The sequence below is a fragment of the Giraffa tippelskirchi genome, chromosome 5, assembly GCF_054371585.1.
Source record: "Giraffa tippelskirchi isolate mGirTip1 chromosome 5, T2T-mGirTip1v1.2.pri, whole genome shotgun sequence".
Taxonomy (NCBI): domain Eukaryota; kingdom Metazoa; phylum Chordata; class Mammalia; order Artiodactyla; family Giraffidae; genus Giraffa; species Giraffa tippelskirchi.
Window position 1 is genome coordinate 169228909 of NC_137279.1, and position 288358 is coordinate 169517266.

Below are 288358 nucleotides of genomic sequence, written 5' to 3' on the forward strand. Positions count from 1 at the left end.
CTTCAGTTGTGTCCGACTCTGTGCTACCCCATAGACATCAGCCCACCAGGCTCCCCCGTCCCCGGGATTCTCCAGGCAAGAACACTGGAGTGGGTTGCCATTTCCTTCTCCAATGCACGAAAGTGAAAAGTGAAAGTGAAGCTGCTCAGTCGTGTCCAACTCTTAGCAACCCCATGGACTGCAGCCTACTGGGCCTTGAGCCCTCTTTAATCAGGCTTTATCCTTTTCCTTAACTGGAACTCTTCTTACCAAGGGCACCAAGACCTCTGTGTTGACAAATCTGGATGTTAATTCTCAGTTCTCATCTAACTAGCTCTAGAATAAAGTTTGACACATGTTCTCACTCCTTCCTTCCTCATTTCTTCCTAAAACCCTTTTCTTGATTTGGCTCCAGAGTAGACACCATACTCACCTGGTTTGGCTCTAAGCACACTGCTGCTCCTTTTCAGTCTCCTTTGCTAATTTTTCCTCACTTCCCTGATCTGTAACACTGGAGTGGCCCAGGGTTCAGTAGGTGCACTTGAATTTGTAGACATTTATTGTACAGATGGTCCCACTCAATCTCATACCTTTAAATGCCACCGTATGCTAAGGAATATTCACTGGAAGAACTGATGCTGAAGCTGAAGCTCCAGTATTTTGGTCGTCTCATGTGAACAGACGACTCATTGGAAAAGTCCCTGATGCTTGGAGAGATCGAGGGCAGTAGAAGAAGAGGATGTCAGAGGATGAGATGGCTGGACAGCATCACTGATGCAATGAACATGAAATTGGGCAGACTCCGGGAGATGGTAAAGGACAGGAAGGCCTGGCGTGCTGCAGTCCATGGGGTCGCAAAGAGTCAGACATGCCGGGGTGACTGAAAAACAACAACAACATGCTAATGATATCCAAATTTATATCTCTAACTCAGACCTCTCCCCTAACTCCAGACTCTTACTCCAATTTCATCTTTGACATTTCAACCTGTATGTCTAGAAGGTATCTTAAACCAACTCCAAGACCAAATTCCTTATGTTTTTCCCGAACTGGTTTCTTCCACAGTCTTCCCTATCTCAGTAAAAGGCAATTCCATTGCTCCAGTTGCTCAGGCAAAAACCTGACATCATCTTTGACTCTTTTCTTCTTCTCATACCTCACAGTTAATTCTTTAGCAAATCCAGTGGGCCCTACCTTCATGGGCTTCCCGTGTAGTTCAGCTGGTAAAGAATTCCCCTGCAATGCAGGAGATCCTAGTTTGATTCCTGGGTCGGGAAGATCCGCTGGAGAAGGAATAGGTTACCCACTCCAGTATTCTTGGGCTTCCCTTGTGGTTCACCTGGTAAAGAATCTGCCTGCAATGTGGGAGACCTGGGAGTCCTGGGTTAGGAAGATCCCCTGGAGAAGGGAAAGGCTACCCACTCCAGTATTCTGGCCTGGAGAATTCCACTGACTGTATAGTCCATGGGGTCGCAAGGAGTCAGAAGCAACTTTCACTTTTACTTTCTACCTTCAAAATATATACATATCTGACTACTTCTTACCATCTCTTTCCCCAGTGCTACTACCCTGCCCCAATCATCACCTGGATTATTGCAACAATCTCACTTTTTTTTTTAAACCAATTTCTCTCTTGTTTATCTATGAACTGTTTCCCACAGTAGTCCAAATAATCTTTTTTAAATCTAAGCTATATCATGTTCTTCCTCTGCTCAAAATTCTCCATCTCATTCAGAGTAAAAGGCAAAGTCTTTAAAATGACCATATTCCACTTGATACTGGACAGCATAACCTCTCAGACTTCCTTTGTTGATCATATACCCTTTGCCTTGCTCTGCTCCAGCTACATTGCCTTCCTTGATGTTTCTCAAACCATCGGGCATACCTCTGCCTTGTATCTGCTGGTTTTTTTCACCTTGATTCCTACCCATCCTAGATATACTCTTGGTCACTCTCTTAACTTTAAGTCTTTTCTCAAATGTTTACTTATCTGTGAGGACTTTTCTGACCACCCTTAGACTCTCAACCTTTCCCCCTGCTCATATAGACTCCCATCTGTCATTATTCCTTCCCTAATTTATTTTTCTCCGTATCTGCTTATGATTATACAGGTATAAATTTATATAATCATATGTATTCATATATATGATACAATGTATACATATATGTGATTGTATATATGTATATAAGTGTATAATCATAAGTATATAAGAATAAAAATATATGATTTATGAATTATAAATATATTTCTCCTTATGTACTTAGTATATATATAATTAGATTACTGTTACTTATAATTATATGTATTATTATAAATATGAGTATTTATTATATTTATTATGTGTTGTTGTTGTTCAGTACCTCAGTAGTGTCCAACTCTTTGCAACCCCATGGACTGTAGCAAACCAGGCTTCCCTGTCCTTCACCATCTCCCAGAGCCTGCTCAAACTCATGTCCATTGAGTTGGTGATGCCATCCTACCATCTTGTCCTCTGTCATCCCGATCTCCTCCTGCCTTCAATCTTTCCCAGCATCAGGGTCTTTTCTAATGAATTGGCTCTTTGCATCGGGTGGCTAAAGTACTGGAGCTTCAGCTTCAGCATCAGGCCTTCCAATGAATATTCAGGTTGATTTCCTTCAGGATTGACTGGTTTGATCTCCTTGCAGTCCAAGGGACTCTCAAGAGCCTTCTCCAACATCACAGTTCAAAAGCATCAATTCTTCAGTGCTCAGCTTTCTTTATGGTCCAACCCTCACATCCATACAAGACTACTGGAAAAACCATAGCTTTGACTAGACAGACCTTGTCAGCAAGGTAATGTCTCTGCTTTTTAATATGCTGTCTAGATTGGTCATAGCTTTTCTTCCAAGGAGCAAGTGTCTTTTAATTTCATGGCTGCAGTCACTATCTTCAGTGATTTTGGAGCCCAAGAAAATAAAGTCTGTCACTATTTCCGTTGTTCCCCCATCTATTTGCCATGAAGTGATGGGACTGGATGCCATGATCTTAGTTTTTTGAATGTTGAGTTTTAAGGCAGCTTTTTCACTCTTCTCTTTCACCTTCATCAGGAGGCTCTTTAATTCCTCTTCACTTTCTGCCATAAGGGTGGTGTCATCTGCATACCTGAGGTTATTGATATTTCCCCTGGCAATCTTGATTCCAGCTTGTGCTTCATCCAGTCCGGCATTTCACATGATGTACTTGGCATATGAGTTAAATAAGCAGGGTGACAATATACAGTCTTGACATACTCCTTTCCCAATTTTGAACCAGTCTGCTGTTCCATGTCCGGTTCTAACTGTTGTTTCTTGACCTGCATATAGGATTCTCAGGAGGCAGGTAAGGTGGTCTGGTATTCCCATCTCTTTAAGTATTTTCCATAGTTTGTTGTAAACCACATAGTCAAAGACTTTAGCATAGTCAATGAAGCAGAAGTATATGTTTTTCTGGAATTCTCTTGCTATTTCTATGATCCAGAGGAGGTTGGCAGTTTGATCTCTAGTTCCCTGACTTTGTTAAATCCAGCTTGAACATCTGAGAGTTCTCAGTTCAGGTACTGTTGAATCCTACTCCTGCAGCCAGAGCCCCTATCCCTGAGGCAGGTCACTGCTGTCCCGTGCCTCTGTAGGAGACACTCAAACACTCAAAGGTAGGTCTGGTTCTGTCTCTTGTGGAAGTCACTGCTTCTTTCCCTAGGTCCTGGGGCACACAAGATTTTGTTTGTGCCCTCCGAGTGCCTCTGATGGGTCTGAGATTTGACTTTAAATGTAACAGTGCCCCTCATACCATCTTGTTGGGGCTACTCCTTTGCCCTTAGACAGGGAGTATCTTTTTTTGGTGTGATTGAACATTCTCCTGTTGATGGTTGTTCAGCAACTAGTTGCAATTTTGGTGTTCATGTAGGAGAAGATGAGCACATGTCCTTCTACTCTGCTATTTTAGATCCTTATATTTATTACAGTCATAATTTATAATTATAAAATATTTATAAATATGTATTTTTATGTTTATAATTTTATTTATAGTTTATATAATCTTCACTCTTCCCCCACTGAAATGTAAGCTACATGAAGGCAGACTTTGGTCTGTTTTGTTTACTGTTTTGTCCTCAGTACCTACAACAGTGCCTAGCACATAGTAGAATCAGTAATTCTTTTTAAAATAAATGAACAAACCCTCGTGATAATCTTACAAGGTACATCTATTTTTATTCCCTCCATTTTATGAATGAGGGAACTGGGGCTCAGATAGACTAACTTAAATGATACAACTCAGAAGTGGCAGAGATGAGGTTGAAATTAAGGTACGCTTTCCTTTAAAGACTACAACTTGGGAATTCCCTGCTGTACCAATGGTTAGGATTCTGCACTTTCACTGCCAACTGCACAAGTTCAGTCTCTGGTCAGGGCACTAAGATCTTGCAAATCATGTAGTAAGGCCAGTCAAATAAGTAAATAAATAAAGCCCACAGCTTTAACCACTGTGGTAAACGGCCTTCTCTATGTGCTTATAATCAATCTTCTTAAGTCCATCACCACTGCCTCTGCCTCTCTCCAATAACTCTTACCAGGATCTCTAAAGCTTTCGTGACACCAACCCTAACTGATCCATCCTTTATACAGAGCCAGAGTGACTTTTCTTTGTGTGTGTGTGTGTGTGTATGTGTACAGTTAAATGGCTTTTTACTATACTCATAGAGTTGCACAACCATCAGTTCAGTCACTCAGTCATGTCCAACTCTTTTTGTGACCTCATGGACTGCAGCACATCCTGCTTCCCTGTCCATCGCCAACTCCTGAAGCCTACTCAAACTCATGTCCATTGCATCGGTGATGACATCCAACCATCTCATCCTCTGTTGTCCCCTTCTCCTCCCTCCTTCGATCTTTCCCAGAATCAGGGTCTTTTCCAATGAGTCAGTTCTTCACATCAGGTGGCCAAAGTATTACCATTATCTAATTACAGAACATTTTCATCACCCTAGAAAGAAATCCTGTATCCATTAGCAGTCATTCTCCTTTTTCCCTTTTCCCCAGATCCTGGAAACTGCTAATATGCTTTCTGTCTCCATGGCTTTGCCTTTTCTGGATATTTCAAATAAATGGAGTCTTAAAATATGTGGTCTTTTGTATCTGGCTTCTTTCACTAAGCGTAATGTCTTCAAGGTTCATCCATGTTGCAGCATGTAGCAGTACTTCATTCTTTTGCATGTGGCTATCCAGTTGTCCCAGTACCATTTGTTGAAAAGATTATTCTTCCCCCATTTGAATTGTCTTGACACCCTTGTGGAAAATCCAACGGACCATAAATATATGAGCTTATTTTTGAAGTCCCAATTCTAGTCCAATATATGTCTCTCCCTATGCCAGTACCACATTAACTTGATTATTGTACTTTTGTGGTAAGTTTGAAATCAGAAAGTATGTGCCTTCCAACTCTGCTCTTCATTTTCAAGATTGAAATAGAAATTTTCCTTGAAATTCCATAGAAATTTTATGTTGCCCTCTGAGATTCCAAGACTCACCACAGACCCATCAGTGAGAGTGTTTCCTGGTGTTTGGAAACTTCTCTCTTTTTTAAGACTCCCTTCCCGGGACGGATCTCCGTCCCTAACTCTTTTGTCTTTTTATCTTTTATATTTTGAACTACCTCCTTTCAAAGACAATGGGCTGCCTTTCTGGGTACCTGATATCCTCTGCCAGCACTCAGAAGTTGTTTTGTGGAATTTGCTCAGCGTTCAGATGTTCTTTTGATGAATTAGTGGGGGAGAAAGTGGTCTCCCTGTCCTATTCCTCCGCCATCTTAGGACAGCCCCCCATAGAAATTTTAGAATTGTTAGTTTCTTCAAAAATGTTAGGTGGGATTCTGGTAGGAATTACCTTGAATCTATAGATCAGTTTGTGGAGTACTGCCATCTTAAGTTTCCTAATCTGTGAATGTGAGTAGTGTTTCCATTTATTTAGGTCTTCTTTAATTTCTTTCAATGAGGTTTTGTAGTTTTCAGTTATAAGTCTTATACTTCTTTGGTTGAATATCAGCTGAAATCTTTGGCTTGCAATATAGAGACAATATTGAAAATAACAAAACACCCACGGAGCACTGAGAGTGTATAATTACATTTATATACAGTCGCACAGAGTCGGACACGACTGAAGCGACTTAGCAGCAGCAGCAGCAAATGCAAACATGATGCTACCCTTCTATTTACATACTTTGATTTTCTGGACAGGGGTGCAAAGTGGATAGTGTCTCCAGTGCAAGTATGTGCCTTTTTCGGTATCTCTTAGTACCAACTATTGCTGTGGTTTGAGACAGTTTCCTCAGATTTTTAAAATTTGACAGACTTGCTTCAGATCTCTGTCAGGGATGAACATGGGACTCTTATAAGGATAACCAAATCCTTAATCATCATTATCATAACCATAATGTGATCATTCCCATTTGTTAGGCACTTATTCCCATTCCCATGTACTAGACACTGTGAAAAATGCTTTATAAGCGTCAACTATTTAACTTTCTTAATATAGTTTGCATAAAACTGAGACTTGAAGACTTTAAACAACTTGTCCATGGTGTTATAATTTTAGCAGAGGACCTTGATTCAGTCTCAAATTTGTCTAATTCCAAAGTCCATCCTCTTAACCACTGTCCTGATGTCAGGGTTCCTGGCCTATAAACCTGACTTCTTTCTGGAAGGATATAATAAGTTTCTGATTGTGCTTTTAAAAAATCTAGGCCACCAGATTTGAAAATAATGATCAACACAAAACAGTAGTTGTCAGGACTTCTCTGGCAGTACAGCAATTAAGACTTTGCCCTCCCAATGCAGGAGGTACAGGTTTGACCTCTAGTCAGGGAGCTAAGATCCCACATGCCTGGAAGCCAAAAAACCAAATCATAATAAAAAGAAGCAATATTGTAACAAATTCAATAAAGGCTTAAAAAAAAAAACCCAACAATGACTGTCCCATTTGCTTCCACTGGTGATTTTGCATCTCTGGGAATCTACAGACAGACACATTACTCTAATTCTGGTCTAGCCATGAGTCCCTCCAAGTATTTCCTAACATCCTTTTCTCGGTTTTCATGTGCTAATTCCTCCCTCTTCCATTCCCACCATGCTCTAGCCCATCAAACATCTCCACATGCCCAGAACATACTTGTTCTTCTGTGTTTGTTGCCACATACTTCACCTGGAACAGCCTGGCCTTGTTCTAAGCCAATGGTCAGGAGTTTGATGAGAAGTCCCTGGAGATTTTTAAACAGGGAAATGATAAGATCTAATGTACATTTAAAAAAGATCACTCTGTCTGTAAGGGTAACAGATGTAAGTGCAAACATGAAATTGGAGAGATTAAGAAGATTTAGCACTGGTCTAGGAAAAGGTGAGGTGAAGACACACCCAGTGAAGACAGGGAGAAATGGTCAGATATGGTCAGATATGGAATTTTGAAAATAGAATCAGAATTTCAGATATATACTGAGGGTTGAGCCAGCAAAACTTGCTGATACTTTCAACTTGGGTTATGAAAGAAAGCACAGAATCAAGGAAGAAAAGCGATGAAGGCCTGAACAAGGCATCTTCTATTTGTGTTATGAGATGTTCAATACACAGTCATCGTTTTACACTGAGACACAACTGTGATTGTGGCTCAGAACATCTTTGACTGAAAGAGTTGTCTGTTTGTCCTCATGTGTGCATTTGGGGTATCTTGGCTTTCTTCATGTATTAATACATGAACCTTCTAAGCGCAGGACTCTGTGCTAGGTCTGTCACAAAAGTTGCATCATTTAACTTTCTACAAATCCTTGGAAGTAGGAGTTAATATCCCTCTTTTACAGAGAAGGACACTAAGACAATTTATGATTTCACTGAGGGTACATATTTAGGAAGGAGCTGAGCTGAGATTTGAAGTCAAATTTTACTAAAAGCCCATGCTTATGTCACTGCAATAATTCAAAGGTACAGAATCAGAATTCCCCAAACTTTTCTCCTCATTAATTGAAGCCTCTGTTGACTCTCATGTGCCCTACTTTAGAGCCCAAGGCTGGCAAACAGGACAGCTTTGTTCTGTCTGTAGCCCATCTGCAGACTTGCCTTGTGATTTAGGGCAAGCTTCTTAATTTGATGGTGTCTCAGCATTCCCACATGTTAAGCAGGACTTGTAATTAGGGATGGAGACAATGCTTTGAAATCTGCAGATGAAAGGACCTGCAGCCTTGAGTGCAAATATTTTCTTTCCCATGGTGTTCCTTTCGTTTCTTATAGCTTCCAGGACCCTTGATAAGGAAAGGAACAAAAAAAAAAGAAAGAAAAAGGAAATAGGGCAAATGTAAAACTGTACTTGCTTGCTTGCTAGAAGTCAGTGGAACTTTGGGGTCATAAATGTAGTAATCTTTTTTACTCTTTAGAACTCAATAAAAAAACTTTAACTTACACTTTTTTTTTCAATGTTCCATTTCCTTTAATGATCCCCATTGAAGATCTCCAAAAATGATTTTTATTTTGTTTCTGACTTCGTAAACTCTATTCTCCAGGAGGAAGCAAAAGTAGCTAATATTCATCTAGTGCCTGTTGTATGCCAGGTATCACGCTAACTGCTTTCACATGAAACCTTGTTTAATCATCATAATAGCACTATCAGATAGGTGCTATTATTACCTTCAGTTTAAAGGAGAGGAAACTGTGGCTTGGTATGGTTCTTTCACTTGTCCAAGGTCACAAAATTAAGAAGTTGGACCAAGTTGGGTCTTCCCAGTTCTAAATTCAGCCTCTTCCCAGGACACCCCGTTGCCCTGAAAAATTAGCAATGACAATTCTGAACTGTCGCATCACACCCTGGGTGTGTGTGGCATTTAAAAATCTCTTACTGCTTGTTCTTTTCAGTCCCTGGCACAGGGACAGTTATTTGTACAACACAATTGTTATTATTGTGCAGCCTCACATATTTTTTCTGCTCTGGGCAAACATGAACAATAATGGGCTATATTTATGAAACCAGCAGCTTGGAAGCATGAGCTCCAGATTACCATTACAATAGTAGTTTAATTTTTTTCTTTTTTGGTAGCTTAGCACCATTTATATAGAAGGGCTTTCTCAAAGTCTCATGCCAATAATCTGGTTCTTTGTATATTCAGAGAGCCCCTCACAGTTTTTTTTTTTCTCCCATAGTTTCGATCAATCATCCTGCATTGCTAAAAGCTGGCATCACAGATGTGCAGTGTTCATGAAGAGCTGATATGACAGTCACCTCCCAAAGTTGGAAAACAATGAAATAAAAGTAGCTGTAATTTCTTTTCTGGGTGGATTGGGGAGGAGGAGTGGGAATTTGGATAGAAAGATGGAAAGGTAAGCTAATGACAAAGATGTTTATGATCTAAATTCTCCTCTTCAAGATCATCTGAGTTTAGGGTAACTATAAATCCAGAGCCTCATTTTCAGCTTTTCATGTCAAAAGCTCCATTTTATGAAGTCTTCTTGGGAGTGATCAATGACTGCAGGACATCAGCAATATGTCCTAGTAAAAAGCATATTTGAGTTAGAACACCTGTGCATAATTCCTAGCCTTGACACTATGTAAAATAAAACTAATAATAACCCCAGTAGTAAGGATGAAATGAAATAATGTACATGAAAGCAGCAATCGTTGGCTGTCAGTATCCAGATGTAAGTAATCACACATAACTTTACCTAGGGAAACAAAGACAAGGATATGTGTGTCAGCTGTTCAAGGCACTCGTACTAGTTAATGTAGCTTCCCTAGTGGCTCAGACAATAAAGAGTCTGTCTGCAACGTGGGAGACCAGGATTCTATCCCTGGCTTGGGAAGATCCCCTGGAGAAGGGAATGGCAACCCACTCCAGTATTCTTGCCTGGAAAATCCCAAGGACGGAGGAGCCTGGTGGGCCCCAATCCATGGGGTTGCAAAGAGTCAGACACAGCTGAGCAACCAACATACAATAGTTAATGTATCTGCAAAACTGACTTAGTAATTGGAGGGTTGTTTGACAGAGAGTTAAAAGGTGATCTTGAAGAATGTTATCCTTAGAGCTACCACTTCAGGCCAGGTTCTTTAATAAGGCATTTATGCATAATTTCTAGTCCTTACAACATCTCTACATGGTAGGTATTATTGTCTCCAATGTACATGTAAGGAATACGAAGGTTACAGGCCCAGAGACATTAAGTTGCCTTAAAAAAAACAGGTAAGTACTTTTTGTCTGCTCCATGAAGTTCATTCTCTTTACAACAAATTAGATCATAACATATCTTCCATTAGCTACATTTCACTCTCCTAAAATAGATTTGTGATATGACCCAGTGCTTTGATGAGATCTGGGACATGAATTTGCAAACTGTCACTGATGTGTCATCTAAAAAAAACATCTAGTCCTGGAAGTTCTAGGCCTTTTTGGGAGTTTGGACCATCAGTCCCACCCCCTACTTTGTCAAGTTTTTAATTTAAACCAGAACCAATGAGCAAAAAAGGAAGCCAATGCAAATTATTGGTGGTCTGGAAGGGAGCATGGGGGCAATTCTCATACAAGCAATCTTCCCTTGCTTAGGGGTCTGATCATCGCTATTACTATTTTAACCAAATAGTAAGCAGTCCTTACTTAAACAAGTTATTTATAAAATATTTGTTCCTTGGTTTTCTTATTTGTGAAATGGAGATAGAATGAGGATTCAAATATTAACTACACATGAGACTATGCATTCATTCAGTTCAACAAACTTTTACCACATACCAATTCAACTCCAGTTGTTAGATGCTATATAGAAAAACATTCATAAATTGTGAAAAGCAATATTGTGCAAATGCAATGTGCTATTTTTGACTTAATATAAATCACACAGTAATTATAACAATAAATAATTCCTTATATTTCCTCAACATTTTCCGAATCGATTTGCTCATTTTTTTTTTTAATATGTGGGAAACGGAGTCTCAAACAGGTTGAATGATTAGTCTGAGGTCACATATTGACTCAAATACTCTCCTTACTGCTGCTACTGCTGCTAAGTCGCTTCAGTCGTGTCTGACTCTGTGCGACCCCATAGACGGCAGCCCACCAGGCTCCGCCGTCCCTGGGATTCTCCAGGCAAGAATACTGAAGTGGGTTGCCATTTCCTTCTCCAACTCTCCTTACTACCCCACATTGAATTCTAGGAAACTATACACCAGGGACTCCCAAGAGTCCCTGTCCCCCAAGAGTAATATCTTGTATCTCATATGGTTTGGTGGAGTCTCCTTGAATAACAAGTGCATTTGTACTCTATGAAATTAAAACACACTTACTTCTTGGAAGAAAAGTTGTGACAAACCTAGACAGTGTATTAAAAGGCAGAGACATCATTTTGCTGACAAAAGTCCACATAGTCAAAGCCATGGTTTTTCTGATAGTCATGTACGGATCTGAGAGCTGGACCATAAAGAAGGCTGAGCACTGAAGAATTGGTGCCTTTGAATTGTGGTGCTGGAGAAGACTCTTGAGAGTCCCTTGGACAGCAAGGAGATCAAACCAATCAATCCTACAGGAAATCAACCCTGAATATTCATTGGAAGGACTGATGCTGAAGCTGAAGCTCCAATACTTTGGTCACATGTACTGGAGTTTCAGCTTCAATGAGCCGGCTCATTAGAAAAGACCCTGATGCGGGGAAAGATTGAAGGCAAAAGGAGAAGGGGGCAGCAGAGGATGAGATGGTTAGAAAGCATCACCAACTCAATGGACATGAATTTGAGGAAACTCCAGGAGATAGTGGAGGATAGAGGAGCCTGGTGTGCTGCAGTCCATAGGGTCTCAAAGAGTTGGACATGACTTAGCTACTGAACAACAATTGTATTCCCAATAGCAATTTATTCTATGACTTAAAGATTTCTTAACTAAATCTATGTATTTACAACTTTAGTATTTCTATGTGTTATCTCATTCATCCTCACAATAACTCTAAGGTTGTACAAGTAGTAAATAGTTGAGACAGGATTGGAACGTGGATGTTGCTGGTGTCCAAGCCCTGTTTATTCCACTACGGTATACTGCTTTGGTTACTGGCTGTATAACCTTGGGAAAAATCACTTAATATCTGTGACCTTCAGTTACCTCATCTGTAGAGTGGATATGATGATTACTACCTTTCAGAATTGTTGAGTTCAAAAGTGATAATGTAAATTAGAAAATCAAAGTAGAAACATCAGTGGTGGTTACAGCTGATAAATGTACCAGGTGGGAAAGGAGTAATTTAAAACATTATCTCCCCTTCTCCTTCAAGTTGAAAAGAATAACAGCAGAAAGAGGTCAAAGGAGAGTCTCTTGAATAACTGGTTGCTCACCAGACTTGCATGGCTGGCTCTTCATTGCCTGGACATTGTAAAAAGGGGTGTGAGAAGAGTCAGGAATTTCTGAGGGCATTTCTGGGATGGTTCACCTGCGGTGGCAAAGGTCTAAAACCTTATGTGAGGTTAACTCCATTCTTGGCTTGTTCATTTGATTCTCCTTTTGTGTCAAATGGGGACTACTACGATAATGCTAAGAGTGTGTGGGTCTGATAGAGTTATGGTTCGTTGTTGTGGGAAGCCATGATGACTAAGAAAGGAAGACCAGTTCTAGGCAAAAACATTTATTGAGGTCTAGTCTGTGCTAGGCTAAATTGTGAGAGAGATGTAGTCATGAGACAGCCCTCTATTCTCATGGATTTTGCAATCTGGTTGGGGGTATAGAAAATGCCCTCAACTAACTCCAAGGCAGAGTGTAGGGATAATATCAGAGCAACTAAAGGGTGGGGTGGGATTTCCTAGAAGGCTTCCTGAAGTAGGTGGCATATAAGCCAAGCCTTTAAAGATGAGGATTTCAAGTTACTGGTTATTTCAACTGAAGAAGGCAGCATGAGAAAGCATAGCAGGAACTAAGACCTTATAATAGTACAAAACACATTCCAGGATCTGAGGATATAGAAATACATCAGAAAGAGTCCTTGCCATTGAGGAGCTCTCAGTCTAGAGGGTCTGTTCAGTTCAGTCGCTCAGTCGTGTCCAACTCTTTGTGACCCCATGGACTGCAGCACACCAGGTTTCCCTGTCCATCACCAACTCCTGGAGCTGGCTCAAACTCGTATGTCTATCAAGTCGGTGAGGCCATCCAACCATCTCATCTAGAGGGCAGACAGATGTAAAGAGTCATTAGGGTGATGATGACTTCATAAGGTAGAAAGAAATGTTAAGAGTGTGTAAATCTGACTTGGGGAAGTCAGAGATACTTTGTAAAGGAGGTGGCACTTCGGTGGTGTCTTGAGAGAGAGCAGGAGGAGTTTTCCAGGGAGACTAAGGAGGGAGTTAGGAGTGCTGCAGCCCCTGAGGAGGCCCCAGTGCTCTTTTACTGAACAGAGGTCTAAGTGTGGCAGGCAGCCAGTGAGCCTGGAGAGTATTTATTTCCTTTCCTACCTAGATTTTGACTTAAGATAGTCTTCTCTTTTGATATCACCCCCAAATGTTGTTGTTCAGTAGCTCAGTCACGTCTGACTCTTTGTGACCTCATGGACAGCAGCATGCCAGGCTTCCCTGTCCATCACCATCTCTTGGAGTTTGCTCAAACTCATGTCCATTGAGTTGGTGATGCCATCCAACCATCTCATCCTCTGTCCTCCCCTTCTCCTACTGCCCTCAATCTTTCCCAGCATCAGGGTCTTTTCAAATGAGTCAGCTCTTTGCATCAGGTGGCCAAAGTATTGGAGTTTCACCCTAGTAGCAGATGGTTAAATGAAAAGTTTTGGAGTCAGACTTGCATTCTAACCTACCAGATATCTGATCAGTTGTAGGCCTTTACACATGACATTTATTTGTGTTTCAGTTTCATTTGTACAACTTATTTATGTCTTTCAGTTTCATTTGTACAACTTATTTATGTCTCAGTTCCTTCATTTACACAATTTAAAAATAAAAGTGTCCAACTCAGATTCTGGCATACAAAAAGTACCGTTATTATTTCCTATCATTATCTCATTTAATCCTCTCAAGCAACTTGGATTCTGCGTATAGTTCTTCCCATTTTTCAGAAGCAGAGGCTTAGCGTGGGTAGGTGATCCGCTCAAGTTCTCAGGACAAGCTGGAGGTGCCTCTGCCTCCACAGCCCATCTGCCTTAATTGTCCGCGCCGGGTTTTCTCAGGCGGCCCCGGGGCAGACTCCGGTCCGGCAGCAAAAACTCCAGCGCCAGGATTTGGGCATCTCCGAGGCCTGTGCCGGGAGGGCGGGGCCAGGCGAGGCGGGGTGGATGAGAGGAGGGAAGTTGTCGAAGTTAGGGGAGACGCCCGCCAGCCCGCCCGGGCCTCGCCTCCGGCCGCTCCCTCCGCCTCCTGCCCGCCCCAAGCCCCCGTCCGCCCGTCCTTCCTTCCCCTCCCGTGCATGATGGAAACACCATGGCTGCGGCGGCCCAGCTCTCCCTGACACAGGTAACGCCGCCCGCCGGTCCGCTAGGCTCGGCCGGCCGGTGTCCCCGGCCCCCTCCCCCACCGCCCTACGGTTCACCGACCCGGGCAGTTTCTCTCCGCCCCGGGCGGGGCGGCCGATACTGAGAGCGCGCGCGCGCGCGCCTGTGAATGTGTCTGTGAGTGTGACTGCGGGAGGACGCCATCCTGAGCCGGTACCTCCGCCACTCGCGCCCCGGCCCCGCCCCACGCAGCGCCCGCTCCTCCCGACCCCTCCGTACCCCAGTCCCGCCGGATGGGAGCCCGACCCTCTCCTGTCCGCCTTCACCCACTCAGGAAGTTTCCTCCTTCCAGGCCAGACGCACCCCAGGTGAGCTCCTGTTGAGCTCGCGCGGTTCAGTCTCACCGCCGGGTCAGCCCTCGCCCCGCACGAGGCTCACCCTCGGGACAGGCAGCGTCACCTTCCCGAGCCAGGCGCTTAGGGCCCCCTCCCAGCCAGGCTTTTTCCTCGCTAAACCGGCCTTTTCCCACTGGAGTCCGACGAAAGCCCTCCCTGTCCCAGCAGTTTCCTCCAGTCAGCCTGTCTTCCAGATAAGTCTCATCCTACCCGAGCGCGTTCTTACCCCGCTATCCCCTTCCTGGCTTCAGCCTCTTCTCCTGCGGATCAGGTTTACTGCTGGGTGAGATCCCCCGGTTCAGTCTTTCCCTCCTCAGTTCTGCTACCACTCCTTCCCGGTGGGCTCTCTATCGCTGTCCATGGGGATAGCAGGGAAACATCCTTTCACAGGTGTGATGGTTCCGCCCGTCTTGGTGCTGGGAAGGACCTAAGAGATGACTCGTCCTGGGGGAACCTTCACCAAAACCTGTGTGCTCTGTTCTGTCTTGCCTTTCTGCTTCCTTCAGAGTCAGTCCTCGTGCTTCCCAGAAAACCGCTCAGCATCAGTCACCCTGGGAAGCTCGTTCCTCCCTCTCTGTTGGGAAAAACCAATTACAATCTTCCGGTGGTGCCCTGGATGGAGAGAGGTTGTACACCTGTCAGTCCCTTGGCGCTTCTCTGACCAAATCTCACCCTAACCTCACCTTCTCAGCTTGTTCTCTCCAGAACCGGTGGCCACGGACTTTCCCGTTGGGGCCCACGCCAGCCTTCCTGCCTGCCCTGTAGTGTCTCCCCGCCACCTTGTATTCTCCTTGGCCTGGATTTCTCAGGGTTTCTGAGGCAAAACATTGGGGGAGGTTATACATTTGGGCTAGAAAGTTTTCTGTTTGAGGAGGAAGAGACTTCGGGGGTGTTTCGCCTAGCATTCTAGGATGAACTGAGTGAAAAATGTTCCCCTCAGTAACCAGGAATCACATATAAACATGTGCTTTAGGTAAAATAAGTAACTTCAGTTTGTAGAAATTTTCAGCTTCTTAAGTGCGAAGTTTGTTATTTCCCAGTTTATTTAGTCTTGCTTATCCTATTTTGACAAGCAGATAAATGGGGAAGACCACTTGGAATGTGCTGATTTAGTCTTGGTAGTGAATCTCTTTGGAAGGGTCCTCCTGAAACTCAAACTTGAGGAATGGCAACATTGACTTATGGGTGTTTACTCTTTAATAGTCTAGTTAGTGATACGCATTAAACAAGATCCTGTTGGCAAGCTGTTGCTCTTCGGCTCTGCTGGCCAATTCCAGCGAGAGTTCTCCCCTCTTAAAGATTTTGTTCTCCTGAGAACTTCTACAGATTTGCTTCTTAGTTGTGTGTGTTCTTTATTTTCTTCCTGGGTAAGGCTGTGTTTTTAGTTTCTATTTATTGTCATTCATCTCTGAATATTTTCTTCCGGCTCTGTCAGTTTTATAGACAGTTAAATAATTTAAATGTGTTCTTGTGGTTATATACTTAAATATTAACATGTACACAGAGTAAATACTGAATCAGGAGTATTATCGTTCAGTGTTTCACATATGAGAGAACAGACATTGATGGTTCATTTATATTGAATATCCAGATAAGTCAAGTTAGAACGTTTTGACTTTTAAGACGTTTTTGTTTAGTCGCTAAGTTGTGTCCAACTCTATTGCAACCCCGTGGACTGTTAGCCGGCCAGACCACTCGGTCGATGGGATTTCCCAGGCAAGAATACTGGAGTGGGTTGCCATTTCCTTCTCCAGAGGATCTTCCCCGCCCAGGGATCAAACCTGCATCTCCTGCAGTGACAGGCAGGTTCTTAATCGCTGAGCTACCAGGCAAGCCCTTTAAGACATTAGGAGGCAATAAGATATATTGTAAAGGCACAGGAAAGAAAACATTCCCACGTGTTTAAATACCTAATGTGCCTCCTTGTTATTTTAAAACTTGGCTGATTTGTGTTTTTTAATTGAGTTTTTAACTGCTTGAGGCAAATAAACTGAGATAACAATGCAACCTGGTTTCATATTCATTATTGATCTGTTTGTGTCACCATCACCCCCTCAAGACACACTCAGACATAGGCATACTCAAGTGAGATCCTGCATGGCAGGGACATCTTTCATCTCTCTCCCTCAGTGCATATCTGGAAGAAAGTTATTAATAATATTTGTCTTATGAATGACTGAAAATTCTGAAGGACTCTGTGACAGTTACAAAGATTAAACAGATGCTAAAGTTAGTTTCTGCCCCTGGTTATTAAGTAATGGTTTTGCAGTAGGTCAATTCATTCAGCCAGTATTTGTTAAGTACCTATTATGTGCCCTGCTCTATGCTGGAATTGTCTTGAGTAGAATTTTTGGCCTCTATCAATTAAGCAAAACTGACAGTTGGGGAAAACACCTGAAAACTAGGTTAATTTACTCCTTCCTCTTTCTCCTGCCTGCCAGCAAACCCTCCAATTCCCCAACCACCAAGATAAGTTATCTAAATTATCATAGTCTAGCTTCTAGACAGGATAGAATGCTAGAATAGTAAAACGTTAGTTTCAGTCCCCGCTCTGCCGGGAGTTAACTGTGTGTCATTGAGTTAAATCTCTAGGCCTCAGTTTTCTTAGCTTTAATATTCATCCAACACATATGTACTGACCATTTATTATGTACTAGGATTTATTCTAGGTGCTGAGGATACACTTATGAGCAAGATAGATGACAATTGTTGGTGCTGAGAGACAGAAGAAAGCATGGAGCTTAATTCTGGAGAGTTGGAGAGTTTGAATTAGCTGATCTAAAGACCATTCCAAAGAACATTTTTTTTTATAGATCATATTCTGTGATTTGGAGATCTAGTGGTGACTTTCCTAGGGTACTTTATAGCCTTAGTGTTTTCTGATTTCAGTTTTCTTTACCAGGAGTTCTATTTTCTTTTTGGCAATAAGAAGTAAAACTTGAATGAGAAAGATCTTGTGATTTTTGCTTATGGTAGTAGATGACAAAAAGATATTAATACTTCCTCTTTTTAAACTTTGCTGATTGGTCATTTCTTCTTTAAGTCTGCATCTCTACTAATAATAATACTGTTAACTTCCCTTTAAGTGTTACTATATGCTAAGAATTTTATTTCACTTAACCTAACACTCCATTCTACAAATGAGGGAAATAATTTATATAAATTAGTAAGTAAGATCTAAGATTTGAACCAAAGTCTGTAGGATTTCAAAAGCTGTCTACTATACTTGTCTGTATACTAGATGCTTGGCATATCCATTGCTCCCTTGGTTTTTTTTTATTTTCTTTTTCAGTGTTTGCCTTGTTTTCCTAGTTAGGTACCGAACTTCAAAAGTATGGAAGCAATGTCCTTTGCCTCTGAATCTGTAGTTACCTTTCATGGTATTTTGATAATACAACTGTGGATGCACAAGTAGTGCTTTTGATGATGAGGAAGGTTTTATTTTGTTGAAAGATAGCATAATGGGAGTATTTTAAATAATACTCTGTCAGTTCAGCTTTATGCTGACGTTTTCTTGTTTTAATTTAGCAAGGATTTTTTTTAATACTAAAAAAAGCCTTTAGAATGGGACTTAAAAGAATCTTAATATATGGTCAAAAACAATAAATGCTGTAAGGATAGTTTTTCTTTTAATGCTTTTATAAGATTGCAAGAGTGATACAACTGCATTATAGAAAATTTGAAAATTGGAGGAAAAAAAATCGCCCATAATTTCAGTTTTTGGTATTTATTTTCAATTTCATTTAAAGAGTAGGCAATATGTATTAATATGTGTATCCCCTTTGTAGTCTGGTATAACCATCATGATGGTAAATTACGGAGTAGAGTGTGAAAATTACAACATGTTCTCAGAAACAGAAAAGAGGTATTTATTCAGTATGACGTATCATTTGAGTTCCTACTATGGGAAAGGCTCAATAATGATACTTTTGTCCAGTATAGTCAGGAAATCTTTGCTTCCCTGAGCAATATCGAACAGTTTTCAAAAATGGCTTGGAATGTTCAGCATTTGGGAGGAGCTGTCACAGTTAAAATTAATTAGGAACAGTTGATTTGTCCAGTAGTCTCCAAGGAATAACCTGAGTGTATTTTTTTGTTTTCACTGTTTGCAGACAGAACAATAATAACAGACTAAATGTTGTAGAAAAAGATTGAGCATCTTTATTCAGTAAAAAATCATAGTTCTGATTTCCCTTTCACTAATAGTCTAATTTAAGGTCTCAATTTAGGGTGTTTTACTTGCTCTTTAAAGGACATGGCAACCCACTCCAGTATTCTTGCCTGGAGAATCCCCACTGGCAGAGGAGCCTGGAGGGGTAGAATCCATGGGGTCGCAAAGAGTGGGACACGACTGAGTGACTAAGCACAGCACTTGCTCTATAAACATACTTATATGCTTCTTTGTTTTGTGAATTTTAGACTTAATAAAATTGGATCTATGGAAGCCAAAATTAGGAAGATGCCTTGAGAGAGAGGAAGAGGGAGAGAGGGAGGGGGAGGGAAAACATCCATTGATCGAGATCTGGATAATTTAGAGAATTGGTGGAAATGGATGAAAAAGTAATCCAGACACAGTTCATTAGGTAAACCCATATACAGGAATTTCATTTTAAAGTAGTTGAACTCTCATCACCAAGATAAAATATGATTATCTTCATTAAAAATTACGCTTATTAGGAGCTTTTAATCTGAGGGATGTTATAATGTGAATGCTGTTTACAGTAAAGTAGAAACATTTTATTTAGATAAATCTAATCTACTTAAGCATACATAGAAAAAAGACTAGAAGAAAAAAAAACCCCAAATTTATGATAGCATGGTTGTAATTTTTACTTCTTTTCAATAGTAAGCATGAATTTCTTCTGTAATCAGCTGACTTAACATTTCTACATGACAATGTTTTTGAAAATTTACCCTTTTACATTGATACCAGTAGTTATATATAATATTAATTACAACTATAGTTTAATTAAAAAATAAATAGCTATATGTGAAGTAAAAATGTGTGTTCTAAGATAGCATCTGCATTTACGTTCCATCTTAAACATTCTCATCTTCGGGTTTAGAGAAATTGGCTAGAAGAATGATAATTATTATTATAGTTGGTTTGGAGAATTCAGTTAGAAGACTAATTTATAATTTTGTATGCTGCTTTATAATTTATGAAGCAGTTTATGCTCTCATTTGATCTTTGCAATAACTAATAAGCAAGGCTGTTATTATCATTATTTCAAACTGGAGAATACCGAGGCTCATAATTTGTGACTTATGTATTATAGTCAGTAAATGAAAGAACCAGAATAAAGTTCTGTTAAAAAAACAAACAACTCAGGGACTTCCTTGGTGGTCCAGTAGTTAAGAATCCACCTTGCAGTGCTGGGAATGTGGGTTCGATCCCTGGTTCGGGAACTGAGATCACACATGCTGTGAAGCAGCTAAGCTCATGGGCTGCAGCTGTTGAGCCTGTGTGCTCTGAAGTCCATGTGCCACAACTAGAGAGTCTTTGCACCACAACAAAAGATCTTGCATGATGCAGCTAAGACCCAATGCAGCAAATAAATAAATAAAAATATTAAAAAAAAAAAACCCTCACACATACCAGTGAAAATCTCCATCATGCTCTTGGCCCTCTCCTAGAGGCAGTCATTCTTGCTGTTTCTTGTGTGTGTTTCCAGCAATAGTATGTGCTAAGTTGCTTCAGTCGTGTCCAAATCTTTGTGACCCTATGGACTTTAGCTTGCCAGGCTTTTTCGTCCATGGGATTCTCCATGCAAGAATACTGGAGTGATTGCCGTGCCCTCTTCCTGGGGATCTTCCCAACCCAGGAATCGAACCCGAATCTCTTACATCTCCTGCATTGACAGGCGGGTTCTTTACTACTAGCACCACCTGGGAAGCCCCAATACTGTGTGATGTGTATGCAAATGTGTGTGTTTGTGTATGTTATATACTTGTATATAAGATATGTGCTATATAGTGTGTATGTATATTTCTTTTGAATAAGCTGCATATTTTGTGGCTTATTATTATTTTTAGCTTAATTTATCTAGGAGATTGTTCTATACAAGCACATACTGAGTCCCTCATTATTTCCAAAATTTGAGAATACTCCTTGATATGAGTATACCCTGGTGACTCAGGCGGTTAAGCGTCTGCCTACAATGCGGGAGACTCAGGTTCAATCCCTGGGTTGGGAAGATCTCCTGGAGAAGGAAATGGCAACCCACTCCAGTATTCTTGCCTGGAAAACCCCATGGATGGAGGAGCCTGGTAGGCTACAGTCCATGGGGTCACAAAGAGTCAGACACGACTGAGCGACTTCACTTTCACTTTCCTTAACTAGCCACTTAATGATGGACTTCTGTATTGTTTCTAATCTTTTGTTATTATAATACAGACAGTGCTGCAGGGAATATTCTTTTACATGTCTTCATACATGTGTTCAGTTCAGTCGCTCAGTCGTGTCTGACTTTTTATAACCCCATGAACTGCAGCACGCCAGGCCTCCCTGTCTATCACAAACTCCTGGAGTCCACCCAAACCTGTGTCCGTTGAGTCGGTGATACCATCCAACCATCTCATCCTCTGTTGTCCCCTTCTCCTCCTGCCCTCGATATTTCCCAGCATCAGGGTCTTTGCAAGTGAGTCAGCTCTTCACATCACGTGGCCAAAGTATTGGAGTTTCAGCTTCAACATCAGTCCTACCAATGAACACCCAGGACTGATCTCCTTTAGGATGGACTGGTTAGATCTCCTTGCAGTCCAAGGGACTCTCAAGAGTCTTCTCCAACACCACAGTTCAAAAGCATCAATTCTGCGCTCAGCTTTTTTTATAGTCCAACTCTCACATCCATACATGACCACTGGAAAAACCATAGCCTTGACTAGACGGACCTTTGTTGACAAAGTAATGTCTCTACTTTTTAATATGTTGTCTAGGTTGGTCATAACTTCCCTTCCAAGGAGTGAGCATCTTTTAATTTCCTGGCTGCAGTCACCATCTGCAGTGATTTTGGAGCCCAGAAAAATAAAGTCAGCCACTGTTTCCACTGTTTCCCCATCTATTTGCCATGAAGTGATGGAACCGGATGCCATGATCTTAGTTTCCTGAATGTTGAGCTTTAAGCCAACTTTTTCATTCTCCTCTTTCATTTTCATCAAGAGACTCTAGTTCTTCTTCACTTTCTGCCGTAAGGATGGTGTCATCTGCATATCTGAGGTTATTGATATTTCTCCCGGCAGTCTTGATTCCAGCTTGTGCTTCCTCCAGCCCTGCATTTCTCATGATGTACTCTGCATATAAGTTAAAGAAGCAGGGTGACAATATACAGCCTTGACATACTCCTTTTCCTATTTGGAACCAGACTGTTGTTCCATGTCCAGTTCTAACTGTTGCTTCCTGACCTGCATATAGGTTTCTCAAGAGGCAGGTCAGGTGGTCTGGTATGCCCATCTCTTTCAGAATTTTCCACAGTTTATTGTGATCCACACAGTCAAAGGCTTGGGCATAGTCAATAAAGCAGAAATAGATGCTAATCATCAGGGAAAGGCAAATCAAAACCATAATGAGATCACTCACCTGTCAGAATGACTGTCTTCAAGAAGAACACAAACATGGTGAGGATGTGGAGAAAAGGGAACCCTTGTACACTGTTGGTGAGGATGTAAATCGATGTCGCCATTGTGGAAAACAGTATGGAGGTCTCACAAAAAACTAAAAATAACACTACCATGTGACCCAGCAATTCCACTCCTGTACATATAGCCAAGAAATCAAAGCAAAACAAAACACTAATTTTAAAAGATACATGCACCCCAGTGTTAATAGTATCATTTTTTACAGTTGTCAAGATACAGAAGCAACCTAAGTGTCCATCAACAGGTGAATGGATTAAGAAGATGTGGTGTATATGTGTATATATTAATACAATGGAAATGCTACTCAGCCCTAAAAAAAAAAAAAAGACATTTGCTATTTGTAGGAAGATGGATGGACTTGAACAGTATTATGCTAAGAGAAATAAGTCAGAGAAAAACAAATACTATGTGATAGCACCTACACGTGGAATCTAAAAAAATGTACCAAACTAGTAAATATATAGTAAACTAGTAAATATATAAAAAATACAACAAACTAGTAAATCCCCATGGACAGAGGAGCCTGGGGGGCTACAGTTTATGGGGTCGCAGAGAGTTGGGCACAACCGAGTGACTAAGCACAGCACAGTAAATATAAAAGAAGCCGAGTCACAGATATAAAAATGAAACTAGTGGTTACCAGTGAGGAGAGGAAAGGGGGAGAGGCAATATAGTGGTAGGGGATTAAGAGGAACAAACTATTATGTATTAATATAAAATATGCCATAAGAATATATAACATGGGGAATATAGCCAATATTTTATAACTGTAAATGGAGTGTAACCTTTAAAAATTGTGAATCACTATATTGTTCACATTAACTGATATAATATTGTACATCAGCTACAGTTCAATTAAAAAAAAAGAAAAGTTGGAGCTCTGTTAAAAACTTAAAAGCACAACTATGCAAAGCAAGTTAAGCCTCACTTCCTCTTTAGACTGGGAATTTTGTAATGGGTATTTAGCAGTACTAGGAGTTTCCCATCTGAGATAATCAAGCTGCTTATTTCTTGTTATGTCTGCAATGAAAATTTGGCCAAGAACATACTTTTGGGGAGAAAGCTTCTATATTATAATACTTTGGTTTTTTAAAGATCGTGGTTTCTCAGCCTTGGCACTGTTGACATTTTGGGCCTGTTAATTCTATGGTGTGGAGGGGGGCCTGTCTTCTGTATTGTGGGATGTTTGCATCCTTATCCACAAGATGCTGGTAGCACTGTTCCCAGCTGGGGCAATCAAAAATATTGCCAGACATTGCCAGATATTTCTTTGGGGACGAAATTGCTTCAATTTTGAGAATCGCTGATTTAAATATACTTTTTAAAGTTAGTGATCCACTAAGTCATTTGGGCGTTAGAGAAATATGTGCGTTCTTGGGATAGGGAGAGAGGGAATGGTTTATCTTCATACTTAAATTCCTAAATCTGCCACGAGCCCTGAGTGCCTAATTGTGCATGGATATTGAACTTAAAAAACTTAAATGATAAGACAATTGAAAATTGTGAGCTTAATTTTACATGTGATTTCACTGCCTTTCTTATTGTGGTCTTACTTTAATTGTAGAACAGTTCTGTCTAGTGGGCTAAATATTAATGCAAAGATCTTGGAAGGAAAACATTCTTATGCTGCCATTGAGAGGATGAAGGCTGATATTACTTAAACTCCTAATAAGCAGTAGGTACTTTTAGGTGGTTTACATACATTATTTCATTTAATATTCACAACCTCTCTACAAGTGGAAATTAATCTTCTGTATTATTTACTCAGGTTTTGTTGTAAGTGGTAGACTTGAGATTCAAATCTGGGGACATGTGATCTTTAGATTTGCTACATGCTGCTTCCTGTAAACAGCCATTGACAATATTTCAGACAAATTTTAGGGATAAAAATGAACATTCACGTGATATTATATTCCTCTGTTGTTATGTAAAAGGAACAAATTATTCAGAGTGGAATTTGTGTGTGCATGTGTGTGTGAGAGAGAGAGAGAGCGAGCAAGAGAAAGAGGTCAATTTGGGGATAATAATCAGTTCAGTTCAGTTCATTCACTCTGTCATGTCCGAATCTGCGACTCTAGTAATAATTAATACTTATCGAACACTTATGATTTTTCAGTAATCCTTACAACCTGATAAACAGATCATCCTTATTATTCCTGTTTTATAAAGAGAAAACTTAGGCACAGAGGTGAAGTAACTTGTTCAAGATCAAGCTACTGCTAAGTGGTAGAGCCAATGTTATAACTTAGGCAGTGTAAACAACTCATAAATTGAACGAATCTGTATTTCTGAGTACAAAATAGCTCTGACAGAACTCATTATAGTGCCATTCCTTGGTTATAACTGAACATATGTTCTAGGTTGCAACATCTTATGTAAAAATCAACTTTTTGTTAAATAGACCACATCTCTAGAAAGTAATTGTACCAAGTTATAGTGGAGGGTTTTGGTAGACATGATAGAATGTAGTTTTACATTTTGCAACCTCTAGGAATTTATTGCTTATGAAACCTAAGCTTATCTAGGTTAGTGTACGTCATGCCAGTATTTACTTTTAAGCTAATATTGTCTTAAATGTGGTAATTTGGACTTGGAATTCCCTCAGTATCTTATTACTGAAGATCATACTGTATATCAGAGAAAATTTTCCCTAAAAAACAGACTATTTTACTAAGAAAAACTTAAAGAACTGCTATGTGTAGGGATTTCTGATGCTCCAGATTTGAACACTGTCAAGAACTAGGGTGAAATACTGGGAGATCTTGGACTTTGCAGTCAGAATGTCTTAGGTTTAAATCTTTTGTTTGACTCTGTAACAAGTTTCCTAGTCTCTTTCTTTTTTAGCTTATAAAATGGTGAATAAACTTAACCTGCAGGATTTGTTGTGATGAATGTGTGAAATAATGGTTATAAATGTCTGGGATCAGTTTAAATGGTGGTAGCTATTAATAACAACAATAACTATTACTACTGCCATCTCTAGCCAAATACTTATAACAGCTAGATTTTATTGTAGGGCTGTTAATTTTTATGAAATGTTACACTTTATTAGAATTTTCATAAATCACGGATACCAGGGATTACTGGTAACTTCATTCCATCTTGTATTCACTAGGTACAACACAGTTACATCATTATGCATATATTAAAAATATGAAGATTACATGCACTAAAGGTGCTTCCCTTATTGCCATTCCATCCTCTTTTATTTCAGAAAACATTTGTTGAATGCCTCCTGTGTCCCCGCTATGTTAGGCCTTGGACATACAAAGAGACTAAGACCTAGATTCATGCACTGAAGTACGTTTTAGTCTTCTAGGGAGATAAACATTGACTCTGGGGTGATGAGTACTGTGATGAAGGATAATAAAAGAAAGGCACTTGGGTGCTGTGGAGTATCCTGTGATTATAATGGAATTTTTTTGTGGTAATTTAGTTCTTAAATTTTTCATTGTTTTACAGTGCCCAAGATTGATAATGTGGGTGACATTTTAAACTGTAATTAACAGGACAACATAAAATCGTAGGAGTATTTGATCCAAGTTAAATAGTATTTTAGTGCATCCACATTGTGGGATATCATATGTGTTTTCTTACGATTCACTCTCTGCTTTTTTTTCTGTTTGTAATAAAGCAAGAATTTTTAACGTAGAGCACAAGACATTAGGCAGGGGTTTCAAGGATAGGCTCAAAGGATCTTTGATCCATTCTAAAATAGTATGTAAAATAATGAGTATCACAATTTAAATAGTGGGAAGGACACTAAGTACAAGACCAAACTGGATTTGAATTTTCCCTCTGTCACTTGTGCTCTCTCTGGGTGACCATGACAAGTTATTTAGACTCTCTAACTTCCTTTTCCTTATATATGATGTATACATACTGTTGCAATGTAAGTATCAATGAATAAAGAGCATTGCTGTCTTTAGAATCTGCTTGCCAGTTTCTACAAAGAACTAATTTGGAATTCTCATAGAGATTGAGTTGACTTTGTGGTTAGTGGGAGTGTTGCTGTTTTAACAGTGTTAACCCTTCTGAATCCATGAACATGGGATTTTGCAACTTTCTTGAACTCAGTTGTTAGTTCTAATAGTTCTTTAGTAGATAGCTTGGGATTGTTTTTATATTAAAGCATGTCATCTGTGAATAGCAATAGTTTTACCTCCTCTTTTTCCAGTCGGGATGCCTTTTATTTATTTATTTATTGTTCTTGTGTAATTTCCCTGGCTAGAATCTCTAATATAGTATTGGATAGAAGTGTTGAGAATGGACCCTTTTTCTTATTCCTTATATTTTGGGAAAAGCATGCATATATATATATATATCCCTGGAGGAGGCCACAGCAACCCACTCCAGTATTCTTGCCTAGAGAATTCCATGGACAGAGGAGCCTGGGCGGGCTACAGTCATGGGGTTGCAAAGAGACACGACTGAGTGATGACAGTAAGTATATGAAGCATGTAATATTCTAAAGACTGCTTATAATAGGTTTTTCTTTCTTGCCTCCCTCCCTCCTTCCTTCCATGAAAACAACCCAGAGAGGTTGTCAGTTTCCTGTGTTTGGAGGCCAGTGGTCAAAAGAGTGAGCTCTGGCCTTGTACTGCGTTGCTTGGAATTCTAGTTCTGCCATCTGCTAGCTTTGAATTTGGGCAAGTCATTTACTCTGTTTGTGTTTTTCTTCATATGTAAGGTATGAGTAAGAGTATGTACTTTAAAGAGTTGTGAAAGTTAGATGAGATTGTACAAGTAAAGTGCTGAGAATAAATAGTGTCTGGCCCATGGTAAGTCCTTAATAAATATAAGTATTTGCTACTACAGTTATTATTGGTCAGGAGCACCCAGCCATCGCCGATTTCTCAAAATTTTGTGCTACATGTTTCTTGCTGTACCTGAAATTCATTGCTTTCCTTTGCTTCATTCGATAAATACTCAGTGCCTACTATCTGCAAAGTACTGTATAATTAAGACACCATATAGTGAGCAAGGCAAGTCACTGTCCCCGTGGGTTAATATTTCTAGTCATGGAGACCAGTAGAAACAAATAGATAATGAAAATTGGCTTTCCTTGTGCTCAGATGGTAAAGAATCCGCTTGCAATGCGGGAGACTTGGGTTCGATTTCTGGGTTGGGAAGATCCCTTGGAGGAGGGCATGGCAACCCACTCCAGTATTCTTGCCTGGAGAATCCCCATGGACAGAGGAGCCTGGCGGGCTACAGTCCATGGGGTTGCAAAGAGTTGGACATGACTGAGCAATGAAGCCCTGAGTACACTGAGATGTAAGATAGTGATAAGAGCTAGGAAGAACAATAGAACAGGATTAGATAAGAGTGCCATAAGGTGACACTTTAGATAGCGTGTCAGAAAGGCCTCTCTGAGGATGTTACGTTTGATCAGAGATCTGAATGAAATAACAAGTGAGCCATATGATTATCCGTGGAGATGTTCCAGGTGGAGGCAACAAGTACAGGAGTCCTGAGATGGGAGTGCTCTGTGTGGTTGCTTGACTGGCTCCTTTGATTTAGTTTAGGTGTCCCTTTTGTCTTCCTCAGCTTTTCCTTAGTTTCTTACAAAATAATTCAGACATGACTTTTATTGACTTTTCTGATTATGCCTCTCTTAGATATCACTGATCCCATAGCAACAGTGTTTGTTCCCTCTTGATGTACTTATTACAGTGGAGATATATTATTACAATGGATTGTTGTTGCGGTCTTTTTTCCCCTACTGGACTGACTTCTCGATGTCAGGGACCATAGTTTCTTACTTAATTTATTATTCCCAGTATCTAGGCATATAGATGTACAAGAGATGTCTAAATCAATCAGTGTCCAAATGAATAGAATGTCTAAATGAATACAAGAGATGTCTAAATGAGTAATGAATGAACAGCCAAGTTTTTTTACTTTTTATTTCCTCAGTATATTTCTCTTTGTACTTGTTTCTGCCTGATAATAGTGATTGTAAGTACAGTTTATTTGAATAATTTTTCGTCTGACAGTCAGCTTAGTGCGTCAAATACGTTTTTGTATTTAACCATTGTATTATAATTTCTTTCTTTTTTTTTCTCTATCTGAAGACTAAGGTCCAGGAGGGCAAAAAAGTTGTTTTCTTTGTTTATCTCTGTATCAGAAGTGCCTAGTATAATAACATATCAGCAGTTCTTTGAATGAATGATATGTTAGTATGTTAACCTTGAGTCTTCTACTGAATCACATAGATGATACAGTATAAACAATATTAGTATAATACTCCGATAGACCATGAACTAGGAGCTTTAAGCAAAGCAGGTCATATTAGATGTTCTTAACCCCCCTAACTGCTTTCCCTCAGCAGTACCACATCAAGTCTAATGTTCATATAAGTGCTCCGACTAGGGTTACATTTTCTCAACTAGAGGCTGAGACATATGGCCTAATAATTACACTGAATACTTGAAATTCAGACTGGATAAGTATTATCTCTATACACATGTGCCAAAATTGTTCCTTCCTCCAACTCCATAGTAGAAATTCTTGTTCTACTATCTTCCAGCTAGAGGTTAAGCAATTGCAAATCCTGGTCTAGATAATTCTCTACATAGTCTTCGTGAATGATCAGTAGACAACCCCTAGAGCACTATTTGCATTTTTTTTAAATTGAAGGATAATTACTTTATGGTCTTCCCTTGTGGCTCAGTGGTAAAGAATGCGCTTGCCAATACAGGATACACGGGGTCAGTTCCTGGGTCGGGAAGATCCTCTGGAGATCTTCCAGATTAGGAATATGGCAACCCACTCCAGTATTCTTTCCTGGGACATCCCATGGACAGAGGAGCCTGGTAGGCTACAGTCCACAGGGGTGCAAAAGAGTCAGACATGACTTAGTAACTAAACAACAACAACAATTACTTTACAATGTTGTATTGGTTTCTGCCAGTATTTACATTTTAAAAGAGAAGTTTGTTACTCTTGCTTCCCCATGGACTGCAGCCCTTAAGGCTCCAGTTTGCTAAGTAGGCCAAATAACAGATGGGTGGAATGTGTATGGTTGAAGGTAACATACTGCTACTATTTTACTAAACTATGGATTGAAGAGCAACAGATCTTTTCATGATATGGTATAGGTAAGCTGACCATATTTTTCCAGTCAGAGATTCAGTTTGGCTGAAAAAGGATGCTTTGTATTTCCTGGCTTTTCAGTTTATTTCCAGGAAAAGGCAATGAAATAGTTGCCAGGATGGTTCGTCATATGAAAGTCAGTCAATATAGCACTTTAATAGAATGAAGGGAAAAAATCTTGATAATCTTGATGCAGAAAATGCACTGACAAAATTCAGCACTCTTTCATGATGAAAATACTTAGCAAACTAGAAATAGAAGGGAACTTCCTCCACATGATAAAGGTCACATGTGAAAAACCTACAGCTAGCATCATACTAAATAGTGAAAGACTAAAAGCTTTTACCCTGTGATCAGGACGCGATGAGGATGTCTGCTTTTCCAGCTTCTTTTCAGCGTGGCACTGGAAGTTCTAACCGGAGCAGTTAGTCAAGAAAAAGAAACAAAAAACATTCAGATTAGGAAGGGAAAGTAAAATAATGTGTTTGTAGATAACATGATTTAAAAAAAATACATTGTGGTAAATAACATGAGATCTGCCCCCTTAAAAAGATTTTAAGTGTGTGTTATAGTGTTGTTAACTATAAGCACAGTGTTGTATAGAAGATCTCCGGTATATGGGTTCTTTGATAACTCAGTATCAATTCTTTTGGATAAACACCGAGAAGTGGGATTGATGGATCATACAGCAGTTCTATTTTTAATTTTTTGAGGACCCTCCATACTATTATGAATTTTTTATGTGTAGAAACCCCTAAAGATTCCATGAAAACATTCTTAGAGCTGATAGACAAATTTAGCAAAGTTGCAGAATACAAAATCAACACATAGCTGCATTTTCATACATTAGCAGTAAACAATTCAGAAAGGAAATTAAGAAAACAATTCCAAGGATTTCTTTGGCAGTCCAGTGGTTAGAACTCCCTGCTTCCAATGCTGGGGGCATGGGTTCAATCTCTGGTTGGGGAAGTAAGATCCCATATGCTGTATGGTACAATCAAAAAATAAACAAATGAAATTAAAAAAAAAGAAAACAAGTACATTTATACTACCATCAAAAAGAATAAAATGCTTAGGAGGTGAATGACTTGTACAGTGAAAACTGCAAAACACTGCTTTGACTTAATGTTTGATTGTGATACTAGAGGAGAAATAGTGGATAAATGTATGCAATTTTAGGTTCATAATAAAAAATGTTCTTTTAAGTTATCTTTATTTTGATATTAAGTTGTCTTAAAGCTTCCTGGTGGCTCAGCTGGTGAAGCATCTGCCTGCAATGTGGGAGACCTGGGTTCGATCCCTGGGTTGGGAAGATCCCCTGGAGAAGGGAAAGGTTACCCACTCCAGTATTCTGGCCTGGAGAATTCCATGGACTGTATAGTCCATGGAGTAACAAAAAGTCACACAGGACTGCGTGACTTTCACTTTCACTTTGTCTTAAATGGAAAGTGGGCCTTAAAACTAAAGGTGTTTTAGAATTGGAAAATACTTCTCTGTTGTGGAGATTGCAATGATAGAATGCATATGAAAGTTGCTGTTAAATGATGGTAAAGATAATAACTTGATAATAGAGGCAACAGCCTAACAATTAAGAGTTAAAGTTCTGCAATCAGACTTCTTAGATTTGAATACTGTAAAGTTAGTGGCCCTAAGTGTATCTGGAGAGGTGAGCAGAAGCTGAATCATGCAGGGACTCAAAGCCCTGTCAAGGAGTTTAGATTTAATTTTTTTGTCAAATGAGTAGCCATTGAGGGGTTTAAACAGAGGAATGTTATGTTCTTATTTATATTTACATACACTCTGCAATCTGTGTGAAGAGAAATAGATAATAAAAGCAGAGAGGATGGATTAAATGTTCTAATAGTCAAGATGAGATATGAACTGCAGTACGGAGAGAGGTGGATGAGTTCAACGTATGTTTTGGAATTAGAGTTGATAGTATTTGCATATGATAGATTGTAAAATTGAGAGTGAGGACATGCTGACAGATCATTTGGCTTGTGCAACAGTGGTTGGTGGTAGGAGAGGAATAGATTCTTGGAGAAAAAAAAATATACAAGTTCTGTTAGATGTTTGGGAGACGTCCAAGTGGAGATATAAAGTAGATGGTATATAAGTTTAGAGTTCAGAGACGAGGTCAAAACTAAAGATGTGATATTCACCAACTTAAGTGTAGTATTTGAACCAGGGGGATTGATGTGATCATCTGGTTGCCCAGATGTGTAGAAAACGGACATGAGAAATGAGGCTGTGGGTGTCCTTTGTAGAAGGTAAAGTGCTGAACAAGTGCAGGAAGTGATTATTTTGTTTCACGTGTTCCTTATTTGAATTTTTGTAAATCCACATATCATTCATGCTTAAAGATAATGCCTCTCCCAGTGATTTCTGTTTATTTGGGGCTGGCTAGAATAGCATATGTAGGACTCACTGTCTTCTGATGAGAGACCCAAAACTGGTCTTTGTATTCATTCTTTGTCACTCTGCCACCCAGATTTTTTGGTCAGGTTGAATTGGATTTGACAAAAGCTACTCCATTACTGGTTTGAGTTGCTGGTATGGTTTCTTTACATCCATTGTCTTTCAGTAGTATATAGCTGTACTCTCTTTTGAAATTCTTTTGTCTAAAGTCCCTGTAATCTTTTATTTCTGATAATCTCCAAAGCAGATGTATTCTTAGATTCAGATTTTGAAAACTTTTTGTAGAATGCTGTTCTTAGAGTGTTCCTAGGTCTTTGCTTGCTGACTCTTATCAATTTATAATGATTTGTTACGGAACAAACATGAGATGTTTGCAGAAGAGAGCATTGCAAATTTTATTAGACTATAAGCAGTTTTGAGGGCAGAGGCCCTATATAATTTTTGTAACCCCAGGTTCCTAAACCTATTGTTCTGTCTCTAAACTGTCTCCAGTCCATGTTTATTAAATTAGTAAATGAATTACGAATAGCAGAGTTGAGGGTTTATACTGTATATTCTCTAAGGGAACTGCTCAGATGGCCGCTTGTGTTTTCTTGGGCCCCTCCCCACCAGCTCCAAAGTGAGGACTACTCAGATGACTTGCCTCTCTCCACCCTCTATGCCCAGCTCCTTTTAAGTTTCTTTTTTACTGACTTGCTTTTGGCTCTTCAGACAGCTTCTGATTGCTATTTCCTTTGTCAGTTTGGATTGCTGTTGATCACTATCGCTGTTTATTTTTTAATTCTTGTATGCTTCCTTTTACTGTTTGTTTCCAGCCTGTTTTCCTTTATATTGTGAAATGCATAAGTCTTTTTTAAAAAGACATCATGAGCCTTCAGAAGGTTTTAGTCTCCTTCTCTGCGAGCCGGTCACATATGAACATAGGTGTTTAAAAGCACACACTCTTCTGGTTGTATTCGTTTGGCACTTTGGTTGTAGGAGTTGCTGTTCCATTATTTGAGGGGTAGTGGTTGTGGTTGTGGTGGAGTAGTTGAAAGGATGTAGGGGTTAGTTCTCCTTCTGGTTCCTCAGATCTCTTGAAAATGGAGTATTAATTAGATGGCTGAATTAAAAATAACTGAAATTTTTTGTGTTAATATGTCAAATATACTTGCATGGCAAGTTACCCAGAAAATCATGTGCTTTATCACACTTTTAGAAAATGTTCACGAGTACTAAATTGTTAATCATTACTTAAATTTTTATAGAGAATAAAAATAAAAAGATTTTGAGTGGTACTTTGCCTGCAACGGTCCGTATAGTCAAAGGTATGGTTTTTCCAGCAGTCATGTATGGATGTGAGAGTTGAACCATAAAGAAGGCTGAGCACCGAAGAATCGATGCTTTTTAACTGTGGTGTTGGAGAAGACTCTTGAGAGTTCCTTGGACTGCAAGGAGATCCAACCAGTCCATCCTAAAGGAAATCAATCCTGAATATTCATTAGAAGAACTGATGCTTAAGCTGATGCAAAGCTCCAATCCTTTGGCCACCTGATGCGAAGAACTGACTCATTTGAAAAGACCCTGATGCTGGGAAAGATTGAAGGCAAGGAGGAGAAGGAGACGACAGAAGATAAGATGATTGGATGGCATCACCAGTTCAATGGACATGAGTTTGAGCAAGCTCTGGAAGATGGTGAAGGACAGGGAGGCCTGGCGTGCTGCAGTCCATGGGGTTGCAAAGAGTCGGATATGACCGAGCGACTGAACAACAACAACAAATTGGAAGGTTACAGGTTCCCTAGTAGTCAGCTCTGGTACTATTCCATGATTCTTTTTCATTTCAGGATCCAGGCCGAAGGAGTACCCCTTCTTTATGACTTACTAGTCTCTTGGCAGAGAGAAAAGAGCAAGAGCTAGTGGAAACACACAATAGCCCTTAAAACTTCCACCTGGAACTGGAACTTCCTCATACTCCATTGGCCAGAGTAAGTCACATGTCCAAGCCAATAGTAGGGTACTCAAAGAGAGGCACTGTAAATCACATGGCAACAGGCAAGGCTGTTAATATTCTTGTAAAAGGAGAATAAATGAGAATTATAATACAACCTACCAGACCTTAGGATGATATAACAGTTTTGTAACAACTTTTTTCTTAGTAAAATTTATTTTATTTGATTTTTCCTTAATAGAAATAGCAGCCACCTCCTCTTTTTTTGGTTTTCATTGCATTAGTTAGGATATTGGTTCAAGCCAGAATCTCAGTGGCTTAAACAGGAGAGAATTTACCTCTCTCAAGTAACTGTCCAAATAAGATAAGTAATAGAGGGGCTGATATGGCAGCTTCAGGATCGTGTCAGAGATATAGACCCCTTTTCTCTATTGCTCTTTTATTTTCAAACATATTTTCCATCTCACAGTCTGCGTAGGTTCTTCATGTTTCACAGCCATATCTACCTTCTGGACAGCTGGAGGAAACAACTGGGAGGTAGAAGACATTCTCCTTCCCTGTAGGTGCACAACCTGGGAGCTGGGCACGTTGTTTCCTTTCACATTTCACTGAGAGAAACCGAGATTGCGAAAGATGAGAAATGTACGTTTCGGTAGGTGTCCGCATGTTCGAGTAAGGTTTAGGGGTATTATTATTAAAGAAAAAAAGAGTGAAGGATATTAGGGAACAGTTAGCCATCTCTTTTTAATTCAATTAGTTTAATTGGAAACCTATGAAGAATAGATATTATTAGCACTTTACAGATAAGTGGGCAGGCTTTTCAAAGAGGAAATTAATTGTTCATGATCTACCTAAGAAGTATGGAATGGGCTTTGTATTTAGGCCTATCTGATACCAAAATGTGAGGTTTTTTTTTTTTAATACCATTTTGTTGGCTTCCTAACATCTTATTTTCAAGCACTTAACTTTTCAGAGTAGTAATAAATGTTGATTCTTTAGAAGGGATTCTTTATATATGTATGAATATTTTACTTTGTGAAAAATGATGTGTTTATGACCTAGCCAATGAATAAATAATTGCTTCAAATTATAATAATATTAGAAATTTTAAGTCAGGTTTTGACTTTTGATAACTTTAGTTTAAAAGTTTTCTTTTAGAAATTAATTTAGTTACTGCTGCTAAGTCACTTCAGTCATGTCTGACTCTGTGCGACCCCATAGACGGCAGCCCACCAGGCTCTGCCATCCCTGGGATTCTCCAGGCAAGAACACTGGAGTGGGTTGCCATTTCCTTCTCCAAATTTAGTTACTAAGTATTCATATATAATTTTGCATACTGATGGCACATTTTGGGATTTTACATTTTTTCCTAAGCTAAAACTATTTTAATTGTTCTATAAAATTAGGGAAGTGCTTATTATAGAAAATGTTTTCAGAGAACACAGAGTAGTATAAAGAGGAATGTAAAAATCATTTGTAATTCCATTATCCAGAGATCATCACTGTTACCTATGATCATCACAGTTTAGCTATGCCTTTCAAAATTTTTCTCTATGCATTCATTATGTGTGTTATATCTATATGTGATTTTTTAAAAAATCTAAAATGATCATATTTCAGTAAAAAAAAAAACAAAAACAAACGATTTACCAAGATGCACCAAACACACTCTTTGATCATCTTACTTGATGAGTGAATTGGCAATTTGGATGACTTTTTTCCATTCTCACTTAGCTGTATCATATTAGTATAGTTGATGAGCATAGGATGTACTTAATCACTTGCTGAGCTAATGCCTTCTCAAATGTATTTATGTAGAAACCAATGAAGCTGTTTTCTTTAGCAGAGTATTTATACATTTATTTGGGAGTAGGGTGAATATGTAATTTTTTATTCATACTGGGACATGTCTGAGAATGAAAGGGCCATTACAAGTATTTAAAGTTTTTTGAAATTTTTTTTGCCCTCAAAATGGTTTTATTATACTGAAATGTAATATAGATCAGTAAAATAGTTCTGTTTTCAAAAATAAAAGTTTATAAAATACTTGTTTTATAGTACAACAAAATAAAGTCTTTACTCAGATACACAGATGACACCACCCTTACGGCAGAAAGCGAAGAAGAACTAAAGAGCCTCTTGATGAAAGTGAAAGAGGAGAGTGAAAAAGTTGGCTTAGAACTCAACATTCAAAAAACTAAGATCGTGGCATCCAGTCCCATCACTTCATGGGAAATAGATGGGGAAACAATGGAAACAGTGACAGACTTTATTTTTGGGGGCTCCAAAATCACTGCAGGTGGTGACTGCAGCCATGAAATTAAAGATGCTTGCTCCTTAGAAGGAAAGCTGTGACCAACCTGGACAGCATATTAAAAAGCAGAGGCGTTACTTTGCCACCAAAGGTCCATCTAGTCAAAGCTATGGTTTTTTCAGTAGTCACGTATGGATGTGAGAGTTGGACCACAAAGAGAGCTGAGTGCTGAAGAATTGATGCTCTTGAACTGTGGTGTTGGAGAAGACTCTTGAGCGTCCCTTGGACTGCAAGGAGATCCAACCAGTCCATCCTAAAGGAAATCAGTTCTGAATATTCATTGGAAGGACTGATGTTGAAGCTGAAACTCCAATACCTTGGCCACCTGATATGAAGAACTGACTCATTTGAAAAGACCCTGATGCTGGGAAAGACTGAAGGCAGGAGGAGAAGGAGAGGACAGAGAATGAGATGGTTGGATGGCATCACCGACTCTATGGCCATGAGTTTCAGCAAACTCCCGGAGTTGGTGATGGACAGGGAAGCCTGGTGTGATGCAGTCCATGGGGGTCACAAAAAGTTGGACACGACTGAGTGACTGAACTGAACTGACACTGATTATGAGAATATTTAGAAACAAAAGCAGGATAGTTATTCTGGGTAATATATTTTTTGCCAGCTTCTTAGACATATCTGTCTCTAATATGTTGTTAGAAACAGATATGTAATCATTATTCTACAGGTTTCTCTATAAATTTAGATGCTGTAAAATTGTACTCTTTCTTTAATTTCATTTCATTCCAGTACAGAATATAAATTTATATAGTTAAAAATAGGAAGACTTTTGATGGAACTTCTAGAATTCATTACTTTAATTAAATCTCATGTTCTGTTTGAACTCATTCAGTTTGTTTGGTACTTAACATTGATTTTGAGGGATGTTTCAGTGCCTTGGCAAATTTTCTAATAATTAGTATTTTCTAAAAGCTTCAGTAGCTGAAGTTTTTTTTATCTTTTTTCATTGAACTTTAGTCTTTGATTTAGTCTTTGATTAAAGATTTCCCACTGATTTTGAACAATATGCAACAAATCATTAGAGGACTTGCCTTCAAAAAGATTCAGTAGTGAGACCCTTAGGTTGGGTTTATAAAGTCAGTCTTTGAAAGATTCCAGCCTTTAAAATCTGATGACAGGTTGCAAGTAGGGAACACATATTTCCATGTTTAAGTATATTTTTGTTTTGTTTTCAATACCATTTTTATCCTTAAAATTTTAACTGTGGATTTATGTCAACATTTGTAAGTTTTGGCAGTTGCAGCTAACTCAGTAATACTGATGCCACTAGAGTGCCATGATAAATAGAAGTAGCCTCAAAAGTTTTATGCAAATCATCTATCCATTTTCTAGAGAAATTTTAGTACATAATTTTGTATTAAACGTATAAATTCTTCTCTTTAGCTCATTGTTCTTGAAAGGATTTATTGGGTGATAATAAAGATTGTCAAGCAACAAAATAAACAGTTCTAGAATTATACCATACAATAAATGACAAAACCACCTTGAGGTTTTAAACGATTGACTCCTCACACATACTTCATTTGCATCTCACCTGTAGTTTCTCACTTATTTCGCTGGCTAGTGGCCTGGTGCATGTTGCAGGTCATGGCACATCTCACCATATCGACTGTGTCAGCAGGAGCACCAGTGTCAAATATTTCTTCTACTGTCTCAAAAGGATATAAAGAGTTAGCTGTCCATGGTTGCTTGTGTCTGAGGATACTTTTCACTGTCTTCTGCATGGTGTCCTTGAAAAGGTGTTATGTTTTATCTGTAAAGAGCCAGGGGAAAGATGGAATTATCACTGGTCCTTTTTACGGTTTCATCACTTGTTCAAGCGGCTAGAACACTTAGACACTGTTAGCTTGGCCAGAAAATAGATGAATACAGTAGAGGTGTTCTAAATTCATCTTGGTTTATTTTAATGTAGTGATTAATGAAAAATACTTCATTCAAGGAAGTGAAAACTGTGAGACAAGTGGTAAACCCCATGGGATGCTGACACAAGAGATTGTACTGTCCTAAGCAAACCAGGGCATAAGAGAAACAGCATGGTAAGGTGAAAGAGTATGGAACTTAAGAGTAGGACAGACCTGCATTTAAGTCCAGGCTCTGCCATTTAAAAGCTTGGACAAATAACCTCTCTGAAACTTGGTGTATTAGGGTTCTCAGAGAAACAGAACCAGTAGGATAGACACTCACACTGACCAATTAATTTTAAAGAATTGACTCATGTCTTTGTGGAGGCTGGCAAGTCCTAAATCTGCAGGGCCTGTTGGAGACTGAGGGGAGAGTTGATGTTGCAGTTGAGTCTTAAGGTGATCTCGAGGCAGAATTACTTCTTCCTTTGGGGAGATCATTCTTTCTCTCTTAGGACTTTCAACTGCTTGGATGAGACCTCCCCACATTACGGAGGATAATCGGCTTCATGGCTTTAAATGTTAATCACATCTAAAAAAAATACCTTTACAGTAACATGTAGACTGGTGTTTGACCAAACAATGGGGTACTCTTGCCTCACCAAATTGACAAGTAAAACTAACTTTCACACGACATTTCTTTATTTACTTATTGGGAAGGTAATATATGACTCACAATGATTAAGTGTGGTAGTATTTATAAAGTGCTTAGTATAATGTGTTCTCAGGGTAGGCCCTGAGTGCATGTGGGCCCATTAAGACTATAGGCCCAACTTTGATGCTCGAAGATCTTTTTCCCTGTTTCTCTTTGTATTTTTTTTTTTTTAGTTCTACCAGTTTATGGCTACCAACCCATCTCCCTCCACCCTCAGGCACGCGTGCTGAGTCCTGTAACCCCATGGACTGCAGCCCACCAGGCTCCTCTGTCCATGGACTTTTCCAGGAAGAATACTGGAGTGGGTTGCCATTTCCTTCTCCATCTTTGTATTTCTTACTAAACTTCTCCTGTCTCTCCATCTACTTAATAAGTCCTGTCAAATCTGTCTTAAAAACTTTTTCTTCAAACTAAGCCCTTCTTTTTCACCATTGCTGGTGTTTGGGTCCTCTACAGGGCCATTAAAATTTTGTCCCATGTAACCCTCTGCATGCCATCCTACTTTCCCTCTTCACGTACAAATAATCACTTAGTTAATTAGTATTAACTAGTATTAGGCTCTTGAGTGTGTCCTCTTTTCCATACTTATTTTCTTTACTTTTACCATGGGAGTTGAATCCCTTCATCAGTTGTCTTTTGTAACAGTGGTCCCTAACCTTTTTGGCACCAGGGACCAGTTTCATGGAAGACAATTTTTCCATGGACTGGGGGTTGGGTGGGGGGGACTGTTTCAGAATGATTCAAGTACATTATATTTATTGTGAACTTTATTATTATTACATTGTGTTATAGAATAAAGTAATAATACAACTCACCATAATGCCGAATTAGAAGGACCCTTGAGCTTGTTTTCCTGCAACTAGAGTGATTATAAATACAGATGAAATTTCGCTCCCTTGCCTGCCCCTCACCACCTGCTGTGCCCCCTAGTTCGTAATAGGCCATGGACCAGAGTGTGGTTCGGTTCAGTTCAGTTCAATCGCTCAGTCATGTCCGACTCTTTGCGACCCCATGAATTGCAGCACGCCAGGCCTCCCTGTCCATCACAAACTCCTGGAGTCTACCCAAACCCATGTCCGTCGAGTCGGTGATGCCATCCAGCCATCTCATCCTCTGTCGTCCCCTTCTCCTCCTGCCCCCAATCCTTCCCAGCATCAGGGTCTTTTCCAATGAGTCAACTCTTCACATGAGGTGGCCAAAGTACTGGAGTTTCAGCTTCAACATCAGTCCTTCCAGTGAACACCCAGGACTGATCTTTAAGATGGACTGGTTGGATCTCCTTGCAGTCCAAGGGACTCTCAAGAGTCTTCTCCAACACCACAGTTCAAAAGCATCAATTCTTCGGCGCTCAGCTTTCTTTACTGTCCAACTCTCACATCCATACATGACCACTGGAAAAACCATAGCCTCGACTAGACGGACCTTTGTTGGCAAAGTAACGTCTTTGCTTTTAAATATGCTGTGTAGGTTGGTCATAACTTTCCTTCCAAGGAGTAAACGTCTTTTAATTTCATGGCTGCAATCACCATCAGCAGTGATTCTGGAGCCCAAAAAAATAAAGTCTGACACTGTTTCCCCATCTATTTGCCATGAAGTGATGGGACCAGATGCCATGATCTTAGTTTTCTGAATGTTGAGCTTCAAGCCAACTTTTTCACTCTCCTCTTTCACTTTCATCAAGAGGCTCTTTAGTTCTTCTTCCCTTTCTGCCATAAGGGTGGTGTCATCTGCATATCTGAGGTTATTGATATTTCTCCCCGCAATCTTGATTCCAGCTTGTGTTTCTTCCAGCCCAGCGTTTCTCATGATGTACCCTGAATATAAGTTAAATAAGCAGGGTGACAATATACATATTTGATGTACTCCTTTTCCTATTTGGAACCAGTCTGTTGTTCCATGTCCAGTTCTAACTGTTGCTTCCTGACCTGCATAGAGGTTTCTCAAGAGACGGGTCAGATGGCCTGGTGTTCCCATCTCTTTCCAGAATTTTTCAGAATGTGGTTAGGGACCCCTTATAATCTTGTCTCTAATCCTTACCACCTTTAGAACTCCTTACTAATCTCGTCAAACGTAACAGATTTCTGTTGATTGCATTTATACCTTTGTGTAGAATCACCATCTCCCCTACTCCCCTATACCGCAGATTTCTGCACTGGTGTCACCCTCATGAAACCTTCCTGTATTTCCTTCCCAATTCCAGAACACTCTTACACATCCATGTACAAGTGAACCTGAGCCTTCAAACATTGATACTCCTTAGCTGCCTTTCAGATGAGATAATATATCTGTTCATCAGCTGACCAAGGAACTGTTTAGACTGTATTATGGATTGAATGGACTTACCAGGTGGTGCAGTGGTAAAGAATTTGCCTGCCAGTACAAGAGATGCAGGTTCCATCCCTGGGTTGGGAAGATCCCCTGGAGGAGGAAATGGCAACCTGCTCCAGTATTCTTGCCTGGAAAATTCCACGGACAGAAGAGCCTGGCGGGTACAGTCCATGGAGTTGCAAAGAGTTGGACATGACTGAGTGAGCGCACACACACGTGAATTGAACACCACTCCCTGCCTACAAGCATTTCAGATCTGATATTAATATCATTTTTTTGTTCATTAGTTTGTATATTCACTTGATTATTTTATTGAAGTGGTTTTTTAATTGTGTTCATAGGTACTTTGGGGACTTGGGTAGAGGATGAACTCTTAAGATTTTGGGCTTCTCAGTTGCTCTTTAACTGAATCATTTCACCACAATTTGTTATATGTTGAGTTTCTGAGTGAAATTTTATGAGAGGAAAAGGTTCTGATATCAAAAACAACTTTAAAATTCCTGTTTTGTTTCTTGTCTACCTAATTCTTGGTAATCTACATGGCTGCCTTTATTTACTCTCCCTTCCCCCCAAAAGAAACAAAATTGAATTTTTTGAAGTCATGGATATATTAATTGTATTTATCTTTATTTCATATATCTGTTGAATGAATGTAATTATATTAATAAAAGTCATTGAATAGCATTTAATTTCTAATTATTTATTTATTTTAGTTATCAAGTGGAAATCCTCTTTATGAAAAATACTATAGACAGGTAAGATGATTGTTTCTTATAGAAAATACTTTCAACTCCTGATTGTATTCAGCCAGCTGAATAAATTTGACATTTCTTCTTTTCATTTTCTTGTGCTTTAATCTCCTGTTTTGATTAATGTGTTTAACAAGTTTTCAGAAAAATTAAGGAAAGATAATTAAGCCCAAACACTTGTCTTAAATATCTATCTGAAAAATCCATGTAGCATTAGATATATCATCCAGATACAAACATATGAATTAATTTATAAGTTATTTAGAAATGACTTTTATGTTATTTTAAAGACGTTTTAAAGTTTAATTTTCATCAAGTTGAAGCCATAACACTTATATAAATATAAAATGAACATGTATCAAAGATTTTTCTTCAACTCATTGAGAGAACCAGTGAGATGTAAAAATGGGAATATGAGTTATAGAGATTTATATTCTCCATCAGAGAAAATTAATTTCATTGGTATGGATAGGAATCATTTGCATTGCTATCAGTTTTATATAATTTAACCTCTGCCCCTACAGAGTATAAAATAAATAGCTTAGTTTGTAGAAGTCAGAGGTGCGAATTATAGATAATCTTCTGAAAGCATAGATGGTATTATTTCCCATTTCCAAATATCAAATCATTTTTCTTTATAATTTCTTCACTTTCTGATCATGATTACTGAAAAGGCTGGTCTCATTATATTTGATCCTATTGTCTACATAATTGCAGCAAGTTTTAGTGAACCACTATAGGTCTTCTTGTGTGACTTGCAAGCCTAAAGCCATATACTTACTATTTAACAACTTCTAAGGCCAGGTAATTAGTTTCTGCTTAAAGCCTTTGTTATTTATTTTGAGGCTAGGATCCAAACTTTAGAAATTTACTTACATTTCACATGCAGTACATGTAAATTGTAAATTTGAGTGAATTTACCTCATTTTGGGATTTCCCATTATCTGCTAAGGTTCCTGGCCTTCTGAGTAACCTTGCTTTAGTGCTTGAGGCACTTGGGATCTTACAAACCATGTAGCAGGCTGGTCTTCTTGTGGGGGCCTGGTAGACTTGGGCTCTATGTAAAGTCAGTCCCTGATCCTTACTAGTGTCTTGTTCTATCTGAATGAAAGAGAATCATTTAAAATATGGCCTTGTTTTTGTACAATTGGTTTATTCAACTATATCCTGATAAAAAGGAGAACAAATTGTTATTTAGCTTATAACCATATGGCCATAAAAGATACGGACATTCATTAAAGGTTTTTGATTTCTGAAGGGTCAGTGCAAATCAGATACCATTGAAAACTATTTCATTCAGTTTACCAATGCAGCGCCTGCTAAACTGAGGGATAATTTAGTAAGAAAGGGCTTTCCCACATACCCATTAGAAAATAGAATAGTAAAAATAATACCAGCAGTATTGCACGTAAAAAATCATAATTGAGTTTTCCATAACACTTCATTCAGCTTTGTGTAATTAATTTGTGTTCTCCTGCATCTTGGGTCAGGATTTCATAAGATACATATACTTTAATGAGATGTATCTACTTCCAGTATTCAGAGTCCTGGAATTTTGACTTGGTCTACCAGTATAGTCTGAAAGTTGTCTAAGTGATGTCAGCCTAGAAGTCTTTACCCAAAAGTCTATATTTTGAAGTGTTAATAGGTCAGAGTATGTGGTATTGTTCTTTCCATGAGGCTCTGAGACTCTTCCTTTGTTGGAGAGGTTCCCTATAGCTTATGGCAGAGCCTTTAGGCAGATATCAGAGTACAACAGAAACTGCCTGTAGATGACAAAGACTGAATGGCTATGTTTAATTATTATAGTAGCCAAAAGAATGGAAGATAGTAAAATTGTTTCCTGGAATACAGTGCATAAGTATTTCTTCAGAGTTTGATCAATGTTTCCCCTCAGTGCCTCTGTTTTGGGGCTATCTGGGAAGAGAGATGTTTCTTTTCTTCTCCAACCTTTGTCAGGGAGTAGACAAAGAAAAGGAGTTGTGGAGAATTCTAGAGGCTGATTTCCTAACCTTTTTTGTTCTTCCTTGTTACCCAAAATGTGGATTGGGCAATTCTTTCCTGTTTGTTGAGTGCCTGATTTATCCCATGTTCTAGCACTTGAAAGAAAGGATTTCTCTTTTGCTTCTCTGCCGGATTTGGTCTGTCTGGAATGCTTTGTATATGTTTTAGTAAAACTCAGTCTTTCAACTGAAGTGGAAAAACAGCTAGCTTGCAAATATCCTAGCATCATGTTACTCTTCCCATGACTTTTTAAAATTTGCTTTTCATTTTTTACAAATAGAACTTTACTTTAGGAAATCTCTACAGAAGTGAGAGTCGTTATTTTTTTTTTTTTGAACTGTTTTTCTGTTCTTGGTGACCTCATTCTGTCTTAAAGGAAAGTCCCCAGCAGTTAAAATGATGTGTTTCCCTTAACGTGCTTTAGGAACTTAGCAGTTTTTTAAATGTTACTTAAAGTTTATGGTAGAATCATTGCTAGTTTTAGAACTGATACTGCTTTGATTTTTTAAAAAAGTGTTGCAGTTTCTTAAGAGTAAGTATAAAAGCAGAAGTTAATTGTTTAAAGATATTAAAAAAAAACCACCACCAGATAACTGTGCAGCTGTTCACATTTATCAGAAGACCTCTCCAGAAATCATTGCTCTTTTTCTCTATTGCCATTCAAGTTTATTGGAATGTAAATGGCACCGATAGAAGACTTGGAATTAGAAGATATGTGTTAATGTTATGACTCCACTAATTTGTTCTACATCCTCTGAGCTTCAGGGGTTTTTTTGTTTTGTTGTTGGTTTTGGTTTGGCCACGCTGCATAGCTTGTGGGATCTTAGTTCCCTGACCAGGCATTGAACCCAGGCCCCAGAAATGAAAGCGCCGAGTCCTAGCCACTGGTTCGCCAGGGAATTCCTTGAGCTCCAGTTTTATCATTTGTGTAATGGATGTTGTAAAAAACACATTGTAGGTGGACAGTGCTCTCTAGATGGTACTATTCTCATATGGGTCTCCAATATTACATTACACCTGATGTGAGTATTACACCTGATGCGAAGAACTGACTCATTTGAAAAGACCCTGATGCTGGAAAGGATTGAAGGCTGGAGGAGAAGGGGACGACAGAGGATGAAATGGTTGGATGGCATCACCGACTCAATGGACATGAGTTTGATTAAACTGCGGGGGTTGGTAATGGACAGGGAGGCCTGGCATACTACAGTCCATGGGGTTGCAAAGAGTCGAACATGACTGAGTGACTGAACTGAACTGAATATTACATGGCCTTTGTTAGTGAGAGGATTCCTGCTCTCTTTTTGAAAAACTCAGTTCCCAAATCATAGGGAGGAATGCAGGTAAATAATCATAATTTTGTCTTTATGTTTTTTGTCAGCTTATGGTTTGTATTTTTTCAGGTTGATACGGGCAATACTGGAAGGGTATTGGCTTCTGATGCTGCTGTATTCCTAAAAAAATCAGGACTTCCAGACCTGATACTTGGAAAGGTAGTATTTGTTCATTGTATCCATAACTAGATATAATGAATATTTATTAGTGTAGATAAGTTGGATGCAAATTCAAAAGACATCTCAAAAAACTTAGAAGTTAGAACTGAATCATGAAAGCAGTTACAGTAATGCAATGGAGGGAATTTGTGGTGTAGTGATTTATCCTCTCGAAAAATATGGTGTTTTTCAGATTTTTAGAAAACAAATTACTTTTTAGTAGAATGAAATGAGGAAGTAATAGTACATTTGAGTGTTTTGGGGAGAAACAGTGCAGACTGGGAACCTTGCCACCCACTCAGAATTGGCTCTTTCCCTGCTTCCTCTATTAGAACTGTCTTTTAACTGTGTTTAATATGTGGTAAATAGAGTAGGAGATGAGAGGCTTAGGAAAGAGCACACAAAGAGGCGGAAAGTCCCTTTCTGGCTTGATGTCCTTATAAATCCTTATGTATGATATTGATATGTATTCAACCCTGAAAAATAATCATTAATTAATTATTAATACAAATAAACATTAACTATTTCAGCTTATCCATAAGAATGAATATACTTTTAATAAGGATCTAAAATCAAGGTAGCATGTTTTAGTAGAAAGAGCATTAGACTTAGGACCTGGGTTAATAAAAAAGTCATTGGACTGGAAGTTAGAACCTGGACTTCAGTTCTTTCTCTGATGCCTTGGATATTCGTAAGTCACTTAACCTCATTGGACCTTAATATCTTTGTGTAGGGTTACACTAAGTGATCGTCAAAGTTTCTTTCTGCTTTTAATTCTACAATTCTTAAATCTGACTACCAAAGAGCACGAAGTTGTCAATTGCAGGAATTCTATTTATCTGTAAGATGAGTTTTGTTTTAAATATAGATTGATACTTTTCTTTTCTTCTAAATTTCAGATCTGGGATTTAGCTGACACAGATGGGAAAGGTATCCTGAACAAACAAGTAAGATTCAGAGACTGACATGAACAATTTTTGAGTGATTCAGAATAAAAAATAGCCAGCAGTTTTTTGTATTTTTAAACTAAAAATTCGTTTTTGCAAAATTAGGGTTTTGCGAGGACAAGTGTTATAATAAGGAAAATACTTCCAATCACTAGACATTAAAGTACCTAATTCCCAAAGATTTGAGTTAGTTTGGTGACTTTAGTTCTCCTGGAGTGTCAGTTTGGGCTGCTATAACAAAATACCACAAACAGCAAAAATTTATTGCTCACAGTTCTGGAGGCTGGAAGTCTGAGATAAATTGCCAGCATGATTCTAGTGAGAGCTTTCTTCTAGATTGCAGACTTTTTCTTTATCCTTACATGGCAGAATGTGCTAGTGATTTCTCTCAACCCTCTTTTGTAAGGCACTAGGCCCATTTATCGGAGAAGGCAGTGGCACCCCACTCCAGTACTCTTGCCTGGAAAATCCCATGGACGGAGGAGCCTGGTAGGCTATAGTCCATGGGGTCGCTAAGAGTTGGACACAACTGAGCAACTTCACTTTCACTTTTCCCTTTCATGCACTGGAGAAGGAAATGGCAGCCCACTTCAGTATTCTTGCCTGGAGAATCCCAGGGACAGCGAAGCCTGATGGGCTGCCGTCTGTGGGGTCGCACAGAGTCGGACACGACTGAAGCGACTTAGCAGGCCCATTTATAAGGGCCCTATCCTAATGGTCTAAGTACTTCCCTGAGGCTCTGCCATTGTTTTGGGGAGTTTAGCTTTCAATATATGGATTTTGGGGAATACATTCAAATAATAACATGGGATTTATTTTTCTTAGTTATTCAGGGAGACTTTACTGTTTGTAGCTTACTAAGTTTCTTATGTGTTCAGAGTTACAAATAAAAGTAGATTTTATTATTTATGTGTTAAGATGGTATTGCCTTGTACATTTGAAGGGAAACTCTTGGCTAATCAAATCTAACTATGGTGTATTCTGGTCTAGGTTTTATTGCTAACATATAAACCAAAAAATGGTTTACAGGCCAGAAGTCCATCTTGGGCCAGAATTATGTGAAAGTGGTGGTGGGTATTAGACACCATTAGAGTACTTTAAAGTTTCACTTGTTGGAGATAGATTTCAGAGTTCTACAGGATTAAACTCAAAGCTTGCTACATGCTGATACATTGGCTGAGCACTACTACTCAAAGTTAATTCCCCCTATAGGGATAGCTGAAGCTGACTGAGAAAAAGGATGGAAAAATTAGATGAGGAGTCAGAATACCCAGTCTCTTATTTAAGATTCCAAGGCTAGATTGTGGGTCCTCATTGGACCCCCTGGCCAGAAGAGCCAATATGGCGCCTTGGAAACATTGGAAAACTAAATTCATGCAAGCATCCAGGGTGCTGTAGACTCAGTCAGCAGATTATTTGTTGAGTACTGTTTTGAGCCAGGCTTTGGAGATACAGAAGTAAATGTGATGGAATGTGATCCCTGTCTTCAGGAACTTAACAGTAAAATAAATTCTTCACTGCTACTCCTAGTCTTTGGATGTTTAGTTTGAATTGCCTTTGTCATATCCAGGTGGTGGGATTTGTGGATCTGCAGTTAAACTTTGATGTTTGCATTGGAGGAATAGATTTTTGAATTAACATATAAAATTAAGGACATAAACCAATACTTACTGAGTTTTTATGAGCCAAAAATGATAGTGCTGTCTTCCTATAGTGTGGTTTTTAATTTTGTTCCTTACAGTACATTGTAGGGAATTAGCTCCCCTTTTAAAGAGGTGTTTTGTTTTTTTTTTAAACTTGCCTAAGGCCTCATAACTAGTAGCAGAACTAGAGTTAAGTGAGGTATCATTTCACTTCAGAGCCCATCCATACTATCAGGGATGTGGACTTGATTATCTAAGAGAATTGAATCTCATGCAGAATGACAAGAGGAAAAGGGTTATGTAGAGTTCAGCATTTAAAGGATGTGAGGAGACAATACTCCAGCACAAGATACTTGGAAGGTCAGAGGAGAACTCGGACAGCTTTATGAAGCTGTGCTGGTAGAGGAGAACTTCAGGGAGGATCATACTGTCTAGGCTGCCAAAAGAACAAGTAGGTTGAGGGTTTTTTCTTTTTTTTTTAAGAGTCTGTTGTATTTTGTAGCTATGAATTTGTGACAGTTGTTTCTCTGGCTAATGGTGGGAGTTGAAGTCAAATTGCACAGAAGCTTGTGTGGTGAATGAAAAGAGAAGATCTTGAAATAGCATTTTTTCAAGATATTTATTAGTGAAGGCGAAGTACTGTATAAACAGACAACCTGCAAGTTTCTAGGAGTAGGTTACGAATTGAATAAGAAAGTTGTAGGTGAGAACAGGAGATTTGAGAAAAGCAGTAAAGGGTGGATTGCATCAGCAGCTGTTACCTAGAGTATTGACAAATTGTAAGTAATCACGACTGGAGTAAAAAGCTTTTGTTATGCCTATTCTGAGACTTGATTTTAACTGAGAACAGCTGAAAGCAAGTTGCTTCAGTGTCTTCCCACTTACTAATTAAATTTTGAACTCAGGCTTCAAATGCCAAAAATCCAAGGACTTTTGGGAGAGATTTATAAGTATTTTGAAGTCAAGCAGTTATATAATTGTTTCAGATGTTGCATAGTTATTCTTTGTAGCTTTTCTGGAGTAACAGTGACTGAGTCATTTGAATGATTGATCTAGTGTCAAAATTTATAATCTTAAATCAAGATATGACTTTTGATAACCTTTTATTTATTTTCGTCTAGGTGTTATTTCTTCTAGACTTTTTTCTAAGATTCTTTTTCTTAAGTGATAAAAATCATTTCTTAACATCATTAAATATTCTTTGAAACATTATTAATCTTGGTATATTTCCCATATCGTGTATATACGTTTATTTTCTCATTTATATTAATATTTTTTGCTGTTTATTATATCAGGAGTATCTTTGTACATAGAGCTCTTCTTGTATTTAGAGCAAGTGTTTTTGAAAGCAAGTGTGCTATTATATTCACTGAGACATAAAAATTTTGGAGTAGTTGTGAATTGTTTTATATTTTCAGATTAAAGATATATGTGTAGATGGATGGATGGATGAATGGGTAGATGGATAATGCTCTTAACATTCATACTTTTCTTTCTCAGGAATTCTTTGTTGCTTTGCGTCTTGTAGCATGTGCCCAGAATGGATTGGAGGTTTCACTAAGTAGTTTGAACCTGGCTGTTCCTCCACCAAGATTTGTAAGAAATACTTTTAAATTTAAATTGTATTTTAAATTGTAAAAACTGATACCACATGATTAGAAAGTAGTATTTCCTTGCTTCTGTTTATTTTATTGTTTAACTTCCTGTTGATAGGCTTTTAGCTTGTTTCCAGTCTTTTATTATTTAAAAATTGCTGCAATAAATAGAAACCTTGAATCTGTCACTTTGGATGTGCAGAAATACATGTATAAATTCTCAGATGTGGAATTGCTGTTTCAAAAGTTTGTGCATTGTAATTTTCACTTATAATAACTTGTCTTCCATAGTGGTTGTTTTTCATAGTCCCACCAGCAATTGGTTGAGTGTACTTTTTCTAGCTTACTGTTGTCAAACTTTTGTTTCTTGTCAATTTGGTAGGTGACCAGTGGAATGTAAGTGTAGTCTTAATTTATCCTTTTGGTTTTATGAAATGAAGTTGAGTAGTTTTCTCATGCTTATGAGCCATTTACATTGCCTTTATGAGAAATGTCTGTTAATAACTTTTGCCTATTTTTCTTTGGTTTTTGGTCTTTTCTTATTGAATTCAAGAGGCTCTTCATATATTAGGGAAACAGTTGTTTGTCTATATGAATTGCAAATATTTTTTCCCAGTTTGCTGTTTTTCTTTTGACTTTGTGGTGATTTGTTTTCCCATAAAGAAGATATTGTATTTAATGTAAATGAATTATTTGAATTTAAGTTTTTTATGGTTTCTTTGTTCACATTGACACTAGTCCTGATGTAAGATGTGTATGGATTCAAATTTATATTTCTTCAAGATGACTACCATGTTTATTGAATAATCAGTCTTTTCCATACTGATTTGAAATGCCACCTCAATCATGACATTCTCATAATGTATTTATTTTTTCTGGATTTTTGTTTATATCCATTGATCTGTTTATCCATATGTTGATCTCACATTGTTTCAATGATCATACTTGATAATTTATATCTGATAGGGTTAGTCCTCTCCACCTTACTGCTTTTTTCAGAAGTTTCATGGCTCTTCTTGTTTTTAAAATTCAGTATTTTAAAAGTATTTGGTCTAAGTATTATGAATTTAACTTCAGTTTTGAGAATTTTTATACTTCTGAGTTTAATTGTGGAGTCAAAGGGTTAATTTAGGGATTTGTTGCCTAACTATATACTATTAGTAAAAATTTTCAAATATATCCATCTCTACAAGCAAATAAACATAATAACTTGGACATGCTATTGGTAGGTTCCTGTACTTGGAAATCTTAAGTTGTGCTTGTCCCTCTCTGCTTTCCTTAAATATTGTGGGGAAAAGTCATCAGTTAACAGGACCATAAATATTTTTGTTACATTCAGATAACTGTACTTCATTTTATTTTGATTTCAGGTGTAATAGGATTTATTCTGTAAGACTTAACATGTTTTAGTTAGTGCTCCATAGTCATTTATGCAGCTAGCACAGCTAATTCAGTTTTTGTTTCATTTGTACTTCAGTAAAAGTCTGAGTTAATGTTAGATAGTGTCCTTTGTGTATTGAGATCCAGCATTTTGTCTGAGTGTTTAAATCCAAAGACGATTTCCTCTTCATTTTTTATTGATATGAGGATTTCAGCCCTTCGTGTGCTATATTTTCCTTTTTAGCATGATACCAGTAGTCCTTTGCTAATCAGTGGAACCTCTGCAGCTGAGCTCCCATGGGCTGTAAAAGTAAGTAAACTTTTTGACTATTCTTTTACCACACTTTGCTTCTTACCTACATAATCTTCTCCCCTGTCTTTCAAAATGTATTGCAGGGTGCTTTAGACTTTCATTTTTTACTGTGGAGGAAATGCTGGTACTAGAAATTGCTTGAGTCATGTTATTCTCTGTCAGTCATTTTTTGACCATGTTGGCTTAATCTCGTTTCTGTTGTAGTGTAAACTAAAAATGGTGATGTCATAATCTGGTATTAACTAAAATGTTTGATGAATACGTAGTTTACCCCACTGGTATTATTTATTTGAAAAGTTCTGCCTAACTAAATATTCTGTTTATGACTCTAAAACAATTCTTTATGAAATCTTTTTCTGAAATGGGTATTTTGCCTTATAGTTATTTAGAAGCACCAAAATGGTTATAGCTATCTTATCAGGTTTTAAAAATTGTAATTTTAAAATAGGATATAGCAGATCAAATAATCTGTAATAAATGTATAGTTTTGTCAGAAAACCATTTTGGTTTGTATGCCTTGTGTGCTATTGTGTAAGGATCTGGTCTTGACTTGGCAAAATCATGAATGATAGTTTTTTATGTTATACAGATAATTTACAAGGATTTTAGGAAATACCTTGTTATTGATAAGAAAAAGAAATCTTGCTTTGGAAAATTGAGGGAAATGATGTTTATTTCTTTGGCAAGGATTTCTTTTTTTTTTTAATTGAGTTTGAAATGTAATTAATGCCAAGTTTAGAAAGTCATAGAATGTCACTAACAGCTATATGTTCTTACAGAAGTTATTGGTTTGCTTTGGGTCTGTTTGAGAGGGTTGGACTAGATGCTCTTCTCAAAGTCCTTTGATACCTGAAATCTTTTGATTTTAAAATCCCTGATTTTAACTTAACAGTCGAAAAGGCAAAGAAGTTACAAAAGGAGTGGAGGGGATTCTAAATTTTTGAGTGGAATAACTTTTAAATTACTATTTACTACAATATATTTTGATGAAAGTGAAATATGTTTTTTAAATGATCATTTTTAAAATGTTGCCTAGTCTTTGAGGACTTAATGTTTATAACTGCAGTTACGTTCCTTTCCCCATTAGTTAACTTGCAATCCTTTTTTATATTATAGCCTGAAGACAAGGGCAAATATGATGCAATTTTTGATAGTTTATGCCCAGTGAATGGATTTCTGTCTGGTGATAAAGTGAAACCAGTGTTGCTCAACTCTAAGTTACCTGTGGATATTCTTGGAAGAGTAAGATATTAAAGTCTAAGTGTAACTTTTACGTATTTTAATTTTACTTTAAACAGGAACAGTTTAGCTCACTGTTAAAGAATACATAGATCCTATTTTGAAGTTGTGGTATTATAGAATTTTTTGTGCTCTCACTTAAAGCTATTGCCAATTTCTTTCTTTTTTTGGTTATTCCCTCTAAAATATGAGTGTTTGAAATTAGCTGTCATAATCATCTAGGTAAGGCCTTTTGTCTTTGGGTTGTATGCTCTGACCTCCCAGTTCCTTGATTTAATTTACAGAGACCATCAGTATTCTACATCTCCCTCTACTCCATGACTGTATCATGGGACCTGGTGGTTAAAGGAATAGTTTCATCTCTGAAATCATAAATTCTATTCTCTAAAGAGAACTTCTTGGCTTTCTAGATTTCTTTCCTAGATACTTGCAAGACTAATTCTTTGATGTCATCAAGACCTTTATATCAGACTCTTATTTTCTCTGTCCTTTGAATTTACTTTTTCCTTCATTCATCTTGGATTCTTTTGGTTCACAGTTTCATGTCAGTATCCTTAGCTTCCTTTGCCATGTTTTCTAATCTCTCTCCTGCCTGATGAAAATCTAACCTTACATGAAGCTAATTATTTGCCTTCTCTCTGGTTGCATTTGGACTATTGAGAAAGTCCCATAAGATTAGTGTCCTCATAGTTTTGTGATTACCAGCTTCAGCTGGGCTTTCTGTACTGTAGCCTCTCTTGTGCTGTTTGCATAGTGATTTCTTAATACCCCTCTTTATATTTCAGACCTCGTCTACTCTCTTTAAACCTCTAGTCTTTTCTTTAATTTCTTACTTAGGCTGTATAGGGTCGAATCATGGCTACACCATTTCTTAACTGTATGACCTTGGGCAAATCATTAGAAAACCATGTTTCAGTTTTCTAATCTTTAAAATTAGCTTGTTTTCTAGGGATTCCCTGGTAGCTCAGATGGTAAAGAATCCACCTGCAGTGCAGGGGACTCTGGTTTGATTCCTGGGTTGGGAAGATCCCATGGAGAAGGGATAGGGTGCCTACTCCGGTATTCTTGCGCTTCCCAGGTGGCTCAGACAGTAAAGAATCCGCCTGCAATGAGGGAGACCTGGGTTTGATCCCTGGGTTGGGAAGATCTCCTGGAGAAGGGAATGGCTACCCACTCCAGTATTCTTGCCTGGAGAATTCTGTGGACAGAGGAGTCTGGCAGCCTACAGTTCATGGGATCGCAAAGAGTCAGACATGACTGAGTGACTTTCATATCACATCATCCTGTTTACAGGGTATACAAATTAAATGGGATAATGTATATAAAGTACCTAGCACAGATCTTGGTACATACTCTTTGAATGTTAGCTGCCATGATGATGACGATGACAACAACTTGTCATCACAACACCAGTACTACTGGATCAGTGTTGTATAGTTTAGGTGCTAAACTAATTTTCTAATCTTGTTTTCTACTAATTATTTTTATACCATATGATCAGTATTAGATTTCTAAACTATAAATGTAATCTTGTTATTTTTTACTTGAAAGTTACCCTCTTAGGTAGCTTCCTATTGCATTTAGGATAAAGTCTTAACTTCAAGGCCCTCAGCACCCAGACACTTGCTTGTATTCACTCCTGTCTCTATCAGTATACCTTCTCTTTCTGCCCCAAATAAAATTTTGTTGACTAACTTAAATACCTTCATTTCAACAATTTTAAATAGTTTATAGCTGGTCTAAAGCTATGGAAGATAGTCTAGGTTTAGACCAAACATACCAGGCCTTTACGGTTTATTGGGCTTCCCTGGTGGCTCAGATGGTAAAGCGTCTGCCCACAATGCAGGAGACCCGGGTTTGATCCCTGGGTTGGGAAGATCCCCTGGAGAAGGAAACGACAACCCACTCCAGTATTCTTGCCTGGAGAATCCCATGGACAGAGGACCCTGGTAGGCTACAGTCCATGGGGTAGCAAAGAGTCGGACACAACTGAGTGACTTCACTTTCTTTCTTTCTTTAAGGTTGATTCTCTGTATGCTCTGGACATTAGTTGGCTAATGATTAATAATATAATGTTCATTGAATATGTATTTCAGTTAATTTGCGATTCTATGTTATAGGGAAAACAATAATGGACTTGGTTGAAAGTCTTCAGATTGAAGACTGATTCTGTTACTTAATAATAGTTACATGATCCTAGATAAGTCATGTAGTCTCGGGTCTAAAATAGGTTTTATAGTACCACATGAAGTTGTTGCATGAAGTAACTGAGATGATGTTTTTCAAAAAACGTAGTTGTTGAAAGTTGTTGTTCAGTGGCTCAGTTTTTTTCTGACTCTTTGTGACCCCCGTGGACTGTAGCACACCAGGCTTTCCTGTCCTTGACCATCTTCTGGAGCTTGCTCAAATTCATGTCCATTGAACTGGTGATGCCGTCCAACCATCTCATGTCTGTCGTCCCCTTCTCCTCCTGCCCTCAGTCTTTCCCAGCATCAGGGTCTTTTCCAGTGAGTCAGTTCTTCGCATCAAGTGGCCAAAGTGTTGGAGCTTCAACTTCAGCATCAGTCCTTCCGATGAATATTTAGGACTGATTTCCTTTAGGACTGACTGGTTTGATGTCCTTGCAGGCCAAGGGATTCTCAAGAGTCTTTTCTAACACCACAGTTCAAGCATCAAAAAGTTGTTTAAAGTACTGTGTTACATAATTGTTTTCTTAGTTGAGAGGAGCAAAGTATTTTCTTTAAAACTTTACAAAGTGATTTCTGTTAAAAACTACTGCTATTAAGAATTAGTATTATATTTTTTACAGAAATTCTATTAGTGATGTAATAAAATGCTCGGCATAATTGAAATGTCTCAGAAAAATAGATTTTATAATGTTTAGGAAAAACTGTTCCCTCCAAATATATATTTGATATAGACAATTAGCACATGAAATGAAATGATGTTAATCTTACCCAATTCTTTTCTTTTTAAGGTTTGGGAATTGAGTGATATTGACCATGATGGAATGCTTGACAGAGATGAGTTTGCCGTTGTAAGTAACCTAAAGCTTTTGAAATTTTTAACATCATAATGGCTTTCTCAAGTGAAAATTTCCCCTTTTTGTTTATCTTTAGGGGAAAACTACATTTCTCTTAAAATTAATGGTATGACTATTTTTACCTAGAATTTCTAGTCAGTAAATATTATTAAGCAAATGGATAATGGAGAGTGAATGTTTTGCCCTCTTCATTTTATTTGACTTTTAGGTGCGTAAGAATACATGCTTTGGATAATGCACTCTAAAGATGCTGAGTATATAATCTTTTGAATTCCAACTTGACCAGGCATCTTAGTGCCTACTTCTGCTGTGAAATGTCTTTATTTCAAATATATTCCCAAATTTTCACATTGGTTTCATTAAAGGAAAACATGAATAATACAACAGTTTCACCTCATTTATGGAAGCAGAGGAAGTTTAGACATCTTATCCCAAGATGCTTTATCCTTAGTAAATGGATAGTTAATTCTTCAGAGAGCTGTTTTCATGTCTTCCTTACGAGTTACATGAAATTCTGCTGTGAACTCATGAATGATAAATCTCTAATCCCCCTTTTAATCTCTTATTTGGAAATAAGTCTTTTCAAATTTTCTGTCTTTATTTTGCTAAGAAATTGTTGTTTCCTTGACTTTCAGATTTGCCACAGAATTGCGCTATTCTTGATTCTCTTCTGGGTTTGTGTTTGTGTGTCTTTCTCTTTCCAAATCTTACTTATTTTTGCTTCTTGTTTTTTGTTTAACTGAATTTTTGTGTAGCCAAAATTTTTGTGTAATCTTTTAAAAAGAGCCATCTTTTCTGGTAGTGTCTTTAGGATTTTCTATGTATAGTATCATGTCATCTGCAAACAATGACAGTTTTATTTCTTTTCCAATTAATTCCTGTTATTTCTTTTTCTTATTGCTATATTGAATAAAAGTGATGAGAGTGGACATCCTTGTCTTGTTCCTGATTTTAGAGGAAATGCTTTCAGCATTTTACTGTTATGTTACCTGTGAATTTGTCCTATATGGCCTTTATTATGTTGAGGTAGATTCCTGCTATGCCCACTTTTTGGATAGGTTTTATCATAAATAGATGTTGAATTTTGTCAAGAGCTATTTTGGCATCTATGAGCTGATCATATGGTTTTTATTTTTTGTGTGTAGTATCTTCATCTGGTTTGGGGCTTCCCTGGTGGCTCAGATGGTAAAGAATCCGCCTGCAATGCTGGAGACCTGGGTTTGATCCCTGGGTTGGGAAGGTCCCCTGGGGGAGGGCTTGGTAACCTACTCCAGTATTGCCTGGAGAATTGCCGTAGACTGAGGAGCCTGGCAGGTTACAGTCCATGCGGTCACAGAGTCAGACGCAACTGAGCAGCTAAGCACACAGCATCTGATTTTGGTATCAGGGTGATGGTGGTCTCATAGAATAAGTTTAGATGTGTTCCTTCCTTCGCAGTTTCTTTGAATAGTTTAAGAAGGATTGGTGTTACTCTTTTCTGAATTGTTGGTAGAATTTATAGGTAGAACCTGTAAAGTTATCTGATCCTGAATTTTTGTTTGTTGAGAGTTTTTAAATCACAGATTCAAGTTCAGTACTTAAAATTCATCTGTTCATATTTTCTGTTTCTCCCTGGTTCAGTCGTGAGAGATTGTATTTTTCTAGTAATATGTCCATCTCTTCGAGGTTGTACATTTTATTGCTGTTTAGTTGCTTGTAGTAGTCTTTTATGGTCCTTTAAGTCTCTTTCATTTATTTCTGCTTTGACCTTTATGATTTCTCTCCTCCTCCTAACTTTGGGTTTTGTTTGTTCTTATTTCTCTAGTTGCTTTAGCTGTAATATTAGGTTGTTTATTTGAGATTTTTCTTGTTTCTTGAGGTAAGCTTGTGTTGCTATAGACTTCCTTCATAGAACTGCATTTGCTGCATTTGATAGGTTTTAGATTGTCAAGTTTTCATTTTCATTTGTCTCTAGATATTTTATTTCCTCTTTGATTTCTTCAGTGACCCATTGGTTGTTTAGTAACACTGTTTAGCCTCCATGTGTTTGTGGTTTTTGCAGTTTTTTTTCTCTTAGTTGATTTCTAATCTCATAGCATTGTGGTTGGAAAATATATTTGGTACAATTGCAATTTTCTTAAATTTACTGAGGCTTACCTAATGGCTTAGCATGTGTTCTATCCTGGAGAATGTTCCATGTGCTGCACTTGAAAAGAATGTGTATTCTGCTGCTTTCAGATGGAATGCTCTATTAATATTAGTTCCATCTGGTCTAATGTGCCATTTAAGGCCTATGTTTCCTTATTGATTTTTTGTTTGGATGATCTGTCCATCAATGTAAGTAGGGTGTTAAAATTCCCTACCATTACTGTGTTACTGTCAGTTTCTCCTTTTATGTCTGTTAACATTTACTGTATATATTGACGTGCTCCTATGTTGGGTGCATTTATATTTACAGGTGTTATATCTTCTTGATCCCTTGATCATTACGTAGTGTCCTTTGTTGTCTCTTATAACAGTCTTTATTTTAAAGTCTATTGTATCTGATTTGAGTATTGGTACTACAGCTTTCTTCTGATACCCATTTGCATGGAATACCTTTTTTCATTCTCTCACTTTCAGTCTGTATGTGTCTCTAGATCTGAAGCGAATCTCTTGTAGACGGCATCTATATAGATGTTGTTTTTGTATCCATTCACTCAGTCTGTGTCTTTTGGATGGAGCATTTAATCTATTTTCATTTAAGGTAATTATTGATATGTATGTTCTTATTGCCGTTTTGTTAATTGTTTTGAATTTGTCTTTGTAGGTCTTTTTTCTTCCTTTCCTCTTTTGTTCACTTGTGATTTGATGACTTTCTTTAGTGTTGTGTTTGGATTCCTTTTTTTTTTGTTTGTGTATATATGTATTATAGATTTTTTGGTTTGCAGTTCCCATAAGGTTTTGATATAGCAGTCTATATATATTTCCATGATTGTTTTAAGTTGCTGATCTCTTTAGTTCAAATGCATTTCAGATACCTTGCTTTTGTACTCTCTTCACGATTTTTGGTTTAGATACCATATTTGTGTGTGGATGATTTCCCACCTTTACTCTAGGTTTGCCTTTACCAGTGAGCTTTCCCAGTTCGTAATTTTCTTGTTTCTCATTGTGGCCTTTTCTTTTCCGCCTAGAGAAGTTCCTTTAGCATTTGTCATAATGCTGGTTTGGTGGTACTGAATTCTTTTTGCTTTTGCTTGTCTGTAAAGCTTTTGATTTCTCCATCAAATCTGAACAAGAGCCTTGCTGAGCACAGTATTCTTGGTTGTAGGCTTTTCCCTTTTATCTTTAAATGTATCATGCCACTCTCTTCTGTCTGTAAAGTTTCTGCTGAAAATTCAGCTGATAACTTTATGGAGATACCCTTGTATGTTATTTGTTGCTTTTTACTTGTTAGTTTTAATATTTTTTCTTTCTCTTTAATTTTTGTCAGTTTGATTACTATGTCTCGGTATGTTCCTCCCTGGGTTGATGCTGTATGGTACTCTGTGCTTCCTGGACTTGGGTGACTGCTTCCTTTCCCATGTTAGGGGAGTTTTCAGCTATTATCTCTGTAAGTATTATCTTCTCAGGCCCTTTCTCTCTCTTCTCCTTCTGGGACCCCTATAATGCAGTTGCTGTGATTGACATTGTCCCAGAGGTTTCTTAAACTGTCCTCGTTTCTTTTCAGTCTTTTTGCTTTATTCTGTTCCATGGCAGTGATTTCCAGTACTCTTTCAGCTCCCTTATCCATTCTTCTGCCTCATTTATTCTTATGTTGATTCCTTCTAGTTTATTTTTTATTTCAGTTATTGTATTCTTCAACTATCTTTGGTTGTTCTTTATTTTTTCTAATTATTTGTTAAAAACTTATTGTAACTTCTTGCTTTATGCTTGAATTCTTTTCCCAGGTTCTTGGATCATCTTTACGATCATTACTGTGAACTCTCTCTTGGGTAGATTGCCTATCTCCATGTCACTTAGTTGTTTTTATGGTGTTTTATCTTGTTCCTTTGTCTGGAACATAATCCTCTGCCATCTCCTTTTGTCTAAAGTTCTATTTGTATTTTTATGTATGTGGAAAGTTAGTTATGTTTCTTGACATTGGAGCAGTGGCCTTCTGTAGAGGATGTCCTTTGTGTACCAGCTGTATACTCCCCTCTCATCACCCAGTGGCCAGGGACCAATTGGTCCCAGGGTAGGTTCTGACCTGTGTTTGCAGACTCAGTTGTGTAGGCTGTGGCACTGTATATTTCTTGCTTCTGGTGTTTGCCCCCTGGTGGGTGAGGCTGGTCTAGCTTCCTGGTGGTTAGGGGCAGGTTTCTGCCCACTGATGGGTGGAATTGGATCTTGGCTCTTTGGTGTACAGTGCCATGTCAAGGAGTGTGTCTAGAGGTGGTTGTGGTCCCAGGAAGTTTTTAGGCAGCCTATCTTTTGATGGATGGGGCTGTGTTCCTGCCCTGTTGGTTGTTTGGCCTGAGGCATCCCAACACTGGAGCCTACAGGCTATTGGCTTGGGTCAGGTCTTGGTGCTAATATCCCAAGCAAGATGTCTTCTGGATATATTTGTCACTAGCTTTTGTGTTCTAAGAGAGAGCCACAGCACCCCTACCTCTGTGGGAGACCCTCCAAGACCAACAGGTAGGTCTGGCCTAGGCTCCTATGAATTTACTGCTTTTCCTTGGTTCCTGGTGCACATGAGACCTTGGGTGCACCCTCCAAGAGTGTAGTCTGTTTCCCTCAGTCCTGTAGAGTAAGACTCGCTGACCTTCCAAGCCAAGTGCTCTGGGGACTCCTCCTACTGATGCCAGACCCCCAGACCAGGGAGCCTGATGTGGGGCTCAGCACTCTTTCTCCTCAGGAGATCTTCTGCTATATGATTATCTTCAGTTTGTGAGCCTCCCATCCAGAGGTGTGGGATTTGGTTATATAGCAGATGTGTTCCTTCTACTGTCTTGTTGTGATTTCCTTTTTGTCTTTGGATGTAGAATATTTTTTTGGTATGTTCCAGTCTTTTTTATTGATGATTGTTCAGTGATTAGTTGTCATGTTGATGTTCCTGTGGAGGAGTAAGCTCAAGGTCTTCTATTCCAACATCTTGTCTTCTCTCCTTCACTGGGTGCCCCAGCAGGAACAGAGCACAGAGGTCCTGAGAACCCTGTTACCAAGTCTTCCTAATGCAACCTAGGTTCAGCCATCTTTGGCAAACCCTGAGAAAGTAGAGAGTAAACCACGTGCGAGTGTTCTGAAAAGGAAGGCTCTGTGCTGCTATTTAAGAAAAAAACATTGTCGGGAGCCGCGATAGGCATTACTGACAAAATGGAGGCACGGCCCCAACCCCCTCTCCTCATCCCGCAGGCACGGTCCCAGGATGAAGGAGTTAGGTCTTGTGATTCTGACTTGTCCTTTCCTTCCTCCGGTTGAGTTGGCTGGAAAGAATGTTATAATCCATAACGTTAACTATTGACATTTGTTCAAGGATCTTTACAAAGAATGCTCCAGGATGAGCACATAGGCTGCAGCCTGAGATCATGGGAAACATTGTTATCTGAAACCTGCCTGTAAGGGGAATGTTTATGGCAAAAGAAGTTTGCTGAGTTTAGGGGTTAGGAATAATTAAGAATAGTTAGAAGCTAAAGGTTTAAGGTATGTTGTAGTGTTGGCATATTTTACTATAGCTTATGGAAACTAGGTATTTTAGAGATACTAATAGCCAAAAGCCTTTTTAGGAGATGATGAGCTTAAGTTACTAGGGGATAGCAGGATTTAAAGAGATAAGAAATAAACTGAGGAATGTAATATACAGACCAGAGACAAACTTGAGTTACAATGTTATCACAAGGACACTTAAGAAGAAACTCTGAAGGACAACAATGATTTATGGAGACAGTAAATATGGGTGAGGGGAAACTGAAGATATCATACCTCTGACCTAATGCTTTTGTAAAAGTATAAAAGAAAACATGATGCTTAAAATAAACATGCAGCCCAGTGCTTTGAGCGAGAGACTGCATCATTTTCGTTCGCCGACCCCGTTCATCCCTTCAGGGTGTTTCCCTGGCTGCCGGAGCTGGACTCCGGCAAAACATCCCAGATAAAAGTCTGCACAGCCCTACTCAGATGTCAGGGTGCAGACTGGAGTGCTTTTCTCCTGCACATGTGGCCACATGCAGGCAGTTGTCCCAAAGCCAAAGTGTGTGTTTATTTTTTGAATGGGAATAAATAAAAATGAAGTTCATAAGAAACTCTAATTTGGTTTGTTGAATTACAGTATGGATTTTTAAAAACAAAAACTTCTTATTTCATTAATGAACCAAAATTTGGTTGAACCTGAGTCTTTATGTTCAAGACTTAATCTTTAAAATTCTTAACGAAACCAAATTCTTTCTTTCATTTTATAGCATAGGTGGGATTTTGGGGTTGGTTTACTTTTTTAATTAGAATAAATAAAGTGAAAGATAGTGAGATATTCTAACTTTTATAACTTCTGTTGTATGTGAACCTTTAATCAACAGTACTTATTTCTTTTCAAATGTCAATGCTTTTCATATTCTCTGAAATCGAGTGCTTTAGTTAAAAATCCAGAATCTAGAGTATCTTGGTGGAGTTTTTCTTTTTTCTTTTAAACTAAATTTGTAAAGGTTAGGCCTTGGCATGCCTTGGGTGTTCTGGCCACAATTAAAATGACTTCGGAAACTACTTTCAGGGATCATTTCTGTAGTTCATAAAATGACTTTTGAGATGGGTGTGTACGTATTGTTGTTGTTCAGTTGCTAAATTGTGTCTGACCCTTTGCAACCCCATGAACTACAGCACGCCAGGCTTCCGTGTCCTTCACTATCTTCCAGAGTTTGTTCAGATTCATGTCCATTGAGTTGATGATGCTATATGGCCATCTCATCCTCTACCGCCGCCTTCTCCTTTTGCCTTCAATCTTTCCCAGCAGTAGGATCTTTTCTAAATGAGTCAACTCTTCACATCAGGTGGCCCAAGTATTGGAACTTCAGCTTCAGCACCCACCAGTCCCTCTAATGACTATTCAGGCTTGATTTCCTTTAGGATTGACTGGTTTGATCTCCTTGTAGTCCAAGGGACTCTTAAGAGTCTTCTCTGGTACCACAATTTGAAAGCATCAATTCTTCAGCCATTTTTATGGGCCAACTCTCACATCCATAGCTGACTACTAGAAAAACCACAGCTTTGACTATATGGACCTTTGTCTGCAAAGTGATGTCTTTGCCTTTCAATACACTGTCTAGGTTTATCATAGCTTTCCTTCCACGGAGCAAGTGTCTCTTAATTTCATGGCTGCAGTGCCAGGCTGCCAAATAACTGCTGACGGTGACTGCAGCCATGTGTGTATGTATACACACAAAAATAAGATGGCAAAAAATTATTTTTACATCCTTGAATGCAGATTTTTTAACTGTCTATGACTGTTATAAGTATTCTGTTTGCTCATGAATGAATTACATGACTAGCATATAAGGATATTGGAAGTACATCTTCCTGAGTTTTACTTCTGACTTACTTAGCTGAGGAGAATGTCTGATAGGGCATTAAGGGGACATTTTGTGAAAGAGTCAAATTTTCCTCTCTGGTATATGTTTGAAAACTCAAAATACCATAATATATAAAATTGTGGGGGCTTCCCTCATGGTACAGAGGATAAGAATCTGCCTGCCAATACAGGGGACAACACCGGTTTGATCCCTTGTGCAAGAAGATTCCACATGTCGCAGAGTAACTAAACCCAGGTACCACAACGTGAGTCTTGCTACTGAGCCCACACTCTAGAACCCATCAGCTGCAACCATTGAGCCTGTGCGCCACAAATCCTGACGTCCATGTGCCCTAGAGCCCACTTGCTGCACCTATTGAGCCCATGTGCTGCAAAACACCCGGCGCAACCAAAAATAAATAAAAAATCATATTGGGAAATGACCAATAATTATGTTAAAGTTTATTGTTCTCTTTGTTGGAATGAGTTCTATCAGTTTGCAGTCCTATTCTGTGAAATACTTCTTTATTTTATTGAGTCTGAAACCGTGGCTTTTAAACTTAAAGTGAAGACCCTTAAATTTAATAATTTAATATTTGGTAAATGAGTTTGTGCTTTATCATAGATTTTAGAGTTGAACAAGATCCTGTAAATTAGCTCCCCTAAGCAGATCGGTTAGTAACAGAGCCAGAGCCGAACTTGGGCCTTCTAGATCATGCTGATTTTGCCTGGAAAATCCCATGGATGGAGAAGCCTGATAGGCTACAGTCCATGGGGTCGCAAAGAGTTGGTCATGACTGAGGGACTTCACTTTCACTTTATTAAATTTTAGAATGGCTTTAAATTTATAGAAAAGTTGCAGATACAATACAGAGAATTCCTCAATACCCGTCACCCCACTTCTCTTATAATATTAACATATTACATTGTCCTGGTACTTACATCAAAACTAAAACCAACAGTGGTACATTACTGTTAATTGAACTCTAGACTTGATTCACATTTCACCAGTGTTTCCTTTCAGTCCTTGGATCCCGTCTAGGCTGCCACACTACATTTAATTGCCATGTCTCCTCAGTCTCTCTGGTCTTTGATAGTTTCTCAGTGTTTCCTTTTTACCTATAACTTTTAACATTATCTAGGAGTACTAGCTAGGTATCTTGTGGAATGTCTTCCAACCTAGAAATATGTGTTTTTCTCATAATTAGCCTGAGGGTATGAGTTTTTGAAAAGAATACCACAGATGTAGAATACATCTCTCATCACTTTTATTTGCAAGTGGGGCACGGGGTACATGATGTCCACATGCCATCACTGGTAATATTAACCTTCATCACTTGGTTAAGGCTGTGTTTGCCAAGTTTCTCCACTGTAATTTCCCCCTTATCCTTCTCTCCTCCTTGGAGAGAATATATTCTCTTATATTCTGTCTTCCTATCTATTTATTCATTTTTACATTCTTAAAGCCTTAAATTTTTCTGTTAGATAAGTTCTTAGACTGAAAGTGGTGAAATTTTTGTCAGTAATATTTGTTAGATCCTCATTATATGAAGTTTGGAGAAGGCAATGGCACCCCACTCCAGTACTCTTGCCTGGAAAATCCCATGGATGGAGGAGCCTGGTAGGCTGCAGTCCATGGGGTCGCTAGGAGTCGGAGATGACTGAGCGACTTCACTTTCACTTTTCACTTTCATGCATTGGAGAAGGAAATGGCAACCCACTCCAGTGTTCTTGCCTGGAGAATCCCAGGGACGGTGGAGCCTGTTGGGCTTCTGTCTATCTGTTCGCACAGAGTCGGACACGACTGAAGCGACTTAGCAGCAGCATTATATGAAGAGTTTTTGGGACTTAGAGAATTATTAAGAATCTCAACTTGTTCACATTGCATTGAAATTTACTTTTCACATGTTTGCTCCTTCTTCTATTGGATTATTAAAATGAGAGGTCCCTTCACTTTTGTATTTGTAATGTCTGGCAGTGTCTGGTGGCAAGAAATATTTCAGTAAATGATTTATTGAACTAAATTGATGAAGGGGAAGCATGTATTACTTGGAAGACATAAAAAAAACACCTGATATTTTCATCCTAGATTGCTGTTATTAGATGTTGGCAGTTCAGCTGATTGAGGAAACCAATGAGCAAACAGAACTCCTCAGGAAACTCCTAAAATACTGGTTCTCAAAGTATGGTCTCCCATAATAACATCAGTGTCACCAGTTAACTTACCAGAAATGCAAATTCTCAGGCCTTAACCTCAGACCAATTGAATAAGAATCACTGGGACTGGGTTGAAAAACCTGTGTTTTAACAAACCCTCCAGGTGTTTCTGATGACCACTAAAATTTGAGAAATACTCCCTAAAAGCATAGAGGATGAAAAAAATCAAAGAGAGTGAGCCACTAGTGGTAATTGACTGCAGCAGTGAAACAAAGTACCCTCTTTTCCTGTTGTCTCTATCTCTGAGTAAGCTTAGGTTTATTTTTGATGCTTTTACCTTGAAATCATCAAAAAGATGTTTGAAATGCTTCTTAGTTAAGTGTCTATCTCTAGCTGTGCAAATGCATTTGCTAGTACCTAGAACTTTTCAGTTTAGGTACTAAACTGGCCAGGTTTTGGAGGAAGGAGGTTTTGTTTTTTTGTTTGTGGGTTTTTTATTTTTGACAAGTGTACATCATTTGATTCAGTTGCCGTATTTGTTTCAATGATACACTTTGATTAAGATAAAGTACAATATAATAGGAAATCAAACATAATCATAACAGCATACTGTTCACTTTTTCTATTTTATTTGGTGGAAAAAATTTTGACTTCAGTTGTCAAGAAAGCTATTTTCAAGGCAACATGAACTTAGCAGTACTTTTTTTAACTTTAAAAAAATGTGTTGTCTATTGGCAGCAGATGGCTGACATAGCTTTTTTGCTTCAAGTGTCCACTTTTCCAGGAAATGACTCCCATCTGTACAAGAGGAATGCTGACCTTTAATGTGCATGTTATTCACTTCTTTTAACTCAGTGGCAAGCTAATATATTCACATATATTGTGAATTTGGTTGGAAGTATGTGCTAGCCAGATTGTTTTGTTTCTGGCGTTTCAAGCTTTTGGAAATAGAAAGTTTGTGGGGTTTTTTTTTTGTATTTTATAATTAAAAATAACTTTTAATAGGTAAAATATTCTCATGGTTCATAAATCAGTTCAATATAAAAGGATATTCAGTGGAAAAAAATATCAATCTCATCCTTGCCCTCAACTACTCCATTTACACCTACTCTATATATTCTTATTTATCCTGCCTTTGTTTATCCTCCTAGAATTTCTTAATGCAAACTGAAACAAATTTGAGTAACTGTCATCCTGTTACTGCAAAGATTATACACTATTATACATACACACTGTTCAACACTTTACTTTTTTTCATGTTAACATTGTATTTTGGATATCTTTTCACACAGAGTGCTCCATGATTCTTTTTTTCTGGTCAGCTTTATTGACGACTACTTTACATACAATGAATTGCTTTCAGTTTAAATATATAATTTGATGAGTTTTGACAATTGTATATTTCTGTGAAGGTACCACTGCAGTTAAGATATAGAATATTTCCCATGGGTTTGGTGTTTTGTTGGTTTTTTTTTAGGTTTGTTTGATAGTTGTATGGATATACCAGTCTTTTAAACCAGTCTTCTGTTGATGAGCACTTAAGTGCTGATACAAACAGTTCTTCAATTAATAACCTGTTTCATACAGCCTTTCCTATGTAGATAGGTAGAGAATATGTAAGGATAGATTCCCAGATATCAGATTGCTGAGCCAAAAGGGAAATCAATAATTTGGTAGATGTTGCCAAAATGCCTTACAGTAGGCTTGGTACTAGTGTGAGCTTTCACTAGCAATGTACGAGAGTGTCTGTTTGCCTATTGTAGCTAACAGAATTGTGTTATGAAACTTTGAACTTTTGCTGATAGATGGGAAAGGGTGTTTTCATATAGTTTTAACTTTCTGTTTTCTTGTGAGTGAAAGTGAGCATATTTTTGTAAGTTAAAGGATGGGCCATTTGTAGTATTTACTTTTCTCTAAAGTGTCTGTTAATTCTCTTAGCCTGTTTTCCTACTGGATTTTATGTTGTTGTTTTTTTTTCTGTTAATTTGTAGGAATTCTTTATATATTAGGGAAGTTAGTTCTTTCTTTGCAAATATTGTTTTCACCAGGTTGTTTTCATTTGACATTACAAGACTTTTAGTTGAAGGGTGTGTGTCTGAGTTTTTACTGCTAGGATATCTTCCTAAAAGTTGCTTAGTTTTAATTTATTTCCTTTTACCCCTCCTTCCTTTCATCTCTCCCTTTTTTCCTCTTTCTTTCCTTCCCAGCTTAATTTCTTAATAAAAGGATTTGAGGTAGCTTGAAGATTTTTTTTGTTGTATAAAAATTAATTCATGGGTAGATGTTGTTAAGTGATTTTAATATGTATGACTCTGGTTCATCTGTTTTGAAGGCCATGTTTTTGGTATACTGTGCACTGGAGAAAGAACCTGTGCCAATGTCCTTGCCTCCAGCCTTGGTGCCACCTTCTAAGAGGAAAACGGTCAGTATATCAGGCCCTATGCGGTTGATCCCCTCTTCAGCATCAGCCAAGGAACCTTACCACTCCTTCCCACCAGTAGGCATTTTACCTACCAAAGCACCGTTAAGACAGGTATAGAATTATCATTGTTAAAGGACTTTTTTGAAAAAACAAAGTGCATGGCATTTAACAACTGATCGCTTGATGAAGATAGAAGGAACAATCAAAGGGATCAAACTTCAGGGCTCTCTCCGGTTGAACTCGTCTAATGTGATGTCCTAGAGAAGACAGATAATCCTCTCCTGTATTTGGCCTTACTTAGTCATATGGATGTTTCGTTGGCTTTGCCTTGATCTACTTGGAATTCAAGTTGGAGATAGAAGATACACTATGTTAATCTGGCATGCTTGCCCTGGCATAGTTAGTAGATGTTTTGTTTGTTTAATCTCAAGTTAACTCTTGATTCTTTGGGGTCAAATTATCTAATTTTTTGTTGTCCAAGGCCTTTTTTTCCTGTAGCCAGCTTCTTGTTAGGTGGAGTGAAGGAAAATAATGACAGAATGTGCAAATCAGCCACCTGATTCTTAACTGTTCAGCTACAGTTAAGAATGCAGAATGAAACTGTAAAAAAAAAAAAATAGAGATTTAGAATTATCTGAGTCTTTTATTTATACAGACTCTCCCAGTTACATATATTAATGTGGTCATTCATAAGTCAAGAGTTAACTGTGCTTGAATTTGCTCATTATTTTAAAAAATAAAATGGGCATCTGTAAATGTAGGCTCTGTAGCTAACCTATATTTTTTTTCTGTAGTTTTCTCTTCATCACAGCATTTCATTTGGGGTGTGATGGAGGTGATACACTGTTGCTATGGTTAGTGGGATAGAGTTGCTCAGAATTGTGACAGATACTGTCATGACTTGAAAGGGGACACTTGAAAATTTGTTTCATTTTGGCAGAAATATATATATATATGTATTTTTTTTTCCGGTAGTGGATTGTATCCCCTGCAGAAAAAGCTAAATATGATGAAATCTTCTTGAAAACTGATAAAGATATGGATGGATTTGTGTCAGGATTGGAAGTCCGTGAAATCTTCCTGAAGACAGGCTTACCTTCTGCCTTACTAGCCCATATTTGGTAAGACTGTAAACTGATTTAAAAAACAAATAATGGTTTTATATCAGCTATACTTTTGTATAGTCTTATTAATATTTTTAGGCATTAGTAAGGACGACAGTTTTTGTTTTAGAACTTTGTAGTGAAACTTTTGTCTGATGATTTTTTTATTAATTTATTTTTTAATTGGAGAATTGCTTTACAGTGTTGTATTGATTTCTGCTGTAGGACAACGCAAATCAGCCATAATTTTACATATATCCCTTCCCTCTTGATGATTTCTTCTGAGTAGTGGACAAAAGCTTGAGGATAGGTTACCTATAATTTTATTAGGTTGACAATGTCAGTTATTAGAATGTTAAAATCCAGTATTGGTTTATATCAACTATTAAACTTCAGTTTTTAAGGAGAATCCAAAATTCTGAAATTTAAACAGTATTAAAAAACAGAATCTTGAAAGCATTATTGTATAATTCTGTAGGGTACATGTATAGTTATACCTTTACATGGGAACTACACACTTGGTCCTTAAAAGTGACAACCTTTAGTATCTTTAGTGAATTTCACATTAAATGAGGTAGTATATAATGAATATGCTTTATAGTGTGCCTGCTACCAATCTATCTCATTATTACCAAGGTTAGTTATCATGAGGTTTCAAGGGGCAGACATCAAAAATGGTACCACATAGTTGCAAAGAGGAACATAGAAAAGAACAAAGGACAGTAGATCTGCCTTAAAAAGAATAAGACCTCAAGACTGGAAAAGATTAAATATATATAACTAATGGTAGCTTCCACTTTCTAGTGCCTAGGCTAGGCACTATGCTGAATAAATGGCAGCTGTCTTGGGCTTCCCATTATGCCCAAACTGCTTATGTACTTTGTCTTTAATTCTCACAGTAACTTTGCAAGATGGATGTTATCTCCACTTTGTAGATGAAGAAACTTAGGCTTGGAGAGGTTAAAAAATATGGCCAATGTCACAAGAAGAAATAAGTAGAAAAGTGGAATTCAAGGTTTCTTTGACACCATAATCTGTAGTCTTTTTGTCAGGCTACATTGGTTTTTGGTGAATCATTCAGATCAGAACTTTAGAAAGCTGAGTTTAAAAAAATAGAAAGAAAAAGGGAAAAGCAAATAGAATAAAACATTGCTGTTTCTCTTCAAGTGATTTTGTAAAGGTTTCCAGATTGCTGCCTTCTTTCCACACGTGATCTCCATTTGCAGCTGTTGTTTTTCTTTGACTTGGGGATCCTTATATCCTCCTACTTCAAAAGTTGCAGGAAACAAGCTGACACAGGGTATTTTGCTTGTCTTATAATCATTCTAATGCCATGAACGAACCAAATTTGTCGAAACTTTAGGTTTCATTTAACATCTTTTAATGTTTAAAATGTTGGGAGCAGAGAATATTGGCCCACCACAACTTTTACTCTGTAGTGATTCTGGAAATCAGTAAGAAAGCACAGAGCAAACCCAAATTATAGACCCCCTGCTCAGCACCAAGGTGAATGGTCTCTTTTTCTTACCATTTTATTAATAGCTAATATCTCTCTTCTAACATGTTAGTGAGTTTTGGGCTAGCCATGAGTTGGTGTGACTTTCTTTTTTAATTTTTAATTCAAATGATGATTATTTTATAGCTACATAGTCATATTAATTTTCTCCTGGATTTTTAGAATGTTAGTTGTAGCATTTATATACTGTTCATCTTGTTTATTTGCACAGGGCATTATGTGACACAAAGAACTGTGGGAAGCTTTCAAAAGATCAATTTGCCTTGGCTTTTCACTTAATCAATCAGAAGTTAATAAAGGGCATTGATCCTCCTCACATTCTTACTCCTGAGATGATCCCACCATCAGATAGGGCCGCTTTACAAAAGGTAAGACAACTTAAAACTTTAATGCAGTTAACAGAAACAAATGCTGTGTCAGATGACAAACTCAGTTTGTATGGAAAAGTGGAGAAAATGTATCTGGCTAGAAACAGAGCAGTATACTGTTTGTAGTTTAATTTGTACCTATAAATATGTTCATTGCCTTGTATGATATCCTTGGGCTATAGCTCATTTCTCCCACCATTCATTACATGTATGGCAACCATGTTTTCCAGTCTTAAAATTGGAAAAATTTGATCTTGTTTTTCCCCTTGTGGATTTGTGAATTAATTTTTATTAATAGAGTGTTGATTTTAAGTGAAATCTATAAGAATTAAATTATTATGTTTCATTTGATAATTCACACTTGGAGAAAGCAATACCAATTTGAAAACAAAACCTAAGAGATTATGACTACTTGTTGTTGATTTTACATAAAACGAAAAGAAAAACTTTTTGAGGAAAAACCTATGTGGCTTTTGCCATATGGATGACCTCTATTCCTGAACATACAACCACATTTCATATCTGAACAGTTAGAAACAGGTTTTAGCTACTTTTGGTTCTGGCGAGCAGTGGGGATTTTCAAAACTACATGTTTTAGTAATATTGTATCTTGATTTTTCTTTTCTCATCTAGAAACATTTCCTAATATTGTGGTTTATAATACCTTGGCCTTGTAATAGAGCTTTAAAAGAGCTTGCCTACTCTAGTGGCTATTTGCCTTAAAACTGTGTACTTTGTATCTTTAAATTTCTTGTGACCTACAAAGTAACCATGACTGTGGTGATTCTTCGAAGTTATATATATAGGAGTTGTCACATATTTGATATGAGGAGAGTTCTCTTTAAAATGTCAGTAGACTATTTTGGTTTTGCATTAATTTTGTTGCATAGGTTAAAAAATCCCATTTTAACAAATCGAATAAGTCAAAATTGGACTATTTTCTCTAACTCAACTAAACAGAAATTTATAGCCACTAAGTATAGAAGTTATGTGTAAGAGTTTTTATTCTTATTTTCAAGTGAAGTAACTGTTTGATAATCTGCTTTGTCAGTGTTTGGGAAGGAGCATTTTGTGAATTTTTGAGATTTATTTTGATGTAGGACACGGATTCCCTAAGTTGTAGAGAAGGCTAAAAGTGATGCCCCCTGGAAAGATAAAGATTGCAAACTTGTATTTATGCCCCCCACTATAACTGTACCTCAGTTATGGAAGGCTGTGTTGTTTCATCTTCTTTCACCTATATAGACTGTTTTTTTCCCTTGCCCCCTTCATTTTATACCCACTGAATCTCCCACCAACACAATACACATACAGCAGAACTTTCTGAAGCAAATTATGTTTGTTCATCAAAGGCTTTAATTAGTAGACACTTTGAGTTGCATGTGCTGTACAGAATTTTCAGTTTAGTAGATTTAGTAAAGTCCATTCACTAGAGCATAGGTACTTCTATGTGAGATATCAGTATTCATTAAAATGGGATTTTATCACTGTTGTCTTACCTATAATCAATAATTTTAACCTTAAAAATTAAAATTTGCATTTGTTTTGTCATTCAAATAATCTATTTTCTCTTTATAATCTAATTTTTTTAGAACTGCATTTTTGCAGCTTTGACTAATCCTTTTTTGAACGTTGCTTTCCTTTCTGTGTTTTTTCTAGTTTGGACTATTTTTTCCATTCTGCAGCACTCTGCTTTTCGCCTTTCTTGTACTGTCAGTTTCTTAACTCTACTCTCTCAAGGTTAGAGCTTTACTTTATGCCTTTTTTAGCATTACAGTTTTTGGGTTACAAGATACATTTTGAAATTAGAGGTTTTTTTATGCAGCTAAGTTGATGCAGAGAAAATACCTAAACAGCATGCTTTTGTCACATGTCTGTCACTTGGTCCTTGTGTGCTTTTTAACTTGCCTTCCTTAGGCTCTCTGATCCACTTAGAATCACCAAAGTGGAACTTTTCTGTAATGCACAAAACAGGGTGAGAGAAAGTATTCTGTGACAAGGGAACATGAAAAAGTACATTTTTCTTATTATGCCTTATATACTGTTAGCTGTACCTTTCCATGCTTCCTGATTGAATGTCATTTTATTGCTCTGGAATGGGGGTTTAATTTTTGTGTCAGTAATTGAGGCACGCAAGTACACTAATCTGTACCAACTAAGTACAGTAATCTTCATTCTGGAGTCATCTGTGGTATCACCTTATAACTTGCTTCAAGTTAAACTTATTTATCTCACTCTTATTTGATGATATTTTTAATAGTGAAAGACTGTTAAATGTGAGTCACCTTTTTTGAGTTAGAGTGATAGAAGAGGTGAGGGAGTCATGAGTTTCTTGGTTTGCTTGCACCTCTGATAGCAAAGTTCTCAGTAGCTTTTAGGTGATGTAAGTTACTCTTGGTGATGAAAGTGAGACTAAGTGCCTATTTTTCATTTTGTTCACCTTTCAAATGGTCTGGCCAGGCTTACTTAGCTCATAAGTTAAAATCCTGGTAAATACTTGTCGCATTCAGAAACTCAAACTCAAATTCACTTTAAAATTTCTAATTTAATATGGAATGATAAGGGTCTGTGTATTAGTGAAACGTATTAAAACATTGTAAGAGGTATATTTGGTACAGATCTGTAATTAATATAAAATTGGGACTAGCATTAATTGAATCCTAATTGATCCTAATTTTGGTGTTGATAATCAGAACAAAGCACATGAAGACTGTTATGCAGTGTAGCGTAAAGAAGTATAGAAATGATTATTTGCCACATTTTATGGATGTATCTGTTTATCGAGTTGGCTTTTAGGGTAATAGTTTTATTTAAATGGTCTTAGTTTGCAGGTGCTGAGGGGCTTAATGTGAAATAGCACTTGAATTTAATTAGAAGTCTCCTGACAATTGCCTGTTAGCTGGGTTCAACTTTAAGCAAGTCCTTTAGTATGTTTCCTTAATTCTAAAATGAGATTTATAATAATACCTGCCTTACCTACAATGCTACAGTTTTCAGATTAGTACTGAAGTTATTTGTAAACCTTTATAATTATGAGCAGATAGGATATTGTGAACTTCCAGATTTCTTCTTCTGTTGTGCAAGTTGGTGACATACATTAAGTTCATAGCAGCATAAGTGTAACAGTAAGTTTTATGTTCTGCTAATAAGGTCCTCAATATATCTTAGTTTTGTATGTTTAAACCTCAGTTTTAACATTTCCTAATGATCATTCCATTATTTGTCAATCTGATTGTAGCATAGGGTGTAGGTCAAGTGTTTGAAGAAACAATTATCTTTTTGCCCTGACTTCAGCCGGTTGTATAAGGTGACAAAAATGGTTCACAAAGGAAATTGAGCCAGGGTGGAAGCAAGTCATTGCAAGGTTTTCTATCTTTAAAGAGCATTTTCTGTTGAGGAAGTTAATTATATAGCTTACATTTATAAAATATCATAAAGTTTTTAGAGTGACTTCATATGCAATATTTAATTTTTGAAGTGGGCAGGAGAGAGATTATTTCCCTGTTTTACAGTGAAATCATGCAGCTAGTAAAATAGCAGGACCCAGAATAAATCAGCTGGGTTTTCTAAATACAAATATCATTCAGAGACTAATTCTGATATTGTCATTATCAAAAGAAAATCTTATGTAAATGATATCATATGAAGATAGTTTCACGTATGATGATATTAATATTTACTGTGGAATATGCTGGTTGGTTGGCTTTAGTTTAAATAGAGGAGACACTGAAAGTATTTAATGAAAAGTAAATATTTGTTTAATAAAATAAAATCAACCATCACTTATTTGATACAAATACAAATAAATCACCATTCATCTCCCCAAGAAATTTATCTTTCAGTGGAGGAATTAGTTTATGAATCTGTTGTCTTCTTTATTGCACTGTTCTAGACAGGCTAGATCAACTGATGAAGACATTGAGATCTCAAGTGGAGATAGAACAACAGCTTTTAGAGAGTTTAAGGGAATATATCTTAGTATATAACTCTGTATGTGTGTGAAATTACACTAGATACAATAGTTTTCTTAAGTGAATGAAAAGTGTTAGTAATACCATAAAACATGTATCCGTATAGTACTTTTCAACATTTTTAATGCTTTTCCACATGGAATTTTATAGTAATTATGTTGTAATTGTGAACTCTTTATTTTTAGAACATCATAGGATCAAGTCCTGTTGCAGATTTCTCTGCTATTAAGGAGCTAGATACCCTTAACAATGAAATAGTTGACCTACAGAGGTATGTAAAGTAAAATTATACCTGACTATATAAATACACATACACTCTTTTCTGTTTCTAATGTAAATCTTGGTAAATACTACTTTATTTGGTTAAGTACTATGGTTCTTAAAATGGGAATCAGTGTACCTTGTTAAATCTAAGGCAACCTTTAATTCCAGGATGTACTGTTTCCTTATGTAGCACTAAATAAAGAAAAAGTCACTTCCAATTAAATAGTGGCCTTCCATCAACTATAAGGTACTATTTGATTATGGACAGTGAAATAAGTATACCTTAAAATTTTACTTAATTTTTTTTTTTTTTTTGGAAGTATGGTTGATTTACAACATTGTGTTAGTTTCAGGTGTATAGCAAAATGATTCCTTTTATATATATATATGTGTATATATATATTCCTTTTTTATGGAAAAGGAAATGACAACCCACTCCAGTACTCTTGCCTGGAAAATCCCATGGACGGAGGAGCCTGGAAGGCCACAGTCCATGGGGTTGCAAAGAGTCGGACACTACTGAGCAACTTCACTTTCACTGTCTTTCCTTTTATGTATATATATTCCTTTTATATACACACACACACATATACATATATAGATATATACACATACATATGCTTGTTCTTTTTCAAATTCTTTTCCCTTATAGGTTATTACAAAATACTGAGTATTGTTTCCTATGCTATATGGTAGGTCCTTGTTGGTTTTCTATTTTATGTATAGTAGTATGTATATGTTAATCCCAAACTCCTAATTTTGTCCCTCCCTTTCCCCTGAAATAATTTTTCCTCCAGCTTTAGGTATTTGAATAACACATTTGGAAAACATTATTATTATTTAATACATTTTATTGAAGGAATTTTATATGCAGACACCATGCCAAGAGCTTTTGTAACTGTTGCCTCATTTTGTCCTCACAAAAACTTTGTAACTTGAGATAGATATTACTGTTCTGTTTTACAGGTACAGAGTTAAGATGCTTAGGTTATTTTACTGAAAGTCATACAAACCTATAAGTGGTAGAATTAATACTTGATCTCAAGACTACTTGATTTGGAATTGAATTTTCTTTCTTATACATATGTACTGTGTAGAAATGGACTTGAATACAATTAGATTTGAATCTAGATATAGCAGGTACTCTTGGTATTTCCTAATCTCCTTGTCCCTAGAAACTTTTATAGTAATGCATATTGTAAAAATGACCTCCTAAAATTTCTTTTTAAAAAGTGAGGGCTTCCCTGGTGGCCCATTGGTAAAGAATCTGCCTGCTAATGCAGGAAACATGGGTTCAATCCCTGATCTGGAAAGATCCCTCATGCTGCAGAACAACAAAACCCATGTGCCACAACTTTAGAGCCTGTGCTTTACAGCCTGGAAGCTACAACTGCTGAGCCTATGGGCCTCAACTACTGAAGCCCTCTTACCCTAGAGCTTGTGCTCAACAGCAAGAGATGCCACCTCAATGAGAAGCCCATGCACTGCAACTAGAGACTGGCTTCTGCTTGCCTCAACTAAAGAAAAGCCCACGCAACAACAAAAGATCCATCATAGCCCAAAATAAAAAATAAATAAAATTATAATTTTTTAAAAAGTGAGACCACTTTTCCATCTATAGGGCATTGGATTTAAGTATTTTACTTACACAAACTTTTTTTTAACCTTCACAACACTTTAAAGCAGATAATGGCTGATACTTTTATTTCGTTGATGATACTGAGATATAAGGGAATTAAATGATGCAGCTGGGCTGGACTATATGGCAAGAACTTGGGAAAGATCTTTCCTCATCCATGAGACTACATTGAGATTATTGTAGAGAAAGTTATGATTTTTTTCAGTTGCAAGAAAGAATTCAACCCAGGCTGAATAAGTGAGAGTGGATTTATTCACTAAGGCCTCTTAGAGGTAGGGATAGCTTAAAGCATAGCTTTGCACTGGGGCTAAAATGATATAATCAGTTCTCTTGCTCTCTCCGTTTCCTGTTTCCACTTCCACTAGGTGGTTCCATTCTCAGGTAGACTTTCCTATTATGTTGTCAGGGGGGTTATTGCACATCTGAGTTTCATGTACCTATTATTTCAAATCTAGTGGAGTTACTCTCTTCTGGCAGTTCCTGCAGAAGCCCTAAGAGTCAATCTGATGGGACTGGTGTAGTGTTATACTGAAACAGTCAGTGGCCAGGGACGTACTGTTTGCTGATGTGTCATGAACTCTCTCCTGGAGGGGTGGGGGTATTTTGCCACTGAGACCAAATGGAGGAGGGCATATCCCCACATGAAAATTCTGCTAGGAGGAGGGATGAATTCTGGGAGTGAATGTCTATAGAAGGCAGTATAGCTTGAAATCCACAGTAATGTCAATGATTGCCCTTAGTATCATCTACCTCTTTGAGCAGTGTGTCTTGACATTTTATAAACTTAATCTGGATACCTTCTTAAAAAATGTTTTCTATTTGATAAATAATTTTTTAATCGATGAAAATAATTGTATTTTAAAAGCATTGGTTTTTCGAATGCATAGCAAATACTCAGCATAATACTAAATAAAAATGGTATTTTTCCATTGTTTTACCTTTTTAAAAAATTGTAAAAATTTTTAAATGGAGAATGATTGCTTTACAATGTTGTGTTGATTTCTGTCATACATCAACATGAATCAGCCATAGATATACATATGTTCCCTCCCTCTTGAACCTCCCTCCCACCTTCAACCCCATCCTACTCCTCTAGGTTGTCACAGAGCACTGGGAGGAGCTCCCTGTGTCATAGCAAATTCCCACTGGCTGTCTGTTTTACATTTGGTAATGTATATCTTTCAATGCTACTCTCTCAATTTGTCCCACCCTTTTCTTCCCCCACTGTGTCCACAAGTCTGTTCTCTGTGTTTGCGCTTCTGTTGTTGCTCTGCAAATAGGTTGGTCAGTACTCTTTCTAGATTCCATATATATGCAATAATATATGATATTTGTTTTCCTTTTTCTGACTTAACTTCACTTTGTATAACAGGCTCTAGGTTCATCCACCTCACTAGAACTGACTTTAATGCATTCCTTTTTATGCCTAATATCTATGTACCACAACTTCTTTATCCATTCATCTGTCAGTGGACATCTAGGTTGCTTCCATGTCCTAGCTATTGTAAATGTACTGCAGTGAACATTGGGGTATATGTGTCTTTTAGAATTGTGGTTTTCTCAGGGTATATGCCCAGTAGTGGGATTGCTGGGTCAAATGGTAGTTTTATTCCTAGTTTTTTGAGAAATCTCCATGCTGTTCTCCATAGTGTCTGTATCAGTTTATATTCCTACCACTGTGCAAGAGGGTTCCCTATTCTCCACATCCTCTCTAGCATTTATTGTTTGCAGATATTTTGATGATGGCAATTCTGACCAGTGTGACATGATACCTCATTGTAGTTTTGATTTGCATTTCTCTAATAATAAGCAGTGTTGAACATCTTTTCAAGTGTCTATTAGCCATCTGTATGTCTTCTTTGGAGAAATGTCTGTATAGGTCTTCCTCCCATTTTTTGATTGGGTTGTTTGATTTTCTGATATTGAACTTCATGAGCTGCTTATATATTTTGAAGATTAATCCTTTGTCACTTGCTTCATTTGCAGTTCTCCCATTCTAAGAGTTGTCTTTTCATCTTGTTTATGGTTTTCTTTGTTGCACAGAAGCTTTTAAGTTTAATTAGGTCCCACTTGTTTATACTTGTTTTTATTTACATTAGGAGGTGGGTCATAGGATCTTGCTATGATTTATGTCATAGAGTCTTTTGCCTATGTTTTCCTCTAAGAATTTTATAGTGTTTGGTCTTAAATTTAGGTCTTTAATGCATTTTGAGTTTATCTTTGTGTATGGTGTTAGAAAGTATTCTAATTTCATTCTTTTACATGTAGCTGCCAGTTTTCTTAGCACCACTTACTGAAGAGATTTATGTTCTCCATTGTATATTCTTGCCTCCTTTGTCAAAAATAAGGTGCCCATAGATGCATGGGTTTATTTCTGGGCTTTCTATCTTGTTCCATTGGTCTATATTTCTGGTTTTGTGCCAGTACCATACTATCTCAATGACTGTAGCTTTGTAGTATAGTCTGAAGTCAGAAAGGTCTATTCCACCAGTGCATCTTTCTTTCTCAAGATCGCTTTCACCTGTTTTGGGGACAGCTCAGACTCTAATCTGGCCCTGCTCCTGTGTGTTCTTGCCTCCAGTGTCCACAGCTGCTAGAGCTAGGCATTTTCTTTTGTGGGAACACTCACTGTCCTTTTGTATATACCATAGACACAGAGTCTATGCAGTTGATGGTGTGGACTTAGTCCTCAGCTTATACAGCTGGTGGAAAGGTTTTTGATCCTCTTTCTTAGCCATTCTGCCCCTGGAGCTCAGTTGTGGTTTTATCCCTACCTCTGCATGTGGGTCATCCATGGGAATTTGCTCCTGAGGCTGCCCTGGAGGACTTGGGTCTGCTCCAGTGAAGATTGGGCATGGAGGTGTCATGGCTGTTTGCATCACAGGAACCCTGGCAGCTCATGGACACCAGTAACCACGGGCTCAAGAGATACAGCCCCGTTAGGGTTTTTGCCTAGTGTCTGGCTGCTCTGCCCCAGTGAGGACTGAATGTGGAGGTGGCACGGCTGCTTGGATCGCAGGGACCCTACTGGTGCCAGATGTGCAGTGAAGCCAGTTGCCACAGGCGTGGAAAATACGGTGCTTTTAGAATTGTTTTCTAACCTCTGGCAGCTGGTGTTCAAAGGCCTCTCTGGCTGGTCCTTCTCTATTGCTCAGTGTGTCTGGCACCCTTAGGACCACCCTCTTTGGGGTCTTTCTCTATTGATCAGCTGCCGCTGTTTGCCTATGGAGAAAGAGAGGCTATAGTGGTGGACTCCATCCCCTCCCTGTGACTCAGCAGTAGCACCCTGCCTCCATGATTTCCTGGCTTTCCTCCAAAGACATTCCCTGCCACGCTTTCCTCCTCCTCATCTCCCTGGGCCATCTCCCTGTGATCAACAGCAGTGCTTGTCCTGGAATTGCTCTCCAATCTCTATTCTCCATCTCCCAGTCACCATGCATTCTGGTGGACTTGCATCCCCATCCAGGGTATGTAGAGCCATGGCACGGATTGTCTGTGTCATTCTCACTCCATTCAGACTATTACAGATCACCTTCCCTCTCCAGCAGCCTCAAATGCTTTCCTTCTGTCCCAACCGGTTGCCCTGATGTGGAGATCTCAACCCTGCTTCAGCTCCCCAACCCCCCAGGTGCAGATTGATTCTGTTCACTATCTTCCTCTGTTTCCCTTCCTTTCTTCATTCTACCAAGTTTTGCGTTGATCTATGTATTCCTTTCTGATGGTCAGGGACTCCTGCTAGCTCTCAGCTGATTGCTCTACAAGATCTTATGCATCTGAAGATGTATTCTTGATGCATCCATGGAGAGAGATGTACTCCACTTCCACCTATTCCTCTGCCATCTTGTCTCCCTTGGGCACTTTTTAAAATGTGAGTGTTTAGATTTGACATATCTGCCTTCTACTGAATTCTATAAGATTCTAATTTCCAGCTCAAAAAAAGTGAGCCTTTGCCTATTACATAAAGCTTCTACTGTTGGAATCCTAGAAAGTAAAACACAAATAAAAACAAACCCTTGGAGATTACCTATTTTCTTACTCTTCTGGGGGGAAAAAATCAAAGTCATACATCAGGTCAGCAACAGTGCTGGCTGGCACCCAAACCTGGTTGTGTAAGTTCTAGTTCTGTATTTTTTTCTCTTATATAATACAGCTTTTCATTAAGATTTAGAACATTTTTACTTTGGTTTGAAAAAAATAAACATTGGATTAGTCTCTCAGTGGTGTATAGACTGCATTTTCATATGGTCTGTAAATGGCCCATTAGCATTTTTGCTTGCGTTGTGAGAAATGTGCATTGAATAGTAGCTAGATTTGAAAATACTTGTCGTCTGTGCCTCTCAAGCCTGTGAAAATAGACACATACCCCAATATTCTAGGGCTTGCTCGATTTCAACAGTAGTTATTTTGCAAATGGAATGTCTTTGTAGGGAGTTTTAATAGGAAGTAGAGCATCGTACATTAAATGTTCTTGCTAGTACAAACATTTGTAATATCAATTACATTTTGATCAACTGAGCTTTCACTACTTCTGGTTACCATAATATTAAGTTGTACTGTCAGTCTTGTATGGTGTATTACAGCTAATCACAAAAAAGAACATATGTAACATTTTATGACTGTCTTATTAAGAAAATCATAGAGCCTCAAAACCATATTAAGTTTTAAATTATAGTCACATTTTATAAATCTGAAATACATTTATACTTGATTTGACAATTGCGAAAATATTTTCCCTAGGCTTTTACTTTAGGTGAGAACTACAATGTAGGCAAATTTCCATCATCTGTCAGCTTCAGTAATGTCATAATAAGAGTCATCTACCCATGCTAATTGCACTCATCTCACACGCTAGTAAAGTAATGCTCAAAATTCTCCAAGACAGGCTTCAGCAATACATGAACTGTGAACTTCCAGATGTTCAAGCTGGTTTTAGAAAAGGCAGAGGAACCAGAGATCAAATTGCCAACATCTGCTGGATCATCGAAAAAGCAAGAGAGTTCCAGAAAAACATCTATTTCTGCTTTACTGACTATGCCAAAGCCTTTGACTGTGTGGATCACAATAAACTGGAAAATTCTGAAAGAGATAGGAATACCAGACCATCTGACCTGTCTCTTGAGAAACCTGTATGCAGGTCAGGAAGCAACAGTTAGAACTGGACAGGGACCAACAGACTGGTTCAAAATAGGAAAAGGAGTACATCAAGGCTGTATATTGTCACTCTGCTTATTTAACTCCTATGCAGAGTACGTCATGAGAAATGCTGGGCTGGAAGAAACAGAAGCTGGAATCAAGATTGCGGGGAGAAATATCAATAACCTCAGATATGCAGATGACACCACCCTTATGGCAGAAAGTGAAGAAGAACTAAAGAGCCTCTTGATGAAAGTGAAAGAGGAGAGTGAAAAAGTTGGCTTGAAGCTCAACGTTCAGAAAACTAAGATCATGGCATCTGGTCCCATCACTTCATGGGAAATAGATGGGGAAACAGTGGAAACGGTGTCAGACTTTATTTTTTTGGGCTCCAGAATCACTGCTGATGGTGATTGCAGCCATGAAATTAAGAGATGCTTACTCCTTGGAGGGAAGGTTATGGCCAACCTAGATGGCATATTTAAAAGCAGAGACATTACTTTGCCAACAAAGGTCCGTCTAGTCAAGACTATGGTTTTTCCAGTGGTCATGTATGGATGTGAGAGTTGGACGGTGAAGAAAGCTGAGTGCTGCAGAATTGATGCTTTTGAACTGTGGTGTTGGAGAAGACTCTTGAGAGTCCCTTGGAATGCAAGAAGATACAACCAGTCCATCCTAAAGGAGATCAGTCCTGGGTGTTCATTGGACGGACTGATGTTGAAGCTGAAACTCCAGTACTTTGGCCACCTCATGTGAAGAGTTGACTCACTGGAAAAGACCCTAATGCTGGGAAGGATTGGGGGCAGGAGGAGAAGGGGACAACAGAGGATGAGATGGTTGGATGGCATCACCAACTCGATGGACATGGGTTTGGGTAAACTCCAGGAGTTGGTGATGGACAGGGAGGCCTGGCGTGCTGACAAAGAGTCGGCTACGACTGAGCGACTGAACTGAACTTTGGCATCCTGAGCATTCTTTTGTCTTCGCTACTTCCACAGTAAACCTCCTGGAACAGTTATTGTGTGTTTGCTCTTGGCCCCTCTCTCAGTGGTCAGCATAATGCTTTAATTTGCCATTTCAGTTTCATTCCTCTTCTCTAGCCAGATAGTGGGTGGGCTTATTACTTCTCAGCTTAATATGCCACCAGTTTTTATTCTTCTGTGCCTGTGATCCTACTGTTTCCCTTTGCCAGGTGGTCTTATTACCTCTCAGTTCAGTATGCCACCAGATTTTATTCTTCTGTGCATGTGACCCTACTGTTTCCCTTTGTCTGAGCACCCCTTTACCTTGTAAACTTTATTCCTGCTTTAAGGCCCAGCTTAAATATCATCTTCTTTGTCCATACCCTTCCTGCAACCTTGATTGCTAGTTCTTCTTTCCTTTCTACTTAGAGTGTCTTCATTCTTTTAGAATAGTACTCACCACATTTTAATGTGATCTTTTTTTTAATATGTCCTTTTTAAAAAAAATTTGAACTCCTTCAGGGTAGGGTCTGTCTCTTATTCATTTGGATATGTCTAGAAATTAATGCACACAGTGCCTGACACCACAAAATTTCAGTACAGGTTGAATAAATCAAAGAAAATTATAAATATTAAAGTAATTCCCAGACTTAATTCCTGAAAAGCTTATGGCAGACTGGAAACCATCCCTAAAAGATGAAATAAAGCAAAGAATCTTCTGAATAATAGTTTATTTTGAAGAAAGAAGATTTTATAGACAAAAGGGGTGTTAATTCTCACAGGAACATTAAGGTTAATAGACTGTTTTCTTCCTATTTGCCAATCTGTTGTGTCAGAGATTTCCTTTGAGAATCTGAAAAAGGCTATTAGACTTTACCTCCAGAAAAAAAAGAACATATTTATCCATGTACACTGTCTTGCATTTGTTTCAGGAGTTCCTAGACCCTTAAAAACTATCCATGAACCGATTTTTCAGAACCCTTGCTCTGAAAGTAAAGTGGCTCAAATATAGAAATTCTTGACAATGAAAGGTGAAACATACCAAGAAATTGCTTCAGTCACTTAGTGTGGTGGTGGTGGATTATGCTGAGGCAGGAGTTAATATTTATTTGTCTTCTCCTAGCTTCTACTTTCTTCCTGTCTCTGTCTTTTTAGCAAGAATATCAGGAAGTAAAAGCTACATCCTGTCAGGCCAGTTTGTTATCCAGATCTTGGGCCAGTAAACAGGATAGATGATTACAATAGTCGTTATTAGGCATTGGGGTATGCCTGCTTTATATAAGTTTTCCTATTTAATTCTTGCAACATCGCTGAAGGGTGAGCAGTCTTATCCTGATTTTTCAGATGAGGAATGTACAACTTTTCTAAGAAGTTTTTCTTGATACCCACTTCAGGTCAGAGAACACTTAAAATCCTTCTCTCAGAACACTTACGATACTGAATTATATGGCTTTCCCCAGTAGTCTCTGAGCTCTGTGTCATAGTACCAACTGTCTCTTATAATTTATAATTAATCAATATAGTATATATTTTAGAGCATGGGCGTTCTAACCAGATTGCCTGGTTTGATTCCTGACATGAGTTAGACAAGTTACTTACCTATCTGTGCCTCAGTTTCTTCATCTGTAAAATGAAAATATGAATAATACCATGTAAAATGCCTAGTAAAATTCCTGGAACATGGTAAATTCTCAGTGCTTGTTAGTAATCATCATCATCATACCCAAAACATAGCTCCGCGCTTAGAGCACAACATTCACTGAAAGGTGCTAAGCAGACATTGATTGGAGTGACAAAATGAGCAGTTGCTTCCCTAGTTGGAGACAAACTGTGTAGCTGGGCAGCCTAAATATACATAGCCTGTGTAGCTGTGTCCCTAAATATATAGATCTCTACCTCAATCATACATAGGAGCTTATATTTTTAAAAAATATTTTGGGCACTATTAGCATGTGGCTTGAATTTTTTTAAAAAAATATGTTTTTGGTTTAGTTCAGTTTAAATACTGTGAGAAAACATTAGCTCTGGAGAGAGCACTGCTTATACTATTGAATCTGGAATTCTTTTGCTTATAAAATCCAACCTGATGTGTTTCTGGCCTGTGGTACTGATACTAGAAGGTCTCAGTTGTGACTACCTCAACAGTCCATTAATGACTTTGTCATCGAAGCTCTAAGTTGTAGCATTTGTTTGTTTGGTAATAAGGAGAGGCACCTTAATTTGTGTTGATATAAAGTACATGGCTCATCATTTAAAACCTCTGCTTAGGGAAACTTCTCTTCTTTGAAACCCTTCTTGCTCAAGTCTGAGCCTGTGTTAATACAGCAGCCATGAGCTACATGTGGCTATGCTGCTGCTGCTGCTGCTGCTAAGTCACTTCAGTCGTGTCTGACTCTGTGCGACCCCATAGACGGTAGCCCACCAGGCTCCGCCGTCCCTGGGATTCTCCAGGCAAGAACGCTGGAGTGGGTTGCTATTTCCTTCTCCAGTGCATGAAAGTGAAAAGTGAAAGTGAAGTCGCTCAGTCATGTCCGACTCTTAGCGACCCCATGGACTGCAGCCTACCAGGCTCCTCTGTCCATGGGATTTTCCAGGCAAGAATACTGGAGTGGGGTGCCATTGCCTTCTCCAACATGTGGCTATTGAGCCCTTGAAATATGGCTAATCCAAATTAAGATGTGCTATTAGTATAAAATATCCTGGATTTCAAAGAAGAAGGTGAATTTTTTTATATCTTGGATTAAATAAAACATTAAAATAAATTTCACTTGTTTCTTTTTGCTTTTTAATATATAGCTATTAGATCATTTAAAACTACATGTGTGGCTTATATTTCTCTTGGACCTCTCTGCTCTGAATCTTATTGTTTCCTATAGAAATGACATTTTATTTACTTGCATTATTTTGTGAAACTGATAGCTTATTAAGGGGCCCTTACTTCTTTTAAGAGCAGTACATTTTATAAATGTGTTTCAGTTTGTTTTGGGGGAACAAAAATGTCTACCAAGAAATTACAGATCCTGAAGGATTTAGGAGTCAGTCTCTACCAACATATTTAAGTTCTAACTACCATCACTCTGGATGCTTGATTCAGTTCAGTTGCTCAGTCGTGTCCAACTCTGCGACCCCATGTACTGCAGCATGCCAGGCTTCCCTGTTCATCACCAACTCCTGGAGCTTGCTCAGACTCATGTCCATCAAGTTGGTGATGCCATCCAACCAACCAATCCTCTGTTGTCCCCTTCTCCTCCTGCCGTCAGTCTTTCCCAGCATCAGGGTCAGTTCTTCACATCAGGTGGCCAAAGTATTGGAGCTTCAGCTTCAGCATCAGTCCTTCCGATGAACATTCAAGACTGATCTCCTTTAGGATAGACTGGTTGGATCTCCTTGCAGTCCAAGGGACTCTCAAGAGTCTCTTCAACACCACAGTTCAAAAGCATCAATTCTTCAGTGCTCAGCCTTCTTTATGGTCAAAGTCTCACATCCATACATGACTACTGGAAAAACTATAGCTTGACTAGACAGACCTTTGTCGGCAAAGTAATGTCTCTGCTTTTTAATATGCTGTCTAGGTTGGTCATAGCTTTTCTTCCAAGGAACAGGTGTCTTAATTTCATGGCTTCAGTCGCCATCTGCAGTGATTTTGGAACCCAAGAAAATAAAGTCTGTCACTGTTTCCATATCTATTTGCAATGAAATGATTAGATGCTTGATTAGAACTTTCCAAAAAGCCAGTAAATGTTATACTTTTGTGCTAGTTAATTGGATGATGATGATGATATCTGGCATTTACTAAGCACTTATTTTCTGCTAGGCATTGTGCTGAAGTATTTCTAGGTGGAATATAAATTAATAATCTCATCAACTTTATTGTCCATTGTTCTCTTAATTAAGAAAATTAAGTCCTAGTCTTACATTTCTTTTGAGTTTTTTCATCTCATTTTATCATGCTAGGCAAGTATAATAAATTAATTATTTGGACTTTGCAAAATAAACTTTCATTTCTCCTTTAAAAAAAATGAATCATCTAGTTTTGGAATCTGTCACTTACAGGGCAGTGGTCATGTCAGCCGCACTCCAAAGTTTTTTTTCCTGACTCCAGTTGGCCTTTCCTTTCAACAGTCTATGTCGATGAATACATTTGGACTTACTTTTCAAAACTAAAACTCATTTTAAAAAGCCAGCCTCTTAAAACTAAGTTTTGTTTTTTTCCCATAGGATCAAATGCACTTAAGCTTTTATAGTGATTATCTTAACAGTTTTATCATTAACAGCTATATTTGTTTTCCCAGCAAACTATAGGTAGGGGGCCAAGTTTAATCTTGTTTGGTATACAGTAGATACTCAATGGGCTTCCCTGGTAGCTCAACTGGTCAAGAATCCACCTGCAATGCTGGAGACCCCGGTTCGATTCCTGGGTTGGGAAGATCCCCTGAAGAAGGGATAGGCTACCCACTCCAGTATTCATGGGCTTCTCTGGTGGCGTAGACAGTAAAGAATCTGCTTGCAATGCGGGAGACCTGGGTTCAATCCCTGGGTTGAGAAGATCTCCTGGAAGAGAGCATGGCAACCCACCCCAGTATTCTTGCCTGGAGAATCCCCATGTACAGAGGAGCCTGCAAGACTACAGTCCATGGGGTTGCAAAGAGTCAGACACGACTGAGCGACTAAGCACAATACAGCACAGATACTCAATAGCTGTTTGTTGAAAGAATAAGATAATACAGTCATATAGTGATTATATATTTAAGGCAAAGACAAATTAAAAAGATACAAATCAATGTCTTTATTCTCAAACTTTAACTTAAGTTTTTATCAACTAAATATGAATTCTTAGAGTCTAACTTTCAGAGTGGTTTGAATTACAAGCCAAGACTTTCTTATCAACTGTCTGCAGCTGTTACTCTAATCCAGCTCAAGACTTCTGACAGTTCCCAAGATAAGCAGAGTTAGAGTGTTCTGTTGCCTTTATAGCAACTGTCATCATCTTTCTCAATAAGAGCCTCTGCTTCCTCTCTTCCCCTATAGAGCAGAAACCAGCAGAGAAAGAAGAGCTATTTGTTAAATAATTCCATTCAGGAGTTCAGAAAAGCACAACTCAGATCTTTGGGTACTTGCATTGCCTGCCTATATTAAAAATCTGTGTGTCTTTACCTAGTTCTGAAGTTGTTTTATAATCATAACCTGATATACCATTCCAGCTTTATTTATCACACATTAACCCTCCACCTTGGATAAATTAGTCTGCTATCTAGAGTTTTCTCATTGCTGTGCTTTCCTTTTTATTAACTTTTTTTATTGTAGTAAAATATGCATAGCAAAAGTTAACAGTTTTAAAGCCGTTTTTAGGCATACAGACCAGTGGCATAGACGTATTTGCACTGTTATGTAGCTGTGAAATCTCTAGAAGAAAAGATTGGCTGCTTGCTGAAATTTTCAGGAGACTTAGATGATCAGACGTGTAGAGAAGATTTGCACACCCTTTTCTCAAATCATGGTGAAATAAAATGGATACACTTTGTCAGAGGAGCCAAAGAGGGAATAATTCTATTTAAAGAAAAAGCTAAGGAAGCACTGGATAAAGCAAAAGAGGCCAATAATGGTAACCTACAACTAAGGAACAAAGAAGTCACCTGGGAAGTACTAGAAGGAGATGTGGAAAAAGAAGCACTGAAAAAAATAATAGAAGATCAACAAGAATCTCTAAACAAATGGAAGTCAAAAGGTCACAGATTTAAGGGAAAAGGAAAGGGAAATAAAGCTGCCCACGCTGGGTCTGCTAAAGGAAAAGTACAGTTTCAGGGCAAGAAAACTAAATTTGATAGTGATGATGAACGTGATGAAAATGGTGCATCTGGAGCAGTAAAAAGAGCAAGAGAAGAAACAGACAAAGAAGAACCTCCATCAAAACAACGGAAAACAGAAAATGGTGCCGGAGACCAGTAGTTTAATAAACAAATTTTTTATTCATTTTAGTTAGATTTTAAGCTGCTTTTGTCTTTGGAGGCTGTTAAAAAGAAAACCGAATTAGATCCACTTCGATGTCTACCTGTAAGAAAGGAAGATTTTGTTGTTGTTGTTGAACTTGTCTTTTGTTATCCAAATGAGGTTTTTAATGTGCAGTTCTGTTTGTGTTCTTTCGGATTATTCAAATATCAAAAGAAACATTCTTCCATTAAATTGCCTTTGTAATATGAGAATGTATTAGTACAAAGTAATAAAATGTATACTGCATAAAAATAAACTTAATTTTTTTTTTATTTTTGTGCCCAAAGTTGGAGAAAGAATTCATGTTAAACCAGCATATTGGCTGTTGTGATTATAGGCCCATTCTGTTGTTAAATATTTATCTTCTAGGCTGGCTTTCTGTATTTATTCAAGCACTTGATAACATTAGAAATAATTACTTATGTGAAGTTTTTCAGTACTGAAGGTGGATAAACCAGAATCAAGAGACTTAATGATTTTTTTTCATGAAACTTGTATAATGCTGGCAGGTCGTATCACAGCTCTATAAAACAAAAGCCACCTAAGGATGAAAACTGTACTTCCAAACATTTACCACCCTTGACTTAAATATGGTAGTATCTTCCTATTTGTAATTTCCTAAATAATCAATCAGAGAAGGCAATGGCAACCCACTCCAGTCCCCTTGCCTGGAAAATCCCTTGGATGGAGGAGCCTGGTAGGCTGCAGTCCATGGGGTCGCTAGGAGTCGGACACGACTGAGCGATTTCACTTTCACTTTTCACTTTCATGCACTGGAGAAGGAAATGGCAACCCACTCCAGTACTCTTGCCTGGAGAATCCCAGGGACTGTGGAGCCTGGTGGGCGGCCGTCTCTGGGGTCGCACAGAGTCGGACACGACTGAAGCGACTTAGCAGCAGTAGCTGTCAGCACTGTGGTATATTTATCATATGGTATTTCAACAGGAATTATGCCATCCTGGGAATCTCTAATACTTTATCACCCAAACTGAATGGTTTAATTGGACTTGATACCAACTTAACAATTGTGTACAATATCCTGCTTCTATAAACTCTAATTCATGTTGCAGTTTTCCATTAATTCCAAATAAAGGTATCTTAGATAAAGTTTGTAACTACCCTGGCTTTGATCAGGGACCCTTATCTTAAGGTAATCCCTGTGATTATGAGGTGGGAAGATGTGACTGGTTGAGCTTTGGTCGGAAACTAATCACTGGCCAATTATTACTCAGAGAGGTCAAAAAGATGAAAAAGATGGTATCTTCTATTGGAACTATAAGGGTAGAAAGATAATAGGGAGAGAGGATCAGTCTCCTAAGATTGCTGAGTCCTAGGGAAGGGAGGGTCAACTAGAACTAGTAGCTGTTATTTCAGTGATTTAACAAAGATGACTGTGATGGAGCCAGTATTTGAATTTTGGACTATTTTACTCCAAGTCTTATGCTTTGAAAACCATATAATGAATTTCTAAACGTAAACAGTAGTTATTTTGACTATTTAGGCAACATCAGTCTTTTATAAACTTTCTGATATCCCATAATTCTGTTTAAAAAATTTTTAAATTACTCCATCTATATTATTTAAAATTCTAAGTAATATTAATATTACAGGTAAAACCAAACCATAGCATAGGCTCAGTGCCTACTTTTTTCTTAATTACATGCTATCTTGTGCATTTCACTGTACAAATCTTGGGATGATGGAGATATCAGCATCTGCAGAGTGAAAAATAATACTGAAGCTCTGAATAGTTATATGACCTAATCAGAGTCAGAAAAACCGTTTCATGGCAGAACCAGATTAGAATCCAAGCCTCTAGTCCTTGGAGGGATGTTTGACTACTTGATCATAAGTTTATGCAGTTATAAACTGCAGGTTCTGAAAGCTTAGCTTGTATTCTGATTTTCTTGCTGGTTCAGATTCCAGGTTCCATGGAATCAAAACAGTCAACCTTTGAAACACTAGGAAGCTCTTTTTCTGGCGTCTCTTTACTTGGGTGTTTGTGGATTCTTCAAGATATGCTATATGCTTTGGTATTTGTGGATTCTTCAAGATATGCTATAATCTTGGGAGTAAATAGGGCCAGAGAGATGGTCTAAAATGGAGGGTGTGTAGGATCGTTTCCCTTTTCCAGAAGTTGCTAAGGTGAAGGCAGTGGCTTTTTCCGGCATCTAAAAGATGAGCGACAAAATGCTCACACATCTGTCTTTGAGATATTTATGTCTTATCCACATGTATTGATGGACTCCTTAGGAAACTGCATCTAAACATCTTTTTATTGTGGCACAGAGTCTTGAAAAGAATTAAAATTTTAAATTCTAGTGTTAAACAGAATGCTTGGATATTCTTGTATTGTCTACGTATTCATCAGCTTTAGAAAAATATACCTGTTGTTTGAAAGTGAGGAGAATGTAAGGAATATGGCCTGCCATCGTTAGTGTACCTAAAGTGTGTTTACATATTTTTAGTTGCCTGAAATGAGAAAGATAGTTATAGAGGTTAAATGCCTGTGGAATACCACAGAATAACAATTTGGTATCTCTGAAATTATCATCTAAATTAATGAGAAAATTATTTGATTTTCAGTCTGGTTTTAGGACAAATTTTCATTCATTAATGTTTTTTTAAATTTATTTAGTTTTAATTGAAGGGTAATTACTTTACAGTATTGTGTTGGTTTCTACCAAACATCAGCATGAATCAGTCATAGGTTTGGTATAGAAAGTACTGTAACTGGTCATTTTATTATTTTTAAAGTCTTCTGTTCATTAATTATACTACTTGATTTTGATAATGAAAGGAGTTATTATGAGACCAGAATTTGACTAGATAAATGTGGACTGAAAGTTAAATTTAGTTGATCTCAGATTAAAGAGAAATGAATCCCTAAAGATTCCTATATTTTTATTTAGTTGGGAATGGTCTTCAGGGTGTTTGATATCACCACCACTCCCCACCCCTCCCACACCCAAAATCATGAATTTGTACTTTCTATTCTTCCTCCATTTTACCCAAACATCAAGTTTGTTTGTTGGTTAGAGCTGAGAGTACTTTGTAATCTGTTTTCCTTTCTCACTGAGTGAGCTTCCTTCTTTTGCTCTCCCATTCTGTTGTGTTAAAGCGGTTCACTGCCTTCTTGCAGCCCTGTTTTCCTTCATGCAGATCTGAGCAGACATGGTCAGTATCAGCAATTAACAGAGCAAGAAAGGATTGAATACAGCCAGACACATTAGTATGTGCACATTTGGTCTGTTATACCATGTTGCATTTTCTGTTTTTTTAATTATCTACTGTCAGAAACAAAGAACTGAGTTGATACTGACCTTGTGTGGAATGCCTCTGAGGATTTGGGATGAAGAGAGGAGGCTGGTGTTTCATGTGACTGATTTTTGACATGCTGCAGCAGGACTGGAAACACTCCTCTGCTCACATAAGATGGAAAGAAAAAATTTCTAAGATTGAACTTGCAGAATTTGTGGAGTATATTTAGATTTTTCTTCCTGTGTTTTTTTTTGTTTTTCAATTTTACCTAATTTTTTAAGGATTGGAAGTGAGGGATGACCTTTGCTTAATAAGTAGTTTGAGGTATGGGAGCAATGGGCTGCCACAGTGATTCGTATGATAAGAGAATGTTTAAAACCTCCACTACATCTTGACTCATATTTTGACCCATCTGACAAACAGTGAGCTCCTTGGTCATATTTAGTATTTAAAAGCAACATTACACAAATAGCTTTATTATTGTACTTTTTTCCCCTCATATAAATCTTAAGAGAGTTGTACCTATGTATCCAAAACAGTTGATTTTTGTCTACATTGGTGAGAAATTTAAAAGTGGCATGTAGTTGTCCCTTAAGTATCTTCCTGTGATAAAAGTTTCTCACTTTATTTTATGCCTCAGCTTAATGGGGCCTGAGCCTCTGTTTGGGTTATATCTTAAGATGAAACTGAAATAGTCATGAAGCTCTAAGAAGAAACTCTGAAGTACTAATCTGAAGGACTTCTTGAATGGCATCCTTCCTTCTTGTTGGCCCTCATTACCTTCCTCTCATCCCAAAAGTGTATTCTTGCAGAATTCTGTGGCTTTTTCGTCTCATTTTGTGGAAAAAGAAAGTGAAGGGAGCAGTGGGGAGGGGAAAGATTTCAGTACAACCAGGCATTTAAATTTTTTACTTCAAAAAAACCCTCTGTTTTGTAATTCTGAATCTAAGATTGCTTAAGAGTCCTTTATTAGGAATCGAGCTTTGATGGAACCATATAAGAATTTAGAAAATGATATTTCAATGTAAATGTGGATCCTAACATGTATGACCTGAAGAGTAGAAAGAGATAAATGCTAATGTGATTCTTTTTTTTTCACTCAGTGCACATTTTCTTATATATTTGATCAGTTGGTGTTGTAGGTGGTCCTAAAATAGCTTTTGAGCAGATGTAATATTTAATAGATCAGATGACCTGTGTATTGGCAGCCTTTTCTACTTTCTCTGTTGTTTCATTCTAAAATTGGTGCATACAAGGGATTTAAGAGGAAATTATCACTTCAGTGATGTCCTTTTCCTTAATATTGTTGACTGTTTCTCTTAGCCATTTTCGTTTTATTTAACAGTGGTATGTAAGGGTTAAGCTCACAGAGCTGATGCAACCCCTCCTTGTTTTTCAACAGTAATTTTCATTGGGCAGCATTTCCATAGCAACAGTGAGATCAGTGAAACCTGAGTGTTTCATTGATTATTTTTCTCCTCTTCCTTTTTTAATCTATTCTCTTTTCACCACATTTTAGTGAGAAAGCGATTTTTTTTTTAACTAATAGAGTTTATATTGATTTCTATTCCATAAATAATTAAAAGAGGGTAGGAAAAACTGCCCTTCATTTAAAAATTGAATGTTTCACCATGTATTTAAAAAATGATTCAGGATTAGGAGGATGGATAACCATACCGGCTGTAGCTGATGTTCTCAAATATTCTTGCATTGTTTGCTGGTCTTCTAGGGAAAAGAATAATGTGGAACAGGACCTTAAGGAGAAAGAAGATGCTGTTAAACAGAGAACAAGCGAGGTTCAGGTATGTGAACTGTCAAATTCAGTGTTCCATTTCTGATTTAGGAGGATTCATTTTAAATGTCGAGGGGCATTTACAATGTGATGGTTGTGGTATTGGTGAGTAGGTAAAGGGAATCACTGTTATTTATGTGATATAAATCTTTATCTTTTACAAAATTATTATTTTTCTCCTCACTCTGGCCTGCAAAGATTACACTACAATGATAAAGCAGTATTTTTCAGCATAAATTTCTCATTTTAAAAGTATTTTTAAGATGATATTTATCTGTATATCATAGCTTTAAAGGTAAGTTTGAATGACTTGTGATATAAATATTATTGCACCAATAAAACTGAATGAATGAGAGCATCATCATCATCATGAAAACGCAAATTGGTTTTTCATGGGTGTGAGATTTTGTTAGCTAGGAAACCTAGTATTTTAAAGGACTGTCTCAATACTAATAGGGTGGGAAATGATAGGGAACAATTCAAAATAGCATTTTATAAGTTGCTTAGTAGCCAGGATATCTTAAACTTTGGCATAAAGAGATTTAATTCATTTTCAGTAAGTGCTGTGTTAAGTAGCTTCATTTTACAAATAGAAAAGACAGAAAGACCTCCATTTCTGATTGGGAATGACACAACAGAGGTATTTCAAATGTTAAAATATAGAAAATTGGGCAGTGTTGCATTTGGAGCCATATGCAATAACCATGTTATTGGGACATAGTTTCTTAAATGCTGCACCAGCACACACAGGATGTTGGATGTAGAAGCACTGGTAGCAGTTGCCAGTAAGAGCTCATGCATGGACATTTCTTAACCTTAACAGTCATATATTGGATTTCCTTGTCTTGATAGTTTTAAATGGGCAAAAGCTCTAAAACTGTTAGATCCATTATTTTGTTTTGATGTAGCACATTCACCAGAGATGGTGTGACAGGTGAACCATGCTAGGGTGGGGAGAATGATTTATTGAGGGGTTGAAGAAGCAGCCAGATAGAGAGACTTCTTGTTAGAAGTTGATTCTGTTACTATACTTATTATACAAAGGTGATACAGAGTTAACAGATTGTAACTAATATATTTCTCTTTGTGATAGTGAAATATGGAATGATATCCTCAATTACTTTATTTTTGTGCAATTTTTGAGCTTAAGAAATACAAGAGTCATAGACTTTAAGCAGTTACTGCTGAAAATAGCTTAAGAATGGAAGATAAAATGATCTACAAAAGTTTTCTCAATCTAAAGAGGTAGATGTAGTTACTGATATAATATTGGACAACTTCTAAATTTAGCCAGATATGTTTCAAAGTACCAAGGTTTTTGCAGTAGACACTATTTTTTGTGTGTGTATGTGTACATCTATCTGTAGTTTTTCATTATTGACATTCATCTTTTGAGATTGTGAATTTTAAATAGCTGCTTTGGGAGAACACTAAAATTTACACTGTTCTTTTCAAGCTAAATAAGCTATCCTTAAATATTTGATTTCTTATATTTATAGAAGTTTTGTTGTCAGTCAACATTTCTTTGTTTATGCTAGTCCTTCTTTTACTTAGTGTTGATGGTAACGTACATGTTAAACCTTCATGTTTGCTGAATCCAAAATGTATGCTTGGCTGAGGAAGTCTAAATGGTTGAATTTTTTTTTTTGCATAAGGTGCTGTAAATAAAAGGTATTTAAGAGCATGGTGAGTATAGGCCAGGTTGTAATGGTTGAACATGTAGGTTCATTGAAAAAAACATAGGATTAAAGCTTTGCATTAGTAGATTCATTACTCATTCCAAGTCAGTACAGGTATTTTTGTATTGTTCATGGTAATGAGATACTAGACTAAGAATGAAATGGATAATTGACATCTACAAGTAGTTAAAGCTTTCATTTTAGTGATTATTTTTGATTTTCTGAAGCAAGACCACTTACTTGAAAGTGATAACAAGTATTATCACTAGTACTACCTATTGAGTTAACTCTGTATCAGCCATTGGTAGTGAGGCACAGACTAGGAATAACATGAATAATTAAGATCTGTAACTAACTTGAACTTTTAGTGCTTATTTTCTAATTTCTCTGCCAAAAGACATTTTACTACAGCTTCCCTGCTTCCTTCTGACCCCACTTTCTAATGTAGATGCTAATGAAAAATGCCAAAATGAAGGCATCAAGGGAGAAGTAAGAGAATTTTGACTCATCAATAAATGTATTTCTGCCTCAATCAAATATGGCTTTTCTGCTTATTCTTGCTTTTCTCTATATTTATAAAGTCACAGATTGTGATAATATGAGCTCATATCTCAAGTACAGAAACCAGACTTTCAAAACCTCTTTAGATTTGATCGAAGTGCCAAAAGACTAGTTCTTTTTTTTTGTTGTTAGCATTTATATAGTCTTTCTAATTCAGGTAAATTAAAAGGTCTGCTACATAATTAATTTTCTTTTTTTTTTCCATAATTAATTTTCTACATGTTTGTTTCCTGTCTGTGTTCTGATATATTACCATCTTGAAAACTCACAGTTCACGATTTTTTTCTTGAAGAACAAACCAACAGTTAACTTCATATTTTATGTCATGAGATGATCACTGTTAACTCATGTGAGGTACACTGCTAGTTTGTCAAGTTCTGTGGAGAAATTAGATCCAAAATGATAACAAGGGGCGCAAACTGTAAATGTAAAAGGCTATTCTATCTCAAATGTTTATGGTTTGAGTTTCTTGTTGTTACAGGAAGAAGGTAGACCCACATTCTTTCCTACCTTAAACTGTATATGCACAATTTTATTAAAAATTTTCTTCAAATATAACCTTATAGCTCCATTTGTAAAAAAAAAAAAAAAACAACTTTGTGAAAACCAGCCAACATCCTTGCAACAAATTTTTGCTGCCACATTCACTGCTGCTGCTGCTAAGTAGCTTCAGTCGTGTCCGACTCGGTGCGACCCCATAGACAGCAGCCCACCAGGCTCCGCCATCCCTGGGATTCTCCAGGCAAGAGTACTGGAGTGGGTTGCCATTGCCTTCTCCATGCCACATTCACTAGAATTACTAAAAAAACGTAGTTTCATCTTTGTACATCTGCGGGGATGTGCCCTGAGATCACACTCCCCCTCCTGCCATCCCCACCCCTTTAAAGAAATACGTATTTTTGTCTAGAATGACCTTTAATTAGTGTCTGCATGTTTTTCAGAAGTGCTAGAGACATTATATGTACACCATTACAGAAGTATTATGAGGCCTGTATATTCTGTTGTTTACTATTGCATTAACCTGCACAAAGTCTATGCATTTTTTATGCTTTTGTCACTTCTTTGTAAGTCAGGTTTTCTTGTGAGCTAACATTTCCTCAATGATTTCTTTTTTCTCCCTCCTTCCCGTTCTTCTTCTTTTCTTTTCTTTTTCCTTTGTTTTTCCCTTCTCTTTTTCTTTCTTTTTCAGAAATCACCTTATGTATTTTTAAACATTTCGAATTCCTAAGAAAAAAACTGTTGAGTGATCTGCCATTTGGCCCTAAAATGACTTGGCTCTCATGGCCTGTTTTCATCTGTACCATATGATTTTATTTCATCAGAACTTCATGTGTTTGGACAGTAATAACACAAAATTAAAAATTAAAATTAAAAAACTGTCCTTCAAGGTAGTCAACAGATATTTAGGAATTCACCCTCATGTATACTTTATTCAATTTTGCATAGGAGTTTATAGGAATAACTTGGTATCAGAGAACCTTGAATTCAATTCCTAATTCTGGCTCTTCTGAAGTTTGAGATCCTAAGGAAGAAATTTAGCCACTCTACACATTAGTTTTCACCTCTGGAACATGAGATAGCAGAGCTTGCTGTTAGAATAAAATGACATATTGTTGGTAAAGTGCCCCAGAGTAATTGGCACAGGGTTAGAGTTCAGTATATGTTCTAATTGTATTAGAACTAATACAATAGTATTCTGATAGTTAATAGTTCTAATAGTAATAGTTCTAATAATAGTATTATTCTATATCTTACTGCCATCTCTTTGTTACTCTCCTTTCATCATCATGCCCTTCTCTGACTTTCATCTTCATATCAGACTCTGCATATGTGTGTGTGTGCATGTACGCGCACGCACTAAGTTGCTTCAGTGTGTCTGACTCTTTGTGACCCTGTTAATTGTAGCCTCCCAGGCTCCTCTGTCCATGGGATTCTCCAGGCAAGAGTACTGAATGTTTGCCATTCCCTCCTCCAGGGGATCTTCCTGACCCAGTGGTCTAACTTAACGTCTCTTGTGTCTCCTACATTGGCAGGTGTCTCCTACATTTACCACCAGCACCAACTGGGAAGCCCTATCTGCATATAGGGCTAATCAAATTTTTTTTCCCTGTTGCTGTCACTTTAACTGCCAGCCTATTTTCTCTGTTTTAGTTGCTTTGTGTGACCCTTTCCCCCCTTCCTAGCTTTTCAGGAATCCTGCATAATTTCCTGTTCACCCATACCATTGTGCTTAATTTATCTCCCCAGGACCAAGAATAATCTTAAGGCCAAATCCATGGGTCCTTCCTGCATTGGTTACTCATTTCTTGGGTTGCATTCTGCTGAATATTTGTAGCCCTACTTCTTTGACCTTTTGCTTCTGTTGCCTTTGCCCAGGACTGATGGACACACTCTGACCCCCTCTTTCCTCCCTTTTCCCTACCCTCTGTCATCCACATACCATATACTGATGATTCCCAAATATCTGTCAAGCCCTCAACTCTCTTGAGTGCAAGTCTGACATCTCCAGTTAGGCATTTTGAGGTTTATCATTCCGAATCCAGTATGTCTAAAATGAGTCTCACATTGCTGAAAAAAATTGACTTCAAGTTTTGAACTTTCCTGTCTGTTTTTCTTTCTCACTACTGCCACCCCTGTTACCTAACATCTGAAATTTTTAAGTCAGGTATAAGTGCTTTCTCCATCCTCCTTGCTTTCTACCCAAACCAGTTTTAGTAATTATGACTCTAATATGTGAAAATCTTTACTGCTACCCACTGCCACTGTTAGTGGTGGGAGAATGTCATCCTCTTGGATATATTGGAAGTAGAAAAAAAGATTATAGGCCATCCTCTTGTACTACTTATTTTTTGATTCCCTGCTTCTGAACTGTGTGGCATACACTTGCTCTTTGTTATTTCCACTCTTATAACTTTTGTTGCTGCAATCTAGAATGTTCCCTATCTTCCTATTTATGTGAATTCCACCCACGTCTTAAAATCCAACTCAGACTCGCCACTTCTCTAAATTTTCCCTTCTCTCTCCCTTCAGTCTACTTATCTTTCTTGTGTTGGAACTTCCAAAGGAATGTGTATACACTTACATGGCATTTCCAGTATGTTATCTTATTGTACTGGTTTAATGTGTATGTATATAGATTCCAATATCTTACAGCCTATATTGTGAGCTCCCTAAGCTTAAAAATTGTACCTTGGATTATATCTTATACTGTAGATGGTAATATATTCTTAGATGGAGGTAAATTTAAGGAAGCTATTGACAGTAGAAATGAATAAACTTCCATTTTGTGCATGAAATTAAAAATAGGACAAGAGACATCCAAAAACCACAGGCAGAAAGGATTGGGAGCACAGTTGGTATCGCGAAGAGTCAGACTTTTCCATATTGTTCATACTACGTTCATGAGAGAGAAGCGCTCACAGTTATTTAAACTTTATCAATAAAGATTTAGTAGCTTATAGTAATTGCCCATTTTTTTCCCCCTAGATGAAGAAAGATGATTTATTTTGGGTGGAAATAAAATTAGATACATGAGCTCAACATTCTTTTCCTGGTGATAATGCTCTTAGAACATGCTGAGAAGCATATGACTGAGAAATAAAGGCAGGCTGTTAGTGAGGTTTTCTAACATCTACCCTAGTTTAATAGGTCCCTTTCTGGTCTTTAACTTAAAAAAACATCTTGCTTTATAGTTGATACTTTATGTTAAGAATATTCCTGTAACTTCTATTTTGAGAATTAGGCCAACGTAATGAATGTACCTGATTATTTTTAGTTCTGGATTAGTCTGTAAGAGTTTTTTAATCAATTAAATAGCATTTTCTGTAAGATTACCAAAATACTTAAAATTCCCTTTATTCTCTATAATAACTTTTCAAGTATGGATGTACTGTATGTATACTTTGGGTTTTTTTCCCCTAAGTAAGTGTTTTATTTATAAATTAGTATCCTTTTTGTTTATTTTTTACTCTGTATTTATATGAAATAGATCTAAATGTATTCATGTTTCATAGATTTACTTCTTTGGTTGTGCAGCTGATTTGGGTTGCTAAAATGAATGATTTTATTCTTAAATATAGGTGAGAGCTTTTATATATTTGTTTAAATTTTATTTCCACTGCCCTCTGTAGCACTTCAGAGGATATGGAGGGATGGGGACAAGTTTATCATTTTCTTTATCTTATGTGATTTCTAGAAAATAGGATATTTTCCTTGAAATTTAGTTTTAAATAAAACCAAGATTCCAGATCAAGGATCCTTTCACTCCTGGATAAGGAACCTTGGATGTGGCTTGCTTTGGTATTTTTCTAAAGCAAAGCTTGGCAGTGCATTACAGTAGTCTTTTTCACTTTATCCTTGCCATTTCCTAATTGCTGCTACCCTCTTTTCTTTTGCTGTTGATGGCACAGGTGAGCAAGTAGAGCATGATCATAGAAAATAGAGCGTAACTAGGAAGGCATCTGCAAATGTCTTTAGTCACTTCCTTGATGAGTTGGCATTTGGGAGAGGATTTCCGCAAAGGGCTACCTTAAGATTAAGAGAAAATTATCCTAGTTTAGTGGAAGATGGTGTTTGCTAAGAGAACCTGCCACTGTCCTAGTCGAAGGTGGGCAGGGAGAGAGATGTACATCATTGACTTCACTTAGTCTCAGGGTAAACCATTCTCTGTCAAAATAAAACAGCCAAGTAGATACGGATATTGAAATTGTGAAAATTGCATTACAGTGGGGGCAGCCTTACCAAGTAATTTTGTAGTGAAATTTGATTCTTTTTCTTCCTAGTGTTTATGTTTGCAGTCTGTTCATTTTGCTTTTGCGCAGTTTAATAATTTTAAGTTTGCTTACTGAAAAAGACCTTTGTGTGTATGGATTAGTGTTGGAATTTTTTTAGAGAAGATCTTTTTTCATATTTAAAATAGACATGGAGAGGCATTAATTTGAATATGGACCTCTATCCAGCTTAAAATATGTCACCAATGTGAGGTATTTTTTTCAATAACCTTTCCCTCAAGGCCCATACTTTTGTGTTACTATGTGGATTTTTACTGTAGCATAAAAGTGAGGTTGGGAAATTTGAGGGAATATGTTTTCTCTTTGGAAGAGAAAGGGCAGGAGTGAATAAATGTTATATTGGTTTGTTTATTCCCTTTCCTCTTACATAAACCTATCTTCTAGGGATACGTTTAAAGTGACTCACTAAAAAATACAAGTTTTGAAATCTGGTTCATTTTATTAAAGGAAACCAGCATTGATCCTACTGTTGGTAGTTGTTACATTAAAAATTCAGTTGCATCAGAATATTTTTATATTAGTATGAAACCATAAGATAAGTGATACTTAAAAACTGCAGACTTGACATTTTCTGATTATAAAAGTAACATGAGTCCATAGTAATCCTGTAAAATAAAGAAAAGTATAAAAAGAAAGAAACTCTACAATTTCACATTTCAGGGAGAGCTATTATTAACATTTTGCTATATTTTCTGAGTATATATGCATGACTTTATATTTATTTGCAATCATACTGTATATGCATTTGTATTCAACTTTTAAAAATTAGCATTATGTCCTAGTCATTTTCTTATATTACGTGACCCTTTTAGGTAAATTTCATATTTCTTAATTGGATTTAGAATGAAAGTAGAGACATCAAAATTACATTTATTTATAAAGACTAGATATTATTAGAGATGTGAAGTCTTAAGATTTTTGGGGGGGGATTGGGGAGAGGGTAGGAAATTAGACTAGAATTTTTGAAAATGGGAATAAGTAACATCTTTTTCCTATTCCTGTTAAGCATTTCTTTAAAAATGCCTTTTGGGTCAGTATATTGTTATGTATAAACCATATAATAATTTTATAACAGGGTATTGACAATGGATTATTTTCCCAAATATAAACATCACTTTAGATCTGCAGATGGTGTGCTTTCAAAATATTTTGTAATTACAAGAGTTTTTCAAGCCACTGTAGTTTTTCAAGGTACTGGGTTAAAGTGAAGCTGTTATTATGTCTTCCTAAAGAGTAATAGTATATAATATAATGTAAAAAAAAAAAAAACAAAACACAAAGATATATTCCACAGATATGTTGACATGCTAAAGCAGTAAAGATTATTTCCATATAATGGAAATTTAAAATGTCAAATCATTCTTGGTCTACAGTCTATACAAATGTTGAATCAGTATAGAAATTTAGATACTATTTTAATTTAACAAAATGCATTTACTATAGGTCAGTTAGAGGCTAGTTTTAGTATTTTGCTATAGTTTAAATGTAGAGTGAAGCTTTCTGTAGTAAAACATGAAGTTGTTTCTGTCAGCTTCAGGCACATTCCCCAATAGTTTCTCCCAGATAGTAGAATCCTTGTGATAGTTACAAATCATTGCCTGATTAATTGCCTGGAATATGCAAGATATTGTACTAGATTGTGGAACCTCTAAGAAAGATGAGGCACTGGCTGTCTATCAGGAGTTTATTATTTAAAGGTAACTGTAGTACATTGTTTTTTACACTGTGTTTCCCTGGTGGCTCAGATGTTCAATAATCTGTCTGCAATGCAGGAGACCCGAGTTCAGTCCCTGAGTCAGGAACATCCCCTGGAGAAGGGAATGGCTACCTACTCCAGTATTCTTGCCTGGAGAATTCTATGGACAGAGGAGCTTCGTGGGCTACAGTCCATGGGGTCGCAGAGAGTCGGGCACAAATGAGCCACTAACACACACATATAATACATTGTAGTAAATATGATAATAGAGGTTAGGTACTAACTGCTGTAAGAGTACAGGTAAAGGAAACTCAAGGTGGGTCATATTAAATTTGGCTGGTTCTTGAAGAATGAAAAGTGAGCTTCCAGATAGGGATGGTGTGGAAGGGCATTCAAGACAGAGCAGATGGCATGGGAAAAGCATAGGGAATTTGAAGTACATTGTCTATTGGAGAAAAAAAATCTATTGAGGTTGGGGCACAGGTGAACATGAGGACCAGAAATGAAGGTTCTAAGGTATCTTGTCACCTGTTTTACTTTATACTATAGATAAGAAGGAACCATCATATTTTTAAAATTAATTTTTATTGGAGTATAGTTGCTTTACAACATTGTGTTAGTTTCTACTGTACAACAGAGTGAATCAGCTAAATGTATACATACATTGGGCTTCCCTGGTGACTGAAACGATAAAGAATCCACCTGCAATGTGGGAGACCTGGGTTTGATCCCTGCGTTGGGAAGATCCCCTGGAGGAGGGCATGGCAACCCACTCCAGTATTCTTGCCTCGAGAATCCCCATGGACAGAGGAGCCTGGCGGGCTACTATCCATAGTGTTGCTAAGAGTCGGACACAACTGAGCGACTAAGCACACAGCCCCCATACATATATCTCCTCTTTTTTGAATTTTCTTCCCATTTAGGTCACCACAGAGCATTAAGTAGAGTTTCCTGTACTATACAGTAGGAAACCAACATAAATTTTTGAAATCTTCTTTGTAGTGAATTGTTTTTGTTTTTTAAAGGCAGTTGGACATTTTAAATAGGAAGAAGCAAAGGCAAACAAAAATTATGAATCAGGGGAGGGACAGTTAAACTACCATGTGTTTGTTAAGAGGCAGTGTATGTCCATTTTGAGTATGGATCTGTTAACAGTGTAAGCAAGGTTAAAAATTTAGGCATGAAAAAAAATTAGGCATGCTGGTAAATTTATGATAAAATACTAGTGGAGCTCACTGTTGTGAATCTGCAATCACCTAGACTCATGGAATGTTAGCCCAGGAAGAGTCTTTTGTGATCATCCATTGCGTTGGCTATTTTAAGGGGATTTTTTTAAGGAAAGCAGTATGGTAGTAGTTGCACTTTTAAAGTAATTGGTTGATTGAGAAAATATAAGATAAAAAGCAGTTGTTAAAAGCATTGTTCAGCGTCTTATTTAACCATAATTCAGAGACCTTTTTTTGATAAGTATTTCCTCTGTTCTTAGATTCTTATTCTGATGAATGATCATTGTGTTCTTTGAATAGTATGTTATTTAAAATTACTGTTACTTTTAGAAATTTGTGTTCACAATTTTACTTCACCCTTTTCGAGATCTCTGCCCACCGGCCCCCCCCCGCCCGACCACTGACACATACCTTAGCGTTATCAATCCATTCTTCATTCTCACCTGTGGTTCCTGGAGAGCATCAAGTCCTAATTCCTTGTGGTATTCTTTATATATAATGAATTAACCTCTCTCCTGTGCATCTGCAATGGAAGTACTAATTTACCATTCTTCCAAGAATTAGGAAAATAGTCACTCAAATGATTTTCTCTGGTTCAGATGAGGAACCACAATTGTCAGAGGATTTGTAAATTAGGTCATCCTGGGTGCTGTGTTTCCTGGTAAGTAATGAGAATGGCAAGGTTGCTTTCATCTGTCTCCCAAATCTCCCTTATATTTTTTTAAAAATAGACTTTATTTTTTACAGAGCTTTAGGTCCACAGGAAAGCAGAAGGTACAAAGATTTCCCATTGTATTTTTTAAAATCTCTGTATTCTTTATCATTGAAGTCTGGCACATTGATGAATAAATAAATATGTCGTTTTTAAAATGATTTATCTTTTTTTTATTTTAAGAAATTCTTTCCTACACTGAGATCTTTATTTTTCTTCTGCATATTTTAAAGTTTTGTCTTTCATCTTAGGTTTGCAATATACTTGAAATTTATTTTTCTGTTTGGTATGTTTAGAGATGTTATAATTTTTTTCTTTTTGCCATATGGGTATATCCAGCATCATTTACTGAATAGTTAGTTCTCTTTTCCTCCATTTTGCTTTAATGTCATGTCTTCTCATCATTTTTTCTGTGTATGTCTAAAATTCTAATTTAAATCTGTGTCTGAATTCTGTTTCTTTCTTCCTTTATCCTTGCATCAGACAAAACTGTTCTAACTGTTTTAGCTTTCCAGTAATTCATAATATTGTATAGGGTAAGTCCTTTTACACTTTATAATGGTGTTTTGGGTTTTTTTTCTTTGTTCTTCCAAATATGTTTCAGAATCAGCTTGTCAGGCTCCTTGGAAAGTCTTGTTAGGATTTTCTTTGGAGTATATAGATTAATTAGGTGAGACTTGACATCTTTATAATTTTACTTATCATTCAATAAATAGTTATGGAGTACCTCTTGTATACTAAAAACTGGGAATATAGTAGTGAATGAAATTTGCAAATATCCCTGGACTCATGGAGTTTATGTTCTAATAGAAGGGAATATATTCTATTACTCATAATAGGGATCAGTCTGGATGTCCATCAGGTATATCCATACAGTAGAATACTACTCAGCAATAAAAAGGAACAAACTACTTGTACATGCAGAACATGGATGAATCTCGAAATATTATACTAGGTATAAGAATATGGTAGGCTATATATTTCAATAGACTACATATTATATGATTCTATTTATGTAGAATGTCTAAGGTAAAAATACAGTAACACAAAGCAGATCATTGGTTGCCTGGTGCTTGAAAAGGGAATGAGAATTGATTCCAGAATGGTATGAAGAAACTTTTTAGGTGATGAAAGTGTTATAAAACTGGATTGTGGTGATTTTTGCACAATTGTATATATTTACCAAACCTTACTGAATTGTAAACTTACAGTGGACAATTCTTATGATATGTATAAATTATATCTTCTAAAGCTATTTAATTATATTATTTTGTGCCAACTCAGATGTAACTTGAAAACATTCTAAGTCACAAAAGAAGCCAGTCACAAAAAACCAGATGTTGTATGATTCCATTCATATAAAAATATCTAGACTTGACAAAGCTATAGAGAGAGATAGTAGATTGATAGTTACCTAGGGTCAGGGTGATTGGGAGGGAAATAGAGAGTAACTCACTAATGGATATGGGGTTTCTTTTTATAGTGACAAAACTGTTCTAAAACTGTTTTGGTCATGGTTGCAAAACTCTAAATATACTAGAAACCATTGATTTATACACTTTAAATGGGTGAATTGTATAGTGTGCTTTCTCTCTCTTTAGTTGCTAAGTTGTGTCCAACTCTTGTGACCTCATGAACTATAGCCTGCCAGGCTCCTCTGTCCATGGGATTCTCCAGGCAAGAATCCTGGAGGGGGTTGCCATTTCCTTCTCCAGGGGATCTTCCCAACCCAGGGATCAAACCCAGGTCTCCTGCATTGCAGGCAGATTCTTTACTGACTGAGCTACAAGGGAAGCCCGTATAGTGTGCAAATTATCCCAGTAAAGCTGTTAGAGAAAATAAATAAAATTATATGCTATATATGCAGGAGAATCAGTGGAGGGAGATGGTGGTGGGTGATGGTGAGGGAGACCTCACTGAGAAGTTAACAGTTGAGCAGAGACTTCAAGGAGATGAGGGATTAAGGCATGTGGATAATTTGGGGAAGAGCTTTCTAGGAAGAGGGGATAATCAGTGAAAGATCTGAGAAGGAAGCATATCTGACATGTTTGAGAAGCATCAGAAAGGCCAGTGTGGCTGAAATAGAGTGAGCAAAGGAGAGAGCAGTAGAAATGAAGCTGGGAGATGGGACCACATAGGGCCATTGTAAAGACTTGGGTTTTTATGGTAAGTGAGATGGGGAATCAGTGCAGAGTTTTGAGCAGAGGAGTGCCATCATCTGACATAGGTTTTTAACAGTGACTGCTGTGCTGTAAATAAACTGAAAGGTAGCATGGGTGGATGAAGGGAAGCCAGTTAGAAGGCAGCAATCCAGGAGAGAGAGAAAAACGACTTGGACTGAGGTTGAAGAAAAACATGGCCGGTTTTTAAAATATATTTTGAGGGAAGGAACAGCAAGATTTGCTGACAGATTGGAGATGAGATGTGAGAGAAAGAGAAGAGTTGGAGGAGATGCTGTATTTTTTGGCCAGGGAAACTGAGAGGGGGCAGATGGAGGATTAAGCAGATGTTGTGGAGTGGGGGGAGGAAATGCCAGGAGTTCTGTTCTTGTTATGTTAGAAAAGTCCATCAGACATCCAAGGATGGATCTGAGTAAGCAAGTTGAATGTCTAAATCTGGAATCTAGGAAAGATGTCCTCAAGTAAAGATTGTATTTAAAGCTATGAGTCCTCCAATCCACCAACACAGTATACGTAATAATATGAGACTTTACCTTCCCTTATGATAGACTTTTAAAAATTGTTAACCTTCTCCTGCCTCCAATAAATAATGTTAATATTCCTGTATTTCAGGATCTTCAAGATGAAGTGCAAAGGGAGAATACTAATCTGCAAAAACTACAGGCCCAGAAACAGCAAGTACAGGAACTCCTTGATGGGCTGGATGAGCAGAAAGCCCAGCTGGAGGAGCAACTGCAGGAAGTCAGAAAGAAGTGTGCTGAGGAGGCCCAGCTGGTAAGGCCTGGCGGCTTACCACTGCCTGTGTCTTTACCTTAGGTGCTTTTGCTGGCTTAAGATAGAAACCCTCTCTGCTCGTTGTTGCTGTTGTTGTTGTTGCTGTTGTTAGGTGGCAATCTAGTCAACATGAAGTTTGGGAACATGAAGGAGATGGGACATGTTTCATCTAGAAATTACAGGGGAAATAGGACACTGCTTTTTTTTTTTTTCTAAAATTTAGTTGGAAGTATGGTACCTCTGTCTTCCACTCCCCTCTGTCAGTCCCCGATTGCCCTTTTCTATAGAAAATATGCATCAAAAACACCAAAATAGTAAACTAAAATAAATATTGCATTATAGAATGTTTTAATGACATCTCTTTTTTTAATTCCCTTTTTGTCTCATTCACCTCATGTTGTAGATCTCATCCCTGAAAGCTGAACTAACTAGTCAAGAATCACAGATCTCCACTTACGAAGAAGAGCTGGCCAAAGCTAGGGAAGAGCTGAGTCGTCTACAGCAAGAAACAGCAGAGCTGGAAGAGAGTGTGGAGTCAGGGAAGGCTCAGCTGGGACCTCTTCAGCAGCACCTGCAAGATTCACAGCAGGAAGTCAGTTCAGTAAGTCTTTGTGGGAGTGAAAAATACACTCAAGTGGGCCCTCACGTATCCTTTTAGTACATTAGTATTTGCTCCACTTCTGCTGGTTCTTCTTCTGCCCAGTTTATTCATTTTCTGTCATTTTATACAAATAGGCTTCTTGTCTCCTGTCATAAGTTAAAACTGTTGTGAGTCTTATATATCTGATGATTATCACTGGAATCTTGTTGAGTGTGCAGGCTTTGTAGTTAGATGATTTGGGTTTTAGATGATTTGGGTTTAAAGGCTTGCTCTGCTGCTTACTGCCTGAATCATCTCGGTGTTAGATTCCTCATCTTGGAGAACTGGGAATTCCCTGGCGGCTCAGCAGTAAAGAATCCACCTGCCAATACAGGAGACATGAGTTCAATCCCTGAATCAGGGAGATTCCCCTGGAGAAGGAAATGACAACCCACTCCAGTATTCTTGCCTGGAAAATTGCATGGACAGAGGAGACTGGCGAGCTATGGTCTATGGGGTCGCAAAAGAGTTGGGCGTGACTAAACAACAATAACCACCAGAGGTTAGGATTTCGCCCTTTTCACTGCAGATTCAATTCCTGATTGGGGAACTAACATTTAAGATCCTGCAAGCTGCACAGCATGGCCAAATTTTAAAAAATAAATAAATAAAGTAAAATTAGAGAATTAACAATACGCCTACCTCCTTCAGCTGCTTTTAAAGTTTAAATGGGGCAAAACCAGTGAGACATTTGAGCATAGAGTTTGGTAAATAAGTGCTCAGTAAGTGTTGCTTATTTTTATAAATAATAACCTCGTGTCTTACCTTTTGGGGATTCTAATCTTAAAATCAGTTTTGCTCATTTAGAAACCTTTATTTTTTTTGAAATTAGGAAATTATTCTTTATATAGATAAATATGACTGTTTTGGTAGGTCCAAAATATAGATCCTTTGCTTTGCCGTTTCTTGACTTCCCTAAATGGGGAATAATATTTTATAGAATGATGGTAGGATGGTTGGATGTGTGTAGAGACTGCATAGCCCCTCCTTTCCATTTGAATTTGAACAAACTGAAGCCAGGGAAGGTTAAGGAACTTGCTTACGGTTATGTAGCCTTTAGAAGAGCCATAGCCTGGAATTCAGATCTTCTGAAACCTGGTCAGTTAATTATTATATATAATGAAGTCCTTCCCCTTGATATGCTTCCTTCCCCTCTCTTGTCTGGCAGATGAATACCTGCTCACCCATATAGCTTAACTTCTTTCTTTGTGGCATCTTCTGAATCCTTCCTTTATTAGACATTGTACTTCTGTTACAGTAATTGTAACATTTTCTCCTGCACATTTGTTTATGTGTCTACCTCTCTCAGTAGATGGAGCATTTTGGTCTAGAAACATACATATTTATCCAAGCATTTAGCACAGTCCTTGTCTCAGTGTAGGTACTCAGTTAACATGTAGTAAACCGAAAAGAATTTTATACTAGTGGGAACGATACCAGATAAATGGGCAGTCTTTAAAATAGTTTTATTTGAGTTTTAAAAATATTTTTAATGTTATTTATAGACTGTAAAATTAACCCATTTTTAAGGGTACAATCCATGATTTTCAGTAAATTTAGAGTTGCTCAAATGTCACAATCCAGTTTTAGAATATTTCCCTTACTCCCAAAAGAGCCTTGTGCCCATTTATCATCAATCCCCACCCTTACCCCTGGGTAACTGCTAATCTACTTTCTGTGTCTATAGATTTGCCTTTTCTGAGCATTGCATATAGAGGAACTAAACACTCTGTGGTCTTTCTCATCTGGTTTCTTTCACTTAGTGTAATGTTTTTGAGGCCCATCCATGTTGTAGCATGTAACAAAATTATAGTTCATTTTATAAGGTATGTTGTTTATCCATTCACCAATTAATGGGCATTTGGATTCTTTCTTCCTGTTGACTATTATGAATAATGATGCTATGAATTTTTTGTTGGCATATAATTCTTTGTGTAGACATGTGTTTTCATTTCTGTTGGATATAAAATAGTTGGCTATATTGTAAAGTTACGTTAAACTTTTTTTTTTAACTTTAAATTGCCAAGCTTTTCCAAAGTGGCTGTATCATTTTAATACTTTCCCTAGCAATATATAAAAGTTCCAGTTTCTCCACATTTTTACCAACACTTTTATTGTCTTTTTGATTATAGACATTCTTGTAGATGTAAAGTGGTACTTCATAGTTTTTAATTTGCACTTCTAATGACTAGAGATGTTGATCGTTTCGTATGCTTATCAGCCATTTGTATATCCTCTTGGATGAAATGTCTGTTTAAAGTCTTTTGCCTATTTTGGATTGTCTTATTAAATTACATAAGTTTTTAAAAATATATATATGTATATTTTGGAGATAAGTCCTTTATCAGATATTTGATTTACAAATAATTTTTCCCAGTCTCTGGCTTGTCTTTTAATTTTCTTTTCTTTGACTTTTTTGAAAAGGGATTTCTTTCAAAGGAAAGAGCATAAATTAGAAAAATAGAAGTGACTCCAGATATTATAAATTATCAGAAAATAAAGCCATGTTTTTGAACATGGAAGATAGTGTCAGCAAGCCATTTGTGGAAAGAATTAGATCTTTGTGTCTGATCTCCAAATCTTAAGAATAAATATACCAAATTCTTGCACTTGACTCAGGTACCATGTGTCTGTCCCACAGAGGGCAGCATATTACCATGGGCCTATAAAGAAATTTGATTGTAAATTAGCCTGATGCTTTTATTGCTCTCTAAAGCTTAGCTATAGCTTTTTTGGAAAAAGGAATAACTGAAGAGAAGTTTTGTGACTTGCTGAATTTTTATTTTTATTTCTTACCTTGTATTTTCTAGAAAACAAAGAACCTTTGACCTTTACTTTGTGTAACTTACTTGCACAATATATACTATTTATCTAAGTATTTCTGGCAGTTTAAACATTTGTTATACTTTTCTTGCACAGTTTGCAAAGAGTTTGTGTTAGTTGTGTGATTATTTTTCTCTATATCCTCTTAAGTTTACCTAGAGAGTAAGGAAGAACACAGGCTTAAATGGCAGGTGCATTGGAGAATCAGACACAGGAAAGCCAGGTTGTGTTCATGATTCTGTTGATTGTCTCACGAATAACTATAAGGAACAAACTATCCTAAATAGAACTCTTTGATAGGGAGGTATTTCACCCAACTGCTTCATCTGTGTGGTGAGTAATGTTTTAAATTTTTAGACTGCAAGGTAGTAGCATTAAAATTGATTTAATGGTCATGATAAATTTTTTAATGAAATAAGAGAATAGGAAATAACAGCATACATTACACGTAGTAAGCATGAGTATTACTTCATGAAACTTGTTTTACCCCGTGTATTTGTGTAAATGTATAGTTATATGTATGATGTATGCATCTATATGTATGTTTTATATATATATACACAGAGAAAGACATATGTACATATATATTTACTGGGTCAAAGTGTAAACTGTTTCTTTCTGTAGATTAAAGTAAAAGTAAGTTTATAAACCACTTCTCTAGAGCACTAGGAATATACAAAGCATATACTTTGTGTTATAAATGTGTAGTATTTTTGATTGTTAGTTTAAATCCTAAATGAAATGCAATTTGTGTGTATATAAACACAAAATGAAATGTGTGTATATACACACACACATATACTGATGCCCACTGTTTAAATATATAAGCATAATACTTGTGTTTTTCAGTGAACATTTATTAAGCACTTACAGTATACATCATTGTGCTAGATGTTAAAGATACAAAGTTAATAACAAAAATTTGGTCTCTGTCCTCAAAAGGCTCAAGTCTTTAACTGTTTAAAAATAGAGTAAATTAGTAGAAAAGGAACAGAAATTTTAATTGTCATAGTAGTGAGAAACGTAGTGTGCTAGGTACTTTTACATACATTGTCCTTCATTTACATAGGCCTTTACATTTTACAGAGTTCTTTTAAATATATCTTTTACTTCACATAATGGTCTTCTATGAAGATAGTTCTTACTACCTGTATGGATTAAAAAATGGAAGCTTGGAGAGGGTACTTTGACTAAGATAACCTAATAATTAGAAAGTGATAGAGCTAGATGTACATCTGTCTCCTTATCCAATATAGTGTTCTTTTTCCAGGTTATGATCCTGACTTTTCCTTTGGTAAATTACAGATTCTAAATTGAGCAACTTAAAAACTTTATGGGAAATATTAGGGGAATAAGATTAGGGAACAGAGCCTTGATTTACAGAATGTCAATAGGTAAGTTTTATATTTGCTAGAAACAAAAAAAATATATAACATGCTAATAAATAGAGGACACCAATGTAATTAAAATATATATATATATTTTATGAAAATGGTACTATTCAATAAAGTTCAGTTTGTTTTTTTCACTAGAAACATCTTTTGATTCTGTTGTCTCAATTTCTCTGAAATATATGTAAATGTGTTTTTATTGTAGATATGGGTTTAAATAAGCATTTTTCCTTCTAGTTTCCCACATTTTTCTCTTTGTATATATTACAACTTATTGTGTTGTCCCACGTATAGAAAGTCAATGGATATTGAAATTTAAAAAAACTTTGTCCTTCATTTAACCTGTTTGGTATGTTTTAGATTTAGAGGCTGACTACTCCTTAAGGTTCTAGCCCATAAATAAATAATGCCAGGTGATAGGACATTAGCTCATTGCACCTTTGTTTTCACTTCTTTTCTTCCCAATAGAAATATGAATGGCTCCAGAGTCTTATGTACTCTTCCTCTGTTTCCTCTCCGTCTCCTAAAGCGTCATCACAAAATCTTTTCTTGCACTACCGCTTTGCCATCTTTTTCCCAATACTGACACTTTTTCTAGTTAAATTCTAAAGGACTGCCAATTAGCAGATATTTGAATTAAAATTCTTGAATCTTTCAAAAGATGTACAAAAGCAAATCCATATATACTGTAATTTCAGGAGGAGAATTTACTGGGGTGGATTACTGAAATCCTTTTCTCTAAGTCATGCTGCATTCCTTAATGGAAGCAAATTTATCCTTGATCAAGTCTAAGCATATAGTTATTTTTATATCACATGTCTTTCTAGTAATTTTGTCTAGTTTTTGTCTAATTTTTGTCTAAAAATATCTTGCTAGTAAATTCTGTTTTGTATTTCTTCTTTGTGTTGACAGATGCAGATGAAACTTGTGGAAATGAAAGAGCTGGAAAACCATAGTAATCAATTAAATTGGTGCAGTAGTCCACACAGCATTCTTGTAAATGGTGCTACAGATTATTGCAGCCTCAGTACCAGCAGTAGTGAAACAGCCAATCTTAATGAGCACACTGAAGGCCAGAGCAACCTAGAGTCTGAGCCCATACACCAGGAGTCTCCAGTGAGTCTAATAGTTCCTTTAATTCCATAACCAACTTCAGAAGGAAAAAAAAACTGATTCAGATGAAAGTTTTGTTGACATCATACCTAATATAAATATGTGGCCTTGCCTCAGCTGAGACAACTGAGAAAGGAAGAGTGGGTTCTAACAGTTTTAACTAGTGCAAAATGTAATTTTAACTAATCTATTTGTTATAGAGGCATGTTTTCAAAGTTGTGGTTCTATAGATAGTAACTTTTGAAAGTAGTGTTTATTTTTAAGTAATCTCATCCAAAGCTGAAAGTAATTATTTCATAATGTTGAAGACCTTTACTTACTGTTTTTTTTGGAGAATATCAGCTAATGCAAGAGTACTGCTCTTCCAAATGAGAGCTACAGAGACAAAAGACCTTTAACCCTGTCTTCCAGCTGCATGCAGTCTAGTCGTGTAACACTGTGTTAAAAGGCTGTGATAAAGTAAATAGGGTATTCAGGTAGGACAACTTGGAGGAGACTCAGAGAGGATGTCAGGGAAGCTTTACAAGTGACCACTGAAGTGAGAAGAGGTTAAGCAAAGGAGAAGGTGGTACATTTCTGGCAGAGGAAACAGCATTAGCATAAGTATGTAATGGGAGAAAACATGCTACACAGGATCATGAGAAGTTTTCCGAGGATGTTTTGTGATGGTGAGGAATGTATTGGTAGGAGGTGAGGCTGTCTCCTACGGGTTACCTGCATTACCTCTGGTACTTTTTATCAAGATAGAGATATCTGTGCCCCATTGCAAACTTGTTGAACTAGAGTTTCTGGGTTGGGCCCAGGTACATATGTTTTAAAAACAAATTCCGTAGGTAATTATGATATGTGCCTAGAAAAAAAGGCCACTTTTAGGTCAGAAAGGACCAGAGAGTAAGAAATTTGGATTCATCTTGCAGCATTGGGGAGTTCGCCTTACTACAGTGAGTAGCCATTGAAGAATTTTTAAGCAAGAAGTGACAGGATTGAGTTTACCTTTTAGAAAATCTGGATAAGGCATTTCCTGGCAGTCCGATGGTTAGGACTTGGTCAGTACTTTCATTGCTGTAGCCTGGATTCAATTCCTGATCAGGGAACTAGGATCCCACAAGCTGTAGGGTGTCACCAAAAAAATTTTTTTAAGTGGATTATAGATTGGAGAATAGGACTGGACATGCCGAGATATGGTGAGAGACTATTGGGGTAGTCTGTGTGAGAACTGTTTTAACCTGGATCTAACCAGTAGCAGGAGGGATGATGAGAATACAAATTTGATAGATACTAAGGATTTAAAATTAACAGATTTAATGTTATTTGTACAGTGCAGTCTTGAACTGCACAATATTCTATTAAGCACAAAATGCAAATTACTAGGTTATCCTTCAAAGTCATAGGATGGTATGAAATAGAAATTGGCTTTGCCACTTCTTAAGCCTTATTATCTGCTGATCTAAATCCAGAAAGCAGTGACATCATTGAAGAACTTCTAACCAGAAGATCATGATTAGAGTCATATTTTAGATCTATTACTTTGGCTGCCCTGAGAAAGATAGATGTGGAGGACAAATATTGGAGGCAGGAAGGCAGTTGGAATGTTATTACTACAGTAATACATACCAGAAATAATGATGTGATAAATGAATGATAGTGACAGTCAGGATGGAGAAGAATGGAAGAATTTGAGAAATAGATGAGAATTAGATTCCATAAGACTTGGACTCTAGCTGGGGGATGACCAGAGGGAAGTAGTTAAGGAAGAACTGGAGTTTTCTGGCCTTGAGTGGTTTTGAGGCTTGATGATATCATTTTCCTAAGAAATATTATAGAAGTCATCCAATGAATATATTCTGCTTATCTTTTAAAATTTTCTAGTAATTTTTGACTCTTCTTTGTCAGTTTCCTCTGCCAAGTAGAAAATATATTGTGAAAAATTGATATTTTGAAGGATTAATATTTTGTAGGCAAGAAGTAGTCCTGAAATACTGCCTTCTGGTGTGACTGATGAAAATGAAGAGGTGACTGTAGCTGTTAATGAAAAAGTTTGTCCTGAATTTAATAGTGACAGACGTTCAAAAGAGGTAAAATAATTCTATATTAATATGTAAATGTTCTCGTGATTCTCTTCTCAATATGGGTTATATACTATTTAATGCTAAGGAAAGAGAAAAATGTGTTAAATGGACTTTATGACCACAAAAATATTTGTTATGTTACCATCAGTTGATTTTTCAAACATGATATTTTATTTTAAGATGTTACCTTTTAAAACTTTTGGTTTCTAAAACCTTTTTTTAATTTAAAATTATTTTTAGGAAGATCCATTTAATGTAGAAACAAGTTCACTGACAAATCCAGTTGCAGATTCAAACTTGGATTTTTTCCAGTCTGATCCTTTTATTGGCAGTAAGTACTCTTATATTTACATTACAAATTTAACCAAAAAGGACCGAAAAGAATTTGGACTTCAGTTTTGAGAGCCTAGTTATTATAGCAAAAGTAGAAAAGAGAATGATGTTTTTATATGGTCAGACTTTAGTATTTGTCCTCTCCAGGCAACTAAATCCTGGAACTAAGTATTTGATTATGTCTTAGGAACCCCTGATTAAGAGTATGTTTCTTCTTCAGAATAAGACCCAGAGAAAGAGAAGAGATTGGGCAGTCTTAAGTCAACCAGCAATTATTTACCAAAAGTGCCAACACCATGCTTTTACAACAACAGAAACTATAGTAGTTATTAGCTTCGATCCCTGCCTATAGTAGTTAGTAGCTGCCTAAAGTCTTATTGAAGATTTATAAGTTCAATAAATTAAAATACCTAATGTCATCATAAACTATGTTAAATACCACTTATGTTAAACTTCTTTTTATTTATTTCCAAACTCACCTTGGGAAACTGATAGGTCAGTTTTTTACCAGTTTTAAAGATGGGAAACTAAGATAACATAAATGGAATAATTTGCTCAGAGGCATGGCCAAAATGAGCCTAGAAATTAGAATTCTTCTAAGAAAACTTCTTTATTAATATATATGTGTGTGTGTGTGTGTATAGTGTTAAAAGATATATAAATTGAGCATTTAAAGTATACAATTAAATGGTTTGAGTACATTTACATAATTGTATAATCCTCACTAAAATCTAGTTTTGGAACAAATTTTATCACCCCACAGAGCAACTTCATACCCATTATAAGTCATTGCCTGTTCCCCTAACCCTCAATTCACCCAACCACCAATCTATTTTCTGTCTCTATAGATGTGCATACTTAACGGAATTATACAATATATGCTTTTTTATATCTGGCTTCATTCATTTAGCCTAATATTTTCTAGGATTACTCACATTTTAGTATGTTTCAATATTTCTTTCTGTTTTATTGATGAATATTATTATATGGATGTACCATATTTTACTTATTCATTGGTTGATGGACTATTGGGTTGTTTCCACTTTTTTGGCTGTTTTGAATAATGCTGTTGTGAACACTCATGTACCAGTTTTTGTGTGAATATATGTTTACTTTTCTCTGGGTGTATATCAGATCATAGTACTCTGTTGAATCATTTGAGGAGCTGCCAAACTGTTTTCCAAAGTGTCTGTACCATTTTATATATATATTCCCACCAGTAGTATATGTGGCTTGCAATTTCTCCATATCTTTGCGAACACTTGTGACTCTCTATCCTTCTGATTATAGCCATTGTAGTGAGTTTGAAGTGCTATCTTACTTGGGTTTGATTTGTATTTCCTTAACGACTAATATTGTTGAGCATCTTTCTCTGTGGTTATTGGCCATCTTATATCTTCTTTGGAGAAATGTTTATTCTAATCATTTGCCCTTTTTTAAATTGGTTGTCTTTTAATTACTGATTTGTAGGAGTTCTTTACATATTCTAAATATAAGTCCCTTATCAAACATGATTTGCAACTATATTCTTGTGTTCAGTGTTGTCTTAATTTTGATGGAGTCTAATTTATTATTATTTTTTTATGTTTTCTCTTGTGCTTTTGATTTCATGGTGTGAGATAGGGGTCCAACTTTATTGTCTTGCAGGTGGATACCCAGTTGTCCCAGCACCATTTGTTGAAAAGACTATTCTTTCCCCCATTGAATTGTCTTAGCACTCTTGTCAAAAACCAAATAAATGATGATAAATGTGTAAGGATTTATTTCTAGACCCTTCAATTCTTTAAGCAGTTTTTTTTTTTTTTACTTCAGTGAAGCCTGGTATCTTTGTTTCTGAAGTGTTGATGGTAATACCCATCCAGTAATCCTGTGAAAAGTAGACATTTTGTTAGTAAAATTCTTGCCCTCAAGCCTGTGTTTTCCCCTCCATGTAATCTGACCTTGTGGTCAGGAGGTAAATATAGTTGGCTCTGATTCAAATTTGCCTCTTTTATGAGGTGTATTGATGTTCTTCCCTTATTAGGATAGTGATACTTATTAGTATTTTAAATATTTCCTAAAGGTGGACAGCATTCATTGTCTTACCTACTTTGAGGTAGAGTTAATGAAACAAACTTTGCTTTTGTTTTGAAGTTACCCTTTAAGTAATGGTGCCACAACAGTAAATATTGTGATTTTGATTTCTGCATATTTCTTTTATCACAGGTGATCCTTTCAAGGATGATCCTTTTGGGAAAATTGGTTAGTGTTTTATTGAAGTCCTTCTTAGCTTTAATATAATTCTTCTTAATTATAAGCTTATGTTATATTTATGAATGAGAGATCACAGTTGAGTAGTTTTAGGAATGGACTTCCTTTTTATTCAGTTTTAAAATTGACCTAAGGCCTCATTAAGATGTTGTATGTACCTGGCATTTTCAGAGAAAAAGTGACAGATACTTGTGAATTTGCTTAGTAAGCTGTTAGCTATTCTTTATAAAAAATAACAGTAGTGCTTATACTTTGATGCTTTTAATACATCAAATGATTCTTTGATGATTTTAATACGCTGGTTTCTCCTTATTAGCCAAGGATTAGATAAATAAAATGATCTACATTACTACAGGGTTTAGGACTTTTTGCCCCCCTACAATTACAGCCTGTTACAGATCTTAAATAATTACTGTGTCAGGCTTTTTAAGATTATTTCTCTGGGATTTTCACAAATCTGGTGTGCCATTCAGTTATGCTTCCCAAACCTGTTCCAAACTATTGGCTGTTATCATTGAGCCCAGAGAGAGAAATACATTTAGAAATTTTTGTTGTTTCTTTGCTTCCCTGGTGGCTCAGATGGTAAAGAATCTGCCTGCCATGCGGGAGACCCAGGTTCGATCCCTGGGTCAGGAAGCTTTATGGAGAAGGGAATGGCAACCCACTCCAGTATTCTTGCCTGGAGAATCCCATGGACAGAGGAGCCCGGCGGCCTGAAGTCCATGGTGTCACAGAAAATCAGACATGACTGAACAACTAACACTTTCACTTAACATTCCTATGTGTTCTTTTTTTCTTTGGTCTTAGTTATAATAGCATAGAATAAGGGTCAAAATGAGATCACTTGATATTATGTGCTAATTTAAAAAATCAGTTTATTAGGTGAAAAACTCTTTTATCAAAACCACAAAGAAAACTGTGAGCCTTTCCTCACCCCCAAAATTAGAATCACCAGGTTAGAGGAAATTATTTAAACCTAGTGTATAGGCAACATTGTGTAATAAGTGTTGGAGTTATTGACTTGCTTTGAATGAATAATGAACAAGTAGGAAAGAATGTTAATTAAAACTGCTTAACTAGATGTAACTGTCTATAATTTTTATGACCCAGATAAGTAGTCATAAAGTACCTGACTTAGACTCTATAGGAGCTCAAAATGCCTTTTAATTAAGGCAATTGTCATGCCTTCAGTGACAGGAAATTTAGAGTAATAATTTTTTAATCTCTTATATTTGTGTTGTTTTTTTTAGATCCATTTGGTGGTGATCCTTTCAAAGGGTCAGATCCATTTGCATCTGACTGCTTCTTCAAGCAGTCTTCTACTGATCCTTTTGCCACTTCAAGTACTGACCCTTTCAGTGCAGCCAGCAATAGCAGTAATACATCGGTAAGTAGGAGGGTTAAAAAATGTTAAATGGACCACAAATGTTCTAAGTGAGTTTCTTTTTTTCTTTTTTAAGAGCAGACAGTTTATTGTCTGGTGAAATAACAAAATCATTAATCATTGCTAGATAGTAAATTTCTTGAGGGTAGGAACTATATCTTACAAAAAAATTTAGTACACATGCCCTGCCTGTACTTTGGTTCAGTGATCAGTAAATATATGTTAACTTCTGTTTAATGGTCAGAGAAGAGGTAGGGAAAGAGACAAATGTAGAAAAAAAAGCAATTTACCAATAGTAAAATCATACACTATTTGAGTCACTTTCAAATCCAAAAGATAGAAATGATTCAGTAAGTACTCACTCTAGAGAAGAAAATTGTTTGCCAATTAATTAAAAGGCACTGAAATACACAGTGATGAAAGAATTCTCTTGTAGATTACTTCTGATGGGCGATATAAAAATTTTAGTCTCTTTGAACCTATCTAGTTTTTGGTTCAGCCTGGCATTTCACACTGTGAACACCCACTGAAATTGACAGAATACTCATGTCATCAAAAATATCAAGTCCACCCTTCAAAGGACAAAATATTATTCCAGTGGGGATTTTAAGAATAAATGATTAAAAATCCATAAGCCAGTCTTCAGTAAAGCTTTTTGAAAATATTTGGTATGCATTATTGAAATAATGAAATCAATTTAAAAAGAACAGCATTGATCTTTTTTTAAAAAAAATCATTTCTGTTATTTTGTGGACACATCTAGAGTGTTATTCTTGTAAAGATGTATTAATTCCCACTAAATGTCAGACTCTCTTGATAACATACATAGTACAACAATTACTATTTAATAACCACCCACTATGATCCAAGTACTGTTGTGGGCTTTATATTCATAGTTTCTAATCTTCACGTCAGTCTTACAAAATAGGTGTTGGTGTCCCTATTTTAACAATAAGAACACTGGAACTCCGAAAAATTAACTAAGATCAGACAACCAAGTCTGGAGGCTTTGAAAACCAAATCTTTATATTAGGATATTTAAACACATGCAAAATAGAGTAACGTAATAAAGTATGTTAACCTCTGTGTCTCTAAAACCCAGTTTCAATAATCATCAATGGTTTTGGAGAGGTTTTTAATTTTTTTTCTTGTTTGGTTTTTTTAAGTTTTTATTTGAAGGCTTATTTTTTGAGACAGGATATTTCACACCTGTAAGTAAACCAGATCTAGAAAGGAGTAGTTGATTGACAGATATGTGAAGCAGAAATTTTGTCTTTTAATACTCTTAGATTAAGAGAACTTCTTTAAAAGCGTAATTGATTATTTTAAAGGTAATAAACTTTGGTATTCTTGAATTGCTTCCTTATTGTATTCAGTGAAGAACTACTTGGCCAGCAACTGGTTTTTTCCACTGTTATAAAACTAAGCAAATACCTCTGTAACTGAATATTTGTGGTTTCCACAGGCTACTGGATACTCTGTGTTCCTACAACACTCAGTTTGTAGTGTGGACCCATTTGCCAAATTCTTCTCGAATTGCCCACAACCTGAGTTCTTTCCCTCTCACCTTATTTTAGCCTCTCGTTATCTACTCTTATCGTTTAAAAAGCAAGAGTCCCAAAGCAGCTCTTCCTAAGTTAAAAATAAGCATGTTTCTTTTCCTCTCCCCTGGTGAAATTTTTCTACCATTCATTCTACTACTTTTTCCCCTTTCTGCCCGGGTTTTGGAAGCAGCAGTGCCCTTGTTGACAGGTCTTAATTTCTCCATTCAAAACTGTAAACTAAACACCAAATTGGCAATATAGTAATAGTTACATTTATCTGATCTCTTCTATGTGCCAGGCATGGTGCTAAGTTCTTTTCATGTGTTACCTCATTTAAGCATCACAATAATCCTACGAGGCTCATTTATCACCCTCATTTTAAAGATAAAGTAAATGAGAGGTTATTACGTGTAAATAAGTTAGTAAGTGACAAAACTAAATTCAGACTCTATCTGACCAAAATCTAAGGTCTTCAGCACTGTAGTCTAAGATTCAAACTCATTTTTTCCTAACTACAAACCCCTGCTTTTGGTCATCTTTCTTCTTTTTAAACAGGCCTCTGTTAATGCCTTAAGATATGAATCTCTCCCCACAAGTCTTTTCTGTTCCTTCAAGGATGGCCTCTTTTCTCAGAGGGACATAATTTTAAAAAACAACAAGTGCCATTTCCTACTATCCTAGCTAGCATATGGTAGCTACTATGTACATGCTAAGTCATACTGTGAAAGGAGGGAATGGATGGCTGATGTAGAGAAGAGAGAATTTCAGTGATAGATTAGGTTAGGGGACCTTATAGGAGGATTTGGAACATTAATTCCGTAAAATCATACCATCTGAATTTTAGTCATGAAAATTACTTTCGTATACTAAATTGCCTAATTACCAAACTGAACATAATATAAAGAGAGTTTTGTGGGTACTTACTCCTTCATGGGCTGCACAGTCCATCCTGTTCCTCTTGCTATCTCAGTGCTCTTTTAGGGTAAGTGCACAGTGTGAGGGCTTGCCATGTGGCACCTAGTGGTAAAGAACCTGCCTGCCAATGCAGGAGATATAAGAGACCCAGGTTTGATCCCTTGGTCAGGAAGATCCCCTGGAGGAGGGCATGGCAACCCACTCCAGTATCCCTGCCTGGAGAATCCCATAGACAAAGGAGCCTGGCAGGTTACAGTCCATGGGGTCACAAAGAGTCAGACATGACTGAAGCAACTTAGCATGCATGCACAGTGTATGATAAAGGAATAGAATTAAACCTGACACACATATAGGCCTACTTTTTCTATTTCTCTCTCTGTGATGGTAAATAAAATCTACAAGCTATTTAAAACCAGGCCTGTTAGTTTTTCCTTCTCTCACAGTTGAGAGAAGAAGTGTTAATAGTTGGTGACTTGTGTTACCATGTCAGTGACTCTGTCTCACATTGGTATTTTAACTATCATAGTAGGAACCATGGAGAGTTACTTTGCTATACAGACCAGCTTGATTTTTTTCTCCCTTGATTGCTGTTTATTCATTTAGCAGATAATCTGAGTATAAGCTAGTGTGTTCATTTTATAAAAATGTAAGTTAAGATAAGCATCAGTTAAAATTTTCAGTTCTAAAAACACCACTAGTTACTCTTTCTGCAAGTAGTTTTGTTTTAATGGATCCTGTTTTATAAAAAGAGAATATACTGTAAGTCTCAGTGAGCATTGTTTCTCTCTTATCAAATACATCTGTTCTCCTTGAGCTCTGTATTATCCTTTGACGTTCAGTTGTAATACCTAAGTTCTTGATGATTACAAGTAGCTCGTGTAATACAGATGACATTGATAGTCATGAGTCAGAGTAGGAGATAAATATTCCAAAACTCTTTCTGTGACCCTTTTATCTAATTGTATGCCAGGACTTTTGGTTGGCCTCTTAAAAAGAACCTGATGCCAGAAAGAGAAAGTTCAGTTACCTTCCTAGATATACATTTTGTTTGACTATGATTTAAAACCAAACTGAAGTAGGAAGATAGTTCAGTAGTCAGAATCTCTGGCTTCTGTAAAACATTACAAAGTCCTCACTCTTTGTAGCCATTCACGCTTACCATTTGATCCAGATTTTTTATGTGGCTTACTATTGAAAGTGGCTGAATTTTTTTTTTAATAGAAAGCATTCTCTTTCTCTCTCTCTCTCTCTCTCACACACACACACACACACACACACATTAACATTACCATTGATGTTAGAGGAGGTTGGGTGAAGGGCATATAAGAGGTCTCTGTGTTGTCTTTACAGCTGTTCTAGAAATCTACAGTTATTTCAAAATGAAAGTTAAAGAATAGTGTGCGTCTAAACAAGTAGCAAAATTATGAAGGACAGAAATGGATACCACCAATGCCAGGGTAATAATGATCTCTACAGAGGGGAGGGATGGGATTATGATTAGAGCAGGCACATGAAGACTTTTGAGATGTTGGCAGTTTCATAGATCTTCACTTGATACCTTTTATTAAATGGTTCATAATGTTCCATACATTTTTCTGAACGTATGTTATGTTTTAGAGTAAAAGATTAGAAAATGATATGAATCATTTCAATGTAATAAGATTGAAAATCAGTAGGGGTAAACATTTGTTCCTAATGCCTTGTGTTTCTTAATTAGTTTAGAGTTTGTGCAGAATATTTTCTTTGGTGTGGCAATGAAGTTTAAGCTATGAAAAGTTTCCTCTCTCAATCATGACTTTGTGTAATTTGTTTAGGTAGAAACATTAAAGCACAATGATCCTTTTGCTCCTGGTGGAACAGTGGTTGTTGCAGCAAGCGATTCAGGTAAGGAAGTAATTGTCTTTGAACAATAAACATCACCCTTTCTTTCAACTTCTTTTTTTTTGGTCTTCATCAAATATATTCTCCTATTTACTTGCTTATGGCTTTAAAATTATTGCATAGTTATTAGATTGGTACAAAAGTAATTGTGCTTTCAGACCCTGAATTTTAAATCATTTTAACTAGGGTCAAAGCTATGGTTTTTCCAGGAGTCATATTTGGATGTGAGACTTGGACCTTAAAGAAGGCTGAGTGCTGAAGAATTAATGCTTTTGAACTGTGGTGTTGGAGAAGACTCTTGCGAGTCCTTTGGAATACAAGGAGATCAAAACAGTCAATCCTAAAGGAAATCAACCCTGAATATTCATTGGAAGGACTGAAGCTGAAGCTGCAATACTTTGGCCACCTGATGTGAAAGAGCTGACTCATGGCAAAAGACCCTGATGCTGGGAAAGATTGAAGGCAGGAGGAGAAGGGGCAACAGAGGACAAGATGGCTGGGTGGCATCACTGACTCAATAGCCATGAGTTTGAGCAAGCTCTGGGAGATGGTGAAGGACAGGGAAGCCTGGTGTGCTGCAGTCCATTAGGTCTCAAAGAGTCAGACACAAATGGACGACTGAACAACAACAGTAACAGGGTCAAACACATCTGTATTAATCAAAATAGAAGCTATTAGAATCAACACATTTTTGCCAATGAGAAATAAATTTTATTCCTGTAGCATAAAAATCCATGCTTCAGGATTTGACAAACTCGTGGAAAGCGTTTTCTGCGTCCTGCTGGTTGTGGAAGCATTTTCCCTGCAAAAAGTTGTTGAGATACTTGAAGAAGAAGTGTTAGTCAGTTGGTGAGAGGTCAGGTGAATATGGCAGATGAGCTAAAACTTCATTGCCCAATGGGTTCAATTTTTGAAGTGTTGGTTGTGTGACGTGTGGTTGGGCGTTGTCTCAGAAAAGAACTGGGTCCTTTTGTTGACCAATGCCAGCTGTAAGTGTTGCAGTTTTCCATTCATCTCATCGATTACTGGGCATACTTCTCAGATGTCATGGTTCTGCTGTGATTCAGAAAGCTGTAGTGGATCAGACCACCAGCAGACCAAACAGTGACTATGACCCTTTTTTTGGTGCAAGTTTGGCTTTGAGAAGTGCTTTGGAGCTTCTTCTCTGTCCAGCCACTGACCTATTTGTTGCTGGTTGTCATATAAAAATCTACTTTTCATCACACCTCACAATCAAATTGAGAAATGATTCACTGTTGCATAGAATAAAAGAAGACAACACTTAAAAGTGACGATTTTTTTGATTTACAGCCAGCTCTTGAGGCACTCACTTCTTGAGCTTTTTCACCTTTCCAATTTGCTTCAAATCCCAAATGACTGTAGAATGGTCAACGTTGAGTTCTTGGGCAACTTCTTGTGTAGTTGTAAGATGATCAGCTTCAGTGATTGCTCTCAATTGGTTGTTGTCAACTTCGATGGCTGGCCACTTTTCTCGTCACCTTCAAGGCTCTTGTCTCCTTTGCAAAACTTCTTGAACTACCAGTGCACTGTACGTTCATTAGTGGTTTCTGGGCCAAATGCATTGTTGGTTTTGCGAGTTGTCTCTGCTGCTTTGACCCATTTTTGAACTTAAATATGAAGATCACTCTAATTTGCTTTTTGTCTAACATTGTTTCCATAGTCTGCAAAGCATATAAAATAAACAGCAAGTAAAATTTATTAGCAAAAAGCATAAAACAAGAAATGCACATCAAAATGATATATAACATAATCACATTTATTTAAGAATGTATTCCAATATCAAATAGCAAATTTCAACAATATTAAACCGCAATTACTTTTGCACCAACCTAAATATATCCTGTTATGTTCTACCAATAATAATAATGGTGTTTGTGTATAATTTCCACTTTTCTTACCATTTATTATCTCATTTACTGTTCATGTTAAAGAGCTTAATATGTACTCTAGCAAATGTCAGTAAAACCAATAAAAATGTTTTTTTGCTATATAAATGACAGTGTTCCTTGGCAGTTTCAAAGTCAGCATTGATTCATATGGATCGTGACCTAAATTTAAAAATTAGTGATTTCCCATATTAGCAAAACTCCCTTGGGATTTTCTATGTTTCTCCAACAAAAATATTATAGGGGAAAAAAAAGAGAAGGGGGAAGAAACTTAAAAACAAATTTAAGGAGCATATTACGTAAATAATATGTGTAGATCTTGCTTGTACTTGATTTGAATAAATCAGCTAAAAAAAGATTTATGAGATGAAAGAAATTTGGACAGGTTGACATTAAGAAATTTTTTTATTTTTTAAGATGATATGAAAATGCTGTTATAGTTTTGTCTTTTAAAAAGCAGTCTTCAGAGTTCCCTGCCAGGGTAGTGGTTAAGACTCTGCACTTCCACTACAAGGGGCACAGGTTCAATCCCTGGTCAGGGAGCTAAGATCGCACGTGCTGCATAGCATGGCCAAAACCAGAGAAACAAAACAAGTCTTTATCTTAGAGATACATTATGTCAGATTTAGAGATGAAGTGATTAAATTGGGGTTTGTGTCAAAATAATCTTGTGGAGTGAATAAACTGGAGTGTGTATAGGAAATAAAGTTGATAAGTACTAAAGCTAAGCAATAAATACATGAGGGTTCATTATACTAGCTTTTTATCTGTTTTGAATTTTTCATAATAAAAGTTTTTAAAAATAAAATCAGTAAAAAATAAAAATGAGTGGCTTCCCATAGGTAATGTATTAACTTTACAAATAGTACATAGATTCTGTTAATAATACAGAGAAAATCTAAATGTTATTCTAGCATACTGTCTTCATGCTTTACTTACAAAATCTAATTTTCCATTTATCCTAAAACTTTTAAGTATTACTCCCACTTTATTTTATTATTATTTTTAAAGAGTCTTAGCCTTTTCACACACCCCAAGTATGTCATACTTTTATTTATTTATTTAGGCTGCACCTTGCAGCATGTGGAACTTCCCAGATCAAAGATTGCCTGGTACCCACTGTAGTGGCAGTGCACAGTCTTAACCACTGAACCACCAAATAAATCTCATATTCCCATTTTAAAGGTCAGGAAACTGAAGATATGAACATTAAGTAACTTGGTCAAGATTTACAGTTTTATTAGATTTGAACGATAAAGCCAAGATTCAAACCTATGGCCGATAGAGTCTAAAGGCTTTTTCAACTAAGTAACTGTTTCTTTCTCTCTATTCATTTAGTTATTGTCTAGGAGAGCAGGGAATTAAAAGTAGACTCAAACATGTAAATACTTCAATATCATGCTAAAAATAGGATGCCTTATTTTTCCAGATGAAAACAGAGTGAGTTATTCAGTGTAGAAATTTGCTGATTGTGACAAATTGAGGATTATGAGTGTAGAGAAAGATTAGTATAGAAATGCCTTCACAATTTGAATTTCTTGTGCCAGTATCAAGATGAGATTTAACAGTGTGCATTATTTGTTTTCAGCTTGAAGATTAACATCCAACATAAGTAATAAAGAATGTAAAAAAGCAGATATGTAGAAAAAAAAGATTTAATGTAGTGCTGGGTTTGGATTTAACCCAAAGTTTAGAACTACAACAAATAAGATTTCTAAAAGGCTTATTGTAATAAAAGTGGTTAAATTGTATCTTTTTAAAATACATGTGCTCTTTTAGAGTCTCATTATTGAACTGATGAATTGATGTATTGATAGGGATATTATATGATAAGAAAGGATAACCTAAGAGAATAAAATGAAAGGTTAATACATTTTAATTAACTCTTGATTGCCCACAATGAGGAATGGTAAGTGCCATGAGAATTCATTAACGCTACAAGCATTTGAAGAAAAGGGAGATGGCCTCCTTTTAGGGCAACTCATGAATGATTTCAGAGCAGAAGGTGGCTTTTGTAGTATTCCTTGAAAGAATGGCCTACATAAGTAGATATGGGAAGAGTAGTTAAAGCAAAGAGAGTAACATGAGCAAGGAATGGAGGAAGGACGTATAGTGCATGTTCAAAGAAAAACAGACATTTTGATAAAGCTTACTTATAGATAGAGGAATAGTCAGGTTAAGCAAGGCTAAAGTGGTAGATGGTGATCTCAGTGTAGGTTTCTGTTGCCGTTGTTGGTCTTCTCTTTCAGTTCCAGTTCCTAGCTCATTTCCTGTAAAATGGTAGAGTAAATGACTATAGTTGACTGAAAGTGGGCTAAGATTTGTTGTTGTTATCATCATAGTAATAGATAACATTTACTGAGTACTTGCTTAGTTCCAGCACTGCATGTGCTATTTTCTCATATTTGGTCTTGTTTAATTCTCACAGCAACTACCTGAGAAAATTGCTGTTATGTTTATTGTACAGACAAGGAAAACCAAGAAATGGAGAGATGAAGCCATTTCACAAGGTTAAGGAAGTAGAAATAGATGGACTCACATTCAGATGATGTTTCTAGTTTTCCACCAACCTCTTTGGTCCTTCCTTCTCTGTCTCTTTGCTGATTCTTTCTCTTTTCCCCAACTTCTTTATGTTGTGTTACTCTAGCACTTAGACTCTGAACTTGTCTTCTCTGTCTGTATTCCTTGGGGTTCTCATCTGGTTTTATGGTTTTACATACTCTCTCCATGTTGATTTCTAACTCTAGCCACACTTTTTCCCATGAACTCCAGACACCTGTATCCAATTATCTGTTGACATCTCCACTCAAACATCTCATAGATATGTCTAACACAACATGTCTAACACCAAACACCTAATCTTCCTCTCCAAACCTGCCTTTCTTGAATCTTTCCCCATCTTTTTTTTCTTCTCGAATCAAAAGACTTTTTATTGCCTCTTTAAAATATCACAGTTGAGTCCATAGAACCATCTGGCATCTTGCTGTTTCTGCAGCCGGACCACTCAGATCTTATTCATCAGCCTGCTGAACTGTTCCTTTTTCAGAAACATAGATACCATCCAAAAATTTTCTGATATCTTTTTCTTTAACTGTGGTGGCTTGCTGAATCAAAGCAGCCAAATTTGACACAAGTTCATTATTGTTTGTTTCAAGAATCATCTCATCTTTCCTGGTTTGACATACTGAACAAGCAGCTCCTGGCCTCATCCAAACCCTATGGATGTATTTTTCACCCAGAAAATTTCAGATTTCAGCAAGAGAACCAGTCTCCTCAATAACAACGTTGATGGGGAAGTGGACATACACAGACCTCATCTTGTAACAGAAGCCCAATGTAACACCCTTGATCATGCTCTGACTACAGATCCTGTGAACAGTTGCCAGTTCCTTTCTGTTTCCCCACCATATGTCAGACCAGAGCCTCTTCTTTTTCTTTCCAAGGAGACCGAGTTCTACATTGATGTGATTGAAGGTTACCTCTTGGGCCCTTCACAATAACTGTCTGTCCTTTCAGAGTAATGTCAAAATTTTTTCTGGAATGTTGACAGTCTGCTGAGAATGGTCTTCATTCTCACAGTAAATGCAGCAAAGAGTTTTCCCCATCCTAACCCATGGTAATTTCATCTTTAACATTGCTAAGACCTAAAATCTTAGAATCATCCTTGGTTCTTTTTTTTTTCTCTTACTCTGTCTCTAATGTATCAAGAAATGTTACTGATTCTACCTTCAAATTATATACAGTAAAAGCCTTACAATGGCCTAAAGCTTTCTAATAATATCTCATTGTTACTACCTTTACTCACTCTGCTCCAGTCACACTGACCTTATTGTTGCTCAAGAAACAGGCTCATGTTCCTTGGGCCCTTTACTCTTACATCCCCATTCCTAGGATGATTTTTCTCCATATATCCACAGGATGATCTCTGTTACCTCTAACAAATCTTTGCCAAAATCTCACCTTATCATCTAGCTCAGCACTCCCACCATAATGTTGTCTACTCCTTCCTACTGTATTTTGGCTTATTACCTTCTAGTGTACTATGTAAATTTCTGTGTTTTTCTCTTATTTATCTCCTCTTCCTCCTACTAGATTTTGGCATCCACAGGAACTTGAATCTTTTTATTCACTGATATCTCCCAAGAACCTTAAACCATACCTGGGGGCATAATATTAATGAATGAGTGGGTGAATCAATTACTGTTCTCACAGAGCATGTAAAAGGAGCCCAGTGGATGAGAATTTTTATTTGGGGAAGGTGGCATATTGTTCATTTTTTTTCTGATAAGTGGGTTTTTTTAACACTGTGGTGAAAAATACATGATATAAAGTTTACCTTTTTAGCCATTTTTAAGTATACAGTTAGTGGTATTAAATACCTTCACATTATTGTGCAACCATCACATCCATCTATCTACAGAATTTTTTTCATCTCCTAAAACTGAAACTATACCAGTTAAACAATCCCCCATTTCCCCTTCTTACCAGGTCCTGGCAAACACCATTTACTTACTGTGTTTATGAATTTGACTACTCTAGGTCCCCAATAAAAGTGGAATCATATTGTATTTCTTTGTGTGTATTGGGCTTATTTCATTTGTCATAATTTCCTCAAGGTTCATCCATGTTGTAGCATGTATCAGCATGTATCCTTCCTTTTTAAGACTGAATGATATTCTGTTTTATGAATATACCACTTTTTGTTTATATATTCCTCCATCAATAGACACTTGGTTTGCATCCACATTTTGACTATTGTGAATGATGCTGCTATTCATATGAGTTTACACATACCTAATCAAGTCCTTGGTTTCAGTTCTTTTAGGTATTTACTAAGAATTGCTCAATCATAGAGTAACTCGGTTTTTAATTTTTTGAGAGGCCATCATACTGTTTTCCATGCCTTACTATTTTACATTCCCATCAGTAGTGCACAAGGATTCCAGTTTCTCTACATCCTTGCCAACACATATTACTTTTTAAAATAATAACCATATTAATGGTGTGAAGTGGCAGCTCATTGATTTGCATTTCTCTAGTGAATAATGATGCATATTGACCATTTGTATATCTTTGTAACATCTATTCAGGTGCTTTGCCCATTTGAAAAAATCAGTTGTTTGCTTTTTTGTTGTTGCAGTGTAGGAGTTCCTTATATTTTGTGGATATTAACCCCTTATGAGATGAACGATTTGCAAATATTTTCTCCCATATCATAGGTTGCCTTTTCATTCTGTTGATACTGTCTCTTGGTGCACAGAACTTTTTAATTTTGATGTTGTCCAGTTTATGTGCTTTTTCTTTTGTTGCCTATGCTTTTAGTGTCCTATCCAAGAAAATATTGCTAAATCCAATGTTGTGAAGTTTTCACTTAACATTTTCTTCTCTGAGTTTTTAGTTATAGGTCTTACATTTAGGTCTTGGATTCATTTTGAGTTAATTTTACTTCATTCTTTTTCATATGGATTCCATTTTCCCAAAACTACTTGTCTTTTCCCATTGAGTGGTTTTAACATCCTTGTAGAAAATCATTTGACTCCATGTGTAAGGGTTTATTTCTGGGCTCTCTATTCTGTTCCATTGATCTAAGTGTCTTAAGACCAGAACTGTTTTGATTACAATAGCTTTGTAATAAGTTTTGAGATCAAGAAGTTTGAGACCTGTAACTGTCATTTTTTCAAGATTGTTTTCGCTATTCAGGGTCCCTTGAGATTCCATATGAATTTTAGGATAAATTTTCTGTTTCTGCAAAACAGTGTCATTGGGATTTTGACAGTGATTACATTGAATCTGTAGAGTGCTTTGGATATTAACATCTTAACAATACCGAGTCTTCCAGTTCATGAATGTTGCCTGTTTTTCTCTTTATCTGTATCTACTTTCTTTCAGAATGTTTTATAGTTGTCAGTATACAAGTCTTCCTTGGCTAAGTTAATCCCTAAGTATTTTATTCTTTTTGATGCTATTGTAAATGTCATTGTTTTCTTAATTTCCTTTGTAGATTGTCCAGATTATCAATATATGGAAATGCTATTGATTTCTGTGCATTGATGTTGTATCCTGCTACTTTGCTGAATTCATTTATTCTGAAGTTTGTTTTTTTTTTAGGGTTTTATGCATGTAAGATTGTGTCATCTGAAAACAGATAATTTTACCTCTTCCTTTTCAGTTTGGATGCCTTTTTAATTCCTCCTTGCCTAATTGCTCTGGCTAGGATTTCTGTGTTGAATAGAAGTGGTGAAGGTGAGCATCCTTGTCTTGTTACAGATTTTTAGAGAAAAAGCTTCAGTCTCTCACCATTGGTATGATGTTCACTGTTGGCTTTTCGTATGTGGTCTTTATTATGTTGAAGTAGTTTCCTTCTTTTCCTAGTTTGTTCAGTGTGTTATCATGAAAGGATTTTGAATTTTGTCAAATGCTCTTTCTCTTATCAATTGAGATGATCATCGGGATTTTTTTTCCTTTATTCTGTTAATGTAGTGTATTACATTAATTGATTTTCCTGTGTTGAACCATCTTTACATATAAAATGAGAGTCTGTATCTTCCTCATCTGCAATCTAGCTGACATGTTGATTTGAATGAGAATCTTAGAATTAAAACTGTTTAGAGTTGAGTGGGCAATATGTTAGTTGTGTGTGGGGCTGAGTTACACAGACTTTCCACAGACTAAGAAATATCAGAGCTCTGAATGTCCTTTTTCTTTTTTCTTTCTTTCCACACCCATATAGGTCATTCAGACTTTGTTTTTGCATTTTTCTCATTTAATCTTTATAACGATTATATGGGAGGTGCTATTCTTTCTTTAATAATGAGGAAAATGAGGCTCAGGCCATACCGTTTGCCCCGGGTCACAGTAGCTGTCTCAGTGCTCAGTTTCTAATCCATGTCCTATTTCAGAGCTTACACTATTAATCATTTTCTTACCATGCCTCTGCCTGATATCTTCTCATCCAGTTCTGACAATACAAAAATTGGAGTAGGGTGATGCCACATATTTATTTTTTCTCTCAAACTTCCATTACTGTTTTTGTTAGAGCTGAGGGAACCATAGACATGCTCTAGACCAGAGTTTTCACATTATTTTTCATGAAACCAGCTTCCAGAGGGGCCTTTAGGGGGTTGGCCAAGTCTAATTTCATTATTTTTTACGTGTCTCTGAATTTTTAAAAACTGCAGTTTAATTAGGTATATGCATTCAGATTTATTACAAACCAGATTTTAACATATTGGAGTGCACTATAATATCAAGGTAAGTGGGTTTTGTGCACACCAATAAATAAACATTTATTTAAACCACTATAGATTGTTCAGAAATGAGCTACTTTCTTGAATGAATAATGTTTTTCAAATAGAGCAAGCAAAGCCAAGTACAGAAATAAGTTTGATCCCTGACTTGAAACATTTGTGTTAGTCAAAGTTGCTTCATTGTTCTCATTGTCATTGTGATAAGTAAATGTTATAAATTTGAACTTCAAAAGAATTTAGAGTTAATTCTTAAAATCCATCTTACTTGTTTCATATATTGGAATTCCATTTAAAATTTGAGAATTATTATCTGGTCTGATTCCTTAATATATGGAAGAGAAGCTGAGCCCCAGGACTACTTACTGGTTTACTTCTGAATCCCTGTCCATTGATCTTTCTGCTGTGTTATCCTGCCTCTTATTTACTAAATAATAAAAATGAAAAAATTAAGATGTCTTTTGAACCCAGAATTTGATGAGACTTCCTGAGAGCAAATGAAAAAATGTAGGTAAAAAAAAAATGAAAGAATATTGTAAGAATCTTATAAAAGGTCCATAAAAAGACTTTTTGGGGTTGAGGGAAAATAATTCAGACTTCACCCATACTGGGCTCTTATTTCAACAATGATAACAAAAACTAATTAGGAAAGAAGTGGGTTATTTGAAGCAAACACAGGCAGTGACTTTAGAGATTATCAAGCTTTTTGGTCTCAGGATCCTTTTTAAAAATGAATGAAGACCCTCAAAGAAGTTTTGTTTTGGGTATCTTATTTATCAGTATTTACTGTTAGAAATTAAAACTGAGAAATTAAAAATTTTAAATTCATTGAAAAACAAAAATAATAAACCCATTAAATATTAACATAAATACCATATTTTTAAACAAAAATAGTAACTCCAAACCAAAAAAATAAAAATATTATGAGAAGAGTAGCATTGTTTATATATTTTTACAAAGCTCTTTAAATGTGTAGCTTTTGCTGGATCTTCATATCTACTTCTGCATTCAGTGTGCTACCACTATGTGTTTCGCTTGAAATGTATGAAATGAAGATCTGCCTCACACAGCTGGAAAAGGGAGGATTATTTTAATAGACGTTTTAGATAATTGTGGATATTTTTCTTAGTTGTTACTTATTGTTCAGTCACTAAGTTGTGTCTGACTCTTTCCAAGCCCATGGACTGCAGCATGCCAGGCTTCCCTGTTCTTCACTATCTCCTGGAGTTTGCTACTATACCAAAAATCAATAAATTTTAGTTTCTTCAGAGTTAGTTACTCACACACACACACAAAGTTAGTTACAATAAGGAATATGAAACTGGATCAATGAACTTTTCATATTCTGTTACATTAAACTCCATTAGTCTTTCTTGCACAATGAATGAACCTTGTGCCCCATATATGGCTTTGTAACATGCATTGATCATTTGGAACATATTGGTTCACTCAGTTATGTGTGTCTTCCAAATGTTAGCACGTTTCATTATAAATAGTTTTTTAAATCACATTTATTGATATCACCATCCATCTCATGCTGCTGCTGCTGCTGCTAAGTAGCTTCAGTCGTGTCCGACTCTTTGCGACCCCATAGACATCAGCCCGCCAGGCTCCCCCGTCCCTGGGATTCTCCAGTCAAGAACACTGGAGTGGGTTGCCATTTCCTTCTCCAGTGCATGAAAGTGAAAAGCGAAAGGGAAGTTGCCCAGTCGTGTCCGACTCTTAGCGACCTCATGGACTGCAGCCTACCAGGCTCCTCCTTCCATGGGATTCTCCAGGCAAGAGTACTGGAGTGGCTTGCCACTGCCTTTTCTGATGCATCTCATGAGAGTCTTTTAATTAAATATTGGTATAATGTTAAGCTTGCGAGGCAGATAAACCTTTCCAAGATTCTAATTTTTACTTGATAGCTTGTAATTTTTATCATCTGCAAAAAATACTTTCAGTTTTCTTTAAAGTGACAGATTCACTTTATTTAGGAAGATACCTGAAATACCTCAAACCAAATAAACATCATTTACTTGTCTCTTCTTTTAAGTAAAAATGGTATTCCAAGAAAAAAGCAGCTAGTTCACCTTGTTTCTCAGACCATCATGTAAGTGCTTTTCCTTCAGATAACCATAATACTTTGGTACTCAGCAGAAATGTTTTGTGTGTATTTTCATTTTGTCTTTCATAATTTTTAGATGTGTACCTGAGGGTCACAACTTATTTAAAATTAATAGTTTTTATTGATTCATCAAAGACAGACATTCATAAGTACACCTGTCCTTTTTCCCTCCATGATTCCCCTCCGTGAGTTTGTGATGGTGAAGAATACAACCAGTACAGTTTGGTACCACTGCCTTGATTCCTACTAAGGCACCCACCACGTTTTTTTTTTTTTTACCCACCACTGGTTTTGCAGCACTGTTGCAATTAACCAACGCAATGAGAAAGATAATATCATCTTCATATTTTAAAGATAGTTTTGACCTTACAGACCTCCCTAAAGGGGTCTTGGACTTGTGGAATGCATGAACCACACTTTGAGAACTGCTGATCTAATATGTTCTAGAAAATTTTTCTGTTGCCCTGTATTGTGCTGGTCTCTGTTCCCTCAGGCCAGTTTGCTCCCAGGAGGTATGTGGGACAGATGTCTTTTATTCAGAACAAGAGCAAGAAAATAATGTCCTGGAGAAAAAGCTGAAGAGTGAGGCTATCTTTCTGTTCTGTATTTAGTCTGGTACTTCTGTTCTTCTCTCAGAACACACGTCCTGTGATGGTATTGTCCAGTTCTGTGTTTTCAGCTACAACCTGTTCCCTGATGACTCCTAGATTTTGTCCTCTATGCCTGATCCCTCTCCTGAGCCTCCAGTACCTTCAAGTTACCTGCTAGATATATCTCCTTAGGTGTCAACTCAACAGTGCTTAGAATTAATTGTCATCTTTTCCAGTTAGTCTCTCCTTTGAAGTATAATACAAGCAATTACAAAGAGTAAAGCTTTACCTCCTTCTACATTCTACTTTTTATACTAGTGACACTATTATTGGTCCTCAGCCAGTCATCCTAGACTTCTCTGTCCTTCCTCATCTCCAATAAATTGCCATGTCTTGTTGTTTTACCCACAATTGGACTCTGTCTATTCCTCCTTATACTCAGCTTTGGTTGGGTCCTCATCATGTTTTACCTGGACTATGATACTAAATTGCCTCCAGTCTCTTTACCTGCTCATCTGTCATCGGCATCACTGCCAGAATTGTCTTTGTTAATATTTGATCTTACTCAATTCAGTTCAGTCGCTCAGTTGTGTCCGACTCTTTTCAACCCCATGGACTGCAGCACACCAGGCCTCCCTGTCCACCAACTGCCGGAGTTTATTCAAACTCATGTCCATTGAGCTGGTGATGCCGTCCAACCATCTTATCCTCTGTTGTCCCCTTCTCTTCCCACCTTCAGTCTTTCCCAGCATCAGGGTCTTTTCAAATGAGTCAGTTCTTCGCATCAAGTGGCCAAAGTATTGGAGTTTCACCTTCAGCATCAGTCCTTCCAGTGAATATTCGGGACTGATTTCCTTTAGGATGGACTGGTTGGATCTCCTTGCAGTCCAAGGGACTCTCAAGAGTCTTCTCCGACACCACAGTTCAAAAGCATCAATTCTTCGGCGCTCAGCTTTCTTTACTAACCACAAATCTAAGTCACTAGCCCTGTGTTCCAAATAAATGTGTATGTGTATATAATAATAGGGCTTCCCTGGTGACTCAGATGGTAAAGAATCTGCCTGCAATGCGAGAGACCCAGGTTTGATCCCTGGGTCTGGAACATCCCTTCGAGAAGGGAATGGCTACCCACTCACAGATACATGTCTGAAAGAAATTGTCCACCCTATGAAATGTAAAGTAGTACTGAACATCTTCTGGATATCTCATCTCAGCTAGTAGCATTACCATCTTACTCAGTGGCCCAAGCACAGATCTGCGAGTCATCTTCTGTTACATCCCTACTCTCCCATCCTAGTGCTTCCGGGACTTAGCAGAATGGAAAAACTGACTACTGAAAAAATGAATAAATTATTTGTCTCAAATCTGCTACATTGTCATAAAATTTTGAATTCAATAGAAACCTAAACAGTCTAGAAAGAGATTGTCATCAATAGGACATAAATGCTTGAGTCCAGTTGCCTGAGCTTAACTCAGAATGTATCTGAGTTCCTTAGGTTTTTCTAATCCTTAGTTTCCTAAACTGTAGAGTGAGATAATAATTACACTCGGGCTTTGTTGGGTAGATTACATGAGATAATGTATGTAAAAGTATTTATTGTTGTTCCTATCATAGTAGATGGTAGTTGTTGTTGTTACAACTGCTGCTACTTTTTAATGGCTTGCAAATACAGACTAATGTTACTTGTAATATATACTCTTGGCTAGTTCCAAGTGAGATCCTGCAGTGAAGAGTGTGTGTGTGTGTATGTTAACTCTTTTCCTGAAAAGGATTCTTTTTTTATGTTTAAGTTGGTAAATCTGTGTTTTCCTCCAACTTACAAATATATGTAGGTTCTTAATATATTTATTTAGTTTACTTGTTCTTAAACTCTTACCATCTAGAAACCACCGAGACTCAGATATGTGGCATTATATAACCAAAGTCACAAACACAAGATATTTACCTTTCTTACTCACCGGGAAATTTAGTGTTTACTCAACAGAAAGATTAATCCCACAGAACAGGAGAATTGTAAGCTTTCAGAATAAATTAAGAACATAGGTAAATTTTTGTTGTTAAAAATTAAATGATAACTCACTCTACTCCGACCTCTAAAATTTAGTAGTTATGGCAGTGATAGAAGGACCTTAAATATTTTTAATATTTTTGTCTCACATTGGGTGGTGGTTGTTTTTTGTTTGTTTTAGCATTTGCTCCTAGTGATAGACACAGTATAGACTAAGAAAGAAAACTAAAGAAAGCAAATTCAGGTTACTCAGTTTCTACATATTTTTTTTTGACTTGTAAACATTCTTTTTACACTTTGTTATAAATGAGATTAGTTCAGGTGCCAGAAAACTTTTTGCATGGAATATTTTACTGACTTCTGAGAAAATGCGTAATCTTTCCAATTCTTAGTTAAAACTTTATAACATTCTGAGGTTATAGAAGAGCACTCATGATGTCCCCACAGCATCTTTGACACCAGCATTAGGAAAATGTCAAGTAGGTCTGTGTTTTTACAGGCAGTGACTCAGACTAAGCATGCACGTGTTCATATGTTTTATAATTCTTAGCCTCTGCTTTCTTTCATGTTTTTTTCTCTAACTTTCTCCATTTCCACAAACCACAGGCCATGAATGTCTCTTCATGGCCACTTAATTTTTTAATGAAAAGATATGTGTGTGTGAGCAGATGTATATTTGTGTGTAGTGAGTGTGTCTCTCTCTTCTCCCACCTCCTTTCTGTCTACAAGTAAAAGAGAGTGAGAGCTTTTTTGTAAAGTCTTTTTTTTCCCTTTCCACATAAATCTAGTTGTTGTTTCTCCTTTGCTCTCTTTGAACTTTAATACTTACTGTGTAGCAGTTGTGTACAAGTGTATCACTCAGTTAAGTCATGAGTTCCTTGAAGATAAATGTGTCTTCTATCCCTCTAAATCCCTGGTACCTAGGCTTGAGCATGATAGATGCTTAGTAAATGTGAGTGGATTACTGGGTGAGTGAGTGAGTGAACTCTTTGGAGACCAGCTTGAGAAAGTAGATCCTTTGCTGATGACTATAATTCACAAGTATCTCTTGAAGGTTTTCTATGAGCTTGAGCTTAATTATCTTATGGTTGTAAGTGGGTCATGGAGGTAAAAAAGGTTTCTACCTCCTCCCAGGATTCTCTGGTTAGACAGCTGTTCTGTGGGGATTATTTGTGAGCCTTAAGGTTTCCCTTATTCCTTGATGGGCAGCTGGTTGTACTGAGAAATATTATGGCATCTGTTTGGAAGATCCTTAGTAATTAGATGGTTTTTTTCTTTCAGTATTTTCAACAAAAATAAGTGTCTCCTCTTTGCCAGACCTTGCTTTAGGCCTTGAGGATACAATAGTGAACAAAACAAAGTTCTTGGCTTTATAGAGCTAATGTGGCAACCCAGTTCAGTATTCTTGCCTGGAGAATTCCGTGGACAGAGGAGGCTGGTGGGCTATAGTCTATGGAGTTGCAAAGAGTTCGACACAACTGAGCGACTAAGCACAGCACAATAAACAAATATATAACATGTTAAGTATGATGAATGCTATGAATTAAATTAGGTTAAAGGGTTAAAAGGGGCTTCCCGGGTAGCTCAGCTGGTAAAGAATCTGCCTGCAATGCAGGAGACCCAGGTTTGATTCCTGGGTTGGGAAGTTCCTCTGGAAAATGGATAGGTTATCCACTCCAGTACTCTTGGACTTCCCTGGTAGCTTAGACGGTAAAGAATCCACCTGCAATGTGGGAGACCTGGGTTCAATCCCTGGGTTGGGATGATCCCCTGGGGGAGGGTGTGGCTTGCCTAGAGAATTCCATGGACAGAGGAGCCTGGTGGGCTACAGTCCATGGGATCGTAAAGAGTTGAACACAACTGAGCTTAGACTAAGCGTAGCACAAAGGGGTTAAAAAGTAATATGCCTAAATGTAGCTTTATTATTTATACCTCAGAAAAAAGCATTCAGCATAGTATGATCTCAAATATATAAGGACAAAATACCAGGAAAAAAAAGCTGTTAAAGAAGTACGCTAAAATATTGGTAAGGATTCTTTCTTTTAAATTATTGTACAACAGACATACATTATGTTAGATCCAGGTGTACAACATAATGATTCAACATTTGTGTGCATTACAAAATGATCATCTCAATAAGTCTATTTACCACCTGTCGCCATACAAAGTTGCAATTTTTTTTTCTAGTGATAACTTTTAAGAGTTACTTTCTTAGCAACTTTCAAATTTACAATACAATGTTACTAACTTTAGTCCCCCATGCTGTACATTACATCCCCAAGACTTATTTGTTTTATGACTGGCAGTTTGTATCTCTTGATCGTCTTCACCCATGCTGCCCATTCCTCAACCCTTCTCCTCAGGATTATTTCTGCTAATGAGACTATAGATGGTTTTTTAAATGATGCTTCTATGTATTTCTCCAAAGTGATCCTTACCTTTATTCTTGGCGTGAAGAGGGCGCTAATTGGATCACATTTGCATTCAAAGCCTGATTCTGCTGATAGTGTCTTTCACAGTGTGCACTTCATAATATTTCAGTCAAACCTGACCTAACTCAGCACTGTTGCCACCTGTATAATGACTGTTTTTAAAAGCTATGGGACAGTGTAGAGCAAAAGCATGAGGCAGATTTTTCAATTCCCTCCACTGAAATGAGCCCAACTCCTTTTCCGTCATTAACCTTCTGCCAGTCAGGAGAGTGTTGCATCCTGCTCAGGCTGTGGCTCAGCTGCCACCACATCAGGATCACAGGAGGAGGAGGAGAAAGAAGGGAAAGCCTGAAACAGCAGCCAGGACCAGGCTGGGCCTCAGGCTGTGGGACTCAGTAGATACATAGTAATACAAAAGCATCTTTTATGACTAAAGCTGTAGGATTTCCTGTAACTCTGGACTTTCAAAATCCTCCTCAGGTTCAGAGTTGTTGGTGCATCCCTAAAAGACTGATTTTCTCTATGCTTCTGCCCACCCCATGACTGTCTTGGTGACAAGACAAAGATAATGTAGATCTTCCTTGCCCCTCTTTTGTTTATGTCCATGGTGTGCTTATTGTTAGAGATAAAGGCACACTTTATACATTTATATGAGTGGGTGAGAGCACTTTTGTCCTAAAACTGATATGATGTAAACATGAAGAATTGAGGAATAGCAGAAGCATTTTTTTCTGTGCCCATTTGCTCTGTCTTGCCCTCTCTTTTGAGATTCTCTTCTCCTTCATTTCTTTTTACTTTCCTGTATCAAGCCACAATTCCTATAAACATTCTTTGACTTTGTTAGTAGCCTTTATGCCTAAATAGGCAAAACCTATCACAAAGTAAGTCAGTTTGTGCCAGCTGAAAATGTTAGTCCATTTGTTAAGTGCACTAGGATGGAACAGATTAACTTCTCATGCCTGTGAAGCAGTGATTAAATATTGCTTTTGCAATTACTGTTCCTTCTGCCCATAATAGGTTTCTCTTCCCCACCTCCATTTATTCAGCAAGCTCCCTCCTTTATTTGAGAGACCTAGCTCAAATGTAATGGCTTCTTCAGTACTTTTCTTGATTCTTCCAGACAGTGGCTTCTACTCCAGGTTTTTCATACCTCTCTACTAGTTCATTTAAGATTATTTTATTATTGTTTGTATGTTTCTTACTATACTGTGAGTTCTTTGGATGTTAGAAACTCTATCTTCTTATTTTCTTAAATTTTTTATGTATGGCTAATGAATGTTTTTTGACCATTCATTCTTCATTGCTACTGCTAAGTCGCTTCAGTCGTGTCTGACTCTGTGCGACCCCATAGACGGCAGCCCACCAGGCTCCGCCGTCCCTGGGATTCTCCAGGCAAGAATACTGGAGTGGGTTGCCATTTCCTTCTCCATCATTCTTCATTAGATAAATGTTATTCCTTGTTTCTAAGGACCTTGCTAATCTAGTAAGAGAGATATATCAATTCCAGATAACCATAATACAAAGTAGAACACAATCAGTGCCACAAAGAAAGAAGAAATCACTTTTGCTGTGCAAACTAGAGACACCTAAGATATTCCAGGCTTTGTGGATATGGTAGCACGTGAAATAGACCTTGAAGGATGTGTGTGAAATGTGAAATTAATGGTGTGTAGTTGTTTTGTTTTTGTTTTTTACTTTTTGATGTCTTTATTAGAAGTAGTTTAAGCATACAGGAGCTGTATTATTTGATGTGTGTTCCAAAGCCTTAAACTCTTTACCCACAGTTCATCTATTTTTGATTTTTAAATTATTCATCAGTTGATTTATACAAAGGAATATCTCTTGTGGGGATATCAATGTGTTCATCTGTCTTTGTGGACTTAAATCATAAATTCAGGGACTCATATTTGGGAGTGGATATTTTCGTATGTCTGAATGTTACCAAAAGAGGACATGAAATTTGATGTTTTTCTGTTTTGTTGCATTGATTTTCTTTATTCATTTTAGCCACAGACCCCTTTGCTTCTGTTTTTGGAAGTGAATCATTTGAAGATGGATTTGCTGACTTCAGCACATTGTCAAAGGTAATTTGCCATAATTAGTGGGAGAGTAAAATATACTGTGTTTCCATCAGAGGAGCAATTTTTCCTTTTGATTTTATAACCTTTCACAAACATTGCAGCTTGATTTCAGTAAGTCACAGCAAATGTGGGTTTCAGACAGAAATGAAATACAAGATGTAATCCAAGTAGACATTTCTGTGCACAAAGACAATGGTGATGGTACAGATAATTTTCTCATGACAGGCTTGCCCAACAACTTTAAGAGCTTTCTGTCTCTTAGATTTATTTATGTTTTATTTTTATTTGAGTATAGCAGCAGCATAGTTGATTTTAGGGCTTCCCTGGTGCTCATTCAGTAAAAAAGCCACCTGCAATGCAGGAGACTGCTTGCAGTGCAGGAGACCCAAGTTTGGTCCCTGGGTTGGGAAGATCTGCTGGAGAAGGAAATGGCAATCCACTCCAGTGTTCTTGCCTAGAAAATTCCATGGACAGTGGAGCCTGGCGGGCTACAGTCCATGGAGTCACAAGAGTCGGACACAGCTTAGTGACTAAACCACCGCCATAGTTGATTTACAATGTTGTGTTAGATTTACAATGTTGTGTTAGTTTCTGCTGTACAGCAAATAAATAAATTATGTATATATACATATATCCACTCTTTTTAAGATTCTTTTCCCATATAGGCCATTGCAGAGTACTGAGTAGAGTTCCCTGTGCTATACAGTAGATCCTTATTATCTATTTTATATATAGTAGTGAGTAAATGTCAATTCCAATCTCCCATTTGTCCCTCCTCTCTCCTTTTCCCCACTGGTAGCCAAAAGTTTGTTTTCTACATCTGTGACTAACAGTCTTCTGTCTTATTAAGCATGTTTCTTCCAGTTAACTACATTTTCCCCCTGTTGACTGTCTGGTTCAATAGCTATAAAATCTTCTCTGCACTGGTTCCTTGACTTTATGTTCTGAGGCTGTTAAGGTTGGTATTAAGTATATGTCCACTACCTATTTTCCAGTGTAACCCTACGATCACTTCAGGCCAAAAAAGTAAAATTAGAGTGTATGTCAAGTTGTCTCCACCATTGATTCTCAACTGGGTGTTATTCCCCACACCCATCCTCCTCCCCCAGGAAACATTTAGCAAGGTATGCTAGGGAAAATTGAAGGCAAAAGGAGAAGGGGGTGGCAGAAAATGTGGTGATTAGATAGCATCACTGACTCAATGGGCATGAATTTAAGCAAATTCCAGGAGATAGTGGAGGACAGAGGAGCTTGGCATGCTACAGTTCAGTGGTGTCACAAGAGTTGGATACGACTTAGCAACTGAACAACGGAGACGTTTTTGGTTGTCACAGCTGAGAAGGAGGATATTCATATCTAGTGGATAAAAGGAGAGATGCTTTTAAACCTGCTGCAACCCACTGTCCAGCCCCTACAACACAGAGTTATGTCCAGCCCAAAATATCAGTAGTGCTACTTTAGAGAAACACTAGCCTAAATTGTAGTACCCCATTCATTATAGAAAAATTAATCTTTTAGGGACTTCCCCAATGGTCCAGTGGTGAAGAATCCGCCTTGCAATGCAAGGGATGCAGGCTCAATCCCTGGTCAGGGAACTAAGATGCCACAGAACAACTAAGCCTGCATGCCACAACTACTGAGCCCATGTACCACAACTAGAGAGTTTGTGCATCACAACAAAAGATCCCACATAATGCAGCAAAGATCCTGCATGCAGCAGCTAAGACCATATAAATAAATAAATGTGTATTTTAAAGTGAATCTTTTGTTACTCCATGTATTAGAAAAGCCAGGTCTTCAGACCCTCAATAAAACTTACCATTCCATGGGATCAGTTTGCTTTAAGTTGACTTTTCATTTTTTAAAGTTGTTGTTTAATGCTTGTCTTTAATGTTTTTAATGACATTATAGTTGTCTTTAATGTTTTTCAGGATGATATTTTCTTTGACATTAGTATTAAACCTTTCCTAGTTTAAGTGCATTGGAAATTGTGGAATCAGTGTTTTTTTTCTTTATCATTTGGATCAGATATTCACTTGGGGAAAGATACATTAGTCCCTTTAAAATGGGCCTCAGCGGTTTTGTATTATTTGAGTCTTGGCAAACCTTTAACCCAGAGTTGGTTTTTTTTGGTATGATCTGTTGTTCTTAATAAGTAGTGGTGGTATAATCACTACTCATATAGAATAATTAAAAATTTTTTTTCCATTTTGATTCTGAATGCAAAGGTTGAAATGTTAGTGCTCTCAGAATTGAAATAAATAAAGCTGCATAAAATAAAAGATCACTCTTCCAAATGCAACATAACCATAAACAGTTTGGTTCAATTCAGTTCAATTGCTCAGTCATGTCTGACTCTTTGCGACCCCATGAATCACAGCACGCCAGGCCTCCCTGTCCATCACCAACTCATGGAGTTTACCCAAACTCATGTCCATTGAGTCGGTGATGCCATCCAGCCATCGCATCCTCTCTCGTCCCCTTCTCCTCCTGCCCCTAATCTTTCCCAGCATCAGGGTCTTTTCCAGTGAGTCAGTTCTTTGCATCAGATGGCCAAAGTATTGGAGTTTCAGCTTCAACATCGGTCCTTCCAATGAACCCCCAGGACTGATCTCCTTTAGGATGGACTGGTTGGATCTCCTTGCAGTCCAAGGGACTCTCAAGAGTCTTCTCCAACACCACAGTTCAAAAGCATCAATTCTTTGGCACTCAGCTTTCTTCACCGTCCAACTCTTATATCCATACATGAATAGTGGAAAAACCATGGCTTTGACTAGACAGACCTTTGTTGGCAAAGTAATGTCTCTGCTTTTTAATATGCTGTCTAGGTTGGTCATAACTTTCCTTCCAAGGAGTAAGCGTCTTTTAATTTCATGGCTGCAATCACCATCAGGAGCGATTTTGGAGCCCAAAAAATAAAGTTTGACACTGTTTCCACTGTTTCCCCATCTATTTGCCATGAAGTGATGGGACCAGATGCCATGATCTTAGTTTTCTGAATGTTGAGCTTTAAAGCCAACTTTTTCACTCTCCTCTCTCACTTTCATCAAGAGGCTTTTTAGTTCCTCTTCACTTTCTACCGAAAGGGTGGTGTCATCTGCATATCTGAGGTTATTGATATTGGTGTAATATATATAACCATGAGTAAATATTTCTTTTCAAACAAAGGTCAACAATGAAGATATTTCTTTCCAAACAAAGGTCAACAATGAAGATCCTTTTAGTTCAGCCACATCAAGCTCCGTCAGCAGTGTGGCCATTACAAAAAATATGCTTGAGGAAACATCTGTCAAAAATGAAGATGTACCCCCAGCACTGCCACCAAAGATCGGAACTCCAACAAGACCCTGCCCACCACCACCTGGTATGAGAGTTAGTACCTTTCCTAAATCAACTACTTTCTTTTTCTTTCTGAGAAGTGTTGTGTGGGCCTTACTTGTATACATTATGTAAAGGGTCTTAAACAGAACAAGTCAGAAAGCATGCCAGAAGCCTGCTGTTATCATCTGTTCTGACCTCAATGCAGAATTACAGACTTGTGCCTAAGAAGCCAACATGTATAACTGTCAGGAACTACCTTTCTGGCAAGAGCTAATTTATTTTTAAATCATTTTAGAGAGGCAGTAAGTGAAATCTCTTACTTTTTGAAAGCTAATGAACTTAGTTTGAGCAGAGTTTACTGCACTGTGGTATTTTAATAAATTTCTGTAAGCGAAGGTTAATATTCCAAAGTCCCTTTCTTTTTCCTGCTAAGTGTGAAGTCTTCCTTAAGTCCTTCAATATGAGAATATATGGCCTTTTTAGTATTCAGAATTCAGCATTTTGGTTTCAGAATTTTGAAAGAAAGTATTTTTCTTGAAGGAAAATATTATTTACCTCACTTAATAAGAGATTCCTTTATTTTAAAAAGGTGGTGTTTTTGGTCAAGAAACAGATTCTTACATTTTTGTTTTTGTTTTGTTTAGTACTGTACCAAAGAAAGGCGTTTTGTATGATTTTAATTAATGAAAATAATAAAGTTTATGAGAAGTGGGAAAAAGACAATTCCCTGAGTAGTTGCAGTGCCGCTAGATTGTTTTGTGAAAAGACACATCTGTTACATTATTGTCTTAACCATATATCCTTCCTTGGTAAATTTTCAGTTGTGGTAGTTCTAGATTTTTTTCTTGCTTTTTTATAATATCCTGCCTGTGGTATTTCTTGGGCAGATTTTATTTTTCTTCTTTGAGTTAAAGAATTGTGAATAAAATTTGTCAATATACAACTACCTATTGAAAAATCAAGTGAACAAGTGATTTCTATCTTTTAGGGAAGAATAGCCTATATCATTTAATTGCTTGAGGGTAAGTTTGTCAGAATATATTAAAAAACAAGTGACAGTTAATTTGCTCATTAAAGTTTTATACCTTTAAGAGGTCAATAGTGAGGTGATTTTTAAAATCCTCAGTAAACTAATAAAGTAGTGCTGTAACTAAATCTAAGCCCTCAGCAAACTGAGTATATGTCACTGTAGAAAAATCAAAGAGAGAAGAATGAGCGCTTCCCTGGGGGTCCAGTGGTTGAGACTTTGCCTTCCAATGCAGCGGGTGCGAATTCAATCCCTGATCGGGAGACCAAGATCCCACATGTCTTGAATCCAAAAAACATAAAATAGAGGCAATATGTAACAAATTCAGTAAAGACTTTATAAAAATGGTCCACATTAAAAAAAATGTTTAGAAAGGGATGGTTTGTTGAACTGAAAGATTAAAGATCTGAGTTCTAATTCTGAATATCCTCTGAGATCTTGAGTGTATAGCTTCCTATGTCTGAGCCCCAGCTCTCTGAGCTGTTAGATGGTGGCATTAGTTCTCCTGCTGCCCACCTTCACAGGAGTTGGAAGGATCCTTTGAGATATGAGATGTGAAAACCTTTTGTAAGCTGTGACAGAAAGACTCTGTTGTTATGATTGCTGTTACCAGATTAACACATCTTTAGGAATGTATATATGTTTGAAGATATTTTAACACTTATTCTTATTATTCTTTCTTCAGCAAGTACCAAGTTTAAGTCTTGAAAACTAGAAAACTTGTTTGAAAATGGTGATGAATTAATGAGCAACAGTAAGCTGTTGTTTGGTCAAAGATTTCACAGAAATTTAGGCCCTGGGCTTCAAAGCATTCTTTTTATCTTTCAGTTTGAAATATTGTAGATGACAAGAAGTAGATGGGCTTTACCAAAGTAGTTTTTAATTTCATGCTCCCAGGTATTACATATAGATCCAGAGAAAAATCAGAAGAATATTAGCATTTTTCAGAGATCATTTGCCCTTACTGCCACTACTGGAGAATTATGTATTAGGCAGAGGTTATCACAGCAGAGGCCATTTTTGTCATTCTTTGTCATTTTCCTCCTGTTTTATCCATTCTTCTCTCTCTTCCTGGGAGCATGCTACTTTGGAGAAGTTAACTTTCTGAGCAGATAAGATTCCTGGCCCGTTGCCTCCCCCCTTGGCTGTTTTCCCATTTAGCCACATAGAACTGGAGTGTACTTAAGAGGTTGTGTGTGAAAATTTTGAGGACAGGCTGTTGGTTGTGGTCATTTAAGACCATAGTAAGAATGTGTTTTAGGTTCCCACCTCCACTTCTTTAATGCTCCCTGTGTTCATGTTGTTACGTGTTTGTGTTTGCCATACTTGCTGGTTGAGTTAATTGTAATGATTTTGATCCAGGGAAAAGACCCATCAACAAAATGGATTCTTCTGATCCCTTTATACTGAATGATCCATTTCAGCCTTTCCCAGGCAATGATAGCCCCAAAGAAAAAGATCCTGATATGTTTTGCGATCCATTCACTTCTTCTACTACCACTACCAATAAAGAGGCTGACCCAAGCAATTTTGCTAACTTCAGTGCTGTAAGTACTGTGAATGGGCTGTTTGGGGGAAAATCGTTCCATTTACAGTTTAAAGAGCTTTCAAAGATTATTTTGGAGTCTGCCAAATTTGCATTATTTCAACTAAATTTACCAACATGTTAAAAATGATCTTTATTCTTCCCCCAACCAAGAAAACCTCTGTTTGACTCTGTTTGCTGGTTCTGAAATTATTGCATTGCTCAAATGATTTTAGTAGTCTTAGTTCTTGGGATATATACCAGTTGCTTTGCAAAACCTTGACAGTTATTATTTTGCAAATTGTTATAGACGATGGGACATTAGAGAGTCATTTGCTCTCTGCCCTCTGGATAAATAATGCCAATAATGAGTTTGTGTTATTTGTAACTGTGTATGTGTGTTTGTGTATAAAACCTTGACAATTTCTGGAGACCAGTCATCAATTACTGTATTATGTAAGAAGATAGGGCCAGGAATTCTTTGAATCGAAAATAAAATTCTGGTTTCATACAAAAATGTTCTTAAAATATAAAAGTCAGTTTATTTATTAAATAAATATGATTGTTAAGAGCTAAAACAATCTTTAATTATTTGGAGGACTCTAATTCACTAGCTTTCCATATCTACTCTGCATTCACCCAAAGCTTCCCTGATAGCTCAGTTGGTAAAGAATCCGCCTGCAATGCAGGAGACCCTGGTTCGATTCCTGGGTCAGGAAGATCTTCTGGAGAAGGAATAGGCTACCCACTCCAGTATTCTTGGGCTTCCCTTGTCGCTCAGCTAGTAAATAATCTGCCTGCAATGGTTGAGACCTGGGTTCAATCCCTGGGTTAGGAAGATCCCCTGGAGAAGGAAAAGGCTACCCACTCCAGTATTGTGGCCTAGAGATTTCCATGGACTGTATAGTCCATGAGGTTGCAAAAGTTATACACGACTGAGTGACTTTGATTCACTCACTCACTCAGTTCACTAGCATTCCATATCTACTCTGCATTCTCCCAGAGCTGACTAAAATAGGCCAATAAAGACAATAGAAGGATGCGGTGGTAAGAGTATAGGCAGGTCCTATAAGATCATAGAAATGGGGCAACCAACTGCAAATGTCACCCTGGTGGGGCATTAAGCAATGACATGTATTTCATCATTATGTAGATAAACATAAGTTTTTGTTTTGTTTTGTTTTTAATTCTTAGAACACTAACAGTGTTTCATTTTCCCAGGTTGTTTTTCTTTTTTTTTTTTTTAAGATAAAAATGACATTCATTATCACTGTCTATTTTATAATAAAGCAGTTTTAAGCCTTTGAGATGATTTTAGAAATAAGAGATCTAGTGGCCAGCTGACTCTGACCACAGTCTGCTTAATGTCTCCCTCAGTGTAGCTTAGGGTCACTCTTCCATTTACTTCATTCCTGCAGCCATTTCTAGTTTGAAAGGAGGTAGGCAGAATTAAACTGGGCTGTTCAGCTTTTGAATCTGTATTCTTAAGTTTCAGTGGCTTCTTCCGAATGTGAAGAAGCAGAACAGGAATCAATATTTTAAATATTGGAAAACAGAGAGTGTCTTTTGTTAGATGGAATTTGTGTGTTTCAAGCAGAGAACCCAGAATTGCTCTTCTTACTATAATGCTCCTAATATAAAATGACTTTCTGGCAGTTTATGGCACTTAATATCTTAAATATGATTTCAGCAAGTCAAAACCTGGTTGGAATGAGTCTTGAACAAAAGCATTTTGCTTTTTTCATATTCCAGAATCTAGTATAGTATAATATTAAGCATCTGATAATAAAAATGTCTTTTTTAAATGAAAGATTTGTTAAATATTAAAAGTTTCAAAGATCTTCTAATTCCCTAGAAAGAAAGCTACCATTTTTAAAAAAGCCTGACAGTTTCTTTCTTTTCATTCTCTTTGTTATGGTATTCATCCTATTATGGTGTTCTTCTATATGATAGGACTTAAGACCAAGTAGAATTTTTTTAGTTAGTATCTGCCACGGTTGCTATTTGGTGTGGATAAATATATTTCTTTGACTTATTAACTACCAGCATTAAGGTCTTATTTGGAATGGGTCAAAAAGTTCTCGATACCTGCTAAAATCATTATAATGCATTAAAAAATCCACATCTTGCTTGGTATATACCCAGTACTCTTGTTTTATATATTACAAAATTTATGTATAGTATATTCTTTGCTTCATAATTTTCCTGTACCTGAAGGGCTAGAATAAGATAGGAAATTGCCAGTGGGATTAAATTAAAAATGATGTATCATGTGAGGATGCTCACTGAAGTTGAAGTAGTAAATGTTTTACATTAGATAAACATGCTAGCTCTCTCCTGTTTTTAAATCTCCTGATCCACCTTAAGAATACTCACTTTTTAAAAATGATATTTTAATGTTCAGTTTTATAGACTTTCTATCTATAGACTGCATTACTTTTTAAGATTAAATCATATTTTGATAACTGATTAAATTTGTTTTTGAAAAAAAAAATTAATAAGACTTTTTCCAGAGCCCTTCAGGTGAAACACATAGTTAAATATCCTTTTGTGAAAGTTGTTTTTCTTTCTTTTCTTTGTACTTGTTCTACTCATGAATTTATTCATTTGTTCATTTGTCTTTTAAATGGCAGTATCCTTCTGAGGAAGATATGATTGAGTGGGCCAAGAGAGAAAGTGAGAGAGAGGAAGAGCAAAGACTTGCCCGACTGAATCAGCAAGAGCAAGAAGACTTAGAACTGGCTATCGCACTCAGCAAATCTGAGATATCAGAAGCATGAAGAAATCTCCTGTTCTTCATCAACCACACAACACTCTCCTTCTTGAATACTGAAGCTATTTACAATGTGTATCAAACCTACCTGTGAGCATGGGAATACAAAAGGTTTGAGATTCCTGTAAATGTGACAAAAGTTTTGGCTTTTTAAACTCCATTTCAGATTTGTCTTTTTTTTTCCCCTGTAAAAGTGGTAACCCAGATGACTTCACCTAGGCTCCTGTTCTGTTGTGCATTTAGTGTGAGCTTTTGCCTGCCTGTGCTACTCTTAATTGTAAAGCTAGAGCACCCAAGTTTCTGCCTTCTGGAATATAGAGAAATAGTTTCACCCCCGTGCTACCCTTATTCTGTAGTTACTCTGATGATAGCCAGTGGGGTTCTTAAAGTTGGCAGTATTCTCCCTTAATTTAAATGGTTGAAAGAGGGGAAGGGAAAGAACATCCTATTTCTTTTATGATAGAGCAAATTGGCCAGTTTAAAGTACATGTTTGTATTTCTTTTTAATCAAAATACTGTTCAATTTGTTTTTTATAGACAAGAAAAAGTATTTTGCATAAATTGACTCCCACTGTTGAAAACGGGATGTTTTAGATGGAACCATTAAAGCTTCAGACTCATCTTTTCCTAAATAAAAACATTAAAGCCTCATGTCTGAAATATATTAAAAAAAATTTTTTCTGGATCTAAAGAATTTTATATAAACAGATACCTCTCCGTGATTTTAAGCACTTAGAGAGTGGAGAAAAATTATCACCTAAAATATACTCATCAATATAAGATAAGCAAAAATCTTAACCTGGCAGCCATTCTGCCATTGCTATGGCACTGTCCTCTTTAGTTCATGGTAGGTTTATTTTTTTACTTTTGCAGAAGAAACTTTAGTAAGCTAGAACTGGAAGGTACTTTAACTTTTTGTATATATATATTTTTGTTTTCTTTAATGAAGGCTCAATTACTTGAAATGTAAAAACATTCTCTGAATACAAATGAAAAAAGTGACATGTATTAAATCATATTATTGCTTTGTGTCCATCTTTGTGGATTAAAATAGTCTATTCTCTTTGTATTTTTCACCTACAAAATTGGCAGGCTAGCAAAAATTTTTTTGTTTTTTTAAATTGGGAGAGAGGAGACCTGCCCAGTTATCAAATCTCTTTATGTGTTAATAGCCTATCTTCTGCAAAACTGACCTAGCAGACAAGCTGAATTTTAAAAGGAACTGTGAAGTAGGCTGTAAATTGTAGAGTAATCTAAATTTTTTTTAACATCAGTCATTGACTTAAATAATGTGTTGAAAACCAAGATAAAGAAAAATGCACCTAAAAACTAATTAAATGTGTCTGTGGTCACCAAGTCAAGGTGGTATTGATCTGTGTTAATCAGAGTAACTTATTGCCTAGCTTACAAATAAATTCGAAAATATCTAATTATTTCATTTTGAAATGGTGCTTTTTTTTCTCTCCACACACAATTGGGTTACTGCAGTTCAAAATGAATTTAAACTATTTTCTTGCATTGCTAACTTTTTTCTACTTTTATAAATTAAAGCACTTCAGTATGACAGTCATACAGACAAAGCAAGGGCTGAATCATAATCACAAGGCTTTAATTTTGATAAACTAATCCATTTATAAGGATATACTGCAGAAGTTGATTGAGAAGGTAGTGTTGGGAGTTGTAAATGATAGTGGGTTTTGGGTTTTTTTTTCTTCCCCTTACACTTTAGGAAAAAGGTAAGTTGACTTGAACAACCTTCTTTTGCACTGGGAAAATGAGCAGATGTTTGAAATGGTTTAAAAAAATTTTTTTAATTAAAAGAACACTTTGGAAAGTACAAAATATCTGTAACTTATAAACACCAACTTTCAGTGTAATAAGTGTACCTTAATCTTATGTGTGTTTAACTGGATTACATAGATTCTTATCTTCTGTTAAAATATATATACTCAGTGGACCAATATGATATTAAAGTATGTATATATTATATAAATATATATATATATATATATCTCTAAACCTCCATGCTCACTTGTGTAGGATGAATGTCTTAAGAGTCATTTATGATTATATTTTATGTTGTTGACTCTGGCTCCAGAGCCTGTGATGGAAAAGGACAGATGAGTATTCCTGAGAGCTAAGTAGCACTTATTACAAGGTTTTAACCATCTTATACCTACTCGTTCAGATTTATTTGAATTCTCTTTATAGAATTTTCTCTTATGTTTCAAACTTCTAAACTGTAGCCTGTAATTATGAGAACAATAAACTTTAAGTAATAATAAACCATAGTATCCATACATCCTATCTGACATGGAGTTTTGCACGATTCTGTGTTATGTTCTTGCTGTATCCATGGAAGGGTAGACATGCAATCAGCACAGATGAATATGTGTAAAGTGCTTGAGACATAGTACCTGGTATAGAATACCCAATAAATGTTAACTTGTTTTTAGTTGACACCTGTTTTGTGAAAGAAAGATAGGAAATATATGCATGGAGACAGTGTCCAAAACATAGGTGGTTTGTGTATGTATTTGTTGAATGAGGATTTGTGACTCTTGGGGGGCACTGTGGTGTCAAAAGTTCATACAACCCTAGTCTGCCATTTTTAGGAAAGAAGACTTTGACGAAGATATTTAGCCTCCCTGAGCTTTAGCCACCTGATGCAAAGAACTGACTCATTTGAAAAGACCCTGATGCTAGGAAAGATTGAAGGCGGGAGGAGAAGGGGCCAACAGAGGATGAGGTGGTTGGATGGCATCTCCGACTCAGTGGACATGAGTTTGAGTAAACTCCGGGAGTTGGTGATGGACAGGGAGGCTTGGTGTGCTGCAGTTCATGGGGTTGCAAAGAGTTGGACTCGACTGAGCGACTGAACTGAACTGAGCCTCATTTTCTTCTTCCAGTGAGCATCATAATACCCAGCTCACAGGATTGTTCTGAATGATTTGAGTTTGACAGCTTTTTAATATTATTTTAATTAAATAAATTCAGCCATGTTATTATTAATAGTGAAAATAAGTATTGGTTATTGAATGCACTACAGTAAGCACTTTATGTGTGTGTGTGTGTTTAGTCGCTCAGTCGTGTCCTACTTGTTGCAACCCCATGGACTGTAGCATGCCAGGCTCCTTTGTCCATGTTGTTTAATCTTCACAACAGCACTAAGTAGGACTGTTATTAGCATCTGTGTTTTTTCAGTATTTATTTATTTACTTGGCTTCACTAGGTCTTAGTTGTGGCATGCTGGATCTTCAGATCTTTGTTGTGGCAGGCAGGATCTTTTAGTTGGGCATGTGGGATCTAATTCCCTGACCAGGGATCAGATCCGGGCCCTCTGCATTGGGAGCACAGAGTCCCAGCCACTGGACCACCAGGGAAGTCCTCAGCATCTATTTTAAAAATAGGAAAAATGAGGCTCAAAAAAGTTACAATAATGTGATTCAGATGATACAGCTAATAAGTAGATGAGCCAGGAATTGAACTTGGGTCTCCCTGTTTCTAAAACATGACACTCTTTCCAGTTTACTGTGCTTTGTTTCATTTTGTATGAAAAAAATTGCCTATAGGAAATTCTAGGAACAGAGCATGATAAATAATACCAGATAACATGTGTTGAGCTTCAGGCAGAATCCTTAGTGCTTTACATATATTATTTCATTTAATCCTTTAAAAAGTAACCTTGTAATGTATAGGTACTGTCTTTGTCTCCATTTTCCAGAGGAGGTACCCTAACTAGGCCACAGTTATGTAGTTAGTAAGTGATAGAGCTGGAATTTGAACCCAGTAGACTGGCTGTACTGTTTCAACTACTACTCTTCTATCCCTGTTAAAGGTGAGAATTCAGAGGAGAAATATCATAAATAGAATAATCCATGTAATCTCTGCTCTTGAGGATTATTGAAATAAACCTACTACATACCACATGGCATCTTATAAAACATTTCCCAATTCATTTTCATATTTAATCTTTACCAGGGTTTAGAATAGTTTGTAGTTATATAGTTAGTAAGTGATAGAGCTGGAATTTGAACCCAGTAGACTGGCTGTACTGTTTCAACCACTACTCTCTATCCCTGTTAAAGGTGAGAATTCAGAGGAGAAATATCATAAATAGAATAATCCATGTAATCTCTGCTCTTGAGGATTATTGAAATAAACCTACTACATACCACATGGCATCTTATAAAACATTTCCCAATTCATTTTCATATTTAATCTTTACCGGGGTTTAGAATAGTTTTTCTTTTTTTTTTTATTTAAGTTAGTTTATTTTCTGTTTTTTAACTTTACAATATTGTATTTGTTTGGCCATACATTGACATGAATCCACCATGGGTGTGCATGTTTTCCCCTTCCCAGAACCCCCCTTTAGAATAGTTTTTGACACATGAAAGCACTCAACAATTTTTTGTTAACAATATGACAAATGATAAATATGAACACAGGGAAGAGAGCAGCCTCTCTTTTATTAAAAAAGTACAAATTTCAAAGCCATGAAACTGGTAAAAACAAAAATTGATTTCTTGGTGCCAGCAAAGCTCTGGAAAGAATGCATCAAAAGGTAGGCAAAGGTAGTAGATTTTGGAGAGTTTGTCACATAGATGAAGGGACAGGCATCTAGGCAGAAGCCACAGTTGTATCGAGTGAAAGTATAGAACACGATACAGTGTGCTAGCAAACAGCACGTGTTGAAGTCTAGTTCAGTGTGGCTAGAGTAGGTTTGTGGCCAAAAGTGAAGTGTTTGTGTAAGAAAGAACTCATTGGTGGTGATCTGGAGGATTACTTTAGGAGGAAGCCAGGTAAGGCAGGGAGAGCAGGTGAAGGCTATTGGAGTCATTCACAGGAGATGGTAATTACCCAAAATATGACTGTGGCTGAGGCCTGATAGAAGGGGACTTACTTAAGAGAATGAAGAGGCCTTACAGGTGGCACTAGTGGTAAGAAGCCCGCCTCCCAACGCAGGAGACAAAAGCAACATGGGTTTGATCCCTGGGTCAGGAAGATCACCTGGAGGAGGGCATGGCAACCCACTGCAGCATTCTTGCCTGGAGAATCCCATGGACAGAGGAGCCTGGCAGGCTACAGTCCATAGGGTTGCAAAGAGTCAGACACAACTGAAGTGACTTAGCACGCACGCAGAGTTTGATTAGATGTGGCTGGTGAGGGAAAAGGAGTGGATGTAAACTTCAGCGAGCATCGGGCCTTGTTCAAGTGCAGATTATGGACCCCATCCACAAGCTTGTGATTTCAGTAGGTCTAGAGTAGGACCTAAGAATCTGAATTTCTGAGAAGTTCTCAGATAAAGCTAACGTTGCTGGCCCAGGGACCTCACTTTGAGAACCACTGGAATAGAAGCTGACTTCCAGGTCTCTTTGTCCAAATACATGTTTTATTATTAATAGATCTACTCATTGAGTTTGCAATGCTGTTGCACCTAGTCTCTCTGTTCTTGACCTGTGGCTTCTGCTTCATAGTGTGAATACCTCTAATCTTTCTTGTGCATAGAGAGTTTTTAAAAATAATAATTTCAAGCTCACACCACTTATTATATGCCAGTACTGTTTGAAGCACTTTAATATACAGACAGTCCCCAGCTTATGCTGGTTCAACTTACAATTTTTCTACTTTAAGATGGTGCAAAAGTAATACAAATTCAGTAGGAACCATACCTTGAATTCTGAATGTTTACCTTTACGCAGGCTAGTGATGTGCTATATGATCCTCTCTCATGATGCTGGGCAGCAGCCCACCTCCCAGTCCACCTCACAATCACAAGGGTGAACAACCAGTACACTTAAGACCACGGAGTATCCTGACATTCTGTTTTTCACTTACACTACAACATTCAATAAGTTATATGAGATATTCAACACTTCATTATAAATAGGTTTTGTATTAGACGAATTTGTCCAACTATAGGTAAATATAAGTGTTCTTACAGTACATTAACATTACATTAACATTACATTAAGTATTCTGAGCATGTTTAAAGTAGAGTAGGCCGAGCTCTGCTGTTCGGTATATTAAATGCATTTTTGACTTATGTGTTTCCAATTTATGATGGATTTATGGGGAAATAAATATATAACCCCATTATAAGTCGAGGAAGGTCTGTTCACTGACTCATGTTAATCTCCATAACACTTCTTTAAGTTAGGTGCTGTTATTTGCAGTTTACAGGTGAGAAAGCTAAGGTACAAAAGATTAACAACTTGCCCAAATCACAGAGCTAAAAAGTGTCAGAACTAGGATTCAAGCCCAGGCAGTCTAGCTCCAGAATCCATGCTCAATCCCTGGGCTCTGCAGAACAAAACTTACATTAAAACACTTTTGATGTATGGCTCAGTAGTGTACCTCTCACTGCCATAAAGCCCCTCCTTATCTGAGTTTTGGAAATGTACAGCAAGAAGATTATTATCATTTCATTCACCTTTGCTAAGGTGTACTGTGTTCTGGGTATTGTGCTGGGTCAGAGCCTTGCCCTCAGGGTGCAACATGTCTGTAGGGGAGACAGATGTTACTTAGAGTTAGTTTCACGGCACTGCACACTGAAGATTACGATAGAAGTGCTGGGACACCCAGAGGAAGGAGAGAATATTTCTGACAGGATTGGGAAAGACTTCCCAGATGGGGTATCCCTAGGACACAGTATTTAGTAAAAGCGTAGATGGCAGCTGTCAAAATTTAAAGAGCAAACAACTCAGCTTTAACAAGGCCACATCGTTTGATGGCAGAGCTCTGCTGATGGTACAAGACTGGCAGACAGTCTCCTGGAAAGCCTCATTTAAGGGATGTTCATTACTTGGTGAATTCAACCTTATCCAAGGTCGGACCTTCAAGTTTTGAAACCTGATTTTCATCAGTAAAAGAGACAGAGCTCATATTAAGCGAGTTCTCGGGGACTGCTGTAAAGACCAAAATGTCAGTTTCCAGCAAATGTTGCCCTAGGCTTGTGGCACCCACACTTTGTTGAGTAAGACTCCTCTCTGCCCATGCTTGAATGCCTCCTACCTGTGAGGCTCCTCACTCTGCAGCCTCCTTGGATGAACATGTTTTTAAGACTAATATATTTAATCAGGCTACAGTCTGGTTTGGCTGGTTGGGTAGCTATAAAGTCTCTTTGGGGTGACTTGGCATTTCCTACTTTCATCACATATATAGACTATATATTTAGCTCCTCCTAAGGCTGACTTTCCCCAGTTTCTGAGTTCTTAGTGAAACATCTCACTCCCTGGGCTCTGACCTCACCCTCTCTTTGATCATATCATCTATTGAGTGTATGTGTGCCAGGCTTTCTCCTTGGCTCTTCCTCCTCCAAACCATCCTCACAACTCTGCCTTCTAAGTATCTCTCAAATCTGTCCCCTCCGTCCCCTGCGCCACTCCCCCAGCTCAGGTCTCCATCATCTTTCTTCAGGCTTTTGCTTAAGCTTCCAAATCTCCTTGCCACCAATCTCTGTTTTTCTCTCTGCTTCCAGACCATCCTCCATGTGGCAGTCAGATTCTTACAGAATTGAAATCTGCCCTATTACCTCTGTAATAAAACATCCACTGATCCCCATCACATTAAGGTTTGTGGTCTAACCCCTTGAAGGCTTTTCCTTAATAACTTCTAAGTTCTGACTGGTATTGAATCAGTAATGGCTTGACCGTATAAGATGTGTTTTCTTTACTCCCTTTAAACAAATCTTGAGAAAATGCCACTTGAAGGAAACACAGCCACTCAATGTGATTGTAGTATATAGAACCCTTTTAGAGTGTGCATAATTTTAGTCTCTAACTTGATGTTTTTCAACAGGTAGGTTGTAATTTCTTAGTTGGGTTGTGAAGTCAGTTTAGTGCAGCCAGCAGCATGGAGAAAATGGAAACAGGAGTAAAGGCACTTGGTTCCAGACCCCCTGAAGTGAGTATCACAGTAAAGTGCATCACATGTGTATATAGAAGTTGTGTTTATACTGCATTGTAGTTTATTTAAAGTGTGCAATAGCATTACGTCTAAGAAAACAATGTACCTACCCTAATTTAAAAATCCTTTATTGCTAAGAAATGCCAAAACAATTACAATAGTTATGTCAGAGATCACAGATCACCATAACAAGTTTAATAATAATGAAAAAGTTTGAAATATTGCAAGAATTGCCAGACTGTGACACTGAGACACAAAGTGAACAAATGCTGTAGAGAAATTGAGCCCATAGACTTGCCCTATGCAGGGTTGCTACAGACCTTTAATTTGTAAAAAGAATAATATCTGCAAAGTACAATACAGCAGAGAACAGTAAAATGAGGTATGCCTGTAAATTAGAATGAACACTCATATACCAATAATCAGCTTCAATGAATACCAGTTCATGTCCAATCTTATTTTATGTATATTCCTACCCAGTTCCCTTTCAGATTATGTTGAAGCAAACCTTATATTACACTTGTAGATTTTTTAATATGTTAATAATCAGCATTTTAAAAATTGTGAAATAGAATTTGTTATTAATATATACCAGGTCACAAGATAAAATGAAAGTCATCTTTTTAAGTGTCTCTTTTCAAGTAACAAATGTGGCTCCTAATGTATATACAGGTTAATAATGTAAAGGATTATCTTATGGAGGGAAGGTATGTCCTTGCTGAAAGACCTGACTTATTTTTCTTCTCCTCTACAATAAGTGTGCAGAATGTGTTCAGCTGTCCAAGACCTGAGAGATTAATTTCAGCCTCTCCTTTCTATTTCCTCTGGAGTCAAAACTTCAGAGGACTGAGTTATTTTGTAAAAAGGAAAAGAGACAAGGAAAAGTAGCTGACACTAAGGACCATCTCTGAGCCTGTCTCTAAAGCGTTTAGTATGCATTACCCTACTTAATGCTCACAACACTATCACAGATAGAAAACATGATGTATGCTGCTGCTGCTAAGTCGCTTCAGTTGTGTCCGACTCTGTGCGACCCCATAGACGGCAGCCCACCTAGATGGAAATGACTTGGCCAAGACCCCAGCCCAAGTGCATTGACTTTGAGACCTGCTCTTCCACCGCACCAGGCTGCCTTTTGCATCCTTGGCCTTATAAGACCCTTTGAGCCTGAGCTGTCAACAGATACCAAACACAGCAACTCTGGGCCCTAAGCAAGAACTGATGTTCTCAAAGAAGACCCTGAGCAACTCTGCTTCCTGAGAAGGTTGCTCGCCTTACTATTTGCTAGCTGTGTGACTTTGGGTAAATCTCTTTAACTTCTCTGGTGTTCAGTGGGGATTACAGTTACTTCACAGGGTTGTTGTGAAGATTAAAGATGATGAATAAAAAGTTTTCATTCCTTCTACATGGCAGATATTCACCAAGTAAGAGCCGTCATGTCTGTGTTTTAAGAAGACAGAAAAAAATATTTTAGGAAAATGTCTATATATGATTAAGGGAATAAAATTGTTGAAATAAAGTTGTTATCTTCAAAGTTTATTGATACTAAGTGTTCCCCACTGGTTCTGGATAAAACTGTCACACATTGTCCAGCATTATTCTCTTTTGTTTGCATCAACTCATTTAGTCCTCACAACAACACTTGTGGTAGGTGGTGGTGGTATCCTCATTTAACTGATGAGAAAACTGAAGCACAGAGAGGTTAAGTAATTTGCCTGAAGTCAAAAGCAGCTATCAAGTGGTTAGGCCAAGATTCTAACCCAGGCAGTCTGGCTCCAGAGCATGGGAAAGAATATTAATAAAACCTGCTATACCTTGAGGGGTGGAGGGTGGGGACGTGAGATTCAAAATAAGATAAACTTTGGGAAAGTGGTTCATAAATACTCTGTGCATTCTAAGATCTTGGGTGGCAGGCAGACTGGGACTGGCGTTAAGATACAGACTCTATAGTCTGGCTGCTTGGGTTGAGTCCTAGCTCTGCCACTTAACTAGCCTTTGGTATCTTCAGCAGATTGCTTAATCCTCTGCTTCATTTTCTCAACTATAGAAATTGAGGTTGTAAAGGGACATACCTGATAGGATTATTTTGAGGATGAAATGAGTTGGTACATAAGAAGGTTTTAGAATAATGCCTAACAAAGTTCTAAGCAAATGATGGTGATGAAAATAATATGATGATGAAGCTGTCCAGATGTCAAAGAAGAACAGGAAACAAGCCGTGAAGTTTGAGAACCCTTGGATTGAATCCCAGTTCTTTTTTTTCCCCCTTTGGCCGCCCTACTCAGCTTGCGGGAATCTTTAGTTCCTTGACCAGGAATTGAACCCTCCCCCATCAGTGAAAGTTCCGAGTCCTAACCACTAAACCTCCAGAGAATTCCCCCCAGTTCCTAATTTGATCTCAGGAACATTTCTGAACTGACTCAAATATTCTCAAAGCAGAGTTGCCCAGAATAGAGGCAGTGTATGTAAATGCCTTCAGCATAGTGTCTGCCACTAAGGAGAAACTTGATAAATATTAGGTCCCTCATTCTCTCAGTAACGAGCATCTACTATGTGTAACAATGGTGTTAGGCTCCGTGGAAGACACAAATGAGAGACATTCTCTGTACCTTCAGATGGAAATCTGAAGAGTGAGACTAATATGGTCATCGATAATCAATATAAGGATTAAAAAAATATATAGTGCTAAATGCTCTGAGAAAATTAATCTCTGAAGAGGGAGCTAGTCCTCCACTGGGAGATACAGGAAGGCTTCCTTTAGGAAGTAGTGGTGGATGTGGGCTTGGAGGCTGGGTGAGACTTTAATCCCACTCAGGATTAGACTGGGCTTGGTGCCTATAGGAGACCAGGCCGTCTGAGCCCCTGTGGTATTCATGCCTGCGAGCCCAGGAGGAAGTTGGCTATCTGCAGTGCCCAGTGCTGACAGACGGGGCAGAGCTCTTTGAGTTGAGGCGTTTGGGTTCCTGAGTACACTGTAACTGGAATTTCCAGATTTGGAAGCTCTAGCTTTGTGGTCAGATAGGCAGCATTCTCGGGCCCTTGTTGATCTGCCAAGACCATAACATGAGTGCTCAGAGAAAGGGGAAAAGGTTGTATTTTCTCTGCTGCTTATTAAGGAAAAGTGAGAGAAACTGCCCAGGTGAGCCTTGCTTTGACCAGGACTCCCACTCCATGCCCTGCCCACCTGTAGGCCACAGGCAGGGCTGGGGGGAGCACCAGATGGAGCAGACAGATCTGGTTGTAAGGTTTGGTCTCAGGGAAGTCAGCGAACCATTCTGAACCTCAGTTTCGTCAACTGAAATGGGGGTGGGTATTTAATAAGATGAAATTAAATAAGAATTTGTATAAAACACCTGGCTTAGGGTTTGACACATTACAATTAGTCACCATTTGATGCATCAATTGTGTTGCTCAAGATGTAGGATACAGACCCAGCCTAAAAAGAGACAGAAATGGTCCCTTTGCCATCTTGCCCCCCTGACCTGTGTTCACCTCCCCTGACTCCCTCACAGAGAGAAGTCTCCAGGGACCCCTGAATCCATCCTACACACTCCACCTTGGAGTGATCCTTCTGGAATACCTCCTCAAGCCGCTCCCTTGCTCCTCACCTTTAGTCGAGCTCCCACCTTCCCCACCCTCATGCAACCTGCTGGGCTGCACTGCCAGGGGCTCACTTGCTCCAGAGCTGATTCTTCTATTTATTACTGTTTTTAAATAAAAAGTGAAAATGTACATTACCTAAGACAAAATGCGGGGTTCCAAAGAAAGTTTGTGCTGGAGACAGGTTCATTCTCCTCTGTCTCCCACCTCCCACAGGGGCTGGAAACCAGAAGTCTGTGAGTAGGGCCATGTCCCAGTGCCTTGCTCGGCCAGCAGCCTGCACTCCCACACTCCAACAGCTCCTTCCTCCTGTCCGCTCCTTGCCCGCCTCTCCTGCTCTGTGCCCTGCACTTTGAGGGCAGCCCCAGGCCCCTGACCCCATTCAGGTATAGCCCTGGCAAGGCGGGTTCTGCACTTAAGACATTGGTGACACCATCACTCATCGATACGGAGTACGGGCTCAATACTGGAAATGGAGAGGCCTGGCGCTGCAACTGGCTCTCTGTGTGACCTTGGACAAATCACTGGGGGGGAGGGAGGAGGCTCAGTTTCTCATCGTCTCGACGACCGTGGACGGGAGTGGTCTCGCCCTGGGACCGCAGGTCGGCTCTTGGACACCAACGCCCCTTCCAGGCAGGGAGGCGCCCGGACGGGCGGGGAGGAGCCACGGGGCCCGCCCCTCCCACCCCGTCCAGGTGCGGCCGCCCGAGCCGCCGCTACTGCAGCCGCCGCCGCGAGGGGCCGCCCGCAACCCCTCCGAGTCGGGCCCGCGTCCATGGCCTTTCTGACCGCCTGGAAGGGGGCGTCCTCCGGGAAAAGCGACTACAGGTACCAAGCGGGGGTGGGGACTCGGCGGGAGGCGCGGGTGGGACTGCTGGACGGCAGCCGACAGAGGGACAACTGACGGGACACAGCTAGAGACGGCAGCGTGCGGGTTGCTGGGCGCGGGGTAACGGCCGGAGGGCCCCGGGAGGGGCAGCCCTCTGCCTCTCACCACTACCCGCCCCACGTGTCGCTTGCTTGCGTGTTATGGCCCCCAGCAGGGCTGGGCTTGGGAGTGGAGAGATAACCACCCATCACCCCAAGCCCCGCTTCCGGTGCTGCACCTGTGAGGGCAACTCAGGTGAGCTGGACCTGGGCCGGACTGGGAGTCAGGTGTGGGCAGCTGCGCCTCTCCTCCAGCAGAGCTGCTCACACCCCTCACCCTCCACATCTGGGGCAGCAGCGTGGAGGGAAATCCTAGGTCCCAGTGGGCATCCGTGTGCACCACAGCGCCTCCCAGTCAGCCCTTCACGGCTGTGCCATCCCCTCTGTGTGTCACCCCCAACTCCTGGGTGAGTTGGTATCTCCAGATGTGTTCTCATGAGAAGGGGGAGAGGGGACAGCCCTGGCCTCTCTTGTGAACTTTGACCCCTAATTCCTTTCCTTTGTATACTTAAAGCTCAACCTGCTATGCCCTGGAGAAGGGCAATCTAACTGCCCTCCCAACACCTCCATCTGACTGTCCTGTTGGCACATCAAACTCGGAAAGCCCAAAATCTAACTTCACATCCCACCCTCAAACCTGTTCCTCCTGTGTTCCCATCTCAATGAACGGCATAGTCATCCACTCAGTTGCCCAAGCCTGGAAACTGGGAGTCATCTCTGTCACCTCCCTTCCTCACCTCCACCCTGGTCTCCGAGTTCTGCTGATTTTAGCTTCTTGATGTCTCTCAAAGCTGTTCATTCCCCTTGGACTATTGCAACAGCCCCTAACTTTTCCATTTCCTGACCATCCTTCAGATTGGTCTTTTCTAAATCACAAACCAGACCATGTCATTTTTCTGCTTTAAAACTCTTCTGTGGCTTTCTATCACTTAGTGGTGAAAGGTCAAGACTCTCCAGGGGAGGGGCTGTGACCTGCCCAGGCCCACTTCCTACCACTCCCTGACCCCCACTCTGGTCCAGCAACAACGGCTGACTTTGTAGGACTCGCACAACTGTGCTGAGCTGCTCAGGGCTACCTCTGCCTGGAATGCCATCTACCACTCCTGACAGTTACCCCATAAGATTCAACTTTAGATGACCTCTTTTCTTTAAATTTTTTTTTTAACTCTTAAACTTTTAATTCAAGGGTAGCATACATACAGAAAAATGCACACTCTTTAAGTGTACAGAGCTCAATGACTTTTCACAAGGTAACCAGTACCCATGTAACCAGCACCCAGATTAGGACACAGACCATTACCAACCCCCAGTGTCTCCCTTGTGCTCCTCCTAGGGGCAAGCCCACAAAGGTAACTACTGTCCTGACTTCTAATACCATAGGTTTGATTTTTCTGTGTATTTTTGTTGGTGTGTTTGTTTTAATTGAAGTATAGTTGATTTACAACTAAATACAATGTTGTATTTAGTTTCTGGTGTACAACAAAGTGATTCAGCCATGAGGAAACGGCAAACCACTCCAGTATTCTTGCTGAGATAATCCTGTGGACATAATCCTGGAGGGCTACAGTCCATGGGGTTACAGAGTCAGACATGACTGAGCACAAACTCATGCACACACACACACACACACACACACACACACACACACACACACACACACACACACACACACACACATATGTGGCTTAAAACAGAGCAATGTGATGGACAGTAAAATCCATTATGCCCAAAGCATTTCCAGCAGTGAGGATATTTCCTGTCAAAGCCTGAGATGTGTCTGAAGAGTAGAGAGGTGTATGTGTCATTGAGGATCCAGGAGGCAGGCTACCCAGAATAGGGCAGAGTTTGGATTTTATTGTGTGTTGGGAGCCACTAGAGGGCATTAGGGAGGGGATTTACTTATTTAAAGATGACCCTGCTACCGGTGGAGAAAGGATATTGCTGAGAAGACAGACCATTTTAACAGTGGATCATGGTCACCCCCTTCTGTCTCCCCTTTACATATGAAGAGGGGACAGGGTTCATCTATCCCCATGTCCTTGAAGCCCAGCACAGTATACTTCAGTTTTGATGAGAACATGGGGGAATGATTTCTGAGGAGGGTGAGATTGCTTGGCTGAGGGGATGAGGAGCAGCTGGGAAACGTGGATTTCTTGCCCGCCTGCCCTCCTGTAAGAACCTAGTTGTGCTGTGTCTTGTAGCCCCCTGTGTGAGGAGAGTAGGTGAGGAACTGAACATGCCTGGCTTTCTACCTCAGCTGGAACTTGCTGGATGCAAATACCCAGAGAATTCTGACTCCCAGATGCTCTTACATCTCTCTCTGAGTCTCTCACTTGAGGCAACAAACCAGGTCTCCATTCTCTCAGCCCGGGACCTGTGACTTCTTCACCCTCGGCCCTCACCCACCATTGCTGCCTTGTCTCTCACAGCCTGGCCAAAGGGAAGGTGCTCGACCCCTGCTTTACCGTGTACATACTGGCTCTATGACCCTGATTCAGCTGCCTGACCCATGTGAGCCTCAGTTTACTCATCTGTAAAACAATAGCTGCTCACTGAGTGGTGGGAAGACCTGGTGAAACCACACTGGTAAAGGACCTGACAGACAGCCACTAGGGCAGATTCAGTGATCAGTAAATGTGAGTTCACTGCTACAAGGGAATCCTCCGTCTATGGTATTTGCATTGAACAGAGGGGATTCAGAAAGGTTTGGGGCTTCTCTGGTGGTCTAGTCGTTAAGAATCTGCCTGCTAATGTAGGGGACAAAGGTTTGACCCCTGGTCCAGGAAGATCCCACATGCCACAGAGCAATTAAGCCCATGAGTCTCAACTACTGAGCCCACATGCCACAACTACTAAAGCCTGTGTGTCTAGAGCCCGTGCTCCACAACAAGAGAAGCCCCCGCAATGAGAAGCCACCACAACGAAGAGGAGCCCGCACTCATCACAGCTAGAGAAAGCCTGTGTGCAGCAACAAAGACCTGGCACAGTCTAAAATAAATAAATAAATGAATCTTAAAATAAGAAAAAAAAAAAAGGAGGGTTTGGGAGCCAGTGGTGTGATTGCAGGCACCAGAACTGGGAAGACAGGAACTGTTAGAAGAGAGAAATTATGCCCATGCATCTTAATACAGTGATGGCCACCTACTTGGCCTATAAACAAGGTCCCTTACCAGCCATACTAGTACATGCCCTCACCATGGCTGCTCCTGTAGGAGAGGAAGTACAAGCAGGCAGGATGCTTTTAAGAGAGTAATTCAGTGGCAGAGCCACTGTGGGAGGGAAGACTGCCCCAGGAATGGAGGGACATTGCTGAAGAGGCCAGGGGCCTGCTGGGGCTGCCATGGACAGGTTTCCTGCTCTCAGTTTGAGCCTGAGTTCAAGGAGCTCTAAGATGCCTCCAGATAGGGAGTGTCAAATTTGATGACTGGAATCCTTGGGCTGTTAAGGGGTCCCTTCCTTGGCTCTGGCTCTGGACTCAAGGCCAGTGCTGAATTTTCACCTATGGGATTCTCAGATCCTGTAAGTTGAGGCATCTGTGATCGTCAGACTCATGATTTAAAATGCCAAGTTTTACGATGTTAAAGCTACTGACCCCAGGATTCTGATTTACCCTCTGTGGCCAAGGGCAGCTGTACGGGGTGGGAGAGGGCTCTGATGTGGGAGGCACCATGTGGCCCCTCTGATTCTAAACCCCTAGTGAGGATACCATGGCCCAAGGTGGTAGCATGCCTGACATATTTGGAGAAGAACAAGGAGGCCAGTGTGGCTGAATCAGAGAGTAAAGGAAGATGACACCAGAGAGAGATAGAGACGGTGGGGCAGGAGGGCTGGTGAAGACTTTAACTTTTGCACTGAGCACCACGGGGAGCCAGTGCAGAGGTGTGAACAGAAGAGTGACATGGTCTGATCAAGTAGGGCTGGGGCTGTGTGGAGAGTAGACAATAAAGGGACATGGGTAAGAGCAGAGAAAACAGGGGACAATGAAGTCATCCAGGCAAATAAATTCTCTATAAATTTAGCATCTGCAGAATAGTTCAGTGTAATTCATTGAACTAATTCCTTATTTATGGGCATTTAAATGATTTCCAGCTATATCTTTATTATAAGAAACACTATGATGACCATCTATGTACCATAAATCTTTGTGTCTGTGATTATTTCTTAAGATATGATTGCTGCCCAGGTGTTACTGGTCATCTTTCTAAGGCTCTCAGCCCATAATTCCAGTTACCCTTCAGAAAGATAGTGCCACTTTCTACTCCCACCAGCAGTGAGTGAGGTGGCACGTTTGCCCTGAGGGAGGTAGTAGATGTCCAGTGGGTGTTGCCCTTGTGGTCCTGGCCAGGTCTGGGTGCATGTCATAGGGGAAGTCCCTCTTCTCTGGCTAGCCTTGCAGGGTTCCAAAACTCTTTCAGTTCCATTTGCTTATTTTATTGCTCATGTCAGTCTTGTTATCCCTGCTTTATGAGAGAGGAAACTAAAGCTCAAAGAATAATGACCAGGCCCATTCTAAGAGCTTTACGTCTATTATCTCATTTAATCCTTACAACAACCCAGTGAGGTTGGTGCCGTCAACATCCCCATTTCAAAGACAAATCACTGGTCCAGGGTGTCAGAGATGGGGTATAAGCCCCAGCTTGCAAACTTGCTCTCTAAAACACTCCCTCCCTTCCCTGACTGAAGCCAGTAGGGTGATTTGCTTGGGGGCTACATAGCTAGGACGTGATGTGGCTGGGAGTCCAGCTGGATCTTCCTGATTCTGCAGCTCTGACCTCTGACAGGATGCCACTCAATGCCAGAAACCCCTCATTAGCATTCTGCATCTTCGTTTCATTCAAAATTGTTCTTGGTTTTTGTGCTTGACAGGGCGTTCCTTTCTTAGACCCACCCTTGGCAGCTCTGGGGGACCAGACTTTTGAAAAAGAGGTCAGATCCCAGAAACCAAGAACATCAGAGCAGGGAGGGCCCTTGACCTCCTGGTCCAACTTTCTCTTCCTTTTGTATTTGGTGGGAAGAGAGAAACTAAGGGCCAGAGTGAGGCAGTAACTTGTCCAAGATTACACAGCTAGTAAGGACCAGAGTCCATGGGGAGGGAGGGGGGCGGCCCAAGGAGGAGGCCTAGTCCTCCCTAAGGGCCCCTCTCCAGGGAATATTGAAAAATTGTGACTGGTTTGGCCCTCTTCCAGGGCCCTTTGTGGATGAGCCTGTTTACTTGTGAATTATTAACGAGCTCAAGCCTGTAACCTGCTGGGTGGAGCTCACTCACTCACTTTAAGGAAAACCAGCTTTACAGTCACCAGCTCAGCTGGTTGGGAGGGCTCTAGGGTCTGAGGGGGTAGTTCTGGGTTTTAGAGACAGTGAGGGTGGGATGCTTCATGTAAGGGAGAGGCCTAGAGAAAGGCACTGAGAAGGCAGCTGACAAGAGGGAAGGGGACCAGGGGTCACCTGAGTAAGGCTCAGTAAGCTTACGAGCATCCCTGAGAGGTTGGCACTGTTACCGCAGGTTTACAGATGGGAAGACTGAGATTCAGAGAGGCGGAGGCAGCGCTGATTTCACAGCTTAAGCTCCTTCTACAGCGGCATGACTTTTCACATGCTCAGACCCCATTTGTGTGACATCTCCCCCACCCATTTCCACACATTTTCTCTGTAGGATAGGGTTGAGATTTGGTTGAAGACATGTCTAGACCTGAGTCCAAGTCACACTTGGTTCAATCCTCAGGTTTCTCATCTGTAGGATGGGAGATAAAGCTACTGTGGAACTTTCTAGAGCATTCTGAGGAGGTTAGTTATTGAAGGCTTTTTTTAATTTTTTTTGGTCACATCATGTGGCTTGCAGAATATTAGTTAGATAGCATCACCTACTTGATGGGCATGAATTTGAGCAAACTCCAGGAGATAATGGAGGACAGAGAAGACTAGAATGCTGCACTCCATGGGATCACAAAGAGTTGGACACAACTTAGCAACTGAAAAACAAGTTCCCTGATCGGGGACTGAACCCAAACCCCAGCAGTGAGAATGCTGAGTCCTAACCACTAGACCACCAGGGAATTCCCTGAAGGTCTTCTTAAGCTGAGAGATGGTATCGGTGAAATTAGTCTATATGAGGCTTCTCAGGGCCACTGAGAAGTGCAGTGAGCCCAGTTGTTTGCTCTTGCTGGTTGGGGAGAAAATGAGAGAGCAAAGCAGGCCCACCATTTCCTAGGCACAAAGCACCAGAAAAAAGGTCCCCTGGCAGGGGAGGAAGGAACCCAGGACTCAAGATGCTCTCCTGGTCCCCTGGAAATAAGTAGGTGACCTGAGCAAGGTCACCTGGGTTGGGAGGTGGAAGTAATGGTGACTCACGGGCTTCCCAGGTCTGGGGCTGAGCCAGAGCTCCTGGGGGCTGGGAACTGCCTAGGTGGAGCCCTCCTGAAGGGTAGGCCATTCTGATGCTCTGATTTACCAGGTGAGTGGCTCCAGCATCACTGCTACTATTGTGATGTGGACAGAGTTCCAGCTCTGAAGGCAGAGCTGAGCCTCAGTTTTCATCTGTACAAGGTGGAGAATAATAGCATCTACCTTGCCCCACCACCACCAGCATCATAGCACTTAAATAGCACTGTAGGCACAGGCCAGGCACATTTCTGGGCATTTTACACATAGGAATTCTTAATCTTCAAAATGACCCTTTGAAGCAGGCAGAATTTCCATTTTACTGAGGAAGAAACTGAGGCTCAGAGAGGTGGTTAAATGTGTACATTAAAATGAGATAATCCACTTTATGTACTTAACATATACTGCACATAATAAGCCTGTGATGAATGTCAGTCATTATTGTAATCATTACCTCAGAGGAAAATGGTAAAGCGCTAGGCCCAGTTTTCAAGTTTTTGGTGGTTAGTCGGGCACTGACACAGAGATGTCTGACCAGACCCAGGGGCACCCAGTCTGATGCCAGAGACAGTCACATACAAACCTCACCCCACCCCACCACACAGATGGTGTTCGCCCCAGGTCATAGGGGAGGTCAGAATGGGTTAGAGCAGCGTGTGCCCAGGAAGCTACTGCCCCCATTAGGGAGGAAGGGCTTCCTGGAAGAGAAGGCATCTGAACTGAAACCTTCAGGGTGAGTGTGAGCTTTCACACATGGCAGGTTTTTAATAAATGTTGGTCAAATACAACTAAAGATTTACCTTGAAGCTAAGGTAGCATAAAGCTTCAGAACTCCTCACTTACCTGGCCTCTTCGAAAGCTCTAGGAGGACCCTCTAAATTTTATATTGATAAATTTGTATTCTTTGTTTTTTAAAAGAAGCCTTTCAATTATATGCTTTTGGATTGTCCCTTGGTTAAACAAATGAATAATACATAACAAGGAAGAAGGTGTGTTCCAGGCAGAGGGAACTGCATGTGCCAATGCCTAGAGACCTGAAAGTGCATGGCATGTGACAAGACACTCCCCACCCCCCACCCCCATCTGAGTCTCCTCCACCAGCCTCCTCACCCAGGCTCCTCTTTAACACATTGCTGGGCTTCTCACCAGCTTCACAAACTCCAGCTGTCATCAATGTGCCTTTGCCTCTTTCATGCTCTTTGATCCGTGTACCCATCTAGTACATCCTTTCTACAACTTCCTTGTGTATAAACAATACAAACTTCAAAACTCAACTGTGCCCACCTTCTCCAATAAGCCTCCGGGCTCCTCCAGCTTCTCTAGCATTCTCCTTTACCCAGACTTCTAAAGATGATGGTGGATGTTATCATAGTCTGCTCCTTGTAGTTAAATAGCTTTTCCATGCCTATGTCAGAATTCCAGAGGTGTGATGGCCCTTGCTTATGAGCATCTGGCCTCTGCTCACATATGGACAGAATAAGAACTCACTACCTTCCCAGGCAATCTGCTAAGATTCAAACAGTTGTCCCCAAAGCCTCTCCCTTCTGCCACCGGGCCCAATCTGCCTGGCTCCTCCAGGACCTAGTCCAAGCCTTCTTTCTAACATGGCTGCTTCTACAGTCTCCTCCTATTTCCTCTTCTGACATCCTGGAGCTCAGGGCTGATCAGGGGTGCTGGAGCCCCTCCTCCCTCTGTCCCCTGCCTTTGTGAAGGGACAGCTCTAATGGCAGCCACATGCTCTGATGAGTCATGATCAAGAGCATCTGGAGCCTGGAGGTGGCTGCTGGTTAACTCTTCATGGGCCAGTCAGTGGCTCTTCTGCCAGGAGGCCTGGTCAGCTTTAACTTAACTCTGGTCCTAGACATATACCTGAGGGCTGGGCACACAGTAGGCATCTGAAGTGTTATGGGTGACCCTACATAGGCCCTGGGGATTCAGGGGAGAGGGGACCAAGAAGGCAAGAGTGTGTGGAGTCAGGACGGTTGAGTTCCAATCACAACTTACCATTTTTTAGGTGAGTGGCCTTGAGCAAGTCACATGAACTCTGTGCCTCAGTTTCCCCATCTGTAAAATGGCAGTTATGAGGATTCTTTGGGGAGGCAAGTGCGAACTCCTGGCTGACAGTGAGTGCTAAATGGCATGATTTTCTGCCTTCTGGTCTCCTGCAAGCACAGCCAAGCTGTGGGCAAGTGCGTGGTATTAAAATCCAGGTCTTTCTCTGCATGACTGCCTCCCACCAATGCAGCAGGATGATGAAGGGCTCAGGTCAGGGGCACTGAGAGGCGGGCGCTGTGGGGATAGGAGAGTGGCAGGGAGGTGGACCTCAGGTCTAGGAGAGCTTTCTGGGCCCAGATTGGTGGGGCTCCGTGAGGAAGGCGTGAGCCACCCCTCCCGGGGGCTGAGCGCAAAGGGTTCTCGGGCATGGGCAGGGCAGACCTTGGGCGCCCCGGCTCTCACTGTCAGAGCGGTGATGGGGGGTGTGGGGGGCGCCTTTCGCCGGCCCCAGGCAGCCCTCCCACCCGCGCCCGCTGCAGGGCCCGCGTCTGCGGTCGGCCGCGGGCGGGCGGCGGCCTGGCCCCACTGCGCGGGTGGGCAGACCGAGGCCCGGCCCGGCCCCGCCGCCTTCCCCGCCCCCGGCGCGCCCCTCCCCGGGCGCCGCGTCCGCGGCTCGGCCGCACAGCGCCCGCTCGGGGTTCCGGTGGCAGCACCTGGGCCGCGGCTGGTGTCCGCGGGGGCACGCTGCCCGCCCGCCTCGGCGATGACCACGGCCGGCGCCCCGGGCGCCCTACCTGCGGGGTAAGTGCGCTGCGGGGCGGCCCGAGGGGGCGCGGGCCAGGGCGGGTCGGGACGGGGCGGGGGGACGGGGGGCGGCGCCGGGCCCGGCCTCCCCAGCGGCCCGCACTGCGGCTTCCAGCCCCTGCCTCTGGGCGCCGCCGCCGCAGCCGGGGAGCGGGAAGTGGGCTGCGCGGGGAAGGTGGAGGCCCCGGGAATCCTGGGTCGGTCACTCCCCTCTGGGTCTCAACTTTGTCGGAAGCTGTGGCCACAGCCACGTCAGAGCCTCCTTCCCCCCTCCTGGCGTTTACACCTGAGCCCACCATCATCACCTCCAGTACAGGTGAGGGACCTTAGCCAGTAGCTCTTGGATGACTTGTCTTAGGTCTCCCAGGAGGTGAGAAGTGGGCCTGGGATTTGAAACCAGCAGTGTCTGATGCCAGGCACTACTTCATCTTTAGGGATATACGAAGGAGTTAAAAGGCTAAGCTAGGAAGCAGCCGGAGCCCCTGGGCACAACAGGAACAGGGGTAGTAAAGGTGGGCGTTGTCACTTTCAACGTGGCACTTGTGTTCATCGCCACCGCACCCCATTGAGGAACCTGTGGGACCCTACACTGCCGCGAAGCAATGAGCAGCTCTTTGCTATTCGTGGGCCTCACTGGTACGGGGCTGGGAGCCAGAGCTGCTGGGAAGTTGTTGGGTGGAGATCTGGCCCAGGTGAGCTGGGAGGGGTGCCATTTTGCCTGGAGCCTGGCCAACAGGACAGTATTTGTGTAGGGCCTTAGGCCTAACACATGAATAGGGACGTTACAAGGCTGGTGCCACCTGTCAGCTGGAAGCCTCCACAGGGCCCTTGTGTGTTCCAGACTGAGGGCTTGGAATTTGGGTGGCTGGGGGACTCCCTGTCCTGGGGGAGGGTTGCCTGGTAAGTCAGGCAACGTTTTGTATGACTTTGACCAAGTCCTTTATCCTCTGTAGATTTCTGGTCCCTCCTTTGGAAAATACAGGGAGGCTGGGCTGGCTGCTCCCATCCTTCTCTGGGCTGGTCTCTGTAAATCTGGAAGCTGGTTAAGTCTGTCTGCCTAGCCCTGAGCATCACCCCCACTGGGCCAAGAAAAATGATTTTCAGGAGAAAAGGCAGGTGTGGAGCGGGGCACCTATCAAAGAATCCTGAACCCCAGACTAGAACCCTCATTCATCCTCTTCCTTGCACCCTCACATCCCTGCCTGAGTCCCCTCTACAATTCTAGGCTCCTCTGGCCCCTCCTTGGGCCTTCAGGGAAATGAGCTTGCCCTCCTGCACTGGCAGGTCATTCTCCTACTAAACCATACCTGCCCACTTGTGTGCCCTCAAGGTCCATCTGGTCCCAGTCAGTGCATTCTGGTGGGGTCTGAGCAGAGCAGGGGCAAAGCAGTTCCTTTGCCATAGACACTCATTCAGTCACTCAACAAACTCCCAGGCCTACTCTGAGCCCAGCTCCATGTGTGAGGGTCAGTGGTGAACAAACCAACGTTTAAATCTCCATCACTTAAAAAATTATGAAATATTTTCAACCTTCAGAACAATATAGCCAATAATAAAATGAACTGTATGGCCTTGCCAGCAAGCTTTTTCAGATGTTAATATTGTGCCCCATTTATTTCATATTCTTTTTAAGAAAACCATGGCAAAGATGGTCAAAGCCCACGTGGACCACCCCTACCCTTCCCTCTACAGAGATAGTCACCATCCTGAATTTTGGTTTTATCATTTTTCTGTCTGTTTTTATTCTTTTACTGATGTTTAAGCCTAAAAAATATGTAGTTCTTTAAATTTTTTCTGTAAATGGAGTCATACAGCATAAATCATTCTGCAACTTGCTTTTTCTCATTCAGCTTCAGGTTTCTGAGATCAAAGTCTCTTGATCCTTGAAACCCTGGTCTGCACTTGCCTTCCAATGTATGGTATGCCACCTGATGTAGAGACTGTTATTTATTTATTTATCCAGCCTTCCTAAGGTGGAAGGAAGGTCCACCTGAACCTGAGATGGTTCCCAGGGTCTTGTTATTCAAACAATATTCTCAAATGATTGTCTTGCGCATATATGAGTGTTCTTCCAGGTTCCCAGGTAGGAGTAGAATTGCTGAGTAGTAGGACATGTGCATTCAATTTTTAAAGTTACTTAGTTTCATTATAAAAGTGGTGCTGCTCTGTAAAAGAAATGATGGAAAAAAATTGCTAACATTTCCTGAGTACTTTTGATTGTGCTTTACACTGTCTCAGTCATTCTTCCCAGCAACACTGGGAGGAAGATACTGTCATTCCCATTTCATTGACGTGGAAACTGAGGCTCATAGAGGTTAAAGAACTTTCCCAAGTTTTTCCAACAAGTCATTGCTAAGCTGCATCTATAGTCCAGGGTTGTCTGCTTTCAAAACTCCACACTACCTAGGCCATACCACATCACTCCCTGCCACGTGGTACTGGCTTTATGCACAGCTAAGGGTGACTCTGGAAGCAGAGTCCCAGTCATATTTGCAGTTTAGAAAGGTCATTGTGGAAGCTACAGATCCCCCACAGATGGGTTCCCCTGAGCCAGAGTTCCCCCTGAATGCTGGAACAGGAAGTAGAGGCCAGCTCTGACTCCAGTCTGCTCTGAGTGACCGCCTTGCCCTGCCTCCACTGCCCCACTCACCTCACCCTGACTGAGGGCTGGATAGGAGGGTTTTCTATTTTCAGCAGATATGAGGGTGCCCCAGCTCTGCCCATCACACACTAAGGTAGTGATTTCCAGGCAGACTGAAGTGGAGGGGTAGGAAGGAAGGGGAGAGTGGGATCGCTCCTGGCTTGACACCCCCCTCCCACCCTTCAGCTCTCTTCTCACTTTGACTTCAAGCCCCCTCCCCACTATGCTAAAGATCCTGCTGTTCGTTGTCACCAGCCATACTCCACACTCTATCCAGCTCGACATCCCCACTCCCCCCACCCCCTCTCACCTGCAGCACAGAAGAGGCCACCATCACCACTTGGGAGCCCAGGAATATTTTGGCCTGGGCCCCAGCAGGGAGCTTGGAGCAGAAAGCCTTAAAGACATGGGGACAGCCTACAGAGAAGTGGGGACCTCAGTCACAGCCAGGGGAAGGGAAAGGTTTGGCAGGTTGCTTTTGCAGAAAGTATTTCTGTCTTCTCCCAGGTTCCTGTGAGGAGGAGACCAGGTTCCTCTTTTCACTTCCTTATCAAATGCAGATAAGAACTTCTGGCTCTTGGGGCTGGTAGGAGGATTGAGTGAAATAATGCAGGCATCAATTTAGATAAATTGAAGTGATATTGTCCTGGCGGTGATGGGTATTTGCTATTGCTATTATTAAGTCCAGTGGGGCTGATGTCTCCAGCCCGCCTGAGCTCCCCAGCCGGCTGGGATGCCCCCACCTCACTCCTTCACTTATAAGCCTTGCCAAGCCTGTCTTCCATACTTGCCCCATGGTGGCTGGAGCCCCCTCCTCACTATGGTGCCATGCCTCCAGCCCTTTGCTCACACTCTGTTCCCCTTCTGGAACTGCTTTCTCCATGTAGTCCTCACCTTAGCGCCATCTTACCCAGAAAAGTTTTTTGATTGCCCCACCCTCACTTGCTGGTCTCGTCAGCCCCTAGCGATGCCCATGAGCGCAGCCCTGATGGCTCTGGTTGTCAATGCCTCTGCCTTGTGTAGCCCTCAGGGCAGGCCCAGGTCTGGGTCCAGTCTCTTTTCCCCAGGGTCCAGCCCCAGGTCTGGAGAGGTCACCACAGACCTGGCTCACTACAGTTAAGGGGAAGAGGTGCTGAGGCTGCCAGAGAAGGGAATATGTGCCTCTGTGTTGTCTATCTGTCTGTGCGTCTTTCGCTCCAGGTAGACTGAGGAAGCAAAACCTCTTTCTTGATGCGGGTAGAGGTGGTGGTGGGAGTGGGAGTGGGGTGTGCACAGAAAGGGAAGGCAGGCTCTTGTCTCTGAAATTGTTTAGAGATGGACAGAAGCCAGGATAATGGACTTGACTCCCTGTGGCTGAGCTGGTGGGCACTGGTGTAGGCAGAAACTTGGGTTAGAACCCATGCTCAGGCATGTGACCTTGGCCAAGTCACCTCTCTCTGTGCCTTAGTCTCCTCTTCTGAAGTGGGATAATAATCCCACTTCACAAAGCTTTGTGAGCGCTCAAGGAGAGGACACCAGTTAAGTGCCTGGGGCAGTAGGTACTCATCGCCTTTTCACTGATTCACCAGCAGAGATGAATGGACTGAACCCCACTCTTTAGGCTAAGCCTTGGGCACAAAGGAAGACACCGTCCCCACCTCATGAAGTGGGGCCTTTTTGGCTTTATCCTAAGAGTGAAGATCGTGAAGGCTTTCCGGTATGGAAATGACATGATCAGATTTGGGTTTTAAAATGATACCTTTGGCTATTACATTATCCCTTAATAAAACTACCTAGAGGCTGGATGAGTTACAACATACATCCTTTAACACATATCCCTGAGAGTCTACTGAAGTAACAGATCCCTCAAGCCAAGAATGCCTCAAGCTAAGGGAGCTGAAATCAGGCCAGTAAATCAGATGAAGCCACAGCAACCTAGTGATATTTACAAGCTACAGAAACCTAGAATCTAAAGTTTTAATGACATTTAAGGAATGGACTTCCCTGGTAGCTCAGTGGTAAAAGAATCCACTTGCCAGTGCAGGAGATGAGGAAATGACATTTCGATCCCCGGGTCAGGAAGATCCCCTGAAGAAGGAAATGGCAACCCACTCCAGTTTTCTTGCCTGAGAAATCCGATGGACAAAGAGCCTGGTGGGCTACAGTCCATACGATGGCAAAAGAGTCAGACATGATATAGTGACTAAACAACAACAAGAAATGGAAAATAAGGACTTGGGGCTACCCAACAGTGTGAGGAGTTGGAACTTAGCCTCCCTACCACCCCACCACTACATGAATGTGCCACCCTCAAGGATGTCTTCAGCAAGTAAGGATATTGACTAGGAAAAAAATACCCACACACCACAAAGGGAGACAACATTTCTGGTGGGGACAAACAGGCTGCCTGGAAAATTATACATACCAGTCTGCTCTAACACAAATTTCAGGTTTGAACATACATCTGTGGTCCTGAAAATGCTAAACTAAAAAAGTAACATAAGTGGTCTTAGGGTGGTAGCACTGCAGGGAACTTGGCTGAAGTGAATGAAAATTCTCTCTGAAGAAGTGGGTTCTCATTTCAAAATCATTTGGGATCAGTCAGATAGGAGCTTGTGGTAAAATTATGAAATATCCAACGAAACGAGCCGCTATGAGCAATAGATACCAGAAGCAAGAAATAGCAGAGTTAGAGTCTATGATCCTAGAGTGATGAGACACTGTGATTGTGTTTAAAATGTGGAAAGAAATCAAAGATAGACTTGCAGCGATAAGCAGAGAACAAAATACTGCCAAAAATGACTAAGCAGATTTGAAAAAGAACCAAGTAGAATTTATGAAGATGAAAAATAAAATCATTGAAATAAAAAAAAAACTCAGTGGACAGGATAAGCAGCAGATGAGACATACTTAAAGAGAATTAGTGAAATGAAAGATCTAAAGAAATTACTCCAAATCTAATAGAGTGAGTGAAAGAGATGGCCAAGAAGAGAATGAAGAGAAATGAAGCACAGAAGAAAATGAGGTAACAGAGAAGAGTTAGGAATGGACAGGAGTAGGAGGTGGAGTCTCCCATCAGACCTGGTAGAGGTGATAGTGGCCTGGACTGGAGGCCACTGGCTATAGAAGGAGGTAGACTAAGAGATTTTCAGGAGGTAGAACTGATAGGGCTTACTGATGGAGCAGATGATGGAGGCCAGCAAGAGGATGTGTCAAGGATGACTACTAATATTTCTGGCTTGGGAAACTTGATAGAGGGGTATTGTTTACTGAGATGAGAAATATGGAGAACAGATTTGGGAGAAGAAACAGTGTTGACCAAAAAACATACTTCATTTTGCCTGGGAGGTTCTGCTGATGCATCACATAGACCTTAGAGCTGGGCCTTAAGATAGGTGTAGGACTTTATCTGGTGGAGAAGGAACTTGAACTTTTAAGGATGTTTTTTCAGTAAGATCATCGAGACTCTTTTTGGAATCTTCTCTACGTAAAAGTACTCTTGCCTGGAAAATCCCATGGACGGAGGAGTCTGGTAGGCTGCAGTCCATGGGGTCGCTAAAAGTCGGACACGACTGAAGTGACTTAGCAGCAGCAGAAGCTCATCTTTCAGATGGGAAACAGGTTCAGAAAGATAAGGAATTTGCTCTCGGAACCCAGAGCTCTTCATTTATTCATTCATTCATTCACTGACGACCTATAGTTATCAAAAGCCCATTTTGTACCAGATACTAGATGCTGGTAATACAGCAGTGAACAAAATGAAGATTCCTGCCCTCAGAAAGCTTATATTTTAGTGGAGGGAGACAGATAATAAACCCAAAAATACATAAAAAAAAAAAAAAAGATCACAGAGTGATAAGAGCTATAAAGAGGTGTAAGGGGGACTTCCTGGTAGTCCAGTGGTTAAGACTCTGCGCTCCCAATGCAGGGGGCTGGGGTTCAACCCCTGGTCAGGGAACTAGATCCCACATGCCACAACTAAGAGTTTGCATGCCACAACCAAAGCTCTCGCACTCCACAACAAAGATGGAAGATCCTGCATGTTGCAAATAAGACCCGTGCAGCCAAATAAAAATAAATAAATATTTTTTAAAAAGAGGTGTAAGGACTGGAAGGAGACTGGGTATACTGGAGATGGTATTAGGAAGGTGGCTCTTGAACGTAAAGCCCCCTGGGCAGCTCTTACAGGGTGGCTGCCCATTCCAACCCATTGTGACAGTGCCTGTGGGGTTCTAGAGTGCAGTCCAGGAGAAGGCCTAGAGAAGAAGGAGGAAGAAAAGGACTGAAGTGGGACTTAGTGGGTAGGCTGTGCCCCCCAAGTGGGGGCAGAAAAGTCCAATGGGTCAAAAGGGGCACAAAGTCTCCTTTTACTCTCATGGAAGGTAAGATAAATTTATCCCTGAGGCTTCCTTGCACCAACCACCAACACCCTATCCTCATTCCCTTCCCAATCCCCCCACTGGATCTCAGATGACATTCCCCTTCCACTCCCCCTTCCCACCTTTAGGAATACTCAGAGGTAGGTTCAGATTGTCCTGTGTCCTAGTACAGAGGGGGCAGCCTGGAGGAGCTCATGCCAGGCATCTCAGGATCACCAGGGAGGTCAAATGTGCCCTGAGAGGCTCTGTTTCAGCCAGGACAGTTGAACCTCTTGACCGAGGCTCTGTTGAGAGCTTCCACATCATGCCCGTGTCTCTCCCACCAGGACTCCTGTGAGCAGCCTCCGTGAGGCCCTGGACCAGTGCATGACCGCCCTTGACCTCTTCCTCACCAACCAGTTCTCAGAAGCACTCAACTACCTCAAGCCCAGGTGAGGCTTAAGCCCAGATTGGGGGTGCAGGATGTGTGTGTGTGTGTGTGTGTGTGTGTGTGTGTGCGCGCGCGCAGGCACATATGTGAGTGTAGGGATAGGGGTGTCAGATGGAAAACCAGAAGTCTTACGTGAGCGGAATCCCGTGTAACTAAATGTCTTCGGCCTTCTGGGTCACTCTGACCTCTGAGAATTCCATAAAAATGGCTCAGGATCCCCATTCCACAGCCATGAACAGCCAAGCCCTCCTCAAGGTCACTGTGACTTCTTGCTCCTCAGGTTCTTGTGGCTGCTTCCACTTTGATTTCTTGTTCCCACAGAATCCGCCTCTAAAACAGCCCCTTTTCGTTGTTTTCCTCCAGAGTACTAAAGACTTGAATTGCTTTCACTGAAGCCTTTAGGGCAATGATGACAGTTAAGTAGTTTAGCCATTTCTTCTAGTGTCGACTGCCTTATTTTTAAATAATACACTTGGACTGCTCTTTCTTTACTTACCTCTTTTTTCAATTTTTTTAAAAACTGAAATTAAGTTGAGATATAATTCACATACCATAAAATTCACTCCTGCTACTTTTTACTTTTACATATCATCTAATGGTTGCAAGGGGCTTCCCAAGTGGCTCAGTGGTAAAGAACTCCTCTAGAAAGCAGGAGACATGGGTTCGTTTGCTGGGTCGGGAAGATCCCCTGGAGACGGAAATGGCAACCCACTCCAGTATTCTTGTCTGGGAAATCCCATGGACAGAGGAGCCTAGTGGGCTATAGTCCACAGGGCTGCAAAAGAATCAGATACGACTTGACAGCTAAACAACAAATGATTGACAAGAATTTAGCTTTCTTAAACCCCTGCCCCACCTCCCTTCCTTCCTCCTCCTCCTCCTATCATTATATCACAGTATCTGGCTAAATTAGTAATCAGTGTTTTTATTATTATAACTATCTAATTATGCTCATCGCAGAGATAAGCCTTACATTGTAAGATTACATTTTCTTTTTGGAGTTAATAATTGTCTTGTTTTTTTCATTTGCCTAATTTGCTATATGTTTATCCTGAGCTCTTTATAACTACTCCATGAAGTCATGAGGTTTTCTCTGAATACTCACATATATTAGGGAAACCCTCGGTCCCTCCTTTTTCTGGAAACCTGTCCCTGGAGGATAGGCCTGTTTACTGGCCACCTTCCAGCTGGCTCCTGGAATCCCCTTTACTTCTCTCCAGTTTGCTTGGCCTGGCTTTTTCTCCCTCACATCCATATCCTCCCTCCTTTGGTTAGAGCACATCATCTATCAGTTTCCTAAGAGAGAGTTGCATGAATGTAAGCTTTCCTGCTCAGAATTTTGAAGTCATTGTTTTCTGCCCTGTTTCCTAACATGTACTGTAGCCGGGAGAATCCTAATTCTTCTTTCATGGCATGGGATCTTTTTTCCTTCTCCAGGCATGTTTAGAATCTTCTCTCTTATTCCTGCAAATCTGAAATTTCACAATGATGTGCTGGAATGTAGGTCTGTTTAATTGGTATTTTTTTATTTGTAAACTCAGTTCTAGGAAATTCTCTCATATGATCCTTCCATATTCTGTTTCTCTTTCCTGGACTTTCTTTACATCAGCCACTAGGCTTCCTGGTCCAGTCTTCTTCTGAGCTATTTATCTGTACCCTCCCCCCTGCATTTCTTTATCTTTTCCCCCCCTGATTTTTGGGAGAGTTCTCAACCTTATTATTAAATCCATTGACTTTTCTTTTTGTGTGTAATCATATGATTAATTCCCTAGTACTCCTCAATGTTTTCTGAATGTTCTTTTTTCCCTAAAACATCTTATTCTTGGTTTATGGGTGCACTGTGTTCTTTATATCTATATTTCAAATATGAGTGTCCTGAGGATGAGGCCTGGCATGCAATAAGCATTCTAACAAGTATTTATTGCTGTTATTATTATCACAAAATAATTATCTCTTTTAAAAATATTTTATTTTTTTCCTACATAATCTTGGCTTTCTCTGTGTTTCTTTTTTCTTTAATAGGGAGAATCCTCTCCCCATGGTGGGGAGGGGCTTTCCTGAAACACCCATGGTCCCTGGCTGGCTGTCTGGTCATATCTAAGAGCAAGTTCACTCAAAATCCAATGGGAAGGTCTGGCCCAAGTAGCCTTATGATTGGCGGGATCAGCTTTTGGATGAGCTGGGAGAGAGCGGGCCCCAGATGTTAGCATTTCAGGAAAAGAACACTGCTGCCCGCCCCCTCCCCCGCCCCAACCTTCCTCCACGTGGGCAGAGAGCCCTGGCAGCCTGGGTCCTGGGGTTGAGATGGGGTCGGGGTGGGGGTCTAATCATGTCCGCTGCCTGCTGGCCTAATCCCCTCTTTTCAGCTCTAGGTTGTCCTCTGCCACAGCTGGCTCCCCCAGAATCACCACCCCCCACAACTCCCCCGGGAAAGCGAGTGCTGGGGCAGGGGTACTGCTTTCCTCAAGCCAGTCCTGTTCAGTTTCTCTAGACCTGACTGACCCATCGTTCTCCTGTCTGGGGTCAGCGGCCCAGCTTCTGAGGGGGCAGTTCCAGGGCTTGGTGGGCCTGAGTGGTACAGCGGTCCGTCTGGTAGCAGCCCCCACACCTCAACCCACCCTCTGAGAGGATCTGGCTTGAGGTGGGGCAGGACCAGGTCTGCCCAAGAGTGTGGCCACCGTCTGAGGCAGGCCAGGCTCCATCCTGCCCCATCACTGAGTACCTTCCAGTACTTCTGGAAGGCTCCCTGGCTCCCCTTCCCTCCTGGTCACTACCTGGCCTTGAGCAGCTCCTCTCTGCCACTTCACCTCCCAAAGCCCCCTCCTCCTTGAGGGGCTGCCTTGCCCTCCCTCACCTCATGAGGGTACTCTCCTAGGGAGTCCTGAACTCAGGCCCCTAGAGGCAGCACAGAGAGAACAGTCTTCCTGTGAGGCCACCTTTACCTCACTCATGAGACGCTGTAGCCTCTGTTTATCTCAGCACCTGCCCCATTCTAAAAAAGGGTCTTTCCTTTCTTTCTGAGTTTAAGAGCCTCCCCCTCCACCAAACAGTACTTGTTATTAGCATACACCCCACCCCTTCTTGTGACAACCAAATAATGTTTCTAGAAGGGAGGGGTGGGGAGGTATAGTAAATATCTTTCTCTATCACTATTAAGAACCATTGGTCTAGAGAAAATAATTCTTGCTAAAACATGACCTCCCCTGCCCAGTCGTAGCCACTGAAGCTGTGAAAGATGTTGGGGGTCAGTTTCGTTCACCGTTCCTATTGTACGCACAGTGTCTCATTTACTGTTATCTGTACTTTGCCCTCAGGGAGTAACTGGGCTCACCAGGCTTCCCACCCCTACCCCCCCAGTGTTTGCTTTCCCTTTGTCACGTCTTTGAGAAGCTTCTAGTTTATTTTACTTCACTCCATGTCTGCCCCTGAGCACTGTCTCTGGAACATGGTCACTACTCCACTCATTTGATGAAAACATTGGTCATGGTTGATAACTACCAGCACCACGATTCAAATCCAGCCCCCCTCAGCTCCACAAGCCACACTCTGCCTCCTGGGCCATCTTGGATCTCAAGCAGGTGGAGGAGTATATCTGGCACAGAGGCCTCACGCCTGCCTCCTCTTCCAGGTGGGAGGGAAGGAGGTAGAATAGGGGTGTACGTGTCGGGGAGAGGGTGGTGTGCACTGTCCTGGGATTCCTTTTCTTGAATGTTTACATCAGATCTTAGTTGCGGCACGTGGGATCTTTTGTCACAGCTTGAGAACTCTCTAGTTGTGGTGCAGGAGCTTCAGCAGTTGCAGCGCCCAGGCTTAGTTGCTCCATGGCATTGTGGTTGCTGGCCAGGGATTGAACTCACATCCCCTGCATTGCAAGGCAGATTCCTAACCCCTGGACCGCCAGGGGAGTCCCCTAGGATTCCTTTGAGAGAGGAAGCCAAGTCCCCTGCTGAGAGTAAGGGCCCAGGCTGGTGGTGGGGTGTAGGGGGTGACAGGGATTGAGAAAAAGTTGATGAGCAGTGTGATCCAGCTCAGGATGTGCCTGTCTGTGTGGTGGCGGCTTCCTCCCTTATTGCTCAGTGGCAGCGCTGTGGAGAGAGTAGGCAGTGTCTTGTTTTCTGGGCCCGGGCTCCTAACCAGTGCTGAAGGGGGCTGGGAGGCTCAGCAGTGAGGGTTTTGACAAGAGAGTGGGTGATATGAGGAAGTTTGAGGGGTCAAGAAGAGAGGACAGGCTGGAGGATCAGGCAGTGGGAGTGATGAGAGAGAGAGCTCAGAGGTGGGGAGTTTGTGGTTGGGAGGGTGGGTGTATCATGCAGGACCCACCTTGCTGCCCTCCTCTCCAGCCCACTCACCTCCAGGGGCAGTTGTATCCCCAGTCCACCTTCCATCACTCTGTCCTCACCCTTCTGGGACCTACTCCAGCTCTCTCCACCCCTGCCAGGCTGAGTGTCTCTGTTCTTCTGAGTGTCTCTGTCTCTGTTCCGTGGGTTGACGATGAGGTCAGGGTGTGACCTATGGGGTGCGGCAGTTGGGCACCCATGACCATTTCACTTGGCAGCACCTCATGAGTAGCCTCGTGTGCGTGGCAGCATGTGGGGTGCTGGGGCTGCAGGACTGAACAAGGTAGTGGCTGTTCTCAGGGCTCCTCAGGGAACCAGTGAAAAATAGTAAAGGGTGGTGCTGAGAGTTTTACGAAGACCCCAACTCATGTGGGAAGGGGCTGGTCAGGAAGGCTTTAGGCCCAGCCCCATAACTTAGGGTACATTGCAACATGAAAATGTAGAATCCTTTGTTCAAAAATTATTAAGGATTTCAAAACAATGACAGCAGAGCATTAACCAAGCATGGACCCCTGTGTGACTGCACAGATGGCACATCCATGAAGCCAGCCCTGGAAGTCTTCCCGGAGGAAGTGACATTTAAGCTGAGATAGGCTGGATGAGAAGGAGTCAGCCAGATGGAGAGGGCATTTCCAGGCAGAGAAACAGCCTGTGCAAAGGCCAGGCAGAGAACGAGGGCCTAGTGTATTTGAAGAACAGAGACACTCAGCCTGGCAGGGGTGGAGAGAGCTGGAGTAGGTCCCAGAAGGGTGAGGACAGAGTGATGGAAGGTGGACTGGGGATACAACTGCCCCTGGAGGTGAGTGGGCTGGAGAGGAGGGCAGCAAGGTGGGTCTGAGAGGCGTTGGGGGGCTTTTGTGAGGATGAAGGAAAGTGGCTTGGAGGGAGGGGGGGGTCTGTCTGCCTTCCAGCCTAGAGCAGCCTCACCCAGAGAGGTCCTCTGGAAGTCAGGGTTTAGACTGGGACTGCAGGGGGGTCCCCAGAAAGAGCAGTAGGGGTGGGATCAGAGTCAGTCAGCCTGATGGTGAGGACAAAGATGGCTGACAAGTAGCTGACAAGGGCCCGAGTCGTGGCTACTGGCAGGAGGAGGGAAGGGCTGGAGGCCACTGGGCTTAGTGGACCTCCAGGTGGCCGAGGAGTCCCCGATCTCAACATATGGCTCTTCCGATGGATCTTCAATGCTCCTCTTCTCTTGACAGCTGGTCTAGGCCTGGCAGAGACCCCGTGGGCATTGTGTCCTAGACCTGGGTCTAGCTCACAGGGAAGGGGATCATTGCTTCCAGCGGGCCGGTGAGCATACGCACAGAAAAGAACTTCGTGAAACGCAAACTAAACTGGGGTGCCTGAGATCTTGGGGGGCTGTGTTATACCTCTGTGCCCTGAATCCCAGTCCAGACTACAGACTTGAAATTCTACTTTGCCTGCCAGCTGCCCAGGCAGGGTCCCTCCTACTGGGCTGGGCAAGTGGAGCTGAGTCCTGGGCCTGGGATCTGAGGGTAAGGAGGGTGAGAGTTAGAGAGGCATGAGGAAGGGAGTTATCTGGGATGTGAATCTTTGTGCTGCCAGGGAAATCCTTCTGAAAGGAGAAAGTTTTTATGCAGGGCAATGACCCTTGACCCTGGCAGGACACAGAGGGACTTAGATTCATATTTATTGAGCATCAGCATTGTGGCCCCAGCCTGGATACCCAAAAGTCGTGGGAGAGAATTATTGTGTCCATTTCACAGAGGAGAAACCTGAGGCTCAGAGAGGCCTACAGAACTCACCAGGATCACACAGTTGGTAACTAGTGCCTGTGTCTGAGATATTCTGAAGCTTGAATTCTGTCCCCATGACAGGCTGTGACTTCCTTTTCACAAGCCATTGCCCTCCAACAAGCGGTTCTAGCAAAGACCTGGGAGGTGTCCTGACAGCTGCTAGGACCGGTTCTCTTCATAAACCTTTGACTTCTGAGGATAATATCACCTGAGAATCACCCAGAAGTAGAAAAGCAACTTAATTTACAGAGGTGTTTTATGAATGAGAAAGGCAGGAAAATGTGTGAAGTCGTATAATCTATAACAGTCTATAAACAGCCTATAAACCTTAGTCATCTCTGTCTCCTGTGAAGTTCCTAGCATAAGCCTGGCACTGAGAAGTTTGGAAAGTAATTAACAAGGGAGTGTAGGGAAGGGAGTGAAGACTGGTGCAGCAGCTACTGTGTGCCAGGCTAGGGTGATCCCTGGCCAGTCCCAGGGGGACTCTGGTGGAGCAGCGTTATTGTCCCCGTTTTGCAGAAGCATAAATCAAGGCCCAGATGTGTTGTGACTTCCCCAGGTACAGAGAGGGACTGGGTCCCATCCTTCCTTGCCTGTTGCTCTCTGCATGTGTTAGACTAAATGCTGTCCCTCTTCCTCCAACACCCTTTAGATGAGAGGTCTGATGCCGTGGAGGAGCAGGGAGAGAGGAGGGGGAGGCTTCCTGAGCCTAGCTTGCACTGTCACATTGGTGCTAAGACAGAGATAAACCCACACAGCTCTGTCCTTGAGGTGGCCACCGTCTGGGAGAGAGCTGAATGTCTGCTGACGTAAGCTCAGCGTGGCCGTACCTCAGGCATAGATGCCTGCTCCCTGGAGCGGGAGCCCCAGTGGCCCTTGAGGCATTCCAGCGCCTTGACAGATGAATCAGGGGGTGTGGGGTAGGGAACGGGCATTTCATGCTGTGGGAACAGCAAGGACAAAGGCCTGCAGGAGGGAAAGTGTGGAATTTTCTTGAGGTAAGCATGTATGGTTCAGTGTGGGTAGACTTGAATGTGAGCAGATGTTGAGGCGGGAGCAGAAGTGATAGGAGAACTGGGCTGGAGAGGTGGGCAGGACCTCAGCCCCCAGAGTTATCTCATGGGAGGTGGAAGCCCCAGGTGGGCTCAAGCAGAGACCGATGTGGTCAGGTGACGGGATGGGGAGAGGCAGGAGGTAATGAGGCCAGGCAGTCCAGGCACAAAGATGGGTAAGCCCGGGGTGGGGTTTGAGGGTAAAGGAAACCCTGCAGACAGGACTTGGGCTTGGCCTGTGGTGGATGGGGGAGAAGGCGAGAGATGGCTCTGGCGCAGGGAAGTACTGCATCAGGTCAGCATGCTGCTGCTGCCATCTGTATAGAATGAATGAGAAACTGAAGTTCAGATTTGGAGAGTCACTTAGGGCCACGCAGCAGAAAGAAGAGGAGCTGGGATCCAAGGCCACCTGAGCATCAGTGGAAGGGTCAGCTGTTGGGCGAGTCCATTCCGCTCTCTGGACCTGTTTCCCCCATGCATGATGGGGGAGGGGATGGTGAATGATGACATGGGATCAGCTATCTTGAAGTTCTAGGGGTTGATGCTTTCATGTCCCTTCTCTCTGGCAGAACCAAGGAAAGCATGTACCACTCGCTGACTTATGCCACCATCCTGGAGATGCAGGCTATGATGACCTTTGACCCCCAGGACATCCTACTTGCTGGCAACATGATGAAGGAGGCACAGTCACTCTGTCAGAGGTCAGGTCCATGGGGCAGGCAGGAATGAGGGGTTGTGAGGCATCCTTTTGCCACTTTGGCCTATCCCAGTGCCTAAAATGCCACTATTAGTCCTGCTCCTTTTGGCTCAAAAGTGTGTCCCCCAAGTGCTCAAAGCTGTCCCTGATGGCACTGCCTCAGGAGCCACGTTGTCTGAGCTGGTCACTGAGGGCTTCCGGGGTCAGACTGGATTGGGAGGAGATGAATCCTGGCTCTGGTCATGTAATAATTCTCTGACCTTGGGCAAGGCCCTCTCTGGACTCAACTTTCCTCATCTGTAAAATGGGTGTGATAATAGAGTTGCTGTGGGAACTGCATAGTTGTTGTTCAGTGCACATTAACTGCTTGAATGCATGAACAAACAGACCCTCAGTGTTTGTGCACAGGTAGAGTCATCTTTCACTGGGACACACTCCAGCCTGACCTAGGCCAGTCCCTGTGCTGGGCTCTGTTCACCCAGATAATCATCAGGCCCTGGCCCCTCTGATGCCTGAACTGCCTGCTCAGGGAGGTGCAGGCACAGACAGTGACAGCTCAGCATGATGCAGAGCAGCTCATGGGGTCATGGGAGTCCAGCCTGAGGAGCAGGAAAGGCTTCCTGGAGGAGGTGACATCAAAGCTGGGTCCTGTGGGGTGACCAGGAACAGGTCAGGTTAGAGGGGACAGGGGAGGGGGCTCCATGCGGAGGCAGCAGCAGGGGCAAGGGCATGAGAAAGCCTGGATTTGGGGGAGTTGCCAGGAGCTAAGTGTGTAGAGTCCTCTGGGAGGGGCAGGGTATGCTGCTGGAGGTGCCTGGGCCCCCTGCTCACCTCCCTGAATGATGTGAGGCCCTGTTTTTCTCTGCAGGCACCGGAAGAAGTCCTCTGTAACAGATTCCTTCAGCAGCCTGGTGCACCGCCCCACTATGGACCAATTCACAGAAGGTGTGGCATCTAGGGTGTCCTCTCAGCCCACTGACGCCAGGCTGCCTGGTTCCAGCCTGGCCTCCTCGTTGTCACCCAGGGGGCCGGGCTCTGGCCCAGGCACTGAGACACTGATGGGTTAGACCTGGGGCCTTTTGAGGACTGCTCTCATGTGTGGGGGTGGGTGGGGAGCAGGTAAGACTCAGTTACCTTATGGCATTACCTGCTGAGGACTGCAAATTGAGGAAAGAAAATGCTGTCAAAGGAGCTGTCACTTTGCTCCTCAGGCTATGGTGGACTTTGGGCTGTGTGTGCAGTTAGGTTTAGTGGTTTCAAGACTGTAGTGATCTCAGGTGCCCCAGAGGGGACTGTGGTTTTAGAGCCTGACACCCTGTGATGAAACAGCTGGGGGCAGTAGCAGAAAAGGTCTGGGCTGCCAGAGCCACATTGCATCTTTGTGCCATGACCACATGAGGCAGTTCTAGAGGCGGCAGCAGCCAACCATAAGCACTTGGGGACCCTTTAGTGGGAGTGAGGGGCAAATGGTCATCCCCACCTCGAGAGCCCTCGATGGTTCCAGCACAAAACATTGCCCTCGATGGTGTCTCTCTCCTTCAAACTTTCCATGGCTCCGTGCTGCCCACAGGACCAAATCTGTAAGTCTCCACCAGTATGTAAGGCCCTTTCAGCCAGACTTCTGCCCCTCATTTTTCTTGTCCCCTCAGTCTCTCCCCGCCTCACCTCATTTCAACCTTCTGTGGCTCAGCTGTCCCCAAGCATCTGAGTTGTTTGACTTTCCTGGGCCTTTGCCAAGAAAGCTCTTCCTGCCTCATGCTTCCATCCCATTTTCAACTGAGATAGCCTTCTCCTGGAAGTCTTTCCTGACTCCTCCGGCTGTGTCAGTTCTCCTTCCTCGCTCCCACAGCCCATGGCTTCCCTGGTTTCATCCGTTCATCCCAGTGCCCTCGGAGTGTTGGCACGCAGCACCTACAGTGATGCCTGGAGGGCAGGAGAACAAGGCCCAGGGCCCTGCGCTGACTTCTGAGGGGTGTGGGGAATGTAAGCTAACTGGGGACAGTGTTGAGTGCCATGTGTGAAGGAACCTGGCGATGGGACTCAGGAGGCAGTGGGCAGGTGCTGACTCCAGCTCCCTTTGCCTTTTGGGAAATGATATGAGGAGGTGACCCAAGTCTCCTGCCAAGAGTCCCAGGAGGCCGCAGGGCTTTGGTTTTCTCCCCGCAGAGGAAATCCACGCTGAGGTCTGCTACGCAGAGTGCCTGCTGCAGAGAGCGGCCCTGACCTTCCTGCAGGTAGGAACCCGCTTCCTGTAGAAGCAGCCTGGGGGTTTCAGAGGGTGGAGCATTACATCTTAGCCTGAAGGATCTAGAGAAGCCATGACCTGTGGTTGATGCGAGGACCAAGGCACAGTTACCCCAGCACTCCTGGCCCTGGGCAGGCTCAGCGGCAGAGGTGACGGGCTTTCCCCCTCCACAAGGGGCACACGTGTTCCCGCCCACTGGCAGGGTGCACGTCCACCTTGTGACTGCTGTTTCCTGCTGTTTTTGTATCACGGGGCTGACAGACATTGTCACAAAGCCTGCTTCACATGTGATTCATTCATCAGACAAGTCGGAATGAATCAAACTTGATTCATTGAAGAACTTGACTTGTAGCACCTGCAGCACACCATACTTTATATATACATTGCAGGGTTGTCGTTTTTACATACCTTATACACATTGCATATTTGTTTCTATCTACATTTGCATATTTTATTTAACCATCACCTCAGGCCTGTGAAGGGGAGAATCAGGGGGAAGGACCCACCTTCTCAGGGTCATATGGCTAACAGACGGCAGAGTTGGGGTTTAAACCAGGTCTGGCTGACTCAGCCTAGAGTAGGAAATGGCAGCCACGCTAGTATTCTTGCCTGGAGAATCCCAGGGACAGAGAAGCCTGGTGGGCTACAGTTTATGGGGTCACAAAGAGTTGGACACAACTGAGCACATGCCTTCTGGCTGACTCAGAGCCTGTGCTCTTCACTATAGTGGAAATTGTGAGACTCATGACCCCTTGGTTTTACCAAAAAGCCTGGATTATAATTATAAATATATGTGCATATGTATTCAGTCTCTTCAGTTTTGTCCAGCTCTTTGCGAGTCCATGGACAGCAGCCCGCCAGACTCCTCTGTCCATGGGATTCTCCAGGCAAGAATACTGGAGTGGATTGCTGTGCCCTCCTCCAGGGCATCTTCCCGACCTGGGGATTGTCTCCTGCATTGCAGGCAATCATCATGTAAATAGATGTATTGGGGTGGGAAAGGCACATATAAATTTTATTGTTGGGATGTTCTTTATTTTTGTTAGTGATGTTTCTATCTTTTTGGACCTCAGATGATTAGAATTGGATTAATCCTAGTTCTTCATCAGGATCACCATGAATGGCCTTTTATTTCCTTTGTGTACTCTATTATTATACATAATAAATAAACACCCATGAACCCCCTACCTCCACCCCCACCCAATCAGAGAACAGAACCCTGCTGGCAAGCCTCCTTGCCTCCTTCCTCCCTTCCCCCTGGGGAAACCACTACCTGGAGTTTTGTATGTATCATCCCCACCCTATTTTTTTAAAAAATGGTTTTTCAGCTTCCTATTCATGTCTGAACACCAAATTGCTATGTTTTGGTTGCCTTTGAGTTTCTTAAAGCCTCAAACTGTGTGGGACTTGCTTTTTTTACCCAGTCACACGAGGCTGTGTTTAATACTCCCTGCTGTGAACACACCAGTTTGTTTATCCATTCTCCGGCTAAAGGACATCTGGGTTGTTTCGGTTCTTGGCTACTGTGAACAGTGGTGCTATGAGCCTTCTTGAAATACATCCATTTTTGTTGGGTGTATACTTGGGAGTGGAACTGCCAGGGATTGGTGCTTCTTTTTTTTTTTTTTTCCTGCTGCGCGTGGCATGTGGGATCTTAGTTCCCCAGCCAGGGATCAAACCCCTGCCCCCTGCACTGAAAGTGTGGAGTCTTAATTGCTGGACCACCAGGAAAGTCCCCAGGTATTGGTGCTTTAAATTACAAATGTGATAAATACCTGCTTGTTGTAAAAAAACACAATCCAAAACCGAAAGTCTCCCTTCCTTCCCCACAGTTCCTCTACCTGGAGGAGACACGGTTAACTGGTGGGAGCATCTCCTCCAGGCCTTTCTCCAAGCACATAGTACATGTACCTGTGAGCCTGGTAAAGGAGGTTGTGGTCCAGCCCTGGGCATTTTGGAAGGCTTGTTTGGCAAGCAAGACCCTCGTCTTAAGTTCCCAGGCTAGAGTGGGATGGTCTAGTTTAGCTGACCTCGGACCCCTACCCATGCAGGGCCCCTCATAAAGCGAGGCCCAGGGAGAGCCAAGAAGGATCTGGAGCCTTGATGATCCTCTCAAGCCTGTGGCTAACCACCCAGGCCTGGTTCTTAGCAAGTCTCCCTCCTGCAGGACGAGAACATGGTGAGCTTCATCAAGGGCGGCATCAAAGTTCGAAACAGCTACCAGACCTACAAGTGAGTGGGACTGGCCTGGAAGTGGGGGGTGGACGTGGGGGTCAGGGGGCACAGTAGAGCGCAGCATCTACTATCCTGTGCCCCTCAGGCTGCATTGTGGGAGGTAGAGGGTGCTGGCTGGAGGCAGGAAACCTAGAATGCTGTGTGACCTCACATTTCTGCAACCTCAGGACCTCCGTTTTCTAGAATATTATTCCCCTGGTTTTCTGGGTGTATCTGCTCATTTGGTCCCCCCAAGTGCTGTCTTTGTGCCTAACTCTGAACTAGGGAAAAATAAGACATATTCTCTACAAGCAACTTGGTCTGACTGGGGTAGGAGAAAGATGCAGGACCAATCATTTTGAGAACAGCAATAGAATTCCTACACATCCGTTAAGGCCCCATCCAAATGCCGCTTTCCCCATGAAGCCTTCCTTTAACCCTCTAATACATAGAAATGGTGCTTATATACACACACACCCTCTCCAGACTGGGAGCTCCTCGAGGGCCAGATAGGTTATTTCCGTGCTGGGTCAGATAGGTTATTTCCGTGCTGGCTCAGCACTGGGCCACACATAGGGCAGTGTTTATGGAGCAAAGAATGAAGACTTAATCCAGAGCACTTCTGCCCAACATGGTCCTGCAGTCCTTGTCTGTAATTCCCAGACCAGGAAAGCTCTGAAAGTAATTAACCCTCCCTCCTGCCCCCAGTTTGGCACTGAAACTCCTTTTCCATTAAAAGTTGACTTGAATTGACTCGAGACTGTCGTCATTACTTTGCCCACTTAATGTGACAGTTTCCCTGTGGAGACACATGAGGTTGATTTCAAGGTATTACTGGGGTATAACTCACCATGCAGTATATGGATACCATGTTCCTTTGTGTGGTCTCTGCTGGAATTGCTCAAGGAAACTGGACATGTGTTCTGGCCCCTCTAGTCTCCCTACCTGCTGCCAGAGTGATGTTTTCAAAGCACAAACCTTGTCAGGTCACTCCCTGCCAACTCCTAAGACCCTTCTTGCTCTTAGAATAAAGTCCCAAGTCTTTGCCGAGTCACTCCTGGGAGCTCTGTTTATTCTTGTAACCACATCTCCTGCCCCACTCCACCTCAGACATTTGGGCCTTCCCTCAGTTTTTCAAACATGCCAGCTCATTCCTACCTCAGGGCCTTTGGACATGCTGTTCTCTCTGCCAGGAACACTCTGTGCAGGCTAGCTCCTCATTGCTTAGGTTTCAGCGCAGATGTCAGCCCCTTGAGGAAACCTTCCCAGCACCCCAAATGAGGTCAGGCTCCAGGGTTCCCCCCTTCCTCTGTGACTCAATGGGGGTCCGTCCCTGAGAGGGGACGGTTGTGAAGATAGCAGCTTGACGGCTTTGTGCCCTGCCATCCAGAGAAGCTCAGTCAGTGTTTGCTGAGTGAATGCTCTTAAGATGCTCATGGCCTGGGAAGGAGGCAGGTACCTCTTTAATTTCCCTGTCCTGCCCCAGGCGGACTGGCATATGTATGTGCTCGGAGTTATGGGTCACCAGAAGGAAGATTCTGACCAAGAAACTCCAGGAAGACATCCTTAAGGAGGTGCTGTTGGAGTTAGCCCAGTGTTCTTCATCTGGGGCCAGTTTTCCCCCCATGAGACATTTGGCAATGTCCAGAAACATTTTGCTTGTCACACTGGGGGAGGCCGCTCCTGACAGCTCGTGAGTGGAGGTCAGGAATGCTGCTGAACTTCCTAGGTAGGATGTGCAGAACAGCCTTCCTCTGCCCACATTTGAACAAAGAATTATCCAGTTATCCAGCCTAAACTGTCAGTAGTACCGAGGTTGAGAAGCTGTTCTAGACAGAATGCAGAGCACAAGCCAATGCCTAGAGGTCGGAAGAGGCGGGTGTGTGAGAGCTGATAGAGCTGAAATTCAAGAGCAAAGGATGTGCCATTACGGTGGGAGATGGGGCTAGAGATTCCTCGAATATAAGCTCTCTGAATTGCCAGACAGTTACACATCCACCACCAGGGAGTTCTAAGGTCAGTAAGAAGTGGGGGCCACTTGGGCCCAGCTGGAAGGGGATCCAGCCCCCCCAGATGTGGCTGAAACAGGCTTTGTCTCCCTCCGCAGAGAGCTGGACAGCCTCGTGCAGTCCTCACAGTACTGCAAGGGGGAGAGCCACAGGCACTTTGAAGGAGGCGTGAAGCTCGGCGTGGGAGCCTTCAACCTGGTGAGAGGGCGGGGGCGGGCCCTCCCCGTGTCCAGCATCTGGGTTCAAGATTAATCTCCCCTGCACATCACTGCCCTACACTGGGTCTCTGCCGGGCTACTGTCCTGGGCCCCAGGGATGAAGCAGACACACTGCCAGCCTAGGGGGAGCTCACAGCTGGGGTGGGAGTGGGGGCTAGCCATGGCTCCATGGTCCCTTCTGTACATTTCTTCCAAGGTAAGTTGAAGCTTGGAATCAACTATGGTGACAGTATTTATAACACCAGAAATTGACAAACACAAGACATCAGGGCCTTTTCCTCCCCAGAAAGCTGGGGTTAAACATTGACCAGTGGCCGGGAAGGAGACAGGCCAGGAAACAGCTGGTTACCCGTGGGGAACAGAGGCAGGACTTCTTTCTGGGGGAGCTGGGGAAGGTTCCGGGGAGCAGAGAGTATCTGAGCTGGATCTTGAAGGATCCACAGGCAAGGGAAGTTTTCCAGGTGGAAAGAGCATTCTAGGCAGAGGGAACAGTGTGAGCTGAGTCAGGGAGGCTCAGAAGGGGTCTGCCTGCTCCTGGGAGGAGGAGCTGCTCTTGGATGATTTCGACTTCTGGCCCTGCGTGGCCAGGGACTTACCCCAAAGTGTGTGTGGTGGGCGGTGGCTCCTCCCCTATAGGCAAAGCCTGTTCAGATGGGGATGCCTGCCCCTCTCTGGGTTTCAGATTCTTCATGTGTAAGATGGGAGCAGTGATTCTGGCCCAAGTGCTGAGACATACAAGCTGCAGAGTACAGCAGGTACTTTAGCAGGTTGTAGCTGGACAGTCTTGGGTTCAAGAAGTGGCTCCACTTTTGATCTGTGGAGCCTTGGGCATATTCTGTCACTTACCTTATGCCTCTGTTTCTCCCTCTGTCAAACATAGCAGTAAATCCCTTCTTTGCAAGACTGTTCCAAGATTCAATGCAATGACAGAGATCCTGGTACAAAGCAGGGATTAAGTGTAATAACAATAGCTAACTGCTAGGTGCAACCTCTGTTATGTGCTTCAAGTTTATTAATGGGATCCGTCCGGTAGGGGCTATTTTTATTTCCATTTTACAGATGAGGAAACTGAGGCAGAGAGAGGTGGCTGAGCTGGGAATGGTGAGACTAGGATCGAGATGCAGTCTGTTCCTTATTGTCATGCTGTAATGCCTCTCTCCATCGGGGTGGGGCTGGGGGCGGCCTCATGGGCATTCCAGAGATGGGCCTGCACCTCAGGGATCACCCCCAGGATTGTGGAGGTCTGCAGTTGGGAGGGGCAGCCCCCGCCCCTCATGGGTCTGCCTGCCTCTCTCTTCAGACGCTGTCCATGCTTCCTACCAGGATCCTGCGGCTGCTCGAGTTTGTAGGGTTTTCAGGAAACAAGGTAACCACCTCCCTCCTGAGGCTCCCAATCCTCCTAGCCCCAGGGCCGGAGCTCAACTGGTAGGGTGTGGCTGAGGGGCTTTGGGGCCTTAGTGCCAGCCTTGGCTCAGCACCCCCTTTGGTGTGAGACCCTGGACAAGGCCCAGGCCTCTCTAGGCCTCAGTCTGCTCTCCTGCAAATAGGACCGGTGATTGCTACCAGGCTCTTCTCAGGGTGGAGAAGGCTCTAGGGTGAAGGTGGGCATGAAGAGCAGCTCCTCGGGTCCTTTAGGGGCCTGGGGTCATCATTTCTATGTTTGGCAGTTGTTAGGAACCTGGTCCTTCTCCCCTCAGATAGCCTTGAGCAAGTCCCTCCCCTTGGGACCATTTTCTTGTCTGGGAGATGCCCATGGGGAGCCCTGCTGTGCATTGGGCCTTGAGGTGCAAACCAGAGGACTCAAGAACCCAGAGGCTTTACTGAGGGCAGGAACTTGATTGCCGGGTAGCAGATCAGGGAGGGCTCCCTGGTGGAGGAGACCCAGAATGGTACAAGGAGCATTAACCTGGAAGTCAGGAGCCCTGGGTCTGTCCAGCCTCGTCCCCTTCTTCCTGTGACTCTGAACAAGGACCACCGACTGCCCTCTCCACTGATCAAGTTAGTGTTTCTCCAGCTTGGACTTTCTCCAGCCTTTCCTGATTTTTGCCATGTGCACAGACTTCTATAGTGTTATTTATGTATTATTTTCCTCAAATGTGGTTCTTATTTTTGTTAAATTTATCGAAGGGAACATTTCCACACAGAGAACCCATATTATGTGGCATGGTAAGAGCACGAACATAACAGTAAATACTACAGGACCAAGCAGTCTTACTTGGTCCACTAGATTGTGTAGCCTGTTTCTCTTTGTGTGAAAGACTGCTTAGAGCAGGGAGATGCTGCACGCTCTAGCAACACACTGAGGCTTTCTCCTGTGCCCTGAGGACAGACAAGCACTGGGAAGGGCCGCTCCTCACCTGGGGCCCTGTGCTTCTTCTCACCTGTCCCAGGACATGTACAGGCTTGGCTGCCATCTGTGGTGCGTGGCCTGGGCCCAGGGAAACAGTCATTAGAGGCTCTGAAAGTCCCTCTCAGTTTTGTTTTCTTTATAAGAAGGCCCTTGGGTCCTGAATAGGATCTCAGGATGATGATGAAAGAACATGAGATAGTCTGAGAGGTGGGACAGGGTGGCCTCGCCAGGAAGAGAGGGTGGCAAGTCCGGAGCAAGAGAGACCTCCTGCACCCACCAGCTCTGGCTTTGTCTTTATCCCAAAGTCAAGGGGGCTGTGGAGGGTTTGCAGTAGGGGTGAGGCAAATTAGCTGTGTCTATTAGAAAGATCAGGAACGCACTCTAGGATAGGCAGTGGGGCAGAAACTGCCGGTGGTGATACAAGTGTAGTCTGGCTTCTTGCTCCTCCCCAGGCAGGTTCTGGAGCCTTCTCCTCCTGGGAGCCTTCCCAGCCTGCAGTTTCTATGGCCCTGTCTGTGCCCCGAGTCTGTGTTTAGGATTATCTGCCTCCTTGACATTTCTACTCCCCCACCAGACTTGGGGCTGCTCGGGACCTTGGCGCCCACCATGGGGACTGAGCAGGTGACTATAGGGAGGAATGGGGAAGGGGCTATTAGGGAGGTAGGGGACACCCTCGCCTTTGCCCTGGCTGTGGCACTGGTGTCCTCTGCCCCCAGCAAGATGGCTGAGGCATGGAGAGGGACAGCCTCTCGTTCCTGGTTACACAGCCTGGGAGCAGCTGGCCCCGCCTCCAGGGCTCCAGACTCGGGGCCCAGCGCTCTCTGGTCCTTTCTGCAGCAGTGTTGCCCTCACAGCTGTCCAGTGACCCCCCTTCCCCTCCCCTGCCCCAGGTCCTGGGGTAGAGCTGGGGGAGCTCAGGCCTGGCTGGCCTCAGCTGTCCCCGTCTTTCCGCCAGGACTACGGGCTGCTGCAGCTGGAGGAGGGGGCATCAGGGCACAGCTTCCGCGCCGTGCTCTGCGTCATGCTGCTGCTCTGCTACCACACCTTCCTCACCTTCGTGCTTGGTAGGAGCACCCTCCCGGCGAGCACTGGGGCCTCTGGGCTTTGACTGCCTCTAAGGGTGGGGGTGAGAGGGCAAGGGGCTGCGACCCTGCTGGGCCCCCAGGACCGGGAAGGGGCCCTGAAACCAGGAACAGCAGAACCGCAACTAACCAGGGGCCTGGCCTGTGGACCACTCACTTCTTTACAGTGTGACTGGGTTCCAGACTCGATTTTCTCATCTGTGAAATGGGGGTGGGCCCTGCCCACCTTGTAGAGGGCATGAGGATGCTATCAGTCCTAGCATCTTATTCAGTCCTCACATCACCCTGGAGACAGAAAAGTTATCATCCCCATTTCACAGAGCAGAAATGGAGACCCTGAGAAGCCCCTGGTAGGTTGCCAGGAGGCTCACCAGGGAGGATGGTGATGTGTCCTGTTGTCCCCCACCTCCTTCAGGCACCGGGAACGTCAACATCGAGGAAGCAGAGAAGCTCTTGAGACCCTACCTGAAGCGATACCCTAAGGTGAGCCTCACCTCCTGGCAGACACCTTCAGCCCACATGGGCCCTGTGGACCCCCCACAAACCCATATACGTGTCATTGTAGGGTGCCATCTTCCTGTTCTTTGCGGGGCGGATTGAAGTCATTAAAGGCAATGTTGATGTGGTAAGTAACGGGGGTCTGAGCCAGTGCTGGAGGCCCCTCAGGGCTCCCAGGTCAGTAGGACTGCAGACACACAGACAAATAACAGGCAGACAGGGAGGGGGGCCTGAGAGAAGACCCACAAAGGGAGCGGGCCCAGGAGAGGCACTGCCAATGACGGGACAGTCTGGGAGGGCGAGGGAGGAGGCAGCAGTGGTGGTGAGTGGGATTTGACAGGGAGAGGGAGGAATACAGCACCCTTGGGTAAGGCAGAGAGGTGGGAGGATCCGCTGTCCAGGGCAGGGTGACAGGCTGGAACCTGCTGCCAGGGGTGAAGCAGGCACCTGGACGGCCTGACTAAGGATCTGGGCTCCAAGGTGGGAGGGAGCCGTAGAAGAGGTGAGAAAGGGGAGGCTTACCATCCTGGCAGAATCCCCAGCACTAAGCCAAGGCCCAGGACAGACTCTGTGACTCGGAGTTCTGGCGCCTCCTGCTGGTCCTGGCTGTGGTTCCTCAGGCCAAAGGACAGATGCCCCCGGTCCAGGTCACTTTGTGGAAGCTTTGGAACCCTCTGCTCTGAGGCAGAGACATCATTATGTCACTTTAACACTTCCCACTGCCTGTTATAGCTCTGTCCCACACCCTTTTGCTTTGTGCTGAAAGACTGGAGTCCCTAGGAGGGTTGGTAACTGGGCCCAAGGTCATATAAGACTTTGAGGGTAGAACCGGGACTGGGGGCCACACCTGCTGTCTCCCCGATGCTGCTGCTCGCCCCCCTCCTGAGCCTGGCACGAGGCTGGGGCTGCTGTGGAGCTGGGCGGAGACGGAGGGCATGGCGGGGGGCTGGGGCTGGGGGATACTGGCAGAGACTCAGTGGCAGGTACCCACAGGCCATCCGGCGATTCGAGGAGTGCTGTGAGGCCCAGCAGCACTGGAAGCAGTTCCACCACATGTGCTACTGGGAGCTGATGTGGTGCTTCACCTACAAGGGCCAGTGGAAGATGGCCTACTTCTACGCAGACCTGCTCAGCAAGGAGAACTCCTGGTCCAAGGTGGGCTGACACCATGTGTTGGGTAAACAGGGAGACCTCAAGACCAGCCTAGATTGGCCATGAGCCCCCAGACCAGGACCAAACCCCTAACTGAACACAGACATCTCAGCTATAATTTAAGCAAAACCACAAATTCTGCCAGACCTCAGGGTTGGAAGGAACTAAAGACCACGGGAAACAGGTGACCTTTAGAACTACAAGGTGTCGAGATTTTTAGCCATAAGGACAGAAGTGTCACTCACATGGTCTATGTGAGTGTTGCCCAACAGAACTTTCTGTTACAGTGAAAATGTTCTATGCTGTCCAGTGTGGGAGCCCCCAGTCACATGTGCACGCCAAGCTCTTGAAATGTGCGTGCTGCAACTGGGAAACTGAATATTTTCAGTTTTATGAGGGTGAGAGACTTCCCTGGGCCACACAGCAGTTGGTGACACACACAGGATCTGAAGACGGTTTTGTGTGACTCCAAGGCCTCTGCTTTTCCCTTGCTCCTCAGTTCCCCTGAGTAGGCCCAGCTTGCCCCAAGACCACCTTGCTGTTGAAGGCACTTCCTCAGGCCCAGCCCGTGGGCCCAGCATTCATCCGCCATCCCTCCCCCTCCCAACAAAGCCTCCGGGAACCTTTTTAAATTAAAGTGATCTAGAAGCCTTCTTGTGAAGTGGGGCAGGCAGCTGGGCCTTCTACCCAAGGAAGAAGAGACCTCAGGTGGCCACACAGCTGCTGTGAGAAACAGAGGGAGGGCTAGGCCTCCCACGTGTCAGCAAGTCTGGCTGTGAGTTGGCTCAGTCTTCAGCTCTGTGGCTTTGCGGTGGTCAGCCCCCCTCTCTCTGCAATGCTTTTTTTAAAAGGGTTTCCTGTGAAAGTAGGTAGGGGTTGTGGCACCTCGAGTTCTGGGGCCTCATTCATCCCTGATTTCCAGCGCTTGGCTACTAAAGTCCGCTGGCTTCCAGCTCTCGGAGTTGGCCCCTCTGCTCGGTGTCTGCCTGTGCTAAGCTGGGTCATCCCTGTGGGCCTTTCCCCTAGTGCTTACAGCCAGAAACCAGGTGGTGACAACTGTGTGCTCAGTGCTATAATGGGAAAATCTGAGGGGAGCTCAGAGGCAGCCCTGAGCAGCCCAGCCAAGAGGATAGGAAGGCTTCTGAAAAAGATGTCTGAACTGAGAGTCTTGAAGGACGAGGAATTAGGGTGGCAGAAGGACACCCCAGGCCAGGATAACTGCAGGGGCACAGGCTGGGAAGCTAGGGGGCTGCCAGGAGGTCCTGTTTCACCAGGTGAAGAGCTTGTGGGTGGGAGTGCAGGGGCACTGTGGAGGGATCTTCCCCCTCTAAGCTACACACTGGAAGCTTCTTGGGGACAAGGACTGTCTGCCGGCACAGAAGCTAGTAGAATAATCCAGCAAAATAAATATGTGGAATCAGTAGGCAAACAGGTAACTCTGAGAGACAGGACTCCCCCTCAGGCAGGGTGGCTATGGCTCTCCATCAGCATGGCCCCATAACATCCCTTAGTAACTTGGATGCCCATGGCTCTCACCACACTAGGTCACTGCATCCGTCCTAATTCCTGTTGACTCAGTCCGGGCAGGGGGCATGGTTGGGGAAGAAGCTCTGAGATGAAGCCCACAGCTGAGCCTGGCAGAGAAGGGACAGTAGGATCCCAGGCAGAGGGACAGCACAGGCAGGGGCCTGAGGTGAGTTTAGGGAGTGATGGGGAAGAGTGCCCCGGAGGAGGAGCCAGAGAAGCAGGTCTCCAGGGCCCTGAGTGGCTGTTGGGGCTTTAGCCTGACAGTGGGGGAGCCCTTGTTGCTTGTGGCTTGTATTTGTGCTTTAAGAAATTCATCCTCTAGTTGCTGGGCACACTCACACGCCAGTCCTGTTCTAGGGCAGGTCATCTACAACTGAACAAAGCAAAGACCTCCCCGAGGCTCATGTTCTAGTAGGGAGAGAGACAAGAAGCACAGATAGATGATGTGCAGTGTAAGATAACGTCAGGTTCTGGTTAAGTGCAATAAAGAAAAATTGGGCAAAGTGTGGGTGCAGGATGTGGTGAACAGTGTGGTCAGGAGGGGCCTGCCTGAGAAGACACCAGAATGGAGTGAAGGAACAAGCCAGGCTGACATCTCCGTGAAGAATGTTCCAGGCCTGGTAGATGTTAGGACAGGTGTAGAATGAAGCTGAAGCCATGAGTTGATATATTCTGGAAACAGCCTAGAGGCCAGTGGGTGAGGGGGCACCAGTGGAGAAGAAGCTGGAGGGGAAATTGAGGGGCGGCTGCATTGGGCCTCGCAGGCCGTGACGGGGAATGTGGACGTTCTCCCTAAGTGTGATGGGATATCACGAGTCAAAGAGGGACTGCTGTGACCTCATTTTAAAAGGTCCTCATGGCAGTGGTGTGGAGAATGGCTGGCAGGGGCAGGAGTGGGAGCAGACATCAATGAGGAGACCACATGGACTAGGGCAGTAGGAAGACATCCCTGGAAGCCTGGAGCAGGGAGACGTGTGGAGTGATAGGGCCAGGCCAGCGGGATTCAAGAGCTCTGTGGGAGGTAAAGTCCTGAGGGCTTGGTGGCTCAGTACTGGGGCGAGGGAGAGGGAGAAGGCACAGGTGACACCAAGAGGTTAAAGACGGGATGGGGAACAGATTTCACTGAGGGGAGCATCTTCTTAGCACACCCTGCAAAGACCAGGTTTTCCTCATGTTGTGAAGGGCAGACTGAGGTGTTGAGGGCAGACTGGAACTGGGAGCAGCCCTGGATTTCAGCATGGGTGGGGCTCCCAGGTAGAGGTTGCTTTCCACCTTCTCCTAAGACTAGACTCCAGGATGTCCGGCTCCCTTCCCTCCTCTACCCTCTATGCTTTGCTGGGTAGCAGCCCCAGGTGGCAGGAGCTGTGGTTCAAGACTCGACCACTGGAGGGCAGCGCAGAGCCAGGCTCCTCTGGCATTGAACTTCAGGCAAAGTGGAGCGGCTTTCAGGGATAGATCTCTGAGATGGGGGTCGAGGTTGGGGCTCTGTAAACCACCCCTTTCTTGTCAGTGGATCCAGTGGGTAGGCCCTTGAAGCCACACAAACGTGGGGTCCCTCCCAGCTCTGCCCCTAGCAGCCCTGCGGTCCCAGGAAGCAGAGGTAGGGTACAGATTCCTTTCTGGCATTGTCTTTGGGATCAAGTGATATATGTAAAGTGCCTGGTACACAACAAGGCAGTCTCACCAAGGGACCCTGAGATGAACCCCAACCCAGATCCCTGCCCCCCCTGGCCTCACACTTCTTGTGTATTCCATGCTTTATGCTACCCACCCATTTGTATCCTACTTACACACATCTCTGCCCTCCCTTTGATCGGGATGTTCCTTTTGCCTGGAAGGGCCTTTTTCTGTTTCTGTGAATCTTCCCATTGGCCTTCAAGGGCCCAGTGTGAAGTGGCTGCTTCCCTTTGTATCTTCCCTGAAGCCCCTGCTGCCCCGTCTTTGTATCTCCATCCTGTCCTCAGCACCGCCTGGTGCATCCACTAGTTGCTTGAGCCTGCCCAGTTGCTTCAAAGTAGAGAGGTCGGGTGCTTAGACATGGCCCATCATGGATTTAACTCCTAGGTCATGTCCTCAAGTTGTTTCAGCTTCCTCACCCAGTTTCTCCCCTGGGGTTGGGGATAATATGATGTTAGCTATTAATACTATGCTGGTCCGTAGTGAGGTCACAGTGAGGTATTTGTGCCAGTTTAGGACTGTGATTTGGAGGGCAGGTTGCTCACACCTGACTGTTGCTCTGCCTCACACAGGCCACCTATATCTACATGAAGGCCGCCTACCTCAGCATGTTTGGGAAGGAGGACTACAAACCGTTCGGAGATGATGAAGTGGAGTTGTTTAGGTGGGTCCGGCCATTGCATTCCATTGTAGGTCTCAGCCAGGCTCTGCCCACAGCCACCCTGAGCAGAGGGAGATGGGGGGGGTTGTCATCCCCTGGGCCCTGAACCCCCGGCCCTCCCCAATCCTCCCCCCACCCCATGCCAGTCATTGTTGCCCACCTCCACCTCCTCTTGCTGCTGCTGTTAGAGCCCTTTGAATCTGTTCAGAATTTTTCTTTCACAGAAGTGGCTTTGTCAACATCATTTCCACTGTGCCTCTTTCATCCAGAGTGTAGCACAGATATGGACACAGGTCCAGAGAGTTTCCTTCTGCCGAGTTAACCTGATAGAAAAGCAGAGTTGGAATCCTATAAGCAGGATTAAATCTAGCCTCTGCCATTTGTTACCTGTGTCATCTGGGACAGTTTCAGCATCTATAAAATGGGAATAACAAACTCAGCTTTGCAGGGTTGTTTTGCAAATCAAATAGAGAATAGATTTAAAGAGTCTGGAGTAGGGCCTGGAGCCAATAAATGGTGGCTGTTTTTATTCTTACCTGCACTGCTGTTTGCCTTTTGCGAAGAGCCTAGAGCAGGACTCAGCCATGGCAGGCCTGAGGAGGGAGCCCAGGGCTTTCCCCCAGTCATGGTGAGGGTTGGCCCCAACTTGCAGATATGGAAGTGAGTGTAACCATTGCTTCCTGGGCTGTCACACTCCCAGGGTGCTATCATTTACTGAGTGACTTAGTTTCTTCATCTTATGTAACTCCTGTAGAAGATCTGTGAGGGTAAGAATCTGGGGGGAAATAAGAGTTATTTTTCCTCCATCCTTCTAGATTCTTGGCTGAGACCCTCATAATAAGATTAATGGAAAAGCAAACAGAAATTTAATAACGCCTGTATGGGAGAGCTGGAGAAGGAAATGGCAACCCACTCCAGTATTCTTGCCTGGAGAATCCCAGGGACGGTGGAGCCTGGTGGGCTGCCGTCTATGGGGTCGCACAGAGTTAGACACGACTGAAGCGACTTAGCAGCAGTATGGGAGAGACCCAGGAAAATTGAGTTGACTCTCTGAAATGGCCCAAGCCATTACCTTAAATGCCATCTCCAGCTAAAGCAAAAAAGAAGGTTTAGTTGGATGGGGAGCCAGTTATGGGAGGTTTTCAGGTAAAAGAGAGGGTATATGGTTGTTATGCAGATTTTAGTCTCCGCCTTCTTCATTGATAAGTTTCTGGAGATTTAGTCTTCCTCCTCTTCCTGGTCCAGAGAAAGACATCTTTACAAATGGACATTTCCCTTGTAAATGTCTCTTACAAAAAGGTTAAATTCTACTAGATTTTCAGAGCATTTTGTGTGCTTGCTGTTTTCTTAAAAATAATCAGCCTAAAATAACCCTTATGCCAAAGATGCATATTTGGGGGTAACAACTTCTCCTTTTCATATCATTGTCTCCATTTTAGGGATGAGAAAGCAGGCCCAGAGAGGTTCCACAATGAATAAGTGGCAGAGGTGTTTGGTGGGGACCTCACAACTAGGTCCAGCTGTTTCCTGGGCCTGCATGGCTCAGGTCACAGCCATACCCCCATGATTGTGGCAGAAATTCAGGGCAAGGCAGAGCTGGGTGGATAGGGCCCCAGATGTAGTCTTGCTCAGCTGCATACCACATTCTACCCTTGGAAACAGCTGAGGAGGCCGCAACTCACATGGCCAGAGTTAATGAAAGGTTTGTGCTGTGTGGTCTTGGGCAGGTCCTTCCCTTTATGAGTTTTAATCTCCTCTGTGAAACTAGGGTCAGACTTCTGCTGGGCCCTCAGGAAATGGGGGCTGGGAGTAGAGAGGGACAACTGGAAGGCAGAGTAGGCCTAAGAGGTGGTGGTGGTGGTCATGTACATTCTCACCTCTAGTTACTGGTGCAGAGGAGCCCGCCTAGCCATAGGAAGTGGTCAGATCTTGCCGCAGGGCTTATGAAATTAGGCCGTAGCTGCAGGCTATGAATCCAACACTCTCATCATATAGATGGGGAAACTGAGGCCCAGAGAAGGGTCAAGCAGAGGCTGGGCAAGTTGGGGACTCTCAGTTCTAGCATTTTCTTGCCCTCTCTCCACCCTCCTCATCTCTTCCACAGAGCTGTGCCAGGCCTGAAACTCAAGATTGCTGGGAAATCTCTACCCACAGAGAAGTTTGCCATCCGGAAGTCCAGACGCTACCTCTCCCCTAAACCTATCTCATTGCCCGTCCCTCCTCTGGTGGGTAGGAGGGTCTTGACTGGTCCTGAATTCGTTTGGGATTGTGGGGATTAGCTGAGGGCCAGGGATATAGCCAGTGACCCTGGAGGGCGTGGATGCAGGACAGAGACCTTCATGACCCCAGGGCCTGGAGAGGATTTTACAAATCACCTGGCCTTGGGTGAGGGACACATGAGTTTGAGCCTACCTCCACCTCTGAGAAAGCACTGGTCTACTAGGGATGGGGGTGGGCAGACAGGTGAGCAGGCTGCAGATGCCTGAAAGCAGAAAGCGCAGCTCTCCTAGATAGGCATCTCTCAGCTGTTTGTGTTGCTATCCTATTTCTGTCTTGTCACGATTTTAATTATTGTTTATACTGTTCCCCCACCATTGCCCCAAGCTTTTCTGAGGCTGGGACCCTTGTTACAGTCAATTCTGAAATAACAGTAATTGCTGGCATTGTTACTGGGCACATGCTGTGTTCAAGGCTCGTTACACCCATTGCCTATTGCCTCATCTGATCTTCACAAAAACCCTCTTAGGTGCTGGTGGCATCTCCATTTTACAGAAGGGGATAATAAGGCCTAATAGATAAGTAGGAAGATAAAATATAGATAAGATATAAGTAGAAAGATGAAATATCTTGTCCAAGTCCCATAGCTGATGAGTTAGAATCTGAACCCAGGCAGTCTGTTTCCAGAGCCCATATTCTGAATCACAGTTATGATGTTAATTCCATGCATGATCTGAGCAGGCATCAGAGCAGGTTCTAGTTTGTTGAGAGTCCTTGTTATTCAAATAATAAGGCAGCCAGAAAGGTAGGAAGGGTGCTGCTTCAGAGACCTGGCTCTGCTGTTCACTAATTTTGTGACCTTGCATATAGGGTCCCCTTTCCCTTAATGTAAATATCTACCTTGCCCATTTCATAGAGCAGGTATGAAAATCTGCTGATAAAAACTTGCTAAAACACTGCAGAAATTAAAAAGTTCAATATTTATGTAGAATTTATTTTAAGCTTATATCCTGAATATCTTTAAATAAATTTTGAACTATTTTATAGTTCAAAATAGTATACAGCTTTTATACAATAGAAGTATAAAATACAGCTTTTATACAATAAAGCTGTCATCAAATGGGGGCATATGTTGTAAGGAGGGGCAAGGAAAGCAACTAACCGGATATTTAGGGGAGAATTTCCAAAACTGTAACCTGCAAGATGCTATGTGTGCATAAAAGATTATTTCTGTGATTAAATACGTTTGGGAAAGACCGGCCTGAGCAAAGTTTACATGCTGTAGACCTTCTTGGAGCCTTTATATGCTCATCTGCACGGTAGGTCTCTGAGAAGAAGCTTGAAGATGCGGTTTTTCCCTGTTATTTAGCCACAGAACTCTTTTAGACCATGTAGTGATTTAATAAGTACTTGTCAAAACTTAAAGTCCCTCCCTAGAACATAACAAAAACTATAAAAAGACTTTCTAGAACTTTATGTATACAAATCACTGTCATGTCCATTGCTTGGTGTGATAGTTTAGGAAATGCTAATCTAAGCTAACAGAATTACTAGAATGAAAATTTAGTATTCTGAGCTTCCTGGCAGTTAAGGCAAAGAAAGAAATCATATGTTTCATAGATGGAAACTCAGGCCCAGTGCTTTAGTGAAATAGGAGAGAAGGTAACTTGGTCTTAAGCCCCTGAAGAGCTTACGTCAACTATGGTTCCTCCCGTACAGGAGGCCCTGTTAGCTGGAGCACACTCTCCCTGGAGAGTGTGGGGCACGACCTTGTTCTCAAAGGATGGGAAGTTTGGACAGAGAGATTGGGAGAGTGTAGACTAGTGCCCTAGGGATCCAGAAACAGAAACGTAATTGAAAACTATATGAGGAGAAGAGTGAGAATATGGATCCATCTTAAATTCTCACAGGGGTAAGGAGAGATCTCGATAATAAGTAAGAGATAAGAATCCCCATCACTCCCTCAAGCCTACAGCTTCAAAGGCTGGGCTGAGACTTGTCATGGAAGATTAGAGCTAGAAGGGCCTTTAGTGATCCTGATCTAAGCTACACATTTTATAGACGGAGAAACTTGAGGCCCCACTGGGGAGGAAACCTAGGACTGACTTGCTCCCCTGCCCCTAGGAAATGATGTACATTTGGAATGGCTACGCTGTGATTGGGAAGCAGCCGGAACTCACAGACGGGATCCTTGAGATTATCATCAAGGCTGAAGAGATGCTGGAAAAGGGCCCAGGTGACTACCCCCAGGCCATTGAACTGGCCAGGCTGGGTCTGACCACAGGTCTTTACAGTGGAAGGTTCCCTCTACCAAAAATGTCCTTCCTTACTTCTCTACCCTGGTCATTGTCCTCTGCCTTTCTAGGCTGATTTTCAGTGACAGCTCCTCCAAGAAGTTGTCCCTTGTCCCCCAGGGAGCATCAGGGCCTCTGCTGGGCTCCCACAAACCATGAGCTTCCTTCAGTCAGTCCTGATTTCACTGTATTATCATCATCTCAGTATCTGTCTTTCCTCCCCAGATGTGAGCTCCCTGAGGACAGGGACCATGTGTGAGCCATCTCTGTGTCCCCAGGGCCCAGCACAGAGTAGGGGCTCCATGAGTAACTGTTGAGAAAATGAACAAAGCTGTCTTCCCTCACTCCCCTATTCTCAGAGAATGAGTACTCAGTGGATGATGAGTGCTTGGTGAAGCTGCTGAAAGGCCTGTGTCTGAAATATCTGGGCCGTGTCCAGGAGGCTGAGGAGAATTTCAGAAGCATCTCTGCCAAGTAAGTGCCTCTGTGGCTGCTCTCACTCCAGATGGCCTACTGCTGGGCCCAGGGCTCCAGGGTAGCATTTTCTGGGTTTCTTTTCCCATATGCACACAAGCACAGTGCCTGACTCTGGCCTACTCCTGTTTGCTTCACATGTACTAGTTTCTATTTTGTGCCAGGACCCTTCTAGGCACAGATCATTCAGACCTTGTCCTCCAGGGCCACAAGACTGCCCTGCCTATCTGCAGCGTTTCCTGTGAATGGTGCCCCGTGGAGTTTGTAACTTAGGATCTCTGTCCTTGGGGAGTACAGATATTAGAGAAACAGCTATAGGTTAACTTAATCTGGTATGGTGAGGGCTGTGTTAGAAGAAAGCAGAGAGGCCAGCAGGTGCCAGGAGGAGGGACCTAAACCTAATGCTAGACACCAGGAAAGGCTTTCCAGCAATGCCACTTCAGTTGGAAAGTTTATCAGGCAGAGAAAGCAAGGAAAGAGGAGTTTTAAGTGGAGTAGGTAGAGCATGTACTAATGCCTGGACACAGGAAAGACACCTGAGGTCGGGTGACAGTGGTCAGTCCTTCCCTGCTTGGGTGAAGTCGTAGAGGGAAAGGGTTGCAGATGAAATGAAGGACGGTGGTGGGGGTGGGGGCAGGATTGGGGACTGAGGTGGAGGTGGGCCTAGGACATGACGTGAACCATAGGTCAGGGACTTGGGGCCCCAGGTGCAGAGGACTGGAAGGCTTTGCTGTGGTTCTCAGTCTTTCTAAATAGTGGGAACCTTCTAAGTTGGAATTCAGGTCAGAAAACCCCACGAGACCATGAGTTGGATCCTCCCATTTGGGAGACACTCAGGAGACTGACAGACGTGCCCAAAGGATGTCTCAAGAGCAGAACCTGTAAGCCATGTTTTCTTCTGTCCTACAGTGAAAAGAGGATTAAATATGACCACTACTTGATCCCAAATGCCCTGCTGGAGCTGGCCCTGCTGTTTATGGAGCAAGGCAGAAACGAAGAGGCTGTAAAACTCTTGGAAACTGCCAAGTAAGGCTTGATTTGCCTTGGTCTGGCCTTTGTTCCCCATGAGCTCAGGGGAGGCAGAGGTGCCAGGCAGCAGTGTGAGAGGGTGCTGGCAAAGGCAGTGTAGGCAGCCCAGAGGCTGGGCCCATGTCCCGGGGGAACCCAGCTCTCACCTGGTGTAGGGAGGCTTCTTCCGTAACTTACCAAAGAGGAAATGAAATCCCAGACTCAAGGGCTGAGTTATCCAGGGTCACACCGCAAGCTGCAGGGCTGGTGTGAAGATGCAGGTCTGCTGCTTTCTAGTCTATGGATCTTGAAATCATTCCTTCACACTGTGCCCCAAAGGACCAAGAGTGGTTCCAGAGGGCATGATAACAGGTAATCCCTATTAAATTTAAGCCCAACTCTTTCTTTAAACAGATAGGGATTAGCCTTTAAAAATATTCCTTGGCTGGTGGGCTCCCACAGCTCAGACTAAGGGAAAAATCACAATCTGGAGCAGCTTCATGTGTCTGATTCTCTGGTCTCTTCCAGGCAAAACTATAAGAATTATTCCATGGAGTCAAGGACACATTTTCGAATCCAGGCAGCCACACTCCAAGCCAAGTCTTCCCTAGAAAAGGGCAACAGATCTATGGTCTCATCAGTGTCCTTGTAGTTTTGTGCAGCAGTCTCAGGCTGGAAGACAGAATCAGCTGGACAGAGCTCCTGGAAACATTTCAAAAAGAACCCCTCCCCCTGCCCTGCCTTTGGGGTCCACCGGTGCTCCAGTGGGACAGCACGACATAGGTGTCTGTGCAGAAGTGAAGCCAGCGTGTTCACCAGTGTGGCCAAGGGCTTTTGCCAAGGCCAGAGCAGGTGGAGCTCCCTGCCTGCCCTGTCACACATACGGGTACTTGTTTTTCACTGTGATGTTAAGAGAATGTATGAACAGTTTACATTTTCCTTAGAAATACACTGATGGAATCAAAGTTGGCTTTGGGGAAAAAAAACCCACCAACCAACCACCTGTATGTAAATCATTGTTAAGACTTCAGTGAGGTCTCAGCTTCCAAGGCTGGAAGGACCCAAAAGAGGATCTGGACCTCAGGCTTTGAGATTTCTGAGGGCTAAACACAGAGGTTTCACACAATCCCACTACCTTACTTCTTACAGCCCCTTTGTAATTCTGCAATTGAAAAAAACAATCAAACATGTCTTTTTAGTGAGATAATCTTGAGTCCATTTGTAGGAAAAAAACATCGATTTCCACTACTAAGGAATGGTGATGATATCGAGGCCTGAAGGAAGGGGAGCCCTTTCTGTGCCAAAGCCAAGAAATTTGGCAGGTAAAGTTTCTCAGACACTGGTCTGCTATACGCCAAACTGAAACCACTGAGAATGATTTATGAAAGATAAAAAATCTTCTATACTTCAAGGTACATTTATTTACTGATAGCATTTTTCTTAGAATGGTTATTCTTAGCCTGTTTATGTATGTTTTAGATTTTTCAGTTAAGAGAAAAGATATATTTCAGTAATAAAACTTATACACTTCAGATATCATGCAACATCTATTTCAGTAAAATACTTTGTTGCTTGAATTCTTGGGCAGGGCAGAAAGTTTCAGTCAGAAGCCATATGGCCCAAGCATGTTTTATTTAGACAACCTAATGTTTTAAAATTTTCAGAATAAGTTAACATTTAAAAATGGGGAGACTTCACAAATAAATCTGGTTTCTGGCTTCTTACTTTAAAAATCTGGCAATACTGGGCCTCATTCTCACAAGGCAACAATCAGTTGGAACTGAGTAGAGGCTCTTTTCAACACTTATCCTTCTGGCCCCTAAAAGTGTCTTAACTCAAATACACAAACGCAATTTCTGTAAGGGAAGGACCACAGACAACGTTTCCAATCTTCCAGCCTGCTGTATTTAGCAAATACTTTTAAGCATATGCCAGGGACAGGGTGGTTGAATCTATTAATATACAACTAAGTTTCCTGTGACTGATATTGAATGAAGTTATGGATTTTAGGTAACACATATTCTCATTGGGAAAAGACAGTCAAAAGATTCTCTTTTGCACTTAGTGTACTGTCAGAACAGAAATGCTACCGAAGGAAAGATCCTGTATCTTGTTAGAACTAGACAAAAGAATGCTTTCCACAAAGGCAAGCTCTCTCTCTTCCACAGCCTGGATGCTGGGAGCCTAGCCCAGCAGGGCAGGTGAAAGGGGTGAACTAGATAGAGGTAGGCTGCTGAACAGGGTGGCCGTTTGGCCTCCCTCACATATCAGAATGCTACCCATTGCAGTATAAAAGCAGCACTGGTCACCGCATACCAAACATATAATTGCTGTTTACAAAAACCTTTCTTTCATCTCAGTGTTCATTTTAGGTGTTTTTAAACTTTTATGCCAGGGTGATTTCCTAGTTGTTGCTATTTCCTTCTGGGCTTCACAAATTAGCCCTTCAGCACCTTAACGTCTGTCTGCTGCCCTGACTGCAGTCTTGCTATCAGTTTTGTCTCCTTTATCCTACCTGCAGCTTGAGCTCCTCTCTCAAAAACATGCTTGTGAGGGAGGTCCCTGGTGGTCCAGTGGTTAGAACTTGGTGCTTTCACGGATGTGGCCGGGGTTTAATCCCTGGTCAGGGAGCTAAGATCCTGAAAGCTGAATGGCCAAAAACACACATGTATGTGAAGGAAGGTGAAAATCCGGGGTGTCTGCCACCACCGTACCCTTGTGCAGAGGCCTCTGAAGGTGAAAATGCTGTCTTGGGCTTCTTATTGTGTCTTGAGCCATTTCTGGTTGTTGCTTCTCTAACATTGCAGACCTTCCTAGCACATCTGCCCTAGAAAGGCAGCTGATCAGGTGAAGAGAGTTCTGGCCTGGAAGTAAGGAGACCTAATTCCAGCCCCTGCTTTGCTACTACTGCTTTTTCAGCATGACCATGGGAGTCGTGGACCCTCTAAAATTTAGTAATTTGAGCTCAAATTTAGTAAATTGAGTAATTAGATTAAGGCTCTTTCTTGCTGTCAACAGTTCTAATTCTGGTCAAGTCTGTTTCTGGGCTTTCATCTCCAAAAAGAGGCAACTGATCTAGACCTCCCTACCTTTTGTCAAAGGCTTGTGTCCCCAGGTGGCTTACCAGAAGTGATGATAGACTCCCTCAATCAGGGGCCTCTACAGCAGTCCAGGACACCCAGAGAGCAACTAATCCTCATTTGCCAAAAGTCTGAATCCTTGCCACACAGAGGAACACAGTTGTTAGGGAGCAGCAACTCTGTAACATGCTCTGCACAGGGTCTTGGCCACAAAGTCTACTCTGCCTCTCACTGGTCCCAGGCCTTGAACTGGCAGGGTAGCTTCCAGCAGTGTGCGGGTCCCTATCAGCTCTCCCATATGTTGGCAGGATTCCCTATTCCTTATCTTGCAAGTCAGAATAGGAGCGTTTCCAAGACGGCTATCGTCATTCACAGCAAAAAAAGCCATGACCTGACAGCAAAGCCAGGACTCTAAAAGGCCAGCGCCAACCAAACACTTGGCTCAGGTCCGTGTGGGAGACTCCCAGCAACTGAAGGGAGCATTGGGGGATTTTAGAAAGCCCCAGCCTGCTGAGTGCCTGAATCATTCAACAAGGGAATAAAATCCAAAGATATTTTTCTCTGGCGTGACTCCCAAGTTTATTTCTTCTAAGATGATAAGGAGTGGAATACAGTCTTCCTCTTTGCTTCAAATTTAGTCCAACAGTGTGCCTTCTCAACAGTTCTTTTATGTCCTTAGCACCATCACACTAATTCACTAATAAATGTGAGATGTCTGGATTCTGAAAACCAAGCAGTAAATGGGAACGTCTCACCCTCACCCTCAGATGCAGTTTTCCAAGGCTGGAAAGTGCCTTTCTGCTTGAGTTAGCACAGCTCTGTGGAAATCTGGTGCAAAGTTCACCACTGTCTGACAGGGTGAAGTAAATCCACAAACAAGGAGCCTCAGTTAGGGCCTTAAAAAATCCACTTTGAAGTGAGCAGTCTATGAGTTGCTTCCACTGTCTACTTAGCTCTTAAAATGAGCAAAATATAATAGAGTCTTTACTTTGGGAAATACAGAATTACAGAAGATTGCTGTGGACATCTAAATATTAAGTGCTACTTACCAGCTATGAGTCTAAGTAGGCTGCATGTATCTAATCCTCAAAAACTACTCTATGAAGTAGAGCTATTATTGCCCTTTTTCAGATGAGAAAACCGAGACACAGGTTAAACAATTTGCCTAAGACCACATAGCTATTATGCATCAGAAATATCTGAAGCCAAGCAGTTGAACTCTAAAGCTCATGCTTTGCTAAAGTACTGGTCAAGCTTTCCAATTATCAGCTTCACGTTGGATCTGATTTAATTGACTCTTGGGCCACTGTTAAGTAAGGAAAAGGTACTGGCTAACAATTCAAACACTAGAAATCCTTGGCTTGGAGTGCATGAAATTATGTCTGTGTGGCATGGTTCCCCACATGGCACTTGGCATCATGAGGTAGGGGCAGGGTCTAAGTTGAACAGAGGCAATCCTTAAGCAACCATATTTTCTCATAAAATTAGGATGTTGAAGGAAAATGTGTGAGCTAACCCCAGTTGAAGAGGTAGAGTTCCAGCCAGCTACTCCAGAGATGGAAAGTGAACTGATGCAGAGGCTCAGGCCTGGACTGTGGCTTGAGTCCAAACCATATGCTAGAAGATATCCGGTATAAGACACTAAGAGGTAGGAACACTGGCAAACTTAGAAGCATATGATGCTGAAGACATTCTTAGAATTTAAGTTTTTAAGTGCTTAAGAGTGCTGGCTGGCCAAATATTTCACATCTGTGGGTCAAAGTGGTTCATGGGCCAGAAATCTGTTGCCCTTGGGCTAGAGGTGACTTGCAGACATCTATCTATGTAAAAGAGGTAGTGAGCAAATTCTTAAGAGAAAAGCCTGATCTACTAACAGCAACTTAATTCTATTAACTACATGGGATAGTGGCTATAAGTACAACTTGAATTCAAATTCAAAGTATTTTACTGCTTTGAGAATCAGTTTACTCTTCTATAACACGGGGCTAATGTCAACTGCTTCACAGGCCTGCTGAAGATAAAAAGAAATCAACTAAACAAACAGCCTAACAAACAGCCCCCAGTATATTAAGGTACATGTGTTGGCCCACATGAACTGTGGGAAGGCAGTGGTGAGTTTGGCCTAGGGGATGACTGAATCAATGGCTCTAGTGCATCCATTAGGCCTTTTCCAACCCTTCACTTTGTTCTTGTGTTAGATTCTCTCGAACTGACTCTTCTGCATGGTGGTTCAGACCTTACTTCCTTACAGCTTTGTAACCAGAAGAAAAGGGCTCCTTGTCCTACCCCTAGTATGAAAAATCCCCAAATAAGGACTCTTGATTAGTCTGACTGGGCTCAAATGTCCCTCCCTTAGGCTGGTGGCTTCCCAGATCAGCATTAGGTATCTGAGAATTTGTTAGAAATGCAAATTATCAAGTCCCCTCCTTTCAATGTAGGGGTGAGGTTGAACAATCGCAGTCCTCCAGGTGGATCCGATGCACACTGAAGTGTGAGAACTACCTTGGAAAGGGCATGAGGTACTACAATTGGTCCATCTTGGGTTACACACTTGGTTGGGAGTTATTACTAAACAACATGGGGTACTGGGCAGACAAAAACATGTATCCACTATACATCCTTTCTTTCAAAAGTTGATTCCCAGGTGAAGGGGCAGTCCCGATTAGAGACAAGGCTTATCAGCAAGCTGCCCACTCAGGAAGAGCTTTGCCTTTGTCCTTCTTGCCACCCTCAAAAATCTTAATAAGATCCCTACTTTCCAATGGGAACCTCCTTGATGGTGGCTTTCGCTCCATCAGAAATGCTCAGACTCCCTGCTTTCTCCTTCCCTTCACTTAATAAATATCTGCTGAGCACCTAAATGTCCCACTCTCATAGAAACAAATGAAAGTAAACAAATTAGAGCCATGGAATAAACAGGGACTGTTGGTACAGAGGATAAGAAACCAGCCATCAAACAATCTGGGGAAGTGAACCACAGGACAGAAACCACAAGAGACCTGAGACAGCAAAGAGCCTGGCATTTTAAAAAGCACAAAAAGTCTAAAAAATAAGAGTACTATGAAAGCAGAGAGGCAGAAAATCTACTATCTCCATTAAGGAGCTTGGATTTTATTCTCCACACAATAGGAAGCAATTAAAAGCTCTAAGCAGATGAATGACATCATCCAATTTACTCAACTATTTTAACTGCTGTGTGAAGAATGTACCATATAATGTTAAACATGGAAGGTGGGAACCCAGTGCCATGCCAAATGCCACCACCACCAATTGCTCCTGCTTCGTGTGAACTGCCATTAAAATACCTCATCTTCTCTTCACCAGCTATGACACTTAGGGGGAGAAAAACACTTTCAATATACTAAGTGATAATCAGGCTCTAAGTGTCCATGTGGGTTGGCATTTCATGTTCTCTATTCATCATGAGAAATCAGCAATGCAGTTTATTGAAAGCCAAACCCATAAATGTGATTTCTTAAAGATACCTTCAATCTGAAAATGCCTGGCTAACATCCATCTCACTACTTAGAAGAATGGTTATTATTTCTCATATCAAAATAACATTATAGTGATTATCAAGGGCCATGAGGAAAAATGGTTTGTGAAAAACAAGTTCCCTTCAGCGCTTACTCTAAAATTGTAGCAATTAACTTATCTGTGCTTGAGTTCAGCTACCCTCATGGAAAGAGGATCACTATTCTGTGCTATTTCAAAGGTGAGACTGGCTTTGATTCTGGAATTGACAGAATGTAGCTTATTCCCATACCTCTGGTATGGATAGTGCTGGGAAGCCAATCTTAATGTCTTTCTGCTAAGATAGCCCAGGCTTCCCAATTCACATAATGCCTACAACTTGCTCTTGGATCCAAAACGACTAGATTAACTACTATATGGCTCCCAGAGAAAAGGGCCCAGCACTTTGCTTGCTGCTGCTGCTGCTAAGTTGCTTCAGTCGTGTCTGACTCTCAGTGACCTCATGGACTACAGCCTACCAGGCTCCTCCGTCCATGGGATTTTCCAGGCAAGAGTACTGGAGTGGGTTGCCATTGCCTTCTCCCCAGCACTTGCTTAGCCAACCAAATTTTCTTGTAATCATTCAGAGTTCAGCACTATGACCAGACTCCTGAAATAAACCCTCAGTTGTGTTTTTCAACTTCTTTTTCTCAGCACCAAGAAACACAGTCGATAAGCACTGCTTAGAATGTGTTCAAGGCAAACAGGCACTGCTCATCATTTGATCACAATCAGTTTTAGATGCCTAAAATCTGTACCTTATTAATAATGCTGCTTCATTCACTATGCAGACAAAAACAAACTTCCTGTGGAAAGCATCCAAGATGACCAAGTCTTCCAGTGGACAGTAACTTTTCTCAAAAAGCAAAAATGGAGAAGTTAGTACCTCTTAAAGTTTCCTTAAATTCTTTTCGGTCTATCAGTAACATTAATTAGATGTATCCAGTTACTGTCCTGAGCTAATGCACATTGTTCAGGGTGATAACGTAACCAAGAACAATGTGGACAATTAAAAGGTGCAGGTAAGTCCAAATCCCTTTGGTAAAATTTTACTGAAGCCTCTTAACAAAAGGTTTATGGATCAAGAAATGGTTTGTAAAGGAATTTATCTGCATTTTCTGTTTCCATGCAAGAAAATGAAGGATAAATGGAAAAGCAAAGTCTGGATACCTGTTATTGGGACAATCAATATCTGAATAAACAATCACCCAGTACTGCTGTTTTCAGACCCAGAGGCTCTCAGAAAAGGCATTACAAAGTATAGTTAAGTTAATATTCCCAAATACATGTGCCTCATTCATACTAACTTCTATATGGCATTTTAATACAAATGTTACTGTGTTATAATGTAACTCTTAGAATAGTCCACTTAACTTTCCCTAAATACATGAAGTGGACTTGCTACATCTTTCAAACCACTCAGAAAAAGTACCATTTTAAGGTTTTATATAATGTAATCAATCAGTTAACAGTCATTCCCATTAAATCTTTATGTTTCACTTCAAATTTCTACAAACTAAAGTGCTGTCTAAATCTGAATTATGAGCATTAATTAAACTACTGCCTGGCCATAAACAAATGTCTATTCTGACAATGCAGAACTGAGGAAAAATTCGGAGGCCATTTCTTGATAGCTCTCAGGTCAATCACCTAACAGTGAGTCAATCAGTAATGACATTTAATGCAAAGATGAAATTTTTGTAGCTGGACATTTTTACTCCACACTTTTTAATTTAATGATGGCAAAATACTTATGACATGGAACCAGGAGGAAGAAATTAGAAGGAATTAAACTATGTCCTCAAACGGAGTTAACATAAGGCAGTCAGAATAAGACTGAACAGGACAATGAGGGCTCTCTTGGCCATCCTCACATGATGGGGACAGCCCGAACCAAGCCTGAGTCTTAGGGAAGTCTAGCTGAGTGAAAGACTAGAAAAGGCGAGCTACACAGGGGACAGCAGGAGAGGTTACAAACTAACTTTTCCCCTACCCAGTAAAAGAATAGATGATCTTTAAATTCAGGTGAGTAAATTTAGTATTACTTCAGGAGATACTAACCAAAAATCCACTTTTTCTCATGTCCACAGATTTCAAATTTAAAGGCGTAAAAAATCAGCTGATTAGCTATAATGCACTTAACATGCAGGTGTCAAGTGTCCTCAGTTGACTGTGAGAAACTGATCTGCTAGCCAATGCCTCTGTAAGCAAACATGGCTACCAACTGTCTACATTTAGGAATTATGCCAAAAAACTTACCTTTTCTGTTTGCCATTTTTAGTCTAAGGACCACAGGCAGCTTTACCTTGTACTCCTTTATTGTCAATCCTTTTTAAAAATGTATGCTTCCCTAAAAAGGAGCTTTGCACATAGAGAATTTGTTACCTCGATGCTCACTATATTCTGTTTTATGTCATAGAGACACCTAAAGTAGTTTGGAGAGCCAATACTTGTTGTAAGAGACGTCTTATAAAGAACACTCATAGCATTTAAAAAGTTTGTGTGAACCAAACTCCAAGTATCTGCAAGTATTTTAACTTCTTTGGTTTACACTTAAAAGAATAAGATTCTTTTATTTTTTTCCTGGTCAGGCTTTTCAGACATTTCAAATCCTACAGCCAAGCCTGAACACATCTTACCCAATCCCAATTATGCTGGATAACAGGGTAATATGCCTATTATTTGCTTTAGAAAATTTAGAAGCTACCAAGCTTCTAAACTTATGATTAGATGGTAGTAAATGCCAAGCCATAAAAAATACTTCCCCCAAAATATATATACCTAGAAAACTAAAGGCAATTAATTAAATTTATACATGTGTGTTTTGAAGAAAGGATTGGATAACTTGGGAGAATTGATTCTTATGTAATCAATTCTAACTTTAGCCCTTTACAACTGTATTATAACTTTATTTAACTTGGTAAAAGCCAAAACTGATGGTTCTTAACATGGTATGTGGAGATCAAAATTAAAGAATACAAAGTACCTTATTAAAAAAAAAATTCAGCTCAATCCTAGTTCCCTCAATATTACTGCCAAACTTCTGTAAAAGAAACCTTGTTAATAAAGAAAGACTAATAGCAACATAGAAGATGATTAAAAAAAATGTTCATTTACCAATTTTGACAATCTAGAAAAAAAGAAAGTCTGACTATAATACTTGATGATAGACATCATGTTTAAGTAGAAAACACAAAGATAAAAAAAGTAATATCACTGAAAATATTGCACAACTTCAGGTGTTTCCTCCAAATTTGCTTTTATGTAATTGGATATAAATTAATGAACAAAAACTTAAGCAAGATACATGTAACGATTTAACAGAACCTGATAATCTATAATTTCTTTCAATTTTTCTCAAACTCATCATGGGGCTCATAAGAAAATTAACCAACATAGATACTGCTACAGTTGAATGTCAAATCTTAAGTGCTTATGACATACTAAATTCTTCTATAATACAATTATGAAGAACCCTTCAAGAGACTTGACTTGTGTTTTGTATGTAGAAAAGTGTTAAGAGTCAAATATTCAACTCAATACAAAATAATAAGAAACATTTCTGATTTGTTAAGGTTGAGATTGCTTCTCCTTTCACTGATGAATGATTTTTTAGTTGTAATTATCACTGAGCCAAACAAATATGTCACCTTCTAGTACATAACAAAAAATAAAAACATGCTAAATGGATAAAACATTACAAACTACATCTTTGCTAGACCATCTCTACCTCTAACACTTCAGAAGCTTAGAGTTTCAGAGAATTCCTACATTAACTGCAAGAAAAAGATAAAGGAGAAAGTCCTTTTTTTCAGATCACAACTATGATGTCATGTGGTTATACAAATTCTGCATTTGTGTGCAAAACATTAATTAAACACATTTATCTTAATTCTCCCTGCTTAGAATTGTCAGTCAACTAGCAGGACTTTCCTTCTAAGAAACAGAGACTGAGATGTGTTTTATGTAACTTCAATAACCTCAGCAATCCAATAAGAGATGCAGTATCCTTTTGCTATGGTTCAAGACAACAGGGAAGAAGGTCATAGGGAAGAAAAAATCAAAATTGTTACAACTGAGAAGCTTTCTCAGTTTAACCATGTTGCCACTTTCATTTTTACATAAGCATGGTGGCATAATTCAAGCTCAATAAATCAGAATTCCTAATATTTAAAATTTACCTTGACTTTTAATTATCACCATATTAACAACCAAAATAATTAGATGAAACACATAAGAAAGGCTAATATTAAACCTGACTTTACTAGAGTTGGTTTCTTGACACATTAACTGATTTTTATTTTAATAGAAAAGGGATAGTGCATCTCAGTTTGCTTACAAGCTAGGAGATCACTTTGAATTCTGCATTTCCTAACTGCAAACAGATATAGCACTTATAATAGGTTATAAATAAACTGGTTTTCAAGCATAGAGCCAGCCCCAACGATAATAATACACTATTTAAAAAAGACCTAAGGCAATGAATTCCATTTCCAATGGAAAAAAAGAACTGTGCAAACAAGCTTAAAACTACTTTTTTTGTGCCAGTGTTATAAAATGTAGCTTTTAATAAAACCTTGACCCAAATGCCAGCAACTTCAGAAAAGAATTTGGGTGTGGGAGAAGAAGAAAGTTATTTCATTCAGGAAAAAACAACCACTATCTTTTTCCTAATCTTTGACACATACAATTGAAACATATACAGCTGCTGTAACACTTTACACAATTCCTATGTACTGGAGCAATAACAAGATCTAAATACAATTATATTTTTAAACACTGGGTCAAGGCTTTACATAAAAATACCATCCTACTTTTCCCCCTAAGTTTCTAAAATATCACGTACTTTTCCCCAACATCTGCAGCCATTCAGGAAATTTTAGGAAACTTTTGTGCATGATCTTAATTCCTAATCCCTGGCTCTTTGGGCTCAGTGACAAAAGATCAAAACCACCAAAAATGATGGTTCACTTGAAGTCAGATGAGAGACCCTGGCTCAATTAGTCTCGTAGGACGAAAGCAGTGCTGCATCAACTGGCTCCATGCAGGAGGGGCACGTGAAGGATCTCATCAACCAGTCATCTATACAGTCCAGGTGATAGATGTGCATGCACGGCAGAAATCGAATTGGGTCCCCATAAACAAAGTCCATCATACAGATCACACACCTGTTGGGGTGAAGGAGAGAAATGAGAAAGCATTTTTAGACGAGTGATCTATACAGAATACTCTTTAAAATCCCTATTACAAAGACAGTGTTAATATGAACAGACAAAAATGGCTTCCTGTCACTCTATCACCTAAGCATCCAGATGGAAATTTTTCCTAGCGTTATCCTGCTACAATCTGTTATTTCAGTCACCTGGGAATTCGAAAAGTTTGAGAGCAATCAACAAAGAGAAAGGTATCAGATAGGAATCAAGTCCACTGTTAGAATTGTACCCATAAAACAGCTACATATTACAGAAGACACCTTAAGGAGAATGTGAAGCTTTAGTGGACAAGAAACCATGTTAGATTAATTTTATATGAACTTAGTTTTCAGTGTAAGCCCAGACAGCTTTCACTTTAATAACATGTAAATATAGAACCACCAACACTAAATGGTGCTACAGCTCAAATAGCCAAGCACAGCATAATAAATTACTTTATGTCTGTGTTGGTAAAGATCATTCTCAACCTACAAGGAAAATAGCTGTTCTCAGGGATTCTCAAACAATAATGAACTCTGAAGAAAAATATCTCCCTGGAAGTAAAAATTTTATATTTAACTCATCAGGCTTAGTACAATTATTCTATAAGTTAAGAAATAGATAAGATTTTCCTCATATCACTAAAATCCTTAGCAAACAATTTTAATCTCTATATAACCTACTAAAGTATTCCTCTATTATTGTTTTTCACTAACTAAAACTATGGTAACTATCTCTGTGCATAAAACTCTGGGAGCTGAAGTGAGGTACATATTCTAGGATAGATCTCTAGAGTTAACTCTCTCAAAGAGCTTAGATCTAAATGTCCGTGAAATATTGCCAAACGGCTTTACCAAATGATTAGGCCACCAGCAATGCTGGTACTAGTTCACACTTATTACACAGGTAAATAATTTTTAATTGACATTAACTGTCATCCAAATGGACATAGAAAACCTATAAAATGGTCAGAATTTGTACCATCATTTATTTCTTATTTTTATATGAAAATTCTTAATTTCTACATCTAAACAAATTTTTGCCCAGAATTGATTAAATATCTCACTTCCAAAATGCAACAGAATATTTTTAAAAAACAAATCTCTGAAGACAGACCTTTGAAACATGTATAAATTAAAACTTACTCCCGGATCTTTTTTTCTGATCCATCTCTTCCAGGGTCATAAACTCCTTTAGGCAGATGCTGTATAAGGCCTATTCTTTGAGCTATCCTAATTTGTTCCTCTTCAGTCAGCTGAGTTGCTAGGCGAGTCTGGCTAGGTGTTGGATGATAGACCGGAACTGGAACTTGTTCCTAGATTTTTTAAAATGGAGAAAATAAATTATTTTTAAAAAAATCTGTTTTCTAGGGTAATGTTTTCCTTTTGTTTCTTCCTTTTTTGGCTGAGGAGGGGACCTTGGAGAGGGAGGAGACTGGACAAACATGCACTGGCATCAAATTCTGTTTTACCCTGCCTTAACTTTAGCATATCTGACCTACTTTTAAGGATATAAAAACAAGCTTTACAGTAAAACTGGCATGGAATGTTACTTGAAGTATTTCTATAGGAAAACTATATAACACAAACATATTCATTCCTGATACACAGATAAATCAATGTAATTAATTAATTAACTAAATGGACTGAATTCAATATTCTGTAGGCCACAATGGGAGTTTCGTGGTCTTGATATATATCATTATTTACATTAGAATTGGCCATTACAGATTCTTCTTATTTGCAAACTTGTTATTTCTTTCCATATAGACAACAATCTTAAAATTAATTTTTTGTTTATTTGGAAAGATGAGACATTATTGCAATAAATTCCTGTAAAAATTCCTTTTAGGCTTTTGGATATGTATTTGGATATGATGATCCAGTGAGCCAAATGAGGCCACCTTCCTTCCAAATGGAATATACATTCAAGGACTCAACCATGAATCATGAAGTACTGTAGTACATATTGGTTGAAAAAAAAACCATGTATAAGTTGGACCTGTGCAGTTCAAACCTATGTAGTTCAAGGGTCAACTTTGTTTAAGCAGCTGTATTACTTTATGTTTCTACTCACTGTGCTGTGCTTAGTCGCTCAGTTGTGTCCAACTCTTTGAGACCCCATGGACTGTCGCCTACCAGGCTCCTCTGTCCATGGGGATTCTCCAGGCAAGAATACTGGAGTGGGTTGCCATGCCCTCCTCCAAGGGATCTTCTCAACCCAAGGATTGAACCCAAGTTTCCCACATTGCAGGTGGATTCCTGTCTGAGCCATCAGGGAAGTCTCACATTTATGAGATAATTTTATTCATACTCTTTATACATTGTTTCAACAGATACCTGAGTATCTATTATGTGCTAGGTGATGGGGAGTGAAGTGTAAACAAAATAAAGTTCTTGATTGATGGAGAAAGCTACCTTATTAGGTAAGATACTCATAAAAAACCTCTGATGAGACATCTGGGAAAAGATCTCCACTCGATGAATACAATGAAGATAGTGCATCTCTGACCTAATGATTTCACCATGGCTAAAACCATTTTTGAGCCACCTAATATGGTGTTTCAGATAACCTCTCTACTGAATAAACTGACTGAGACATAACACTTTTAATCTATGTATAACATCTTCATGGGAAAACTTATATTAAATCACAACTATCTATTCACATTAACATTAGAAAATGTTATTTTTATTCATCCTGTAGGATTACTCATGATTTCCACAATTTAGGTCTTTGTTTACAATGACAGCCAACATGTGCAAGTAAGAGATTATGCCTTCAGGAATAATTGCTGAATTTGTTGACACAACTTTTTTTTGACAATGTGAAAAAATTGTTTAACAACTTAAAAAAAAAATCTGTGAAATAACCTCCCTAAGTATTCAGAACTAGCATCAGCTGAGGTGTTTTTAGTCAATGGTTTTTGGGGTTCAAAAGAAAATAACAGAGAGCACACATAATGTGATTTTGTAAGGGCTCATAAATATGCTTTTCAAAGAGAAATTTTAGGGGCAAGTCTCAGATACATATATATTAGGCTCAAATACTGAAATATTTAATTCAAGGAAAAAGACATTTCATCATAATGTCTCTTAAAGATACGATTATGTTCCTTTAAATTAGCCCTATTCTTATAAACCTGTTTTCTGACTAGTTATTATTGAGTTTCTGGTCAAAGGCAATTCAACTCAAGACTATTTCTTTTGAGATTCAGAACAAATCTGTAATTAAAGATGTCAAAAAAGGGTAAATTCTTATCAAATAATGAAAGTTATATTCTCTGACACAAGTAACATACCAGTAGTTCAAAGTTTCATGTTTTATAAATTCCCACATAAAATCAATAATGATAAATACTTCTAGCTCATCATCTAGAAAATAATAACCAAGCATATGGATACTTATCAGAACTACATTCTTCATCCAAATATTTAGTTCATTTCACATGCAAAGAACATATTTTATTATTATCAAGTATGGTTTTTGGATCCAGATAACCTTGGATTACTGTCAAAGTTACTTCTCTGCCACTAGAGTGATCGTGCTGAAGAGATTTAACCTATCTGGATTACTCCACCTTATATGGTTGCTGTTAAGACTTAAATGAGAAAAATGGTGAACCTAGAATGGCAGAACTCCCTAAACAGTAGCTTTTATAACTATCAATATTGCATTTGAAGAGCTCTATCTATTACTTCAGCCCAATTAGCTGTTTCCTAAAAGTTTCAAGCTTGTCCATCTTACTGCCTTTGTTCTTGCAATTCCCTCTACTTTCCCCTGCAGGTCCACTGGTTCAAAGTATATTATTACCTTGCCAATGTAAAACTTTACCCAATCCTCACCACTCACTATTGATAGACACTGCCTCTAGCCTCATCTTAATTACATGTGTCTGCCTATAAGAGAATTAACATTAAACAGAATACAGTGAAACTTCAGTTAACAAATACATTCATTAAGCAAGAAGAGGCTGTCAATTCTAGCTTTCAAAGAGGAAGTGAGGTACAAAACTGCATTTCTTTAGCACAGCATGAAAGCTTTCCTTCAGTCCTATAAAAGTTACATGACCCTTCTGTTATTAAAGATCATAAAAATGGCTGTTGCACCTCTGGTTTAGATACTCACCTATTAAAGGTTTTATACCTAGTGGGCAATTTTTTTTTCTCTGAGATCAAACCATTTTATGGTTTGAGGGGCTTCAGGAAAGGTCAAAAAGCTGGGAGGACGATGAGATTTGATGTCCTTCTCCGGACCATCAGCCCAGCTTCTACTAGGACTACTGTACATACAAAAGTTCATTAAATAAATGTTAGCTACTATTACTGTGGCTCCACTATTATGTGACAAAATTCCAACATTTAATTTAAGAAATGGACTGAATTTTCAATTTTGTATTTCAACTATACCTCAATAAAGCTGAAAATGAAATAAAACAATTTTTTAAAAAAGAAGACATGGACCAGACTATGACAGAAGTAAGTAAAACATTTCAAAAAAAGAATCTTTAAGAACAACTTGCTCATTTTACAGGCCCAAGCTTGCCTACAGTTACATCTGATCTGGTAGACAGAATGCCCGAAGAACTATGGACAGAGATTTCTAACACTGTACAGGAAGCAGTAACCAAAACCATCCCAGAGAAAAAGAAATAAGAGAAGGAAAAGTGGCTGTCTGAGGATGGTTTACAAATAGCTGAGAAAAGAAGTGAAACGCAAAAGAGAAAGGGAAAGATATATCCAACTGAATGCAGAGTTCCAGAAAATAGCAAGGAGAGATATAAGAAAGTTGTCTTAAGTGAACAAGGCAAAGAAACAGAGGAAAAAACAGAGTGAGAAAGATTATGAGATCTCTTCAAGAAAATTAGAGATACCAAGGGAACATTTCATGCGAAGATGGGCTCAATAAAGGACAGAAACGGAAAGGGCCTAAAAGAAGCAGAAGATATTAAGAAGAGGTGGCAAAAATAAACAGAAGAACTATCCCAAAAGGTTTTAATGACCTGGATAACCACAATGGGGTGGTCACTCACCTAAAGCCAGACATCCTGGAGTGTGAAGTCAAGTGGGCCTTAGGAAACATTACTACAAGCAAAGCTAGTGGATGGAGGTGATGTCATCCCAGCTGAGCTATTTTAAATCCTAAAAGAGGATGCTGTTAAAGTGCTTCACTCAATATGTCAGCAAATTTGGAAAATTCAGCAGTGGCCACAGGACTGCAAAAGATCATGCCAATCCTAAATTAAGAAGGGCAATGCCAAAAAATGTTCAAACTACAATACAACTGTGCTCATTTCACATGCAAGCAAGGTAATGGTCAAAATCCTTTAAGCTAGGCTTCAACTGTATGTGAACTGAGAACTTCCAGATGTACAAGCTGGATTCAGAAAAGGTAGAGGAACCAGGGATCAAATTGCCAACATCTGTTGGATCACAGAGAAAGCAAGGGAATTTCAGAAAAGCATCTACTTCCACTTCACTGATTATGCTAAAGCCTTTGACAGTGTGGATCACAACAAACTGTGGAAAATTCTTAAAGAGATGGGAATACTAGACCACCTTACCTGTCTCCCAAGAAACCTGTATGCAGGTCAAGAAGCAACAGTTAGAATGGGACACAGAACAATGGACTGGGTCCAAATTGGGAAAGGAGTACTTCAAGGCTGTATTCTGTCATCCTGCTTATTTAATTTATATGCAGAGTACATCATGTGAAATGCCAGGCTGGATGAAGCACAAGCTGGAATCAAGATTGCTGGGAGAAATATCAATAACCTTAGATACGCAGACAATACTACTACAATGACAGAAAGCGAAGAGGAACTAAACAGCCTCTTGCTAAGGGTGAAAGAGGAGAGTGAAAAAAGGCTGGCTTAAAATTCAACATTCAAAAAACTAAGATCACGGCATCCAGTCCCATCACTTCATGGCAAATAGATGGGGAAAATGTGCAAACAGTGACAGATTTTATTTTCTTGGTTTCCAGTATCACTGTAGATGGTGACTGCAGTCATGAAATTAGAAGACACTTGCTACTTGGAAGAAAAGCTATGAAAAACTCAGCATATTAAAAAGCAGAGACATCACTTTGCCAAAAAAGGTCTGTATAGTCAAAGCTATGGTTTTTCCAATAGTCACGTACAAATATGAGAGCTGGACCATTAAGAAGGCTGAGCACCGAAGAACTGATGCTTTCAAATTGTGGTGCTGGAGAAAACTCTTGAGAGTCCCTGCACAGCAAGGAGATGGAACCAGTCAATCCTAAAGGAAATCAACTCTGAATATTCATTGGAAGGACTGATGCTAAAGCTCAAATACTTTGGCCATCTGATGCAAAGAGCTGACTCACTGGCAAAGACCCTGCTGCTGGGAAAGATGGAGGTAAAAGAAGAGGGCAACAGAGGATGAGATGGTTAGATAGCATCACTGACTCAGTGGACATGAATCTGAGCCAACTCTGGGAAATAGTGAAGGACAGGGAAACCTAGCTTGCTGCAGTCCATGGGGTCCCAGATTCGAACATGATGATATGCATTGGTGCAGGTCTTTTTTTGTTATTATACTGAGCCTTTGGCAGGCTCTTTTAATCAGGTGTTGTGTCCTTCAGTTTTTGATAATTTTTTTAGGAAGTTGATTTAAAAAATATATTTATTTATGTGACTGTATCAGGTCTTAGTTGTAGTAACAACTGCTAAATAATTATTGACAATACTGGAATTAGAGTTCCAGTTGCTCTCTTTTTTTTTTCCAGTCTCTCTTTTAAGCTGGTAATTTCTACTGTATCATGCTTGGTTGCTGGACAGCAAGGAGATTCTCTCAGTTAAATGATTTGGATTTTGTCTGTTTGCATTACACTGAAATGACATTTTAAGAAAGCCATCATTTGACAGAAAATAACAAAATTCTGTAAAGCAATTATCCCTCAATTTAAAAATAAATTTAAAAAAATGAGGAAGCTAAAACCTAGAAAGACTTAATTCCAGTTCCAGGTCCAACAACTAGTTACTGGCAAAATCTAGTCTAGAAATACAATTATCATTTCTCTGTTTTTAACAAAGAGAAAAAGTATAGTACTAGTATTTATTTTTGATTTAGCAATGTCAACCAGGAAGTTAGTAATAAAAGGAATATGGGTTTCTACAACTAAGCTCTATTAGGTTCGTTCATAAAATCTTTTCAAATTGTATTGGTTAAGGTGTACTATATATTGACTATTATCTGGCTTCAGAGTAGGTAACTACTTTTTGTTTTAGATGTTAACTGTAGATGACTCATAATGTTAAAAGTACATCCAAATTAAAACATTTTTGATTAAGAATATGTGCTGATTATGATGGATGTCTACATGTTTTATTGTAAATTCATGTGAAAAAGTTATGCAAATACTGTTTAAAAAAAAAAATGTTAGCTTTCTCCTGGCTTTGAAGCAAAAGAAATACACATAAGTTCCCCCAGCCCTCCCTCAAAACAACAAAAAAGTTATGTTTTTCTTAGGGTAGCTACTGAACTCTTAAAAATAAATTTAAATGTTTTATTTTTAAAAAAAAGCCATCAAAGTAGGGAATTTCTAATAAAGCTATAAATTTTTTTATCTGCAATAAAGGTTTTGTAATTTCAGCAACTTTCAGAATTTAGAATTTCAAAAAACATCAACTCTATCTTGAAACTGTCTCATAAAATATTCTACTGCTGATAAAAAAACAGAATCCTGCACCTCCACCCCCTCTCCTACCTAGGGTACCTTTGCAGAATCCTAGGAATCAATGAAACAGTTTTTAAAATACTGCTACTTATGAATACGAGATTTTCAGTCTGAAAAATTTGAGTCTCTGATACTTTCTGCAGTGAATAAGTTATTTGAACCCTTTGCTTTCTCCCCATCATCAAATGCCCCTGGTTTGCAGACTTGAGGCTAACTGCTATTGCCCCTGGCTTTGGTCTTAGCTTTCTGGCTTGTCTCTGAACACAAGCAACTCTTTGGCCTCTGTTGTAATCCCTACCAGCTAAGATTTTCAACCCCTGAATTATGACTTCCAGTTTAGACAATTTTTCTTATTCTCAAGTCGCAGATCAACTGACCACCATCCACATCAAGATATGACTAATTCGAAAGACAGTGGAAAAATAGTGTAAGACTGTGGGTAGTATAAGACTCCTTAAACATACCTTGAACATACCTACTATTAGTATAAACAAAAAGACCTATACTTATACTACAAACCTAAACACCTTAACTGTCTCTTAAGCATGTGCTTATAAAAGGCTCAATTTCTTTGGTCTTGTGGTTCACATATGGGTACAGAGAACACAGAAAGCAGAACAGAAAAGGAAAGCTCTACCTTATGAAGAAGCATATTAATAGACACAAAACCAAAACTCCGATCTCTTATTCATATTATGGATGTATTTTCTTCTTTGGTATTCTTGTTAAACCAAAGGAACCCTCTAGAAATTTTAAATGATTCACCATTCTAATTTCAATTTACATGCAACTTTTCAGAAACCCTCTACAGGGAAGGAAATGACTAAGAACTCCTAATATTTTAAAGATGGCCTCTCTCTTCTTACCACACACACCTAGTTTTATTCCCATCATATTTACTAAAAATGACCTTAAGGATGAGTTATTAATTGTTAAGTAACTAGAGAGCCAATGGTATTTTGTAAGTGGTAAAATAGAATACTGTTTCTCATGTCAGCCAGAAGACTGAAATGGAAGATTGGACAGGGATATAAAAACGGCAATTTTTAAAAGGCTGGATTCTGGGACATTCCCTAATTGATGGCTCACTGTGCCTAAACTCTTTGTGTGAACAATATGATTTATCCTGAACATGTTTTCCCTCTGGGAGTCTAGAATTTTGGTATATGCTAGGCAGTGACTGTCTATTCAGTACTTTGGGCTTCCCTGGTAGTTAACACTTCACACATGTTGGCACAATTCTGTGTGACTCCACCAGTAGAGAACTCTTAGAAGCCTGTGCCTTTCCAATAGACATATGCACCTTTTTTCACCAACTGACTTGTGTTCTCTTGCAATAATAAATCATAACTGTGATTACAATTACATGCTAAGAACTATGAGTCCTCCAGTGGAACTGAAGATCTAGATGGTAAGAGTGAAGGAACTCCCTGGCAGTCCAGTGGTGAAGGCTCCGTGCTTCTACTGCAGGGGGCACAGGTTTGGCACTCCCCAAAAAAGAGTGATGGATCAGTGCTGCATTGACTCTTTCTTCTGTTTTCAAATAGTTTACTTGGTGATGTGCATTAGCAACACTTCTTCATGGACTTCCCTGGCAGTCCAGTGGTTAAGACTCTGTGCTTCCACTGCCGGGAGCATGTGTTTGATCCCTGGTAGTGAGAACTAAGATCCTGCCTGTTTTGAGGAGCAGCCCCTCCTCCCCCCAAGAAGAGAAATGCTCCTTTGTGAAAAACATGTTTTGGCAATGACAGTTACACAGTACTTGTGTTTTACTCCTATTTTTCAAAGTAAGTTCAAAGGAACTAATATTCTGAAGTTATTATTAAGCACAGAGAAAAACATCTCTGACATATAAGTGTGACATGCTGAACTGCGTCCCCCAAAATTCTTATGTTGAAATCCTAACCCCCAAAACCTCATGATGTGACTGCATCTGGAGTCACAAATGTGACTTTGTCCTGATCTGTTCTCCTGCCCTATACTCTTCACTGATAACTATGTCCATGGTGACAGCTAAAACTACTACCTAGATATAAATGATTCACAAATTTATATTCCAGTCTAGATTTCGCTTTTAAACTCCAGACTATACTTTCACAGTTCTAATTCGATGTCCAAAAATGAACTGCCCTCCAAAACCTGTTCCTCTTCCCTATCTCAGTAAATGACATGACCACCTTTCTAGTTCTAGAAGACAGAAACATCCTTCGCACCTTCCCCTGCCTTAATTACTGAATGCTGATGGAAGTCTGTTAATTTCTTTCCATGTCTTCTGCCAATACTTCAGTCTAAGTTCCCATTTCTTTGCTGATGTACAATATTAGCTAGCAAAATCTCAATTTGTTTTCTACCTAGAAGTTAGAGCAATCTTTAAAAACAAATGCAAAAAAAAACCAAAAACAAACAAAAAAACCACAAATGCAACCCTATGCTCTCAACATATGTCAAAACCCCCTTCAATAGCTTCCCACTGCTCTTAGGATGGAGTCCAAAGTCCTTAACAAGACCTCCAAAGCCCTGCATAAGTCTACCCACCACCCACCCTCTCCTTCTTCATCTAACAACTCACTCACTGCTTTCTAGTTTTACTGGCCTTCTTTCAGATCCTTTAAAGAAGCATGATTTCTTCTATGTGAAGTCATAGCACCTGTTGTATTTGCATAAAACACTCTCCTCCACCATTACTCTTGCTTGGTTGTGGTTTAATCGCTAAGTTGTGTCTGACCCTCAAGACCTCATGAACTACAGCTCACCAGGCTCCTCTGTCCATGAGATTTTCTAGGCAAGAAGACTGGAGTGAGTTGCCATTTTCTTCTCCAGGGGTTATTTCCGACCCAGGGATCAAACCCTGCTCTCCTGCATTGCAGGCAGATTCTTTGCTGACTGAGCTACCAGGGAAGCTGACTCTTGTTTAGATACTTCTTTTTTCTTCCTTCAGAGCTCAGGTTAACTTCCATTTTTTCAGATATTTTCCCTAACCATTCTTTTCTATTATAGGCTCTTATACACCAAGTAACTTCCCTTCATAGCATTTGTCATAGTTGTCATTTTATATTTAGTTGTATGTTAACTTGAATGTTGTCTTTCCCACCAGACTGTAAGATCCATGATAAGAATTGTGCCTGCTTTTGCTCCTCGCCGGACGGATAGATGAATAAATGACGTACTAAAAATGTTACCTACCAATAGCTAAAAATAGTCACCCATTAACTGACTGCAGTGTTCCTTCACATTTTAGTTTTTTCCTTTAGATTTTTAGGAACCCGTAGTCAACTGTCAAATAATTATTAAAGTTAGTATACATATGCTATAATACTGGGATTACAGAGCTGCTTTGGCTTTGCTAAGTATATTCTTTAAAAATGACTAATAATAGTATGTCCATCACTTCCCCTCCAAAAGTGAACCCTAAATATGATTTTGAAAACCTGTAGAAAATGCTTACAAATTAATCACTGATAATGTGAGTCACTCAGTGTGTCCGCCTCTTTGCGACCCTTTGAACTGTAGCCCACCACACTCCTCTGTCCACGGGATTCTCCAAGCAAGAAGACTGGACTGGGTTGCCACTGCCTTCTCCAGGGGATCTTCCCACTTAAAATATACAAGGGCACTTAGTACAAAATGAATGAATTTATGAAAATCTAAATCACCAGTGTAGCAAACTGCTAATATAGATGCTGGGAACCTTTGAGGGTGATTCACTTGACTGTCCTCACCTTTCTATGAAAATGATTCAAGTAGTATTTTGTGCCAGGGCTGAAAAGGTGATTATTTGACTAATGTACTCCTTCACCACTTCATAAGCTTAACAAAGGCAGAGATTATATCCATTTTGCTCACCAATATATACTGTTCACCTAGCACAATGTATCAATCACATAGTAGAGATTCAAACATTACTGGATAATTAAATGACGCACTCATGTCCCTGAAATCCATGTTATATATTCATATCAGGATTTTGTAAACGTGCTATGAAAATGTTTCTAAGGATCTGGATTATGCCACAATAAAACCAAAAAGGAAAAGTTAATATAAGTTACAACCAACATTTCTTCTCCAACAGATGATCTGGTTTGTTGCCTCTGTGATATTTTTACCTATCTTTCTATCCTACTGAAACTTCAATTTATCCAAAATCAAACTAATGATCTCCTACTCCCATAATTTTTCTTAAACTCAGAATTTCTATCCACTATCTAGGTTAATGATAGAGAAGTACAGTGGAAGGAACAGATATATCATAGAATTTTAGCCTCTGGCACTTATTAGGTATGTGACCATAGGCAAGTTACTTAATACCTCTAAGTCTAAGGTTTCTCATCAGAAAAATGTATAGAATAGCCATCTTAAAAGAGTGCTATAAGGAATAACTAAGAAAATGCACAAACCACGACAGGGGCTCAAATATCTGGGCCTTCCTATACTGACATCAAGAGTCATCCAAGGTAGACATCTCCCCCCCCACCTTTCCTTTAGCCCTATCATCTACTTAAATGTCTTATGTGCTGTGCTAAATCGCCTCAGCTATGTCCGACTCTTTGTGACCCTATGGACTGTAGCCCACCAGGCTCCTCTGTTCATGGGATTCTCCAGGCAAAGATATTGGAGAGGATTGCCATGCCCTCCTCCAGGGGATCTTCCAGACCAGGGGATCAAACCCATGTTTCTTGCAACTCCTGCACTGCAGGTGGATTCTTTACCACTGAGACACCAGGGAAGTCCAGTGGCTCAGTGGTAAACATCTTATAATCTTTATTTAAGTACCATTTCCTCAATGTCAATAGGAGCATACATGTACTTCCCTGTGAGTTTAAATCTTCTGAAAGAGGGAATTCACTGTAAGAGAAGCAAACGTATTCAAATAAATTTAAACATTTTTTTCCTCCTTAATGCTTTCAGTTCAGTTCAGTTGCTTGTCATGTCCAACTATTTTCGACCTCCATAGACTGCAGCATGCCAGGCTTCCCTGTCCATCACCAACTCCCGGAGTTTGCTCAAACTCATGTCCACTGAGTCGGTGATGCCATCCAACCATCTCATCCTCTGTCGTCCCCTTCTCCTCCTGCCTTCAATCTTTCCCAGCATCAATGTCTTTTCAAATGAGTCAGTTCTTCACATCAGGTGGCCAAAGTACTGGAGTTTCAGCTTCAGCATCAGTCCTTCCAATGAATATTCAGGACTGATTTCCTTTAGGATTGACTGGTTTGATCTCCTTGCAATGAGGGACTCTCAAGGGTCTTCTCTATACCACAGTTTAGAAGCCTTTCTTTGGCTTTTATCAATTTGGTTTCATCAATTCTTTGGCGTTCAGCTTTCTTTACAGTCCAACTCTCACATCCATACATGACTAATGGAAAAACCATAACTTTGACTAGATGGACCTTTGTCAGCATAGTAATGTCTCTGCTGACAAAATGTGGTCCACTAGAGAAGGGAATGGCAAACCACTTCAGTATTCTTGCCTTGAGAACCCCATGAAGAGTAAGAAAAGGCAAAATATGACACTGAAAGATGAACTCCCCAGGTTGGTAGGTGCCCAATAAGCTATTGGAGAAGAGTGGAGAAATAACTCCAGAAAGAATGAAGAGACAGAGCCAAAGCGAAAATAGCACCCAGTTATGGATGTGACTGGTGATGGAAGTCTGATTGCATAGGTACCTGGAATGTCAGGTCTATGAATCAAGATAAATCGGAAGTGGTCAAACAGGAGATGGCAAGAGCGAACACTGACATTTTAAGAATTGGTGAACTGAAATGGACTGGAATGGGAGAATTTGATTCAGATGACCATTATATCTACTACTGTGAAGAATTCCTTAGAAGAAATGGAGTAGCCCTCATAGACAACAAAAATGCAGTACTTGGGTGCAATCTCAAAAACAACAGAATGATCTCTGCTCATTAATGCTTTAATTCTCCACATAAGTCTTCATGCAAAAAAACAAACAAAAAACCTCACACAAAAACAACAAAAAGCCCAAGAGAATCCAAGCAAAAGTATCTGCCTTAAAGAAAGGGAGTAATTTAAATTAAAAATGTGTTTGGAAAAGAAATGCAGTATCATGGAAAGGGGTAGAATAGAAAAAGAACAAAGGATTACAAGATGTGCTGAGGCAGGGCAAATAGAAAAGACAGGGTCAGTCACACAAAAAAGCAAGGTCTAACTTTCTGATGAGGAAAACCTCTGAAATGTTCCAGTTGTTTGTTAATAAATAATGAAGCATCTATAAAATTATGAAAAGTTGTGAAAAATAAAATAGGCTCTAATCTCAGGGAGTTTAAAAGTCCAGAAAGACAGAAACAGATCAAAGTCTAAATATGTCTATCTGAAAGGCACTATATTAAAAATTGGACCCAGTTTAGGGAATTATGATATAATTTCAGAAACTAAATAAAACAATGCAGTGGGGAAGTGCCTAAATAATGTGCTGAGGCTGGAAATAGTACAAGTCTGGTCTGTGGTAAAGGAAAAATAAAGTCACTGCTAAAGAATGCAGCTTGTCACCAAAATCTGTATCCTTTCCTCCAGAAGAGTTAGTTCTTCTGATTTTCTCCTTACAGCCATACAAGCTGCTGCTGGCACCACCCCCTCCCCAGCTGCACTCTCATACTGGGAATGTTTTTCTGCATTTCGCCAGACTAAAACAAGGCCATAAAATGGAGGATTTGGAATAAATTATCTCAATGCATATTCTAACTTTGATGTTCAATGACTCCTGACCAAAAAAACTCAAACAAAACAAAACCCCAAAGACTAGCATTAATGCAATTCCTGAACCATAAAGGATAACAATTATACACTGAGGGGAAAAAAAAAAATCCCAGCATCCCATCAATGACACTGACAAATGATATGTTTTGTTTAATGAGAAAGTATACAAACCAAAGTGATCTACATGGAAAAGGAGCACTGCTTCCAGGGAGGCAGTTTGCATTTGTTTGTTTTTTACAGAAATGAAAAAGTTGGCTTATTTCATTCACTATATAAATATCCATTGAGCACAGTATCCTAATTGGTAGACGGCTGGTAGGCATTATTACTACAGGCACTCAGCAATAGCAAGTCATTAGATAAATCCATCTAAAGGTCCAGACAACTGAAATCAACGTAACATTTGGAGACTAGGCACAAATTACAGTATTTCTTAAATACTCAACCACATTTCAGATGCTATTTTAGGCAAAGGAGATATAGTGGTGACAAAGATAGATGAGGCCTGTCCTTACAAAGCTCAAATCCCCTATAAGTAGGGGGATACAGAGATAGCAAACAAGATGATTACCACACCAATGGCTCCTATCTCTAAATTGTCCATGACCTGGCAATTCTTGGGACAAGCATACATTTCAGTGGACCCACAGGCTAGTCAACATTTGATGAGTTGCACCTACTGACTGGTGAAGAGAGGATGAACCAAGAGACTGTCTTCTCTTAGAACTGGAACACTGAATTAATTGACCTGAAAGGTCACTGAGCAGCAAATAAGTAAGAGACATGTAAACTGAGGTTCTGAGGAAACTGATGGTATTAAAGACAGATTAGCAATGCTGAGTAAAGCAGATATTACGAAAGCCCACAAATGAAAAACCCTGAAGCCCCTGGGTAAAAGAACTGGGAGACACTGGCTGCCTTGGTTCCCTTACAGGTTTTTGATTCTAACCCATGTGTATTTCATTAAAATAAAACACCTTTCCTCTGAGTTAATTTTTGTCTAAAGAGTCTCATAAGCACCACCACCGTTTTCTTTGCTAAATGAGACCTAAATTAGCCTACCTTTTCCTTCTCATCAAGCAAACTGGTTTCCAGAGGGGAAACGGTACCAAATGACTGACAAAGAATTGCTTACCAGTGGAGCTGATCTCCAGGGTAGTTGTAGGCGAAGAGATATTCCTCTGACTTACTGCCTGAATTATTGTGGGAACCACTTCTTTGCTACAGCCAAAAAATACTGGACTTTTCCTCATTTAAGCATCCTACCAGCTTAAAGAATAAGAATATACATTTCAATAATTATCTTTCATCCTTAAACATAAGAGGCAAATGTATGACTACCTGAAAGCTAACAGTAATAAGCCCAAGAGTTCTCTGCAAAACCAGAGCTAGAATATACATAGCCTTTAAGGAGTTAAAAGATGAAAGCTTAAAAAAGGTATTAATTCCAAAAAGAATATGTTTGTAGCAGCCAAGGGTTAGCTTTGGATCTCAGGAAGTCTGTTATTGCATTTACTGCACTAAGTTCTCTAACAGATACCTTTCCCCCCTCTTTTTAAGAAGTTAATTTTTGAAGGACCAGGGCTAACATCACCAAAAAAAACTAATTCCCTCTAAAAACCGGTGAACTTCATTTGTAAGAATTCTACAAAACTCTTTAGGCGGTATATTTCTTGAATTCTAACAGCTTTTTGCTATTGCTGTTGAAGTATAGTTGATTGACAGTATTATATTAGGTTCAGGTATACAGCAGAATCATTCAATATTTTTATAAACTACACTCCATTTAACCCTACTACAAAACAATGAGTATATTTCCCTGTGCTGTACAATATATCCTTGTTTATCTATTTTATACACAGTAGTTCTTTGGCGACCTACAACTTAGCATATTTCACCCATGTTGTAGCATGTATCAAAATCTCACTCCTTTTTACTGCTGAATAATACTGCATTTTATGTATGTACCACACTTTGCTTAGTCATTCATTAGGTGATGGACATTTGGGTTGTTTCCACTGCTTAGCTATTACGAATATACTGCTATGAGCATTTGTGTACAAGTTTCTGTATGGGGATGTTTTATCTTGGGTATACACCTAGGAGCAGAATTTCTGGGTCATATGATAATTCTAAGTTTAATCTTTTGAACAAGTGCCAAACTGTTTTCCAAAGCACTTGTACCATCTTACGTTTCCACCAGAAGTGTATGAGGGTTATTTCCTATTTCATCACATCACTGCCAAATCTTATTTTCTTTTCTGTTTTGTTTGTATACAGTGATCCTTTTTAAGCCACAGATATCTTGGATTTCAATGTTGTGACTGTATTAAATAAATACTGAGATGCTAATACTTTTCTACTACACTGCTCAGATTATGCCAAATATGAGCACCTATAAATCTTAAACTAGAAAATGAGGTTGAATCTTTAGATTCTTCAAGCTGAATTCCAGGGGTCAGGTCATCAGGAAATTTCTAACCAGTATACAGAATACAGAGTTCCTAAGTCCTTTTGCTAATGAACTTCAAAAGGAAAAAAAAAAGGCTTCCTAACACAAATATAAGTAAAATAAAAGTTAAGATTACTAGAGAGTTACTAATCTTAGTATCCAAATATAAAGTGCCCTAAGCAAGGCTATCTGCCCATCAGCCAGCTATTTACAAGTTATTTTCAAACTGAAACTGTCAGCACACTACTTTTTCATAAAAGCTCCCTGGTACAATTTCTACATGAGAAACACATCTCACCATCTCCTCCACTCCTACCACCATCAGGAATCAAGAAACTTATCCTAGAATATCAAGAAACACCCTGAATGTACAGTAGCATAATATAGACTTAATGGATTTATAGACTTAATGGCTCTTAAAAACTGGAACTTTCAAGACTGCAGCAACATGAGAAAATACTTAAATGGCATTAAGTAAAAACTAAAAGTATGCAAAAATATGAGGGTAATATTATATTTAAAAATATTTACATTTGGAAAAAATCATAAAACTCTGTACCCTTTAGGTAGTTACCACCTATTCCTCCTTTTCCCCAGCCTGTTTCTATGGATTTACCTATTCTAGACATTTCATATAAATGGAGCCACATCTATGTGTGTCTAGCTTCTTTCACTGAACATTATATATTTGAGCTTCATCCATGTTGTGGCATGTTATTAACTCCATTTTTAAGATATGGTGAATCAGTCATATAAAATTATTTTGAGACTTTCTTGTATATAGGATACTATTAGTTAAATAATATTTTGTTTCAACAATGTTACTTTGGAGTGCAAATGTATACAAATCAGTGGAAATTTTTGTTTATACTTAAAACTGTAAAACTACAAAAAAAGAATAAATTTCAAAATATCTTTTTAAGGTATATAAAACCACTTCTAGTTTAGAATTATGTAATGAAATCCAATGATACATACTGTGTACCACAAATCAGGAAAACATGGCTCAGTGTGGTGTTACAAAATAACTGTGTGACCCTGTCACACCCATTCAAATTTCCAAGAGTATAGGACATCAAATGTTCTTAAATTTTTGTTCTTTATATTAAATAGCAGGCACGGAGGAACCACTGTTAACAGGAGACCTGGCAGCAGCAGACAAGTTATACTGAAGAAAGCAATGCAAGAAAGTAAGAACAGAAGTTTGAGATGATAGACCAGAGATTGTTAATTGAGATCTTGGCTTAAGTGGGTACATAAATTCTTTCAAATTGCATACAAAATTCTGTGCACCTGCCCAGGAAGAAGATTTATGGTTTTCAACTTCTCAAGAGTTATTAAATAATGAAAGGGTTAAGAGACACTTGTGTGAACCTGGATGGTTGCCAGAGAAACAGAAAAACCAGTTGAAGGAATATAAGTTAAAAATTCAAAGAGAGGAAATCTTGGCTGTTGATACCTGAACACCCAGTCCTTAAACAAGCCCTCTCACAACTATAACCAAAGTTAGCTGTCCCACTGCAAGTCTTCTCTAGCGCCTGCCACCCACATGACTTTGTACTGTTTTCAATTCTGATCTTATCCTTGGCCCATGGTACCTAATGAGAGTGACCTCCTAGACCCACCCAAACTTATTTGAAAAAATTATAACCACTTGCAGGTACCTTAAGTCACTGCAAACAAATTTACAATTTGGGCTTAGTCGATTTTTCTATTTTAGCTTAAAATTATACATTCTATAACTGAAAAACGGTAGAAAATGGAAATTCTTGGAAATTAGGCAGTAATGTCTTTTCATAGAACTTCTGAACACAAAACACAGTCTTTGCCCTAAAAAGGGCTCCTTGACCTTCAGACAAGCTAGATCCATTTAACCTTGAATGGAGGGTCCCAATTTGAGGGTACCCAAAAATAGTTCTAACTTTTCTCCAGCAAAAGGTATTTCTAAAAGTGACTTCTGACAGACAAACATGTAGTTCAATTTCCTGCTTATTTGACCAAGTAACTCCCCACACATCAGCTCATTTAACCTAAATATTAAAGTTCAATCTGCTGGTCCAAAAATGGACCACCTAGCTCTCTATACTCAGATCATTTGGACCACTTCTACAAACTTACAGTCCTGCCCATTTGTGCACCTATCTCCAGTTAGTCTTTTTGACTTGTTCAAACAGAGGTATTATCCAAAGAATAGTACTTGACACAAATGCCCATCAAATACAAAACTGGTTAAATAAATAACAGTATACACAATAATACCATGCAGCCCTAAAGAATAAAGCTTTTATGTACAGATAGGGAAAGAGCTTTAAGATATAGTGGAAGAAAAAGTAATGTGCAAAATTGTGTGTACAGTGGGCTACATTTTCTGTAAAGGGATCAGGGAGGACTACTTGTATTTGTTTGCATGTGTATAAAATTTCTTGAAGGATATAAAAAAAATATTAACATTAGTTGCCTATTGGATGTGGAACTGAGTGGCTGAAGAAAAGTAAGATTTCTCACCTGTACTTTTGTCCAAGTGAATTTGACCACATGAGTGTATTATTTAATATTATTAAAAACTAAAGACTGTTTTCTTTTGTATAGGCCAATCCCACTACCTCTGTTTGGATTCCATCTGCTTCCACTTTCTCAGCAATCTTATACTACATCTTTCTCATTAAAATCTATCCACCTTCAATTCCACATCCCATTATTGCCTATTCCTATACCACCCTATTCTTTCAGAGCTGATCTCCTCCCAAAATAATATGTTCTTGATGTTTCTATAGCTTAATATCTTGGGAAAAATTCTTACCATATAATCCATTACTGAGTTTTGCTGTTTATTTCTCTCAAATAACAAGAGAATTCATCTATAACTCTTCTTCTCTACTGACAACATCCCAGGTAACAATATCTACTAATGCAGTGGCTTCCTAAATAGAATATATACTCTGTTCTCAGAGATCTCCTTCAAAAATTTGATTTACATAATACTTCTCCAACCCCACCTAAAATCCTTCACAGGCTATCTTTCCCCTTTTCTAGGATAAAATTCAAAATCTTTAATAAAGGTAATAAATGTAAAGGACCTGGCACAAGCATCTTAATGACAACTCCCAGGTTACGAACATGTACCTGCTTCTCTGAAATGCTCTTTTCGGAGAGGCAAGTTTGAATTCCTAAGAGGTTTTGTTTGAAATGACAGACACAAAAAAGTATTTTAAATGTATTTTGTAATCTTATCTTTGTGGTGCTATATCTTGGAGTCTTTCTGGGCTACAGGTCATAACCACTGTGTGTTGTGAGATTAGTTTTAGAGGGTCAAAGCTAGGACTTTTTAGAAAATGAAACAATACACAGAATACATAATGGTAAGGGTCAATACTGTTTATGAAACTTGTTTCCATTTTTATAAACTGAAATCTGATATAAAATGTATTTTTTCTAACATGAGTGGTCAAAAAAAAATCTGAACTCCACAGTCTAAGCAATTTTGAGACTATGATGCTACTGTATTGCTATGATACAATTTTTTCATCTATGACTAAGAAATTATATCTCAAGTTTAATTTTCAATAGATTTCAGAATTTCAGTCATTTAAAAATGGCTCCATTTCATGTTAGCTAATCTTAAATGAGGTCTAACAATTTACCTAACAGTGTTGCAACAGCAAAATTTAACTGAATACCTATATCACACAGCTATCAGAACTCTGTGGTTCAAACCCCCAAGGCTTTGCCGATTTCTGGCAGCAGAGATACGAGCTCATGAACTGCAAACTCAGGGACTGTCTCTCTGGGACTCTTAACCGTCTCTGTGGCATGGAAACCTTTACTAAACTGATGAAAAGTCATGGTTCTCTTTTCAGACACTGCTTTTGAATGGATATGTAAGATTGCCAAGGAAATTAGTTACACCGAAATGCAGTTCTATTCTTGACCCCAAAGGGATCTGTGGATTTAAAGGTAAGTATTTATCAAGCTAAACACTACAGTGAGTTGAAGAATTTATACATAAGGAGTCTTAGGTTACTAAAGTACATTTTAAGAAACACAAAGCATTTTGAGAAACAATATCTAGGGACAAGAGAAAATTCCAGATAATGAAACAAACAGTGAGGAATGGGAGGTATATTTGAAAAATGAAATACTGATAAGCTTACCTCAACACTAAAGGTTTCTTCCCTTTCTCTATTTCTCTACTCTCATGTGTATATGGACTTCCTGCTAAGATCAACTTTACTTAAGCAAACTTGTGCCAAGGAAACTAAATTTTTGACCCCTCCCCACAAAAATTATAAAATGCAGCTATAAGAATTAAAAGCAGAATAGATTTCACTCAGTAACACAAATATTCCTGCATAATTGAAGACTCTGGGCATCATTCTATTCCTTAGAGAGTATCATAAACTCATCTTTCTAATAATTTTGAATCAGTAAAATGAGATGAAAATCTGCTCTGAAGTCAGTATTTCAGTGATTTATGGTATGGAGGAAGGAATAAGAATTAAAAGGGCAGGTTGCGAAGTTTGACTCAGCTAAGAATCAGTCTTAGAAAGACACTGTTACCAAAGATAGTATACTGGAATAAAAAAACGTTAAAAATGTAAAATATATTTTAGAAGGTTTTCTATCCAAAACTTATCTAAAATAAATTGTTTGAATTGGAAAATTTCACTTAAATCTAATTGCAGTTAGATTTTCTACACTTGGATCCACTCCTGTGTGATTTCAATACCCTGTCTTTTTAAACATTATTTTTAATTGGAGGATAATTGCTTCGCCAATGTTGTGTTGGTTTCTGCCAAACAACAAGAAGAACCAGCTATATGTATATGTATGTCCCCTCCCTCTTGAACTTCCTTCCCACCCCCAACCCCATCCCACTCCTCTAGGCTGAATACTTCATCTTTTTAAGCCTTGTTTTTTATGTTTCTTTGCTCCTTCATTACTCTGAATAGACTACTTATCAGTACCTATGGCTTCAGGGACCTTTTAAACTTCAAATCTACTTTTGTTACTTCAACATTTAAAAAATATCCCAATAAAAAGTAAGAAACTAGGATACAAATGACTAGTGGAGATAATGCTTTATATGTAAAATGCATTCACTATACTATGCATGCTATGTGCATGCTAAGGTGCTTCAGTCATGTCCGACTCTGTGCAACCCTATGGACTGTAGCCCTCCAGGCTCCTCTGTCCATGGGGATTCTTCAGACAAGAATACTGGAGTAGGTGGCTGTGCCCTCCTCCAGGGGATCTTCCTGACCCAGGGATTGAACTATACTATAACTAACTGTAATCAGGAATTGGTGCCTTAATATCAATTAATGGCAAATGTACCATCTCTTATTTTGATTTGGGAAAGGTTAGACAGAGACCCCTGATCACTTACAGGAGAAAAGAAAGATGAAAGGGGAATCACCAATTGAGGATAGAAGAGAGGATGCTGGAAAAACAAAAATACTTCGCTAACTTTAGCATTTTGCTGAGTGGCAGTGCTGTTTATTTTCAAATGACAAAACAGATGTTACGCAAAGGGACATTTCTGTCAATTTAGCACAATCCTGCTGTGCTATACAAAACCTACCTTTATATGACTTATGAGATATTTTTAGAAGACCCAGTTTATTATAAAGGAGTCTCATTACCTCAATTATATCACTGTATAATCCACTTCATTGCAATATCCCATTCTTCTGACAGAGTCACTCTACTGGAAAGGACTCCCAGGTTCCCATGACTGCCTTTGAGCTAAATCTAGTATATTATATCTACTTTGATTCTTCTGCTATTCCACTGCCATACTGTGCAATTACTTCTGCCATCTAAAACTCAATTCTCAAATAGGTGACTAACTCTACAGCTAACTAAGCCTGTTTCTTCATCTATAAGATGGGAATAACATTCACCATTAAATAATTATTATGAAAATTAAGAACTTGCAGTTTCTGATCTAGCATGCAAGTAGAACCAGTGCTAGGGTAGAAAAACCTAAACTACAATCCTGCTGGGAGCTGTATGATTGCTGGGGGTTCAGTATGAACAAGCCTGAGTTATAAACTCCAGGGGAACCCCACACTAAATTTGTAAGTTTTACTTCAATGAGCTATACCAGGTCCTCACAGTGATTATTAGAGAAAAATCCCCTCATGCTCGCAAGAGGAGGAGGAGGAAAGGAACTATTTTGATATGTGTCAGAGCATTCTATTTTTCTTCACCTTAAGGGGCAGAGGTGGACACAATGAGAAGCACTGGGAATTGCAAATTAAAACAAGTAAACAAAAATATCACTACACATCTATTAGAATGGTGAAAACCTAAAACACTTGACAATATCAAATGCTGGTGAGGATGTGGATGGAACAACAAGAAATCTCATTCACTGCTGGTGGGAATGCAAATGGTACAGCCACTTTGAAAGACAGTTTGGTGGCTTCTTACAAAACTAAACATACTCTTATACAATCCAGCAATTGTGCTCCTTTGGTATTTACCCAAAGGAGTTGAAAACTTACATCCACCCAAAAAACCTACACATGGATTTAACAGGAGCTTTAATCATAATTGCCAAAACTTGGAAGCAACCTTTATGTAAATAAACATATGTTAATACATCAAGGCAATGGAATACTATTCAGCTCTAAAAAGAAATGATCTATTAAGCCATGGATAGATATGGAGGAACCTTGACTGAATATGACTAAATGTAAGAAGTCAATGTGAAAAGGCTACATTCTATTTGATTCTAAATATAAGACATTCTTGAAAAGACAAAAAAAAACTATGGAGACAGTAAAGGATCAGTGATTGCCAGGGGTTAGAAGAAAGGGATGACTATGTGAAACAGAGGATTTTTTAGGCAGGACAAATATCCTGTATGATACTATAATGAAAAAGCCATGTCACTGTACATTTGTCCAAACTCATGCAATGTACAATACCAAGAGGGAACCTTCATGTAAACTATGGATTTTGGATAATAATGATGTTTTAGGGTAGGTTCATTTAAAAAAAAAATAAATGTGGCCCAATCAAAATCCCAGCTGGCTTATTTTCAGAAATTGACAGTGATCCTAAAATTCATATGGAACTACAAGAGACTAAGAATAGCCAAAATAATGTTGAATAATAAGAACAAAGTTTGAAGATTCACATTTCCTGATTTCAAAACTTACTGCAAAACTAGTGTAGGCCTAGCATTAAGAACAGACATATAAAATCAATGGACAGAACAGAAGAGTCCAGAAATAAACCCTTAACACTTACAGACAATTGATTTGGTGCACAACAATGGGGAAACAGTATTCAGAAAGTGGTACAGGATAGTCCATGCAAAATAATAAATCTGGGCTTTCCTTACACTGTACACAAAAATTGACTCTTAGAGGAAAACACAGGAATAAATCTTTGTAAACCTGGCTTAGGCAAAACTTGCTCAGACACAACACCAAAAGCTCAAGTGACAAAAGAAAAAATAAACTGGACTTTATCAGGATTAGCAATTTTTGTGCTCAAGTAATACCATCAAGAAAGTAAAAAGACCACAGTAAAGGAAACCATAAACAAAGTGAAAACATAAGCTACAGAAAGGGAGAAAATATTTGGAAATGAAATGACCAACAAGGGATTAATCTCCAAAATGTATATATACAAACAGCTCATGCAGTTCAATAAATAAAAAAAATAAAAATAAAAAAATAGGCAGAGATCTAAATAGACATTTCTCCAAAGAAGACATACAGATGGCAAAAAGCACATGAAAAGATGCTCAACGCCACAATTAGAGAAATGCAAATCAAAACTTCAATGAGGTATCACCTCACATCGATCAGAACGGACATCATCAAAAAACCCTACAAACGATAAATTCCAGAGTGAGTATGGAGAAAAGGGAGCCTCCTACACTGTTGGTGGGAACGTACATTGATAAAGCCACTGTGGACAACTGAATAAGGTTCCTTGACTAAAAATAGAGCTACCATATGCTCCCACAATCACGTGGTGTATGTCTGGAGAAACCATAGTTGGGAAAGATACATGCACCCCAACGTTTACTGTAGCACGACTTACACAGCCAGGACATGGAAGTGAACTAAATGTCTATGGACGGAAGAATGGATAAAGAAGTGGTATGTGCACACCATGGAATATTACTCAGTCATAAAGAAGAATGAAAATAATGCCATTGCAGCAACATGGATGGACCTAGAGATGGTCATACTGAGTAAAGGAAGACAAACAGCATATGATATTGCTTATATGTGGAATATAAAAATAACATGGTACAAATCAACTTATTTACAAAACAGAAACAGACTCACAGATGGAAAAAAAACCCAACTTATGGCTACCAGGGGAGAAGTGGGGGGAGGGATAATTGGAAATTGGAATTGATATATACATACTACTACACATAAAATAGATAATTAATTAGGACCTACTGTATAGCACAGAGAACTCTACTCAATACTCTGTAACAACCTCTATGGGAAAAGTATCTAAAAAGGAGTGAATGTATGTACATGTATGACTGATTCACTTTGCTGTACAGCAGAAAGAAAAACAATATTGTAAATCAACTATACTCCAATAAACATTAATTTAAAAAAAAATGAAAAGACAATCCACAAAACAGGATAAAACTTGCAATCTCATATCTGACAAGGGATCAGAATATATAAAGAACTCTTGACAAGTCAATAATAAAAAGACAATTTGATTAAAAATGGACAGAGGATCTGAATAGACATTTCTCCAAAGATACACAAATGGCCTAGAAGCATACAAAAAGATGCTCAACACTAGCTTTTACAGAAATGCAAGCAAAACCACAATGAGGTATCACTTCATAGTCATTAGAGTGGCCATTTAAAATCAAAGCAAAAAGCAGATAACAAGTTTTGGTGCTGATGTGCAGAAACTGGAAACCTTGTGCATTGCTGGTGGGAATGTAAAACCATACTACAAGTGTTCAGGAAGTCTGGCAGTCCCTCAAAAGGTTAAACATGGAATTATATAACACAGCAATTCTACTAGGAAGTGTATAAACCGAGAGATATAAAGACATATCTGTATAAAAACTTTAATTCAAACGTTTATAAAAGCATTCATAAGAGCCAAAAGATGGAAGTGCAAACATTCATCAATGATGAATGGCTAAACAAAATGTGGTTGATCCATGCAATGAAATACTTCACAATAAAAAGGAATGAAGTCCTGATATATACCACAGGATTCATATAGATGAATCTTGAAAACAGTTAAGTAAGAGGCCAGCAACAAAAGACCACATGTTAATACGCATATTGGTATGCACTTCTCATGTTGTTTAGGCACTAAGTCATGTTTGACTCTTTGCAACCCCACGGACTCTAGCTCTCCAGGCTCCTCTGTCCCCGGGATTTCCCAGGCAAGAATACTGGAGTGGGTTGCCATTTCCTTCTCCAGGGGATCTTCCTGACCCAGGGAAGACATGCATTGGCAGGCGAACTCTTTACCACTGAGCCAGCTGGGAAGCCTGCACTTCTCATTGGGGAAATACAAATTAAAACTACAGTGAAACACTTCTACAGACTTATTAGAATGTCCAGAAGAAAAGCTTGACTGACAACACCAAGTGCTGGTAAGGATGTAGAGCAAATAGAACTCTCATACACAGCTGACAGGAGGGTAAACTGGTTCAACCACTTCGGCAACTTTTTTTTAAATGCATCCCAAAATAGGATGGATTGATAAAGGGGTTGGATGCATGTTAAAACAAATTCGGCAAAATGTTAACTACAGACGAAGTGGTAGGAATATGGGTGTCCAAACAATTCTGTCAACTTCTCTTTATTTTTGAAATTTCTGTAATACAATATTGTGGGAAAAACTTAATTCATATCTGTTCCATTACCCAACATTTCTACTCCTGAATATACACAAATAGGTATTTATGTATATTTTTAAAAAATGTTCATAGCACATTCATACAGCCAAAAACTTAACACAACCCAAAAATACATCAAATAGTAACATGGATTTTAAAAGTATATTTAGGGACTTCCCTGGTGGCTCAGCTGGTAAAGAATATGTCTGCAATGTGGGAGACCTGGGTTCAATCCCTGGGTTGGGAAGATCCCCTGGAGAAGGGAAAGGCTACCCACTCCAGTATTCTGGCCTGGAGAATTCCATGGACTGTGAAGTCCATAGGGTCGCGAAGAGTCGGACATGACTGAGCGACTTTCACTTTCACTTTCTGGTGGTCCAATGGTTAAGACTTTACCTTCCAATGGATCCAATGCCCAGTCAGGGAGCTAAAAGCCCACATACCTTTGGGCCAAAAAACTGAAATATAAAAAACAGAAGCAATATTGTGACAAATTCAATGAAGATTTTTAAAAAATGATCTACATAAAAAAAAGTGTATTAAAAAAAAAGTGTATTTATTCAACTGAATCCTGTACAGCAACGAAAAATAATGAGCTGCTGCCACAAATATGAAACAACATAACTGAATTTCACAAACAATGCTGAACAAATTATTTAATTTCAAAATTGGGTAAAAACAATATAAGGTGTTAAGAGGTCAGAATAGTGGCTATCTTTGGAGAAGGGGCATTGTATGTTGGAGGGATATGAGGGAACCTTTTGGGGGGTTGGATATTGGCTATATACTGATGGTGGTTATAATATGTAAGGGCTTCCCTGGTGGCTCAGACGGTAAGGAATCTGCCTGCAATGCAAGTTCACTAGGTTATGTAGCTAAGGGATTGATATTTATACTATTAAAGATATAGTCTTTATTGTATTATATATAAACAATAAAAAGGTTTTACACACACATATTATACTTTAACTGTACAAGACTATACATGTACAAGAATATACCCTAAATTCATGCTCACCACCTACTGATTATTCTTCTGGCTCCAAGCTCCCCAACTCATAGTTTAATCAGGGCAGTTCTCTTTTATTCATTTTTTGTACTGGTGTTCCCCGTCTGATATCTTCAGAAGCTGAAGAGTTATTTTGTGATTCACTGCCCTATATTATAAATCGATCCTCCAACTTAAAAGGTCTGAAACAGTTTAATACTTGATTATACTGTTTCACACTGAATAAATGCTTCATGTATATACATTAATCTTGTCTCCTTAAAGTAGTAGCTCTTTAGGGGTAAAGAACTCATTTTTCCTTTTGCCTTGGTACCCAACACACACCTACTGACTGACTGGTAGAAGAAATGAAGTATCAAGTGTCTTGGTTTTTAACCTTAAAGCCTTGCTACTCAGTCTATGGTAAACTGTTTTTTTTCCACAAATATAACAATTAAATTGTTACACAAAATTATGTGCAATTTTAACTAACTGGGAGAATTATAAAAGTCTCATTCTTCTTAAAGTCAGTTAGCTTTATAAGAATTCAAAAACTTTTAATAAATTTAGGAACTAATATATCTGGAGGATTGCTTTCTTCATTCCCATACTTTCAGATCCCTTATTTACCTTATTGTATGCTCTCTGGATTAAGTAACAAGATAATTGCTCAACTGCCCCTGGGAGCACACTCCAGGTTTGCTATTTAATTAAAAGATAGGTATATGTGCATTCACATTAAAATGAACTCAAAATATTTTTAATTGGTTACAAAAAGGAACTCTTCAAAGACTTCAAAAGCAACATACCACAAAGTCAAATTGAATATCAAAACCAAAAGGTCAGCCAGATTCCCCAACAGCAGAAAATATATTTAGTTCTCCCTTATCATTTTACTTTTCAATTGCATGTAGCAATCTCTCCTGCCATTAAAAACACATACACTTTGCCTATCTATATGCTTGCTTTTCTTCACATCTTGCACTTATATTTCCACTCTGAGTCTTTGGTATTTTTCCCATCTCACTCTTAGTTTCATTTATATCACAAGTGCAAAAATCCTGAATATTGAGCAGGTTAACAATATCATAAATATTTGTTAAATTCAATATTAAAAGTTACTGACAAGGAATCAGCCTCTGGGAATTTGTTACAGTCTTTAAAATAATCTATGATACAAGACAGAAACAAAGCACCCCTAACTCTTTATATCATCCCTAACTCTTTGCTTGAAGAAAGGTAATACATAGAAGATAATTATATTCAGAAATGGCTTGGGGCAAGATGACAAAGAAATATAACATCTAATTTCAATTGTATTTATTTACATCATCCTCTTTCCACTTCCTCATTTCTACAAGTTCTGAAGTTGGCTGAGACAATGAAGACAAAAAGTAGTGGTGTAAGTTGAAGAAAACAGTCAGGGAGAACCTAGAGTAGCCAGTCTGTGATACTTACACTATGTAGAAGGAACCAAATAAACTTAAGATCATAAAAAAAAAATTCTAATCTACCTAAAGTATTAAGATTTTTTAAAAGATCAAAATTTTACAAAAATATATACCAGAAAGTACTAACTAAAAAATATTTTAAGAAAGTCAAGTTCTCAGATCTTCTGTACCAAGTACTCATTACCCCTATCTTCTCAAGTTACCCTATAATTAGTCCTAGAATTAAACTCTAACACAAACTGTCCTAATCTTAAAGGTGCTCATACATTCTTAACAGCAAAGAATCAGCCTTAATTAAAGGTCATCCAGAGTGGGAGAACATGCACAAACAAAATTCCTGCAACAATGGTTACAAATAGCTTATTTAAAAAAAAGAAAAATGAGGCAAGCTGAACACAGACCAAACTCAAAGAAAAAAAATGTAAAGAGATTAACTTTCCCAAAGCTTATGCACTTCATAAATTAGAAGTGATGGGACAAAACTGAATATAGTCAAGATAAAACAGTTAACATGGGAGAGAAAAATAGCAGAACCCTCTAAAATACAAAAGCCAAACACTAAAGCACAGGATTCTGGGAACAATTTACATGGAAGTCAACAACCATTAAAGTTCACACTCTCAGAAAAACACAGTAACTGATTTTCACATTTATTCAAGTATTTGAGTGTCTGCTATGTGAAAATAGTTCTAGCAATGCAAAGATGAATCGTCAGACTTGGATTCTGGTAGAGGAGATGTAACATTGTTATAAAGAATTAAAATCAAATAGGAAAGGTAAAGTGTCCTAAGAAACTTAAACAAGTGCTAAATGAGTTCAGATTAGAAGCTATTCATGTTGGGGGAGATCAGAAAAGGACTCCTAACATTTGAGCTGGACACTGCAAACTAAAATTTACACTGGGAATGATTAAGATGGGTATTCTGGGCAATGAGCAAAGGCAGAGGCTGGGAACCAGAAGGCATACATATATACTGGGCTGGCCAAAAAGTACATTCGCATCTCTCTGTAGTATCATTCAAAAACCCGAACGAATTTTTTGACCAACCCAAAAGATTATACAGTAAATCTCAGTCTGACTAGAGTACAGATTTTATGTGCGTATGTGTGTGTTCAGTCGCTCAGTTGTGTCTGACTCTTTGAAGACTCCATGGACTGTAGCCCACCAGGCTCCTCTGTCCAAGAATTTTCCAGCAAGAGACTAGAGTGGGGGCAGGGAGGGGGGCAGTTGGCCTTTGGACAGATGTCTGCCATCCTACCTCCCCAGATATCAGCATCTGAAATGAAGCAAACTTTCCTTTCCAAAAAAAAAAAAAAAAAAAAAAAACTGTAGTGGGTTGCCATTTCTTTCTCTAGGCGATCTTCCCGACCCAGGGATTGAACCCTCATCTCTTGCATTGGCAGGCAGTTTCTTTGCCACTGTGCTACCTGTAATTTCATATGAGACTACAAAAAGCTGGAAAAGTATAAAAGAAGTCAGATTATAACTCTGAATGCTAAGATAGGTCTTCAGTGATGAGTCACGAAGAATCATTAAGGATTAAGAGGCAAGGGAATCTGACTTGGACAGAATCTACTGAACAACAAGGGATGAAATGAATGGGGAGAAAAGCAGACATTAAACAGTAAATTGTGAGGTCATGAAGACCTCAGTTGCAGTGGTGATGGTGTAAGAGGGAGAAGGCAGAGTTCTAGCTCTACAATGTGTAAGGTGCCATTCCACTCTACTGAGAAACTTTTAAAATCTGAACACATCATTCTCACTTTTAAGAAAATTGTGATCTGGTTAAAGCATCAAGAACTAATTAATAAGGTAATATATGATTTCCAGATAAATATTACACAGAACAAGTACTGTACTTGAAGAATTCAAGAGAGGGAAAAATAAAAGTGGAAGCTTTATTAAAGAGTTGGAGTTGATCTGCACCTCAATGAAAAGGTAGAACTTTAAGAGGGGAGGAATAAAATCTCACAAACAATTCGATTAATAAGAGTAAGATATGTTAAACAATGTATTTAATAAGTTAAACAATTTGTTTAATAAGAGTAAGATATGTAAGATACATTGAGGTAATTTTCAGCAAAATGGTAAACAAAACACTAGTACATTAAAAATAATAATACAAAAACCCCCCTCAAAACCTCAATTACCTGAACTTAACTTCATAAAGATATCAAAAAAACAAGGTATTATTTATTACAGGTTCGAAAGCTTAAAAATAAGTATTTTCTTACAGTCTAGATTTTTAAATGAGAAAAGGAGAGACCACGCCTTAAAAAAACAACTTTCAGTCAGAAATATCCAAATGTTATGTTTTGTTATTTGTGAAAGAAATTCCTCAAGACATAACATAATCTGATAAACCCTTTTCATATTCTACATATAAGTAACAACCAGGATATGTACTCAGACCCATCTGACTCCAAAACCAGAGATACAACTGCACTCAGTGCTGTATTATAATTTTTCTTCTGATTTCAAAATCTCAAATATATTAATCACAAAGTGCAGGGCAGAAGTAAGAGATCAGTAAATCTCAAACTACTGAACATACAACTGCTGCAAAACTGAGAGATACCACTTTGTGCAAATATATATCTATTTAGATAAAAATACTGTAAAGAGCTTTTTTGCAGTCACTGAATATTAACTTTTTAACAGAGTGAATTAACCTATGAGGAATGGGGGGTCTTAGAGTGACTAGTGGTTTTTCAACCAGTTCACTTACACCTTCCAAGGCCGGGCTATCTTACCTGGCCCTTTCCTCAGCCTTTCATGACTTATCTTCCCTCTAACAACTCTTCTAAGACTGTCCTTGATGAGTAGATTTCCTTTGTATTCTTTTTAAAAATTCCTTCCTTAAAGAGTAGAGGGTATGTCAAATTTCTTGTTTTTTATCTTCTAATTCAAGAAAAGCTCTAACCTCTTATCTCAGATTTCTTTAAGGACAAGGATTCATGTTCTTTCTCATAAAATAAACATTTTGTTAAGATTACAAAGGGTTGAAAAAAATTACACTATTTTATCAATGATTATTTTAAACCAATTACTATATTTAGTATTATTGGGACTAGATTTTTAGGATTGATTTCTTAAAAATGATCCACAATAAAGGAAAAAGACACTAGTAATATGCATAATTTCTGTAAGACATTCAACTGCACTTGCCTCAAAATAAATATATTAATTCATTTAAAGGAAATCCAGTCTTTAACCAGTAACTGAGTGCCTACTATGTCCAGGCACTGTTCTAGGCACTTGGGAAACCACAATTTTTTTAAAACTCCCTTTTCTTCATGGAGTTTACCATCAGCAGGAGAAACAGATAATAAAAAATAATGTTAGAAAATGATAAATGCTATGGGAAAATAACAGAACAGGGTAAGCTTAGCAGAGTGCTAAGGTGAGTGCAATTTTAAATAGGGTGGTCAGAGAGGATTTAAGAAGGTGTCACAATTTGAGTAAAAACTTGAAGGGAAGGGAGTCAGCCATGATGACACCTGGGGGAAAAGTACTCAAGGCACAGAATCAACCAGGGCAAAGGTCCTGGTGTATCCTAGAATAAAGAGGCCAGTGAGGCTAAAGAGAAGCCAGCAAAGGGTAGAGTAGTAGTAGCTACAAAGAGAGCTATGTATAGGGGGCAGAGAGTACCGATCGTGTAGGGTTTATGGGACACTAAGGAATTTGGATTTTACTTTGAATGAAATGAGGATTCACAGCAAGTTGGGTAGAGTGTCATGATCTGTTTTACCAGAAACAATCTGGATGATGGATTAAACCCAGATTAAAGGGAGAGCAAGAGTGAAAGCAGGGAGACCAGTGAGGAGGCTACAAAAGAAACCCAGAAGAAAAATACGTATTTTCCATAAACCTGACCACTGTTTATTTATGCTTTCAAGCATAAATAAATAAAACAAATCTCAGATCCTGCTAATAAGAAATAACTGGATCTTATTGAAGTTTATTATAGAGCTCTTGGCATATACATGTACACACATCTTTTAACTCCTCACTGCAGAATACCAGATGTGTTCCTTTACAATCAGTTATTCTCTATGAATTTTTAAAATATCCTTCTGTAGCTGAAACTATTCTTTAAAGAAATAAGCCAGTATTTCTATAGCTGTCAATTATATACTATTTTTGAAGAAAAAATAAGTTACTTCTGTTCATTAAAAATATAAATCATTTATTTATCTTGGCTTGGTGTTTCTCAGACGATCTGAATTTTACATTCCTAACACATTTTACATTCCTAAAACATTTCAATTCCTTTAGGTAAGACAAATTTCTACAAAAGTTTCTCTGTTTATATTTCTATCTTTAAAGAAATTACTTTCTCCAAACTGATACCAAAGTTGCCTATCAGTATCTGGGTTGTTCATTTCAGGAAAGGGCAACCATGAAAAACTCCCATTGTCACAAACAACATGTTTCAAAAAAACATTCCTACATGATACCAAAAAAAAAACTTCTCTATTATCTTATCCTCTTGGAAAAAGCAAATACTGAATACAATCTCCATAAATTCTAAAGAAGTTATTCTTAACAATATATTATCATAAGGATGTAAGAGAAAGAGTACAATAAGTTGAAGATATTTTACTTGCTTAGAAGAGGACTAAGGAATATACGAGATTTTGAAATAAAAACTCATACCTCTAAAAAATTTTTTTCATGAAATGGAAATAAGCACACTGTCCTATAACATTTATGAAGGAAATCAAGAGTGAAATTTGAAGCAAAGTAAGAGTGAAACAATTTACTTGCTTCAAAGACTCAGAAAAGCATTTAGATTTGGCTTGGATTTTTAGAGACTTCTCCTGTGACAATTCTTTGGAAGAAATGGGTGTGTAAACTTACATAACAACACTCAATTCAAATTCATTAATTCACTCAACATTTAAGTGTTTATGGGCCAGAAACTGCACTAAGCACTGGGGGTAGTCCCTGTTCTCAAGGGCTTAGAGTTTTCACTTATTCCAGTTACTGAGCAGCTACTATGAAGCCAGATGTTGTGGATACAACAAACAGAAAACAGAGTTCCTACCTGCATTCAGTTTATACTGGAGAAGGAGGGAAATGCCTCAAGAATGAGAAACACGTCTAACTTAACAAGGATAACATGTAAGTGTTATATGCGTTGCTGCTTTTCAAAGTGCGGACGCTTCCTTCATGGGGGACACAACGAAGGGAGTGACAGATTCAGGGAGAGAGGGAGGAGAATTTAGGGACTTCAGATACAGCTCAGCTGAGTCCTCAAAGAGGATTACACGCTCACCTGCTGACCTTGGGGGAAGGGCTCCAGAGAGAGCAACTGGAGCTAAGGCAGAGAGGTGTGAATAGGCTGTTGTGTTTGACAGGCCTGGAATATGAATGTGAGGGATAAATCACGGAGTCTTCTGTATGCCACATGAAAAGACTGGACTTTACCAACATATATGAAAGGCCCCTGATGGGTTTTATTCAGAAAACCAGCATTTGTGATCAGGTTTTTCTGGTGTGGTGAGACTGATTTACATAGGAATGAGAAAAGAAAAACACTAGATAATGATGTCACCACATGAAACAACAAAGGAGACTGCCCAATTAGAAAATTAAACCCCAATCAGGAAAAAAAATTAAGCCACTTAACTATCCAAGTCCTTCTAGTAAAGTTTTTAATCAACATCTTGAAAAAGTAGAGGAAAGGTTTATACATATATTATGGATTATAACATCTACATATTTTGAGTTTTCTAAAGAGGTCTTTAGCTCTTTACAAATTGTGTAAAGACATCTGGAGCTGCTGATTGCTGTACAAAAAAGCAGTGAAGCTATTTAGAAGACAAGCCTTTGATACATACGGAGAACCATGAGTAACAAGGTATTTCTCAAGTAAGGTTTAAAGGTTTCCAAAGTTCAAGATAATCAAGTTCTCTTAAATCAGCGCGTTTAAAAGGTGTGTCACAGGGGTGGAGCAAAAAGAGGAGGGGTTAGAATTAATATTGTTGTTGCTGTTCAGTCGCTAAGCTGTGTCCTACAATTAATATAAACACACACACATATGTATGTATACATATATATGTAAAGAAGCAACTCCATGTTGCTGGAACCAAAATTACTACTTGAAAATCTCCCAAGTACAGGAAGAAATGAACGCCTACTAAATTCAATGAATACAGACAGACGAGAGGGAGGAGAAGAGGATCACACTTGAAAGCATAAATGGGGTGTATGTGTGGCGCGGGGTGGGGGGGCGGTTAACCACTTATCCAGAACCCATAATCCAGCCGGTGATGAGGAAATCATCTTCGAACCTCATAATTCAGATATAAAGGCAAGAAAACATCACTTCCGAACTCCACAATCTAGCCACCAGTCACTGGTCAAGGGGATATAATCACACACTCGAATCCCAGAACTCAAGGACAGAAGTACCATCCCCACACTGCTCGAAGGGAGGTGAAGGATTCCCCCTATACTGACGATGGGAACAATCACACTTAAATCCAGCCCTAAGGGGGGCAGTGCCTCTCAGGCCAGGTGTTGCCGAGGCCAGGGACAGTGACAGACAGTCCCGAAGCCCCTACAATCTCCGCCAGAGCCGCCTCTACTCCTCGCACCCCCCTTTCCCAACACAACACCCTCCCCTACCTGATATGGCGGCGGCGGCTCCTGATCCGGCTCCGTCCCCTCGCCAAAGCTGGCCCGGTCGGACTGAGACTCGTGAAGCAGGGAGATGTCATCCGAAGTGGGGGACTTGAGGCAGTTCCCCATCTTCCGGGGCTGGGGTGTGTGATCTGGGGGAGGAAAAAAGCAGTGGCGGGGTCGTTCGCACGCTCCGCGGTCAGCCTCGGTCAGCGAGGTGGAGTCGGGCAGCAGGCCGGCGTTCAGGCGGCAGCGGCTCCCCCGGCCCCCGGCGCCGCCGAAGAGCAGCTCATGCCAGTCCCTGGGGCTGGGGGCTTAAGGCTGGGCTGCGGGTTTCCCGGGGTCGCGGCGGTTGCCTCCTCCGAGGCGGCGGCAGGGGGGGGGGCGGGGAGACGAAGCACTTCCCCACCCCGCCCCCCCGCGGGGCGGCGGCGGCCACGGAGCTGCCGGGCCTAATCCAGGTCAAGAGTGGGGGACGCGGCCGTCGCGGCTCCCTCAGCTGCTGCCTCAGCTGCTGCTGCTGGCCCCGCCGACGCCGGAGCCGCAGCTGCGGGCCTCATCCTATTCCGCTTCGCAGCGGCGGCGGCAGCCAGAACGAGGCCAGCTGCGGCCCTGCGTCACGCCGCCGTGCGTGCCCTGGTCCCGCCCCCGGCGCTGGGAGGCGTGGGTAGCTCCGGCTGCGCTCCGGGCTCCTTTGCCACCACCCCCCGCCCCTCCCCCGTCCCCAGCAGCTGTTCCTGGGGCTGCGTCAGTTTCTGCTTCTCTGACAGCCTGGGACGCGATTCCGGAACCTCTTTCGGGTCTTCGGTGCCTCCGCACGCCAACTGCTCCCTCTTCGCTTGTCTCAGCTCTTACCTGTGCGTTGTTTTGACAGTCTTCTCACCACCTTCTGCCAAGTAATTTATTTTTAAACTCATATCTGAATGGATCACTCCCATGATTAAAATATTAAAGGGTCTATCCCTTCAGAATAAAGTCCAAACTCACTACCTCCCCAATCACTCTCCAATCCTCCTACGTCACAGTCAGAAGAATTCTTCTACCGATTATTCTATTTATTTCTATTCTCACCACCATAGTACAAGCTACCGTCATTTCTCTGCTGTAATACTTTGAACTATTTCCCCTGCGTTCACCATTGCCCCCATTCAATTTACTATTTGTACAGTTATCTTTTTAAATGTAAATCTGATCATGTCATTCCTGTAGGAGGAATTTAAGCCTTTTAAAACATTCATTAAAAACTTCCCAATACTGTTATGACTGAAGTATTAATTCTTAAATGGTTTACAAATCTGGCTACCTCCCCAGTCTCATTTGTGGCCTTGTTCCCTCACATATTCTAAACTCTAGGACGTCTAAATAGCTTTCAGTTATATGGAAGACTATTCCCTCTGGATGAGGCCTTTACCCATAATGTTTCTCTGACATAAACTCACTTCTCCCCACTTCTGACCTCATACCTTCCATCAAACTATATCCCCACTTGTGCTTCCTGGACTCAACTTTGATTCCACTGGAAAGCCTGTTCTCTAACCTTTCAGTCTGGGTTAGTTTCCTCCTCTGTGCTCTCAGTCCCTGAGTCCCTGTGAGTCTCTGTCACAGCCAGATCAAGCTGAATCGTCTGCCCCTCCTCTGTGCAAGGCCTGGCACATTGCCTGAGGCAGAGTAGGCTTTCTTCTTAACTGAAATAACAAAGCGCTCAAGAGGCAATGTATGTAAAGGAAGGAAATAAGAAAGATGAGAATGTTCTAATATTCATTCATTCAACGAGAGGAAAAGAGGGTCTTGACTGTCTTTTTTTCATTCTTCATTTACTGATTTTTTTTTTCCCCACTAGACTCTATATTAGGCACTAAGGAAATCTGGCTTATTCTTGATGGAGCCCAGAATCCAGCTAGGAGATATGTAAACAGTGAGGTCTTCTGCCACCCCCACGACAGGTTTCTACAGGGCACAGGAGGGAGTAATTAGAGCATTGGGTGAGGATCAGAAAGGATTCTTGGAAGCAGAACTGTGTTAAAACGGCATGTCCTAAGTGCTGTAACTTTGAAGTCCCTTTTCTGTAAAATCACATATTTTATTTGAATACACTCAGATCGCACATTAAAGGTAACCATTTTGCTATTTTCCCTCTTTTCCAAGACTTGCCTTTCTTCCTGTTCATGGCTCCCACCTGAATAGGTATATCTGTAATGCCATGTTTGTTATCAGAATCTTTCACACATCCCCAAGAATCATTGCTTAATTCTCTGGCTTGGACAAATAAAATTATTGGATCATTTGGAAGGAGATTTTCAGGTATTTTCCTCTTTTCTCTTATTGCCATTTTCCTGGTCCCCTCTGAACTGCTGTGACAACTTCTTAATGAATGCCTCTGCACCATCAATACATTCTCCACACTACTGCCATGAAAAATGTGATCAGAGAGCATTCATAGACTTGTGGTTCAGAAGTTTAGCATGACATTAAGGCCTTGAACCATTTGGTCCCATCCTGATCTCCAATATGACTTTTTTTATTTTAAATTTATTTTTTAATTGAAGGATAATTGCTTTATAGAATTGTGTTGGTTTCTGCCAAACATTAACATGAATCAGCCATAGGTATACATAAGTCACCTGCCTCTTGAAACTCCCTCCCACCTCCTTCCCCATCCCACCTATATGACTCTTGACTCCAACCAGGCATCCTGTACTCCAGCCACATCACAATACTTACCATGCCCTCAGTTTTCACTATGGTTTTCCACTTCTGATCCCCTGCCATGCTGTTCCCTTTTGTTGAAATCCGACTATCTTTTAAGACCGTCCTTAGATGCTACTTTCTTCATTTAGCTGTCCTTGATTTCATTTAGTTGGAATATATGTAACAATATAAAATAAATGGGATCAATTACTATATTATATTGTATATATCTATTTATGTGAATAGTTTAACATAATTTCTATGTATATACATAGATGTGTGTATATCTTAATATATATGTAAGAATGAATGAAATCATAACTTCTATTTATTAGCCTGAGTCTTGAAGGTTGATGTTAACATTCCTGTTTTATAAGAATAGAAATATGACTTCACATGGCTACTCAGGGGGTAAAGCCAGTATTTAAATTATGTACTAGTTGCCTCTATCAGGTTGGGAGAGGGAACTATGTCATTTTTTGTTCTGAGATTCTTTTCTCAGTGTATAAAAACAAGAGAATGGGAGAAGACTTATCTTCAATGCCTTTAGCATCCATGTGTACTTTCATAAGGAAGTAGCTATTCAATGATCTTTCTTCCTAATTTAGATTTAGAAAGGAACAATTGGGAAGTGTCCTGTATACCAGAAACGGTGATCTAATCACAAAACAATTTTAAATAAAAAAAATAACCAACACTGTTGAAGTGACAGAGACTCTTCTAGACTCAACTCTAGTCAGGCTCCTCTAAGCCCTCAAGGCTCTAACTTTGGGCTTTGTGCTTGACCTACTTATTTCAGTTTTAGCAAGAATCTAGTTGAATTAGTTTAGCCAGAGTCCCCCTCCCTTAATATCTGACCACCTTGGCCTGCCTTAAGCAGAAATCCAATCAATGTTTTTAGCCAGAATTTCCTTTTATCCCTGATGTTTCCTCTTTGTAATTTTCCATCCACTGTCTCCCACCCTGTTCCTTGCCCATAAATCCCCACTTGTCCTTTTTTGTATAATACGGAGTGAAGTCCAGTTCTATACTGAGTCTCTTGTCTCCTACTGCAATAGGTACTGAATAAAATATGCCTTCACTGCTTTGTCTGATTCTTATTTTCTCTGACTTAAGGATATCTAATGCAGAAGCAGATATGAAAATCTAGTAACTTTTGTTGAGCCAGATTTTTTTAATACACTTTTTTTAGACTAGTTTTAGGTTCACATCAAAAAACTGAGCAGAAGGTACAGAGATTTACCATATACCCCTGCCCCCATACGTGCATAACCTCCCCCATTATCAAAACCCTGCACCAGACCAGCTTATTTGTTTATTTTTGGCTCTGCCAAGTCTTCATTGCTGCAAGTGGGCTTTTTCTAGTTGTGGCGAGTAGGGTCTTTCTAGTTATGGCTTCTCCTTGCAGTGGCTTCTGTTGTTACACAGCACAAGCTCTAGGCACATGGGCTGAGTAGTTGTGGCCCATGGGCTTAGTTACTCTGCAGCATGTGAATCTTCCCAGACCAGGGATTGAACCCGTGTTCCCTGCATTGGTGGGCAGATTCTTAACCACTGGACCACCAGGAGTCCCAAACATTTGTTAAACTGGTAAGCTATCACACAAAATGCTTGTTTATGTTAGTATTCACTCTTGGTGTTGTACATTCTATGGGTTTAGACAATTATATAATGATGTACATATACCATTGTAGCATCATACAGGATAGTTTTGCAGCCCTAAAACTCTTCTGTACTCAGCCTATTCATTCCTCCTTTGGCAGCCACTGTCCTGCATGGTTTGATCTTTTTCAAAATGTCATATATTTAGAATCTTACAGCATGTAGTCTTTTCATATTGGCTTCTTTCACTTAAGTGAAAACTAATATTCCTCTGTTTCTATTCATGCCTTGATGATTTCTTTTTATCACTGAATAATATTCCACTCTCTAGCTATCCTACAGTTTATTTATTCATTTATCAATGGAAAGACATTTTAGTTGCTTCCAAGTTTTGGCAATTATGGATAAATCTACTATAAACATCTGTGTATAGGGGTCTTTTTCCCAATTATCTTTATTGTAGTAAAATACACAACATAAAATTTACCACCCTAACCATTTTAAGTGTAAAGTTCAATGTTAAATATGTTCATAATATTTTGCAACCATCACCAGCATCCATCTCCAGAACACTTTTCATCTTGTAAAACCAAAACTATCCATTAAACAATAATTCTTCTTTTTCCCCTTCCCTCAGCTGCTGACAACCACCATCGTACTTTCTGTCTCTGATTTTGACCGCTGTATTTTATATAAGTATAATCGCACAGCATTTGTACTTTGTGACTGGCTTATTTCACTTAGCATAATGTCTTCAAGGTTCATCCTGGTATAGCATGTTGTAGAATTTCCTTCCTTTTTAAGGCTGAATAATATTACATTGTATGTATATACCACATTTTGCTTATCCATTCATTCGTTGATGGACAATTGGGTTGTTTCCACATTTTAGCTGCTATGATCCTGCTATGAACATGGATGTACAAATACCTTTTCAAGACCCTCATTTTAATTATTTGATTATACACCAAGAGTGAAATTGCTGGATCATATGGTAATTCTATGTTCAATTTTTTGAGTAACTATCAGACTGCTTTTCCACAGTAGCTGTACCTTTTTATATTCCCTCAAACAATATGTTTGCAGGTTTCTATGTGAACTTGTTTTCAAGTAATTTGGCTAATATCAAGGAGTACAATTGCTGGATTGTATGGTAAAAGTATGTTCAGTTTGTAAGAAACTACCAAACTATCTTCCAAAGTGGCTGTACCATCAGCAAAGAAGTATTCCTATTTCTCCATATCCTCACCAGTTTTTGGTGTTGACAGTGTTTGGGTTTGAGTTTTGGCCATTTTAATAGGTATGTAGTAGCATTTCATTGTTTAATTTCCATTTCCCTGAAACTTTCCTTTCATGCGCTTATTTGCCATCTGCATATTTTAACTGGTGAGATGTTTGGCCCATTTTTTTTTTTTAAAAAAGAGTCTTTTGCCGCTTCATAAAAATGTTAGAATCAGCTTGCTGATAACCTCAAAATAACTTGCTGGAATTTTGATGGGATTCATTGAATCTACAGATCAACTTGAGAAGAACTGACATCTGGACAATATTGAGTCTTCCAATCTATGAATGTGGGTATCTATCTCTCTATTTACTTAGATTTCATTATTCAAAATTTCATAGTTTTTCTTGTAGAGATCTTGTACATATTCTATTAGATATGTATCTAAGTATTTTGATAAATACTTATTGACCTTGTACAGAAGACAGGGATCAAGACCATCCCAAGAAAAAGAAATGCAAAAAAAGCAAAATGGCTGTCTGAGGAAGCCTTACAAATAGCTGTGAAAAGAAGAGAAGCAAAAAGGAAAGATATACCCATTTGAATGCAGAGTTCCAAAGAATAGCAAGGTGAGATAAGAAAGCCCTCCTCAGCAATCAATGCAAAGAAATAGAGGAAAACAATAGAATGGGAAAGACTAGAGATCTCTTCAAGAAAATTAGAGATACCAAGAGACCATTTCATGCAAAGATGGGCTCAATAAAAGACAGAAATGGTAGGGACCTAACAGAAGCAGAAGATATTAAGAAGAGGTGGCAAGAATACATAGAAGAACTGTACAAAAAAGATCTTCACGGCCCAGATAATCACAATGTTGTGATCACTCACCTAGAGCCAGACATCATGGAATGTGAAGTCAAGTGGGCCTTAGGAAGCATCACTATAAACAAAGCTAGTGGAGGTGATGGAATTCCAGTGGAGCTATTACAAATCCTAAAAGTTGATGCTGTGAAAGTGCTGCACTCCATATGTCAGCAAATTTGGAAAACTCAGCAGTGACCACAGGACTGGAAAAGGTCAGATTTCATTCCAATCCCAAAGAAAGGCAATGCCAAAGGATGCTCAAACTAGCACACAATTGCACTCATCTCACACTCTAGTAAAGTAATGCTCAAAATTCTCCCAGCCAGGCTTCAGCAATACGTGAACCGTGAACTTCCAGATGTTCAAGCTGGTTTTAGAAAAGGCAGAGGAACCAGAGATCAAATTGCAAACATCTGCTGGATCATTGAAAAAGCAAGAGAGTTCCAGAAAAACATCTATTTCTGCTTTATTGACTATGCCAAAGCCTTTAACTGTGTGGATCACAATAAACTGTGGAAAATACTGAAAGAGATGAGAATACCAGACCACCTGACCTGCCTCTTGAGAAACCTGTATGCAGGTCAGGAAGCAATAGTTAGAACTGGACATGGAACAACAGTCTGGTTCCAAATAGGAAAAAGAGTACATCAAGGCTGTATACTGTCACCCTGCTTGTTTAATTTCTATGCAGAGTACATCATGAGACTCGCTGGGCTGAAGAAGCACAAGCTGGAATCAAGATTGCTGGGAGAAATATCAATAACCTCAGATAGGCAGATGACACCACCCTTACGGCAGAAAGTGAAGAAGAACTAAAGAGCCTCTTAATGAAAGTGAAAGAGGAGAGTGAAAAAGTTGGCTTAAAGCTCAACATTCAGAAAACTAATATCATGACATCTGGTCCCATCACTTCATGGGAAATAGATGGGGAAACAGTGGCTGACTTTATTTTTGGGGGCTCTAAAATCACTGCTGATGGTGACTGCAGCCATGAAATTAAAAGACGCTTGCTCCTTGGAAGGAAAGTTATGACCAACTTAGACAGCATATTAAAAAGCAGAGACATTACATTGTCAACAAAGGTCTATGTAGTCAAGGTATGATTTTTCCAGTACTCATGTATGGATGTGAGAGTTGGACTATAAAGAAAGCTGAGCGCCGAAGAATTGATGCATTTGAACTGTGGTGTTGGAGAAGACTCTTGAGAGTCCCTTGGACTGCAAGGAGATCCAACCAGTCCATCCTAAAGGAGATCAGTCCTGGGTGTTCATTGGAAGGACTGATGCTGAAGCTGAAACTCCAGTACTTTGGCCACCTGATGGGAAGAGCTGACTCATTTGAAAAGACCCTGATGCTGGGAAAGATTGAAGGCCGGAGAAGAAGGGGACGACAGAGGATAAGATGGTTGGATGGCATCACCGACTCAATGGACATGGGTTTGAGTGGACTCAGGGAGTTGGTGATGGACAGGGAGGCTTGGTGTGCTGCGGTTTATGGGGTTGCAAAGAGTTAGACACGACTGAGCGACTGAACTGAACTGAACTGAACTGATTTTCTTTATTGATTTCCTGTTTTCAATTTTATTGATTTCTGCTCTTATTTTTATTATTTCTTTTCTTTATTACCTTTGGATTTAATTTTCTCTTCTTTTTCTAGTTTCCTAATGTGGAAACTTAGGTGACTGATTTTAGATCTTTTTTCTTTCCTAATAGATGCATTCAATGCTCTAAATTTCCTTTGAAATAGTGCTTTGCTGCATCCCACAAATTTTGGTAAGTTTGGTTTTCATTTTCATTTAGTTAAGAATATTGTTTAGTTTCTCTTGAGATTATTTAGGAGTGTGTTGTTTAATCGAAAAGTTCTTAGGGATTTTCTGTTATTGGTTTCTAGTTAAATTCCACTGTGGTCTGAGAGCAAATATTGTATGATTTCTTTTAAAATTTGTTGAGGTTTTTTCTAGCCCAGTATATGGTTTATCTTGGTGAATGTTTTATGTGAACTTGAACAGAATGTGTATTCTGCTGGCTGTGGATAAAGTAGTCTATAGATACCCAGTATACGCATTTGATTGATGGTGTTGTTGAGTTCAAATATGTGCTTACAAATTTTCTGCTAGATGCCTTCATTTCTGACAAAGTGGAGCCAAATGTTAAAGAGAGATTACAAAAATATAGAAGATTTTTCTTGGAAATATAATTATTTTTCATAAAAATATGTTATTTATATTAACATGTAATGGAATTAATATTGTGATTTAAAGGGATTAAATACATATTTTATATTTCTCAGTTTTATTTTCTAACATGACAGACATGCTAGATATAATTTATATAAACAAAAGCTCAATGAGGTTCTTAATAATTTTAAAAAGCATACATACAGTGCTTCTGAGATTAAAAGTTTGAGAACTGCTATTCTAAATCTTCCCCACTCAAGTGTGTTCCATGGATTGCACTACCTAACTCCCTTGGGAGCTTCTTAGAAATGCGAACTCAAAAAAAAGAAAAAAAAAGAAAGGAAAGAAATGCAAACTTTCAGGCCCCACACAAGACTGAATAAATAAGAATGTACATTTTCATGATCCTTTGATGATTTAGATGCCCATTAAAGTTAGAGAAACACTGGTCTATAGGTGTTAAAAAAAATCTACCTTACACTTAAGTTTTATAGAAAGACTAGGAGCAGCTAGGGAGGACTGACGACCAAGGACTCAGGCAGACAGGAGAACGTGGATCAAATAACAGTAGAGAGAAATGTTATGAGATGCTGGGTAACTGCAAACAGAACATATCTAGATTTTTGATAACATTCTTTTTCAATTTTTAAAAATTGTGCTAAAATACATGTAACATAAAATTTACCATATTAACCATTTTTGTGTGTGTGTAGTTCAGTGGTTTTAAACACCACAGTCCATTCCCATACCTCTTTTTATCCTGTAAAACTGAAACCCTATACCTACTAAACAGTAATTCTCCAGTTATCACCATGAACAAGGGTTCCAATTTCTCCACATCCTTGCCAATATTAGTTGTTGTCCGTTTTTCTGATAGAAGACATCCTAATGAGCGTGAGGTCATAACTCATTATAGTTTTTATTTACATTTTCCTAACGATCAGTGATGCTGAGAATCTTTTCATATGCTTCTTGGCTATTTGTATATCTTCTTAGGAGAAATATCTATTCACGTACTTTGCCTATTTTTGAAGGTTGCTTTTTTATTGTTGAGCTTTAAAATTTCTCTATAGAGTCCATAATACTGTTCTATTTATCTGTGTCTCTTTCAATGTCTCGCATACAGGGTTATCTTTACCGATTGATGGAAGCATGTAAATTATCATATGTGAAACGAATCGCCAGTCCAGGTTCAATGCATGACACAGGGTGCTCGGGGCTGGTGCACCGGGATGACTCGGAGGGATGGGATGGGGAGGGAGGTGGAAGCGGGGTTCTGGAAGGGGAAAACATGTACACCCATGGTGGATTCATGTCAATGTATGGCAAAACAAATAAAAAATAATAATAATAAAAAAATTAAAAAAATAATAAAAGAACAACAACAACAACAAAAAAGTTCTCTATATACTTTGTATATTAATGCCTTAAAGATAAATGATTTGCCAATATATTCTCCTATTCTGTTGTTTTCCTTTTTACTCTGTTATATTGCCTTTTGATGCATACGATTTTAAAATTTTCATGAAGTATTATTTGTCAAATTTTTCTTTTGTTACTTATGCCCTTAGTGCCATAGACAGAAAATCATTTCCAAGTTCAATGTCATGAAGCTTTTGTCCTATTTTCTTCTAAGAGTTTATTGTTTTAGGTCTTACATTTAGGCCTTTGATCCATGAGGAATGTTTTTTTATATGATGTTAGCTGAAAGTCTAACTCCATTATTTTGCATATGTATGTCCATTTTCCCCAGAATCATTTGTTGAAAAGCTTGCTCTTTCCCCATTGAATGGTCTGGAGACTTTTGTCAAAAATCACTTTACCATATATGTTATATTTTATTTCTGGGCTCTATATTCTATTCCATTGATCTTTATGTCTGCATTTATGCCATTACCACACTATTTTGATTACTGTAACTTTATAGTAAGTTTTGAAATCAAGAAGTGTGAGTCTTCCAGTTTTGTTCTTTTTCAAAATTGTTTTGACTTCGTGGGGTCCCTTGAGATGCCATGTGAATTTTAGTATGCTTTTTCATATTTTTGCAAAAAAAATGTATTTTGGTAGGGATCACATTGAATCTGTAAATTGTTTTGGGCAATATTGTCATTTTTTAACAATATTAAATCTTCCATTCCATAAATATGAGGTGTTTCCATTTATTTATGTCTTATTTAATTTCTTTCAGCAATGTTTTATAGTTTTCATTGCACTTAACATCCTAAGTTAATTCCTGAATATTTTATTCTTTTTGATGCTATTGTAAGAGAATTGTTTTTATAATTTCCTTTTCAAATTGCTCATTCTTAGTGTATAGAAATGCAACTGATTTTTGTGTTGACTTTGTATCCTGATTTTTTTGCTGAATTAATTAATTAGTTATAACAGACTTTTTTGTGGAATCTTTAGGATTTTCTACATATAAATTATACCATCTGCAAATAGAGATATTTTTATTTCATCCTTTCCAATCTGGATGTTTCAATTTCTTTTTCTTGCCTACTTGCTCTGGCTACAACTTCCAGTACTATGTTGAATAGAAGTGGTGAAAGTAGGCATCCAAACTTACCTTGTTCCTGATCTTAGGGGAAAAGTTTTCAGTCTCCTCCATGGCTGTGGCCTCCATCATGCCCTCAGTGGCTCCCCATTCCTCCCATGGCAAGGGCCATGATGGCTACGGTGCTCATGAGGGGGTGGCCCTCAATGGTTGTGGCCTTGATAACCAGGAACATCATGAGGCTGGTGGCCACGGGGTCCATCTCCCATGTCCAAAGCCTTCATGGGGCCAATGTCTACCACCAGCATCCATTCCTCCACCAGGGCCTTCGTGGGGGCAACGTCCACTACCTTCAACCCCATGCCACTGCCAGGGCCTTTGTGGAGATGATGCCCACCATCTCCAACCACACCTCCACCAGGGTCCCCTCATCCACTTGGGAGTCATCCTTCAGAGCGACCTTTTCTGGCCCCTCAGAATGGAGGAAGAGAAGGTTCATTTCCTTCTTGGCCATCATGGCCTCTATGGTATGGTCCAGGACCTGATGCTGATCCCCCCACATCAGGTCACCCTGCATGGTGTCACATGGGCCATCCCAGAAGGGATCGCCAGCCCTGCCCTGGGAGAGGGTGGGGGACACAGGAGACGTGGACCCTCTGGGCTACCAGGACACCCAGGTCTCCATGGGTACCTGGCATAGGTTTCCTAGGTTCAGGGAGGAAGTGCTGCATGCCCTTGGGACCCTCAGGGCCTTCCAGTAAGAAACCACTGGCTATTGGGCCAGGCCTGAATCCAGGTGGCTCCAGCATCTGCTTGATCTTGTCTGAATAGTCTGGTTGCTTTGGCCTTCTTATGAGGGCCAACTGTTAGGTCTACCCATGGTGGAGGAGAGGCTCTCCTGCACATTGATGCCTCCTGCTCTAGGGTTCTGGGGACTCTTCCCACCAACCGTGCTTCCAATAAAATTGGCCATAATAGGAGGCAATTTCAAACTGCCTTCCCCATCAGGTGAATCACAGGCCCCTTAGGCTCCAGGGTCTCATCCATGGAACAATCTACATCTAGGGTGATGAGTTTGGGGGGGGGGAATAGGCTCCTAAGGCTCAGGATCAGGCTCATGAGGACTTTCCTTGTTTAGGAAGAACTCCTGAAAGATCCCCTCTCCTTCTCAGCCTGGATGTACCGGCTGTTGCTTCCAGGGATAATGAGAGGTGAAAGCAGCACCAGGGGCCTGGTGCGCATCCAGGGCATCTTCTCCTCCACGGTGTTGTGGCTCAGATGCCAGCCTATCTCAAACACGTGTTCGCTCTGATGGTATCTTTCACTTAACTGACTTGCCAAAGTCCTTGATCTTATTCACATTTACTCATTCAGTTTCATCCAGTTCAAAACAGAAATACTCTCTCAATTTGCCCTCCTCTGGCCACATCACAGCTTTCCTCTTCCTGCGTTTCTGAGTCAGCTGACTAGGATCTCTGGTACTCTCAACTGGCTTTGCATCCAGAGCTCTTGGTTCCAAAGAGGTGGTATCCATGAGCTCTGGGACTTCAGCAGGGGAAACTGGGGACTCTGGACATTCTGTGTCCAGAAGCATGAGAGATGGTGAGTCACCGCATTCACCATAACCTCAGAAGGAGTTGCTGACTGGCTCTGGGGAAGAAGTTTCGGCTGTGCTTGGTCCTGTGCTTGTTTTCCCTTCAAATGGGCTTGACTTGGCAGCTGTGAGTGACAGCACCTTCTTCTTCTTGATTTTGATGCCTGGAACAGAAGAGGAATTGAGCACATCCAGAAAGCCCAGGCTTTCCATTGGCTGTGGTAGGATGATCTTCACTTAGATCTCTTTGGTGGCATTGAGTGTTGTATTGACACTTGAGGGGGATGGGCTTAAGGTTGTACTTGTCAGAAACCACCATTGCACTGGTATTCTTCTTCACAGTCACCAAAGATGGGGTCTCCAGCTCTAGTCCAGTGGAACTTGGCATGAGACTGGGCACTGGGGTGAGAAGAGACTTAGGCTTCTCCCTTTTCTTCTCTAGGGCCCCCTGAGCCTGAGTTTCAGCCTTCACTTCTATCACTGGTTGCTCAGGAGGGTTGGTTTAACTCTCTCCCTCTTCTTTCTGTTTCTTTTATCTTTCTCAGCAGGCTGGGTAGTGTACTGCTCTGGGAGTGGATGACGGTCATCTGGTTGCTGATAAGGACTGAGGCCAATTTCCAGAGCTCTTCATTCTCACTTGACTTGCTCAGTTGCTTCACCAGTTTGGCTGTGTTGTTCTGCTTGAGATGGTCTGCAGTGAGTGGAGATGCTGCAGGGTCAGTAAAATTTGCTGCAAGAGGGGCATGTTGTTGGTTGTTTTTTAATTTGTCAGGGAATTGTTAAGAAACTTGTAACTACCAGCATCAATAAACTTGACCAATATTTCTGGTGAATGAGTCTGCAGCAGAATGTTTGCATAAGTGCGGTGACTCACCATCTCTCATGCTTCCTTCATCAGACTGAATATCTTTGAAATCTCATCCATACTCTTGAGTTCCCCATCTCGGTTAAGGAAGCTATCCAGCATCCTTAAGTTTAAGGACTCTCTTTGGGGCCTATGGGACCCAAACCCATGATCAAGGTTTTATCAGGCTCAGGTGGGGAGGAGGTTAAACTTTTGGAGGAAAAAAATAAATAAAACAACCAATCAGAACCCAAAGTTCAATTATTTGGAGGAGCTCATCGGATCAAAAAGTCTCTTAAAAAAAATAAAGGCCAACTCAGCATGTATCCCCCCCTCCCCAACTCCACGCAGGGAGGGGGCTCATAGAAAAAAAAGTTTTGAGTGGATTCAAAAAAGTAAGTGCTGAATGAGTGAATTTGAGTGGGTTTAGGAAGGAAGCATGGTTAATTACTTTTGAAGTTATGTGGTAATGGTCCTTTAGCCACAGATTTCAAGTACCAGGCAGTGTGGGCTGGTAGGGTGGGCGAGATAGGTGGGAAGGGGTAGAAGACCCAAGTGGTTGGGCTGGTGACTGCTGTTTTCCTTTCCCCCTTTCTCTCAGGATCTTTTCAAGGGTTCAGACGTTGCTGTGACTTGTTTCTTTTTTCCTCATGCCGACTTGAGAAAATTTCAAACCCCTAAATAAATCCCAGAATCAAGCCTTCTATTTCTCTCTTCAATTCCATCAGAGAAAAAGAGAGGGAGAATAGGAGTGCCAGCCCTTTAAATCCCCTGGAATTTTGCTGTATGGGTAGAGGCTTGCAACAGGGTGGGAGGTACAGCTACGACTGCCTGCCTCTTTGTCTGCACCTCTGTGATCAGAAGCAAGTCTTCCACTCGAAGTTGCCAGCAAGTCTTCAATAGGTTACATAGTTGCAAATAGTTACATGACGCAGATTCTGCTAGTGCAGTTGTTGCCAGGTGGGGAGATAGAATCCTGGTGCTTTCTACTTTGCCATCTTCCTAGAATTCTCTCTTGCTAACATTTTGCCCTCTGACATGTGAATTGTGGCAATTACTATCTTTAGGAAAAACCAGGAGCTAAAACTGCTAGTGGTCCTCTTTCGGAGTTTTATGCTAAAGGAAACTTTTAATAAAAAATAAATATGTATTTCACTGATAGGCAATCTCAGAAACAATGATCTAAATGTTTGAATTTGGTATCAGTATTAAGTAATTGTGTATTTACTCCAAGAGGCATTTTCTAAAATGGTCACTCCCTACGACATTGTTCTCTGTTCCTTTGCCTTGCTTTAATTTGCTTTATAGCAGCTGACATTTTACTATATATGCATTGTTGGTTGTATGTCTCTTTAACTAGAATTAAATCCACAGGATAAGGTCTTTGGCATATTCGTTACTGAATCCTTGTCATCTAAAATAGAGCCTAGCAAGTTATAAGAACTATGTAAAATTTGTTGGATATATGCATGAATGAAACATGAAATTTGGGGGGGGGCCAATACTAGTCAGTAAAAACTACAGAAAATAAAATGAAATTTATTCTTTCATTAAAACAATGAAAAAATGACATACATGAGGACAGAGTTTGGAATTTAGGAACTTGGAGACAATGTCACCAAGGTTATATGGAGAAATGAAAACAGTTATTATGATAGGAGACAGGATTGTCGGCAACTTTTTCTCTCCCTTTCTTTTTATTCCTGGTATTAGTGTTTCAAAACGGTTTATGCACTGGAAAAAAAATAAACTTAAAAAAACCCATCATTTTCCTGAGTCAGATGAAACTATGGATAGAGTATTATGGTTGCCAAACTTATTCCTGACAAATAGGGCTCTATATTCCATATAGGAAGGAACAGTCTCTGGAGCTTTCAGAGAGAAAAATAAAGACAGAGAAGGAGAAAGATTTGCTTAGTGTTTGAACAGTAAATCACAGAATATGTTATAATTAAAGGATGTGGGGAGAAGGGGACAGAAACTAACTTCCCTGGTCTGTGTCCAGAGGCTGTGTTCTGAATTTAACAATAGAACACCAATAACCAGGCGGGGCCGGAACATAGAGTCACACATTTTGTTCATGTCACAAAGGTGCCTGAGGCAGGAAACAAGTGGCAGCTGAAATTCAGACTCTGCTCTACTCTCTAAGCCACTGAAACCTAGTATAGGGCTGTATCTGCCCAGAGGACGTACTTTTTTCTAATTTTCACACAGGCATTGCAGGGGATGGGTATTGGAATAGGCCTTTGACTTAGCATGTTGGAGTCTGATGCCAAGTGAAATAACCTCTTCGTTGAGCCATATCAATCTCTACTCCCGTAAGGATTAAGGTTGGGCTTAATATGTAGTCTTCAGATAATCATATGAAGAGACATGAATAACATTTATGACACACAGTCCATTACCCAGTCTTGCACTCTTGTTGGAAGACAGAAGTTTAAATGCTACTGGATATAAATATAGAGTATTAAATAGTCTTATCTTCCTCTAATCCTATTGCTGTGATTTAATGAAGAAATGGGGTTGCAGGGTTGCAAATAGAAACAAAGTAAAGCTTTGGAGTCACAACTGTTAGAATCAATAGGAAAAACATTAGATTGAAATGAAGTCTCCGATCCCCTTCTCCCTATACCTCTCTGACTACCTCAGGAAAAAACATTAAAATAATTTCAGGTTTCTACTACTCACATTTTCCACCTCAGTCATGTGAACCCCTCATCGTTTCCCAAATATTCCATGTTCTCTCACGCCACCTCTTCTCAGCCCATGCCTAGATAGTCTTTCACTGTCTTGTCTTCTTAGGAAATTCTCTTTAGCTTTTAAAACTCAGTTCTAATAAAAAGGAATGCATTTGAATCAGTTCTAATGAGGTGGATGAACCTGGAACCTATTATACAGAGTGAAGTAAGTCAGAAAGACAAAGACAAACACTGTATATTAATGCATATATATGGAATTTAGAAAGATGGTACCAATGATCCTACATGCAGGGCAGTAAAGGAGACATAGATGTAAAGAACAACTTTTGGACTCAGTGGGAGAAGGCGAGGGTAGGATGATCTGAGAGAATACCATTGAAACATATACATTACCATATGTAAAACAGACAACTAGTGCAAGTTTGATGCATAAAGCAGGGCACCTAAAGCCAGTGCTCTGGGATAACCCAGAGGGATAGGGTGGGGAGGGAGGTGGGAGGGGGCTTCAGGATGAGGGGGACACATGCATACCTGTGACTGATTCATGTTGATGTATGGCAACAACCATCATGATATTGTAAAGTAATTATTCTCCAATTAAAATAAATTAATTAAAAAAATAAAATACTTGGGCAAAGTAATAAAAAAAGAAATTCAGTTCAGTCACTCAGTCATGTCTGACTCTTTGTGATCCCATGGACTGCAGCAAGCCAGGCTTCACTGTCCATCACCAACTCCCGTAGCTTGTTCAAACTCATGTCCATCGAGTTGTTAATGCCATCCAACTATCTCATCCTCTGTCATCCCCTTCTCCTCCTGCCTTCAATCTTTCCCAGCATCAGAGTCTTTTCCAATGAGTCAGTTCTTCACATCAGGTGACCAAATTATTGGAGCTTTAGCTTCAGCATCAGTCCTTCCAATGAACATTCAGGACTGATTTCCTTTAGGATAGACTGGTTGGACTCCCTGCAGTCAAGGGACTCTCAAGAGTCTTCTCCAACACCACAGTTCAAAAGCATCAATTCTTTGGCACTCAGCCTTCTTTATAGCCCAACTCTCACATGTATACATGACTACTGGAAAAACTGTAGCTATGACCAGATGGACCTTTGTCAGTAATGTCTTTGTTTTTAATATGCTATCTAGGTTGATCATAGCTTTTCTTCCAAGAAGCAAGCATCTTTTAATTTCAAGGCTGCAATCATCATCTGCAGTGATTTTGGAGCCCCCAAAAATAAAGTCAGCCACTGTTTCCCCATCTATTTGCCATGAAGTGATGGGACCAGATTCCATGATCGGTAGGTGCCCAATATGCTACTGGAGATCAGTGGAGAAATGATTCCAGAAGAATGAAGAGAGGGAGCCAAAGCAAAAACAACACCCAGCTGTGGATGTGATTGGTGATGGAAGTAAAGTCTGATGCTTTAAAGAATACCTGCAATGTTAGGTCCATGAATCAAGGTAAATTGGAAGTGGTCAAACAGGAGATGGCAAGAGTGAACATTGACGTTTTAGGAATTAGTGAAATGAAATGGACTGGAATGGGTGAATTTAATTCAGATGATCATTATATCTGCTACTGTGGGCACAAATCCCTTAGAAGAAATGGAGTAGCCATCATGGTCAACAAAAGAGTCCAAAATGCAGTACTTGGATGCAATCTCAAAAGCAACAGAATGATCTCTGTTCATTTCCAAGGCAAACCATTCAGTATCACAGTAATCCAAGTCTATGCCCCAACCAGTAATGCTGAAGAAGCTGAAGTTGAACGGTTTCTATGAAGACCTACAAGACCTTTTAGAACTAACACCCAAAAAAGATGTCCTTTTCATTATAGGGGACTGGAATGCAAAAGTAGGAAGTCAAGAGATACCTGGAGTAACAGGCAAATTTGGCCTTGGAGTACAGAATGAAGCAGAGCAAAGGCTAACAGAGTTCTCTCAAGAGAATGCACTGGTCATAGCAAACACACTCTTCCAACAACACAAGAGAAGACTCTACACATGGACATCACCAGATGGTCAATACTGAAATCAGATTGATTATATTCTTTGCAGCCAAGGATGGAGAAGCTCTATACAATCAGCAAAAATAAGACCAGGAGCTGACTGTGGCTCAGATCATGAACTCCTTATTGCCAAATTCAGTCTTAAATTGAAGAAAGTAGGGAAAACCACTAGATCATTCAGGTATGACCTAAGTAAAATCCCTTATGACTATATAGTGGAAGTAACAAATAGATTCAAGGGATTAGATCTGATAGACAGAGTGCCTGAAGAACTATGGATGGAGGTTAGTGACATTGTACAGGAGGCAGAGATCAAGACCATAACCAAGAAAAAGAAATGCAAAAGGACAAAACGGTTGTCTGAGGAGGGCTTAGAAAAAAAGAGTTAAAAAAAAAAGCTCTAAAGTCACTTCTCTAGGAGGCCTGCTGATACTTCCTCTACCCCACTGTAGATATTTCCTCCCTCTTCAGTGTTCCCTCAGGATTTGGCATAACTCTCTAACAGCATCTGGCTTCCCTGGTGGCTAAGATGGTAAATAACCTGCTGCAATGCAGGAGACCCAGATTCTTCCCTGGAGAAGAGAATAGCAACTCACTCCAGCACCCTTGCCTGGAGAATTCCATGAACAGAGGAGCTTGGCAGGCCACAGTCCATGGGGTCTCAAAGAGTCAGACAAAGGACTGAGCAACTAACAATTTCATTTTCTAATAGCATCTAGCATTATCTGTTAACATATCTACTGATCTCATTAGACTATGGGCTGTTCTAGAATAGAGTTTATACCTTTTCAATGTTTATATCCTGTCTCAGCATCTAATATGATATCTAAAAGACAGGGACATTTCAGAAATTCTTGCTGAATCATTCATTCATTCATGAATGAATGAATGAGTGCTATGACTCATGCATGCATCTGGAGGCAGAAGATCTGGATTCAACACTTTGTTTTGCTGTTAACTTTCTTTATGTGGCAGAATAAATATGGCCACAAATTCTTTGATGCTCCTTCTGTTGAGATGATGTTCATATCCTTTCCCTTTGTATTTGAGTAGACTCTGTAACTGCTTTCAGTCAGTTCAGTTCAGTCGCTCAGTTGTGTCCAACTCTTTGCAACCCCATGGACTGCAGCACACCAGGCCTCTGTGTCCATCACCAACTCCTGGAGATTACTAAAACTCATGTCCATTGAGTTGGTGATGCCATCCAACCATCTCATCCTCTGTCATCCCCTTCTCCTCTTGCCTTAAATATTTCCCAGCATCAGAGTCTTTTTAGATGAGTCAGTTCTTCACATTAGGTGGCCAAAGTATTGGAGTTTCAGCATCAACATCAGTCCTTCCAATGAATATTCAGGACTGATCTCCCTTAGGATGGACTGGTTGGATCTCCTTGCAGTCCAAGGGACTCTCAAGAGTCTTCTCTAACACCACAGTTCAAAAGCATCAGTTCTTCAGCACTCAACTTTGTAGTCCAACTCTCACATACATACGTGACTACTGGAAAAACCATAGCCTTGACTAGACAGACCTTTGTTGGCAAAGCAATGTCTCTGCTTTTTAATGTGCTGTCTAGGTTGGTCATAACTTTTCTTTCAAGGAGTAAGCGTCTTTTAATTTCATGGCTGCAATCACCATCTGCAGTGATTTGGGAGCCCCCAAAATAAAGTCTGCCACTGTTTCTACTGTTTTCCCATCTATTTGCCATGAAGTTATGGGACTGGATCCCATGATCTTAGTTTTCTGAATGTTGAGCTTTAAGCCAACTTTTTCACTCTCCTCTTTCACTTTCATCAAGTGGCTTCTTTTTCACTTTCTGCCATAAGGGTGGTGTCATCTGCATATTTGAAGTTGTTGATATTTCTCCCGGCAATCTTGATTCCAGCTTGTGCTTCATCCAGCCCAGTGTTTCTCGTGATGCACTCTGCATATAAGTTAAATAAGCAGGGTGACAATATACAGCCTTGACGTACTCCTTTCCTGATTTGGAACCAGTCTATTGTTCCATGTCCAGTTCTAACTGTTGCTTCCTGACCTGCATACAGATTTCTCAAGAAGCAGGTCAGGTGGTCTGGTATTCCCATCTCTTTCAGAATTTTCCAGTTTGTTGTGATCCACACAGTCAAAGGCTTTGGCATAGTCAATAAAGAAGAAGTAGATGTTTTTCTGGAACTCTCTTGCTTTTTCTATGATCCAACAGATGTTGGCACTTTGATCTCTGGTTCCTCTGCCTTTTCTAAATCCAGCTTGAACACTTGGAAGTTCACAGTTCATGTATTGTTGAAGCCTGGCTTGGAGAATTTTGAGCATTACTTTACTAGCATGTGAGGTGAGCGCAATTTTGCAGTAGTTTGATCATTCTTTGGCATTGTCTTTCTCCAGCTAATAAATAAAATATGGCAGAAATCGACAGTTTCAAAGCCCAGGACTAAAAAACTGGAAGCTTCCACTTCCTCTTTCTTGGAACACTGATTCTTGAATTTCTTGGGTGTCATATAAGATGTTTGACAACCCTTCTGGACATACTTCATGAACATGCTTTGAGACTACATGCAGAAGAGAAGAGCCTGAATGAGCCCAGCCTTCAAGAGAGGGACAAAGAGAAGGCCTTCAAAAGAAGGATAAGTCTAGCCTTGCTAATGTCTCAGTCATGTAAGTGAAGCTATCTTGGATCCTTCAGATCAGCTCAACTGCCAGCTGAATACCATCAGCTGACCCCAGTTCATTTCATATGGAGCTGAAGAACTGGTCATTCAAGCCTTACCTCAAATATTGACACACAAAATTGAGAGAGAAAATGATTTTTTTTTTAAAGTTACTAAGCTTTGGGAAAGTTTGTTAGGGAACAACTGGTAACCACAATAGAAGTTGATAACTGGTAATTGGACACTTTTGTAACCCAAACCCCAAATATGTGGCATTAATTTTGAGACTGGGAAATGGGTAGAAACTTGAAGGACCTTGAGGAGTCTGTTAGTGAAAGCTAGAAAGATCTGGAGAAGGTGTTGGAGATCACTTTCAGAACAGTCAAGAAATTGTTATTGGAAGCCAGAGGAAGGTTTGACAACAAGGTTACCTATAGTAACATGGAAAATAGAAAAGTGCCTAATGAACTTGAGGATCTAGTCGGGGAGTTTCTAGACAGAAAGTCCAAAATGTCAACTTGCTTCTTGTAGCTATTTATAATTAAATATGAGAAGAGAGAAGTAAACTAAAAAAGAACCCAGGATAGTATTTCCAAGCAGCACAAGAATCTCAAAGGTAAAGAATGGCCTCATGGTAAAGATCAAATCTAAGGTGTTGCCAACAAAATTACATCACCACATAAAAACAAGTCAAAGATGCAACTGTAAGATCTTTTTGTTAAGACTTCAGAAAGATATGTTTTAAGTGAGGTAACATTGGTTTATAACAGTCATGTGTACAACATTATATTTCAACTTCTATATACACTACAGGATGCTTATCAAAAGTTTAGTTTCCATTAATCACCATACAGTTGATCCCTTTTACTCATTTCACTCTCTCCACCCTCCTTTCTCTCTGGAAACCACTACTTTGTTCTCTGTACCTATGTGTTTGTTTTTGTTTAGTTTTATTTTTTTATACTCCACATACGAATGAAATCATAAAGTATTTGTCTTTCTCTAAGTTATTTCACTTGGCCTAATACCCGCAAGATTCACCCATGTTATGGCAAATGGCAGGTTTCGTCTTTTTATGGCTGAGAAGTATTTCTGTGTGTGTGTGCATCTGTGTGTCTGTGTGTGTCTATGTGTATGTATACACATACATATCACATCTTCTTTACCCATTCATCTGTTGATGGGCACTTAGGTTGTTTCCATATCTTAGCTCTTGTATATAATGCTATGGTGAACTTAGGAGTATGTATATCTTTTCTAATTACTGTTATCACATTCTTTGGGTATACACCCAGAAGTAGACTAGCTGGATCATATTATAGTTCTGTTCTTATTTTTTTGAGGAAACTCAATACTGTTTCCCATATGGCTGCACCAATTTACATTCTCACCAATAGTGTAGGTCAGAAAGATTTAAGGCAGTGTCTCATAGATGCTTTCAAAGTTATTCTTAGTGGAAACAAATTCTTTCTGAGGATCTCAATGTTGTGCCTTATGGATACTCTGTGTTAAACAGTGGGGTTTCTAAGAGTCTTAAGGGTGTCATTCCACAGCAGGTTCACAGGGGGACCAAGGTCGAGAAATACTATCTGAAAGATTTGTGTGTGTGTGTTTTGGATAATGGAATAGAGTATAATTCGATACACAGGAAATCCCCCAAATTTTAAAAGGATTACGTTAGCTTGGCCTGAAACTGACAGAGACAGTATGAAATGAAAAGAAGTCTTTGGACTCCCAGTCTACTATAGGCAGAGAGCAGGCTGAAAAAACTATTCAACTATAAAAATGGGCTATTTCTTGTAGAAAAAGAAGGGTGACTCAGAGGGCAGAACCAAAAGTCACAGAGACTCATTCCCAGGGAGCAGAAGTAGGCCTTAATTAAAGAACTGGCATCAAGTGTTTGGCTAGATTTCAGAATTTCTAAGCACCAGTGACTGCTTTGTACTTCTATTCCTTCTACCGTCACAATCACCACCCTCTTTTGAACAGAGTGTCTACAGTAGTTACTTTATGCCTGCTCACCATTGTAATCAATAGTTGGGTGTATATGGGGAAGGTAACTTTTTTGTTCAGAGATCTTCAATGGAAAAGAACAATGCTAAAGAAACTACACCCTAGGAACTACATCTGAGGATATTCATCCACGCCTGGAACTTATTCAGATGATGAGATCATGGACGTTGACCCTGAGTCTGATGCTATAATAGGCTGAGTTTGGAGGGGCAGGTCCTTTGAGGAGGTGAATGTATTGTGCTGTGGGAAAAATGTAAATAATTTGTGGCCAGAGGGCAGATGGTAACAGATTAAAGATGGCTGTAAATTCTTTGATCCTCCTCCCAGTTACAGATGGGGTCTCTGTGTCCTCCCCTGGAGTCTGGATGGGCTCTATGATTGTTTTGACCAAGAGGATACTGCGGAGGTGACACTGTGCTAGTTTCCAAACCCAAGTCTTAAGAGACTGGTAATTCCCACTTCCTGTCTTCTGGGAACATTTTCTCTTTGAGTCCTAAGATTCCATGTACTCTGACTGAAGTGACTTAGCATGTACAAGATGCCTTTATTATTTGGGTTTCCCTGGTGGCTCAGTGGTAAAGAATCTGCCTGCAATGCAGGAGCTGCAGGAGACTCGTTTCAATCCCTGGCTAGGGAAGACCCCCTGGAGAAGGAAATGGCAACCTGCTCCAGTATTCTTGCCTAGAGAAGCCCATGGACAGAGGAGACCGTCGAGCTACAGTCCATGGGGTCTCAAAGAGTCAGACACAACTGAAGTGACTTAGCATGTACTCTAGCAGAGAGATCACATTGAAACTATCTGAAAGGGCAAGTGAAAGTGAATGTCTGACTCTTTGTAACCGCATGGAATTCTCCAGGCCAGAATACTGGAGTGGATAGCCTTTTCCTTCTTAAGGGGATCTTCCCAACCCAGGGATTGAACCCAGGTCTCCCGCAATGCAGGCAAATTCTTTACCAGCTGAGCCATACTGGAGTGGCTCTCTTCTCCAGGGGATCTTCCTGACCCAGGAGTCAAACCGGGGTCTTCTGCATTGCAGGCAGATTCTTTCCAGCTAAGCTACCAGGGAAGCCTTTTCTGGAAGGGAAGAGGGGGCCAAATGAAGCCAAGGTTCAAGGCATTGAGTGAAGCCTAAAGAATATCATTGGGTGATCTCACTTGACTTCATGTGGAGAAGAAAAAGCAACTATCTTAGCTCTGACTGGATTCCTGAGTCACAAAATTATGAGAAATAATAAAATGGTTGTTATCTAAGCTGCTGAACTCTGGGATAATTACTGTTACACAGCAGTAAATAACTGAGATCTCCATGACCTTGAGTCAGTCTCTTCTCTCTAGAACTACTTCTTCAGCTTGGGCAGTGTTGGGTTAGATTAGGTGAACTCTAAGAGTCTCAATAGCTCTGATTTTCAGTTTGGATGCAGTTGAAGGCATTTGGACTACACCAAATGGCATTTAGCCATCTGTAGAATGACCAGAGGAACACAGAACATATATTGTTAGGTATTCAATAAATATTTCAATGAGTTTTGAAGGATGAAGAAGAACTAGGTAAGCAGAAGGGAAGGGAAGAACACTTCAGGCAGAATGAACAGCATGTACAAAAATGCAAAAACCTGGACAAACCTGAAATGCAAGCATTTTAGAATCATTGAAGTAGCAAGTACAAGGAAGAGTGTGGCAGACAAAGCTGGAAAGGTAGACAAAGGCCAGATGGTGGAGAGACTTGTGTACCTAGCCGAAAGGTTTAGGCTTTATCTACAGACCCTGGGAAACCTCTGAAGGAAAATTACCATTGAATCCTCTGTCAGATAAATGATGTTTTTCTTCCTTTTATACAATAGATACTGAGGTTTTGTCACTTGCCCAAGATCACATTGGGCTTCCCAGATGGCTCAGTGGGTAAAGAACCCACCTACAATGCAGGAGACGTGAGTTCGATCCCTGGGTCAGGAAGATCCCCTGGAGGAGAGCATGGAAACCCATTCCTGTACTCTTGCCTAGAGAATCCCATGGACAGAGGAGCCTGGTGGGCTATAGTCCGTGGAGTCATAAAGAGTTGGACACAACTGAAGCGACTGAGCACACACACAAGATCACATTATTAGTAGGTGGCTGACGCTGGAAGAAACACAAGCTGGAATCAAGATTTCAGGGAGAAATATCAATAACCTCAGATATGCGGATGACACCACCCTTATGGCAGAAAGGGAAGAAGAACTAAAGAGCCTCTTGATGAAGGTGAAAGAGGAGAGTGAAAAAGTTGGCTTAAAGCTCAACATTCAGAAAACTAAGATCACGGCATCTGGTCCCATCACTTCATGGGAAATAGATGGGGAAACAGTGGAAACAGTGTCAGACTTTATTTTTCTGGGCTCCAGAATCACTGCTGATGGTGATTGCAGCCATGAAATTAAAAGACGCTTACTCCTTGGAAGGAAGGTTATGGCCAACCTAGACAGCATATTAAAAAGCCGAGACATTACTTTGCCAACAAAGGTCCGTCTAGTCAAGGCTATGGTTTTTCCAGTGGTCATGTATGGATGTGAGAGTTGGATGGTGAAGAAAGCTGAGCGCCGCAGAATTGATGCTTTTGAACTGTGGTGTTGGGGAAGACTCTTGAGAGTCCCTTGGACTACAAGGAGATCCAATCAATCCATCCTAAAAGAGATCAATCCTGGGTGTTCATTGGAAGGACTGATGTTGAAGCTGAAACTCCAATACTTTGGCCACCTCATGCGAAGGGTTGACTCATTGGAAAAGACCCTAATGCTGGGTAGGATTGGGGGCGGGAGAAGAAGGGGACGACAGAGGATGAGATGGTTGGATGGCATAACCAACTCGATGGACATGGGTTTGGGTAGACTCCGGGAGTTGGTGATGGACAGAGAGGCTTGGCGTGCTGCAATTCATGGGGTCACAAAGAGTCGGACACGACTGAGCGACTGAACTGAACTGAACTGAACTGATCCCGGATATGAATCCATATCTAACAGCTTTGAAAAAATATTTTTAAAACCTTCAGAAGTTAATATTACTTTATTTTAAAAATCATTTTGAATATATTCTATATGACCGATATTGTATAAAGTAGAAGAGACGTGAAAGTAAATGTCACAGGCAATATGAATTGCTTATGATTTGAAAAAATATTTTTAAAACCTTCAGAAGTTAATATTACTTTATTTTAAAAATCATTTTGAATATATTCTATATGACCGATATTGTATAAAGTAGAAGAGACGTGAAAGTAAATGTCACAGGCAATATGAATTGCTTATGATTAATTTTCCTTGTGGGAAATTAAAGAAATGATCAATTTTCCATGGATAAGTGAATAAAGTTTCTTAGAAAAGAGGATGTTTAATTTTGTTTATTAATTATTCATTTATTATTATTTTAAACTGGAGCTAACATTCATTGAGCTCAAACTATGTACTGGCCATTGTTCTAGGTGTTTTACATGTGCTATTTATATCTCACCCTGTGAAGCAGGTACTATTATTTTCCACTTTTATTTCTAAAGCAAAGAGAGCTTAGGTAACTTGCTCAATTCACACATTTAGTAATCCTGGGTTAGATCCTGGTGAATCAGACATCATGCTCTTAACCATAAGTAGAGACATTTGAACTAGGCTTTAAGATAAGAAGATTCCTATGCCAAAAAACATTTAAGAGAGAAAAACACATGCCAATATTTGATGGCATGAAAGTTCACGATGTTCTAAGAATAGGGTTTCAGAGAAGTTTAGGGAAATTTAGAGAAAGAACATTGTGCATGTGTGTGTGTGGTAGGAAGTAGAGGGAGAGGATGAAAGAAGAATGATAGAAGAGGGTGCTAGAAAGGTAGTTTGTTGCCAGATAATGGAAGGCCTGGAAGCTAGACAGAAGAGTTTGGACTTGATCTTGTAGGCCATGGAGAGGCATTAAAGTTGCTTTTCTTTCTTGTTCTTTTTTTTAATCAAAAGAATGCCATGATTAGGTCTGTGTTTCAGAAAGAGTTAATCTGATGCCAAGGAGAAATGGACTGAATGGAAGAGGCTGGAGGCATAGAGAAGGGAGTCAGGAATCAGGTGCCATGTCTGATATCAATACCTGAACTAGGATGATTATAGAGAGGATGGAGGAAAGGGAACCAAGGAACATGTGGACTAGTGCTTATTCTCATAGCTAATGTCTATTTACCAACAGGCATAATATTTTGAAAGATGATTAAATGCTGCCAGTTTTGTTTGGAGAGGCTTGGATGAAAGCGTATTTGGAAAGTCAGAAACTTTGCTTACAATTCAGTGGTCTTCTACACAGGGCAAATAGGACACAGAGACTGTAAGAGGATATATGTACCAAAAAACTTCAAACACTTAAGTGTTTTCCTGGCCTTCCTATTTATGACACTGTGCCATCTATAGCTATGTGCCTTCTTTCTACCTCAAAGACAGGACATCAGTTGGATTTTAATAGCAGGTACCTTTCTGAGATTTGAAAATGTCCAGAGAATGCCCCTAAACTTGATCTGACCCAAATAAAACTGAACAAAATTGAGGAAGTCCAGATTCTACACATCCTACCTTCTAGCCTTAACAGACATGACAAAGGAAATTTGCTGGCACCTCCAACTCTTTTCACATCAATTCCATTTGCCTGAAAAGCTCTCCCTTCCCCTTTCCTCCTCTATGAAGCAACTCAGATACACCTCTCCGAAGGCAAAGCTAGCAATGCACTCCTTTCTTCTCCCATAATGCCCTCCATATTTCTCTATTATAGCACTTTTCATCTATTTAATAGCTACTTGGTTATTTATCTTTTCCCTCACCTGTGCTCTGAGCTATTTCTTTAAGAGGAAAGCTTAGATTCTGCTTATTTATTTATCTCCAGTGCCCGGCAAGACACCAAACACATAGGTAAATATTTGCTAAGTAACTTGCAGTCAGCAAATAAACACATGATAAAAAAAAAACTTAAGGAAATTCTACTTATACTGCTTCTTTTTGATTTATCAGCTTTAGGCCTTATCTTTCAAATACCTATTGTGGAAGATGAGTATTCATCTCTTCTATCACCCTAGATGCCTATTTTCCTCTCCCTTATATAGTTAATATATAACTTTTAACTAAATCAAAATTCAGTTTTTGAATTATTGTAAGTATTGGCTACTGCTAAGCTAAGTGAAAGTGAAGTCACTCACTTGTATCCAACTCTTTGTGACCCTATTGACTGTAGCCTACCAGGCTCTTCCGTCCATGGGATTTTCCAGGCAAGAATCCTGGAGTGGGTTGCCATTTCCTTCTTCAGGAGATCTTCCCGACTCAGGGATTGAACCCAGGTCTCCTGCATTGTAGGCAGACACATTACCGTCTGAGTCACCAGGGAAGTCCAACTGCTAAGCTAAGTGTACTATATTTCCTGTCTTGTACATACTTTTCTTACTGGAGATATTAATAGCTTTTTCATTTGTTTAGTTCTCTGTATCATTCAGTTCAGTCAGTTCAGTCGCTCAGTCGTGTCTGAATCTTTGTGACCCCATGGATCGCAGCACGCCAGGCCTCCCTGTCCATCACCAACTCCGGGAGTTTACCCAAACCCATGTCCATCGAGTCGGTGATGCCGTCCAACCATCTCATCCTCTGTCGTCCCCTTCTCCTCCTGCCCCCAATCCTTCCCAGCATTAGGGTCTTTTCCAATGAGTCAACTCTTCGCACGAGGTGGCCAAAGTACTGGAGTTTCAGCTTCAACATCAGTCCTTCCAATGAACACCCAGGACTGATCTCCTTTAGGATGGACTGGTTGGATCTCCTTGCAGTCCAAGGGACTCTCAAGAGTCTTCCCCAACACCACAGTTCAAAAACATCAATTCTGTGGCGCTCAGCTTTCTTCACTGTCCAACTCTCACATCCATACATGACCACTGGAAAAACCATAGCTTTGACTAGACAGACCTTTGTTGGCAAAGTAATGTCTCTGCTCTTTAATATGCTGTCTAGGTTGGTCATAACTTTTCTTTCAAGGAGTAAGTGTCTTTTAATTTCATGGCTGCAATCACCATCAGCAGTGATTTTGGAGCCCCCCAAAATAAAGTCTGACACTGTTTCCACTGTTTCCCCATCTATTTCCCATGAAGTGATGGGACCAGATGACATGATCTTAGTTTTCTGAACGTTGAGCTTTAAGCCAACTTTTTCACTCTCCTCTTTCACTTTCCTCAAGAGGCTCTTTAGTTCTTCTTCCCTTTCTGCCATAAGGGTGGTGTCATCTGCATATCTGAGGTTATTGATATTTCTCCCAGCAATCTTGATTCCAGCTTGTGTTTCTTCCAGCCCAGCGTTTCTCATGATGTACTCTGCATAGAAGTTAAATAAGCAGGGTGAGAATATACAGCCTTGACATACTCCTTTTCCTATTTGGAACCAGATTGTTGTTCCATGTCCAGTTCTAACTGTTGCTTCCTGACCTGCATACAGGTTTCTCAAGAGACAGGTCAGATAGTCTGGTATTCCCATCTCTTTAAGAGTTTTCCATAGTTTATTTTGATCCACACAGTCAAAGGCTTTGGCATAGTCAATAAAGCAGAAATAGATGTTTTTCTGGAACTCTCTTGCTTTTTCGATTATCCAGCAGATGTTGGCAATTTGATCTGGTTCCTCTGCCTTTTCTAAAACCAGCTTGAACATCTGGAAGTTCACGGTTCACGTATTACTGAAGTCTGGCTTGGAGAATTTTGAGCATTACTTTACTAGCATGTGAGATGAATGAAATTGGGCAGTAGTTTGAGCATTCTTTGGCATTGCCTTTCTTTGGGATTGGAATGAAAACTGACCTTTTCCAGTCCTGTGGCCACTGCTGAGTTTTCCAGATTTGCTGGCATATCGAGTGCAGCACTTTCACAGCATCATCTTTCAGGATTTGAAATAGCTCAACTGGAATTCCATCACCTCCACTAGCTTTGTTCGTAGTGATGCTTTCTAAGGCCCACTTGACTTCACATTCCAGGATGTCTCTGTATCATTAGTCTCTACATTATCAAGTATATCAAATAATTTATCTGTTCCATTTATTTTCCTGAAGACGTAAGTCCTGGAGCCCTTCATTCTCTTTCAACTTTTGTACATGCTAAACAGTGGTCATCCTACGATCCCCCACTTTTTTATTGGAATATAATTGCTTTACAATGTTGTGTTAGTTTCTGCTGTACAACATCATGAATCAGGCATATGTGTACATATATTACCAAGGGAACAAGGGAACCAAGGGAATAATATAATATCAAGGGAACATACTTATAATACGAAGGAAACATACTTATAATACCAAGGGAATATTTCATGCAAAGATGAGCACAATACAGGACAGAAATGGTATGGACCTAACAGAAGCAGAAGATGTTAAGAAGAGCTGGCAAGAAAACATAGAAGAACTATACAAAAAAGATCTTCATGACCCAGATAACCATGATGGTGTGATCACTCACCTTCACCCTGGATTGCAAAGTCAAGTGGGCGATAGGAAGCATCACTACAAACAAAGCTATTGAAGGTGATGGGATTCCAGTTAAGCTATTTTAAATCCTACAAGATGATGTTGTTAAAGTGCTGTACTCCATATGTCAGCAAATTTGGAAAACTTAGCAGTGGCCACAGGACTGGAAAAGGTCAGTTTTCATTCCAATCCCAAAGAAAGGCAATGCCAAAGAATGTTCAAACTACTGCACAATTGCACTCGCATCACAAGCTAGCAAAGTAATGCTCAAAATTCACCAAGCCAGGCTTCAGCAATACATGAACCATGAGCTTCCAGATGTTCAAGCTGGATTTAGAAAAGGCAGAGGAACCAGAGACCAAATTGTCAACATCTGTTGGATCATTGAAAAAGCAAAAGAGTTCCAGAAAAACATCTATTTCTGCTTTATTGACTACTCCAACGTCTTTGGTTGTGTGGATCACAGCAAACTGTGGAAAACTCTTAAAGAGATGGGAATACCAGACCACCTTACTTGTTTCCTGAGAAATCTGTATGCAGGTCAAGAAGCAACAGTTAAAACTGGACATGGAACAATAGACTGGTTTCAAATCGGGAAAGGAATACGTCAAGGCTGTATATTGCCACCCTGCTTATTTAACTTATATGCAGAAATGCTGGGCTGGAAGAAGCACAAGCTGGAATATCAATAACCTCAGATGGGCAGATGACACCACCCTTATGGCAGAAAGAGAAGAAGAACTAAAGAGCCTCTTGATGAAAGTGAAAGAGGAAAGTGAAAAAGTTGGCTTAAAGCTCAACATTCAGAAGAGAAGATCATGGCATCCGATCACATCACTTCATGGCAAATAGATGGGGAAACAGTGGAAACAGTGGCTGACTTTATTTTTCTGGGCTCCAAAATCACTGCAGATGGTGACTGCAGCCATGAAATTAAAAGACGCTTGCTCCTTGCAAGAATAGTTATGACCAACTTAGACAGCATATTAAAAAGCAGAGACATTACCTTGCCAACAAAGGTCCAGCTAGTCAAAGGTATGATTTTTCCAGTAGTCATGTACGGATGTGAGAGTTGGACTATAAAGAAGGCTGAGTGCTGAAGAATTGATGCTTTTGAACTGTGGTGTTGGAGAAGACTCTTGAGAGTCCCTTGGACTGCCAGGGGATCCAACCAGTCAATCCTAAAGGAGATCAGTCCTTAGTGTTCATTAGAAAGACCGATGCTGAAGCTGAAGCTCCAATACTTTGGCCACCTGATGTGAAGAACTGACTCTTTGGAAAAGACCCTGATGCTGGGAAAGATTGATGGCAGGAAGAAAAGGAAACGACAGAAGATGAGATGGTTGGATGGCATCACAGACTTGATGGACATGAGTTTGA

General features: G+C 39.9%; 4 protein-coding genes, 4 long non-coding RNA genes and 2 pseudogenes across 63 annotated transcripts; 5 read left to right on the forward strand and 5 right to left on the reverse strand.

Annotated features, from left to right (window-relative positions):
• Window positions 1–13937: 13937 nt before the first annotated feature.
• LOC145504502 (uncharacterized) lies at window positions 13938–14834 on the reverse strand. Of its 2 annotated transcripts, none has more exons than XR_014052254.1 (2): window positions 14736–14834; window positions 13938–14212 (listed from the first exon to the last, which is right to left on the reverse strand). It is a non-coding gene; the product is annotated as an uncharacterized LOC145504502 (long non-coding RNA). The 2 variants fall into 2 exon arrangements; XR_014052253.1 differs by lacking the exon at window positions 14736–14834 and adding an exon at window positions 14394–14496.
• Window positions 14243–151990, forward strand: EPS15 (epidermal growth factor receptor pathway substrate 15). Of its 50 annotated transcripts, none has more exons than XM_081485483.1 (27): window positions 14243–14427; window positions 33781–33921; window positions 34354–34536; window positions 41811–41852; window positions 45254–45343; window positions 46243–46290; window positions 49434–49529; window positions 51153–51218; window positions 52338–52463; window positions 55438–55497; window positions 67491–67691; window positions 68556–68701; window positions 70411–70567; window positions 74724–74809; window positions 93515–93587; window positions 107034–107195; window positions 107599–107796; window positions 112962–113165; window positions 115121–115237; window positions 115472–115562; window positions 117770–117805; window positions 119065–119205; window positions 123476–123541; window positions 141838–141914; window positions 145080–145275; window positions 147622–147806; window positions 150418–151990. In XM_081485483.1, exons 3-27 carry the CDS (start codon window positions 34525–34527, stop codon window positions 150562–150564), a joined length of 2823 nt encoding a protein of 940 aa, XP_081341609.1. In that variant the 5' UTR covers window positions 14243–14427; window positions 33781–33921; window positions 34354–34524; the 3' UTR covers window positions 150565–151990. The 50 variants fall into 50 exon arrangements, with proteins under 50 accessions (XP_081341609.1, XP_081341614.1, XP_081341608.1 ...); XM_081485488.1 differs by having other exon boundaries at window positions 145113–145275; XM_081485482.1 differs by having other exon boundaries at window positions 119065–119201; window positions 123472–123541.
• Window positions 76153–83159, forward strand: LOC145504503 (uncharacterized). Its single transcript, XR_014052255.1, has 2 exons — window positions 76153–81589; window positions 82460–83159. It is a non-coding gene; the product is annotated as an uncharacterized LOC145504503 (long non-coding RNA).
• On the forward strand, window positions 83496–88780 carry LOC145507910 (lupus La protein homolog). Its single transcript, XM_081495407.1, has 4 exons — window positions 83496–83528; window positions 83692–83755; window positions 87374–87484; window positions 87929–88780. The coding sequence occupies exons 1-4, from the start codon at window positions 83496–83498 to the stop codon at window positions 88480–88482; spliced, it is 762 nt and encodes a 253-aa protein (XP_081351533.1). The 3' UTR covers window positions 88483–88780.
• Window positions 128457–129050, reverse strand: LOC145507911 (large ribosomal subunit protein uL6 pseudogene; annotated as a pseudogene).
• A 10805-nt stretch (window positions 151991–162795) lies between the features above and the next one.
• Window positions 162796–209790, forward strand: TTC39A (tetratricopeptide repeat domain 39A). 6 transcript variants are annotated; one of them, XM_081485533.1, is made up of 18 exons: window positions 162796–162896; window positions 179498–179602; window positions 187317–187448; window positions 188313–188389; window positions 189611–189678; window positions 191857–191921; window positions 194011–194110; window positions 195431–195496; window positions 197436–197544; window positions 197978–198045; window positions 198128–198187; window positions 199054–199215; window positions 202989–203080; window positions 205182–205302; window positions 207419–207530; window positions 207948–208062; window positions 208972–209088; window positions 209599–209790. In XM_081485533.1, exons 1-18 carry the CDS (start codon window positions 162844–162846, stop codon window positions 209720–209722), a joined length of 1746 nt encoding a protein of 581 aa, XP_081341659.1. In that variant the 5' UTR covers window positions 162796–162843; the 3' UTR covers window positions 209723–209790. The 6 variants fall into 6 exon arrangements, with proteins under 6 accessions (XP_081341659.1, XP_081341662.1, XP_081341664.1 ...); XM_081485536.1 differs by lacking the exon at window positions 162796–162896 and adding an exon at window positions 162978–163191; XM_081485538.1 differs by lacking the exon at window positions 162796–162896 and adding an exon at window positions 171336–171387.
• On the reverse strand, window positions 195123–202849 carry LOC145504507 (uncharacterized). Its single transcript, XR_014052257.1, has 2 exons — window positions 202530–202849; window positions 195123–198739 (listed from the first exon to the last, which is right to left on the reverse strand). It is a non-coding gene; the product is annotated as an uncharacterized LOC145504507 (long non-coding RNA).
• Window positions 209791–218905: 9115 nt separating the features above from the next.
• On the reverse strand, window positions 218906–257245 carry RNF11 (ring finger protein 11). Its single transcript, XM_081485540.1, has 3 exons — window positions 256665–257245; window positions 222001–222170; window positions 218906–220831 (listed from the first exon to the last, which is right to left on the reverse strand). Exons 1-3 carry the CDS (start codon window positions 256785–256787, stop codon window positions 220660–220662), a joined length of 465 nt encoding a protein of 154 aa, XP_081341666.1. The 5' UTR covers window positions 256788–257245; the 3' UTR covers window positions 218906–220659.
• Window positions 257246–259526: 2281 nt separating this feature from the next.
• LOC145504506 (uncharacterized) lies at window positions 259527–266586 on the forward strand. Its single transcript, XR_014052256.1, has 2 exons — window positions 259527–264806; window positions 266337–266586. It is a non-coding gene; the product is annotated as an uncharacterized LOC145504506 (long non-coding RNA).
• Window positions 266587–267910: 1324 nt separating this feature from the next.
• Window positions 267911–270315, reverse strand: LOC145505292 (serine/threonine-protein phosphatase 1 regulatory subunit 10 pseudogene; annotated as a pseudogene).
• Between the last annotated feature and the right edge of the window lie 18043 nt (window positions 270316–288358).

Excerpts from the sequence above, each read along its gene's own strand:
- TTC39A (XM_081485533.1), top strand. The coding sequence starts at position 162,844 with ATGGCCTTTCTGACCGCCTGGAAGGGGGCGTCCTCCGGGAAAAGCGAC. Across the intron at positions 198,188-199,053 it reads TTAAAGGCAATGTTGATGTG|GCCATCCGGCGATTCGAGGA; the intron begins GTAAGTAACGGG and ends AGGTACCCACAG. Across the intron at positions 205,303-207,418 it reads CATTGCCCGTCCCTCCTCTG|GAAATGATGTACATTTGGAA; the intron begins GTGGGTAGGAGG and ends CCCTGCCCCTAG.
- RNF11 (XM_081485540.1), bottom strand. The coding sequence starts at position 256,787 with ATGGGGAACTGCCTCAAGTCCCCCACTTCGGATGACATCTCCCTGCTT. Across the intron at positions 222,171-256,664 it reads AGCCGCCGCCGCCATATCAG|GAACAAGTTCCAGTTCCGGT; the intron begins GTAGGGGAGGGT and ends TAAAAAATCTAG. Across the intron at positions 220,832-222,000 it reads TCAGAAAAAAAGATCCGGGA|GTGTGTGATCTGTATGATGG; the intron begins GTAAGTTTTAAT and ends TCACCCCAACAG.
- EPS15 (XM_081485479.1), top strand. The coding sequence starts at position 14,699 with ATGGGAGCCCGACCCTCTCCTGTCCGCCTTCACCCACTCAGGAAGTTT. Across the intron at positions 45,344-46,242 it reads CAGACCTGATACTTGGAAAG|ATCTGGGATTTAGCTGACAC; the intron begins GTAGTATTTGTT and ends TCTAAATTTCAG. Across the intron at positions 55,498-67,490 it reads ACAGAGATGAGTTTGCCGTT|GCCATGTTTTTGGTATACTG; the intron begins GTAAGTAACCTA and ends TCTGTTTTGAAG.
- LOC145507910 (XM_081495407.1), top strand. The coding sequence starts at position 83,496 with ATGAACCGATTTTTCAGAACCCTTGCTCTGAAA. Across the intron at positions 83,529-83,691 it reads TCAGAACCCTTGCTCTGAAA|CAAGAATATCAGGAAGTAAA; the intron begins GTAAAGTGGCTC and ends CTGTCTTTTTAG. Across the intron at positions 87,485-87,928 it reads CAGTTCCCAAGATAAGCAGA|CTGTGAAATCTCTAGAAGAA; the intron begins GTTAGAGTGTTC and ends ACTGTTATGTAG.